The 288358-nt window shown below is 41.7% G+C and overlaps 5 protein-coding genes across 8 annotated transcripts; 3 read left to right on the plus strand and 2 right to left on the minus strand.

Annotated features, from left to right (window-relative positions):
* The first annotated feature begins 656 nt into the window (after positions 1-656).
* On the plus strand, positions 657-22360 carry FFAR4 (free fatty acid receptor 4). Its single transcript, XM_003922383.4, has 3 exons — positions 657-1410; positions 10839-10967; positions 21385-22360. Exons 1-3 carry the CDS (start codon positions 844-846, stop codon positions 21772-21774), a joined length of 1086 nt encoding a protein of 361 aa, XP_003922432.1. The 5' UTR covers positions 657-843; the 3' UTR covers positions 21775-22360.
* A 3435-nt stretch (positions 22361-25795) lies between these two features.
* RBP4 (retinol binding protein 4) lies at positions 25796-35545 on the minus strand. Its single transcript, XM_003922382.3, has 6 exons — positions 35436-35545; positions 35188-35316; positions 34934-35070; positions 34660-34766; positions 27792-28004; positions 25796-26076 (listed from the first exon to the last, which is right to left on the minus strand). Exons 2-6 carry the CDS (start codon positions 35296-35298, stop codon positions 26039-26041), a joined length of 606 nt encoding a protein of 201 aa, XP_003922431.1. The 5' UTR covers positions 35299-35316; positions 35436-35545; the 3' UTR covers positions 25796-26038.
* Positions 35546-46454: 10909 nt separating this feature from the next.
* PDE6C (phosphodiesterase 6C) lies at positions 46455-107580 on the plus strand. Its single transcript, XM_003922381.4, has 22 exons — positions 46455-46934; positions 54707-54859; positions 54969-55058; positions 56075-56215; positions 59877-59951; positions 60970-61034; positions 61135-61201; positions 69642-69689; positions 75452-75601; positions 76190-76333; positions 77730-77798; positions 80575-80721; positions 80947-81054; positions 81436-81545; positions 86774-86861; positions 97491-97591; positions 100522-100629; positions 100727-100790; positions 103671-103745; positions 103859-103942; positions 104326-104476; positions 106921-107580. The coding sequence occupies exons 1-22, from the start codon at positions 46455-46457 to the stop codon at positions 106977-106979; spliced, it is 2577 nt and encodes an 858-aa protein (XP_003922430.1). The 3' UTR covers positions 106980-107580.
* Positions 107581-111180: 3600 nt separating this feature from the next.
* Positions 111181-142785, minus strand: LOC101045630 (protein FRA10AC1). Of its 4 annotated transcripts, XM_074382596.1 has the most exons (15): positions 142586-142785; positions 142410-142479; positions 139982-140058; positions 138277-138372; positions 138101-138146; positions 134896-134972; positions 133209-133292; positions 132535-132619; positions 127625-127670; positions 125498-125611; positions 124370-124412; positions 121811-121929; positions 116991-117029; positions 112462-112540; positions 111181-111372 (listed from the first exon to the last, which is right to left on the minus strand). In XM_074382596.1, the coding sequence occupies exons 3-15, from the start codon at positions 140056-140058 to the stop codon at positions 111330-111332; spliced, it is 948 nt and encodes a 315-aa protein (XP_074238697.1). In that variant the 5' UTR covers positions 142410-142479; positions 142586-142785; the 3' UTR covers positions 111181-111329. The 4 variants fall into 4 exon arrangements, with proteins under 4 accessions (XP_074238697.1, XP_003922429.1, XP_074238698.1 ...); XM_003922380.3 differs by lacking the exon at positions 142410-142479; XM_074382597.1 differs by lacking the exons at positions 142410-142479; positions 142586-142785 and adding an exon at positions 142250-142403.
* A 55336-nt stretch (positions 142786-198121) lies between these two features.
* On the plus strand, positions 198122-238438 carry LGI1 (leucine rich glioma inactivated 1). The gene is made up of 8 exons (XM_003922378.4): positions 198122-198703; positions 199108-199179; positions 217579-217650; positions 217743-217814; positions 230483-230554; positions 233119-233288; positions 233567-233731; positions 237247-238438. Exons 1-8 carry the CDS (start codon positions 198489-198491, stop codon positions 238080-238082), a joined length of 1674 nt encoding a protein of 557 aa, XP_003922427.1. The 5' UTR covers positions 198122-198488; the 3' UTR covers positions 238083-238438.
* Positions 238439-288358: the final 49920 nt, after the last annotated feature.

Raw genomic sequence — 288358 nt, forward strand, 5'->3', positions numbered from 1 at the left:
TCTGCCAGCCTTGAAGTATCTGTCTTCCTGGGATGGCAAGTTTATTAAAAACTTTGGAAGGACTCACCCTTTTTACAAGAAAGCAGTATATATCATTGTTCAGAATGCAAAATTTATATGCATTTTAGTTACAATAACTAACACTTGATAACATGTAATGAGTAACATTGCTGTGTGCCAAGTGTGCAAACTCTACATGAGCCTCACAATAACCTAACGGGATATTAGTATTCCCATTTTATAGATGAAAAATCTGGGATAGGGGAAGTAAATAAGCCACCTGAAGACCTGTTATTAAGTAGCGATAAAAGATCTCCACTCCCTCTTTCCCCCATAAAAGATACGGACTCATTACAAGTTGCTTTAACATCTACCTCCAGAACCTTGGAGTTTCTTTAGTGTAGTCTGAACGACACAGGCCAAAATAATCTCCAAAGGCCAGCTCTGACACTTTTAAATCTATTTTAGCTAAATCCGTTCACAAAAGGCTTGGTACATCCCGTGCCCCTGAAGGATGAAGGAGGTAGGGGAGGCCCTGCGAGGGCTCGAGGAATTTGATAGGTGGGTTTTCAGGCTTCTGGGTGTGCTTTCAAATGGGCAGAGGGCGTGAGGCTTCCGCCCCGGCCGTCACCTCCCCGCCCAGCTGTGGTGTTTGCTGCCGGCCTTGCCCGGCACTTCCTCGTTCCCGCGCCCCGGGCGCAGCTCCCTGTACCCAGCGCCGGCGCTCCTCAGACCGGAGGGGAGATGTCGCAACCGCCTCCCTCCCTCTTTCCCCGCCTTGGCACTCAGTCGCCTCCCAGATAAGCACTCTCTCAGACCGCTGCTGGCCGCCGGGACCCAGGAATGTACTCTGAATGCTCGCGGGCTGCGGGCGACGCGCCCCTGCGCAGCCTGGAGAGAGCCAACCGCACCCGCTTCCCCTTCTTCTCCGACTTCAAGGGAGACCACTGGCTGGTGCTGACCGCGGTGGAGACAATCGTGCTGGCGATCATCTTTGTAGTGTCGCTGCTGGGCAACGTGTGTGCCCTGGTGCTAGTGGCGCGCCGGCGACGCCGTGGCGCGACCGCCTGCCTGATGCTCAACCTCTTCTGCGCGGACCTGCTCTTCATCAGCGCTATCCCGCTGGTGCTGGCCGTGCGCTGGACCAAGGCCTGGCGGCTGGGCCCCGTCGCCTGCCACCTGCTCTTCTACATGATGACCTTGAGCGGCAGCGTCACCATCCTCACGCTGGCCGCGGTCAGCCTGGAGCGCATGGTGTGCATCGTGCGCCTGCAGCGCGGCGTGCGGGGTCCTGGGCGGCTGGCGCGGGCAGTGCTGCTGGCGCTCATCTGGGGCTATTCGGCGCTCGCCGCTCTGCCCCTCTGCGTCTTCTTCCGAGTCCTCCAGCAGCGGCTTCCCGGCACCGACCAGGTGAGCGCCCCGCTGTGAGCGCCGGGCAGGTGTCCTGCGCGGGCTGGGAACTGGGGCCCGACGGAAGCTGGGATGAGGATGATCAACAATAGGCCATTTGTTGTACTTAATCGTTTTGCCAAACCTTGTGCCCAGCGCTGTGAAGTTTAATCTCCTAAACCTCACTACAACGCTGTGCACACGCCCTCTTAAATGCTCTAAGTAGACTCCCCCAAATTCTTGCAAAATGCAGTGACTATTGCGAGGTTAACGAGTAGTTTAGGAGCCAGATGGAACTTTGGGGATTCAGGGTGGCTAATCACATTGTATCGAATTATGATGCCTCGCCGTTATTATCACATCCATTTCACACAGAAGCATATATTTGCCCAGAGTATTTTACCCATAATTCGAGGAGGAGTTGAGCTCCTGTCCACAAGTTTCCGTGCGGGTTGGGTTATGGTCCTGCTTTGCAAGCGCGCAGGCAGCCGCCTGAGACCCAGGGACCCCAAACGCAATGCTGCCTCTAGGGGACTTGTGACGCAATTTCCTTCCAGGGTCTTCAGTTTTTCAGCTGGAAAACGGAAGGACTACACTAGACCTCCCAGGTGTCCTGGGAGCCTGAAACGTGCAGATTACAGAGGCTGGGCCGACAAGCTCTATTTTGCGTAGCAGGTTCACCGTTGTCATTATTAGGCCATAGGGGTGCGAGTGACCATGATCTGAATAAGGTTCTGCGGTTAGTGCAGGACATTGGTTCCCGTCGAGTCCCACGGTCCGGAATCCCGAACTCGGATCATTTTCTCTTGCCTCTTTGCCCCGTGGTTGCAGGGTTCGCGCGCCGAGATCCACCTGGGAGAGCAGACCTAGACGCAGAGTCACGATGGAGGACAGTGGCTGTCGTCTGGCCATCTTTCCAGTGTGTTTGGTTCTCCGTGCCTCGTGGAGAGGGGTAGGGACAGGATTTAGGCCTGTATGCTCTGAGCTCAGTCTCCAGGAGCACCTGCCCATGGCTGGGTTCTTGGCCTCCCCTTCCGTACCGGGGTCACTGGTTTTCCACCCCTTTACCCCCTACCCTTCAGCTCCCTGCCCACCTAGGAGTGAGTATGGGGCACCCTGAGTAACCCTGGCACAAACAGAAATCACAGTCCCAAACAGAGACCTTCTTAGTGGTCAGAGAGGGGAGTAGAGAGGGAGAAATGACCTGTCACCAGGGGAAGGCTTGGTTATGGACATGCACACAGCCCACTGGGGACACCCCCTTGGTACGTGACCCTCCAGAACCTGGGACAGAGAGATGGAGTGTCTCTGGGAATTTCCCCAGACCAGTCTCTCACACAGCCCTTTTACTGGGGGGTAGGATGGATGGAGTCTGCATCCTGCATCCTGTGTGAGTTTTTTTAAAAACATAAATCAAACTTAAACACTGTTTCTAATGATTGTGTGAAATACACTGCTGGTTGTTTGTTTGTTTATGGCCTTGAGTGGCTAACAGACAGGAGCCTGTCAATTAGTCATTCTAATTAGTAATTAGTAGCAATTAGTCTTTACTGATAGTCAGGCCTGTGGCACTTGATCAAATAACATGTAAGCTTGTGGCCATGTCCACTCAAGTGCGACCCAGAGAAACCAGGATTGGCTGAGCTGGTGTGTACCATTTATAGGTAGACCAAGGATCTGGCCTAGTGGACAGGCTTGTTCTCAGCCCCTACACACCTCAGAATCAAGGTGGGCCACACAGATGCCTCTAAAAGCATGGTCAGTTGGGGGCTGAGGTTCTGCCAGCAGTTTCTTTGATTTTTTAAAAGTTATTCTCTTGCTGAATTATAATATTTCTATATTTATCACAGAACTTGAGGGATTTCGCCTAATTTTCTTTCTTAAGGGAGAAAATGCTGTTCTGGGAATTAAAGACCAGGTAGAATGTATCTCGAAGGTATCTTAAGTTTTCAGATATGTATGTTGTGCCTCTCCCTTTGTTCGGTGGTTTCCAGTATAATCCTAATTAATTGGCAAATGAGATTTTAAAATAAGGCTCTTGTCACTTCCCAGCCAAAGCCCAGACTAAAACTGTGTGCTGACAGGGACACAGGTGATTGTTTGGGTGAGAAGGCCTTGGCATCAGTGAGGCCTTCCGTGTCTTGGCCGCTTTGTGCTGCATGCCTGTTAGGGAACCTGGGTGTGGGGAGAGCTGTCTGCGGTGCTTCCAGGTGGCCACAATTGTGTTGGCTGGGTACACAGACCCTCCTCATTTTAATAATGAAACAATTCTTTGGTTTCAAGAGCCTTTGGAGAGGGATTTGGGCAAAGGCACTGGGAGAGAATGAGCCTGCCATGTGCACTGGGGGCCAAGTAAGTTAGTTACCCACAGAAAGCCTACTCATAGAAATTAGTAAAGGTGAGGTAGGGAAGCTTGAAATTAAAAAAAAAAAAAGCCTGGACACGGTGGCTCACACCTGTAATCCCAGCACTTTGGGAGGACAAGGCGGGTGGATCACTTGAGGTCAGGAGTTTGAGACCATCCTGGCCAACATGGTGAAAACCTGTCTCTACTATAAATACAAAAATTAGCTGGGTGTGGTGGCATGCACCTGTAGTCTCAGCTACTTGGGAGGCTGAGGCAGGAGAATCGTTTGAACCTGGGAGGCGGAGGTTGCAGTGAGCCAAGATGGCACCATTGCACTCCAGCCTGGCCAGCAGAGCAAGACTCCACCTCTCAATAAATAAATAAATAAATAAATAAATAAATAAATAAATGGGACAGTCCTTTCTGGCTCTCCATCTTCTTTTTTAATCTGTCTGCCACCTCCATCATGTCACACACACACACATACACACACACATGCGTGCATGTGAGCTCTCTCTCTCTCTCTCTCTCTCTCTCTCACACACACACACACACACACACACAGACTTTCACACCTACCTGTCCAGGAACCCAACAAACAGAAAAACCCCAATTTTTTAAGGGTTTTTGCCTGAGCATATAGGAAACATCCCATTTTATAGGTTCAGCAGTTGAAGAAAGAAGTTGAAAAGAAGAAGAGACAGAAAAAAAATGGGGGGAGTGTAGTCATTAAAAGAAAAAAGCAACAGGAAGATCTGGTCTAGACTGACTGAGTCTCACATTTAAAATTAGCAAAGGCTTGTTTTCTCAACCCCCATATTCCCAGCTTTCTGCTTGTAGATTCTGCCTGGTCCATTCCACTTGGAGACTAAATATGGAGGTTTGCGGGGAGAGGGGTGGGGAGGATATTTTCCTAACCCAAACCACAGGCTGAGAGAATCTACCAAGCCTAAGCACACACTGGCTCCCTCTCCCCAAGGAGCACTGGCCAGGGGAACTGCCCCTTAGAGCTTCTGCTGACCCGAGAGCCCTCCTGAAACAGAAACTCAATCTCTTGTCCATGTGGGCAGTGGGTGCCCAGCAGTCCATGGTAATCAGACTCTAAAACTGAAGGGAAGATGAAGTGATAAACATCCTAGAAATGGGAGGCAACTTGGTATTTGGAATGGGCTTTGGTGTCAACTGTTCTGTTTAGATCCCATCTCTGCCATTCGGGAGCTTCGTGACAGAATGCAAGCTGTCTCACCTCTCAATACCTCCCTTTCCTCTTCTGCAAAATGGGCATGATTACAGTATCAGCCAACCTGACGGGATTGGCATGGGGACTCATGTTCAGTAAATGGGCCAACACCTGGCATGTACACAGTTAAATGGGTAAGAATTGCTAACTATTATTAGTTTCTTTATCTTTGAATATAAACATTCTAAACATTCTTCAAACAGTATAATTCTTCTGATTGCTGCAAAATAACAGACTGCAGTTTTCAGAGGGTGGGTACATCCTGGCAACGTTGACATCTCAGCCAGGTCAGCTCACCCTGCTTCAGCAGGATTCCAGCCTGTGTGTGCTGTGGCCCTGACCGGGCGGTGACCCACATCGGCAGGTGGAGAAGACTGTCTACCCTGGTCAGAATGTGCTGCCCATTCATTCTGCAAGCATTTACTAAGCACCCTTCCCCTCTCACCCCTGCCACAAATCACCCAAATCCACCTCCTTCTCTTCAAGGAAGAGCACACAGATGGTCCTAGATTCTGGCCTAATTGGACCCACACAGTCACCCCAAAACTAGATATTCTTTGGTTTATTTTCTAAAGGAGGAAGTGCCAAGAGTCACAGGATGGGGAAAGATGGAACCAGAGTTCTGCCCCACTCTGCTGGGTCCCTCTGGCTGCCATCACCCTTGGATGTATACCTCCTTGGGCACTTGATCCCACTGCCCCACCCCACCCTAATTTAATACTAGGCTAGTAATGTGAAAGTTCTCATGTCTGCTGGGTGTGAGTCTCTGAGGAAACACAGTGTGCTTGCTTTTCAATTAGAGAATACTTTTAAAATATAAGAAAGGAAGCATCTCTTGTGTTGATTTGTTTTTTCTTTTTTTGCTGGGAAGCTGATAGAGAGGAAATATCCAACTAGGACTCCTAGTTTTGTTTTGTTTTGTTTTGTTTTGTTTTTTTGAGAAGAAGTCTTGCTCTGTTGCCCAGGCTGGAGTGCAGTGGCACTGTCTCAGCTCACTGCAACCTCCACCTCCTGGGTTCAAACAATTCTCCTGCCTCAGCCTCCTGATTAGCTGGGATTACAGGCATGTGCCACCACACCTGTCTAGTTTTATATTTTTAGTAGAGATGGGGGTTTCACCATGTTGGCCAGGTTGGTCTCGAACTCCTGACCTCATGATCTGCCACCTCGGCCTCCCAAAGTACTGGGATTACAGATGTGAGCTACCGTGTCCAGCCAGACTCCTAGTTTTTAAAAATGATCTTGAAGTCTTCCATGTTGATGGCAGAGGTGAGGTAGGAGCAAGGATTTACCAAGGGTCTCCAGAGTTACTGCAGGAAGAATCATCAGAGAGACTGATAGGAAAACAGCTGGAATAAGGCAGTGTTTGCAAATAAGTCAGCCAGTGTGGGGAGGCTCAGCATTTCAGCGGTCCCTGTAGACAGATGTCCCCATCCTCAAGGGGAGTCTTCTTAGAAAATCTGGTTTGGCAATTTTTTCCTGAACACCTAAGGTATATCGGACAGAATTCTAGGAGCTGGGATGCTGGCTGGAAAAAGGCAGGCTTGGTCCCCGCCCTTAGTAACACACTTCAGTGGGGAATCCAGACAGGGAAGGGGACAATTGCACAAGCTGTGGAAAGCTGTGGAAGAGTCTCTGCTGGGTGTGGGGAGTCCAGGAAGCTACTGGAAGCTGGTGGTGTCCTCACTGAGTATGGAGATGAGAGGAAGCAAGCCAGGCAAGGGGATGGAGGCCAGGAGGGCATCGTAGGCAGAGGAAAGGGCCCACGTGGAGGCTGAAGGAGCAGTAACTGCTGTTCCGAACCTTGCAAGGGGTTCTCCACCATGCTGTGTAGAGCATGAGGGGCAGTGGGGGCAAAAGACGGTGCTGGAAGAGTTGGCAGGGGAGAGTGGGAGAAGGGCCAGAGTTGTCTGGTAGGAAGTTTGGACTTAGTGGTGATGGCCTGGTCTTGGTGAGGGTTGGGGGGCAGGCCAGTGAAAATGCGGTAGGGCTGGGCGTGGTGGCTCACACATGTAATCCCAGCACTTTGGGAGGCCTAGGCAGGCGGATCACCTGAGGTCGGCAGTTTGAGACCAGCCTGACCAACATGGAGAAACTCCATCTCTACTAAAGATACAAAATCCTAGCTGGGTGTGGTGGTGCATGCTTGTAATCCCAGCTACTCGGGAGGCTGAGGCAGGAGAATCACTTGAACTTGAGAGGCGGAGGTTGCGTAAGTCGAGATTGTGCCATTGCACTCTAGCCTGGGCAATAAGAGCAAGACTGGGTCTCAAAAAAAAAAAAAATGTCATAGGTGCGTGAGTCAGTGGCTATTAAGGAGGAACTTAGAGATTCCTTCTGAGTGGGGAGGAGGAGGTAGGCAGAAGGCCAGTGCTTGGGTTTCTGTCAACTTGTAGAATGGCAGCTCTGTGCCCTGATGCGGACAGTGCAGAAATCAGGTGGAACCATTTGGGGGTGGGTTCTTCAAAGCTTAATGTGCCTGTGAGGTCTCCTGCTGAGATGTCCTCATGGCTGTTGGGTGAGTCTGGGGTTCAGGAAAGCATGGAGCTGCAAAGGGTCAATTGGAGCTTTACCTGCAAAAAGTGCAGTGGAAATGGGTGAGACGGCCAGGGAGAAGTGGAGACCGGGATGAGGCAGAACACATCTGGGGGATCCAAGTCACACTTACCCTTCACTGTGAGTGGCCTCCCACCTTCATCCCTTCTGGCCTGACACCTGAGCTCCGGCTTCCCTGTGCCCTCGGACGCCGTCCTTCCAGGCATAGCAGAAACAACCCCTCCTGGGCGGATCTTCCCTCCCTGGTCCTCTGAAGTTCTCTGGACACTTCCAGCTGCCTGTCCTGTCCTGAAGTGTCCTAGTGCTTCTCTCCCTCCCCCGCTCCTGGAGGACAGGGCCAGCGCCTCGCTCATCCTCACTGTGGCTTTGCTGTGGTCAGCCACCATGTCTGGAGTTGGGCGGTTGAGCAAATGAGTTGAAGAAGACTACTGTTGACTCTGCCAGTTCCGCCTCTGTAAGTCAGTAACAAGGCAGGCCTGCCACTTTTGTTTTTCAAGTTCCCTTTTTAAAATCAGGCGACACTTCACATGTGCAGAAAAAGTACAGAGAATATGATAGGATTCATGTCCCCACCTTCCAGACTTGACACGCTGCCCAACTCCTCTGCAAGTCACAGCCTGCAGGTGAATATCTAGAATCAAATGGACTTAAGCCAAATGGATTTTCCCACAGAAACCAAGTTATGACACCAACTTGGATCTCTGTAATGGCACCTGTATTTTATTTTTTAATGAGACCAGACAGTGCATTTAATCGACAGTACCTTATAAAACCTTCTAAAGAGCATCTCAATCCATCATTTAGGCCCCTAGGCCAGCTACACTGCCTTCCTGGGACAGGAAGCTGTTGTTGAAAAATAGCTGGTAAAGTTGGCAGAACTGTCTTGATAGTCTGTGTTTCATGTTTGATCATCATTTCATTTATAAATGAACTTTTTTCTCTTATAAAAGTTATATAGGCACATCAATGAAAATTAGGAAATTCAGATAAGTCACACACACACACACAAAAAAAACTTGAGACTCCCACCTAGAAATAGACACTTCACTTTCAGGATTGTATCCTTCTATTTTTTTGTTGTCTTTTTTTGTGCATGTGAGCTTGTGTGTGTAAAAGAGATTGTATGTGTGTATGTGTGTGTGCACGTGTGTGTTGGATGGCCATATACTCATTCACACATACGCATTCTCTTCAACACACTATGATCATAGAAGCACATGGTTTAGGGATGTGCTTTTCTTCTTTCACTCCTACTGTAGAGAGAACACCATGCTCTAACATTATACCTTCTACAAAAGTCTTGCTAAACCTGGAGAGATTTTGGTAGACACTCTGGAAAAGGCTTTTGGAAAGAGTTGGGAGTCTTAAGAAATGGTCTGGGCATCTTCTGTTTTTCTGTTGTCTCTTAAAATTTTTCCACCACAAGAATAGGAATTAGAGACCAAATCACATTCAGGGCTGGAATCCGTTTCTTTCGATTGGTGCTTCAGCATATCTGCTCATGTGTATTGCTGCTGCTGTCTTGGAATGAGGGGTCCATGGTGGGCAAAGGTCTGAGTACAAAAGAGGGCAGTGTGGATTATCTAGAGAGCAGTGGTAGGCTCACTGCCAGTAATCAGAAGATCTTTGAAAGAAATAGTTTCTGGCCACATGGTAGCTCATGCCTGTAATCCCATCACTTTGGGAGGCTGAGGTGGGTGGATCGTGAGGTCGGATTGAGACCATCTTGGCCAACATAGTGAAACCCCATCTCTACTAAAAATACAAAAATTAGCTGAGCATGGTGGTGCATGCCTGTAGTCTTAGCTACTGGGGATGCTGAGGCAGGAGAATTGCTAGAACCTGGGAGGCGGAGGCTGCAGCTAGCTGAGATTGCTCCACTGCACTCCAGGCTGGTGACAGAGCAAGACTCCATCTAAAAAAAAAAGAAAAAGAAAAAGAAAAAGAAAGAAACAGGTTTCTTTCCAATCACCAAAATGTGGAAAGATTTAATAAACCTCCCTCCACCATGTGTTCACACCAGCCCAGTGTTGATTCACTATTAAAAATTCTCTGCTTTTGCCTAGTAGAGCTTTCAATGAATGTTGGTCAAGTGAATGAATGAATGGTACTTCGGATGGCAATACTACTCCTAGACATTGGTTAAGATGCTTTGGCCCTTCAAAATCAATAATGTAGTTTTTTTTACCCAGCATGTGCTCTTAAAAATCTGTTCTATATGTATGAGTTAGGGCCAGTTGTTTTCTAAACAGTTTTGTTTCTGTAGTCAAGTGGGCATAGGAGATTTATATGTAGGAAGTTAGTATATACAAACACACAGGGTCTGTTTTCATTGACCTATTCATTCACTGGACGAAATTGTTGCAGAAACTATTAGTAACCACTCAGTAAGGGCCCCATATCTTCTTGCAGTTACTGTTAAACATTTGAATCAATACAAAGTAGTGAGAGCAGCAAGATCACAAACCTTCACACACTTCTGCCATGGTCCATTGGTTTTACGTCTTGAACCGCCTGAGAGTGAGGCTGATCTTTGCCTTGGGGCTCTAGATGGCCAGGTTGATGCAGCTTGACACACTTTAGACACCTGAGCACCCCCAGCATGAACACTTACTGCTTGAGCACAAACCCTGTGGCCTCCAACTTAGACAGTGTGACCACGGAAGCCGTGTTCCAGTTTTGATATGTTTGTTATGTAGCATGTCCTTTCCGATCTATGTCACCTTTCAGGGGTCAGTTTTCTCCTTTGTAAAATGGCAGGCTTAGAAGAGAAGGCTCAAAAGCCCTTTGCATGTCAGCCCAGGGAAGTGGAAAGACCACAGCTGGGAACTGGCTCTAGCTCTTACCACAAATCTCAGAATTTGTGGTTAGAGAACACCTAAGAATTCCTGCCAGACACTACACTCCAGCCTGGGCAACAAAGTGAGACTCTGTCTCAAAAAAAAAAAAAAAAAAAAAAAAGAAAGAAAAGAAAAGAAAAAAGCAGAAGGCCGTAAGACAGACACAGAGACTTGACAGGATTATTTTACTAATCTGGATTTAAGCCTTGAATCTGCTGCTTACTTACTGAGGCTCAGTTGTTGTCCTTGGAGAATGGGAATCATAATCATAGTTATTCTGAGGGCCAGGGGCAAGCTCTTTGTAAGCGGGACTGTGGTGGGTAGTGGGAGGGATTTGGGGATTCACTGTCATGCTAGTTGTGTAACTGGGAAATGCAACTGCGTGTCAGGAAACCCTCAATAAGACTGAGCCAGAGCCAATGAGAAGCCAGCATTTACAGGATGTTCTTTTCCTTTTTGTAACTAGGAAATTCCAATTTGCACACTGATGTGGCCCACCATTCCTGGAGAGATCTCGTGGGATGTGTCTTTTGTTACTTTGAACTTCTTGGTGCCAGGACTGGTCATTGTGATCAGTTACTCCAAAATTTTACAGGTATGTTTGCTTCAAGTGCTACAACTGAACTTCACTCAGGCTTAGGGTTGTTTCTGCTAGAATCTTAGAATTTGCTATCGGAGAACACCTAAGACTTCACGCCAGCCCAATCTTGATTCACTGCCCAGGTCTACAACACTGAGGAAGGAGAGTTTTTTTTTTTTTTAAGTTATATCTTTGTGATTATTGTTTTGCTCATCACTAAAGTAATGCAAGGTCATCACAGAAAAATTAATTAAAATGAAGGCAGACAGAAACGGATAACACAGAAACTAAAAACTTACTCTACCTTCTTAACAACTCAAGATGTACTTTTTCAGGTCACTTTTCTTATAAACTTATGTATATATCATGTATGCTGTGTGTGTATTTGATGAACGACATGAAATTGCAGGTTAAAATGGTCAAATGGTTATCTGACACTGTTCAATGTTCTTTTCAGATATGAGAGTATACTCTCTGCTCTGTAACTCCTTTTTTCACCTAACTTCATATCTTTCTGAATCATTCCTATATCTCTAGCTCATTATTTTTAGTGGCTACAGATGTGACTTCATTTATTTTATGGTCTTTTGGGGTGTGTCCATTATTTCCCCATCACAAACCCTGCAGTGATGAAGAATGCATACTTTTAAAAACGTTTTATTGTAGTATCATATACATATATAAAAAGCACAGTGGCCATAGGTGTAGGCTCACAAACTGAGTGCATTCATGAAAGCAGCTCCCAGATGGAGAAACTGAGTATTACCGGAAGTCCCTGTTATTATCTTCCAGTGGCCACTCCACCCACCCCCAGGGAATGTCCATTTCAAATGTGCACTGAAACAGGAAATGATCTCTACCTTCAAAACAAATATGTACAGGGACATAAAAAAGACGGGTCAGCCTGTTTCTACGTCTTAAGGTAGCCAATTTGTGTGCAAGTTGCCTGCCTAGGCAAACAGCACAGGCAGATCCATGTTTATCCCCACTGTAGAAGGTTTAATGCAAAGCCCTTGAATGCTCATGGAGGTTTACAGTGGTTAAGTCTTGGTTTTACAGCATATGATGTGTGGGTCAGCTGGCAAGCAGGCATATTGAAGTGGTGCCCTGTAGGGCCTGCTCCCCGTCTGGCCACTTTTAGGGCCCTTTCTTTCCAGCTGAGGATCTGTAACCTTCTTAGATACCCAGAACCTGTAGCCAGGCCAACTTCCATCCAGGTCTGCTAATCCCTCAGTCCCGTGGGAGGTGGCCCCTCCATGTCACTCATTAGACTTCCGCCCACCCGATGACTTGTGACCACTGAAGTGACACCCAGCCTGGAGCTTGTTCAAGTGCAGGAGGCAGATTCAGGCCTAGAGTTAAGGTCAGAAGAGTGCTTGCAACATGACCAGGCATATGATAGTGCTATATAAGTGTTAGCTATTATCATGAAGTTAAAAGGAAAGAAGTAAAGAGAAAAAGGAAGAGAAACGTAGAACTTATTTAACAAATACTTACACAGTGTTGACCATGTGCCAGGAACTAACTCTTTAATTCTGATAAGAATGACAGATGAAGAAACCCAGGCCCAGGGAGGTTAAGTAACTTACCCAAGGTAACACAGCTTGTAAGTGGCAATATCAGGGTTTAAATTCAGGCAGTCTGACCCTAGAGTGCCAGTGCATTAATTCCTTAGACATTTGTTAAGGGCCTGCCCTGTGCAAAGTGCTAGGAGGAAAACAGGTGGGCTGAAAGCCAGTAGGATACATTCTCTATCCAGAAGGAGCTTTGACATAAAAGGGGAAGGGGGAGGAGACAGACAAGGGTGCTGATATTGCAAGCAGAGAAACTGAACACGAGGTGGTATGATACTGAGACTCTGCAAACACTTTGCAAACTGTTAAATGCTACACAAAACTAAGGGACGAATGAGGGTACAAGAAAGAAGAGCAGGCCAGGCGTGGTGACTTATGCCTGTAATCCCAGCACTTTGGGAGGCTGAGGTGGGTGGGTCACTTGAGGTCAGGCGTTCAAGACCAGACCCGCCAACATGGTGAAAGCCCATCACTACTAATAATGCAAAAAATCACCCGGACTTGGTGGCAGGCGCCTGTAATCCCAGCTACTGGGGAGGCTGAGGCAGGAGAATGGCTTGAACCTGGGAGGTGGAGGCTGCAGTGAGCCCAGATTGCATCACTGCACTCCAGCCTGGGCAACAAAATGAGATTCTGTCGCAAAAACCAAACAAACAAAAAACAGAGCAAATGACCATGAAGACAGACACAGAGACTTGAGAGTGTTATTTTAATAATCTGGGTTTGAGTCTTGAATCTGCCACCTACTTGCTGTATGGCCTTGACCAGGTTAGTTGCCATCTCTGGACCTCGGTTTCCTCAACTGCAAAATGGCAATCATAATCCCAGCAGTGTAGCGTTGTGAGGCATGGAGGAGATGCTATTGATGGGACAGAGAGAGCCATGCCTGCCTGTAGCAGGTGGTGACTAAATTATGACGGTCGTTATTTGTTAGGCAACGCTGCTCTTCCAACGCTTGTCTCAGAGCATGCTGGGAAAAGGTGCCACTAAGATTTGCAAGAGAATAAACAATAGCCCAGATTTGGAGCACATCAGGAACAAGGAATTGACGCTACAGCAGGGCTGGCTGGAAGGGGCGGCAGCATTTGACATCCTTCCTGGAGGTCTCACTCCCGAGTCACTTAGGGGCCAAGAGGGCTCTGTCTGCCCCTTTTCACTCATACCTCAAGCTTCTCAGCTGCCTGCTGAGGGAGGAATGATTTTCCACCCCACCACCCCCACCCACCATATCTTTTTCTCAAGGCCAGCTTCCACTTGGAAAAATTCTGAGACCTGAAGAGTTGGGGCAGTTTTCCTCCCATCCACCCACCTCTAAACAGCAGTTTACTCTTGAAAGACCTTGTGTCTAAACCCACAGCCAGCCTTCACTTCTCCCCATCACAGACCTCAGAACAGCTCCTGGGTGCAAGAGCTGTCGTGACTCATGGTGCTGTGAAAGAGCCCTCTGAGTAACAGGTCAAAGATGTAATACATCCTATCACCACACTTACGTTAAGGCCCGTTGTGATCTGGCCCTGCTGGTTTTCTCACCTTCAGGTTTCACTCTCCCTCGTGTCCACACTGGCCTTGAGGCTGTTCTCCACACAGGCCCCTGCACTGCTGCCCCAGGGCCTTTGCACCGGCCACTTCTTCTCTTGGCTTTCTCTTCTCCAGATTACTGCATGGGCCACTTCCCACTTCATTTATGTCTTTACTCAAAAAGCTCTTCACCAGAAAGTCTCCCCATCAATCTCCAGTTCCTTTTCCTGATTTATTTCTCTTCGAACATTGACTGCATCTGTTTTATTCAATTTATGACAGTCTTGCTCACTACAATGCAAGCTTCATGAGAGCAGAGATTTTGTTTTGTTCCCTCGATATTCCTATGCCTAGATCAGAGCCTGGCTCATTCATTGTAGGTGCTCAATAAATATTTGTTGAATGAATGAGGCATCAGCCTTGGATCACATTGAATGGATCTACAGGGTCGTCTCTTCTTGGACAGTGGGAAAATCACTGGATGAAGAGTTCTGAGACAGGAGTCCTAATCCAGGCTTTATCACTGTGTGACCTTGGGCAAGTCTCTTAAGTAATGTGAACCTCAGTTGCTGCAGGAGCCAAATATGTGTCAGTGGATTAACACAATAAAATGAAAGAGCAGATATGATGTTTTTAAAATCACAATTTTAATGTAAATGTCACTTAAAAAATTACTTCCCACTTTATTAGCAAAATTGACTGCTGCCCATTTCCCAGGAGGACTTTGACATTTGTCCTCACTTACTACTGTGAGTTTGCCAGGCTGATAACTTGGAAGCAGGCAAGCTACACCAGGTGGATGGAATATCTGGGCAGGGCCTCAGTTTGCATCTCCTCCCCTGTGAAGATATACATAACTCAGAGGTACTGAGTCAGCTTTTCTGTCCAAGCTCTTTCTGTGAAGCTTGATTTTACACAACTCCGTAAAATCAGTTGAACATAAATGTTAATTAGCCATAATAGCAGGCAATCCACAAATAGTTTGAAGCCATGGGACACATAACCACAGCCCCATCAGTCCCACTTCTCACCTGTCACTAGTACCTGTAATCCAGGTCTCATCTCCAGGCTTGAGAAGTGGCTCTTTTTCATATTACCCTGACCTTCTATTGCTCTAAAGCAGTGTGTCTCCTAGAATGTTCTGTAGAGTGCCATGGGAATGTTAGGTGTTGGAAAAGGTTTAGGAAATGCAGGATAGGCTAGATGTCATTCTTTGCTGCAGGACTTCTCAGAACCTTTATTGTGCCAATATACTTTGAGGACATCCCACACAGTAATAGAATAGGTAGCACTGCTCAATGTGGCTACAGAACCCCCCTTTTCTCCACAGAGCATCTCTCTGCACTACTGCTCCATGGAATGCCCTTTGGGAAACCCTGCTCTAAAGTCTCCACCCTTCTTCCTGGTTCTGACCTGGGCAAGGATTCAGAGGAGGCTTTGCCCTGGCTCTTCCCTTGCCACCCACCCTTCAGGGGCCGCTTCATGGGCTTGGGGCAGTGGCCTTATTCACCCTTCTTCCCTCCCTGCTTCCTCTTTCCTTGTGACTCAGACATGCTATACATCTGCAGTTACTTTTTCCAATCAACAGTTTTCCCAAGGGAATAACCTCCTACCTCCTAGCGACTCCTAAGTGCCTTCGGATCAGGCTGTCACCGCTGTTTGGGGCTTGGTTGACGTCATCACCCAGCAACTGTTGCCATAGCAACTGAGATGCCTCTACCCTTTTGTAACAGTACATGTTTATTGATCCCCCTCCCATTGCCCACATACGCACCAGAATGGAAAAGCAGCGTGGGCAGAGCTGCCTTGCTTATTGCTGTGTGTCCAGCACCTATAAGAGTGCTTAGCACATAGCAGGGGCTTATAAATATTTGTCGAATGAGTGAGTCTATGGCTTGCAGATGGAAAACCCGCAGCCTGTCTCAGAGCTTAGCTGCGAAACAAAACCTGTTTCCACTGAACATGAAGTGTTAGGCAGTGAACACAAAGCCCTTTCTCCACACCTGGCCTGCATTCCTCAGCTTTAGGGGCCTATGTGCTCGTTGTGGAAAGGAAGGTGGAATCTCTGGAAAGACGGAATCTTTTGTCCAGTGATTCTAGATGAGAGACTGTTGACTGACCAAGCAGCCCCCAAAGGAGAATCAACCTTCAGGGGCCCAACTTTGTCAGTGGGAACATCTTCTACCAATCCCCACCTGTTGGCAGCAGCGGTCTGGTGGCTTGGGGTGGCAGAGGAGTGTGAGGTGGGGTGGAGGCTCCCACACCGTCTTCAGAAGCTCATGTGGATGTGGGGGCAGTGAGTCTCAAAAAGGTTCTCTTCAAAGGACTGTGGGGAGCACCAGACTGAGCCTGTTGTCCTAGATGAGCAGCTGTCACACTTTAGTGGGCAAGAATCAGCTGGAGAGTTTAGGAAATTTGCAGATTTCTGGGCTCCAACCAGCCCCATATAATCCGAATGTCTGAAGGGGGCCCCAGCCTTTGCATTTCATGTACCCCATAGCCGTGGACCACATTCCCTGGGTGCTGTCCACCTCTGCTGAGCTGCTGGCTGTCAGTGGAGAAGAGTGCTGGCTGGCACCTGGTGTGGGGTGCGCTCCCTTACTTGACCTTGAGGCCTCGAGCAAGTCACTTCTTCTCTCAGGGTCTCTTAGTTCCAAAACTGGGGCAACCACAGGACCTATCCCAGAGGCTTGTTCTGAGGATTAGGATTAATCCTCAAAAGTGAATTGAGCATTTAGTTTACTCTAAATGCACATGAAGCATTCTGCCCAGTGCAGGAGACATTTGCAATCCTCGATCCATGTTGACCGTCCTTGACATCTAGCAGGGAAGAGGAGGAAGAAAGGAGCCCCACTGGGTTATAAAGCCCCATTTTCCTCCTCACTCCCTACCAGTGGTGGCAACTGTGGAGAGAAGGAGATAGTAGCATCTGCCGGTGCTAAAAAAAGATCCATCCACTTATGCACATGGCCCATGAGTCAGCCCACTTTGTTTGTCTGTCACCCACAGCCATTGTCAGGCACCTGCTAGGGGCTCTGGGCCACAGAAGACACAGGCATGCCTTGCTTCAGGTCCCATTCCCCCAAGGAACCTGCAGTCTGGTGGGGGTCTGTATTAGTCTGTTCTCACACTGCTTTAAAGAACTGCCTAATACTGGGTAATTTATAAAGGAAAGAGCTGTAATTGGCTTAGTTCTACATGGCTGGGGAGGCCTCAGGAAACTTGCAATCATGGCAGAAAGGGAAGCAAGAACCTTCTTCGCATGGTGGAAGAGAGAAAAGAGTCAGCAGGAGCAGGGGAAACTGTCTTATAAAACCATCAGATCTCATGAGAACTTTCACTATCACAAGGACAGCGTGGGGAAAACTGCCCCCATGATCCACCTGGTCTCTCTCTCCACACATGGGCATTACAGGAATTACAATTGGGATGAGATTTGGGTGGGGACACAGAGCCACACCATATTCTGTCAGAGGTAAGGATGCCTGGAAATGTACCACACAGCGTATGTCGCAACTGCCGCATGAGTGCCTGAGATAAAATGCTGCAGGATGCCAAGCGGGGCTCAGAGTTCCTGGCATTAGAGTTTGGATTAAAGGCTGGGCAGAAGGAGTACCATGGGCAGAGACAGTAGAGACTGGGAAAGAACCGGTTTACAATAAAGGAAATGGGCTGGAATCAGACTGCCAACTTGGCAGTCCACGTCTGCAACTTCTCAGCTGAGTAGTGGGGAGCAAGTTCCTCAAGCTCTTTGAGCCTCAGCTTCCTCATTTGTAAAATGAGGATCATCACAGTATATATATCACAGAATTGTTAGGAGAATTTTAATAGGTAAATGAAGTGATAGGTAAGGGTCTGGCACATAGTAGGAGCCCCATAAATGTGAGCCTTCATCAACATCACTCATCAAAATGTATTTTTGCGACACTACACCAGGGACCCCCGGTACATTGTTGACCTTCTTAGGATGGTGTGGGCAGCAAGAGGGATGAGGCTGCTGTCAGAATCAGCCTTTGTGGGCCCCCCAGCCTGTGCTTAGGCCTAGTGTGACACTCCTACTCAGAGACGACGCCAATTCCTCCACAGCCTGCCCACCTGACACCCTGCCCAGCTGATAGTCTCCTAGATCGAACAGCCAAGCCAGGTTCCTTAGATTAACCAGGTTTCACCTGAACACAAGTTCTAATTTTGATTCTACCTGATGACTTCCAGACTTGGATGTGCCAATACGGCCTCTGGCATTCGAGCCCGAGGTGGTGCCCTGTGTCTCCTGGGCAATCTTCACCCTGCAGAGCCCTCGAGGGGAGGGGAGGGCTGAAGAGTGTGGCCACCCTGTTTGAGTCTTTTGTGATTTGGTTCATTTTAATGCCACTGAGCTGGATTTTCAGAAACGGGGCCTCTGACCCTGTATTATCAGTGGAGTGACTTTCAACAAGTTACTTAAATTTTTTTGAAATTCAATTTCCTCATCTAGGAAGTGGGAATAATGATAGTGCAAATCTAAAGTGTAGGTGTGAAGATTAAACGTGACAACTGACAAGTAAATGTGCGGCACAGTACCCGCCGCATGGAAGCCTCGGTAAAGCCAGCGTCCGGGTGACCGTGAGGCTGCTCGCTGAGCATCTGTTGTCCTGGTCTCCACTGTCCACAGGTGGACCTAAACTCCCACACAGAGCAAGCAGCCACATTGAATCATAAAACAAATAACTATCTAGTTAGCTAGTTACAAGTATTCTTTGTGTGTTTTTTTGAGGCAGGGCCTTACTCTGTCACCCAGGCTGGAGTGTAGTGGCACAATCTTGGCTCACTGCAGCCTCCACTTCCTGGGTTCAAGGATTCTCGTGCCTCAGTCTCCCAAGTAGCTGGGATTACAAGCGCTCACCACAACATCTAGTTCTTTTTTTTTTTTTTTGTATTTTTAGTAGAGATAGGATTTCACCACGTTGGCCAGGCTGGTCGTGAACTCCTGATCTCAGGTGATCTGCCCACCTCCGCCTCCCAAAGTGCTGGGATTACAAGCATGAGCCACCACACCCAGCCTAGTTACAAGGATTCCAAAGAGAATATTTTCAGCCATTCTGATCTTGCAGTTAAACTTGCCTGAACTGTGAATGATGTTAATTACCTTCTAATTATTCCCCCTCTTGAGATTCAGGAATCTTGGGGGACACCTGTATAATCTCCTGAAAGAGGAGTGCAGAATCCCCTTCTAAGCCCACATAGCCAGGGCTGCTTTCATTGCCTGCCATGCCTCTGCTTCGCTGCCAGCTCTGCTCATTAATAGAAAGCATTAGTGGGCTCAGCAGTTCCACGGGTAGGAATTTATTCTACCGATATGCTCACCTAGGTGTGCAAGGATATGCATGAGGAGGTTCATTCCCCCAGTTGCCACCTCTCAACAGGGATATAAATATAGAATGGTCATTTTCAACAAACGTCACCAGCAGTGCTCTGGCCAGTTCCTCTTTCTTGCTGGGGCAGGGGCACCTTTAATGACACCTATGTCTCATTTATAGAACTTTCCAGTCGCTTTTTGGTTATGCCTGCTTATTTTTTTTTCTTTTTTAAATTTATTTTTTGTATTTTTAGTAGAGATAGGGTTTAACAGTGTTAGCTAGGCTGGTCTCAATCTCCTGAACTTGTGATCCGCCTGCCTCAGCCCCACAAAGTGCTGGGATTACAGGTGTGAGCCACCGTACCTGGCCATGCCTGCCTGTTTTACAACGTCAATCTCGTAGTCAGTTCAAAGCTTCCCCTGCCCAAGGCATAGGATGGGTTTGTGGTGCTGGAGCTGGGAGGGGGACAGAGAAGGAGGATGGGGCTGCTCTGCCAGTGGCCTGGTGTCCCACAAGGACAAGGAACTTGCATGATTGCCCATATGAGGTGGTTACCCCCTTCTGTTGGTCATTGCCTCTAATTTCCCTGTGGCTGGTGGTTGTACCAAGAGGCCCTATTGATGAGGGGATCATACTCAAGCAGCACCCACTCCCACCAGGCATGGGCGGGCCCTTCCCACACTCAGCTTCATTTTCAGGTTGGCTCCCAGCAGCAGCTACCCCAGCAAATGAGCAGCCTCTGATCCATCATCCTTCCTTAACCCCTGATTCAGAGGCCTGCAGGCAAGACTAGGATCCATTTTCTCCTGCCCCTGCAAAAGGAAAGGAACCTAGGGTGGGGTCCAGTGCTCCTGTCTGCCTGGCCTTCCACACCGGTATGCCATCTCCCATTCGACAACCTGTAGGGGAGTGATATGGTTTGGCTGCGTCCCCACCCAAATCTCATCTTGAATTGAAGTTCCCAAAATCCCCACACGTCATGGGAGGAATCCAGTGGGAGGTGATTGAATCGTGGGGATGGTTCCCCCAGGCTATTCTTGTGATAGTTAAGTTCTCATGAAATCTGATGGTTTTATAAGGGTATTCCCCTTCGCTTGGTTCCCATCTTCTCCTTCCTGCCGCCATGTGAAGGACACATTTGCTTCCCCTTCTGCCATGATTATAAGTTTCCTGAGGCCTCCCCAGCCCTGCAGAACTGTGAGACAAGTTAACCTCTTTCCTTTATAAATTATCCAGTCTTGGGTACATCCTTACAGCGGCCTGAGAACAGACTAATATAGGGAGAGGGGGGAAGAGTATGCAGACTGCTACTTCATCCACTACCTCCCTAAACAAGGCCAAAGAAATAAACACTCCTCAATAGGGGCTGGATAAATTGCAACCACCATTTATGGATGATAACAAGAGTCAGGTGCCCTCTCTGTGCAAGTATGGACCGAGTAGCATGAGATACTGCTAGGTGAAAAAGGAGCAAGGCCCACAGTGGGATGTGCGGTGTAGGCCCATCTGTGTACCCAGCAAAAGAGCAGGAATATTGTGTGTGGCAGTGGTACATTTCGAGAAGGCCATATGGGAAAGTACTCACTTTGGTCACCTCTGGGAGTGCAAACAGAGAGAACAGAAGGCTGGAGACCTGATGTTCTTTATTTGCTCCCCATCAGTATAGCATTGTTTGAGTTTGTACCCTGAGCACGTTGTGCTTGCACCAATGAAAGACTCACCTCTTTTAAAAAAAATAACAGGGAAGATGCCCCTCTTCTAGACCACCTGATTCAGGCTTTTCACTTCCCCTCATAACCCTGTTTACAGGGTAGGTGATTTTTTGCTTTATTTCTAAGGAGTCCAGCCAGGGGCCTTGTTCTCCAGTGCATCCTAAGCTCGGGCATGTGAAGTCCCAGAGGCATGCGGTCTCGGTGCCTTGGGGATGACAGATTCCAACTCTTGGGCCCCTAAATCAAAGACCCCAACATCCTGCAGTCACCTGTGGCTTTTGGTTTTCCACAGATCACAAAGGCATCAAGGAAGAGACTCACGGTGAGCCTGGCCTATTCGGAGGACCACCAGATCCGCGTGTCCCAGCAGGACTTCCGGCTGTTCCGCACCCTCTTCCTGCTCATGGTCTCCTTCTTCATCATGTGGAGCCCCATCATCATCACCATCCTCCTCATCCTGATCCAGAACTTCAAGCAGGACCTGGTCATCTGGCCGTCCCTCTTCTTCTGGGTGGTGGCCTTCACATTTGCTAACTCGGCCCTAAACCCCATCCTCTACAACATGACACTGTGTAGGAATGAGTGGAAGAAAATTTTCTGCTGCTTCTGGTTCCCAGAAAAGGGAGCCATTTTAACAGACACATCTGTCAAAAGAAATGACTTGTCAATTGTTTCCAACTAATTAGTTTTTCTTTATAGGCTGAGTTTCTCATACCTGGCGAGCTGTGGCATGCTTTTAAACAGAGTTAATTTCCAGGACCCTCCACCAGTGTACCCTGCTTTAAGAAAATGAACCTATGCAAATAAGCATCTGCAGCATCGGCAAATTAAGGGATGATCATCCAGTTTCACAATAAAAATTCCTTTATAAAAGGATTTGTTACCTGGGTGCGGTGGCTCACACCTGTAATCCCAGCACTTTGGGAAGCTGAGGCAGGTGGATCACCTGAGGTCAGGAGTTTGAGACCAACCTGACCAACATGGTGAAACCCTGTCTCTACCAAAAATACAAAAAATTAGCTGGGCGTGGTGGTGGGCATCTGTAATCCCAGCTACTTGGGAGGCTGAGGAAGGAGAATCGCTTGAACCTGGGAGGCAGGGGTTGCAGTGAGCCGAGATTGTGCCATTGCACTCCAACCAGGGCGACAAGAGTGAAACTCTGTCTAAAAAAAAAGGATTTGTTATGGGTTCCTTTTAAATGTGAACTTTTTAAGTGTGTTTGTAATATGATCGAATTTAATAAATATTTGTTTATGACTGTTCAGCAATCACATCTCCTACATATAAAGCCACACCATAGTGGTTTCTGAAGTGAGTCTTAAAACTGATTCAGGATGTAGATTTCTCCTCTGAAGGGTCACAGCCACCTTATCCCCTACCTTGGACTCGGAAGCCTTTAGGATCATTCATTAACGTCAAGAGCAATTGAAGAATTTTCAAGGGACAATTAAAGGCAACTTACTTGTTTTTCATTTATATAAAATGCCATGGACCCTTTTAAGAGAATCAGTGTCATGAAATCAGAGAGAAAGTAGAACGACTGAAATGTGTGAGAGTGAGTTCAGGAGTGGTTCACTACTGATCCATCCAGCAGAGATGCCTCTTAAGTGCCGGTGCTGGCAGACAGTATTCTTTGTGCTGGGAATACAGTGGTGAACCAGACAACCATGGGCCTCTCTCCGAGCTTACCTTCAAGTCAGGGGCAGAAAAAACTAAATAAAAGTCAATAAATTATATCTATATACAGATATATAGATGTATTTGAGATGAGAGTCTTGCTCCAATGCCCAGGCTGGAGTGCAATGGCACGATCACGACTCACTGCAGCCTCAAATGCCTTGGCTCAAGCAGTCTGCCTGCCTCAGCCTCCCGAGCAGCTGGGATTACAAGCATGAGCCGCCATGCCTGGCTACAAAGCAATACACACTATAGCATCACAGAGTGACTAAGCACCATGAAGAAAATGGGACAGGGGGCTGTGGTAGTGATGGGAATTTAGATCAAATGGAGAGGGGCCTAAGAAGACCTTTCTGAGGAGTGACATTTGGATCAAAAGGTAAGCGATAAGAAAGGGCAACCGTGTGAATCCGGGGAACAGGCTTTGCAGAAGAAGAGATGTTAGTGCAAGGAGGCTGACATGCTTGAAGTGAGGGTGGCGTTAAGACTCTTGATGGCGCCTCCTCTGCACGAGGTGCTGCCTTTAATACCCAGCTGGGGCCTGTCAGTGGAGGCCAGAAAAAGTACAGGGCTAGATCACATAGGGCCTAGGAGTTTATTTTGTGCTTCAAGCCCCTGGGAGTTTGCAACTGGAGACTGCCATGACCTAATGAGTGTGTGCCAATATTACCGTGGCTGCTGTGCAGGCAATAGACTCTGAGGAGCAGGAGTGAAATGGAGACCAGCTAGGCAGCCGCTGAAGTGAAATAAGGGAATGGAATGTTGGAGGCGAGGCATCAGGGAGGCACTGTGAGAAATGACTTGTAAATATGCTTTGGGAAGGTAAAACAAAGATGATTTATTGATGGAAAGGATGGAATTGATAGAATGTGAGGGAAAGAAAGGGTTCAAGGGTAATATCCTGATAGTTTAGCCTGCCATTGGTTGGATGGTGAAGCAGGCAACAAAAATGGGGGAGCCTGGGAACAGATCAGGGGTGGGGAAGCCAAGAGTTTCATGTGGAGCTTATAAGTTTGAAATCCCAGTGAGCTGTCCAAATTGAATAGGCAGTTGGATGCAGAGAGATGTGGAGCTTAGGCCTGGAGACACACATTATTTGGAGATATAAATGGTGTTTTTAGGCCTATGGTTTTATAAAACACCCCTTGGAGAGATAGAGAGGAACCAGAGCCAAAGATTGAACCCAGGGACACTCCACCACCAACGGCTGGAATGCACAGCAGCACAGGGCCTGTGTATGGCAGGTGTTCAACCCATCTTTGTTGCTGAGGAAATCGGCACCAGCAGTTGTGACTGCTTGTGCAGTTTCTGGAGCAGCTTGCTTCTGAAGTCAGATTCATGGCAATCACAGGCCCAAGGACAAATGAACAGAGATGTTTGCTCACTTTATTTAATAGATTTGATCAATTAAACCTGCTTCTGGATGCGATGTGTGGCTGTCTTATTGACGTGGCATCGCCATCTAGGATGAATACCCGGGGTTTGTCATCTTGCGCCAAAAGGATTAAGGACATGGACATAGGTGGGTGCGTTAAGGAGCAGAAAATTTAATAGGCATTAGAAAGGAGAGAGGAGAGCAGCTCTTCCTCGTGAAACAGAGGCATATGAAAAGGGAAAAGCAGCAGACCACAGCACATTTTATAGGCAGGCTTGAGGAGGTGGAGTCTGATTTACATAAGGCTCACAGATTGGTTTGACCATGTGTGACGTTTACATAGGGCGCTGGGAAGGCTGGTCGCCCCACCCAAATCTTATTATGCAAATGGAATTTCCAGGCCATTTTGAACATGCCCAGTCCCAGGTAGTACATTCCTATGGGTAAAACTTCCAGCCTTCACCCTTGCAAGCTTCCAACTTCCTTGTCCATGTCTGCAGCTCGATTTTACAGGCTGCTCTTTGTTAGAAAAGAAAATGATTTACAGCTGCTTTTCATTAAAAGGAAAACCTTACCAAGGACTTCTGTACTCTCACTATCTGCCTAATAAGTATTTTCTTTTTGACTCCTACATCATTATGGTTCTCTGAGGCTGTCAAACTGAAGCTGTGGAGCAAGGCTCTGACAGCCTGTGGTTCCGTGAGAGTAGAAGGCCAAGCTCTCCCATGCGCATCACCTGTCTCCTCTATCTGTGGTGGAGAACCCCAGCACAGGGCACCCAGGAGCCTTCCATGGTCTCTGGATATCCCAACACCCAGGCGGAGATCTGTGACCCTTTCCTCACTCCCGGTGCATTTCATAGACATCAGCCTGGCATCACCAGCTTCAGGGCTCCCCAGAGAGCTAACAGACATTGCCTAATTGAATCCTCACTGCAGCCCATCAGGCAAGGACTATTTTCTCATAACTCCCAAGAAAAGAGGGCGGCTCAGAGAAGACTTGTAACCAGCCCCAAAGCCACAGCTAATATGTATATATTTGAACCAGATTTGTGCACCAAGACCCCCTGGTACCAAAGCCTTGCTGCTTTTTTCAAGGTGAAAAATGGAGGCCCCTGGGAACCCCTGGAAAACTGAGGAAAGTGGTCTTGCATGCAGTCATACACTAGGGTTCCCACATGCTGCTAGTCATGCAGGACACTGGTGAGCTGTCCCAGGCCCTCTACTTAACCCCCACCAAGACCCTCCCTGCACCCCAGGTAGGGGGTGTTCTGATCTTTCTACAGAATGGGATTTTCCCAGAGCTCACCTTGTCCCCTGCGGGTCAGCCTCTGAAATCCAGCATGGGTGAGCTGCCAGCCTGCCCACCTCATAGGCCCAGGGCTGACTGAGGCCTTGGTTTCGCTGGCCTGGCCTCTCTACTCACTTCCACTTTTGGCACCAGTGCTTTGGCCGGGCTGGTAGGTAAGGCTTTCCTGGGTGAAAGAGGGAACCCCCTTTTCAGGAAGTTGGGAGAAGCTGGTATTTAATAATGGAGATTATGCACTAGAAGAGGCCAAAGGTCAGAAAGAGCGTGTGCTCCTGGTGTAAAGAAACGCACCCCACCCATCCACCTGCAGCAGAAACATAAACACAAATGAAAACTCAAACCATAGGACACAGGTAACTTTATTTTAATGAATCAGAGTCTGGAATCAGCCTCAGAAACTTTCAGGAAAGATAGACATTTGCCTGCAAGTAGATTCACTGACCCCCACAAGTATCTTTATGTGTCATGAAGGTTTTATGGGAACTGAAGGGAAAGGGAGAGAAGGGCAAATTACACTCCTAAGATAAATAGAGCTGAAGATTGAGAGCTAATCAGAAGTTCCGACGAAATTAGATTCTTGAAGGTGCTACAAAAGGTTTCTTTCTGATTTGCCATCACAGTAACCTGGAATATACAAACAAAGCCATTAACGACAGAACGTTTTGATGTAGACAATGAACATCAGGATGGCCTTGGAGCTGGCTTCATTCAAATGCTTTTTTTTTTTTTTTTTTTTTTTTTGAGATGGAGACTTACTCTGTTGCCTAGGCCAGAGTGCAATGGTGTGATCTCAGCTCACTGCAACCTCTGCCTCCTGGGTTCAAGTGATTCTACTGCTTCAGCCTCCCGAGGAGCTGGGATTACAGGCGCCCACCACCACACTCAGCACATTTTTGTATTTTTAGTAGAGATGGGTTTCACCATGTTGGCCAGTCAGTCTTAGCGCATTTCAAAGTGTTGGGGGCCCATCCTCTGACCTCAGGAAGTGGGGTCCAAGGCAGCCTGACCTGGGACACACTGATGACGGGTTTATAAAGTGTTTCCATGTCTTATGTCATGTGTCACCAGATGGTGTGGCACAGGGACTTCAGTCACAGAACTCCAGGTTTACATCCAACTCAGCCACGTATGAAAGATTTAGGGCGACTTTCTTCATCGCTGTCAGCCTGTTTTCTCATCTGTACAATGCACGTAATCTACTTCCTAAGGTACCCGGCTGTGGTGGAATCCTTGCCAGACCTACGTTTAACCCACCCCCAGGGGGAAGCTTCAAAGTCAATTTGATTTTGGTCTGAGTTCTCTCATCCGTTTGGTGTAGTGGGTCAGTTCGTGACCAACAGAAATGCTCCATTTTGTTTAATTTTTTTTAGGCGGAATCTTGCTTTGTCGCCCAGGCTGGAATGCAGTGGCACAATCTCAACTCACTGCAGCCTCCGCCTCCTGGGTTCAAGTCATTCTCCTGCCTCAGCCTCCTGAGTAGTTGGGATTATAGGTGCCTGCCACCATGCCCAGTTAAGTTTTGTATTTTTAGTAGAGATGGGGTTTTGCCATGTTGGCCAGGCTGGTCTCAAACTCCTGACCTCAAGTGATCTGCCTGCCTTGGCCTCCCAAAGTGCTGGGATTACAGGTGTGAGCCATTTTGTTAATTTTTTTCTACATTTTACCATTACTCTATTTGGATTTTGAACCCCAGTATCCCATAGAAGTGAGTGAGTGTCCATTCAAACAAAATGGGGCTCTTCCTCCACAATGTTTCTGGTTTTTAAATCAAGATCAGACAAGGGTAATATCTCCTAAAAGATCCTGTGGTTGTTCCAGAGAATCTCGGAAAACCCAAGCAAGAAAATCCAGCTAGTCAATGCCATGGATATTTGGTTTCATACAGAAAAGAGACTGTGTCTTGAAATCATTCTTTTTGGAGCTTACTACATTGATGCCGTGGAGTTTTTACATCCATGGCCACACGAGCTGCCCACTTCTTTACTGGACAACTCAATCCCAAACAATCTTAATTCAGTCAAAATGTTTTTGGGGGGCAGCATTGCCAGGGGTGATCACAGAAATGACCCGAGGAAGCAGAAGAAAAGGAAAAGAGTGCCCACTGCAGTGTTAGTGCTGGGGAACTGGACAAAGGCCTTGCCCATGCCTGCACGAGCCCTGTGAGGAAGCCAGTGAAAAATCTGGCCAAGAAGGATCAGGACTTAGCCTCAGAAAGGGGCTCCCAAGACCCCTTGTTTTCTCCGGGATACGGATGAAATGAATTTCACTAGCACATGGGCCGAAACTCCAAACTGACTACCCTGCAGGGAGAGCCAGGAGGCACCCTGCTCCCCACTCACCGTTGTGGACGATCAGCCTGTACTGCCTGGCCAGGCACAGCTCCTCCTGCCGCTGCCTTATGATCCTCTGTGCCTCTGGGGGCAGGCCGTTGGGGTCACGGGAAAACACGAAGGAGTAGCTGTCAGCACACGTGCCGTCGAGGTTCAGGAGGCGGCACGAGTACTGCACGGCGAACGTGTCGTAGTCCGTGTCGATGATCCAGTGGTCATCATCTGCAAGCCAGAAAGCCACCGTGCCCATCAATGCCTCTCCCTCAGGGGCTCAGATGTCAGAGAAACTCATGACAAGCCTGAGAACACAGTGACTTCCAGAAGCTGGTTTTATTTCCTTGGGAAGCAGGACACTTCAGAGAATTGTGACAGCTTTCACACAATTTGGCAAAACGGAAAGGACCTTGTTCTCCTTTATTGAAGAAAATCTGGGAGTCAGGAAAGCCTCATTCACTTCAACATCGCTCCCTGTGACTATGTCGCTGTAAATGTGACAGCATTTTTCCAAAGAACCACCAAGAAAGCAGGCTCATCAAAACCACAGAATAAACCTTTTTATTGTTGCTTCGCCATCTACTCTCCAATAATACCTGTGTCTTTCATGGCTCCGGTTTGATGGCCAACCAACTTACGTGACTCCCAATATTGGCTTACATCTGTCTCGATCTCTATCAGCTGGCTCCTAATCAACCCACTAACCATGCTGCCCCTACCCTCTCAGTCCGCTGGAGGATGCCACTCCCATGTCATGGCTTCTCTGGCTCCATCCTAATTCTGCTTACTAATGCTACTCGCTTCTTTGTGCTGTCAAAGAGTGGGTTTTGCCTTGAGGACTCCAGATGCTCACCACATGGCATCAGCCATTTCTTCTTAGACCTTGTCCTCTTTACAACTCACAGAGGCAGAGCCGAGCCTCTGAATTTAGAATACATGCATTCCTCAAGGCTGAAATGTAAGCCATGAAGAGCAAGAGTAAATGAAGGAAATAAAAATATCAATAGGCCGGGCGCGGTGGCTCAAGCCTGTAATCCCAGCACTTTGGGAGGCCGAGGCGGGTGGATCACGAGGTCGTGAGATTGAGACCAACCATGGTCAACATGGTGAAACCCCGTCTCTACTAAAAATACAAAAAAAATTAGCTGGGCATGGTGGTGCGTGCCTATAATCCCAGCTACTCAGGAGGCTGAGACAGGAGAATTGCCTGAGCCCAGGAGGCGGAGGTTGCGGTGAGCCGAGATCGCGCCATTGCACTCCAGCCTGGGTAACAAGAGCGAAACTCTGTCTCAAAAAAAAAAAAAAAAAAAAAAATCAATAAAGGTAGGAGAGGAAAGAACGTTAATTAGAGCCTATGTGTGGCCGGATGCTGTGGTTCACGCTTGTAATCCCAGCACTTTGGGAGGCTGAGGCGGGAGGGTAACTTGAGGCCAAGAGTTTGAGACCAGCCTGGGCAACATAGTGAGACCTGGTCTCTATAAAAAATGAAAAAAAAAAAAAAATAGCCAGGTGGGGTGGTGTGCATCTGTGGTCCCTGCTACTTGGGGGGTTGAGGTGGGAGGACTGCTTTGAGTCCAGGAGGTCAAGGCTATAGAGAGCTAGGTTTGCCCCACTGCACTCCAGCCTGAGTGAGAGTGAGACTCTGTCTTAAAAAAGAAAGAAAGAAAAAAAGAATGTGAGTGACTTGCCACAGCAAAAGAACAGTGTTACCCTATATTCAGATGAAAGTGCCACATCTCTACTTAATTTCACCTTCATGTTGACATAACACCATGACTGGGACTTTCTGAGCACTTAATTACATGCCAGTCACCATATGGACACTTCTTATTTGTCTTCTCAGTTACCTCTCACATTAACCCAGAAGTGTACACTATCATCCCCTACTTTACAGGTGAGGAAACTGAGGCACAGAGAGACTTAATAATTCACCTAGGGTCACAAAGAGCAGGGCAGAACTGGGATTCAGGCAAGGGAGTGTGATTCCAGAACCCACATGCTTCACCTCGACACCACGCTGCCTCCAGACGATAAGTAAACCGGCGGGAAAGGGGCAAGAAACAAAAGGCTTTGTGTCTCCATCTCATGCTCGGGGTTGTGGCAAGGGGTGATGATCCCTCTGTAGCGTTCTGGTTGGAGGAGCCCAGAGGGAGCCGGAGCCCCCAGCGTTAGAGGGTGTAGGGCCATATGGAATGCTCGCCCTAGGTCGCCTCTGGGTGTACCTGAGAACCCCTGGAGTGCCAGCGATAGGATGGGGTTCAGCCCAAACCCAGGCTCTGCAGGGGGGCTGTCCCAGGAGTGGGTATGGAGCCCCTCTCTTCAACTCAGCCTAGGCCTGCCAGGAGGAGAATGAGCCAGTCCTGTGCCTTGAGGCTGTTCCAGGGTGACAGTGTCAGAGACGGGGCTGAGGAGATGTCCCAGAACCATGACTGCTCAGCAGGGACCACACAGTTAGTTATTCAACAGAAAGACCAGGAACAGAAGCCATGGGGCTGCCTGCTGGGCCTCACCCTAACCACTGACTCTCCTGACAGGCTCCAAAGTCTCTGGGTGGTCTTCCTCATCCCTGGACGAAGTCATTCCTTCCCTGGTTATGAGGATCACTGTGTCTGTCACAGGCACCCTCAGACACAAAAACACTTGCCTTTGAAATGTGACCTCGATTCATCATCCAGGCAGCTATTAGCTTGGCAGGTCTGCAGCTTGACTTTTTTTTTTTTTTTTTTTTTTTCCAGAATGGTCGCCAGCATGTAAATTTTGACAGAGGAATTAAGTAACTTTCAGTGCTTGGGTTTAGTAAAATTGGTGACTGCTCTTGACTTTAAAAGAAGGCCTAAGTTGGTTTGGTTAATCTCCAGCCTCTTTTGGCTGAATAATTCAAAGATGAAGAATTTAAACCAGAGCAACTTTGACCAGGGTCTCCCTTTAAGAGTATTTGCAAGAGGTGAACTGCCAGAGCACTGCGAGAATAAGGCTGGTTCTCCAGCCTCCTCACACCCGGCAGCTGGGCAGGTTTCCTCTGGAGAACCAGACACCACAGCCGTTTCCAGACTGCAGCTAACCGCATGCAGTGGAGCTAGGGACAGGGAGCACTGGAAGCAGTGGTTGTGTAGCTGGGAGCCTCTGCCAACCCTCTACCATCCTAGGAAGCAGGGTCACGCTGTAGCTGCATCTGCACTCTACCTACAGAGACTGTTTGGAAGGCCAGTGCAAAACCAAAGAAAATGCTTGGTAGAGGGTGCTGTCTCGGGTAACCTGGTTCCATTGGTCTGTTGCTCACTGCCGTGTGCCTGGAACGGGTCTTTTCAGCTTGCTAGACCTATATGCTCCAATCATCTAAAGCAGCAAGACCAGGTAAGAAGCTCCCTGTGGTACTCAGGCCTCATGGTCCAGCAGAGCCAGCCAGGAAACAGATTTAATGCTACTTCTGATGAATCGTCAAAATACCCCAACAGGCCCCAGCAAAGTGAGTGAAGTCTGAGGCCCTGATACCCAAGTAAGCCAAGATAACTCTTCGGATTGAATCATCTAGACTAGTGGTTCTCAAACTTCATTGTGCAGAAAGAGCATACCCAAAGAGCATACTTAAAATGCAGACTCCAGGGCCCTGCCCTTAGAGTGTCTGACTCAATAATTCTGGGTTTGAGTCCAGAAATGTGCATTTTTAAACAAGCATACTACTTTATTTAGATATAGATGGTACAGGAAGCCTGACTTTGAGAAACACTAATGTAAACCTTCAGGCCTGCATTGTTATTCAGCCTGACAAAAGCCCCTTTGCCAGCAGAGTGACAGGCTTTATCTGACAGGACAAAAGGAGAGTCTTTGTCCATGTCTTTCTGTGAGAGCACAAAACAATGAATGATCATCGCTAATATTTAATGAGCACTTACTATGCACCAGGCTAAGCATTTTCACAAAGTACCTTAATTAGTCCTTCCAATGATTCTATGAAATAGGAACTATTCCTTCTCTCCATTTCATAGCGAAGGAAGTCAGATCTCAGGAAGGCTAGCCTGTATTCAATCAAGACCTGCTGATGGTAGTATCCTCACCCCCTGAGACCCTGAGATATCCTGTTTGCTGCTGGTGGAGCCAGAAGGGAAGACCAGTACTAAGCATGCCCAAGGCTGGAGCAGCAGGTCACATCAGTTTGCTAACACTGGCATTTCATGTTCAACTCGAAAGATTGAGCACATTTAATTTTAAAATAATTTGACAACAAATTTCATGATCATTTGGCCCTGAGTTATTTTCTCTTCATAAGGGCACCTCATCTTTTTTTTTTTTTTTTTGAGACAGAGTTTCGCTCTTGTTACCCAGGTTGGAGTGCAATGGCACAATCTCGGCTCACTGCAACCTCTGCCTCCTGGGTTCAGGCAATTCTCCTGCCTCAGCCTCCCGAGTAGCTGGGATTACAGTCACGCACCACCATGTCAAGCCAATTTTTTGTATTTTTAGTAGAGACGGGGTTTCACCATGTTGACCAGGATGGTCTCGATCTCTCGACCTCATGATCCACCCGCCTCGGCCTCCCAAAGTGCTGGGATTACAGGCTTGAGCCACCGCGCCCGGCCAGGGCACCTCATCTTAAACACATCCATTGGGTGCGATTCAGTGTGGGGAGCAGGGAAGAGACTGAGGATGCGGGCCACTCTCCAAGTGACCTTCGCATCCTTCTGTCCAAGTCAGTGTTTAAACAAGAGCAAGGTCAGCTTTGCCAGAAGAAACTGGCATGCAGAGTTTGTAAAGAGGACCCCAAAACAAGTATGTTAAACAGAGCAAGGAAGATGCATCAAGCCATGCAGTTTGCAAGATAGACAGAAAACAAGGGATCCTTTGTGCCTTTTTGCAAGCCCTGGGTTAAGAGATGTCACTAAGTGCCAAAAATTCGCCGTGTGCCCCTAGGCCTCTCACTTCTCTATGGGCCCCATTTTCTTCACTTCTAAAACAAGAGACTTGAACCCAGTGGTCTCCGTGGGTCCTCCCATTCTAGACCCAGAATCTAGCACCATGATTTCACGACCAGGGAGGTAACTAAGCAGCCATCATATCAAACACTTACAAAGAACTCATGTCTGAGTGCTTTCTGCCTGTTAACTCATTGCATCTTGTAACACAACTCCATGAGGTAGGTTCTAGGATCATTTCACTTTGCAGATGAGGAAATAGGCACAGAAAAGTTAGGAAAGATATCCAAGTTTCCACATGTAGTGGCGGAGTTGGGATGTGAACTCAGGAGGTCTAGTTTTAATCAGGCAGGCTTAACTACTACACTGCACAGCTTCTTTTTTGAAATGTAACCTAAGAAGGAATTTATCCTTAAGCCTTCCATATTCTAGTCATCTCACTTAATACCTGTCGCAAGCACTTTCAGGAGTACAATACTTTTTCCCCCTCCCAATGAAATCCTAGATAAAATATCAACATACAAGAGGCAAAAGCAAACGAATCTGGTTTGACAGGGGGAGGAGGCAAGAAACAAAATGCCCCCTTCTCATTGGGTCCTCTCTGACCTATCTCTAAAGGCACTGCCAACAGCATCCCAGTCCAGTAAGGAGCACATCTCAAAATGCTGTAGAGCATATGTCTTTTTTCTTTCTAAAAATTAGTAATCTTGTACCTCGTATCGATTTTTGTAATCCATTAACAGAAAAGTATATTTTACTCTAAGTAACTCACTTTGGGAAGTTTTGCTACACTATTTGAAATAACTTTATTAATTCCAAGGATAATAAAATGAAGATAAAGCTTCTAAGGTTTTTCTCTACCAGGTATGGTGGCTCACACTTGTAATCCCGGCAATTTGGAAGGCTGAGATGGGAGGTTGGCTTGGACCCAGGAGATCAAGACCAACTTGGGCAACCTGGGAGACCTTGCCTCTACAAAAAATACAAAAATTAGCCGAGCATGGTAGCCCACGCTTGTAGTTCCAACTGAGGTGGGAGGATTGCTTGAGCCAAGGAGGTTGAGACTGCAGTGAGCCATGATGGCACCACTTCACTCTAGCCTGGTGAAAGAGCAAGACTCCGTCTCAAAAAAAAAAAAAAAAAAAAAAAAAAAAAAAAAAAAATTAAAAATTAAATTTCATCCAACACACAACTTTAGAGGAAGTCCAAGAGTAGTGTGTGCCATGGTTGGAGAGCAATGGGTTACAATAAAGGACACTTCTGCCCTGGATCACTGAGCAAAGAGAGTCTCCTTCAACAACCCTTGGTCCTATCTCACAGAAGATCTCAAACAATACTTCGCAAAGCTGGTCTGATTAGCCCTTGCAGTTCAGGGCCACCCAATCCTGGCCTGAGATTTGGAAGCCTGGCTTCTGACAAGACATTGACTCTAACAAACTCCTTGCATGTCCTTGGGCAGTTCTCTTGGCCTCAGTTTATTCATCTGTATATTGAACCCCCTCCAAAAGGTTAAGTCTCCCTCTCTAAGATTCCATGATCTATCTCCCCTGGCCTGCATTATTCTCTAGCTACTAAGTAGATTCCAGATCTGAAACTTAGGATAAATGAGGGAAAAAATGGTCAAAAGAGCATGTAGAAACTGTTTTCTCACAATTAGGCCAAATGTAGGATCTTCTTCTACAAGCCCTCAACATCGCCCCCCTCCACATCTGAATGTCACAGCTTAGGGGAAAGGGAGGAGGCCACTGCCACAGAACACTGTGCCTGGCTCAGAATCTCAGCATCAGCAGGACGGGCACCTGGGAGGCATCCATCCCTCTATGCACCTCAGGCGGTGCTGCGGGTTCCTGCCACTTCCAGACCTTTCCACAGGCCATTCTTCCTAAGTGTAGGTACCACTGGAGAAGAAGCCAAGCGATTTGGCTCTGTAGGGCCCCCATTCTCAAGACAGTCCCACAGAGCTGACTACTCACTTCCTTTCTGGAGAAAGGAGGCTACGCCCCAGTACTTCATCTTGAACTTGGCAGGGTCCTCGGTGTCTGTGAAGGTGCCCACCATGTCTGCGCACACGTCCCAGTTACTGCAAAAGCCAAGGGGACCCTCAGCCAAGCTGGGCAGAGGGCTTCCTCCCTCCCTTCACCCAGCCGGTGTTCCCGTCCCTTCACAGTCCCCACGTGGCGATCAGCAAGCAGGGCCCTCGGGAGACCCTGGAGCGCAAAGAGCGCAGCTACCCCGGCGGCCACTGACTTCAAAAGACGGACTCGGCCCTTGGCCGTGGCGCTCATCTGGCCGGTCTCGTCCACGGAGAACTCGGCGACGATGTTGTCCTGCAGAAAGAGGCCCTCGGGGTCCTTCTTGGCCATGGCGTACCAAGTCCCGGAGAACTGCGAGAAAGATGAGAGCAAGGGTTTAGTGTCTGGAGGCTCATGGCGGGCCGCCGGGAAGGCGGGAATGGGGGTGGGGACCCGGGCCGTCCGAGGCCGATCCGGGCTGATACCTACGCGAGCCTTGTCGAAGTTCTCCTTGACTCGGAAGCTGCTCACCCGGCAGTCGTGCTCCGCCCGGCTGCTGCCCAGCACCGCCAGCAGCAAGAGCGCCCACACCCACTTCATCTTGCCCAGGAGTCCGCCCTGCGGGAGACGCGCCTGCGTCAGCGTCCAGCTGCCGACCCCCGCGCAGTGCATCCCACCCCACCCCGCCCCGCCCGACCCATCCCGCCGCCACCCGGGAGGGCCCGGCCGCCGCTCACCACTAGGAGGAGAGCAGCGTGCAAGCCTGGCCGCCGCGTCCGGGCGCGCGTGGAGCTAGGGAGGCGAGCGCGCTGCGACCGCCCAGCTGCTTTATAGCGCCGGGGGGAGGGGGTCGCGCTTTCGTAACCACGCGGGGTGAAAGACCGAGGGGGAGGCGCCGGGGACACTTGCATAACGCGCCCTGACTCACCGGCGCCCGGGAGTGGGCAGGGTCCCCGTGGGCCGGCCTCATCTCCGGGGCAGCCCCGGGCGCGGTGGAGTGGCCGCGCGGGGTGGCCTCGGCCTGGCCGAAAGCGCCAGCGGCTCTGGCTCAGTTACCCTGCACTCCGGCCAGCGGCCGCCAGCTGCGGTCTGGGGTGGCCTCCGGGGCCAGTGGCTCTGGCAGCAGGCTCACGTCAACCTGGCGGGAAGACTGTGGCCTCACAGGGCGAGAGGGGACCCGCGAGGCTGCCTGGTGCGTGAGTGCCCAGGCCCTGGCCGTGCCAAATTGGCCTCTCCGTCTGCCCTCTGAGGTCCACTTGTGCAGGAATTTTGTAATAATTCCTCCAAGTAGTTTTTCATTTTATAAAGGATGCATTTTACTCCCTTTCAGGAGAGTTGTGGTGCCCTCTGGTCAATATTTGTTCTTTAGTTTCAACATCTTTAGAAGCATTAAAACCCTCGCTGTTAAATACTCTCCAGAAATGCAAACCTGGTCAGAACAGGAAATATTTTAGCAGCCTCGGTGGTCGCCCACCTTACTCTGTGGTACTTCCCTGAAACCACTTTGAAAAACACCTACCGATTGTTTATGATGCAAATTGATTTCAAAGCCATATTGGAATTTTCGTTTTTTTTCAGAACAGCTAAAGTTGGCTGTTTTGTTGGCTAGGAGTGGACAAAGGAGAGGAGAGCAGACAAAGGAGAGAAGAGTAAGCAGCAATCTATACAATGTCAATGGCCAACTGAATCTAAACAGTGCGACCAGTTTAGGTATTTTGCCTGTGTGATGGCACAATTTACTGACCCTGTTTTTCTCTTTCTGTTCAAAGTTAAGCGTTCCACTCATTTGATCAAAGCAATCAGTCAAAGGATGAGAATGACCGAATGAGAATTCATGATGTGGCAAAGAAGTAGCTCTTCTTAAGAGTCCTTCCATACAATATCAGTTGTGTTTCCATGGCCTAAATTGGAAAGATTCGAGATCAATTTGGCCATTTTGCTGCAGCCAGACCTGAAAAAGGAGGAGATCGGGGAAGAAGAAAGGTGGCAGCCAAACGGAAATAAGGATAGAGCATTGGGGCTACTTCTGAGCATCCTGAGAAGACATCAGTGGCTTCCTTCCCACGTCGTTCTCCATCTACTTCCCATCTTCCCCTTTACTCCTGCACCCATTTGGGTCCCAGCAGTGTCTGAGTGCCAACAATGATGCACTGAACTCCTAACCACCCCAGAGCTAGGAAAGCCTGTTTCTGGACAACAAGCTAACTAGGCTGTCTTCTGATGGGGCCAGTTTTATGGAAGGCTGTGTAATCCCAAACAGGCAAATAAGGTCTGCTTCAGACCCACTCCTGCAGGACAGTATGGGACATGGATCTATGCACCTGCTTGGGAAAGGATGTTAGGGCCCCTCTCTGTCTCCTACCCAATGCTTAAATCCCCTCTTCAGCATTCCAGAGGAGAGGTCTTCCAGTTTTTGCTCCAAGTCCTTTAGTGATGGAGAGCTCCTAGCCTAACCTAATTGCCTTTGGACAGTTATCCCTGCCAAAAACGTTCTCCTAATACCCCCTGGCCTTGCAGTCACTTCTCCTAGAACACATTCTTGTGCACACTGTATGTTGATTACACGTAGGGGAGTTCAGTGCATTTTCATGATGGTTTTGATGCAACAACGTGTTTTTATTTATTTGTTGGGTAAGTTTAAAGGTTGTTTCAGAGAAAAAATTTGAGGTGAAAAAAGAAAAAAAAAAGTTGATGTAATCATTCCTCTGCCCCTCCTCTTTTAATGATAAATCCTGGACCTTAGTGTTCCAGATACCAGCAGAGAAAAACAGTTTATTTTGGCGTTCTTTCTAGGATTTCTTCATGATTACAAATAAGCAAATTCAGGTCAACTGATGTTCTTAACGTCAGTACTTTGAAAAAGATCCTCATACATTAACTTTTCAAATATGTGTATGTGTAATGTCAAAAAGAAAAATGTTCACAGTGAAAACCTCTGTGTCATAGGATTAGGGATATTGAAAGTTTTTTCTTTGTGTCTTTCTGTATTTTTAGAGTTTTCTACTGTGAAAATGTTTAATCAGAAAATAAGACAAGTATTTCCTTTACAAATATTTTTCTTGCTCCTTTTTCTATAGGTAAAATTATGTTTTAAATTACATCTTATAGATTGTGTATAATGTACACAAAATTTCATTCATTTCCTTGCCATGCTTCATGGAGAGACAGACCATGTTTCTTCATATTTGTATCTGTCTCCCCCTCCCCACTTTTCCATGGGGTATATCAAGAAGACTTGTTCGTAGGTGTTTAATCAATAGATATAATTTATTTTACTGAACTTAGTCACTCTATACAAGCTCCATAAAACATTATTTATTTATTTATTTATTTATTTATTTATTTGAGACAGAGTCTTGCTCTGTTGCCTAGGCTGGAGGGCAGTGGTGCGATCTCAGCTCACTGCAACCTACGCCTCCCGGGTTGAAGTGATTCTCCTGCCTCAACCTCCTGAGTAGCTGGGATTACAGGCGCACTTTGGGAGGCTGAGATAATGGATCATGAGGTCAGGAATTCAAGACCAGCCTGGCCAAGATGCTGAAAACATTTATTTTTAAAGATCTGGTCAGAGTTCATGCTTCCTACCATATACGTTCACAGGATTTAGTACTTGTAGCAAAGGTGGCTACTTGGCCTTTCACCGAAAGATTTGCAGTCCCCTTCTATGCTGTAAAGCTGGGGACTACATCTGCCAATCACTGCCATCCCTGTCCCCACTTCCTGAAGCCCTATAAGTCCACGAGTCTTCTGGCCAGTGGAAGAGGCTATGTCATTCCCAGGTAGGGATCAGAAAAGCTGCCTGTTCAATTGTTCATATCCTCTCCTTTCTTCCGTTATCTGCCAGGGTTCCCACTGGTGACTGATTTGATGTGAACGAGAGATGAACTTCCACTGGATGAAGCTACTGAGATTTGAGGGATTACCTGTAACAGAAGTTGATGTTACCTTAACCTTAACAGCAGCAAACAAGTCCCTAACACCTAAAAAAGATAGAAAAAGATTTTATCTTAACTGACTGAAGAACTAATGCAAGACACTTATGTCTCTAACCAGTGAAAATTAAGCACTTCCAACCAGCTCCGTTTTACACAAAGTAACATTTATACCCACACCCCGACATAGGCCAAGAAAAATGAAAAACAAGGAAATGGAGAACATTTATCTTCTGACTGCATTTAAAAGATGTCAAAATAATTGGTTGAAAAATGAAAAGGTTAGTCAGTCCATGTTTTCAGGTACAAAGAGATAAATTAATTTTTTAGCACCATATTGAGTGTTCTCAGTGGTTACAAAGTCATCAGTCCATCTCATCAATTTAGATAAAAACAATTCGGGTTTCACCAACCGAATTGTCTCTGAGACACCTGGTTATACCCATCAATTAAGTGCAGGCACAAGGCTCTCATGAGAGCAAATGTGCAGATCAAGTGTCCTGTGCAGTTGGCTGCCAGATGTGCCTGAATGGCTTTCCATGATGGGTAATTATAGGAACAGAGAATCTGGCTAAGGCGGAACTAAAGAGTGGGTTCAGTATAATGATGTGAAACACACTGAATTAACCCAGGATATTGTTGATTTTTGTGTTGGTGCTTCTACCACATAGGTATATGTTTTGGCTGCTGTATAAGCGTAACTTCCTGTAGAAATCATTAACTGCAGTGGAAAATTTTAACAATGATGGAATTTAAAGTTACATGTGCTCATTTATAGAGAGTACTGCTGAAAACTTGTTTGGACAGAAAGTTTAAGGAAGTTAAATCATTCTTTGGTAGATTTTTAAACAGATTGTCTGGGATTTTTATTTCACTCTTGTATTAGTATTTAACATTTTATGATATTTGTCTAGATTTTGAAATCTTCAAAGAGTCTTTGTATATTTCCTTGCAGCATTGAGTACGATGTCTAGTTCACCTCATAGGCACACTTTTTAATTTAGCCATATTTAAACTGGTAGTTTTAGAGTAGATTACTATCACTTGCTGGCTGTGATCTTGGGCAAGTTAACTTAATTTCTCAGTGCTTCAATTTCTCACCTGCAAAATAATAATAGTGCCTACCTCATAAAAGTATTAAAAAAATTAAATGAGATAATATATGTAAGGATCTTAGGAGGTTACCTGTCACAGAGTATGTTTTTTGTATGTCATCTATTCTTATTATCCTTTTATTATTACCAAGTGATTTATGTTTCTGAAAAAATTCTCTGTAAATGGAATGGAGTTTTCACATTGACTTAGTTATCATTTCAGAGTTTATCTAAATAAATTTATTGTCATTAAAAAATCTTAGTATCTAAGATCTTGACTTTTCCCCTCATTTTCTCCATCAGTTAATATTCTATCTAAAAAACTCAACAAGAAATCTATGCTTCGAATGAACCAAAAGTGCTGATATAAAAATTAAACAGTGAAGTCAAGAACTATTTTGTCATGTTAAAATTTTATTTCTAAGTGATCTGTTTGGTAATTTTAAATTTTAAGATATGTCATTTTCCATCCTATTTGACAAACCGTGCTGGGGAAATTGGCTAACTCTGTGCAGAAGAATGAAAATTGACCCCTACCTCTCACCATCTACAAACACTGATTTGAGATGGATTAAAGACTTGAATGTAAGACATCAAACTATAAAAATCCTAGAAGAAAGCCTAGGAAATACTCTTCTGAACATCAGCCTAGGCAAAGAATTTATGAGTAAGTCCTCAAAAGAAAACACAACAAAAACAAAAATCGACAAGTGGGACCTAATTAAACCAAAGAGTTACTGCCCAGCAAAAGACACTACCAACAGAGTAAACAGACACTCTACAAAATGGGAGAAAATATTAGGAAACCCTGCATCTGAAAAAAGACTAATATCCAGAATCTATAAGGAACTTAAACAAATCAACAAGAAGAAAACAAACAACCCCATTAAAAAGTGGGCAAAGGACAGGAACAGAGATTTCTCAAAAGAAGACATACAAGCAGCCGACAAACATGAAAAAATGCTCCACATCACTAATCATCAGAGAAATGCAAATCAAAACCACCTCTCACACCAGACAGGATGATTATTATTAAAAAGTCAAAAAATAGCAGATGTTGGCAAGGTTGTGGAGAAAAAGGAACACTCATATGCTGTTGGTGGGATTGTAAATTGGTTCAGTCCCTGTGGAAAGCAGTGTCGAGATTTCTCAAAGAACTAAAAATAGAATTCCCACTTAACACAGCAATCCATTACTGAATAGATACCCAAAAGAAAATAAATCATGCTACCTAAAAGACACCTGTACTTACATGTTTATCACAGCACTATTCACAATAGCAAAGACATGGAATCAACCCAGGTGCCCATCAGAGGTGAGCTGGGTAAAGAAAACGTGGCACATATGCACCATGGAATACTATGCAGCCATGCAAAGAACAAAATCATGTCCTACACAGCAACATGGATGCAGCTGGAGGTCATTATCCTAAGTGAATTAATGCAGGAACAGAAAACCAAATACTACACGTTCTTACTTATAAATGAGAGCTAAACCTTCAGTATACATGGACACAATGATGGAAACAATAGACACTGAGACCTCAAAAAGGACAAGGGAAAGGGTTGAAAAACTACCTCTTGAGTACTGTACTCCTTATCTGGGTGATTGGTTCAACTGAAGCCCAAACCTCAGCATCACGCAATAGATCCATATAACAAACCTACACATGTACCCCCGAATCAGAAATTTTTTAAAAAATAAAACATGTCATTTTCTGAAATTGATTTTGTTTTTTTCAGTGCCTAGTAGCAGACAGTCAATAAGAGATACAGAGATCTTGCTAACATTGGCCAGAAGCTCTGCAAAGAACTATCCTGAGAGGAAGAGCCATGGAAATCACAGGACTTTGTCAAGGACAGGAAAGAAAGAAAAGTCTATTGGTGTGTGTGCTAAAAGGAGGGTTCTAATATTACCTATTTAAAAATCTTCGATAAAATGTCATTTATCTTAGTTCAGGTTGCTCTAACAAGTGGCATAGACACAGTCGCTGATATACAATAGAAATTCACTTCTCAAAGTTCTGGAGGCTGAAGGTCTGAGATCAGGGTGCCAGCATGATCAGGTTCAGTGATGGCCATCTTCTTCTTCCAGGTCACAGACAGCCATCTTCTCATGGTATCCTTACATGAAAGAAAGAGGGCTAGAGAGCTCTCTGGGCTCCCTTTAATAAGGGCACTAATACCACTTGTGGGGGTTCCATCTTCATGACCTAGTCACATCCTGAAGGCCATACTGCCTGATACCATCAGATTGGAGGTTAGGATTTCAACAGATGAGTTTTAGGAGAACACAAACATTCAGTCCATAACTTCACCCAGCACTCAAAGTACTTAGCAGTGATCCCTTGCCTTGCTTACTTTTTCTAACTAATCAATTGCCTAGCCCTGCCAATTGTGACACATTTGCTGGATTGTGTCTCACATTTGTCACTTTCTTTCTTTCTTTTTTTTTTTTGACAGAGTTTCACTCTTCTTGCCCAGGCTAGAGTGCAATGGTGTGATCTTGGCTCACTGCAAACTCCCCTTCCTGGGTTCAAGTGATTCTCCTGCCTCAGCCTCCTGAGTAGCTGGAACTACAGGCATGCATCACCACGCCGTTAATTTTGTATTTTTTAGTAGAAATGAGGTTTCTCTATGTTGGTCAGGCTGGTCTCGAACTCCTGACCTCAGATGATCCACCCATCTCAGCCTTCCAAAGTGCTGGGATTACAGGTGTAAGCCACCATGTCCTGCCTTGAAATAATTTCAGTTAATATTTTGATGTATATACCTCTGTCTCTGTGTTTTAAGAGAATTATGCTGCAACACTGTTTTTAATTAGTTGCATGTCATAAATATTTGTTCATGTCCATAGACTTTAACATTAGATTGGTGCAAAAGTAATTGCGGTTTTTGCCATTAAAAGCAATGGGAGAAACCGCAATTACTTTTGCACCAACCTAATAGCTGTGTAGCTTTCTATTTTAGAAGTCTAATACCATTTATTTACTCAACCTCCTAATATTGAGTGTGTAGGCTATTTCTGATGTTTTACTTTTATACCGACGCTCATGATAAACACTTGAAACTACATTAATCACATACATTCTTAATTATTTCTCTAAGATGAATTCATACAAGCAGAATTATAGGATCAAAGCCTGTATACATTTTTAGGTTGTTTGATAATGAACCAAATGCAATAAAGTATCTTAATCTGTATCCCAATGTCCCGTATTTTCTTTCCTGGAAGTTATCGTTTTCATTAAGTTTGTAAAGAAGAATACTAATAATGTTGCCTCCCACTTCAAACATTTTTCAGGATTCAAAATCCTCAGTCTAGCCTTTGAGGCCCCTGTAATCTGGGCCTGACCCTCCTTCCCAGGGTCACCTCTCACTGTACCCCATGTTACCCTACAGCCTATGCTATTGCTTCTGCTGTTCCCACCACCTGGAACATGCTTATTTCTACCCTGTTTCCAACCACACTAGATATGATCCCCCCCACTTTTTTTTTTGAGACGGAGTCTCATTTTGTCATCAGGCTGGAGTGTAGTGGCATGACCTTGGCTCACTGCAACCTCCTTCAACCAGGTTCAAGTGATTCTCCTGCCTCAGCCTCCCCAGTAGCTGGGATACAGGCACACGCCACCATGCCCAGCTAATTTTTGTATTTTTAGTAGAGACAGGGTTTCACCATGTTGGCCAGGATGGTGTCAATATCTTGACCTTGTGATCCACCTGCCTTGGCTTCCCAAAGTGCTGGGATTACAGGCGTGCAACACCGTGCCTGGTTGATATGATCCCTTTCATGAAATCCCATAGCCATGTGCATGTACCCCACTTCCAGCATTAATCGTATTCTGTTCTATGTCTCATGACTTTTTATTCGCTAGTCGTATCTCCCTTCCTACACCACAAGTGCTTCTAAGGCTGGGACCAACCTCAGAGTCCCCTGCAGTAGAAGCATAGCTGTCAGAATTGTCTTGGTAATGCTGCAGTGACGACAACCCTCATGTCTCCGAGGATGAAAACAAGACGGGTTTATTTCTCATCATGCTACAGGTCCATCTCGGGTCAGCAGGGGCCTCTGTTACGTGACATCCTCATTCTGGGATTCAGGAGCCCCTTCATCTGAAACTGATGTGGCAGCAGAGAGAATTGAGAGCTAGAGAGCCTCACATTGGCAATTGATTGCTCCTGTCTGAAAGTGTATTTCTGCCCACAACCAATTGGCTAAAATCAGTCATGTGGCTCTACCAGAAGGAGGAGGAGTAATCTTCTCACATAACTGGGAGAAGGAAAGAATCATATAATATAAGGGGAACTTGAAGTCTCTATCACAATAGCTAGAATGATGCCTTGCTTATAACAGACAATCAATAGACAAATGTTGAATGAACAAATGAAGCCAGGCGTGGTGGCTCACACCTGTAATCCCAGCACTTTGGGATGCCAAGGCAGGCAGGTCATCTAAGGAGTTCAAGACCACCCTGGCAAACAAGGTGAAACCCCATCTCTACTAAAAATGCAAAAAAATTAGCTAGGCATGGTGGCACTCACCTGTAATCCTGGCTACTCAGGAGGCTGAGGCAAGAGACTCGCTTGAACCTGGGAGGTGGAGGTTGCAGTGAGCTGAGATCATGCCTGGGCAACAGAGAGAGACTCTGTCTCAAAAAAAAAAAAAAGGAAGAATGAACAAATGAATGAATCTTTAACTAGTTATAAAAACAAAAGAATGCTGACTATAATAGAATATTTCTTTCCAAATTAATATTCACTTTTATGAGATTATAGAAGATGAACGTATATGGGCATTTTGTTTTCTCTATTAAGTATTAAGTCTGTACATGGAATGCAAATATATGTTTTTCCCTCTCTGTTTCAAGAGGAAAGGATGAAACCAGGAAATCGTGAGCATATCACATACTTTTGGGAGAAGTAGGAACTGTACCATTAGTCACACAAAATAACTTGGTAGAAAAGAGTTACCCTCATCTCAAAACTGTGAGATGAGGAAGATGGACCCATAGGAGAGGTGACTCGGTTGATTCAACTCTCTCCTGGGAAATACACCTCTGCATTATCCTAATTATATTAATAGGATGTTACGAAGTAAATAGTCATCCAATAAGAAACCTCCTGAGACTAGAGTCGAGTGTGACATAGGACAGTCCAAGAAAATGTGTGCACCTGACAAGGTGCTTTGAGGCAGCAGGTGAAGCTCAGCCACAAGAAGTGGCATAACTCAACAAATGACTGCGTTCTGTTCCCCTGGGAAAACCATGTTTCCCACCAAGACTCTCTCAATTCATGGCAGGGAACCATGAATTGAGATGCAACCTCAACAGATGTCTTTTTCTTTTGTGACTAATAAGATTACTGTCTCTAAAGAGGTAAAGCTTTACGTTTAGAGAACTAAATGAAAGTCACAGCGTTGCTATTTTTGAAGCAAACTTAAATGTGGCTGTAACAATAATTTTCAGAGTCACTGTTATATTTGTGTGTGTTTTCCACTTAAGATAATTTGTCATATTAGGTTTGTAGCTTTATTGACCTGTTTAAAACACCTTGACTGAGCTTGAAACCAACATTTAAATATCGAAGGCAATTGGTTCATGAAATAATAGTGTGAATTATTAGTTGCATAATAGTGTTTAAATATTTGGGGAAATGTGTTTAATAGATGTAAAAGCTTAGTAAAGTGAACATTAAACAAAACCAAGTAGTGTTAAGTGTTCTTTCTATGCCAGTAGCCCCTGAGACGTTAAGGATCCTAGCAACAGACAAGATATCTATCATCTAGCAGATTTAGCAGACTGTATGTTGGAGCAAAATCGCATGATGTCTGGCTATTACTATTGAAAACCAAATCCTAATTAATATACTTAGCAGAAAAACCCAGCTAGTAACTATGTAGGTTACCTTTTGTAATTACGGTCTCTTGACAAGGGCTATTATTCAGTTCGTGGCTTGATTCGGCTTGGATCATTGGCAAATGTTTTGCTATGTTCACTTCTCTAGTAATAAGCTTGAGATATATTCCTTTGAAACACTTCTGAGGTCAATCTTTCTAAAGTGAGGGGGATTGAGAGGTGAGGGTTTTAGAGAAAGAGGAGGCCAAGCAACCTTGGTCATCAAAAGACGTTTAAGAAAAGAAAAGATTAATATTCACCTTTATGTTGTGGTGATGCTAAACTTCCATATCCCCTGAATCTTCATTAAAATTACTATAGAAACAAAAAAAAATCCAAGCACTTCCGAGGTCTAAATAGTTTTACTTCCTATGACTATCGTGGAAGAACAATTCAAAGTGCCAATGGTTGCCGACGTCACGTCATTCATGGATATGTCAGTGAATGTCCCATCTTCCTTGCTGTGGACAGCAGCCGACATTCAGTTATTTTTTTGGAATGGACACCAAAGCTTGCTACTTGCTGGCTGATCTAAGGTGCTCTGAGGATTCGCTGGGGACTTATGAGCTACTAATGCTCAGGGATTTAGTGTCCTGAAGAACTCTTTAATCCTCTGCTTCCTGAACCCACCCTAAGCCAGGGCCTTCTGTCACATCCCAAGAGTTACAGGCAGTTTGAAAGCTCTGCTTTCTGCTTGACCTTTGAAAGTCCTATGAGGGACCATTGACGGTTTCCTCAGTAATTTCCACCAGGATGTATTTCTCTCTCATCACTCCACCTCAGGTAGTGCTCTGAAAGCTATCCTTTCTGAACAGCAGCAGAGCCAGCCGCACCATGGGTGACATCAACCAAGATGCCGTGGAGAAATACCTGGAGGAGAACCCTCAGTTTGCCAAGGAGTACTTTGACAAGAAGCTCCGGGTGGAGGTGCTGGGAGAAATCTTCAAGAATAGCCAGGTGCCAGTCCAGTCCAGCATGTCCTTTCCGGAGCTGACCCAGGTGGAGGAGTCGGCCCTGTGCTTGGAGCTGCTGTGGACCGTGCAGGAGGAGGGGGGCACCCCAGAGCAGGGGGTTCACAGGGCCCTGCAGAGGCTGGCCCACCTGCTCCAGGCTGACCGCTGCAGCATGTTCCTGTGCCGGGCCCGGAACGGCACACCTGAGGTGGCTTCCAGGCTGCTGGACGTCACCCCCACCTCCAAGTTTGAGGACAACCTGGTGGGCCCTGACAAAGAAGTTGTGTTTCCATTGGACATTGGGATAGTGGGTTGGGCTGCTCACACGAAGAAAACGCATAATGTCCCAGATGTGAAAAAGGTAGGTGGCCTAATGACAGTGGGGCAGAGGTCTTGGTGGAGTCGGGGAGGGACCAATGGGAAAGAGAGATGGTGCTGTCCTTGTGGCATTAGTTTGGCAATAACTGGGGGAATGTGGGTGGCAGGGAAGAGGATCACCCCAGCCTAGCATTACCAAATGTAGCAAATGAAATTTCAAGTTGCCCAGTTGGACTTGAATTTTAGATAAACAATGAATTACTGTTTTCTGAAGTGTAAGTATGTTCCATGTAATGTTTGGCATTTTATCAGGCCATCCTACCTGGACCTGGTGCATGCCACACCCCTCCCTTATGCCTCCTCCAGTGCTCTGGGGGAACTTTCCTTCTCAGCAACACCAGCAAAACAAACTGCTCCACCAGGGAAATGGGCCAATGTGCCCAGATGGCAAGACTTGTGAACTGCGCCCTGTGCCCCTCATTCACAGTCCTTTGAAAACATTCAGGTTTTTTGGATGGATTTGCTCGTAAGCCAATTCTTTCATCTAAGGACTAATTGTACAAAAAGAAAAAATGATGCCATTTGGAAGTTCAGAGGTTCGAATTTAGAATTCATGACGTATACGAATTTAGGTGAGAGTTAAATACAGTTGGCCACTCCAACTGCTCCATGACCCACACCTTTCGAGAATGAATTCCAGTCATGTAAATGGGACATCTGGACCCTCTTGAGGATCAACAGCATACTGCACAAACACAAGGCATTGAGATGCCCCTTATAGATACAGAAAAACTTCCTTCTTACCATTACAGTACATGTTCATTTTTTTTAAATTATAAGATACAAATAAACAAGAGGAGGAAATGCTAATTACCCATCATCCCTCCCCTCGGCAATAATCAAGGGCACTGACTTAGAGTTTCTCCTGGCAGCTCCTTTTCTACACACGTGTTCCATTATTACAGTTTATCATTAACAAAAAGGGAGAAGTGGATTATGATGGAACAGAGTTGAATGGGAACAGCCTGTGAAATGCTTTCTGTGCAGGGGTGAACAGGGCAGCTGGAGAGGCAGGAGGATAATCCCCTAAATGCCTCCTGAAGCTGATTATAGGGAGAGGGTCACACAGACCCAAGAGGTATGGAAATCATCAAACATGGGCAACTCCCTGCAAACAGCCACAGGACACCACTCAGGTGCAAGGATTACCGTGGGGCCGGGTAGGGCCTTCAGTCCTGAATAATTCCTCCCTTCAGTGAGTTTGAGCTGGGTTGAGTTTGCTTTTGAAGCTGACTGTGGCTGCTTCAGGTGACTAAACAGATGCTTGTCCTTAGGGCAAAGTTCTCTAGACAACCAGCTGGAAGGCAATGTCCACACATCCTGAGGGTTTCTCATGGGAATATGCTCCTTGAAGGTCTCCAGCTGAGTCCATTTCCACTAGGACATCAAACTTTAAAAAGTGGCATTCAGGAATCTTTTTGAAAGGCTTTTAAAGAAGAGATGGGTAAAGTGATTTCTGCTGTTATGCTCTAATGAGTCCAGTTCTCCGTGGTGAGGAGGAAATGATAGCATGGAGCTGCTTGGAGGTGGTTTTGGTCTCTGGCTGTCCATGGTGGGCATTGGAACATGGATGGAGCGCTTCATCTGGGAGTGGGGAATCTCTTCTCTCTTCTCTGGAGGGCTCCTGGCTATTCTGGGTGGGACTCAGAAATGTGTGTTGAAGACAGATACAGTTCTGTGCTCACAGGAAAGACAGAGGCCTCATTGACTCTTCATTCCAACTGCTTCTTTACATTTTTTCCCTCTAGAGTGGGGATTTTCAACTCTACCTGCACATTAAAACCACGTTAAGCTGGGTGCAGTGGCGCACACCTATAATCCCAGCACTTTGGGAGGCCAAAGCCGGTGGATGGCTTAAGCCCAGGAGTTAAGAGGCCAGCCTGACCAACATAGGGAACCCCCATCTCTACCAAAAGTACAAAAATTGGTTAGTCATGGTGGTATGTGCCTGGAGTCTCAGCTACTTGGAAGGCTGAGGTGGGAGGATGGCTTGAGCCTGGGAGGCTGAGGCTGCAGTGAGCTAAGTTCACATACTGCACTCCAGCCTGGATGACAGAATGAAACCCTTTTTCAAAAATAAAACAAACAAAAAAACACCAAACACAATCCATGAAACCATATTTGTGGCTTTATTGTTACAGCGGACTCTTAAAGGTTAGAATTTAAGCATTAGTATTTTTATTTTTATTTTATTATTTATTTATTTAGTTAGTTTTGAGACAGAGTCTCACTCCATCACCCAGGCTGCAGTGCAATGGTGCAATCTTGGCTCACTGCAACCTCTGCCTCCCGGGTTCAAGCAATTCTCCTGCCTCAGCCTCCTGAGGAGCTGGGACTACAGGTGTGTGCCACCATGCCTGGCTAATTTTTGCAGTTTTAGTAGAAACAAGGTTCCACCATGTTGGCTAGGCTGGCACCAAACTTCTGATCTCAGGTGATCCACCTACCTCGGCCTCCCAAAGTGCTGGGATTACAGGCGTGAGCCATCATGCCTGGCCCTGGCATTAGTATTTTTAAAAAGCTCCCCAGGTACTTTTCATATGCAGCCAATGTTGAAAACCACTGGTCTATTGGGTGAGCAGATACAGGACGAGGAAGTGTATTTCAAATCAACTGTGGAATATTAGAGATTGAAGGGGCTTATCAATTCTTTAGCCTGACTCTGTCCTACGGTGGACAGGAAGTTGAGGTCACAGGCATTGTATCTCCCCTGGGTCATGGTACGTGCCTGTGGATGACAAGGGTTGGAATGGAGGTAGCTGAGTACGTGTCCAGCGCTCTGTTTGGCTGCCTTACACCCCTGCAGTTTCACCATGCTTTAGCCGCTGCAGTAAGATTTACAATGGGAAAGAAACCAATGTTTTAAATGAAATATCTGATTAATTCTTCCTCCTTTACATTGCACTTGGCAATTTAAAAAACATTCTCTGATAAGGATTGCATTTTTAATTTCCAGCCTATATCGTAAGAGTTGTTCAAAGTCAACTGGGCAGAATGTGGCAGGGCTGGGGCAATAACTCAGGTTCATTCAGGAGTTTGTTTGAAAGGCTTTTAAAGAAGGGATGGGTAAAGCGTGGATAAACAGTCCATTGAACTTAAGAACATTTCCTTGTGTTTAGAATCTGGAATAAAATGGCATGAAGTTTGAAGCCACGGAGTGAAATGTGTTTGCAAAGAAGTGCTGCTGGCCAAGCGTGGTGGCTTACGCCTGTAATCTCAGCACTTTGGGAGGCTGACGTGGGGGGACCCCTTGGAGGCCTCCCTCTTTCAACCACACCCCTGACCACATACAACTTTTCTCTGCTTAGCAGTGTGGGAGCAGGTGAGGGAAAGACTTCTCACACCTTCTCACACCTGGACAAAGTACATACTCCCAACCTTGGAGGGCCCATGAAGGTAACAGGGAAGCCACTTGGTATAGGGAGAGGCCTTTGGCATTAGACAGACCTGGGTGCAGATCCATGTCTGTGACTTGTAAGTGTGTGATGGAGTTTCTACCCCTAAAAAATGGAGATAAGCAAATGTACAGATTAAATGTATACAAAGAACCTGGCTCATAGTAGATGCTCAGTAAATGATAGCTGTGATAATATTGTCATTGTACCAGTCGGGGTTTAGGAGCTGGGTGTGGTTGGCCAAAAAGGGGTCAGTGATTATTGCCTGATTTAAAACAAGTTGAAGGCAGGAAGACTTTTAACAACAGGAAACTGAGAGATGTCCTCAAAGTTGTTTCTTTCTCTTTTGGGAAAGCTGTCCGTGAACTATGGGTGATCCTGATTCTGACTATGATTTAAAAGTCCTCCTTCTGGGTGGATATTGTGGTGAGCCGAGATCATGCCATTGCACTCCAGCCTGGGCCACAGGGACGAGACTCCATCTCAAAAAAGAAAAACTCTTCCTTCCAGCTGGGCACACTGGCTCACGCCTGTAATCCCAGCACTTTGGGAGGCTGAGGCAGCGGATCACCTGAGGTTAGGAGTTTGAGACCAGCCCGACCAACATGGAGAAACCCCATCTCTACTAAAAAATAGAAAATTAGCCGGGCGTGGTGGCACATGCTTGTAATCCCAGCTACTCGGGAGGCTGAGGCAGGAGAATCACTTGAACTCGGGAGGCAGAGATTGTGCCATTGCACTCCAGCCTGGCCAACAAGAGGGAAACTCCATCTCAAAAAAAAAAAAAAAAAAAAGTCCCCCTTCCTCTCTCTTCCTTCCCTCCTCTACTTCTGCCTTGGATCTCAAGGGTTAAGGGTGTTTAATCAGGATTAGCAATACTGACATCTGATGAGGGATCAGGCCTCCTGTTGCTCTAAAGAATGTTCTCCAGCTGCCTTCAAGGGCTTCTCTGAAAAACCATCAAGGGACACACACAGGATTTACATAAAGAAACTTCACTAAGGATTTTTTGAGCTAGTGAAAATAAAACACAAAAACCCCTCCCTTCCCCTGTCCATAACTTAATGGCTGGTTTATCTAGGGCTTTCAGATGTAATAATAAGCAAATATTACATTTTGAAACATACAAGCCATTTTCTCAAAACAGTCTCTTAAACTTAAGAACATTTCCTTGTGTTTAGAATCTGGAATAAAATGGCGTTAGGTTTGAAGCTGCAGAGTGATATGTGTTTGCAGAGAAGTGCTGCTGGCGGGGAACCATGGCTCACGCCTGTAATCCCAGCACTTTGGGCGGTTGAGGCGGGCGGATCACCTGATGTCAGGAGTTTGAGACCAGCCTGGCCAACATGGCGAAATCCCGTCTCTACTAAAAATTTAAAAATTAGCCAGGTGTGGTGGCAGGCGCCTCTAATTCCAGCTACTCGTGGGGCTGAGGCATGAGAATCCCTTGAACCCAGAAGGCGGAGGGTGCAGTGAGCCAAAATCGCGCCATTGCACTCTAGCCTGGACAACAAGAGTGAAACTCCATCTCAAACAAACAAACAAAAAAAGTCCTGCTTAACTTCATCCCATGGTGCATGTTTCTGGTATTTCAATTATTCCTTTAGTGTCCAGGCTGTGTAAATAAAGATGATGTGACCTGCATGGATAACACGGTAGAAGGGAAACAATGGGAGCTGGTCTAGATAAGCAATGGATTAAGAGAAAGAATCTAACAAAGCTTGCAGACACTTTGGTCTGAGGGTGAAGATGCTATGGGGAAACAAAAGTAACAGATAAAGTGGATAGGAAAGAAATGTGATTGTTGGTGGCGTGAGGCAGTGTGCTGGCCCTCAGAAGGAAGGCTGCTCCCCGGTACGGCAGGCCTACATCCAGCTATGGGCATTTGATTTCTTCAGTGATTTGAATTGTCTAGAAAAATTAAAACTAGAAGCAAAATGGTAATTGCAAAACAACTACTTTTCACTCAGGAAAGCCTAGAAAAGCACTAACTTCCCAGTACTTACTGAATATCTACTATGTGCCAGACACTTTTCTAAGGGCTCTGCCTGTGCTGTTTATTCTATCTCCACATCAGGGATTCTAGGCAGTAGATGGGAGCATTATTCCTATCTTCAGATTAGGAAACAAGGGCACAGAGGGTAAGTAACATGTCTGGAACCACACAGCTAGTACACTGGGGCCCAGGTTCAGCCAAGAAAGTCTGACTCCAAAACATTCCTTGCCTTTATGCAACGCTGATGCCTAAATAAATAGTTGGTTTGTGTGTTTCCACTTTGAGAAAGGTATGGAAGAGGTCTGGGTGAGAGGCTGCATTCATTCTGAGAGCAGTACCATTTCTGGTGATCCTTCACAGGAGTGAGTCCCCATTGGGTTGAGCCTAAGAATGACCTGTGCCACTTAAAAGCACAGGTTCCACTGGAGGCGATCAGGATTCAGTGCATCTGCTCCATTAATCTGCTGGTGATTCTGAGGCATGTCTCAGGACTGCTAATCTCATTTGAGCTCTGTGAGTTCTATTGGTCAACCAGCCCTTGTTCCCTGGTGGAAACTCTGGTCTGGAAATGACACACAGAAAATTCTCACTTTTTTTTTACTTTGGGAACCCAGACAGAATCCAGTCTCCAAGGTTCATGCTGCTTTTAGAAGCACTGCCAACACAGGGAAATGAAAAGAATACAACTGCGGAGGGAATACCACACTAATTTTGGCCAACGAGTCTGAGAGTTAAGGCTGAAGGTTCAGTTCTAATTGAAGAAGTCATTCCCTAGGTTCAAAGGGAAGAATGTCATGATCCAAGGAAGGCTGGGTCTACACCCACCTTGAGCGGCTCTTCTCTGAAGTGATAGCTAATAAGATCATTGCCTTCCTCGACCTTTTTCTCAAGCCCTTCCATTTGTGCGCTTCTCTAGACTCGTCGCCCAGTCTCTGCCGTGGCCAGTGGATTAAAATCATCTCTCGAATCTACTCTATGAGGCCTGAATCTGGGAAGATCCACTTTCCTCTCTCCCAAAGAAAGAAATAAAGAATAGGAATGAAAGACATAAGCTTGGTAGAACATTAAAAACCTGCTAAGCATCTGATGCTGGCACGAGGGTAGTCCTCAGTCCTCTCACACAGGGTCAGCGGAAGTAAGAATGTGAACCTTTCTTTTTCTTTTTTTTAAAGACAGAGTTTCATTCTTGTTGCCCAGGCTAGAGTATAATGGCATGATCTCGGCTTATGGCAACCTCCATCTCCTGGGTTCAAGTGACTCTCCTGCCTCATCCTCCCGAGTAGCTGAGACTACAGGCGTGTGCCACCATGCTTGGCTAAGTTTTATATTTTTAGTAGAGACAGGGTTTTATCAAGTTGGCCAGGATGGTCTCAAACTGCTGACCTCAGGGGATCCGCCTGCCTCAGCCTCCCAAAGTGCTGGGATTACAGGCGTGAACCATGGCGCCCAGCCTCAGAATGTGAACCTTCCATCAAAGTAATATATTTAATAAAAAAGTGCATGTTCCTGTTGATCCAGCAAAAGGGATTTCCTTTTTGGGGAATCTGTCACATAAAACTAAACGCAAGAAGGATTAGTGCAGTATTGCTGATAGTGGGGAAAACCATAAACAGGCAGAATCAGTAGAGGACCACTGAGTGGGTCATAGAGCATGCAGGGTGGAATAGTGTGCACGAATCTAAGAGGTGAGTTCACATCTATATGCATTGGTCTTCAGGGAAGTCCATAAGACATTGTTAAGTGATGAAACTATTATAAGCAATTAGAAAAGGAAATCTTAGAAAAAATAGACAGGAAAACTCTTTCTTCAAGCACAGAGAAAGGCATAGAAGGAGACACGTCAGCAGTTAGCACAGATTTCCTCAAGTAGGCTAGATTGAAGGAACTGGGGGGAATGAGAATTTTGGCTTTATGTTAGGACATATGGGTTGATGGTTTCAAGTGCATGCTTTTCCTTTGTGGTGAGAGAGAAGCACTCTAGGAACTGTGTCTGTATTCCCAGCTGTGCTCTCCTTCCCTGTACACGCCTGCTGTCTATCCTAACCCTGCGTCTTCCCCCTCTTCCTCTTACCACCTCCCTTTCCGCTTGGCTGACTCATCACCTCTTTTCTTCTGGCCCAACCTCAGCCTAACCTAGACAGGCCATAGCTCAGGTGGGAAGCGCTTATTCTGAAATGGGAAATTCCATTCCATGCAGTCATAGGATGGCAGGTGGAGTGGGATTGTTGGTTGGGGACCACTGTACTGGAGCCCTGGTTATCTGGTGGTAGTATTTAAATGAGAGAGAATGATCTGTCATCATCCCTAGATCTACCACTCTGTGATTCTGTGCCACTTTGGCAAATGTGTGACTATTTCTTTCAGAACAGTCATTTTTCTGACTTCATGGACAAGCAAACTGGGTATGTCACTAAGAACCTGCTGGCAACCCCGATCGTGATGGGCAAGGAGGTTCTTGCTGTGATCATGGCACTTAACAAAGTAAATGCATCTGAATTTTCCAAACAGGATGAAGAGGTAATGCTAACCCTGGGCATCCGGTTGGAGACTCAGAAAATTTATTTGTTGTTGTATAACCTAAGAAAAGATGCCACAACCATAACTTGTTCTTCTCTGCCACCTGTAGGTCTTTTCCAAATACCTCAACTTTGTGTCTGTCATCCTAAAGCTTCATCATACCACCTACATGTACAATATTGAATCCCGAAGAAGCCAGGTAAAAGGAAGGCAACATTAATCATTCCACGCTGACCTATTCTGACAAAGGCACCCAGACACAACAAATTCAGACCCCTCCTATCCCTCCTGGGGGTTTAAGCCATGTGGAGCAGATCCCCAAACTTCTGTCCCAGGTGTCCTCTCATGATCTTCCTGCTGCTGTCCCCACCCACACTCCCCTGCACCCCAAGCTCTCCATCTGTGTGCACAACTGTCTTGGCTTTCTTTGGTCTAGATCCCGAGTGGTCTTGGCATTTTTGCCTATGAGATGGTGATGACGATTATGGTACCTACTTCAGATGGTTGTTGTGACTATTTGTCTTTAGCTCTCACATAAAGCTTGTAGCAACTCCTGGGTCATAGTAAACCTATTAATTTGAGGAGCATGTTATTCCTGCTTCCATGAGACAGAGGAATAAAGAACAATATTGGTAGCCAAGATACCTTAGTCTGGCCCACTCTCTGGACCTCAGTTTCCTCACCAGTACAATGCAGGGGTAGAGGTTGAGAGGGAGGTCCCTTCTCACTCAAACTCTCCAGGTAAGATTACCTCCAACTAGCTCTGGATGCATGAAAGGAGGCATGTGGCTGTCTTCACATGAGGGCCAGCAGGAGCCAGTGGGCCACCAATACCAGATTCTCCACCCAGGGACCATCTCTGCATCCAATTTCAGGGCACTTCCCCTTTGGAGCCAAAACATTTAGACATAGGAACCAATCATGGCTTCTCTCTCCCCATAGACCCACAGCCTTGCAAAGGTCTACTCACCATCTTACCTAGAAGATCTGAGTAGTTTGTCGGCCATACACATATTCAAAATCAGAATTGCATTTTCCAGTGATATGTATTCATTTTATCTGATGACGATTATGGTACCTACTTCAGATGGTTGTTGTGACTATTTGTCTTTAGCTCTCACATAAAGCTTGTAGCAACTCTTGTGGTTTCTTGTAGCAAATGCTGCATCTCTCCATAGCATACTTTATTGTTTTGTTTTTGATATCTACTTTCAGATCCTTATGTGGTCAGCCAATAAAGTATTTGAAGAACTCACAGATGTTGAGCGACAGTTTCACAAAGCTCTCTACACAGTTAGAACATACCTGAACTGTGAAAGATACTCCATTGGACTGCTGGACATGACCAAGGAGAAGGTTCTTATTGTTCTATACATTTTGTCTCATCTAATATCAGCTATAAAACACACACCACAGGAAATGTGATCCTTAAAAAAATAGATACACTATGTAAATGATTAGTCATGATTGATCACAAGAACAGAGATAAAAATGTGTATCTTGGAGCAACAAAGATGGCTTGAATCTTGGTTTTTCCGCTTCCTAGTAATATGAGTCTTCAGCAAGTCTGGTTTTCTTTTTACATTAATTAACAGACTTTATTTTTAGAGTAGTATTAGGTTTACAGAAAAATTGATTAGAAAGTACAGAGTTTCCTCTTTCTCTCAGCTTCCCTGTTATTAACGTCTTGGATTAGTGTGGTGTGATGAATCATTATCTATATATTCTTATTAACTAAAGTCCATAGTTTACATTAAGGTTCATTCTTTGTGCAGTTCTCTGGGTTTTGACAAACACGTAATGTCATATATCTGCTATTACAGTATCAGACAGACTAGTTCCAGTGCCTAGAAGTCCTCTGCTTCACATATTCAACCTTCCCTCACCCTTTCCAAACTCCTGGTAGCCACCATTTTTTTTTAACTGTTTCTATAGTTTTTGCCTTTTCCAGAATGCCATATAGCTGGAATCATACAGTATATAGCTTTTTCAGACTGGTTTTTCACTTTGAAATATGCATGTAAGTTTCTTCCATGTCTTTTCATGACTCAATTTATTTTTATCACTGAATAATATTCCATCGTATGGCAGTTTGTTTATACATTCACCTATTGAAGGGTATCTTGGTTGCTTCTAATATTTAGTGATTGTGAATAAAGCAGGTTTATGTGTGTCTATACGTTTTCAGCTCAATTGGGTAAATACCAAAGAGGGCAATTGCTGGATTACATTGTAAGACTAATTGATCTGTGTAAGAAACTGGCAGACTGACTTCCAAAGTGACTTTACTGTTTTGCATGTCTAACAGCTGCATTCTCACCAGCAGTTGTTAATGTCAGTATTTTGGGTATTAGCAGTTGCTACTGTCAGTATTTAGGGTATTAGTTGTGGTATCTCACTGTTGTTTTAATTTGCAGTTCCCCAATGACATATGATGTTCAGCATCCTCTCATATGTTTACTTGCCATCTGTATATCTTCTTAGAGAGATATCTGCTCAGATCTTTTGCCCACTTTTTAGTATGTTGTTTTCTTATCATTCAATTATAAGAGTTATTTGTATATTATGAATCCCAGTCCTTTACCAAATATGTGATTTGCAAATACTTTCTCCCAGTCTGTGGCTTATTTTTTCGTTCTCTTAACAGTGTCTTCTGCAGAACAGAAGTTTTTAATTTTAATGAAGTCCAATTTTTCAATATTTTTTCTTTCATGGATTGTGCTTTTGGTGTTGTATCTATGAAGTCTCATCAAACCCAAGTTCACCTAGATTTTCTATGTCATCTCCTAGAATTTTTATACTTTTGTGTTTTACATTTAGGTGTATAATCCATTTCGAGTTATTTTTTGTGAAAGGTACAAATTCTGTTTCTAGATTCACTTTTTTTTACATGTAGATATTCAGTTGTTCCCACACAAATTGTTGAAAAGACTATTCTTTGTTTATTGCCTTTGTTTCTTTGTCAAAGTTGACTATATTTGTGAGAGTCTATTTCTGGGTTCTCTAGTTTGTTCCATTGATTCATTTGTCCATCCTTTCATTAATACCACACTGTCTTGATTATTGCGGCTTTAAGGCACATCTTAAAGTCAGGTAGTGTCAGCTCTTTGACTTTGTTCTTCTTGCCAGCAAGTCTTTTGAACTACCTGATATTTGGTTTCTTCATCTGTAAAATGAGAACATCTCTCTTATTGATTGTGAGAATTAGAGATTATATATATATATATATATATATATATATATATATACACACACATAGTGTTTACATATACATCTTACATATATTTTTTGACTGTGAACAAATCACTTAAACTTTTAAGTCTGTAAAACAGGGATAACAGTAGATTTTGTACTAAAGAATTGTTATGAGGATTAAATAAATAATACATATCAAAATGTTTACGGTAGCTTTATTCACAATTACTAAATATTAGAAGCAACCACAGTAAGATATATCTATAAATGCTATATGTGGTGTCTAGAATTTACATAGTAGGTGCATAATCAATATTATCTTTACCAACTTGAAGTTTTGTAGTCTAAAAAAATTTAATTATTTTAAAGTAAAAATATTGAAACATTTAATATTATTCACAATAATGCCCTTGTCTCATCTTCTTTAATTCTGTTGGTACCCCTCTAGTTCAAAATAACTAATGATACCATATTATTTATATATTTTTTCTTTTCTTTTTTTGAGTGGTGGGGACAGAGTCTCACTCTGTCACCAGGCTGGAAGTGCAGTGGCATGATCTTGGCTCACTGTAACCTCGGCCTCCCAGGTTCAAGCGATTCTCCTGCCTCAGTAGCTGGGATTACAGGCCTGTACCACATGCCTACTCACTTTTTGTATTTTTAGTAGAGACAGGGTTTCATCATGTAGGCCAGGCTGGTCTCGAACTCCTGTCTTCAAATGTTCTGCCCTCCTCAGCCTCTCAAAGTGCTGGGATTACAGGCATGAGCCACTGCACCTAACCTTATTTATATTTTTTAATATCCATGTGATTGAAAGTTATTTTTTTCAGAGTAATTGTTCTAAGTGGATAAACATAGGATGAAGTACTAGGATTACTGGGTTCTGATCTTGGTTCTGGGACTTTCTAGCTGAGTATGTTGGTTAGGATTCTTTTGACTATAAGAAACATCAGACACAGCTAAAAGTATCTCTAACAATATGATGTTTAGTTTCCCCCTTAACAAGGTAGGGCAGCGCTAGTACTGGTTGATTCAGAGATCAGTGCAGTCATGAAAGTCCAGGTGCCTTCTCCTTCTTCCTGGCAAAGTCTTGCTACCTGCAGCATGTTGGTGAGGCCTCCTCTATGGTGGAAAGATGGCTGTTGCAGCTCAAATCATGGCACACAGTCATGACACAACTGGGAGGTGTTTCCTCCAAATGTCACTCTCATCAGCTTTCATCTGAGGAATACCTTTCCCCAGGAGTCCCTCAGCAGACTTCTCCCCCTTCTTCGTTGTCCAGAGCTGGGCCGCATACCTGCCCTCAAACTGATCTAGGCACCTCATGTAGACCACTTGTGGGCTGTGGTCTGATGGAAAATTACCACCTGATACCCACATCATATCAGGTTATGCCAGCAAGGAAAAAAGGAGAATTGATGCTGGGTAAAGCAACCAACACTTGGCCACTCTGTGTGACCTTGGCCAACCCTCTGAATCAAACCAGATTTAGTTAAATTATCTATGAAAGAAATGCTGTACATCGAGTACTTTGAACGCTGTGCCAGGATAGATGTTTGCTATGTATTATTTATTTAATCCTCACAACAATTCTTTAGTACAAATTCTACTGTTATCCCTATTTCACAGAGTTAAAAGTTTAAGTGGTTTGTTCGCAATCAAAAATTCCTAAGCAGTATTGTTGGGAATTATAGATCTTTCAGCACTAAAATTCCAGAACTACGTAGATTAACATAAAATATACAAACACATAAAATTCATATAAGATATGGTAGGTCATGGAACATTGTATTTAATAACATTTAAATCTCATTGCCTCCAGGAATTCTACGATGAATGGCCAATCAAGCTTGGAGAAGTAGAGCCTTATAAAGGTCCAAAGACACCTGATGGCAGGGTATGTGCAAATGTCTTCCTTGATGCTGTCTGTGTGTGGTATCAGGTGCTAAAACTAAGAGGCCACAGTGCATAGAGGAAGGAGCACTGGCCTGAGAAGGCCTGGAGTAGTAGAAACAGCGCTAGACAAGGAGTTTGAGGTTCTAGTCCCAGCTCTGCCCCAAGCCAGAGCTGACTGGCTCTTGCCTTAACTCATTGTTAAGCCTCTCCATTTCCTTTCCTATGAAGCCAGGGCTTGGTAGGCTAGTGGTTCTCAACAGGGAGGAATGCATCAGAGCCACCAGCACAATATTTTAAAGAAGTACCTGGGCCCTTCTTCAGATATGTGGGATTAGAATCTCCAAGGAAGGCTTGGGTTAGGTTTACTTTCCCCTTAACTGCAAACTTCATGAGGGCAGGAACCCCTGTGTCCAGAGCACACAGGAAAGAGAAGTCAAGGGGATGAAATGTGTCTAGGCCTCAGGTTCATCATCTTCCCCATGAAACAGAGAGAATAATTCTCTAGTCCCTTTCACCTTTGGCAATGTAACCTCCTGTTTCTGAGACACCTGTTCAGATAAGTCACTTAGCTTATCTTATTAGCTAAGATATAGATATGGGCTCACTATATATGATGCACAACTGACTGCAGTTGAGAAATTATGTGATTTGTCCTAGTGACGTTATTAATGTCAGGTATTTCTTGACAACAAAAGGCATCACTTGAAAGTAAAAACAGATTCTCTGATGATTTGGTAGCTAAAGATTCCCCCCATCCCAAAAGCTATGTGAGGCAATTAAACTGCTTAAAAACAAAATTTACTTTAGCTTTGTGCCTGTAGATAAACAGCCAATAATAGTTCTGGTTTTACTGTAAGTTTGTAGTCAGGATATAAGTAGTTTGATCATTTATGTTTCAATAGAATGTGGTTGGGAAATAAGGTTCTATTTGCAAGAGTTTTAAAGTACAAGTGTCCCAATGAAAAATGATTTCTTTGGGAAATAACATTATTCCCATAATATCCTCTTTTTTTTCTTAGGAAGTCAACTTTTATAAAATCATTGATTACATTTTACATGGAAAAGAAGAGATCAAAGTGATCCCGTGAGTATTGATGTGAAGTTGCTGCTTCAGTTGCCATTTTATTTTTGCACACATTGCATTTCTCTATATTGCAATGATTTTCTTTCCTCTCTTCCCCAAGGACGCCTCCTGCAGACCACTGGACACTCGTTAGTGGGTTGCCAACATATGTTGCTGAAAATGGATTTGTAAGTTACTGAACAAATTCAAACTTTAAATACTATTGCATGAAACTCTTATTAGCTAAGATATAGATACAATTGTGAAAGCAAGAATGCATCCAATAAAAGTGAGATGACCACTTCCTTTGGCATAGGAGAAAGAAGAGAAGAATCTTGACAGTCAAATGTTGGTTAACTGGAAAACTTCTGAACTCTACACAAAAATATTTAGTCAACATGAGAAAGATTCCTCCATCCCTCAGTTTCTTATTCTGCAGCCACACACATTTCAGACATTTTTTGGAAGCCAATGACTATGATTTAATGACTAGGTTTAAGTCTATCTCAAGTAGCTCATTCAATTTTTTAAAGTATAAATGAGGGGGATAGGTGGGGATGATGTGGGAGGTGGAACTTTTGAATATTGGGCTAAAAGCCTGGGCCTCTGTCTTGATCCACCTGTCAATGTTCTTACAACATTTAGAACATAATGTTCTTCAAAGAAAGGACTGAAACAGACACTGCTGATGGAAAGGTCAAAAAAGACGAATAAGCTGCTTTTTGCCTCTTCAAAAGCACAGATAAAGGATGCTCGGCCCATCAAATGATGTAATTTATTCAAGTTAGATATGAATTAATGCATGGCAGAAAAGATTCCTTAAATTCTTAGGCTATATATGCTTATAAAAACTTTGAGAGATTGTCGTGTTTTCTTTGTAAGAGTAGTACAAAAAGAGTAGACGTGATTCATTCAGTTATTCTTCAAAAGCACTTACCTTGGGGCCGAGAGGCAGAAGGAGTTTGGTGAGGTAGGGATTTAACGAAGGAGCCCACTTGGATCTCCTTAGATTGTTAGTTTTTTAGGACTTTTGTGAGCAAGTTGTTAAACTGTTGGCAGCTTGAAATCTCCCATGGTGGGAGAATTGGGACCATGGAAATTGGCAACTGATACAAGCCAGGGCTTTCACCAATTCCCGGCCAAGGGAGCTGATTTCCCCAGCACCCTCTCTGGAGATCACAGTTCTAGTTCCAGCCCATGGATTTAAACAAATCACTTAACTTCTTTAGGCTTCCATTTCTTCATTTTTAAGATAAAAAGTGTGAATTTATTCGCCAAGATCCCTTCTGGCTTTAAAATGCTGATTTCTGAGTGCGGTGGCTCATGCCTGTAATCCCAACACTTTGGGAAGTTGAAGCGGGTGGATCACTGGAGGTCAAGAGTTTGAGGAGGATCCAAGATGGCTGAATAGATACAAGTCCAGCGCACAACACCCAGCAAGAGAGATGCAGAAATCCAGAGATCTCCTAGCTCCAATGGAGTTACCAGGTGCATTTCAATGGGTCTGGTCCAACGGTAAGCAAAGCCCACTCAGGGCAGACTGAGGCAGGGAGGGGTGCTGCTTCACCCAGGAAGTGAATCTGACCAGTGAGTTGGAGGCTCCCCCTCTGGCACTCTGGTCCAGATATAGTGCTTCCCCCAAAGCCTCAGCAATACACAGAACAGGGGATCTTTGCTAGTCAAGCACCGGGAATTACAAGTGCGGAGTTGAATAATAATCCAGGACGGTGTCCCAGATTGGCGCACAGACCTAAACAGACATATAAGCCCAAAAGGAGGCTGGGAGAGCCTGCAGACTGAGCTATTGCCCCCTCCCCACGCTCAGAGAGAGAGGGAGCTGTAAGCAGGAGCAGCTGGGCAGGCCCCTACCCCATGACCAGAAAGAGAGGAAGCTGAAAGGGGGAGATGGCCAGGTGCAGCTGGGTGGGTCCCTACCCTCCCCCATAAACTCTAGAGGGCTGAAACTCTGACTCTAGTGGGTTGCACAGCCAGTGCCAGAGTCTGAGATGAACCCTGAATAATCCAGCCCAGTGGAGGAACGGTACAACCCACCACTAGAGGGGTGGGACTGGGCTACATGTTTTAACAAAAAACACAGGAAGCCTACGTAGCAATGGACAGCATTCTTGACAACCCAGCAGACCCTACAAGTCAGCCAAAGAGGTGAGGAGGCAGGCCTAATCTCCCAGTATAAATAAAAAGGACACAGGAAGCTTCTCTAGTAACCTGAAGGAGTCCCTAGAAACCCAGTAGCACCTCCACAGGCAGACAAGCAACCTCATCAAGCAGCTCCCTGACACCACAGCCGGGTAAATCCACAAAGATGGGGGGGAAAAATGCAAAAAAGATGAAACCATCAAAGACCAGAACACCTCTTCTCCTTTAAGGGATCACAACTCCTCAATAACACAGGATCACAACTTGACCAAGAAGGAGTGCAACAAATTGACAGAAACAGGCTTCAGAAGGTGGATAATAACAAACTTTTCTGAGCTAAAGGAACACGTTCTAACTCAATGCAAAGAAACCAAAAACCTTGAAAAAAGGTTAGACGAAATCCTAACTAGAATAACCAGCTTAGAGAAGAACATAAATGACTTGATGGAGTTGAAAAACACAGCACAAGAACTACATGAAGCAAACACAATTTTTTTTTTTTTTTTTGAGACGGAGTTTTCGCTCTTGTTACCCAGGCTGGAGTGCAATGGCGCAATCTCGGCTCACCGCAACCTCTGCCTCCTGGGTTCAGGCAATTCTCCTGCCTCAGCCTCCTGAGTAGCTGGGATTACAGGCACGTGCCACCATGCCCAGCTAATTTTTTGTATTTTTAGTAGAGACGGGGTTTCACCATGTTGACCAGGATGGTCTCGATCTCTCGACCTCGTGATCCACCCGCCGCGGCCTCCCAAAGTGCTGGGATTACAGGCTTGAGCCACCGCACCCGGCTGCAAACACAAGTTTTGATAGCTGAATCAATCAAGCAGAAGAAAGGATATCAGAGGTTGAAGATCAACTCAATGAAATAAAAAGAGAAGGCAAGACAAGAGAAAAAACAGTGAAAAGAAATGAACAAACTCTCCGAGAAATATGGGATTATGTGAAAAGACCGAATCTACCCTTGATTGGTGTACCTGAGTATGATGGGGAGAATGAATCCAAGCTGGAAAACACACTCCAGGATATTATCCAGGAAAACTTCCCAAGCCTAGCAAGGCAGTCCAAATTTCAAATTCAAGAAATACAGAGAACTCCACAAAGATATTCCTCAAGAAGAGCAACCCCAAGGCGCATAATTGTCAGATTCACTAGGGTTGAAATGAAGGAAAAAATGCTAAGGGCAGCCAGAGAGAAAGGTCGGGTCACTCACAGAGGGAAGCCGATCAGACTTACAGAGGATCTCTCGGTGGAAACCCTACAAGCCAGAAGAGAGTGGGGGCCCACATTCAACATCCTTAAAGAAAAGAACTTTCAGCCCAGAATCTCATATCCAGCCAAACTAAGCTTTGTAAGTGAAGGAGAAATAAAATCCTTTACAGACAAGCAATTACTGAGAGATTTTGTCAACACCAGACCTGCCCTACAAGAGCTCCTGAAAGAAATACTAAGCATGGAAAGGAACAAGTACCAGTCACTGCAAAAGCAAACCAGTTGGCAAAGACCAAAAATGCAATGAAGAAAATGAGTCAACTAATGGGAAAGAAAACCAGCCAGTAACAAAATGGTAGGATCAAATTCACACATAACAATATTAACATTGAATGTAAATGGCCTAAACCCCCCAATCAAAAGACACAGACTGGCAAACTGGATAAAAAGTCAAAACTCATTGGTGTGCTGTATTCAGGAAACCCATCTCACATACAAAGACACACATAGACTCAAAATAAAGGGATGGAAGAAGATTTACCAAGCAAATGAAGAACAAAAAAAAAGCAGGGGTTGCAATCCTAGTCTCTGACAAAATGGACTTCAAACCAACAAAAATCAAAAGAGATAAAGAAGGACACTATATAATGGTAAAAGGGTCTTCCAACAGGAAGAGCTAAGTATCCTAAATATATACGCCCCCAACACAAGAGCACCCAAATACATACAGCAAGTTCTTAACGACCTAAAATGAGATTTAGACTCCCACACAATACTAATGGGAGACTTCAACACTCCACTGTCAATATTAGACAGATCAATGAGACAGAAAGTTAACAAGGATATCCAGGACTTGAATGCAGAGCTGGACCAAGCGGACCTAATAGACATATACAGAAGACTCCACCCCAAATCCATAAAATATACATTTTTCTCAGCACCACATTGCACTTACTCTAAAACTGACCACATCATTGGAAGCAAATCACTCCTCAGCAAATGCAAAAGAATAGAAATCATAACAGTCTATCAAACCACAGCACAATCAGACTAGAACTCAGGATCAAGAAACACACTCAAACCCACACAACCACTTGGAAACTGAACAACTTGCTTCTGAGTGTCGACTGGATAAACAATGAAATGAAGGCAGAAATAAAGAAGTTCTTCGAAACCAACCAGAATAAAGACACAACTTACTAGAATCTTTGGGACACCTTTAAAACAGTGTCGAGAGGGAAATTTATAGCAATAAATGCCCACCAGAGAAGAGAGGAAAGATCTAAAATTGACACCCTATCATCAAAATTGAAAGAGCTAGAGAAGCAAAATCAAAAAAACTAAAAAGCTAGCAGAAGACAAGAAATAACTAAGATCAGAGCAAAACTGAAGGAGATAGAGACACAAAAAAACCCTCCAAAAAATCAATAAATCCAGGAGCTGGTTTTTTGAAAAGATCAACAAAATAGACAGACTGCTAGCCAGATTAATAAAAAAGAAAAGGGAGACGAATCAAACAGATGCAATAAAAAACGATAAAGGGGATATCACCACTGATCCCACAGAAATACAAACTATCATCAGAGATTACTACAAACAGCCCTATGCACATAAACCAGTAAACCAGGAAGAAATGGATAAATTCCTGGACACCTGTACCAAGACTAAACCAGGAGGAAGTTGAAACCCTGAATAGACCAATAACAAGGGCTGAAGTAGGGGCAGCAATCAATAGCCTACCAACCAAAAAAAGTCCAGGTCCAGATGGGTTCACAGCAGAATTTTACCAGAAGTACAAAGAGAAGCTGCTTCCATTCCTTCTGAAACTGTATCAAACATACAAAAGAAGAGAATCCTCCCTAACTCATTTTATGAGACCAAAATCATCCTGATACCAAAACCAGGCAGAGACTCAACTAAAAAAGAAAACTTCAGGCCAATATCCAAGATAAACATTGATGCAAAAATTTTCAATAAAATACTGGCAAACAGATTGCAACAGCACATCAAGAAGCTTATCCATCACAACTAAGTAGGCTTCATCCCAGGGATGCAAGGCTGGTTCAACATACACAAATCCATAAATATAATCCATCACATAAACAGAATGAAAGAGAAAAACCACATCTGAATAGATGCAGAGAAGCCTTCAATAAAATTCAACAGCCTTTCATGCTAAAAACTCTCAATAAACCAGTTATTGATGGAATGTATCATAAAATGATAAAAGGTATATTTCACAAACCTACAGCCAATATCATACTGAATGGGCAAAAGCTGTAAGAATTCCCTTTGAAATCAGGCACTAGACAAGGATGCCCTCTCTCACCACTCCTATTCAACATAATATTGGAAGTTCTAGCCAGAGCAATCAGGCAAGAAAAAGAAATAAAGGGTATTCAATTAGGAAAGGAGGAAGTCAATCTGTCTCTATTTGCAGATGGCATGATTGTACATCTAGAAGATCCCGTTGTCTCAGCCCAAAATCTTCTCAAACTGATAAGCAACTTCAGCAAAGTCTCAGGATACAAAATCAATGTGCAGAAATCAGAAGCATTCCTATATACCAATAACAGACAAACAGAGAGCCAAATCAAGAGCTAACACCCATTCGCAATTGCTACAAAGAGAATAAAATACCTAGGAATACAACTAACAAAGGATGTAAAGGACCCCTTCAAGGAGAACTACAAACCACTGCTCAATGAAATCAGAGAGGACAAAAACATATGGAGAAACATTCCATGCTCATGGTTAGGAAGAATTAATATCATGAAAATGGCCATACTGCCCAAAGTAATCTACTGATTCAACACTATCCCCATCAAGCTACCAGTGACTTTCTTCACAGAACTGGAAAAAAACACTTTAAACTTCATATGGAATCAAAAGAGAGCCCACACAGCCAAGACTATCCTAAGCACAAAGAACAAAGCCAGAGGCATCACACTGCTGGACTTCAAACTATACTACAAGGCTGCAGTAATCAAAACAGCATGGTACTGGTACCAAAACAGGGACATAGACCAATGGAACAGAACAGAGACGTCAGAAGAAACACCACACATCTACAATCATCTGATCTTTGACAAAGCCAGCAAAAACAAGCAATGGGGAAGAACTCCATGTTTAATAAATGGTGTTGGGAAAACTGGCTAGCAATGTGCAGAAAGCAGAAACTGGACCCCTACCAGTCACCTTACACTAAAATTAACTCCAGATGGATTAAAGATTTAAACATAAAACGTAACACCATAAAAACACTAGAAGAAAACGTAGGCAAAACCATCCAGGACATAGGCATAGGCAAAGACTTCATAACTGAAACACCGAAAGCAATGACAATAAAAGCCAAGATAGACAAATGGGATCTAATTAAAACTCAGAGCTTCTGTACAGCAAAAGAAACCATCATTAGAGCAAATTGGCAACCAACAGAATGGGAAAAATTTTTGCAATCTACCCATCTGACAAAGGGCTAATATCCAGAATCTACAAAGAACTAAAACAGATATACAAGAAAAAAACAACCCCATTCAAAAGTGGGAGAAGGGTAAGAACACTTTTCAAAAGAAGACATATATGAGACCAACAAACATATGAAAAAAATGCTCATCATCACCGGTCATTAGAGAAATGCAAATCAAAACCACACTGAGATATCATCTCACACCAGTTAGAATGGCGATCATTAAAAAATCTGGGGACAACAGATGCTGGAGAGGATATGGAGAAACAGGAACACTCTTACACAGTTGGTGGAGTGTAAATTAGTTCAACCATTGTGGAACACAGTGTGGTGATTTCTCAAGGATCTAGAAATAGAAATTCCATTTGACCCAGTAATCCCATTACTGGGTATATACTATATATACCCAAAGAACTATAAATCATTCTACTATAAAGACACATGCACACATATGTTCACTGCAGTCCTGTGTACAATAGCAAAGACCTGGAACCAACCCAAATGCCCATCAATGATAGGCTGGACAAAGAAAATGTGGTACATATACACTATGGAATACTATGCAGCCATAAAAAACGATGAGTTCGTGTCCTTTGCAGGGACTTGGATGAATCTGGAAACCATCATTCTCAGCAAACTGACACAAGAACAGAAAGCCAAACATGATATGTTCTCATTCATAGGTGGGTGTTGAACAACGAGAACACGTGGACTCAGGGAGAGGAGCATCACACACTGGGGGCAGATGCGGGGGGTGGGGGAGAGACAGCGGTGGGGGGGAGGGAGGGGAGGGTGGCGAGGGATAACATGTGCAGAAATGCCAGATATAGTATGCATCTAAAGTTAAATAAATAAATAAATAAAAAGAATACTGCGGCAGCAGAGGAGGCTGCTTCTCACCAAAAATAAATGAGTAAGTAATAATAACAATAAAAAAGAGTTTGAGACCAGCCTGGCCAACATGGTGAAACCCCGTCCCTACTAAAAATACAAAAATTAGCTGGGTGCAGTGGTGGGTGCCTATAATACCAGCTACTTGGGAGGCTGAGGCAGGAAAATCGCTTGAACCCAGCAGGCGGAACTTACAGTGAGCCGAGATTGCACCATTGCACTCCAGCCTCGGGAATAGAGAAAATACTCCATCTCAAAAAAATAAAAATAAAATAAAATGAAATACTCTAATTTTAAGTATCTCATAGAAAGACATGGTCTTTTATTAGGATCCATTTGTGAGTATGGCCTAAGGTACAGAAAACTTAAAATGACTCAAAATGGAATGATTTCTTTTCCTTATAGATGTCAGCAATAAGTCTGTCAATTTCAGTAATTAAAGTGATATCTCTCACGGAATCCTTACTTTGGTGTAACTAAAAACCTATCTGGCTTTTTCCTCCTGCCCCTTAGCCATCATCTCCTAACCCAAATCTTACTTCAGGAAGAAGAAGAAAAGCAGTCCTAGCTCTGCTGCTCATACTTGCTCTAGCAGAGCTTGAATTTCTCAGTTTTCTCCTCTCCTTGGCCTGAGCAGCCTGTTGCTTTAAATTTGAAGAGGATTTCCTAGAGTCTGGGGGAGTGGGAAGGAGCAGAGATGGTACCACATATCCTACAGTGTTAGCAGCAGAGAAACTGTCTTGAATGAGCTGTTAGTGGCTGTGGCCAAGCTGAGGTCCATTTGCCTGCAAGCAGTCAAGAGCAGAGTAGGAAATCCTTACTCCCCATGTGCTCTTTCTTATTCTGCTTTGTGGGCTCCACCACACAATGTTTCAGAACTTTTGTCTCCTCTTGCCTTCCAGATCTGTAACATGATGAATGCCCCTGCAGATGAATACTTCACATTTCAGGTAACTGCACTCTGGGTCAGGCCTCGCCTCTCAGGGCTGGGGTCGGGGGTGGATGCTCTTGCCTCCGCTCTACCCTCCCAGTCTGCCTGATGCTCAGGTTGGCCACCGGTACACACAGGCCACTCACCCTGGCTGGGCCAGCAAGTAGCAGATTCTTCAGTGAAGGAAGAAGAGGCTAGTAAGGAAAAGAAAGATCAGACAGAAGGCCAGGGAGGGGACCTGCCACTCCCCCATTTGATCACACTCCTGGTCATTTGGGGCAGTGGTCCCCACTTTTTGGCACCAGGGACCAGTTTTGTGGAAGACAATTTTCCACAGAATGGGGGTGGTGTGAGAGACGGTTTTGGGATGAAACTGTTCCACCTCAGATCATCAGGCATTTGATTCTCATAAGGAGTGTACCACCCAGATCCCTCACATGCGCAGTTCACAGTAGGGTTCACGCTCCTATGCGAATCTAATGCTGCTGCTGATCTGACAGGAGGCAGAGCTCAGACGGTAATGTGAGCAATGGGGAGTGACTGTAAATACAGTTTCAGCCAAGTACCGCCTGCTCACCTCCTGCTGCACAGCCTGGTTCCTAACAGGCTATGGGTCAGTACTGGTTTGCAGCCCAGGGTTTGGGGACTCTGATCTGAAAGCAGCAACAGTGCCTCGCCCAGTATTCCTGCTCAATAAACATTCTCTGCATGCATGACTGGCTGGCTACATCCTATAGCCTGAATCCACCTCTCCTGATGGTTTCCTCAGGAGCCCTTCCCTGCGGCTTATTGCAACTGCTCTCAGGAAAATCAACAATTCTGATTGAGTCCTTAGAGCTTCTCTTGCTGTTAGACTTGGTTGTATCCTTCCTTCTCCACTGTGCAGAAACGCCCTGCCTGGGGAATCTGCCTCCACTCTCCACCAGATACTCCCGGGAATCAGCCTCTGTATGTGCTCCTCTAGCGGACACACTTCTCCCGCATTAGGGCTTCCTGCTGGAACCTGGCTACGGACCCGGAGTTGATCCCTCCCCTCCCCGAGTTCATCCAGCCCACCAGAAGGGCCAGCCTGTGGTCTTTACCACCTCTCCCCACCTGTCACCCCTCACCTGTCATCTCTGTCACTCCTCACCTGTCATCTCTGTCACTCCCGTCCACCTGTCCATCTCTCCTTACTTGTCATCTCTGCCACCCACTCACTCCCCAGCTGTCACCTCCTCCCAACCTGACTGTTGGAGATAAACTGGCATTTGGCTCTGCAGCCTCTTCTTTTCTGCCTCTGGGCACTTGTTGTTCTGTGTCCTGCATTTTAAAAACATCCCCTTAGAGCCTTGATCTCAGTCTGGAATAGAGACTGCCTTCCCCGGTGGGTACCGTCGGGCCCTTCTGTCTCTTGCACACAGAGCCCCATCTCTGCCTCTCTGGAAAAGCCAGCCTTCCCCAGGCTGTGGCATGCCTCCTTAGCTGCAGAACCACACCATGCCTCGGGGAAATCTGTACACGCTTGCTTCGTGCCATGCATCTGCCTGCTTCTCCCTTTGCTTACTGACATGGAAAACATGTAAACACCATATGGTTGCTCTAGTTCCTTCCTCTTTGCAATTGAAGCTTATTTGTGACCACGCTGTGCCCAGCCCTGATCCCTATATTTATGGCAGGTGGATGTCAGGATAGGATGACAGCCAGCAAAAGGGAGACAATGATTTTCCAAAGTCTGAGCCGTAGGCAGTCATCGTCTGAACAGGGAGTGGAATGGGGCTGGCCCAGGAGCACCCCAGCAGCTCTGTGAGATGTGAGGCCCTTTGCTTTCATGCTCCACTGCAGTTACTGCAGGAGCAGCTGTAAAAGCGCTCTGATGACGGGGGCAGAAGGAGGCCTGGGACCTCCCTGGGGTCTTGGGGAGTCCCCATTGTGGGATAAACCTCTAGGCCACAGGGATTTCCCAGTTCTCTGGGAAACATCAGTGTGGTGCCATGAAAACGTGCTTTTTAGATCGCCACCTGTGGGAGTGCAACTGCAATGGCTGCTGGTCTGAAATCCATGGTCACATCTGTGCTGGGGCTATGCTCTCCATGGGCCACTCCCAACTGGTAACTGAGTGTGGCAGGGACAGTAAAGCAGGCCGGATCCTGGAAGACAGTCAGATCCCCAGCCAGGTAGCATTGTCCCTGGGAATGCCCAACAGATCTGCAAACGGTTTCAGAGCAGCAGGGTGGTATAAGGGGCTCCCCCAACCTTCCATTCTTCTGTTTCTCCTTCGCACAGCACAAGGTTGAGATTGTATCTCTATCTGATGCCCCTCTCAGGCCCCCAGCCTCGCTCCCCACTTCGCCTCACTGGCATCACCTGGCATCATTCTGCAGAGCAGACTAGGGCGGGGTGGCCGCCCTCCCCAAACCACCACCCTCCTTTTGTGCTCCGCCTTCCCATTCTCCCTCTCCCTGGTCAGGCCCCACTCTGATTCTTAGATTCCTTTTTGCACCTGAGAAGTTTGATGGAAAAGCCAATGATATAAAAAGAACCGCCGTCAGAGCAAACCTGCAAAGGCAGTGGTTCTCAGACTATGTTCCTTGTGGGCACAATTGATTCGTTTCCTATCCCTGCTGCCATGAATTGCCACTGAGTGGTTTAAAATCACACAAATGTACTATCTCACAGTTCTGGAGGTCAGAATTCCAAAATGGGTCAAATGGGCTAAAATCACGGAGCTGGCAGGACTCTGTTGCTTTCTGGAGGCTCTGGGGAGAATTCGTTTTCTTACCTTTTCCAGCTTCTCAGGGCTGCCGCCTTCCTTGCCTGGCGACCCTTCCCCCGGCAAAGCCAGCAGCAGCGCCACTCTGACCTTGCTTTTGTCATCATAGCTCCTCCCATTCTGATTCCAACCTCTTTTCCACTTTTAAGGATCCTTGTAATGACATTGGGTCCACCTGGAACAGCCAGGCTAATTTCCCCATCTTAAGGCCAGCTAATTAGCAACCACCATTCTATCTGCAACCTTAATTCCCCTCTGTTGGGTAAGATAACATATTTACAGGTTCCAGAGATTAGGGTATAGACATCTTTGGGGGACGTTGTTCTGCCTGCCATAGTGTTCTTGAAGTGGACTAAGGGGTCTTCCTTTAACATCAATTAAAATGAACCCAATTCGTGTTGAACAATGAGAACACATGGACACAGGGAGGGGAGCGCTACACACTGGGGTCCGTTGGAGGGAAATGGGGGAGGGGCGGGGGGTGGGGAGGTGGGAAGAGATAGCATGGGGAGAAATGACAGATACAGGTGAGGGGACGGAAGGCAGCAAAGCACACTGCCATGTGTGTACCTATGCAACAATCTTGCATGTTCATCACATGTACCCCAAAACCTAAAATGCAATAAAAAAAAAATGAACCCAATTCACAAGGGGAAAAGTGCGTAGAATTTCCTCTGTTTTTTGTCCTACCAACTTTTCTTAAACCTTAGGTTCCTTCTGCCACTGGTCTGTCTACAAGCTCTAGCTAATGGCAAAATACATGAATATGAACTGGTAGCAAATGCGTATTTCCTGAAATACTGAGAAGCAGTCAGCAAAGCTTATTTTGGAAGCTTTAACAAATATGCATGAAGTTCTTTTGCACACATGTGATATATTTCCTATTACTGATTTTGCCTTTGGTCCGTATGATGGTATAAGTACATAAATATTTCTCAGTGTTTTCCAAAGATGCACGCTTTGCAAACACTATGCACTGCATCTTTTTTTTTTTTTTTTTTTCTTAAAGCTTTGGCCATCAGGACACAGACATTGAGGTTTGGTTTGTCTGCTTTTCATTCCACATAAAAAGACTAGTCATAAGTAGTAAACAGGTTACTTAGATTGAGCACCTATTACATCCTCAGTCTAAATGCTAAATTGTGGTTCAGGCTATAAGTGCAGTTGGAATTCCAAAAATGAAAAGTTCTGTTATCATTAGAAAAGTTAGAAAAGGCTTCAAGGAAGAGTCAAGACTTACCAGGGGCCTGCGAGGATGACTAAATAAGCCAAGGGAAGTCTTAAAGAACAAATAATATGGTGTGTTGAGTTCTTATCTATCCTTGCCTTAGCTATATACTATGCAAATGATAATCATGGTTCTCACACTTCAGAGCGCATCAGAATTACTTGGGAAGCTTACTGAAGATGCACGGCCAGGCCAGGCATGCTGACTCATGCCTGTAATCACAGCGCTTTGGGAGGCTGAGGTGGGTGGATCACTTGAGGTCAGGAGTTCAAGATCAGCCTGGCCAACATGGTAAAACCTCGTCTTTATTAAAAATACAAAAATTAGCCAGGTGGGGTGGCACAGGCCTGTAATCCCAGCTACTCAGGAGGCTGAGGCAGGAGAATCACTCGAACCTGGGAGGCAGAGGTTGCAGTGAGCCGAGATCACACTCCAGCCTGGGTGACATAGTAAGTCCCTGTCTCAAAAAAAAAAAAAAAAAGAAAGAAAGAAAAAAAAATGCATGCCCAAAGATAATGAAATAAGCTAAAACAAACCAGTTGCACATGGTCCTCGGACCACACTTTGAGAAACACTCCTAAACTTCTGTGCCTGCATCCCTCCACTAGACCCTAAGCATCTTGAGGGCAACACCTGTGATTTGTTCTCTTTTGTACCTTCAGCAACTGGCCCAGTTCCTGGCATACCATAGAGGCTTGACAAATGTTTACTCAACACACCACAGAATGAAAGACTATCTTGATGGATGAGTCAGAAAAACAAAAACCACACTCATATTTCAACAGAATTTTATATAAGGAATTAGCTAAACAGGTGTTGGAAGACAGAAAAAGTGTAAAGGGAACAGTGAGGTAACATAGGGTAAGAAGCACTTCCCATCCCCAAAGCTTGGGAAAGAAAAGGAAAAGGTTAAAATTGTCAGAAAACATACACTTGGTTCTAGTTCACACCATTGGATGTGCTAGAGTATGTATAATGGCTGTATGGTCCTAGCATGTTCTGACACGAAGTAGGAATTGCCACATCTAATACCCAATGATTATTCTTTTTTTTTTTTTTTTTTGGAGATAGAGTTTCACTCTGCTGCCCAGGCTGGAGTGCAGTGGCATAATCTCAGCTCACTGCAGCTTCTGCCTCCTGGGTTCAAGCAATTCTCCTGCCTCAGCCTCTCAAGTAGCTGATATTATAGGCGTGTGTTATCACACCTGGCTAATTTTTGTATTTTCAGTAGAGACAGGGTTTCACCATGTTGACCAGGCTGGTCTCAAACTCCTAACCTCAGGTGATTCTCCCGCCTTGGCCTCCCAAAGTGCTGGGATTATAGGTGTGAGCCACTGTGCCTGGCCTCTTTCTTTAAATAAAAATAAACTAAGTGACGGATGGGTGGTAGCTATCAGGGAGGAAGTACAGGGGAGTCCTGTAGTGATGGAATAGTGTATTATCCTGATTCTAAAGGTGGTTGAAAATCTACACAAGGGATAAATTTGCATAGAACGATATGTACACACATACACACACATATACATGCACAAGTAAGTGCATACAAATCTGGTAAAATCCAAATCAGTTCTGGATTGTACAATGTCTGTTTTCTGGTTTTGATATTGTACTATAGTTACACAAGACAGTGGAAAATGTACTATAGTTGTGTAAACACAGTTACCATTGGGTGAAACTGGGTGAAGGGCACCTGGAAACTGTACATTTCTTTTGCAATATCCTGTGAATCTATGATTACTTCAAAATGAAAAGGCAAAAATAATAATAATAATAATAACTTGAGGTCCCTTCTCATTTGTAGAAAGGACCTGTAGATGAAACTGGCTGGGTCATTAAGAATGTTTTGTCCCTGCCTATTGTCAACAAGAAAGAAGACATTGTGGGAGTGGCTACATTTTACAACAGGAAGGATGGAAAACCTTTCGATGAGCATGATGAATACATTACTGAGGTAAGTGCAGTAATAAGAAAATGGCAGTGAATGCAATTCACAAAATAAGAGAGGGCGCATAATTATTTGTTATTCTGGAATATTTTGATGGGCCATTAAGACATGAGTCACACATAGCTGTAACCAATATGTTGTTATTTTGTCATTTCTATTTCCTGACTTCTATAAACTGCAACATTTTCTACCAAAGTATAAAACTGTAGCTTAACCAAAATTCATGATAATACTAGGAAAATGGGAAAGAGGATTTTCCTCTCCTTTTTTTCACTCCTTCTTCCTGTTACCTCTCATTCTTATTCTTACTCCCAGCCCCTTGCCTAATTTTTAGGTCCTGGTTGATTATACTGGTGTTGGTAACCCATCTCTCTTCGAACAAAGTATTCATGATGCATGGTACACTTTAAAAAGCAAGAACTCAGCCAATGTTATTGTCTGACGCTGATGATTAGTATGCTTTTCTCAAATTAAAAGAAGGAATGGGGTGGTTGTTGATGGAAAGGAGGTTGATAGAAAAGAATGCAGATTGTTGCCTCCAAACCAATTTTCCTTTAACTGAAGAGAATTAGAATCATCTTTTATCCATTTCAGACTCTCACACAATTTCTTGGATGGTCTCTTTTAAATACTGACACCTATGAAAAGATGAATAAGCTGGAAAACAGAAAGGACATAGCTCAGGAAATGCTCATGAACCACACCAAAGCTACTCCTGAAGAAATTAAGTCCATCTTGGTAAGTGGGGAATTCAGTCCTGTGGACATAAGCTGCTATCTAACCAAATATTCTAGAAGTCACCCAAATACTCAGAAGTCTGACAAATGTGAATGGTTTACTCCTGGGCTGAGAGAGAGAAGGAGGGAAAGAGGGGTTGGAAGAAGACATGGATGGCCCGGTGTACAGAGACCCTTACTGGAAGTACAGCTGCTTGGCTGGAATAGTGCTTTGTTAAAAACAGCCCCTGAGGTTGTGGGAGCTAGAATAATAACATCTAGCAAGAAAAAAATATATTTTTGGAAGGGAAATGTATCGGTCAGCTATGGTCGTATAATGCTGCATAACAACAACCCTAACACCTCTGTGGCATGCAGTAATGAACCTCTGACTCTCACTCCTATTTGTGGGTTGACCAGGTTTTGACTGACAGTGGCTGGGCTTGGCTCCAAGCTATGAATTTGGTTTGCTCTATGTGTCTCTCATCCTTCTCAGACAAGGAGCTACCTGATATACATACTTCTCACAGAGATGACAGAGGTGCAAGAGAGCAAGCCCAATTGTGCAGGCATACTTCAAGTTTTGCTCACATCACATTCACAAAAATACTCACTGGGCAAAGAAACCCACATCACAAAGACCAATGTTATGGATGATGGGGGAGCAAGTGGGAATTTGCTAACCATGTTCTAATCACCACGAAATGAAGGAAAAATATCATGCACCCACCATCTCTATTCCTTTTATTTCCCAAGCTGTGTGTGTGTGTGTGTGTGTGTGTGTGTGTGTGTGTGTGTGTGTGTGTGTGTGTTTAGGTATAGTTTTGCAAGAGTGGGTTGTTTTTGGTGAGGGTGTTGGTTTTTTGTTTTGCTGAGTGGTCTGAGTGTAACTCAGTTTGAGAGTTTGAGATGTTAAAGATGAGAAGATCTGGGGAAAATAAAGGAAATTGCAATAAGCTAATAGAAAAATAAATGTAAGCCACTCATTTTCTTTTTCCTACATGCAAACAACCCACATCTCTTTTCTTCTTCTTCTTTTTTTTTAACCAGCTACTGTAACCATTTTGGGGAAATTTAAAAAATCAAATATATTAGATTATTTCTTGAAAAAAATTCTTCATAATCAGGAGCTATAGGTCTTTGTATCCATGATGAAAAATGCTTCTTTGCCATGGAACTTATTGTATTTTATTTATTTACTTATTTTTAGAGATGGGGTCTCACTCTCTTACCCAGGCTGGAGTGCAATGGTGTCATTATAGCTCACTGAATCCTCCAACTCCTGGGCTCCAGGGATCCTGCAGCCTCTGCCTCCCACATGTTTTAAATATATCTTACCTAATATTTTAATAGTAGAGGAATCGGATGGAATTCTTCTCCTTTAGGAATTTCACACCTCAATTGCTTTTACATTTTAGAAATTTCAAGAGAAGTTAAATGTTGATGTAATTGATGAATGTGAAGAAAAACAACTTGTTGCAATTTTGGTAAGTGTTTTCCTTCTAACCTTAATGCCTGTTAAATAGATAATATATAAATCCATAATATATTAGGACATGCTTTCTTGTTTTTCAAGTAAATGTTGAGTTTTCTCTTTCCTGATACTTCTCAAGGGTAAAAAGAAAGATTTCTTCTAAAGATAGATCTTCTGATTTCCTGCTTTTCTTCATCTTTGTCACCTCTGGTCCAATTCACACAGATAATTTACAATTGCAACTAGTCTAGACTACTGCTTAGGGGAGTTCAGGCACAGAATCTGGGGATATCAAGGCACAGTTTATTTTAATAGCTGTGGATGACACCATGGCCACCCCAGGGGACACGACAGAGTTAAGAGTGGAGCATGGATCCTTCTAGGCACAGGCCCTACCCTCCACCTGCCATTTCTAGCTTCTCTTCTGGAGTCTGAAGGCTTCTGTGCTTTCTTGTTGTTGCCATTAGGCCATCCTATTATTTCTGGTTGAAATTAACTTTGTCACTCTACTAATTCTGTCTTTCGTTGTGTCCAATCAACTGTTAAACTCTCAATAAGTTCTTAATTTCAGAGAGTTTTTTCAGTTCTAGAATGTACATTTAATTATTTTGTTAAGGTTCTCTGTGTTAAAACTTTTTATCGCCGGGCGCAGTGGCTCAAGCCTGTAATCCCAGCACTTTGGGAGGCTGAGGCGGGTGGATCACGAGGTCGAGAGATCGAGACCATCCTGGTCAACATGGTGAAACCCCGTCTCTACTAAAAATACAAAAAATTAGCTGGGCATGGTGGTGCGTGCCTGTAATCCCAGCTACTCAGGAGGCTGAGGCAGGAGAATTGCCTGAACCCAGGAGGCGGAGGTTGCAGTGAGCCGAGATCGCGCCATTGCACTCCAGCCTGGGTAACAAGAGTGAAACTCCGTCTCAAAAAAAAAAAAAAAAAAAAAAAAAAAAAAAAAACTTTTTATCATTTGATCTATTTTGACTATCTTTTCCTTTATTAAAAATGTATTCATGTTTATTATTTTGAGGTACCCATCTTAATATGAGAATCATCAATAGATCTTAATACCAGAATCACTCATGTTTTCATGTCATTGGAAGTTCCCTTTTCTCCCATTTTGCTTGGCTCCCCCTTTGAGCACCATCCTCTCAGCCTGGTCCAGAAGACCACCCTTTCTTCTCCCCACCTGCCCTCAACAGTAGGCATCTTCTTGGAAAATGAAACTTTTGTTGACATCCATGACACTAGAAATTCTCTAGTTTCTCATTTAAAGGAATAAGGATCTCATGTTGTAGAAGCAATAAAGTGGACACATAACCAGTAGACTTCCTAAAAAACCAGCCAATTTTGAATGTAAAATCTAATCTGGGCAAATCTCAAATCATTGCTGCATACAATTGAGGAATATAACATATATTTCAGAGGAGTTCTCCAAAATTATCCTGGCGTAATTTCTCTGCTACGTAATTATTTGTCCATCCTCATGTACCTGAGTGTTTCTGCAGGTCTGCACTTTCAAGTTACCTTCAGGGAAGGCTCAGCCGATTTTCTAGGTGTAGTAGCAACAGTTCCGTGCAAGAGTGTTAGGGGCCAGCCCAGGCTCGGGGGCTGGGGGGACTGGAAACCATAATTTTGATTTAAATAGCCATATGCCATTTGGTGTTGAAATCTGCATAAATAGAGCATGGGCTGTCCCCTGAAAAACATTCAACTTACTAAGAGGAGTGACCTGCTTTTCCCTATGTTTGTGTTCTTCTCAGCGTACTATTAAGGACATACTACACATTCAATAAATACCCACTGAACCGAATTGCTACTCAGGTCTGTCTGGTACACCCACATAGGTGCTGCTAACTTCCGCCTCTTGGCACTTTCTCTCCCATGTGGAATCATCTCCCCGCTTCATTCTGCCAGCTCAGCTGCACGCACGCTCCTCCAGCATCTCTCCTCATTTAATTTCCCACTGTCCAAGGTCTTTCAGTTTCTCCCTCTGCATGGAGCACTGGCCATACTCTCTGATTATTCTAAGCGCTTACTATTCATCTACATTTTATAACCACTTTATTAAGTTCTTTAAGGGCAAGATCTATATTTTTATTTCTTAAGTCGCGCCAATGCCATGTGCCTACTTCACTGTTTATTCACATAATCTGGAATCCTAACTAGATGTGAATTCAATGAAATGTCTGCACGTCACCGGTGTACTGCAGGGAATTCATTGTTTTATCCATCCATCCATTTATTCATCAACAAACATTTCCTGAGCACCTTCATGGGACAGGTACTGCGGATGTGGGATATGGCCGCAAATAAGCAGATGATCCCCGCCCTCGGGGAACTCACATTCTAGTGGGAAACTGTCACTGAGCATATAAAGAAAAGTAGGAGAATTGAATTAAGTAGTCATTTACTGTTCACTGAATATTTCTTGAACAGAAAATAAGTTGAGTATTGAAAATGAGTAAGGCTTTTGTAACTAAACATTTTATTTTGCATCACAGAAACAAAATAGCTACTGGAGTTGGATTTGGAATGGTATCCTGTCACTTAGAAAGTTTTTAATATAGCCAAGCCTCAGTTTCACCCCCTGTGAAATGGGGGTAATCGTGTATGCCTGCTGTGAGGATAATCTGTGCAAACTGCAACATCTGTTTGCTGGCACATGGTGCCTCAGCGAATCACACATTGTGCTCTTTTACTGTAATTTTGTTTCACACCAATGTTGACTATGGGAGTGGAAAGGGAAAACAGATGAAGTGTTCTGAAACAATCCTTCCTTATTTCAACAGAAAGAGGACCTGCCAGACCCACGCTCAGTAGAACTGTATGAATTCCGCTTCAGTGACTTCCCCATTACAGAGCACGGATTGATTAAATGTGGAATACGACTGTTTTTTGAAATAAATGTGGTGGAGAAATTCAAAGTACCCGTAGAGGTCAGATGGCATTTAATTTAAAATACTGTGTGATTTGGTGGCTCTATGTCACTGATGTTTTCTGTGGTTCAAAAGATGGACTCGGTTTGAATTTTAGATTAACTTTCTAAACACATCAGCTTAACCCGACAACCGGACTAACAATTCTTTTTAGATAAGATCGTCACAGACCCTCTAACCTTTAGAGTTTGATTCCAAAGTTTGAATGGTGTTGTCTTCTTTTAGGTTCTTACCAGATGGATGTACACTGTGAGGAAAGGATACCGCGCTGTCACCTACCACAACTGGCGGCATGGGTTCAATGTGGGACAGACCATGTTTACTTTGCTGATGGTAGGTGCAGAGGGCCGTAAACACTGGCAAACCTGCCGACTTCCCATTTGAATATGATGAGAAATAAATACGGTCTATCATTTTAGATCAGTAATTTAAAAGTTCAGGGCACAAACCCCTCTCCATTGCAGAGGAACCCAGGGAACGTGGGTATCCTTGAGCACTGGTGACACGATCACTCGGACGTTCACATTACTTTCCTTCTTAAAGGAAGGTTCAGTCATTACCCACAATGCTACAATACTCACAGGAAATAAAGTGAACTTGCTCCAAAAACCTAGTGGGCCTTTTCTCTATTGCAGGCAGGCCTTGCTGTGCTTGGTATAGAGGTATATTGATTCAAATCAATTATAGATATATGTATATATGTTATTTTTTTAGACTGGAAGATTAAAGAAATACTACACGGATCTCGAAGCCTTTGCCATGCTCGCTGCTGCTTTCTGCCATGATATTGACCACAGAGGCACCAATAATTTGTACCAGATGAAGTAAGTGAACACATGTGCAATCTTGACACTTATTGGTGGACATTGGAAGGTACCTAGGGTGAGAGGAACACTTCTCCCTGTTCCTTGGCCCAGTCAATCCCTCTTTGCCATGTTTGGAAATCCCAGGGCTGGGTTCTGTTCCCTACCAAGCTTCTGCCTTCACCACAATGTTGCTCTTTCTCCCTAGGGGCCTACATCCCCCTTTCCTTTGTTTTCATTTCCAGATGTGCCTCTGTCTTCTTCCTGTAGGACCTCAGGCTTTCTTTTCTCAACCTTGTTTAATCAGAGTATTGAATTCCTATATTAAAGTGCATGAATCCAGCTGGGCATGGTGGCTCACGACTGTAATCCCAGCACTTTGGGAAAGTGAGGCTTACGGATCACCTGAGGTCAGAAGTTCAAGACCAGCCTGGCTGACATGGTGAAATCCTGTCTCTACTAAAAATACAAAAATTAGCCGGGCATGGTGGCAGGCACCTATAATCCCAACTACTAGGAAGGTTGAGGCAGGAGAATCGCTTGAACCTAGGAGGAGGAGGTTGTACCAAGCCAAGACTGTGCCACTGCACTCCAGCTGGGGCAACAAAGTGAGACCCTTCTCAATAAACAAACAAGATGCAAGAATGTTAGGCTTACACCTGTATACTCCAATGGAGCATTTCCTAGCTCAGGGTAGAGAACACTACTTCTGGGCTCACTACACTTCACTTCCCTGGTCTTTTTGCTTCTACAAAACTCTCCTTCAGCCGGTCTTCTATCTTAACATTGATGCCATCTTTCTCTCTTGCCACAAGAAAGGAAGTACAATAAGAAGGGTGCAGGCTCTGGGCTCAGGCAGATTTGGATTCACTGTTATGTACACAAGTTATTTAAGCTTTCTAAGCCTCAATTTCCTCATTTGGAAAGTAGAATTATAATAATAGTATCCAGCACACAAGGTTGTTGTAAAGATTAAACGGAATCATGCATATAAAGCCCTCAACTCATGGTAGGATCTTGGCAGTTAGTAAATATTAGGTATAATTGCCAGGCGCAGTGGCTCACGCCTGTATTCCTAGCACTTTGGGAGGCTGTGGCGGATGGATCATGAGGTAAGGAGTTTGAGACCAGCCTGACCAACATAGTGAAACCCTGTCTTTACTAAAAATACAAAAAATAGCTGGGTGTGGTGGTATGTGCCTATAATCTCAGCTACTCGAGAGGCTGAGGGAGAATTGTTTGAACCCTGGAGGCAGAGATTGCAGTGAGCCGAGATCACGCCGCTGCACTCCAGCCTGGGAGACAGAGCAAGACTCCATTTCAGTAAAAATAAATAAATATTAGGTATTATTATGATTACTATTATTATGATGTCATTGGAACTCTTCATTCACCAGCATTGCTCGTGGCCCAGCCCAGCTCCTTGAAATGGGTTTTAAGATTGTCTATCTGCCTTAGCCACACTTCATTCTCATTTCTCACATATGGCTTACCCCTCTCCAGAAGTAATGAAGTGTTATACACAGAACAGGCTTTGAAGTCTTGGGTTTGTGGGGACCAGCTACTTCCTGGTTGGGGGATCTTGGACAAATCACTTAATCTGTTTGAGATTCAGTTTCTTAGCCATGAAATGGATCAAGTATTGACCTCTCAAAGATTGTCGTGAGAATCAAATGAAATTACATAGGTGAAACCTGTGAGAAAGTGCCTACTAGGCAGGGTTCATATATAATTTCATTGAATGAAAAGCATTTTGTAAGCAGTGACTCCTCATCTTCAGCAATTCTACCTATTATAAGGCTTTGTCTTGAAAAGACGATCTCCATCCAGACTTCAGGCAAGAGACATCTTCATCTCAAAAGGCTCCAGCCTATACTGGCCACTCACTCCTCCTGAATGCAAGTCCCCTGATAGTCACTGAAGTTCTCTTCCTCCTTCTTAATCGGTAGTATACTAGCCAATTCAGTTCCAGAGAAACACACTGAGCATCTCCCAAGTAGCTGGTACTACAGGTATAAGCTACCATGCCTGGCTAAATTTTAAATTGGTTTTGTGAAGACCGGGCCTCCCTATGTTGCCAGGCCATTGTTGAACTCCTGGGCTCCATTTTTCCCTCTGGAGACAAATTGGGCTATAGACAAAGTGGGACAGAGACCAAGCTAAGGATTTGATACCTACTACCTCATTTAACCTTCACAGCACAGTGAAGGGAGGTACATACAGGAAGTACTGTTATCCCTCTCTTTTACTGATGAGCTCAAAAGATGAAGTCAGACTTGCCCTAGGTCATAGGAAGTAGCAGGACTGAAGTTGGCATCTTGCCTCCAGGTTTGCAGGAAGGATAAATGCAGCCACACACTACCCTCTGCATTGGCCTGGTTTCCTTTCATCATTCCTCCTCTGTCAACTCAACTGTAGGAGCATGTGGTGATGGAAGGGCTTCCTGACTACAGACTGGCAGTGTGTGTGTGAATGTCTGTGTGTGTGTGTGTGTAAATTCATCTTTCATTGTTTTGAGACAGGGTCTTACCCTGTCACCCAGGGACTGCAGTGGCAGGATCATGGCTCACTGTAGCCTTGAACTCCGGGGCCCAAGCAATCCTCCCACCTCAGCCTCCCAAGTAGCCGGAACTACAGGTGTATGCTACCATGCCTGGCTTTTTGTAGAGACAGGGCCTCCCTATGTTGCCCAGGTTGGTGTTCAACTCCTGGGCTCAAGTAATCCTCCTGCCTCAGCCTCCCAAAGTGCTGGGATTACAGGCATGAGCTACTGTACGTGGCCAATTAATTCTTTTTTTTCTTCCACTAAATCATTTGTGAGTGGGTTGCAGATACTATATTTCATTTCTAAATATTTCAGCATGTATTTATTAAGAATTAGGAGGACATTCACTTACATAAACACAATACAATGATCACCCTCAGGAAACTTAACATTGGTGTAATACTATTATCTAATATACAATGTTTATTCAAAATTTCCCAGTTATCACAATAATGTCCTTTATAGCTATTTTTCCTTCTAATTCAGGATCTAATCAAGGATCACACTTTACATTTAGTTGTTAAATTATCTTTAATCTCCTTCAATCTGGAGTAGTCACTCTACCTTTTTGTGTGTTTCAGGATGTTGACATTTTTGAAGCGTCTAAGCTAGTTATTTTGCAGAATATCTTTCAATTTGGATTTAACCACTTTTTTCCTGATTACTAAATTCAGACTAAACATTTTTTTGCAGGAATTCTACATAGATGATGTTGTGTCTTTCTCAATGCATTGTGTCAAGAAGCCCATTATATCAATTTTATTTATAAATTATGTCCAATAGATCTCTTTATGTAAAGCAACATTTTCTCCTTTGCAATCAATAAGTAATATGCAAAGCATTATTTTGAGACCAGATGAATATTTAGCTTCCTAATTACATTTTTAACTAATGTTTTTAAACCTAAAGGAATTAAAGATACCAATCCTTTCTAACTAGAATTGAGGTTTATTCATTTTTAAAAATATATATTTTAAATTGCTACATAATAGATATTCATATTTGTGGGGTACGTGATATTTTGATACATTCATATGATATGTGATAGTCAAAACAGGGTAATCGAACTACCTATCACATTGAACATTTATGATTTCTTTATGCTGAGAACATTCAAATTATTCTTCACTAGCTATTTTGAAATATACAATAGGTTGTTCTTTGCTATAGTTACTCTATTAATTTATTGAAGACTAGGTCTTATTTATTCTACCTACTTGTATATTTGTACCCATTAATCAACCTGTCTTCATCATTCTCAGCTCTCTTCCATTCTTGGCCTCTGGTAACCACCAAATTACTCTCTACCTTCAAATAAAGAAAATGTGGTATATATATATAAATATTATTCACCTGCCAAAAAAATAAAATCTTGTCATTTGCAGCAATAGGGATGAAACTGGAGATTATTTTGTTAAGTGAAATAAGCCAGGCATGAAGAGTCAAATATCACATGTTTCTACTCATATATGGAGGCTTCAGAAGTGGATCTCCTAAGACAGAGAGCAGTTTGGTGGTTATAGAGGCTGGAATTTACTCATTTTAAAAAATATCGAATGCCAACACAGAGGAGTTGTTTAAATATGTGTTAAAATTATGATCAATTGTAATATTGATTAGATATGGCCTAATTATTCTCCAGCTAAAGTATTTGCTTTCCCTGACCTGCCAGTAACCTGGCTATGACCTCTCCCAGCCTAAAGTTTTGTTCTCCATGAAATAAATAAAACTTCTCTACTAAGGCTACCAGTGATGTTTTTTTATTTCTTCTTCTTCTTCTTTTTTTTTTAGACAGGGTCTCACTCCATCACCAGGCACCAGGCTGTAGTGCAATGGCCCGACCTTGGCTCACTGCAACCTCTGCCTCCCGGGTTCAAGCAATTCTCCTGCCTCAACCTCCCGAGTAGCTGGGACTATAGGCGCGCGCCACCACGCCCAGCTAATTTTTTTGTATTTTTAGTAGAGATGGGGTTTCACCATGTTGGCCAGGAAGGTCTCGATCTCTTGACCTGGTGATCCACCCACCTTAACCTCCCAAAGTGCTGGGATTACAGGCGTGAGCCACCGCGCCCGGCTATTTCTTCTTTCTTTAAAATAATTTATTCTATATTTTCATGACAGCCTTCACATCATCTATAGACCTTTGACTTCAGCCTCTTTTACCCAGAAGGCACTGAAGAAAAACCATACAAAAAAGACTGGAGCCCTCACTTATATAAAACTGTGATCTAATTGTTAATAAATGGGAACTCTAAGCTTAAATTTATGTCACTGTCTTGGGGAAAGAGAGAAATGTTTCTTTATAGTGCTTTTCATCTTGGTTCTATGCAGATAACCTATGGGCTTCCACAGGTTTGCTGTACATTTTGTAAGTCATAGTCCGCCACCATAAGCCCCAGGGAACTTAAAAAATTTAGATACAAAGAGCTGTTCTCCTTAATTTAAACAATTCAATCACTTATGCCTTCAACAAATTCAGGGTTTGTTTTGTTTTGTTTTGTTTTCCCGAAAAGAGCAAATTCTCATTTTCTAAATTTAGGAAATCTTTTCCAATATATTATTTTTGACCAATTCACAGGTATTGAGTTGGGAGGGAGGAGGAGAGACATTAAGAAAAATCCTGAAACAATAAAGATACTGTATCATAAAAGCCTATGTGTAATTTTTAAACAGCTAAAATCATGGCATATCGTTTTCCTTCTAGATCCACATCTCCATTAGCCAGACTCCATGGTTCTTCTATTTTGGAGAGGCACCACCTGGAGTACAGTAAGACTCTGCTGCAGGATGAGGTACGTGAACCTCTCTTTACAGCTAAACACAAGTTCTGGGTCAAAGCACTGACCCACAGAGAATGCTTGGAAAAAGGGTAGCCTTGAGTTACAGCGGTTGATAGTGTATATCCTTATTGAAGTCAATTGATAGAAATTGCTCTATTGCAATAGTTTTTGAACAACCAAGTTGGAAGTAGCTGATACAGCTGAAGAGAGCCATAGAAAGTCACAGAATCTCTGTCGGTCTGTGGGGAAAGAAGTAAAAGCTTATGGTGGATGCAAAAGGGCTCTGTACATCCCAAGCATATATAAATGTAAAGGGGAAAGGCAGCTACATGGTCACTGATTTTCTTACTCATTCAGGGGGCATACGCTATCGGGAATGGTCTATGCCTTTAAGAAAGTCAAGCTTTCATAGTGGAGTGTATTAATACATTCTTACATTGCTGTAAAGAAATACCTGAGACTGTGTAATTATAAAGAAAAGAGGTTTAATTGGCTCACAGTTCTGCAGGCTGTATGGGAGGCATGGCAGCAGCAACCTCTGGGCAGGCCTCAGGGAGCTTACAATCCTGGTGGAAGCTGAAGGAGGAGTGAGCACTTCACATGGCCAGAGCAGAAGGAAGAGAGGTGAGGGAGGGGAGGTACCACACAACACTTTTAAACAACCAGATCTCATAAGAACTCACTCAGTATTGTGACCAAGGAAGATGGGGCTAAATAGTTCATGAGAAACACTGTCCCCAAGATCCAATCACCTCCCACCTCCAACACTCAGGATTACAACTGAACATGGGGTTTGGGTAGGGACATAGATCCAAACTATGTCATGGAAGTAGGCATGTCTTAGCCAGCCGCCATCAGAGAGGCACCGAGCCATGCTCAGAGAGTTTCAAGGGAGAAACCTCATTTGTGTGAGGACTGTGGTGGTGGAAAGGGGCGAAGAGGTGGGATCAGACATGGCTCTCTGCAGGAGTGGCTCTGAGCCCCTTGAATTCATTGTGAATTGCACATATTATATACTACTAGCCTTCCAGAGGGTGTAGTCATTCTTCTTCCCTTGATCAATTTTATTGAAGGAGTATACAGGCATGTGGAAAGTTGTGGATGTCCTCTAATTACACTTTCTTAAGAACGGTCCAAACCAAAAATGATTAAGGTAAGTCATTATTAGATTGAGGTGAGCACTGTTTTGTCACAGGCAGTGAACTTGTTTAGAATCACTTGCTCATGGACAGGCGCAGTGGCTCATGCCTGTAATCCTAGCACTTCGGGAGGCTGAGGTGGGTGGATCACAAGGTCAGGAGATCGAAACCATCCTGGCCAACATGATGAAACCCTGTCTCTACTAAAAATACAAAAATTAGCCAGGCATGGTGGCACACACCTGTAGTCCCAGCTACTCAGAAGGCTGAGGCAGGAGAATCGCTTGAGTGCAGGAGGCGGAGGCTGCAGTGAGCCAAGATCATGCCACTGCTCTCCAGCCTGGGCAACAAAGCAAGACTCTCTCAAAAAAAAAAAAAAAATCGTTGGGTGTGGTGGCTCACACCTGTAGTCCCAGCACTTTGGGAGGCCAAGGTGGGCAGATCACCTAAGTTGGGAGTTCGAGACCAGCCTGACCAACATGGAGAAACCCCCTCTCTACTAAAAAATACAAAATTAGCTGGGTGTGGTGACACATGCCTGTAATCCCAGTTACTCGGGAGGCTGAGGCAGGAGAATCACTTGAACCTGGGAAAGGCGGAGGTTGTGGTGAGCTGAGATCAAGTCATTGCACTCCAGCCAGGGCAACAACAGTGAAATTCCATCTCAAAAAAAATAAAATAAAAAAGAAGAAAGAATCGCATACTCATTAAGAAACATGAGCCCTCTGAAGAGTGGGCTTTTCTCAGTTTCAAGAATAATCTTTTATTAAACGCTCAGGGAGAATATATAGCAATATATCCAAGTTTAGAGATAATACTAAATTCTTCTAGGTAATGAAAATCCAAGATGGTCCATGAAGCCAAGCAGGAAAGTCTCATAAGGCAGAGCAACTGGGCAGAAAAATGGAAAAAGAAGAAAACTGCTTGCGTTGTTTTAACAATCTGGGATTGACACAGCACCCAACAGCATTGCCATCCCAAACCTGCTGTGCCATTTCTAATTCTGCAATGCTCTTGGAGAAGCACTAACCTCATGTGAGTCCAGATGGTGGCTCTCAGACATAGGTACCTGGACCAACTCTCTTGGACTCATTAATTTAACAGGGCAGGGTCAGGCAGGCTATTAAAGCACAGATCCTGGGTCTCATTCTCCCCATTACTAACCAGACTGACTGGAGTTTGGGCCTGGGAATCTGGTTTTGAACCAGACCCCTTTTAATTCTGATATGCAGACAGAATCTCTCCTTGCAGTAGAATTCATAGCATAGGTAACATCTGTTCTATGAGAATTAAAAGAAGGAGCAGAAATGAAAGTAATTCAGGAAGGTTAAGAGTAAATCGTTATTACCTAATTTGTTATAAGTCTTTGTTTTGCTGGTTGGGACAATCTTCAGTTTCTGAGTAAGAATTTTCTGTACATCCCACTGTTTATATGATACCACACTGAGGTAGTGTCAAATGTAATTTATCATATAATCATACAGTTACCTACTAAAACAAAATAGTTTACAAACAGCAGCCAAATATCTAAATGCTTCACACTGTAAGGCTCCTAGTATCTTAAATGTTTTTCTTTCTGGGATTTGGCAGTTTATAATAAAGTTACACTTTTCCATCTGAATTTTTTTATGTTATTTACTTTGCAGTCTGAACTGGATTTGATGGCTATATAAAGACTTATTATTCTTTCTAAAAAGGAATATTGCATCTCAGTAATCTGTACCATCTTTTCAAGGACCTCTCTGTAATACCACTCAACCTGCTAACTGCAGACTTTTAAAGCCTTGTCAATAGAGTTGCTAGGCAATGCAGTCACACAGAGCCTGTTTATGAGCATTCAAATGGGACACACACACAGATTGTTATCTATCAGATATTCCTTTTACATTTTGGGGAGACAATGTGGTTCTTGTATTTTTTCATTCTCTGAAGAAAATATACACCTTAAAATTTTTATTTTTTTAAATAAGAGAAATATTTGGGATTTATCCAGTAATTTCAGCATCTGTGGGCATTACTGAGACATTCTGTTTGGCATATTAGAAGGCTTTGAATTGCAATGTCCTTCTATCTTAGCAGAGGCGAATTTACTGCTTTGGGGAATAGAACTGCCTGTGCTCTAAACCAGACAGAAATCAACGCTTTAACCCAAATGAATGGGTGGAAACCTTGTTAGCAAAATTTGCACCAGTAGAAATTTAAATACTAGAATATATTGTAGAAATGACAAAATATTGCTCAGCATAAATAACAAAATCCTGTTATTATTCAAACATTTATTTCCAAAGCGTATAATTTGATTTATGCTTTTTCATACCAAACCCCATCAGCCTGTCCCCATTTTACACATAGAAATAGTGAAAGAGAAATCAAATACCTTGTGTACTGCCACTAGCAAGGCAAAAACATGTTGGCAATATTTTCTTGCGGGTGTTACAGGCACCACACTGAGGATTAGAATGGCCTGTACTTTCCCTGGACTCAGCTAGCTCGAGAGCCCCGATCAGAATGAATTAAAGGCATTTCTACCTGTTTGGGGAGTGTTATGCAGAATTCTTATTTCCATTGCCATTTTAACAGGGAAAATAAAATAGACTCTTTCCGTGAGCAAATGAAAGCAGCTGAGCAAGTCAGCGCCCATGGCTAGGGCTGGGAAGTAGGTCTCCTTTCTCATCTGGTGCACCTGTCTCCACATAATGTCTTCAACACAATGCCTCCATAAAATGGAATATTACATACTTACATATCTTCAATATTCATTAACAGTTATAAACATTACATATGCTCACTATAAAAGTCCAAACAATAGGAAAAACATCAAAGACAAATATTTTTTGAATTGCTTCAAATCCTACCATCCAGAAATCAGTATTTCATTAATGTCTAGTGAACCTCATTGTAGTTACCCTGTGGATATGTACAGGCAACATGGAGAGAAGGAACTTTTGAAAAATGTAATCCCACTATTCAAGCTATTTTTTAAAGTCAGAACTGGTTTTTAATTAACTTCATTGAAGTATATGTACAATGAACTGCATCTTTTTTTTTTTCTTTTTTGAGATAGAGTCACTCTGTTGCATGATCTCAACTCACTGCAAACTCCACCTCCTGACTTCAAGTGATTCTTGTGCCTCAGCTTCCCAAGTAGCTGGAATTACAGGCATGCACTACCACACCTGGCTATTTTTTTTTCTTTTTTTTTGAGGCAGAGTCTCATTCTATCACCCAGGCTGGAGTGCAGTGGCATCATCTGAGCTCACTTTAACCTCTACCTCCTGAGTTCAAGTGATTCTCCTGCCTCAGTCTCCTGAGTAGCTGGGATTACAGGTGTGCACCACCATGCCTGGCTAATTTTTGTATTTTTAGTAGAGACGGGGTTTCACCATGTTGGTCAGGCTGGTCTCGAATTCCTGACCTCGTGATCCACCTGCCATGGCCTCCCAAAGTGCTAGGATTACAGCCATCAACTACAGCGCCCAGCCTAACCTGCATCCTCTTTAGAGTGCCCAATTCTATGAGTTTTGACTATTTTATCGTTGTTCTGCATCTTGATTGTGGAAACCACAATCAAGATGCAGAACATTTCTATCACCCAAGCAATTGCTCGTATCATGCCCCTTCACAGCACATCTCACTCTCCACTCCCAGCCCTAAGCGGCAACCATTGAAATGTTCTCAGTTGCTATGGATTAGTCTGCAGTTTCTAGATTCTATCTAAGTGCAATAATACAATTATCACAATAATAGAATATTCATGCAATCAATCACACTCTTTTGTGCTGGCTTCTTTCATGTGGAACAATAATTTTTAGATTACTCCATGTTGTGTATATCCATGATTCTTTCATTTTTTTTAGATAGGGTCTTGCTCTGTTGTCTAGACCGGAGTGCAGTGGGACAAACATAGCTCTCTGCAGCCTTAACCTCCTGGGCTCAAGCAATCCTCCTACCTTTGCCTCCCAAGTAGAGGCATGAGCCTCTATACCTGGCTAATTTTTTGTATTTTTTGGAGAAATGCATTCTTGCTATGTTGCCTAGGCTAGTCTTGCTATGTTGCCTAGGCTACGGTATTGAACTCCTGAATGGAAGGAATCCTCTCTTCTTGGCCTTCCAAAGCACTGGAATTACAGGTGTGAGCCACTGTGCCAAGCTAATTCATTCTTTTTCATTGCTAAGTAAATTCCCTTTATCTTAAATAAAAGATACTGCATTTAACTTTATTTGAATTTAACAGAAGAAACGTTTTTGAAATGGAAGGAATTGCAGAACTTCACATAATGGTATCTTTATCACAAGAAATGTTAGCTCTTAAAGAGCCCTCTAAAATGAATAACAAATGACTATGAAAAATTATGAAAAGCTGTAGCTGAGCATTTAGATGTTTGGCATTTTTAAGCTATGTGTGTTAACTTATAGTATCTACTATCTCCCTTCTGTGAAATATAAAGCAATTGGTATACTTTTTCCCACATCTCTGTTTTATATGGAATTATCATTAGTACATTTTTTATCCCATCAATATTTATAAAATTATATTTTGCTCTATAATTTCCACTATTGTTTATTTTAATTCAACATTTAAATGCATCCAATACTTTTTGATTTGCATTTCAATATAAATTTTGTAATTGATTTGTCCATTTACAAAATTGATTTATAAATGGACAAATCAATTATAAAATGTATATTATATACACACAAACTTGTTGGTATTTTGGTTGGATTTGGACTGTATCTATGGATTATTTTGTGTTCTTGCGATCATTTTATGCATAGGTTTTGCACTTGTTCCCCTTTGAGAATTACTCATCCTTGAATGGAGCCAGCTATCTGCTGAGTACTGGTGGAGAAAGGGCAGGAATGAGCTGGGGAAATCCTCAGCTTCCAATCTGTTGTCTCAAACATTCTCTCACCAATTCTAAGGAACACACCTGTATTAGTCCATTTTCACACTGCTATAAAGATACTGCCCAAGACTGAGTAATTTGTAAAGAAAAGAGGTTTAACTGACTCACAGTTCTGCATGGTGGGGGAGGCCTCAGGAAACTTACAATTATGGCCAAAGGGGAAAGGAAAGCAAGGCACATTTTACATGGTGGCAGGCAAGAGTGTGTGAAAAAGAGCAAGGAAGTGGCACACTTAAAACCATCAGCTCTTGTGAGAACTCCCTATCACAAGAACAGCATGGGAGAACTGCCCCCATGATTCAATCACCTCTTACCAAGTTCCTCCCTTGACACCTGGGGATTCAATTTGAGATGAGATTTGGGTGGGGACACAAGGCCAGACCATATTAACACCTCTTTGATTTTGTTTTCCAGAAGTTGGTAAAGTTCATATTGAGCAAAGCCTGTGAAGCTCCAGGCTCTCTATTTAGGATCTGGTCATTGTTGTGTGCCTTCCCTCCTTTACTTCTTGTTACCCATGGCAATCTCTTTGGTCTAGGAGATTTAATATCAGAAGTCAATGCAAATATACATCAGCATAACTTCTCCATCAACTCCTCTTCTGCTGTTTTGTGGTGTCAAAGTAGGTCTTGGAAGGACTTCCTTGTTCTCCCGTGTGCTAGGTACATCTTGAGACCTCTTGTTCTAATTAAAGGGTCACTGAGTGTGTGCTGACCTACTAAATAAAAAACCCAACTTGTGTGTGTGTGTGTGTGCGCATGTATGTATGTGTGTATGTCCCACTTTGTTCCAAAGAGGAGTTGATGGAGCTTCCAAGAATACACACAACACTAAAGAAAAAGAAAATGAGGGCTAATGGAAAAATAATAAAAATGAGATGAAACATAGTAAAGGCCATATATACCCAAAATATATACAATTATGTACCTTATTGTACATAAATGTATCTTAAATAGTATCATCCTGTGATATTCATAATATCCTTTAAATAATGTTAAGTACCATAATACTTAAGGTACACTTATGTACCTTACTGTATTTTTCAGACATGGGCCACAAATTTGGCCAAAACATTTATCAGACACAGGCCACAAATTTGGCCAAGTGCTTTCCAACAACTAATACAAAAACAAGAATAGGATCTTTTATATGAATCTGTATCCATAACTTAACAAGTCAGTTAGAAGCTCTTCTTTCAAGAACCTCAGGTGTGAAAGGGAGAACACACAAAGCATAAAATACAGTTAAAAGAGTTCTTCCAATTAGGAGGCTTGTGCATGTTTTTATATGAAAATGAAAATGGGTGAGAAGAAAAAGGCATGAATGAAATGCAGGTATGTAGTGTTATATACAAAGGAAGTGGTACTGAAATGGTGACTATCAACCCTTTTTCTTCATTATATTAATTTTTAAAAATCCAGTATTGACTCACTTTGAAAAGTAAGAGAACTTTTGATACAAATCTGTCAACTTTAATACAGCTGTTTTATTATTTTGGACTAGAGAAAGGTATGATAGAGTACAACAGTATTTGTCATGTTTCATATTTCTTTATAGCTTTTTTTCACACACGTTTATCAAACAGCAACAAGTGTCCAGTTTTTCAAATTAAGTAATGTGCCCTAAAACAACTGGTACATAATAAATTTGATTTATTTGATTGGTTGTAGATTATACACTCTGTACAACCTGACACTTGGTAGAGACAAGGAAGCCTCTGTCCCAAGGAATTATTTCTTTGAATTCAGCAGTCTGTTTTGCTTTTTAAAATGATTTCATGTGCTATAAATATTAATTCATCTAAAAGATTAAGGCATTTTCACACATCTCCCCTTCCCCTATTTTTTTTTCCTAGTATAGCCATCAAGGTTGGCTTTAAATATTATTAATTTGCAATGTATCTGAGCCACATAATAAACATTACTTTGGGAACATAGCTATGTTCATCACTGAACAAATAAAGGCAGTGATTCCCTGATGTCAGTATGCCACTGGATCACCCCAAGTCCAAAAGGAAGGTCAAAACTGTTCCAAAATCAGGGGCAGGTTAAGTAGGATTGAAATGGCCCCACTTACTTTCCCCCTACCTGGTAATCCAGACTAGGTTGAAAATAACCTGTATCCAGAAGATTTGATTCAGAGATTCTGAACTGACATGTCCAGTAGGTTTCTGTGAAATGTCCCAAGTAAGAAACTGATTTTGGGTTTGGGTGCGATAGCTCACGCCTGTAATCCCAGCACTTTGGGATACCAAGGTGGGTGGATCCCTTGAGGTCAGGAGTTCGAGACCAGCCTGGCTAACATGGTGAAACCCCATCTCCACTAAAAAATACAAAAATTAGCTGGGCATGGTGGCAGGCATCTGTAATCCCAGCTACCAGGGAAGCTGAGGCAAAAGAATTGCTTGAATCCAGGAGGCAGATTGTAGTGAACTGAGATCATGCCACTGTATTCCAGCCTGGGTGGCAGAGTGAGACTCCATCTCAAAACAAACAAAAAATTGATTTTGATCCAGATAATCTCTCTTTTTGTTTAATGTAATTTAGAGCAACAGCCATTGCTTCAATCTAGCTATAAGTTTAACTATAGTTGCTATGATGAACTCATTATGTTAACAAATCACAAATTTTCCTTTGTATTACTTATCTATGCTTTGTAAAACACCACTTTTCTTATCCTAGAAAAAAGTTATAAAAAGATGACTTGAGTGAAGATTTACATAAAGCATAGTATAGTGTCTAAAACTTGAGTTATTGTCCAATTATGGCTTTCTAATATTTCAATCTTCTGAAATGACTGATAGCCATATTTGGTCTTAGGTTTGCAATTCTATTTTTACCTGGAGCTGGCCTCAAAACTTTATATAACAATAATAAATATATAACAATAAATTTTAACAGCAATCTGCAGTTTTAAAAATGCATTCCCAGTTGTCATTTCATTTGATTCAGCATTCCACAGATATTAATTGCGCATAGACTAAATGCTAGGCAGTTAGGCAGGGCAGCTGTTATTATACCCATTTGAGAAAACAAATGATCACAGATGTTAAGTGAAGTCTCTAGGATTATATGACTGCCAAAATGGGGAAGCCAGGAAATGAACCTGGGTTCCCTGTTGAGAAGTCATGTAGTGTGCAGAGATTAGGAGCACAGACTCTGGAACCATGCTGCATTGGTTTAGATACCACTTCTGTCACATTCTAGCTGTTAAACCTTTGGCAGTTACTTCACCTCTCTGTGCTGGGATCTGCTGTGAAGAGATTGGGAATATTCACAAAGCACTTAGAACCTGGTTGTAAGAACTAAGTCAGTGTTTACTCTTATTACTTGGTGTTCAGGCCAGTATTGTTTTTGGCATTATGCTACTTCTATCTTTATATAGATTGGTAGACTATGTCCAGTGGAATTTTTCTGCATTTTGTAACTGTCAAATTCATTTGGCAAAATCACTATGTATCTGTCATTTGGCCTGTGTGACTAAAATGGTCTATTTGGAATAACTGAGCTTTAAGAAACCACCCCCAGCTTTATATTCTCATTTTCTTCCTTTTTTATTTTCCATTTTTTGAGACAGGGTCTTGCTTTATCACCCAAGCTGGAGTGCAGTGGCACAGTCTCAGCTCTCTGCAACCTCCACACCCCAGGGCTAAGCAGTCCTTCCACCTTGGCATCCTGAGTAGGTGGGACCCCAGGTACACACCACCACGCCCAGCTATTTTTGTATTTTTAGTAGAGATGGGAGTCTCACCATGTTGCCCAGGTTGGTCTCAAACTCCTGAGCTTAAGCCATCTATCCACCTCAACCTCCCAAAGTGCTGGGATTACAAGCATGAGCCACCATGCTCAGCCTATATTCTCATTTTCTAGAACACTAAGAAATGAAAGCTGATCCATATGTGAAGAGAAGTAATGACCAACTCTTAGAAGAAAGGTCTAGTTAAGTCTTAGTAAAAATAGAATTACATGAAAACATTTTAAAGATAACATGGAAGGATTTCATTATTTTTTCCTATATATACATGATAGATGTTTTTTAATAAAATATATTATTTTTCCTACATATACATGGTATTATTTCCTATAACACAAATTACAGTGTAATTTGCATTTCTGAAAGACCAGTGGTTTCTATGATCATTCTAAAATTATGTGGTAGGTAAGGTAACATGTCTGACAATTGGACTTCTCCCAGAAATTCTTTATTAACGCTATTCAATTAATACAAGCATGTTTTAAATCTATTGTTATTTATTTTAACAGTCCTGGAAGAAAACACATATTTACTCCAAAAATGTAAACAGTGATTAAATGCATATTAGCTAACAGTATCTATTTTTAAAGTTTAAATTAAATTATCTTACTCGAAGTGCAGAAGAGGGGTTTACTTAGTCCATGAGATAAAGACTGAAAGTGAGCCAAAAAAAAAAAAAAAAAAAAAAAAAAAAAAAGAGAAGAAAAACCAAAAAACCAACCAGACACAAAAGTATTCAAAGACCTAGATTTTTGTTTTTGTTAGGCACAGTTTCATTTGCTTGTGTGTTCAATCGGAGGCAAATTAATGATTGCATTTTATTGTGAATTTTCATCTTACAGAGTTTAAACATCTTCCAGAACCTAAATAAGCGGCAGTTTGAAACAGTTATTCATTTGTTTGAGGTCGCAATAATAGCAACTGACCTGGCTTTATATTTCAAGTAAGTACAGAAAACATAACTGCACAGTGGAATGCCCTATACTGCATGTGGTTTTACTTTCCATAAATTATCTGTTGCACTGATGTTAAAAGGCATCAAACACACACACACACGCACGCACGCACGCACTACCCACTTTTGTTTTGGATTACCAAGTAGAGTATCTTCAAGACAGATGCATGCCAGTAAATTTACTAGACATCTGCGAACATATTTTAAAAACATAAGCTCCTAATATTAAGGAGTTTGTTATCTGAAAAAGTTTAAATTGAAGAATATGCAGTCAAATTTGTGCCTTGCCAAAAGAGTAAAGCCAAGAGACCTCACAAGGTGGCTTTTTGTCCTGGTGAATTCACTATGGTCCAGAATCTGGTATTTTGTTTCAGGCACAGAAATTTGATTCTGTCAAAGTCTAGGAGCTGAACAATTTTGCTGGCACTGACATACATTATTCAAACTTACAAAATTGAGTCATACACAGCAGAGAGCCAGCCTATTTACAGTAGTAATATTGCCAAGGAGATCAGATACTCCCAGTATCTGCACATTTTCTTATAAGTGAATTATAAAGTTGCTTGGTGAAAATGGATTAGAACAACATGACCTAGTTATAGGATTCTAATATTCAGTGACTTGGGCATTGTCAAATTATGCCTTTCTGATTCTTCTTAATTAAATATTTAATTAATTAATTTGTTTGTTTATTTGAGACGGAATCTCACTCTGTCACCCAGGCTGGAATGCAGTGGTGGAATCTCGGCTCACTGAACCTCTGCTTCCAGGTTCAAAGGATTCTCCTGCCTCAGCTTCCCAAGTAACTGGGACTACAGGCACCTGCCACCACACCCAACTAATTTTTGTATTTTTAGTAGAGACAGGGGTTCACCATATTTGCCAGGCTGGTCTCGAACTCTTGACTTTGTGATCCATCCGCTTTGGCCTTCTAAAGTGCTGGGATTACAGGCGTGAACCACCGCACTCGGTCTTATTAAATTTTATTTATTTATTTATCGAGACGGAGTCTTACTCTGCCACCTGGACTGCAGTGCAGTGGCATGACCGCGGCTCACTGCAACCTCTGCCTCCTGCATTCAAGCAATTCTTCCATCTCAGCCTCCTGAGTAGCTGAAACTACAGGCTCCCGCCACCATATCTGGCTAATTTTTATATTTTTAGTAGAGACAGGGTTTTACCATGTTGGCCAGGATGGTCTCAAACTCCTGACCTCAAGTGATCTACCCACCTCAGCCTCCCAAAGTGCGGAATTACAGGCATGAGCCATTGCATTGGGTCTAAATATTTAATTATTAAATAGTTCAATGAAGACAAGTACTAAGAATAATAATAAAATAGATATACAAATATCTATAGCCCAGATTTAACAAACGCTAAATTTTGCCACATTTGCCTCAGATTTTGCTTCATAAGGAGAAAAAAATTAGTAATGCAATTGAAGGTTTCCAGCCCTACTCCACTATGAAAAATCCTTTCCCTTCTCCCACAAAAATATCACCATCTGACATTGATGTGTATTCATCATTTCCATCCATGTTGTTATGTGGTATTGTTGTGTGTTTTAAATTGTCCATAAATGGTATCATACTGTCTGTATATACCTGTCTGAAACTTACTTGATTAATGCAACATTGCATTTTAAAGATTTATCATTGATAATAAATGGAGCTCCAATGCATCTATTTTAACTGAACAGAGTATTCAACTACTGAATATTCATAATTAATTTACCCACTCCTCTATTCATGAACATTTAAACTGTATGTAATTTTTCATCATCGTCTACAATGCTACCTAAGATGTCCCTGTACATACAGGAGTTTCTCTAAGACATGTAAAAGTGAGAATGCTGTAGGATTTGCATGTCTTCAATTTCATGCTACATAATAAAACTGCACTCCTGACAAGCTGTGCCAGTTTGCACTCCCACCCACAGTGTACAAGAGCTCCAACCAAGTGAGGTGGCTTATGCCTGTAATCTCAGCACTTTGGAAGGCCAAGGTGGGAGGATCACTTGAGGCCAGGAGTTTGAGACCAGCATGGGAAACATAGCAAGACTATGTCTCTACAAAAAAATTTAAAAATTAACTAGGCATGGTGGAACATGCCTGTAGTCCCAGCTATTGGGGAGGCTGAAGTAGGAGGATCAGTTCAGCCCAGGAGTTCAAGGCTCCAGTGAGCTAGGATCAGGCCACTCCGCTCCAGCCTGAGAGGTAGAGCAAGACTCTGTCTCAAAAAAAAAAAAAAAAAAAGAGAGAGAGAGGGAGAGAGAAAAGAATCCCATATCTGAAGTACTCTTGAACTCAGCACATTCAACATTTATTTTGCTAATATAATGAATGTGAGATAATATTGCTCAAGTCTATAGTTTCTTGATTAGCAGTGAGACTAGCTGAGCATCCATGTATTTTGGATTTCAATTTTTTGTTGATTATATGTATTATGGTATCTTATCACAGTTTGTGGCCTTTATATTTAGGTATCGTCTCTTTTCCCATATGTAATTTTTTATTTACTTTCATTTTTAAAGAGACAGGACCTCGTTTTTTTGCCCAGGTTGGTTTAAAACTCCTGGCTTCAAGCCATCCTCCCACCTTGGTCTCCCAAAGTGTTGGGATTACAGATGTGAGCCACTGCACCCAGCCTTATATGTAACATTTTCATTTTAATGTATTTCAAGTTACCTGTTTGTTTTTTTCTCTTTATGGTGTGTGCTTTTTTTCTGCCTTAAGCTCTTTCTGAGCCAAAGTTACACCACCATTCTCTGCTCTCTTATCTTCCGGCCCTGTAGACTTTGCTGTATGGATATCACAATGCAAAGTAGGAACATGAAATCTGAAAAGCATGTATTTAAGACACTTTTTCTCTCTGCTTTTATATGCTAAATTTGTTGCTCACAGCTGTATCTTTTCTAGGAAGAGAACCATGTTTCAAAAAATTGTTGATGCCTGTGAACAAATGCAAACGGAAGAAGAAGCCATAAAATATGTAACTGTTGATCCAACCAAAAAAGAGATTATCATGTAGGTAGTCAAAATTTTATTTCTCTCTTGTTTTTTTTGCAAAAATAACTTATTTTTTTACTTATTTCTATTTAAAACTTTTTGTTTTCTTCCTAAGGGCAATGATGATGACTGCATGTGACTTGTCTGCTATCACCAAACCCTGGGAGGTCCAAAGTCAGGTGAGTCCAGTTAAGTTTTCTTTTCTGTCACACTGTCAGCCACTGTCTAGGTCCCATGTAAATGTCCAACTAAAGATCTTCAGCAACCTCAGAATTGTGAAAAATTACAAACATTAGTGAGACAGTACGCAATTTGATTAGGCCCTAGAATAAGGCAAATAGAAGGAACTTTGGAAGGAAAGTGGTTTCTTGAAAGACTTCTTTAACATTGAAACACTGTAAACCATTTACATAAAATTATTCAAGAAATGTCTGAGTTTTTAAATAGAGGAGTGTATTAGCCTGTTCTCACACTGCTGCTAATAAAGACAGTTAAACCCAAGACTGGGTAATTTATAAAGGAAAGAGGTTTAATGCACTCACAGTTGCATATGGCTGGGGAGGCCCTACAATCATGGCAGAAGATGAAGGAAGAACAAAGGGATATCTTATATGGTGGCGGTAAGAGAGCTTGGGCAGAAGAACTCCCATTTATAAAACCATCAGATCTTGTGAGACTTACTTAGTATCACTCAAACAGCACAGGAAAGACTTGCTTCCATGATTCAATTACCTCCCACTGGGTCCTTTCCATGAATTGGGAATTATGGGAACTACAATTCAAAATGATATTTGTGTGGGGACACAGCCAAACTATATCAGTAAGAGAAGTCAGAACAAGATTAGGATGAACCATTAGTGTTTCCCTCTATCAAGGGTGTTTTTGCTTCTATTGTCTCTTCTTCAATGAGCTGTGAGTTATAAGGCGGCTCTGACTATGAGCTGATGTCTAAGGTTGCCTTCCACAGAAGTTCTTCCCTCATCTTGGGGAGGCACTGGTCTACCACTTGCTTTCTTACTAACTGGATGAAAGAAGCTTCTCTTTTTCCTCCAATAATTTCTAGAGAAACCCCAAGCAGAAGAGAGGCCAGAATTAAATGTGTTTAATTGTAAATGTGGATTGTATCTTTTTATAAAGACAGAATAACTGGAATTCATTGTAGGGGAGGAAAAATATCTATTTCTCACTCATGTTAGGTTCATGACTGAGGCCCCTGTAGCAAAAGACATGTTAACAAGAGAAAAGCATACACATCTATTTGTTTTACATGTGATACAGGAGCCTTCATAAGGAAACAAAAACCCTAAGAAACAGTTAAACTTGTATATTTTTATGCTAAATAGAATTGAGAAATAAAATTAGGCAAAGAGCGTATGATATAACTGTGGAGGCAGCTTAGCAAGGCCAGTTTGTTCAGATTCTTCTTGGCATCTTTGTGTCTTTGGCTCCTTACCTCCAGGAATAAGGAGGGTACCACTTGAATGAAGGTCTTATGATCTGCTTCAAGGAAAGGTCAGAAATCTTTACCTGGGTTTATGACCTAATTCAGGGGAGAAGGTGGGGGGATGGTGAGACTGATCTTCCTGCTGCTTGAGTTTTCTCATATTTCATCACCTTAAAATATTTTGGGGCAGGGTTTCCTGAACTTTGTCACCATCCAAGTCCAAAACCAAACACTTCCTTTCCTTCCACCTTGATAGGCCTGCTCTGCCTCCTCTGTTCTTTATCAATGTGGTCACCCAAGCTAGAAACCTGGGGTCTTTCTTGAGCTTATCTCCCTCTTTCGAAATCATTTCTATCAGCCTTGCTAGTACGTCAGTTCAGACTTTCACCAGAACTACGCTGGCAGCCTCCTAACAGATCCTCACATCAACTCCACAACTCATCCTCTGATTTGCTGCCAGGATGTTTATACACAGAGCTCAACTCAGCCATTCTACTCCTTAAAAGCCTCATACTCCCCATTGCCAGAAGTTTCCAACTTTTTGTTCCCCAAAGAAGTAAAGTCTATTTTCCCTCAATAAAACTTGCCCAAATATCACTTCATAAAAGAAAAAAGCAAAGCTGCTTTAGCTTTCATCTCTCTTGGTCTCCACATTCTTGGGTCCCTAGAGTACTTCAGGGGAACCCTAGGCTCCAATAGTAAAAAACACTGGCCTAGAGAATCAAATTCAAGCTTCCTAGCAAAATTTACATGGCCCGCCACTACCTGTCCTTAACTCACCCTCCCAGCATTATTTCCCATCACCTTCTCCAAGTCATTGCTTCATACTCTAAGCTTGTATTCACGTAAACTTTGTGTGTTCCATTTTATCTCTGTAAATATTTTTCCCCTCCTCTCTTCTTGGAAAACTACTCTTATTCTTGACAATACAACATAAATGCTACCTCCTTTCTTCATGAAACTTATCTTTACTCCTTTCTCCATGATCCATAGCAAGTACACTATTATTGTTATAGCGCTTACCACATTGTTTACATGACTGTCTTCACTAGACTGTGAACATTTTAAAGGAAAAGATCACACCTTATTCCTCTTGGCAAGCCTGGCTCATGCCAATGTAAAGGCAGCTAGCACATGTTTAATGAACTTGATAAATACTGTTTTTAAAAGTGATTATAAATTAATGCTGGAATATCCTTACGCTGTAATTAGGTAAAACTACCTATTAATCTATATATGTCACATGTACATTCACAAATGTATGTTAGATGTTAACAGATAGACAGGACAAAGGAAAACCTAACTTTGAAGTGTTAGAACTTGAAGCATAATATTTAATCCTTCTATTTTTCTCCTTTTTATTAGTGAGAAGTGGTGGCAATAATAAATAGGAGACAGATGTCCCAGAATAAGCCTAGAACACCAAAACAGGAAGAAAAAGCTCCCCTTTCCCATTTCAATATAATCTGTAAATTTTTAGAACTTTAGAGCATATGGTCTGATAGCACCTCAAGCACTGACTGTAAACTCAATCCTTAAATGTCACATGTACTAATAAAATGCAAGTTCTCTATTAATAAGTGGATTTAGTGAACCAAGCCTTTCTCATTTGCAGGTAGCACTTATGGTTGCAAATGAATTTTGGGAACAAGGAGATCTGGAGAGAACAGTGTTGCAGCAACAACCTATTGTAAGACCTTGACATAAAAATGCATTACTTATTAAAAGTTATCAGGACAAATCAATCCGTTTTGTTCACTACATCTTAGAAACCTATCTTAAAGAATTTATTTCTCTTTTTAGCCTATGATGGACAGAAACAAAAAAGATGAACTACCTAAACTTCAAGTTGGATTTATTGATTTTGTTTGTACTTTTGTATATAAGGTAAGAAGCAAATTATCTGAATTAAATATATAAACATTTGGATGAAAATTTTTCTTTCAAACTGTCACCAAAATTTAAAAGTCATCCATATGGAAAGCCATCACAGGTGCCACTGTTTCTCCAAAGCAGTTTGAGGTTTTAACCTAATCTCACTCAGGGCTAGAACAAAGGGAGGAAACTCAGATGCGAGAGAACTGAACACTTCTTTAGGCAGGCAGGAAAGACAGCACCTGTCTCTTTCTCAAACTTCGTAGGCCCTGAGTTAAGCTTATCCTAGCAGCTCTGAGTGGTGCAACAATTCCTTACAGCTCATTCTCTGCCTATTAAAAGCCTGAAAATTAACTGTATGATATATGTAGTCTCTGACCTAAAATTCTTTTCAGGAGTTCTCACGGTTTCACAAAGAAATCACACCTATGCTGAGCGGTCTTCAGAATAACAGAGTAGAATGGAAATCCCTTGCTGATGAGTATGATGCAAAGATGAAGGTCCTTGAAGAGGAGGCAAAAAAGCAAGAAGAAGGAGCCGAAAAAGGTTAGATTGGCTTTGTTTTTGCTCCCTGTAATGTAAGCCAGAAGCTCGGCTGAGCTTAATGGCATGTGACAAAGGCATAAAGAGTTATTAAAACAGGAAGCCTGCTTTACTGGAGCAGATTGACAATTTTAAGAGGTTGATTAGTGGTTTTCAGGTACCCCCTGACCACCACCCAGCTAGCTCCGCCACAAACATCTTATGTATAACTCTGGATAGAACTGACTGGTCCAGTCGAAGCAGAGATTGGAGCTAGCCTGCTTCATCCTTCTAGAAAGTGGCTCCTCCGAAGAACATCGGGTGGTTAGGAGTAATATGAAAACCACAGAATCTGTGGGATTAGGGTTAGATGAGAAAAAAGTTTTTATCCCAACATTATGCATTAGCTGTGAGACTTTGGGCAGCTTGCTTAACCTTGCTGAGCTTAATATTCTTCTCTATGTAATTAGATGGTTTTATAGATCTTCAGCTTAAGGAAGTCCTACACGTAGAGTAAGGCTGAAGTTGCCTGTCTCCACATTGGAAGACGTTTTTCTGGAATGACATTTTTGTGCCACCTTTTTTTTCTGGCATGAAATTTCTGTTCCTAAAGTCACTTTGTCAGGCTTAATGTCTTCAGATTCTCAAAATGCTTAGAATTAACTATTAGTTCATCAGATGGCCCAAACATCATCTTAAAAGTGGAATGCTAATTTTTGTCTTGAAAGTTTGTCACTCTAAAGGTTTTGTAAGCAACTGTTATTCTTTAACAAAGAAATCATCTCTATGTGGAAAGGTCCTGAAAGAAAACATGTTCCTTTTAGGTGGTTCTATTGCATTTAGTAAAATTTTAAATAATTTGTAGGAGAAAATATTTGTCTTAGTAAAGATAAGGGCATCCTTCAGCAGAATAAAAACAGGAGTTTCTGACTCCTTAACTATATATAGACACAATAGTCTGAATACTAAAAGAAAATGTCAGGAGTCACTTAAAGGACCTGATAATCTCTTCATAATAAAGTTGAGATAAAGGTTAAATCTAATAGTACTAAGAAATAGTACTAAGAAATACCCTCACTTTTCAATTGCACACCCTCACTTTTACCTTATCCTCTAGACATTTTCTTTTAGTATTCAGACTAAGTACTGTGTCTGTATTTAATATTCAGACTAAGTATTGTGGACTAAGATCACTTATGTATTTATCAATGTCTACTTGTACAAGGCCCTGTGTTAGGCAGGCCCTGGGGAAAGACGGGATCCTTTATGTTGAACAATTTAGCATTTGGTAGGGGAACTAAATAAACATTGCGAACCAATGCACCATTAATGATCTCAAAGACAGCACTAGTGTGTACATGGGGCATGGAAAAGGCTTTCCTGAAGAATGCTTATGCTAACCACAGAAAGGAGGAGTCGAGGAGGAAAAGTAAGAAAATATGTACAAAGGCTTGCAGTAGGAATAAGCTTGGTGCAATTGAAAAATAAAAGCTGATGTAGTTGGAGTCTAGATAGAGATCAAAGAGTGCAAAGTACAGATGAAACTGGTAGTGCAGGCAGCTGTCAAGATACTGTATTGCCTTGAAGGCTGAGGTAAAAATTTTTGTGTGTCATTCGCGAGATTTAAGGTACGATTTGCATTTCAAAAAGATAAGTGATTTTTACTGAGCAAGTGAAAAATAAGGATATTTCTACTATCAGAGTTAACCTTTATCTCAACTTTATTATGAAGAGATCATCAGGTCCTTTAAGTGACTCCTGACATTTTCTTTTAGTATTCAGTATGTTGGATATGGATCTATACTTTATTTGCATAAAAATTTACTTCTGAGTTTTCTACTACACAGATAATTCTTTGTGGACTAAGATTATTATTTTGTATTGCCAGGCATGGAGTTTTGTGCATCAAGCTCAGGTTTCTAGATTGCATTGTCTCAGTAAAAAACTAAGATGTTATTGGCCAACCATTTATCAGATTCTATTATTTTTCTGAGACGGAGTCTCATTCACTCTGTTGCCCAGGCTGGAGTGCAATGGCATGATCTTAGTTCATTGCAACCCCTGCCACCCTGATTCAAGCAATCCTCCCACCTCAGCCTCCTGAGTAGCTAGGATTACAGGCGCACACCACCATACTCAGCTAATTTTTATATTTTTAGTAGAAACAGGGTTTCATCATGTTGGCCAGGCTGGTCTCACACTCCTGACCTCAAGGGATCCACCTGCCTTGGCCTCCCAAAGTGCTGGGATTATAGGCATGAACCACTGCGCCCAACCCAGATTCTATTTTTTAAGTGGACCAACTCTAAATATGAATTCAAGTTTTTACGTGGTCAAACCCACAGTACTTGCTAGGTTAAAATTACTAATCAGTCTATAAAGTTGACACTACTATCATGGGAGTGTTAGAATGAAAACACTATATATCCACTACCTCCTAATAATATTGCTTTCCTTTATTTTACTAGCTGCTGAAGATGCAGGAGGTGGTGATGATAAGAAGTCCAAAACATGTTTAATGTTATAATATAATCTCAGCGGTCTAAACTTCAAATATCATTGTACCTTTGAAGAAAACCAGAAAATATTCAAAAGAACTTCAGCAAATCATCAAGTAACAGAGTAAGAGAATCTTCAGAAAAACTACCCTTTGACTATGAGGAAAATATATATTGCTAGCCCAAAAACCCCAAGGGCAAAATAAAGTTCAACAAAAGTACAAAATATGACAAAAATGGGTACATTTTTGGTGCCAATTTATTTTAAATTAAAAAATATGCAATCCTGAAACTAGTCACAAATTATTTTTTCAAACATTAATTGTATTTATTTGCTAAAGCTGCCATAACAAAGTACCACAGGCTGGGTGCTTAACCAATAAAAGTGTATTTTCTCACAGTCTTGGGGGCTGGAAGTTCAAGATCAAGGAGTTGGCAGGATTGGTGTCTTGTGAGGCCTCTCAACTTGGTTTGCAGATGGCCATCTTCTCCCTGTGTCTTTACATGGTCATCCCTCTGTGTGGCTGTGTCCTAATCTCCTTTTCTTATTAGGACTCCAGTAGGATTGGATTAGGGCCCACGCGCGTGACCTCATTTTAGTCTTAAATTACCTCATTAATGGCCTTATCTCCAAATACAGTCACATTCTGAAGTACTGGGAATTATGACTTAAACATAGGAAATAGGTGGGGGGTGGGGGAGACACAATTCACCCATAACATTTACAATTGTGATTCATACCTCAAGCCACTCCCTGAACTAAAATCTTTCAATATGTCTTAATGAAAGGGTAAACGCAATATAGAATGTATAGTGTTGTAAATATGGTATAGAAAACAAAGTAATATCATTTTTATTCAATGTTATTCCCTCTGAAATGCTTATTATCTCTTTCCTCTACTTTTACTCTTGATAATAGAATGATGAAGACCAAACCATTTTTTGGCAGTTTATTAAAACTATGCCTTTGTCCTATACTCCTCCTTCAAAGTTTGAAATCAATTATTTTATGTGTAACTAAGAATATTTTTTTATGGTTCAGAACTATTCATTAAAAGGATTATCAAAGCACAAGATACTAACTGGATAATCCCAATGCAAGTTAAAGCAGCTAATGAATATTATGCATTAAGAAGCATGTGATTGGATTATGCAAGAACTTCCTTACCAAAAATGGTGAGGAAAATCTTCAGCCAAGATTACTTTCTAAATATGATTAAAAGAACTACTTACCAGGCATTCTAAATATTAAACTGTTAAGAGAAACTAAGGGCAATCAACTACTTCCACTGCATGGCGTATGTCTGTCTGGATATCACAGAAATTGAAGATTTCTTCCTTTACTTAGCTATTATCATAGATAAAATTAGGAAATAGAAATAATATAATTATGCCATATGTTTTGTCATAGTTTTTTTGGTTAAAAGCTATCTACATTCTAATGAATTGAAGATCAATGAACCTATGTCTTTTGTAATGAACCTGTATCAATTTTGAGCAGCCAAGAAATGAATCACCATTTGTTTGATTTTTAAAAGTTAGGTACTTAGAATTTTAAGACTGTTTCTCTCACATTAGAATGTAAAGTTCATGAGGAAAGATTTTTGTCTATTTTGTTCACAGCTTTATCTTGGCACCTAGAGCAGTGCCTGGCACAAGGTAGGCACTCAGTAATATGAATACTACTGTGAATAAATGTTACAACAGACATAAATAAGGTATGACAGTAAGTCATATGTACACTCAAATGAGTGTTTATTAATCAACTTAGCTAAGTGATGCATGCTCCCTTATTTCCATTACTTAGGATAATTTTGAAACTCCACTTCCAGAATCACTATTATTTTAAAAGCCAAGTAAGAAACTTTATATTCCTTTAGCCCTATGTAATTTTGGACTCCAAAATATCAGTCGGCTCAAACAACTTCCACTCCTTAGTCACCAGAAATTGTTTGGAGGGCAGAGGTGTCCACCACTGAAGGTCTGCCAAATACATGAACTCTGTATAAGAGCAAGTATAAGAAAGCATAAACTTCAACACCCCAGACCAATGGTCTGCTGACCACCACTGACTGCACGATAGCAAAGTTTGAGATAGATATGTAGGAGGATTACTTTTTAAACTCATCATGTTAGAGGCCTTTTCAAGACTCCTGAAAAACATGACCCCCATTATCTGTCATTGTGTATGAATGAATTAAATGTTGTGATTTTATATAAATTTATAAATGAGCCTGATGTCATAAACCATACTTGAAATACCAAATATACTGATCTATTTTTAAGGGGTCTTTATATATTCTTCCTAAATTCCTAATTTAATTTTGCAGGAATTTTATTTCCCGACAACCACTAAACGAAGGACATATTTTACCATAAGAATGTTTAACTGCATATATTCTACCACGGATATCAATCTTGCTGCTGGACATTTCAAACACTTTTTCCTCAGAAATGTAGATTCGTTTTTATACACTATAAGTATGAGGTGAAAAAAAATCAGTTTCTTAAAGTGAGGGGACTATCAAACAATGTTAAATACTGATAAACCCAACACTGATTTACTTTTCTGAAAGAGGTTAAGAAATGATTGCATAATTACTTCCCAGCTAGCTCCTTTACAGACAAGCCCCGCTCAGTGCCTAACACATAATAGAAGCCTGATAAATATTTGTGGAATAACTAACAACTGTTTAATAAAATGAAAATACCTGATAATAATCATTTTAAAATAAGATACCAAATTATTTATTTTGGAGTTTAATGCCAATCATTCCATGTTTAAATCTTCAATAAAATACTTATGTTACGATCATTTTCTATATGTTTTTTCTCTTATTCATTAAGTAAAGCATCTTATCCTATATCTATCCATCTATTTGCTCTTTATAAAAGCAGGTTTCAGAAATCAATAAATCCTTTTGAAAATTTGATTTTTGAAAATTTGACATTTATGGACTTCCTCCAAAAAACATATCACAGACACAAAAGTTTACATATAGATTCTAAAAAGGCATGGATCCCCTGAAGCATCCCCACAGACCCTTATGAGTAAAACCTTATGTTAAAAAGTTGCATTTTGTAATATATTTCTGCATAGAAGATGTATTAGTCCATTTTCATGCTGCTGATAAAGACATACCCAAGACTGAGAAGAAAAAAAACTGTAATTGGACTTACAGTTCCACATGGCCGGGGAAGCTTCAGAATCATGGTGGGAGGCAAAAGGTACTTCTTACATGGCAGCAGCAAAAGAAAATGAGAAGGATGCAAAAGCAGAAGCCCCTGATAAAACCATCAGATCTCATGACACTTACTGACTACCATGAGAACAGTATGGAGAAACGGTCCCCTTGATTCAGATTATCTCCCATTGGGTCCCTCCCATAACACGTGGGAATTTTGAGAGTACACATTCAAGATGAGATTTGGGTGGGGACACAGAGCCAAACCGTATCAGAAGTATATTCATAATTGTATGAGTGTATCCAAGGTAAGCTATACGCACACAGTATTATTCAGTTAAATTATCTCATTGCATAATCTCTGTTGGAGAGTCAATTTTGTGAACACATGCACTATTTTAGACTTCTAGGACGTCATTCGCTCCCTCTGGTAATCATTTACTTAACAGTAAATTGTCCACAGGCTAAGCAGTCAAATTTGATTATAACAAACTCTCTTAAGTGGTCGAGGTAAGAAGGAAGCAAGAGATAGGCAAGCAAAAAAAACCCAAAAAGTAGCTGGAAATAGGTGGGAAAGCAGGTGCTTAATAGAAGGGTGCCAGTTTATCAATGGGAAAGAAAGAAGACATATATAATCTACTTTAATCCTAGTAATTTAAAATAATTGGCAGAGCGCAGTGGCTCACACCTGTGATCCCAGCACTTTGGGAGGCCAGGGTGGGAGGAATTCGTAAAACCAGGAGTTTGAATACCACCCTGGGCAACACAGGAGGACTCTGCTTCTACAAAAGAAAAAAATGAAAAATAAACAAATAAATCCAATATAGTGGCTTAAAAAAAAAGAAAAAATAATTAAAAAAAAAACGAAGGCAAGAGAAGATAAATATAAATCAGTGAAAAAAAATATAGGAACAATGGATTCTGTACAGAGTATGAGCTCTATCCCCTAGGAGCTACAGATAAAACAGAATTGTAGAGAAGCAATTGAAAAGATGTTTAAAGGATAGGGAAGTCTTTAATTGAACTAATGAATTTCCAAAGTAACTGACATGAGAGAACCTGGATTTTTATTTCTAAAGACAAACCACACAAGCTGTAATTTGCAGATAAAAACTTACATAAAATTTCAAAGTGTCTGAAGTTTAAAACTTTATAACGTTTCACATTAAGGAGCAGAGGCTTCTTTCTCTCGTCTCACAGAAACAAGTCCTGAAAATACTCATCGAATTCTTCTTCCCTATTTTAAAAAAAAGCATACATATTAAGATCAATAATTAGAGTAAAAAACTACTACATGACACATTATATAAGATTAATAAAATAAAATACTTTAAGTCAACATATTAGCTGATTCTGCTGTATATCAATATATTCTCACGATTCAGCCATCAAATAATTCTTAGTTTCTAGAACAATCATAACTATACCCAGATTAAAATAAAAATATTTTGTATGTTGGCACCTCTCCCTAAATGTATTACTCAAAATTTTGTTTTGAAATACTTGTGAAATGTCATTGCTTCTCTTTACTTTTTGGTCTTACTTTATCACTTCTCTGTTCATTCTCATTTTAAACTATAGTCTCCTCAATAAATAAATTTTAAAAACTATTTTTAAAGAAAAATAAGTCTAGGTTACATTGGGGAATAACTAAGGGGAGTTGGGTAAATCTGCTTAGGCTGTAGTTCTTTTACTACTCTGAGCATAGTAAATATATTATGTATTCATAGCAGTAGATATACTGTTTTATTTTTTTAAAACAAAAACTAGTGTGACGTACAAAAACTAGAAGCGTACTTCCCATGCAAGGGGCTCCGCTGCATAGGTTTACGATAATCACAGTATCATGGAATAGGCTTCTCCAATACAGCCATCTCTGAAGAAATCCAAGTAAGGACCAGAAGGTCATATTTTAAAGTGAACTGATCAAAGATTTATTTACCAGGAGGAAGCTGGATGTGTTGGCTGCTTATGACAATGGCTGGGAATAAGGTCTAATCTTACCAGGCTAGGCAGTCCTGGGTATTAAACAGATCATCATGATGTTATATTTTTTCATCAATAAGGCAGTGGTTATAGCTTCTAAACTGATTTAAAACGTACGTATTATCCAAAAGAAATTAGGTGGGTGTGGCAGTGTGCACCTGTAGTCCCAGCTACTCAGGAGGCTGAGGCAGGAGAATTGCTTGAACCTGGCAGGTGGAGGTTGCAGTGAGCTGAGATTGTGCCACTGCACTCCACCCTGGGTGACAGAGGGAGACTCTGTCTTTACCAAAAAAAAAAAAAAAAAAAAAGGTACGTATTATCTATTAACATCAGTACTTACTGTGATTTTTCATCTGTCTCTGGTAGTGGACCCTTCCAAAGTTCAGATTCTGAAGTATTTTCTTCCTTATCAGAGTTTCCTGTTAATTTAAAAGGGATGATTTTTTAAAATGTATTATACTTAAAACACATTTTTAACTATTTACCAATACAATTAACTTTTTATTTAACTGAGCTTCAACTTTTATGGCTTTCCAGAAGTTTAATTCACTCTCACAGGTATGATAAATTCTTTTAAAACATATATAAATAAGCCAAGAAATACCAGAGTCTCAGCAAAAAGGCCAAGGATTTTTAAGTCTCATGGAAACTTCTCTAAGTTACACTGAGTTAAAGTAGCAATTCCAATATTAACTTTTGTAAGTGAATTATCTCTTGCAATATAGTTGTCTCTGATCTAGTTTCTTTTTCTTGGTTTCACAGAAGACATGCAAGTTAAGATTTACACTTGTAGAGAACATGTTTACATTAGAATTAGCACCTTAAGAACTGAGCTAGTATGTAAGCCCAGCTAGTTAAATTATTATTTTTTAATTGTCAGACATTTTAAAAAACCAATGCTGATTACATAATTGGAAGAAGCCTGTTTCAGTGAAGAATCTGGCATTCTCACACATTGCTGGGAGTGAAAATTCTGTAAACCTTCTTGAGGAAAATCTGGCAATATGTTTTAAATCAGTTTAAAACACATACCCTTTGACCAGCAATACTGCTTTTGGGAATTTGATTATTTACATAGATAAATAAGCACCTCTGATACATATGTACAAAGATGCACATGGTATAACAACAACAAAAAAATCCAACCTAAATTACCACGAATTAGGGATTAAGGACTGGTTAAATACTATACAGCTGTTTAAAAATATCAGCATATCTGTATGTACTGCCATAGAAAAATGTCCATTCTATATTAAATTTTTAAAAAGTTACAAAAAGTATGAATAGTATAATATATATGTTAAAAGTATATACATGTTATATACATACATGTAATTTTATATATGTATTATAAGTTTGCAAAAACCAACCAAACGTAACAGTGATTATATTACCTGTGGGTTTAGAATACTTTTACTTTCTATTTTAAACATTTCTAAATTATTTGTATTTTAAACAAAGAGCATGTATTACCCTCAAAATCAGTAAAAGCAATATTTTATTTATAAAAACATAACAAAATAGAGATATGTCAAATAAACCACCTTTATTAGTCAACTAAAAATTTAAAAATACTGCAAAATTATCAGGCAATAACACCATATTCCACAAAGTCGTTAAATCAGCAAAAAATTCCTCTCCAATAACAACTATTAGTCTAAAAAAGAAATGGCACAAATGTGGCCTGTCAATATAGAATGTCCTTTAGTTAAACACAACATAAAAATAAAACAGCATTGATTTGTTATGGTGGTTCTAGCCTTTTACCCGTTGGACTCTGAACCTTGAATCAACATGTGTGTCTGAACTTTGCTCCTATCTGAATCTATTCTGGCACCAATTCTAGCAAAAATAGCAAAAGGGGAGAGGGCATTTTGTATTCTAATGATCTACATACAAATGATAAAATTTCAGTCTTGAAAACAAGATTCCTGGCTCAATGACTGCCATCACTGGAATGGTCAGTGTCCCAAATTTACAATATGAGGGAAAAAGAGTAAGAATCTTCTCTTATTTTTATGAAAACTCACTAATATGAGATAAAACATAGAAAAACTAATTAGGCTAGTAAGGTTATTACTACAGTGTTACTCTGTTAATGATGCCAGAGAACAAAACCTACAAGGCCTTTAGAAGTGGACAGCTAATTTCAAAAGGATTGACTGTTTTCTTTTTTTTTTTTTTTTTTTGAGACGGAGTTTCGCTTGTTACCCAGGCTGGAGTGCAATGGCGCGATCTCGGCTCACCGCAACCTCCGCCTCCCAGGTTCAGGCAATTCTCCTGCCTCAGCCTCCTGAGTAGCTGGGATTACAGGCACGCGCCACCATGCCCAGCTAATTTTTTTGGATTTTTCAGTAGAGACGGGGTTTCACCATGTTGACCAGGATGGTCTCGATCTCTTGACCTTGTGATCCACCCGCCTCGGCCTCCCAAAGTGCTGGGATTACAGGCTTGAGTCACTGCGCCCGGCCTGACTCTGTTTTCTTATTCCCTTCCAAGAGTACTCCCCACATGCCAGCTTTCTTACACCAGTTTTCTGATATCAGTCAATCAATTTTACTAAAAAATCAACTCAGTTTAGAGTAACACTATAAAACAACTGTCTTTAAAAATACCCATTAAAAATGTGGCCAGATATCCTTAGAGAATCAAGTCTACAAGACTGGACTAAATGACCTTTATGGTCCCTTATAACCCTATGAATCTACAGTATCCTGGTTCCCTGAAGGTTGGCAGTCATTACACATCATTGCTATCATAACTGTTACAACGTACCAGAGGCGGGATGGGTATTACTAAGGAAAGAACAATTGGAAGAACAGGCAACACAAAAGAATGCATCACTGGCAAATGGTTTTAATAATCCATATGTTAAATGGGTTAAGAAGGTAACTGAGTATTATCCAAATGGAAATAAAACAAATAGCAAAATGCGATGTCTGAAATTGCCAAGACCATGCAATACAGATGGCTGACTGCCTGAGAGGATATTTGGGGTTGGCATACCATAACAATGTCAACGTTTCCTGCTTGCTACTGTAAATAGCTTTCTGGCTGCCAAATAGCAGGTCAGCTTGAAATGGATAATTTGTTTTTTTTCAAGGCCAAATTAAGCTAGAGGTTTTTCAGATTGGATATAGTCTTCACAGTATTCACCCTGCTTCTACTAGTAAAAATTTCACTTAGTTGAGGAGAGGTAAAAGAGAGTTAAGGGTTATTTCTAGGAGGCAGGGAAGGATTCAGAGGGCAGGGGTGAAAGACAGTGGGAGGGAGAAGGCAGGCAGAAGAAATAAAAGAATAACATACATCAGTAATTCAAGAATTTCTCCCATAATATTTTTTAATACTAAAAAATTAGAACTGAAAAAGGGGAATTTTTTTCTACATTACATAAGCATTCACACCTCTCATTGTTGGAAATGGATGAAAACTAAAATACACTTTCCCACTTTAGTCTGTATACGTACGTATCTGTGATTTCATCCTGAGCTAACATTGGTCCACTGGCCTTATATCTGGCTGTATTTCTGAAATTGTCACTACATTTCACCTAATTTAGGAAAGGACCTCCTGATAAATTAGAATTTACATGGGGAGAAAGTGTCAGTGCTTTAAGATACTTCAAATATGTTGAAAACAAAGTTGGTACAAGCAAAATAATTATAAGGAATATACTATATTCCTAAGTTAGAGGAATACCTCCATCAACATCTCCCTCTCCACTAAATTGTTAAACAACTATCTTAAATTTCTATTTTTCTCAGTGTAAAATTTCTGATCATTGAATATTTAAAATTTCTTGTTAAGAATTACACTAAATGCATATAATGTTTATATTTGAGTTGTGGAATTTGGAATAATTATCAAACTTTTTCCCCTGAGTTTGCCACAATAAATACTCATTATTTTAAAGTCAGAAAAAAATTTTTTTTTTTAATTCTTAGGTTTATAAATAAGCAAGTAAGCCTAGAAATCTCAAGTTTCTAAATTTCTATGAAATCAGTCCAGAGAGTATAAAATGAATTAGATATGCTATTGAACTACACCTTATTAGTAGGCCTTGAACCTACCACAAGTCTTTAAAAAATTCAACATTGTATTACTGCTTAGATTCAAAGCTACTGTTTGTTATGACGCAAATAGGTGTCCCCTTTTACAAACCCACAGAAGACTCTTCTCTCAAAACTGCCAGGAAAAAGCCGAACACTCTAGGAGTTCTCATTATGATCTTATGGGTACAATTAATATTTCTACTGCAGGTTTCACTCTTAGGTTTGGTTGTTAGGCAGAACATGGACAAATCTGTGATCTATCTTTGCAATTATGCAGGACTTTGGGGTATACATTTGTGTGTATCCATTTCACCTGTAGCTTTAAATTGCTATTCTCCCTTATTTTCCCATTATTCTGACTTTTTTAACCTTAAAAAACTTATTGTGTATGTTTTTGTAAGTCATTGTGAATACTTTTTAGAATGTTGCAGGGAAAAATAAAATTTGCAGCAAATACTCAATGAAAACCAATCTGTTTTGATCCAAACTAGTGAAAACCATAGGACTAATTTAAATCCGTTACAACCTCATCCCTTTATTTTTCTTCCTTCACATTTTATACATGAAATTGAAAGATATATCCATTGTATACACTGGAAAATTTTTTAAGGCTCTCTATATTTAAGAAACTTAATATCCTTAATTGGGGAATAAATCATATACACTTTCGGGCTTTTTTCTACAGTTTTTCTCATGTACAAAAATAATTCACAAAAACAAAAAATAATTCACGTCAGAGCAAGATGCAATTCACGGGAAATCCAAATTGCAAATACCTCAAATTCATATTTTTATTAAATAAATACTTGTTACTTACTATTTAGAGAATCTTCTGATTTCTTTGAAGATGAATGCCCTTTTGAAAAGGAAACATCATTCACTTATTAAGTATCATCTTGTGGCAGTACAATCATTGTAGTTGTAACCAGAATTCTTAGCAATATTCTAAGTTGCTTACAGTCTTACAGATAAGCACTTCACTGTGTTCTAATCTTTCATGTTCTGTAGTCTTATCTCCCTAATTAAAATGTTCTTTTAGGCAGGGATCATATCTTATGTTCTCACATGGTCTGTAATAGCCAGCACAAAACTTAAAAAATAATGAGTACCTGCAAAAAACCCAAAATCTCATATTGCTCAAAAGAAAACCTCACATATTAGCTGCAATATAAGCAATAATTAATTATCTATAAAGATGTTCAACGTTTGAAAGCAGTTTATAAACAAACACTTGCTTTTTACAATATCTTTTCTAAGGTCAGATATAGATGAGCATAAGTTCTCAGTAACTGATAAGAACACATACAATTATGTCATAAAACAAAAATTCTCAGCTCTACAATGGTTATCCAGTGAGAGAAACAAAAAGAGAAAGGCACTGTTCTATCAGTGAAATTTTTTTTAAAAAATCACCACTATACAGAGCTTCCTGCAATAAGACCTCAGGGAAAATATTTCTGAGGGATGATAAAGTAAAAAAGGGCAGGTGACAGATGGACAGTAACAATTCCTCTGATGTTCCTGGATAGGAGACCTCATAACCCAAAGTTTTTGGCCCCTTTACACCAGATGAAGAGCACAAGAACTACAGGGTAAGGAAATAAGAAATGTATTCTTTCCTGTCATCCTGTAATGAGAAACATGATACTGCTTTCCAATATCCAAAGGCCAATAATTAAAAAGACATTAGTCCTGATTTGGAGGCCCAAGGACATAATTAGAACCAAAGGGAGGAAGCTGTAGATTTGGGCCGAATGTTAAGAGAAACATGCAAGCAATTACAACTACCTGAAAATGTAAAGCATTATTTTTGATAGTAGTGGGTTCCTTTTCCCTGGAAATGTTGAACCGATGCAGAATAATCACATGATATACAGCACTGCCTCTCTCAAACTTCAGTGCATATGAATCACCCTGGGAACTTGTTAGTAGACCTGGAAGGGTCTGAGACTGTGAGTTGCTAACAAGTTCCCAAATGCTGGCCAGAGGACCACACTTTGAAAAGCGAAACTAAAGAACACCCAATCCTGATTCCAGTGTTAATCTCTGAGGTTCCTTTCAACTTTGAAAAAATGTGGTTGAATTCAGTGATTCACTCACCTACATTTATTGAATGCCTACTACAGGACCAAGCACTATCAGGAATTAGAGATAATGAAGTACACATGTCACATAGTCCCTTCTCTCACAGAAAATAAACAAATTATTCTAAGAATACTATGTATTTCTAAGGAAGTGACAGGTATTATTGGAACGTGTTACAGGAACCTAATCTTATTTGGAGAAGTGAGGTGAAGGGTGTCAGGAAGGGCCTTTCCAAGGAAATGACCTAAGCTGAAACTTGAAGGATGAGGTAGCTTTGGGGGAAAGGGGTGATGGTGAAAGGGATAAGATTCTGAACATTTTGCCAAGACAGTCTACCTAAGTATCTTGTTCTCCCCATACCTGTCAAAGCAGGCTGGTCCTTAAAGTCAGCTATTGATCTTTCTTACTTTTTCTCTCTATCCTTTCATTCAGCTATCTAGTCATCCACCTATTACTTATTTAACATTTTCTAAGATGGTAACCTAAAGCTATGAGAGTTGATGGGATCACACTGAGAGTACAGAGAGAAACTAGAGAAGTCTAGGTAAGAGCTCTGAGGAACTCTAATAGCTAAGAGTAAGACTGAGGAGGAACTTCAGTTAAAAGCAGTTAAGGAGATCAGGTGTGGTGGCTCATGCTGGTAACCCCAGCACTTTGGGAGGCCAAGGTGAGAGGACTGCTTGAGGCCAGGAGTTTGAGACCAGTCTGGGAAACAGCAAGACCCTGTCTCTGCATAAAAATAAAAAAATTAGCTTAGTGTGGTAGTGTGGGCCTATAGTCCCAGTTACTTGGGAGGGTGAAGAAGGAGGACACTTGGGCCCCAGAGGTTAAGGCTGCAGTGAGCCAAGATTATGCCTCTGTATTCCAGTACTCCAGCCTGGGGCTTGGGTGTCAGAACAAAACCCTGTCCTTAAAAAAATAAAAAATAAAAAATAAAAAATAAATAAAAAGCATCAGTTAAGGAGAAGCCAGAAAGATAGAAATAAAATTAAAGGAAGTAGTTTTGAGGCATGTCAATAGTCCAAATACAGCTGAGATGTTAAGCATTTATTAACTACTCTTCAAGTTTGATCCAAATTAAGGTGGTCTGGCAAGAAAGAATCAAGTCAATGATAAAGCTAATTCTGGATGATCCCAGATAAAACATTAAAGAGTTCCACACGGTTTTCCTAAGTTTGCTAAAATTTTGTTATTTTCTGTTATATGCCATAGAAGTTGGGGGTAAAAAAGCTGTATTTCTAGAGACTTTAATCTCAAAGGCACTCTAAATAGAGAATAAAAAACAGATGTCTCAATTCCATCCTGCTTTGGTTTTCCATCCCTGAAGAATCTTCAAAGTCTTTTATTCTCTCATTCTTTATTATTTATGCTGAACACGGATGAGCTAGTGGGGTGCTAGGGACATAGCAATGAACAAAGCAGGCAGAATCTCTGCTTCTCTTTGTCTTTTACATTGTCATGAATGTAATAATGGAAAGTGTCAGGAGCCATGACAGCATTACAAATGAGAGTCATAACTTAGATTCAAGGTGGGGGATGAAATCAGGAAAGGATCCTTGGAAATGACATTTAAGAGCTTAGACCTGAGGGATGGGCTGGGATAGAACTGAGAGTTTTAGGAAGAGAAGACACAGCATCCATATAACCCCTAAAATTGAAAGACGCTTGGCATTTCCAGACTGAAAGGCTACATGGGGGGAGTGTGAAAGTGAGGTACGGAGTGGTGAGAAACAAGACTTGTATGGTACACAAGTTCTGGATCACACAGAACCTTTTAGCTTTGTCCAGGATTTTGGTTACCAGCCTAAAGACATCAGGAAACCATTAATTTATGGAGATTGGATTAAGAGGAGGGAAGGTGGGATGGCAAGACAGTGGTGGAACCCGTAAGGACAATGTAACAGTAGCCCATAAGAGAAAGTACAGCGGTTTGCAGTAGGGTGGACAGAACCTGAGAGATATATACTCTGTGGGTAAAATTCACAGACCTTGATGACGAATTAAACATAAGTAATAAGGAAAAAGAAAGTATCAAGGATAACCCCCAGATTTCTGATATTAGTTTTTAGGTCAACATTTAAGTGTCATCTACTGATGAAACACAACAGGAAAAATATCTATAAGGAAGATCGCATGCATATTTATGCTTAATATGAAGGGTGCAATCCCAGCCCTGAACCTGAGTATTCATCTACCCAATCTATTCTGATTGTACTAACATTTTATAAAGTAGAGATGAATTCTTTCATTTGGAATATGCAGTGATTAACATGGTATCACAGTTGTGATAAGAATGAACATATAACACAATGAAGGCAACAAATTTCTAAGTGACATTAATATTTTACTAGCATATGAGGATAAGTTTTTAAAACTCAAAAGATATTTTTAACTTTTATTGGTTAAAATTTACCTTACAGTAGGAAATAATTAAGATAGAGACAAAAAGGCATTCTGCAACAAATGCTATCTCTTAATAAGCAATTAAAATAACACAGTATCGTCCTCTCACCATCCATCAATTTTACGAAGTCTAAAGCTTGGTGACACCATATACTTGAAGCTATGGGAGTAGACGGGATCACAAGGACTTGTAGATTTAAACTCTGTCTACATAATGAATAAATCATGATGTGCAAGAAGAAGTAAATGCTTCTAAGAAAGCAACCTATCTAATGACCTTCATAGCTGAAGCAAGAGAGCCCTCTCCTGTCCAAATATTATATTAACATTGGCTTGAATCTAATTTGATTATCTATCTACTTTATTATGGGCTAAAAAAGCAACTAAAAGTACTTTCATAATAGCTAATATGTGCCAAGTATTATGCAAGCTGCTTAATGAATTATCTCATTTCAACTTCTGAACAATTCTAAAATGAATCATGACCATTTTACACACAAAGGAAGTGAGTCTTAGAGGGCTTAAGGACTGCTGAGGAAAAAGCAAGCAGTTGATTAATGAACTTGAATTTAATAATTATTTACTAAGTATATGTGTACAGCACCATGCTAGGTTCTGAGAGCACAGACATATGTCAATCTTTCTCATTTCTAGAAACTCATAAGCTAGGGAAAAAAAAATCTGTAGACCATTATAAATAAAATCAGTGGTACAATTTATAGATGATAGACTGTTTAAAGGCACTGTTCAAAATGCCTTTCACATTCTTGTTTGAGTTTCTCCAATAAACTTGCCCAGTATGAAGGCCAGGTATTCACCTCACCCCTATATACATAAGAAAAATAGAGCAGTTCAAAAACTTATCCAAAGTAACAAGTCTATAGGTGACAAAGCCAGGAATTAGAAAACTACTGGCAATATTATAATATTTGCCAAAAATGAACTAAAATTAACCCTTAATTAACTTACAGGAGTTCTTAAAACTTCTGTAAGTCACTTTAAATTCATATCTAAATTCTCAGCCAGTTTCCTTTCAACTACCATAAAACGAAGTTCTAAATGCATTCACCAATTATATGAATGAAATACAGCAGATTATATTTCATGCTCATAAATACGAGTAGATCCCTTATCTTAATTTCCTTTTACCTTTATCTTTTTTCTTGGAAACCTCTTCTGCAGAAGATAATCTGGATTTTTTATGTGATGACTCTTCGCTATCTTTTTTGGTTTTATCTTTTCTTTTCTTTGACTTGATTTCTTTTCTCCTTCATGTTAACAATAAAAAATTAAAGTTAACTTTTCCAACTGACCTTTTCAAAAATAAAAACCAATGAACAAAACCAAAAATCAGTTAAAATACTTATTTTTTAAGTGTAATTCACATAATAAGGAAACTTAAGTGAGTCTGTGAATATTTTAGGCCAGTATATTAATTAAAACCATTCTGTAAGATAATGATGTCTAAACACTGAGACAAGTAATTGTTTTCTCTAAGTCCCATTAAACTTTAGTAAATACAAATTATAACTGTACTTGTTTCTTTCTTTCTATATTCTATCACTTAGCCATTTAAAACGAAATTATAAAAACAAATCTCATTTCTCTTCACATAATCCATATCCATTTACATGTTTAAAAGCACAAACAAGATGAAACTGCTGTTAACAGCTCTAAACTACCAGTAAATAAAAATTTCTTCTTTTAATAATAAAGGAATATAGTAAAAGCATACGGAATGAAAATGGAAAGGGCTTATTGTTAATGCATATATCAACATCAGGCCACTTATAATTTATACTGTTACTGTTGCAGCTTTATCTCTTCTAGGCCAGGTTTACAAGGTTAGCAAGCAATTAATTTTAATAGGTTAAGAAAAGAAATACTAAACAGGAAAAGGTGATAATGCTGAAATTGGGACTGGCAAGGAGGATAGAGACAAAGAGAAAGATTACTTTCAAAAAACTTGCTTAACAGATTTTCCAAGTTAAAGTGCATATACCAAATGCTATAATAGTATTTAATGCAGTAACCCCTCTTGCCTCTTTTGTAAGAATCATTTCCATTTTGAAATGAAGCTCAAAAGTCAAGGTCAAAATAAATCTCTGGTTTCTTTAAATATCATCGATGGGAAGGAAAAATAAAGGTTTAGGCCATTCAAGTAATCTAAAAAAAATCCTGGCTGGGTGTAGAGGCTTATGCCTATCATCCCAGCACTTTGGGAGGCTGAGGCAGGAGGATTGCTTGAGTCCAGGAGTTCAAGATCGGCCTGAGCAACAAAGGGAAACACCATCTCTACAAAAACTTAAAAAAAAAATAGCCAAGTGTGGTGACATATGCCTGTAGTCTTACCTACTCTGGAAGCTGAGGTGGGAGAATCACTTGAGCACAGAAGGCTAAGACTGCAATGAGCCATGATCACACCACTGTGCTCCGGCCTGGGCAATAGAGTGAGACATTGTCTCAAAAAAATAAAGAATAATGAAAATAATAAAAATAATCCTGCTAATTTTAAGAATTAAAAATATTATTTAACATTTAACAGCTAAAATGCTATATAGGCACATTTATAACAAAGCTGTTATTTTTTGACAAATCCATGTGACTGAAAACAAAGAAAGCCATTTTAAAGTTAGGATGCTTATGTATATATTTTATAAAGTTGCAAGAGTTGAACTTTTAACTGTTATTTAGGGCATAAAACCTGACCATCACAAAGGCAAGTCGCAAAAATTGTCTGAACATCTTCAATGCCAGGCACTATGGCAAGAACTTTACATGCATTTTCTTTTATTTCCCACAACAGCCTTAGTAGCCTTATTTTTACAGGTGATAAAATTGAGTCTTACAGAGGTTAAGCTGTCTGCCCAAGAAGAAGCCTAGTAAGCCAAAAAGCTGAAATTAAAAACCCAGGTCTGATTTCAAAGCCCATGATCTTATATATACTGCAGGACACTGGTATTCCTACACATTCATGTGGCAGATACATTAGAGCTCATTCAATAGGAGCTTGATTTTAACTTTTTGTTTGTTTGTTTGAGACAGAATTTCTCTCTGTTGCTAGGCTGGAATGCACCTCACTGCAACCTCCGCCTCTCAGATTCAAGCAATTCTCCTGCCTCAGCCACCCCAGTAGCTGGGATTACAGGCACCCACCACCACCATGCCCAGTTAATTTCTGTATTTTCAGTACAGATGGGGTTTCACCATGTTGGGCTGGATGGTCTTGAACTTCTGACCTCAACTGATCCACCCACGTTGGCCTCCCCAAGTGCTGGGATTACAGGCATGAGCCACTGCGCCTGGCCTTGAGTTTAACACTTAAGTATAGAGGTGTCTAATCCTTTGTAAGAAAGGCAAACTCCAGTTAAAACACTGTCTAAATGAGACACAAGAACTGCTTTATGAAGTCTGCTTTACAACACAATTTCTAATATTAAAGTGTCTGAACATTGGCTCCAAACTAAAAATTTTAACATCCATCTACCACCCCAGACAGGCCTTCACATTTAAAACTGCTTGGCAGGAATAGGGCATGACGGACTTCTAAACCCCTGGTTTATGTAGCCATATAACAATACCAGATTTTCTACACAATCAATCAATTCAACCATCAACTACTCGAGTCTACATTTAGACACTTAGTGCAGGTAAATGACTATATCCTGGATTACTAAACGTTAAGAATGGCATTTTAGAAGACATTACCTGTGATGAAAATTTAATTTAATGGAACATTCTTGGCATAATCCTAAAAAGAAAAGATACCACTGAATGGCTAATTTTGAATATTTATACTGCCAATCTACTTTTAATTTCATAAATTCTCATTTTCTTTACATTCCATTACTATAAAAGGGGAAACAATCTAAAGAAAACAATCTAACCTTCATCTCCTCAAAAACGCAAATATATACACACGTACATGTAATAAACTTATTAGAATGCTTAAGGAATCGAAAATATTCTAACACTACTGTAGAAAAATGTGTTGTCAATTTGTTCTAAAAACAAACTGTGTTCCACAAGCATGTTAACATGTGTCTCAGATCAAAGATATCTAATGATAATATGGGCATAGTCATCTCCTCTGAAGTGCTCTAAGAACTTTCAAATGCAAAGTAGTTTTTCAAATAGTTCTGTAATTGTGGTCTTTTTTTTGTTTTTGTTTTTTTTTTGCCTTAATCTTAGTCCACACTGGCTGACTTTTCCTCTTGAGCACTTCCAGAAGGAACTCCAAAACCAGTCTGTATTGACATGCATAAGTAGCATGTAGGGACATTCTCAAATTTTATTAGGTATGAGCAGAAAACTCTGAAGGAACATTTATTTAGGACCCAGAGAAGGCTAAAGGCAATAATATGATGATGGAGAAGAACAGTTGACCCATGAAGACTAGCTTAAAAAATAAATAAAAGAATGACAGACTCTGAAACATGCATCCTAAGGGAAACTGCTATATTCTGGAGTATTTATTCCCTATGGTTTTAAGACTGATGTCAAGAACAATTATGCTTTCCTAAAGTTTTTCTTTATTAATACTCCCAAACAGAGTGAATTTATTCTCAAGTTAATGAGAACGGAGCTCCACTCTACAAATTACCAGTTTACATTTGTCATTAGAATTCTTTTTACCAAAACACCACTCTAATGCTAAAAATGTAAAAATTTGAGGCTCAAAGGTTTTTTGAGACTTTGGGAAGCTCCAACAAAAAAGAGCACATCCAGAAAGATATGTTAAAAATCATAATTGAATTTTAAAGTCTATACATTTTTTATTTTAAATTAAAGACAAACTTGGAAGAATCAATCATATCCCCCCTAAAATCAACTTACTTAATTTAACGAGTGCATTTCTCTTTTCACCATGCTCAGTATAACCAAAATTAACTTCCCAACTCTTTAAGCCTTCCTTTTTATCACAATGTTTATTTCCACAGACAAATTGACCTGCAGCAAGGAAAAGAATATTAGCTATGATAGTTGGTGACAATATTTATCTGTATGATCTAGTATTCTCTAAAATATACTTCTAAAATATGTAAATTATTAGCCATATTTAGTCAGCCTTTAAAAACTGACCACAATAATATGTTCAACCAACTTGTATACAAGTATCAAATGAAAGTACTGTTACGAAAAAGTAAGTCACAGAATTCTTGCTTGATAGACTGTATATAGACAGACATTTTGTGACTCCCTATTAGAGAATCTTACACTTCGGAAAGAGAGTATTAAAGAATGGACATGTTTCTCAGAAATTTGGTTTAAAGAAAATAAACAAACAAACAAACAAACAAAAAACAATATACTCACAAATACCCTAAAAGAAAAAACACACTTTCCAAAGTACATGCACTTATGGCTGGGTGAAACCTTTCAATATTTAATGGCAATAATAAAGTTAGTACTTTTAAGTATTAACATAATGACATTTATTTTAAATACTAGCATAGATAGCCTTGAAAACACATGTAAAGATTCTGGCACTTTGAGGTGAAATACAATATGTAGCCAAACCTGATACTCTAAATTTTAGAATAACTTGACACTATTATTAACATGACACACATTACCATGTCCATAATATATTAAAACCTTCAAAAAAAGACTAACTGATGACCCAAGAGAAAAAAAGAGAAACAACTCAACAGTAATTTATTTTGGCAAAAAGACAAGACCAAACTTTTATTAATTTATATCACAATAATTTGCACCAACAGGAGCAAATTTGTAACCAGCAAATCATTTTTATAAAAATTTAAAAAATATTACCAAAATGAATTTAGAAAGTTATATCCTAAAAAGACTGATTTCTAAATCAGCCTTTTAAACTCATTCCAAATAAATATTTTATTAGATCTATATGTTTAGTAGGTAAAGTTGTTGTTAAAACAGCAACAAAATTATAACTTTATAAAAGAAATCACATTAGTAGCTTTCTTTCCTTTTCGTAACTTGTCCTTTATTAAATTATATAAATTTAGAGACTGCCCATCAATTTTTTCTAAAAGGTAGCATTATAAACTTACCTGAAAAATCTCATTCAGTAAAAGTACAACATATTAAAATTGTGATAGATGTTTCAGGATTTCTCACTATTTTAGATAAAAACACAAACTAAAATATAACCCTAAAAAAAGTTAAAATAGCTTTAAATTTATTCTTTTAATTTATTCTTTTTCCTTAATGTTCTTTTATGGTACATCCAATTTCACACCCAACATTTCCAGTTTATGGAAGACATATATGAGCCACAGCAATAGCATAAATATTTAATCATTTAAAAAGGTAATCTTTCAGTTTAAAATATTTCTTAAAGTAAGTTTAAAATTATTTCCTTAGTGCTACTATATAGTTTTCAGTACTTTAACACTTAATGCAATTACTCAGTAAGGAGCTAATTTTACAGCAAGAGACAGTATGGAGATATACAATTTCCAGGAAAAATTTTATGAATAGATTAACAATAAGGCATATTCAAAGCATTTATTGACTGCCTATCAAATGTCTGGTCTTTTGCTATTAGACTATGTATTTAGGCTCAATCTCAGGGACTTCCCAAAATGAGTACTAGCCTATCCAAAAATTCTATCAGGTTTAACGTGATATTTAACGTCTACTTTCACAATGTGAATTTGGCTGAAAAACAGTAATAGCAATTCATTATTCCAAAAATTAATAAAGAAAGGAAAAGAATAAAGCTTTCTTTTTTCTTGAAAGTTGTCTCGCTATGAAATCTTTAATTTGTTAAATATTTCCTACATATCCTCAACTGAATGTTCTAATGGCAAAATTATAAAGGTAATAATCATTAAAGCATTATATTCTGACCTTTGCTAATAATGCATCATGAATACAATTTATTGTATATGTTAGGAATGATCTTACTCAATGACTCTAATTCAGTAACTTATCAAGATAAGCTCATCCTATTAAAAAGTAAAAATTTTAACGAATTACCTTTTCCTGAAATGACTTCTTTTTCTACTCGCCACCTAAATCCAAACTAATAATAAAAAAATTACATTTATGCCAATGTAAATTTAAACATTAAATTTAAATTATACAGAAATCTAAACATGGAGCCAACAATGACATTCACCAATCTAAAAAATAAATGTGATTCCCATCATGACAGATTTTTCTCTTCTTATAAGATTTAAAGTACTTGAAAATACATTGAACAATTACCAGTTTATCTGTTAAGAACAATTTAAGATATCTTAAAAGTTATAGGTGCCAGGCCACAAGACACCTAAGTTAACAAATAATATATCCTGTTCTATAACACTGACAAGAAAAAAAGAGGTTATGGTATAGTAAAGAAGCAGTATACTCTAGTACAAAAAAGTACAGCCTTTGGAGTCAGATTATTTAGGTTTGCATTTTAGCTCTACCACTTAACAGCTATACAGTATTGGGCAAGTTATTTAATCTCTTTTTGCCTCAGCTTCCTCATATATGTAAAGTAGAAATTTGACTACTTCCTTGGTACTCTTAGAGGTTTAAAGAGGTTTAAATGAGATAATACATACAAAGTACTTAGAATAGTAACTAGTATACTCCAACAATCATGCTTCCTGGTATTTACCCAAATGAGCTGAAAACTAATGTCCACACAAGAACCTAAATATAGATGTTTACAGCAACTTTATTTCTAATTGCCAAAACTTGGAAACAACCAAGATGTCCTTCACTAAATGAATGGATAAATAAACAACAGTGGTACATCCAGACAATGAATAATATTCAGTGGTAAGAAGAAATATCAGCCGGGCGCGGTGGCCCAAGCCTGTAATCCCAGCACTTTGGGAGGCCGAGGCAGGTGGATCACGAGGTCAAGAGATCGAGACCATCCTGGTCAACATGGTGAAACCCTGACTCTACTAAAAATACAAAAAAAAAATTAGCTGGGTATGGTGGCATGTGCCTGTAATCCCAGCTACTCAGGAGGCTGAGGCAGGAGAATTGCCTGAACCCAGGAGGCGGAGGTTGTGGTGAGCCAAGATCGTGCCATTGCACTCCAGCCTGGGTAACAAGAGTGAAACTCTGTCTCAAAAAAAGAAAAAAAAAAAGAAGAAGAAATATCAAACCATGAAGACGTGGAGGAACCTTAAGTGCACATTACGAAGTGAAAGAACCCAATCTGAAAAGGCTACACATATATGATTTCAACTATATGATACTCCGGAAAAGGCAAAACTATGGAGGAAGTAGAAAGATCAGTAGTTGCCAGCAATTTGGAAGGAGGGTGGGATAAACAGGTGGAGCACAGAGGATTTTTAGGGCAATGAAAGTATTCTCTATGATACTATAATGGTGGACACACATCATTATACATTTGTCAAAAGTGGTAGAACGTACAATATCAAGAGTGAGCCCTAATGGAAGCAATGGACTTCAAGTGATAATGATGTATCAATGTAGGTTCACTGATTGTAACAAATGTAGCACTCTGGTGTTGGATGCTGACAGTAGGGGAGGCTATGCATATATGAAGGAAGACGGTATAATACGGGAACTCTGTACTTCCTGCTCAATTTTGTTGTAAACCTAAAAATGCTCTACAAATTAAAAACAAAAAATACACTCAGGAAGATTACTTGAAGCCGGGAGGTGGAGGCTGCAGAGAGCCATGATCATGCCACTGCATTCCATCCTGGTCAACAGAACAAGATCCTGTCTCAAAACAAAGCAAAACAAAACAAAATCACTCAGCTCTAGAAACATGCACACCTGTATCCAACTCAAGAAGCTCTGTCACTCATTAGGTCTTAACCTTGGGAAAGTTACTTAACTTCTCTATTTCCTCTTCATGTATAAAAATGGGAATAGTAACAACCTTGAGTTAACAGGATTGTTATATTAAGACAGAGGATTCAGATAAAGCATTCAATGCCTTGCTAACTTCAGTCTGTTTGTGTGTGTGTTTTTTTTTTTTTCAGCCTCTCAAGTGGCTAGGACTACAGGCAGCTGGGACTACAGCATGTGCTACCCTGTCTGGCTAATTTTATTTTTTTATATAGGCAGGGTCTCACTATGTTGCTTAGGCTGGTTTTGAACTTCTGGCCTCAAACTATCCTCCCACCTCAGTATCCCAAAATACTGAGATTACAGGCATGAGCCACTGTGCCTGGCAATTTCAACTGTTTTTTTTAAATCATCAATCTATTACTTGAATTTGGTAATTTTGTATTTTAAATGCAAATAAAGGCTCAAAATATTTCAAAATATTCTGATTAAAACCCAACAAAAATAAAATCCTCCAAATCTAGGAGAAAAACTTAAATTTCAGGATAACTCTGTTTAATTATATTTTTAATCCTATATATATATGTGGAGACTGCTTGCCATCCAACATATTAGGATGTCTACTGAAGCATGGCCAAGTTTAACAGCAAGTCTCCAAACTTTCTTCTTCATTCATTAATCTAGTCAACACATAACTTTATTAAACAACTACCTATCGGGCTTGTCATTCCACTGAGGATAAAGTGATTACTAAATAGTATGTCACCAAGGTTATAATCTTACAAGAAAATAATAAATGCAACAGAACAAGTGCATTATATCCTACTAGTTACAGACTGTATATTCTCTCCTGACATAAATTTCCTAGTTTGGATTAAAACTGAAGTTATTCAGGGTTTGGTGCTGAGCCTCCTTTTCTTCTCAGTCTGCACTCATCACAATGAGGTCACATACGCAAGCAGTAAACAAGAATTCTGACTTTGTAACCACCCACTTGGACTTTTATGTATAAGAAAAATAAACTTTCTAGCTCATTTGAGCCAGTGGTTTTTTTCGGAGAGTGTTCTCTGTCCTTGCAGCTGAACCTAATCCTAACTGATACAATGATCCAACTAAAGAGGGGAAATGCAATTAAGAAAGGAATAGGAGTAAGAGGCAAAGGTGAGAATTCACCAAAAATCCTCTAAAAGTATCTACTATAAATATTAGGAGCTGGTTTTAATTAAGTGAATAATGCTCTGTCTTTGTATAAATAAAGGGAACAGAAAGTGCATCCTAGCAAGGGAACCAAAGCCATTACTCTTTCTCTAACACCTCAAACATGGTATGCCAAAACCAAACTCATTATCTTCCCCCAACAAAAAAATCCCCCTCCAAATTCTGTATTTCTCTCAGCATCCATGCTCATAATCTGAGTCTTATCCGATTTCTTGCTGCATTTACCCTCATATCCAATCACTCATCATGTTCTAGTAGAAAAATAAATTTTTTTTCAACATTCTCTTTAAGCTATGATTTCCAGTGGTATGCTTTAAAAAATTGAGAATTCAAATATTTAATTTTTATTTATGTATACCTTCTCCCCTCAACTAGACTAGCTTTTTCTGAAGAGTAATCACCATGTATTAATCCACAGTATCTAGTACAGTTTCAATAGATACTGAACAACAACAAAATACTGAAGAATTGTGATGTTATTAGGAGGTGGGGAAAAATAAAAAAAAAAAAGAAAGAAAAAAAACAACTTAAGAACAATCCATGAACAAGCCAGAGCTGAAAAAGCTGCTTTGTTACATGCTCCTAGAAAGACATAGTTTTCAAGCTTGATTTATAATATAGTAACTTTAACTCCCATTGCTGTGGTGTTTTTTGAATCCAATGTGGTACAGAAGACAGCTGTGAACTGAAGTCCATAACCAGTTCATAAGAAACAGAAGTTTTGGGGACATATTAAGTGCATGGGTTTATAAATAGGGTATACAAAATGAACATTATTACTATTTTCTAGAAGAAACTCTGAAACAACACACATATTAAAGGGACTACCGAAAAAAATTATTAAATCAACCCTGGTTCTAATGTGATTTAAATGACAAAGAATCTTCATGATATATAAGACAGCTTTTTAAATAAGTTTTTTTCTTAATACAAATATACAGTACCTATTTGGTATAACACATATTTACATAACACATATTTATGCAACATTCCTTCCTCTCACATTTCCAACTGAGATCTGCTTCTGGGTCACCTATTCCAGGTATAATTTGAAGTTTGAGATAGAAATCAAAATAACTTTTTATTTTTTAGAGAGTCTCGCTATCACCCACACTGAAATGCAGTGGTATGATCACAGCTCACTGCAGCCTCAAACTCCTAGACTCAAGTAACCCTCTAACCTCAGCCTCCCAAGTAGCTAGGACTATAGACAGGTACCACTGTACCTGGCTAATTTTTTTTTAATTTTTGTGGAGACAGAGTCTCACTATATTGCCCAGGCTGGTTTTGAACTCCTGGCCTCAAGCAACCTTCCTGCCTCAGCCTCCCAAAGTGCTGTGATTACAGGCATGAGCCATCATGGCCAAAAATAAAAATATAAAAATATTAACTAACATAAGATGTAAAGTGGGAAAGGAAATCTGCCATTGCTAATTAGCACTGATTGAAATGTTAATTTTACTAGAATAGACATTTACGTAATGGAAGGTGTACATCTGGATCTCTATAAATGGTAATCAATTTTTTAAAATCTATCAATTTCAAACATCATCTGTGAAATAGACATTATTCTGTAGAGTTAAATCATTCATTACAATCACTAGAGGCTCTAGACTAGACTCAGGATGAAGCAGGATCCAGTAGCCACTTGTGTTTAATTTTAGACTTTTCATGCCTCAGCTCACAAAGAAAAAAAAGCATCTTTGTCCTTCATAAATTTCCACAGGCTTTTTGTAAAACTCCACAGCTGCAGAGGTTAAATGGTCCAAATGACATCATAAATGCAGGACAACTGAGTCTAGAATTAGCATCTTTAAAAGAATAATATGGGACATTATAGTATAAAAGTTATTATTTTACTTAAATAAGAACCTCTTTCCATAAATATGTGGGAAGCATACCTTATTTTCTTTATATTTACTGAGATCTGCTATGCAGTATTCCTTAAATAATTTATCATAGTATTTCTTAGCAAGTCTCTTCTCCCTAGTTAAATAAAAATATAAATATTATACATTTAGAAACTCAACCATGGTTTGCTACTTGCAAGTGATGTCAAAGAACACATACGAAATAAACATTAATGTTTTAAGAGAACTATTACTTACATTTGCATAGAGTATCTGGATATTAACTATTAACAGTGGTTCCCTCAGGGAGGGAAATTGGAGAACTGACAGTCACAAATGAGGAGGACAATCACTCTTCACTGTTTACCCTTTGTAATGTTTACATTTAAAAAATATTTTCAAGTATGACTTTTTTCCAAAACATTTAAAAAATTAAAGCAGCAGCATATAATAGCATATTACAAGATAACACACAATACTGTAAAAAAAATATTTTCTGAAGACTAAGTCAAATAATGAGAAGTCAGTTAAAATGCCAAAATTACCAAAAGAATCAAATAATCCTAGGTACGATTTTATGTCCTTGATTAAGAATTGTTCTATGAAGGGACTGAACACCTTGACTAAGCGACAAAAAAAAAAAAAAAAAAAAAAAAAAAAACCTCAGAAAACAAGAGAGCCAGGACTAAAGCATTTCATGCATTATGCCTCTGATAGCTAATTACCAAGTCATGTCCATTTCGTCCTCCTCATTCCATAGGAATCTGTGATTTTCTCGTATAACATCCAAGTCTGTCTTGTCATTTTCCCTGGAAAATAAAACTTTTTCAATTTAATACAAAAATGAAAGTAGTCAAATTTAGGTTAAATAGTTCTGTGAGTTTTGGGAAATTTTATTAAAAATATAATACATAGCTTTTTGTGAGTGTATATATTTGTTCATACATTTATAAAAATACTTCAATAGTTTCAAAAGGCACTTATAAAAAGTGCTGCTACAGAAGCAAGTTAAATGGATAAGGAATCTGTCTGTTGCATTGGTTTCAAATATAAAAATGGTGCTAAGCTACCAAAGGTAGAATGAGAAACCTGAATAAACATTAAATGAATTAAGTAAATGAAAATAAGTTTCAGAATTTAATCAAAAGTCTGTAAAATGCTTCTCTGCTGAGATTTAATTTTTAAAAATATGAAAAGTTTTCCACAGCTCTTTCCTAGTTTCCTAGGTAGAAGACTGAGTAAAGGAGGAAGAGAGCCAAAGGGACTGATCTTTCAAAATAAAATGCTAACTGGGGTTAAAAAAAAAGTGATTGTTGGGAGATACAGGATAAATTGATAAGGGAGATAAATCGGGGGTAAATGAGACGGTACTAAAGTTTCTCAGTGCCCTACCAACTCAGAAAAATGTTAGAGGAGAAAAAAAAAAACAACCTCACCCAAAACTAAAAAGTTCTAAGACCCAAATACACTATAGCAGCGCATTCACAATTGCAAAGCTTTGGAACCGACCTAAGTGCCCATCAACCAATGAGTGGATAAAGAAAATATGATACATACAGATATAGATATACAGATATATAGATACATACACACACACACACACACACACACACCCCTACCTCATGGAATACTACTCAGCCATAAAAAGGAATGAAATAACATCTTTTGCAGCAACTTGGATGGAGCTGGAGGCCATTATTCTAAGTGAAGTAAATCAGGAATGGAAAACCAATTATCGTATGTTCTCATTTATATGTGGGAAATAAGCTATTAGGATGCAAAGGCAAAAGAGTGACATAATGGACTTTGGGGACTCAGTGCAGGGAAGGCTAGGAGGGAGGTAACGAATACACATTAGGATTGGTACACACTGCTCAAGTTATGGGTACACTAAAATCTCAGAAATCATCACTAAAGAACTTATTCAGGTAACCAAAAACCACCTGTATCTAAAAAATGACTGAAATAAAAATAGAAAAAAAAAAACAAAAAAACAGAACAAGTTCTGATAGAAGAGCCTTAAACATGGGAAGCCCTTTGACAGGCAAGAAATGCCAGAGTGAGATTTTTTGTTTACCTGTCTTTTAAAAGGCAATCCCAAACATTAAGGTCTAAAAATTTCCTTATTTCAAAGATCCTTGCCAAGAAGATATATGAGTAGTCCTCATGCATCCTTTTATCACCAGGGTTGTACCTGGCTCAGTGGGTAAAGAGGCTACTTGAGGCCTGTCCAGAGAAATGGGAATCATGAAACTACTCAGAAGATATAGATGGTATCTCTACCTTATAATATAAAAAGCAAATTGGAATAGAAAGCAGGAAAGAATGACAGAATCAGAAAATCTGTAGCTGTGGGTCTTCAAAGTTCTCCATACCCCACACTCCCTTCTATGTAAACTTCCTGATACTTACCCCAAACGCTTGAAGTCTTCTCTTTTGCCACCATAGTATAAAATATAGTCATTTACAAACTTTGTGTGTCTTTGATACTGAAATGAAAAAAATTAAGGATTTTATTCTGTTAGGAATTGTTTGGTGTCATATTGCTAAGTGGGAAAAAAAGCATAGTATGAGTCTATTTAGCTTTTTTAAAATATGCAAATACATACCATACATGCTTATACATTCAGAAAATCTAGAAGCGTATATACTAAATTGTTGAGTGAAGATTGTAAAGTAGAGGCTTTCTTTTGAATATTTTTCAAGCATATACTACTCTTGTGATAAAAATATATCTCCATCTGGGAAGAAAGAGAGCTTCCTATTCTATTGCTGAACTGCATATAGCCTCCTACCACCACTCATTCTAATAATCACAATATGAAAAATTTAAAAAGTGTAGTTTCTAAGAGTAGAGTATGATTTTTCTTTCATTATCATAAAATATAACTTATCTGTTTTAGTAATGATAAAGCCTCTAAATAGAAGATGCAACTTATATTAAATCCTAAAAGTTTCAAAAAAAAAGCAAATATAAAAAATCAATTTTTATACTGTCTTTTAAATTCAGAGAATAAAATACCATGTTTACTTTCAATGCAGTATAACAAATAAATGAGCATTTTACTTGTTTTAAAAAACTCAATAGCACTCTCTAGTCTAAAGCCAAACATGCACATAAGAGCTAACCTCGCCTTCTATGATACTCTCTGTGACTATGACATTAAAAATAATGATTTCATTGATCATAATGTGTTCTAATAGACAATCAGAATAGGACATTTCCATGTTGTAACAAACCAGTTAATATTTCAGGGAAATAAAAGAGAGACAGACAGACAGACAGAAAAGCCAAGTATCTGGAGATCTGGATTCTAGCTCTTGATCTACCATTAACTGGTCACAAGACCATGGCAATTCATGTAACCTATTAGAGCTGGGGTCAGCAAACTTTTTTTGTAAAGGGCCAGATGGTAAATATTTCAGGCTTTGCAAGCCATATGGTCTCTGTTGCAAATGTTCAGTTCTGCCATTTTAGCATGAAAGCAGCCAAAGACAACATATAAATGAAGCATGGCTGTATTCCAATATAATTTTATGTGCAAGAACAGGTGGTGGGTAGAACTTTTGCTTCTGGGAAGATGGAATAGACAAAGATGTACTTCTCCCTATTCCTCACACTAACAACTAAAATCCTTGTATATTATATATCAAACATAAAAAGACTCTGAAAGGTGGAGAGAAGAAGGCATACTGCTAGGGAACTGAAAACCTATGGTCTAACATGGTAGTGAGTTCCCTAGGTTTCCTTTTTGTCTCATATATCCTAGATTTGGAGGTAAAGAAGCTAACAACCTGGAAACAACAACAGGCACGAACTAAAAAAGCCTCAACAAAAGCCTGTTCTCCCTAACCAAATGACCAAGAGTCAGCCAAGCAAGACAACTTTTAGACAATAACTACTCTACTCTTGCCAAACACCCCAGAGAAAACTGTGGCTCCCAGTCAGAATCACAATTATTAAAAAGTCAAGAAACAACAGATGCTAGCAAGGCTGGAGAGAAACAGGAATGCTTTTACACTATTGGTGAGAACATAAAATGGTTCAATCATTGTCGAAGGCAATGTGGCAATTTCTCAAGGATCTAGAACCAGAAACACCATTTGATCCAACAATCCCATTACTGGGTATATACCCAAAGGAATATAAATCATTCTATTATAAAGATACAGGCACATATATTTTTATTGCAGCACTATTCACAATAGCAAAGACATGGAACCAACCCATCAATGATAGACTAGATAAAGAAAATGTGGTACCTATATACCATGTAATACTGTGCAGCCACAAAAAGGAATGAGATCATGTCCTTTGTAGGGACATGGATGAAGCTGGAAGCCGTCATCCTCAGTAAACCAACATAGGAACAGAAAACCAAACACTGCATGTTCTCACTCATAAATGGGAGCTGAACAATGAGAACTCACGGACACAAGGAGGGGAACAACACACACTGGAGCCTGTTGGGGGGGAGGGGCAAGGTTGATGGGTGCAGCAAACCACCATCATACACGTATACCTGTATAACAAACCCTCAAGTTCTGCACATGTATTCCAGAACCTAAAGTAAAAAAATACAATAAAATAAAGAAAAAAATAAATAAATCCTCCCACACAAACCAAAAAAAAACCTGTGGCTCCACTTCCACCTATGCCAGAAAAGGAGTGCCTAGTGAGAGTGAAGTATAACTAGGTGCCCCCAGTGCAGTGGGTGTCAGAGAAGGCAGAGCAAATGTTTAAATGCTAAAGGAACAAATGGCAGATGAGATCCATGGAAACACTAAGCTACTGGGTTAGGAGATAAGAGGAATAAATCAATTAGTGACACAATGGTACTTCTACAACTTAAAGAAAAATATTGGAATAATAAATTGAAACAGATGAATACAGGTAGGGGGGCGTATCAAATTGACATTGTCTCCTTCTCCTAATTCTGATTACAGCAATAAATACCTCCAAATACTTCAGTTCTTGCTTGGCCTCTCTTTAATTCTCCAGTATTCTTAACAGCAGCATGGATGGCCAGCTTAGCAGTTAGAGCCAGTCTTAATCAAACACTAAGTTGAGAAATGGCTACAAGTGGGAAGCAGGGTTTATCTTACACAGCTTTAAGTCATGCCTAAAAATTAAAGCCACCGCAGGCCTGAGGACAGTCCACAGGCAGACCTAATTTTATTTTTATTTTTTCCTTAGATCCAGAGACAGGCTGGATAGACCTAATTTCAAATACAAGTTTTGTAGAGACCTTAAATAGCAAAGAACCAGGTAGGAAGAGAATAAATTAAAATCAGACTAAAGGTAAGTATAAGAAAAGGAAATGCTGAAAGCTTGAAAAAACAAGTTGGAAAATATATTTGCAGATTCATGTACTTTATAAACCTGTTTATAAAGTACTAGTAATATGCGTACTGGTTATTTTTGTCTCTAAATCTTTCCTATATATTAGTAAAAGAGAATTGTACCCAAAAGTATAAATGGCAAAATCCTACATCAATAAATACTTATCTTTAAAAATAAAAAGGCCTATCTGACTTCAAAAGATTTTATAAAACAAAAAAGCAGATTTTAAAATATTCTACTAGTTATAAAAATCTGGAAATATAAAAAGGATACAGCATCCATAGCTATGAGATGAAACCTTCTATTTCTTGCTTCTTCCCTGTTAAAACAAATTTTATTTTAAGCAAATTCACAATGTCTATATTTGAATTAACATAATCAAATCCCCTAGTCTGTAATTGATGAAACAACTTAAACCAAGAAATAGAACTGCCATCGAAATATCATACCTATCCAGCAATTCTGCCGCAACTTGTTTATGGGCCACCTTTCCATGTTTTTCTTTCTGAAATGGTTTTTGGAGCAGTAAGTCATCTTCAACTGTCCTGGTATATTAAGAAGAAAATATGAGTTCATTTTTTTCAAAGGTTGTTTTCTAATTCTTTTTATGTTCATAATTGGAATAGATTTTAAAGAAGGTAAGTCTTTAAGAAGACTCACTGATTTTTAATGAGACATTTTACATTTCCTTAAATAGCTTAATTAATACCTTACTGTTATTTAATATCTGTAACATGGAGAAGATGAAATAACAAAAGCATGGACTCTAGTGCCAGATCACCTAGGTTCCTGATTCAAATCCTAATTCTGTCAATTACTGCCTTAATCTTAGTAAGATTCAATTACTTATCTCTTTGTCTCTTAATTTCTCTAGCTGTAACACAGTGATAAAGTTTTCGGTAATTAAGTTAGACTGATTATAGAGAATACAAACCATTGATCAAGCTTGTCCAATCCGTGGGCCTCATGTGGCTCAGGGTAGCTTTGAATGTGGCCCAACACAAATCTGTAAACTTTCTTAAAACATTAAGAAATTTTTTTGCAATTTTTAAAGCTCATTGACTATCATTAGTGTATTTTATGCAGGCCCAGCACTGTTCCAGGCCAACAGTGAGCTAACAGATTCACAATTGTGTGTGCTCCACAGTAGTATGTGGCCCAAGACAATTCTTCCAATGTGGCCCAGAGGCCGAAAGATTGGAGACCCCTGACATAGACGATCAGCCCTAGATATAGTGATAAATATAATCCTAGAGCAGAGTATCTAACTAGGTTTGCTCATATTCTACTCTTACAAAGTAATATTTTCAAATGAAAAATCTAGAAAATGTAAACCATCAAAAATGTAATTTATTATAATTATTACTATCCTTTGGGTTATCACAAAGACTAAGTATCTTATTAAAACGTTCAAACCCAGTTAATACGCCTAGTACATTGCTCTCAGTGTGAAACAATAAGCCAATTTCTATACAATTGGTTAGCAAAATCAGTCAACAGCCTGAAAAGTTTGGTTAGTATACATCAGTCAACCACTCCTAAGTCAAAGTATACAACAGTTTCTATGCACTCAAAGCTAGGAACAATGCTCCTATGCACAGGAGCTCCACCAGGACATCCTACTTATAATGCACAGGCTTTATGTGCTAAGAGTTCTTGTCCCTTACAATTCAATAAACCTTCCTTGAGTTTCTCCCCAGGACCTCTTAGTCTGCTCATTCATGTATCCATAAGAACTGTGCTGCACTACTATATTTTTATCCTCCACGTTAACTTCACTTTGAAGGCAAGTACTAGCAAGAGATCACCATTCAAGCACCTTCTGAGCTACAAGATTTGCAAATAAAACAGTCCTTGACAGTTGAATGAAAAATATATGCAATAAAAAGGTTTCATTAATGTCTGTAAACATTCCAGAAATCTGAAACTCTTCTTTCCCTTTCAATAACCTCCTTCACAGAATTAACATTTTATTTTTTCCCACAACTGTTCTACAATTTTTAGTCAATGTATTAGTTTAATGAACAAAAATTCATTCACTAGAGCAATTGAATTCACATGTAAACACAGTTCAAAAATTTCACTCATTTATTTACACTTCATATTAATCTAGAAAGGATGTGAAATGCAGATCAATAAAAAAAATTACTTAACCTTTTTCTCCTTTTGCTGGATTCTACACAGTGTTCATCATCACTAAAATCAGAATCATAGCCTCCATGACCATGCATCTGTAAAGGAGTACAAAGTCAGCTATTTAGAATCCAAGTTGCCAATTGTTCAGGAAACAGAATAGTTCAAAAATAAGTTTTCTTAAACAGCCACAATAATTTTTAAGGATCATTGTGAGCAGATTCCTGTTCATAGGCTATCTAGCCATCTAAAAATTCTATTCCCTTTTAAATAAGAGATACACCTTTCAGAAAATGCAGCAACATTTTTCACTCTCAATTTATCATAAGGTGAACAAAAAGGGCTACTCTTTGACCTTTTCACTGAAAACCAGGCATAGAAGCTGCAGTGACTGCTTACAAGGTTTACCAATGCTTCACTTTTATTTGATTCACAGCAGTAACAATGACTGTATATTTCCAACTTTGTTCCAGACGTTAAGTACATTGCACACAATGATTCTAATTCTGCAAGTTAGAAAGTATCTTCATTTAGGAATGAAGTAATCAAAATTAAGTAAAGTAAATCTACTTTGCAAATCTAGTAAGTGACTAATCTGCTCTACTTGATTCTTGAGCCCACAATTTCAACTACTCCAAATTTCCACTCTGGAGTATGACTTACTATACTCCAGAATTACAGTATTTGTGAACAGTAGTACATCATCAATTGATGAAAATTTTCCTGTAATCTTATTCAACATATGTAGATTTCCATTCTTTTAGGTTTCTTTAAGGTAAACTACCTTGCCCTTTGGTCAGTTTTCTCAATTCATTTTATTTATTTGGTGTTTGTGGAGAGTCTCACTCTATTGCCCAGTTTGGAGTGCTGTGGTGCCATGATGACTCATAACATCCTCAGCCTCGTGGTCTCAATGGATCCTCCCACCTCAGCTTCTCCAAGTAGCTGAGACTACAGGAGTGCACCACCACACCTGGCAAATTTTTTAAAAAATTTTTTGTAGAGGCCAGGCGCGGTGGCTCAAGCCTGTAATCCCAGCACTTTGGGAGGCCGAGGCGGGTGGACCACGAGGTCAAGAGATCGAGACCATCCTGGTCAACATGGTGAAACCCCGTCTTTACTAAAAATACAAAAAATTAGCTGGGCATGGGGGCGCATGCCTGTAATCCCAGCTACTCAGGAGGCTGAGGCAGGAGAATTGCCTGAACCCAGGAGGTGGAGGTTGCGGTGAGCGGAGATCGCGCCATTGCACTCCAGCCTGGGTAACAAGAGTGAAACTCCGTCTCAAAAAAAAAAAAAAAAAAAATTTTTTTTGTAGATAAGAGGTTCCACCATGTTGCCCAAGCTGGTGTTGAACTCCTGGGCTCGAGCAGTTTGTCTGCCTCAGCCTCTCAAAATGCTGGGACTTCATTTTTGAATCGAAATTCTTAGAAATGCTGGAAGACCTCGGTTGTCACTCAATTGTGTTAGAAGAAGCTCCAGGTTCCAGCTTTACACTGAAATTGGAACACACACTAACGGGAATTGATGGATTATTTGACTATTTGATGTCATAAATAAGTAATTTACATGGCTAGAAGGAACAGTCCAGGTTAAAGGACATATCAAATTATTAAAACTAATATAATGACAGCAAGTACAGCATGAAAAAGAGGAAAGAATTCCCTAAACTTCATTGCATTGGGTCTAGGATAGACAACATATTTCTAGTCCTGGCTACCTTGAGTAAGTTATTTCATCTCCCTGGACTTCATCCAGTAGATAGCTACATCTAATAAGGTAGCTACGTGAAATAACATTTAAGTTGTTTATATCTTCAAATAACCTTTAAAGTCTGTAATTCCATTTTCAAACTTAGGCGTGTGGGTATGTATATACCTCTCTTCTTTGTCCCACTGAATTCCCAGATAGGAAGACGCTAGTCAAGGTTGAAGATGAAGGTTAGAAAGCCACAGTTACAACTCTACCCTCGCTTACATCTGTTATTGCCTTACACACCTGGATTTTACACCCTTTATCAGGTCAACTCCAGCTGTCCGATCACATCTGTTCAAGCTATAATGTCCTCACTCTTTGTCCTGAGTCCTCACTTTCTTTACATCTTAATGGGAGACAGCTGCAGTGTGGAGTTTGGAGATATATTCTGGGATGAGCCTACTAGAATTCACAGCTTTTCTTTCTTTGGGCCTGTTCATTAACCTCTGCAAGCCGCAAGCCTCAGTATCTCTATTTATAAAAAGAGGCTCGTAAGATAACTGACCTCACAGGAATGGAGATTAAATGAGTTACCTCATCTAAAGGGTTTCACCAGTGTCTCGTATAGCCAAACCCAGCAAATGTTAACCTTCATCATCATCATCTCGCCACGCCCACAGGACACCACTTCCTACTCTGGCTTTCACTCTCCCATTTCTTTATTCTCCGGCCGCTCTAAAAAGCTCTCACTCACTTCAGGCTACGAATCAACTGACAAGAGCCGAGAGAAACTCGAGAACGGAGATGCCAGGTGTCTCCAGAATCTGTCATGCAAAAAGAAAAACCCACAATCAACGAGTACTATAAGAAAAACAAGTTTTGAGGTCCTTCTCCCCGACGCCAAATATAGCCACAGCCCTCCTCACACACCCTTTCCCTTCCTCCCGGTGTGCCAAGTTCGCCCCCGGAGTCTTCGTTTCCTCCTTTCCCGGCAGCTGTAGCGACGACCCTCGGCCTCTGAGAGCCGCTGCAGGGCAGGTCCCGTGCGCCCGGCCGCGCAGACTCGCCACAGTCGCCGCCGCCGTCGCCCGCTACCCGCCTCTCCCTACGGGTCCCAACTGGGCACCACTTCCGGTCTGACACGGCCACGTGTTACATCTAAATGGCACCGTCCCGCGAGTGCGCCGATCTTGTGCTACAGCCAGAATAGCTCCGGGAAACAAGGGGAGCGGGAGAAAAGGCCCGGAAGGGGACGCAAAGGCTTCCAGCTTTCGCCATGTCGCGGCTCCCAGTTTTTCCTGGGCCTTCTTCCTTTCCCATCTAGGGGAATCCGGCACCTAGTACCGCTGGCACTACCTGCTGCTCAGCCCACGCCTCACATTTGAGAATATATTTTGTTTTACCCTGCCCATCACCTGCCATCCTCTCTCTAGTAACCTTAGTAACGCCTCCTCGGAGGATCCTCACAGAGCATCTCATCAGCGCTTCAGATCAGCCTCTCCCCCCTTCCCCCTGTAATACCGTTCTCATAATTAGAACAAAAATATCTTTCCGTCGTTTCACCACCCACACAATAGATACCATTCCAAGAGCAGTGCTGATGGCAGAAGAGCTCATCGGATTTGTGCGGAAAGAAAGAATAGGCAGGAGAGATTTCTCAGGGTTGAGGATTCTCTGCTGACAAGCGACCTGGCACATGCGAAAAGGGTTCCAAAATAGAATCTTAAAAAGAAGAAGAAGAAGGCAGGAAAAGTTGGATTATTTTAGGCGCCACTAGGTTATTCCTGTGCTTTGCCTTTTCTACATCACGACGCCCCACTCTTTCCAGCCTAGTTGCTTGGTTCATGTCTTGTCTCTCGCTGGCATGAGCAGCTCTTCATTTTTGCTTCCTCCTCGGTACCCAAAACGGTGCCTTGGAAATCTCAAGTGCTAATTAAATATTTGTTGAATTGAACTGGCACGCTTCTGGCTTTTACAGTGGGCCCTTTTTAGAGAAAACCTTGGCACTTAATGCACACTCATTTTATATCTTTTGCCCTAAACAGTAGATAATGATATCCTTATCAGTTCAAGTCTCTAACCCTGACAATAAATTATAGATACATTCGGCTTTACCCATTGCAGTGAATGTGATCTGAAAAGGCTCTAAGGTAAATTAAATTATTCTAAAGTGCAATCAGTTTATACTTCAATAAAACCGTTTACTAAAAAAATTTAAAGCAATAGGAAGCCTTACAATTTAATGTTACAGTATATTGAATTATTTTGTCAAGCAGTTTCTTTTTTGGTAAATAATATTACATACGTAATTAGTTTATTATTAATAAAATTAAACACACCTGTATCTTATATCCAATTTCCTTTCTATCCATATTTGACATTTATTAGCATTTTTCTACCATCCCCAGCATCTTCTTGTTTGTTGTTTCATTTTACTCTTCCAACAACCCTGTGCTGCTGTATCATTAGCCTCATTTTACACATGAGGAAGACAAGCACAGAACCGAAAGCCACAGACCTGGTGAGGGTCGAGAACTGGGCAGTACTTGTCTTGGACTCTCTATAAGACCCAGTTTCTCTCTCTCTCTCCCTTTCTCTGTCTTCTCTCTCTCTCTCTCTCTCTCTCTCTCTCTCTCTCCACCCCCCTTCATGGATTGTGTGGGAAGTAGCTTCTGGTTCCAACATTTCTAAGAATTTCAGATCTGTTGGTACCAGTCCATTCAGGCAAAGATTTCCATTTTTTACTTTGAGACAGCAGTTACTGAAAAAGAGTAAATAGAAAATATATACTGGGCATAGATTACATGATCTGAACTAAAAATAATACAGGATAGAAAGCCTTTACCTGCTTAGGAAATCTCAAGTTAACAATTATAGCTCAACAGCAATAAAAAACACAAATATTTATTAAGTGCCTACTCTGGGCAGGACACTGTCCTAGGCATCAGGGTTACAGGTAACAGCAACTCCTTACCCTTCAAGGTTGACTAGTAAGAAAGACGATATGTGGAATAACTACAACAATATATTCTATCACATGGCAAGTGTCTAGTAAATGCAGGAACCTATTGTTCCTAATTTGTAAAATATGTTATTTCAATGGATATGAAAATTTAAATGTTTACTAATGCTGTGTAACTCAAAGCAACAAAATACTGTGTTAGGTATGTGGCAAGGATGTGGGAAGTTGGGTGATGGTGGTGGTGATAATACCAAGCAATAATTCTAATGTAAACTATGAATGTGCATTCTTTGTCGCCCAGGCTGGAATGTAGCGGTGTGATCTCAGCTCACTGCAACCTCTGCCTCCTAGTTTCAAGGAACTCTACTCTCTCAGCCTCCTGAGTATCTGGGACTACAGGCGCATACTACGCCTGCCTAATTTTTGTATTTTTTTTTTCAATAGAGATGAGGTTTCACCATATTGGTCAGGCTGGTCTAGAACTCCTGACCTCAGGCGATCCATCCATCTTGGCCTCCCAAAGTGTTGGAATTACAGGCGTGAACCACCACACCCAGCAAATGTGCTTTCCTTTTCTTTTCCCTTCCTTTCCCTTCCCTCCCCTTCCCCCTCCTCCCTCCCATCCCTTCCCCTCCCTTTCCTTCCCCTTCCATCCCCTCCCCTTCCCTTCCTTCCTTTCTTTCTTTCCTTCTTTCTTTCTCTTTCTTTTTTCTTCTTTCTTCTTCTTCTTTCTTTCTTTTTTCTTTCTTCCTCTCTTTCTCTTTCTCTCTTTCTTTCTTTCTTTCTTTTTGAGACAGGGTTTCACTCCATTACCTAGGCGGAGTATAGTGGCATCATCTTAGCTCAACCTCTACCTCCTGGGTTCAAACCACTGCAACCTCTGCCTCCCGAGTTCAAGCCATTCTCCTGCTTCAGCCTCCCCAGTAGCTGGGACTACAGCTGTGAGCCACCATGCCTGGCTAATTTTTGTATTTTTAGTAGAGAAAGGGTTTTATCATGCTGGCAAAGCTGGTCTCGAACTCCGGATCTCAAGTGATTCACCCACCTCAGCCTCCCAAAGTGCTGGGATTATAGGTGTGAGCCACTGCACCTGTCTGAATGTGTATTCTACTAATACTGTATGTCTTTGAGAATTCTGCATTTTCCAAAAATATACCAACATATACTATTATATACCAAATATACCAATCTATCCCATTGAACATGTTCTTTTCCTAATATGATGCTGACACTTCTCTATAGTAAGCTAATACTTTCCATTGCACTTAGCTACGTACATAAAAATAATTTAGCCCTATTTCCCTCCCTGAGGTGCAAGCTCTGCAATGGCAGGAAGATGCCTCTCTTTTTCAGTGTGGAATCCCCAGTGCTCAGCACAGTGCCAGATTCTGAACATGACAGTTGTTCAGAATATTTATTGAACAAATGAAGTAGGTACTATGATGATCCCCATTTTAAAAATAAGAAAACAGATTTTTAAAAAATTATATAACACTTCCAGAGTCATGAGTAAGCAAATGGGGGCAAAAATATTATTGACTTTAAAGCTCACGCCATGTATAAACTAGGATTTGATTCTGTGTCCCCATCCAAATCTTGTTGAATTGTAATCCCCAATGGTGGATGTGGGGCCTGATGAGAGGTGATATTGGATCATGGGAGTGGTTTCTAATGATTTAGCATCATTCTCCGTAGTGCTGTCTTGTGATAGAGTTCTCAGGAAATCTGATTGTTTAAAAGCGTGTAGCACCTCTCGGTTTGCTCTCTTTCTCCTACTCCTGCTGTGTAAGACATGTCTGCTCCCTCTTCACCTTCTGCCATGATTGTACATTTCCCAAAGCCTCCCCAGCTATGCTTCTTGTGCAGCCTGTAGAACTGTGAGTCAATTAAACCTCTTTTCTTTACAAATTACCTAGTCTCAGGTAGTTCTTCATAGCAATGCGAGAACTAATACTATGTGTGTGTGTGTGTGTGTGTATATACACACACTGTATATATGTGTGTTTATGTATACATATATACTATACAGACACACACACACACACACACAGACACACACACACACATATATATATATATATATATATATATATATATATATAGAGAGAGAGAGAGAGAGAGAGAGAGAGAGAGAGAGAGAGAATCTCTCTGTTGCCCAGGCCAGACTGCAGTGGCACAATCATGGCTCACTGGAGCCTCAACTCCCAGGGCTCAAGCAATCTTCCCACCTCAGCTGACTGAGTAGCTGGACCATAGGCTGGTGCCACCACATTCTGCCATTTAAAAAAAAAACTGTAGAGATAGGGTCTCACTATGTTTCCCAGGCTGGTCTCAAACTACTGTACTCAAGCCATTCTCCTACCTTGGCTTTCCAAAGTGCTGGGATTACAGCTGTGAGCCACAGCACTCAGCCCAAAGCTCACATTATTGACCACCATACATACTGCCATAAATCCCGGCTTTGCCATCTACCAGCTATGTGGTTTTGAGCATCACTTAATATTCTTCAAGTTTTCATTGTCTTCTGTAAAATGGGAATAATGACAGTGACTACTTCACAGCATTCTTGTGAGAATCAATTAGATTCTTATTTAAAATGTTAAAGCTAGTGCCTGGCACATGGTAAGAATTAAATATTCTCCATTGTTTTAAAGAGGAGGCACTATAGATATTGTTTTAATAATATATGAAAGGCAGAAATGGCTGGAGGCAGGAGAAGTGGGGAGGTTTTTCAGACTTCAGAGTGCAGGAAGTGCTGGAATGGAAACGGAGAATTTCATTCAAGAGCGAGTTGAAGAAATAAATGGTAGAAGGTATGAGTCACTGGGCATAGGGCACAAAGGATACAGAAGGGAAAGGTGCCTCCAAAAGTGAAGTCACTGAAATATTATAGGTGCCCTCACGAAAATGGATGGGGTGACTAAAAAATGACACTGTCTTGGCGAAATAAGTTGGCTTCAAATGGTGGTTGACACTGCAACAAAACACACAAATGCTGAAAATGCCTCTTCTAAGCCAAAGTGTGATGCTTGCATGCTTCATTCTTAGCATACCCTACCTCTTCATTCTTTACCTGTTTATCTTTTTATAGGTCCTTACTCCTGTCCATCACTCCTCCCCCACCAACCGCCCCAAATGTTACTGTTCCTTTCCCCCTCAAAGGCTGCTCTGGGAAACAGGAAAGACCCATACTTTAAAGTCAACTAGACCTGCATTCCGCTATGCACTAGCTAGGAGAACTTGGGCAACTTGTTTGATTTTCTCATCTATAAACAGGGTTAATAATAGTTCCGATCTCATAGAGGGTTGATGAAATTTAAAATGAAATGATGCAGGTGACAATGTTTAGCATAATATGATGCCTGGTTCATAGTAAGTATGTAATAAGTTTATTACATACTTTTTCATTCTTTTTATGAAAGAATTACAGGCATTCTTTCATAAAAAGTTTAACAATTCACTGCTTCTCGAATATAGTCCAAAAATAGACACACACATATATATATATAAAACATATATGTATATAACATATATACATATATATAGTCCTATGATTAATGATATAGGGTTAAGTATGTTCTTTTCAATAAATAGACCTGAGTCAACTGAATAAACAGTAAAAAAAATTGATTCCTACCTCACACTGTATACAAAAGTCAATTTCAAAGAGAATATATGAAAATATCTTCATGATATGATAACTTACTTAGAGTAAAAAAAATTTCCTTAAATAGGACACACAAGGAGCTAACCATAAGGAAAACAAAATAAAGAACTTCTGTTCACTTAAAATACTTTGTCAAGAAAATGAAAAGTTAAGACAGAGGGTGGGAGAAAATATCTGCAATATGTATATCCAACAAATTATCAGAATATATAAAAATCTTTAAAAATCATTACATAAAAGACAGCCCAGGAGGCGCAGTGGCTCAACACCTGTAATCCTAGCACTTTGGGAGGCCAAGGCGGGTGGATCATTTGAGGTCAGGAATTTGAGTTGAGACCACCCTGGCCAACATGGTGAAGCCTTGTCTCTACTAAAAATACAAAAATTAGTCGAGCATGGTGGCACGCACCTGTAACCCCAGTTACCAAGGAGGCTGAGGCCTGAGAATCACTTGAACATGGGAGGTAGATGTTGTAGTGAGCCAAGACTGTGCCACTGGACTGCAGCCTGAGTGACAGAGTGAGACTTGGTCTCAAAGAAAAAAAAATATTACATAAAAGACAGAAACCTAATAGAAAAATTCTCAAAAGACGTGAACAGAAAATATACACACAAAAGGTATCCAAATGGCCAAGGCACATAAAACAAAGTGCTCATCTTTACTAGTTATCAGATAAATGTAAATTAAGCATACCACTACCACTACACACCCATCAGAATGGCTAAGTGGAAAAGACAGATCTGGTGTCGAAGATGTGGCATGATTGCAACTCTAATATGCTGGTGATGGGAGTGTAAATTGGTACAGCTACTTTGGAAAAGATGTTTGATAGTACCTTGTACCTACTAATGCTGAACATGCCTATCCTATGTTTCATAAGTTTCACTCCTCAATGTATTTCCAACAGAGATGTGTATATGTATTCACTGAAAGTATGTTCATAAGAGCTCTATTTGTATATAAAAACCCAGAAACTACCCAAATGTCTATCAGCATTAGAACAGTTAAGTACACACTGGTTTACTTGCACAATGGAATGCTATGCAGCACTGAAAATCAACAAACTACAACTATGTGTAGCAGCATGGATGAATCTCATGAGCATTGAGCTGAGCAAAAGCATTACATATGCAAAAGAGTACATACAACAAGATCCCTTTTATGTAAAGGACAAAACCAGATAAATAAAATGACAACTATGTGAGGTAATGTATATATTAGTTAGCTAGATTTGGTCATTCCACATTGTATATATACTTCAAAATAATATGTTAAACAGGGTAAATACTCATAATTGTATATGTCAGTTCAAACAAACAAACAAAAGTAATCTATCTTGTTCCAAGTTAGGATAGTGGTTTCCCTGATGAGGGGAGGGGAAGTGACTACAAAGGGATGCAAGGAAGAAGGGGTGGCTTTTGGAGACATGGCAAAGTTCTGTTTCTGGTCCTAGTGTTGGTTACATGAGTAGTTCATTCACAACCATAATTTGTGCACTTTTATGTATGAGTGTTATTGACAATAAAAAGTTTACATTAAAAAAACTTAATTGCTCCTAGAGGTTTTTAAAACTTTGGTAAATGGAAATTTTGGTGATTTTAGCAACTTCAGGCATGAAAAAACAGATTAGGAAGTGGGTAGGTAGAATTTTCTGAGGCCTTGAAAATTATGCCACATAAATGCTTACATACTCAAGGACAAATTTCCTGTAGGCATTGAGACAGAGGCCCGAGGGAGCTCTGTAAATGCTGAGAAAGACACTAGTCAGCATCCAAAGGGCTGAATGTGCCCGGGCCTTGAACACTTGGCAAGGTCAGCCCATACTTCCTGTACATTTATAAGCTCAGATCTGGAAGAAGGTAGCTCCACAACCTGTATAGTAAAGATCCGTCCTTGAATAGAGACACAGCCCAATAGCTATCTTCGGCAAGCTGGCCAAAGGTCGAGCCCTTGCTTGCGGAAATGCTTGGAGGAGGCTGCCAGAGAGGTTGCACTGCCCAAATCCTGTGCCTGGAATGGACATTGGGAAGCAAAAGTGGAGAGACAGCAGTGTACCAATTAGCCAAATGAACTGATCGTCATTTCTAAGCCTGCTCCCAGGAGATGAGAACAGAGACAGAATGTCTGGTAAACCCTTCGCTGAGACAGTTGTGGATAAGGAGCCTTGTGATTAAGAGATAGGGAGACACTTACTGGGTCAGATGAGATGAGAGGCAGAAAGCGGGAACACTAAACATCACCGGGAAACTGATGCTCTTATTTTCTGTCATATAATACCTGCAGGTATGCAGATCTCATGCCTCACTTAGGAAAATGCAAAGTGGGGAGACCTACCGTCATAATCAAGGTTGATGAGTGCTCTGCCTCTGGATCATTCTTCAAGAACTCGTTGGACCTGGGGCTATCACCATGGGAAAGACAGCATCCCATGTTCAAGACCCACCTCTAGGTAGGACACAGACACAGAAACAAGTAATTATAGTACAATGGGGTGGGCAGTAATAGGAATAGTCCCAGAAAGCTATGGGGGCACTAAGGAGCAGTGCCTAATCCTAAGAGAGAGCATGGAAAGGCTTCAGAGACGGAGGACTTTATACTTGTGTTCACATGCTGAAACCGCAGTTTAACTCTGGGCTTCAAATTGTGTTGCCTTTGTATCCAAAGGAGAGGGAGACGTCAGACTTCTTTTCAGGCCTCCTGCACTCACTAGTGATGCCCAACAGCTCCTCTCTCTATATCAGGTACAAGCAAGCTCCAAGTAGGAGTTGACCATATCACATGATTTCACAATTTATGTACACTAAGTTGACCATGCAGACAGTGTGCTGATATGATCAAGTAAGATGTCTAGTGAAGTAGGTCATCTATTTCAGGATACATGTCATCATTATTGTGTAGTCAGGCAATTTGAAATAAATAGTAAGTAATTTTTCTAAATGATGCCTTGATTAACAAATTATCTGAAAGTAAAATCTCTTTGACTAGTTGTCCTAGTACTGAAAGTGACAATTGGTGGTAGGAAATAGAAATACTTAAAACACCCACAGAAAATATAAATGACTGAATAGATTCAGGGGAACAGCAGTGATTAGGAGATAGAATTTGTACTCCTCCTCACTTAGGCTGTATAAAAGTAACAGCACTCAAAGTAATACTTGTATTCATAAATAGAACTTTTTCAATAACAAGTTTTATTGTCAGGACTTTTGTTAAATAGTGTAGGAGCATACAGTAGTAACAAAGGCCAGAACTGCTAGAGCAATCTACTTTTCAGGGGAAGTTAGAAATCTGGATTTTTAGATTCACTATCCTGATTTTTTATATAGGCATCTAATTCAAGTTTAAAAATCAAAGCAAAACACCCTGTGGGAAAGACACTTCTGTGAGCTGAATTCAATCCATAGGTTACAAATTTCCAAGATGATGGTCCATTTCTCTCAGGACTATGTCTTTAGTGGTAGCAGTTTGGAAGCAGAGGTTATGATGCTGCTCGAATACACCTCTTGGGGATTAGACAGGCTGCTGGTAAGTCAGGCATGGAGGCATGGGAATGCCTTCAAGGTAAGAGCCAAAAGTCTTAAACTCCCAGGAAAGCAGGCTTGAGATCTGGACCACAACAAAGGGCACTTCTTAAGTTCCTGGGCAGGAATATCAGTGCTGATTGAGAAGACAAAGGTGTCACTCAGACAAAGGAGGGATGGAATTCACATCGCAGAGTACGTTGGCAATATTGAATTTCACTGAAGCACTCTGCTCCTGGAAGACAGTGAAGGGTAAAGTAAACCCTTCCTCCCCTCACCCCCTGACTTTTTTTTTTTTTTTTTTGGTATGTTCTAGAAAACAGCTTACTGCAAAGAATTGAGGTAGGAGGTGGGACTCAACTCTGGAGGTGGTACTTGGACACTGGACCAAATTGAGGACTAGCTAAAACAGAAACTGAGCAGAAGCACCTCTCTATGAGACACACCCACCTGTGTGCCATGTCAGTTTACCGTTGCCATGGCAACAACCTGAAGTTGCAGCTCCTTTCAGTTACAACTTGATGACCTGGAAACTACCACCCTTTTTCTAAAAATGTCTGCATAATCTGCTCCTTAATTTGCATGTAATTAAAAGTGAGTATAAATATGACCTCAGACTTGCCCTTGAGCTGCTGCTCTGGGCACAATGCCACTGGTACCTCTGCTGCTGCTGTACACTATTTGCTGCTTCAATAAAAGTTGCTGTCTAATACCATCAGCTTGCCCTTGAATTATTTCCTGGGTGAAGCCAAGAACCCTTCCCTGCTAAGCCCCAGTTTTGGGACTCATCTGCTCTGCATTAGAGCTACTCTTTCTCACACGACTTAGATAAGATGCACAGATGCCCTGTTTTTAACCTATGGCAAAGCTAGATACAGACCCAACAAATTCCCATGCCCTACCTGATAAATGATGAGCTGAACTGCTTGTCTCCACTGCGCAACTGAACAAAATTCTTGTTAACCAAACTTTGGTTCAGTTTCTCTCCTTCCTCTAAGCCCCTGCACTTTGGCACACCCACCCCTGCCTGCCCCCCAGCCGGAGTCAGCACACAGGCTGTCCTGACAACAAACTGGCCTCAGAGTTGAGGCCATTGTCTGGCCTACTATCCCATCAGGCCACCCTTTCATTCCATTTCCCCATATCCTGCTGTTTTTAGCCTGGGTTATTTTCTCTGTTCAAGAGAGAACCCCTTTCTGTCTAACTCTTGAGAAGCGTATAGATCTTACTTTCTCAATGTTTTCCCATTGCACAGTACACTTCCTCTATTGCAGCAACCCCCTCCCCTCCTGCAGTAATCTTTTTGAATAAAAGATTGTCCGTGCTAAGTGCACATTTGCTTTTTACTTGGCAGTGTCCTTATGCATCCTATCTTATTTAGCAAAATTTCTGACAATAAGCATGCTGTCACTGTTGAAAACATTCTGTGATGACCAGAACAATTATGTATTGGGTGCTGCCCTCTCACATGACAAAAATTAAGTAGCAGCTGAACTGACCCCAGGCTACTGGACAGGGAGTTGCTAGAAGGCAAGAGTAAGGCCACTAGTCTCTCTCCACCTCCATGACCCCACACTCAGTTCTCTTCTGCAGAGAAGCCTTCTTAGGTCCCTGTTGTTCTGTGGGGCTGGGATTGGGTCTTCTTCTCTACCTTATGCTGTCAGCCAATTCCATGGCTCAAGGGCCATCTGCCTGCCAATATGTCCCAGTTTATATTAATTCCTCCAGCCCAGACCTCTTTACTGAGCTCCAGCCTCCCATAGTCACCTCCTCGCTTAACTTCTCCTCATGGCTATCTCCAAGTTAATGTGACAAAAACTGAACTCTTACCTCCTGCTCCAAACTAACTCCACTTCAGAGACTGAGCAGGGACCTCTCTTAGGGGCCTGACATCACTTGGAACTGATGCCCCAACTCAGTCACCTATACCTTATCCATGGTCACACAGCTAGTAACTGAGCTGAAATGTGAACCAGGCTGCAAGACTAGGCCCTAAACCCCAGCACAGAGATAAAGGAAAAATTTTGAGTACCTTCAAGGGAGATTCTGGGTACCTTTCAACCAGCAATTAGAGAAGTAAATGAATCACCCACAAAGCCAGAAGGTAATAATAACTTAATAGCCATCCAAGTAAGCCAGAGTCACAAAATGTTTCATTCCCTATGGAAACTAAAGATACCACCTTAACATATGTTCTTGAATTGTTTTTCAGAAACCTGGAGCCCCACCAGATAGAAAATGCTGACTCCCCTCCTGCAGATCTTGGATAAAGGGAAACTGAGGACTGCACTGACTGCCATTCTTTGTTCTAATCTTCTTCCTCAGGGACCTGGCGAGAGTCGCACCTACAGGCCAAAACTTAACATTCTTTTCTACTGGCCCCAAGCTTTTAGGTAAAGCCTTGCTTCTTTACCAATTGCAAATCAAGGAATCTCTTAATCCACCTATGACCTGTAAGCTCCTGCTTCAAAATACCACACTTTTTAGGCCAAACAAATGTATAAGTTCTGGGTATTTATGATTTTGCCTACAACTTTGACTTTCCTGAAATGTACCCTTGCCTGTAAAAACCCTTCCTTGTAAGTCATCTGAGAGCTCAAGTCCTAACTATTAACTGTCCAATTCTCCTTGCTTGGTGCCCTGCAATAAATGTCTTTCTTTCTCTGGCTACAAATCTCAGTGTCAGTGTTTGGCTTTGCTGCACTGGCCAGGTGAACCCAAGTTTGGTTCAGCAACACTTCCTCTGCCTGTCTTTCCTCATCACAGTCCACCCTGGTGCTCTAGCCGGAAACTTTGAAATCCCCTTTGTCTCCTCTCTTTGAGTCACCAATGCCCCAACTCAGTCAACTCTACCTTATCCATGGTCACACAGCTAGTAAGTGAGCTGAAACATGAACTAGGCTGCAAGACTTTCAGATCCTCAATCATGGTGCCATCGAGAGCATATTCTGGCCGTGGTTTCTCTCCACATTAAAAGATGGTTTTTAAAATTGTGGTAAAATATACATAATATAAAATTTATCATTTAAATAATTTGTAAATGGACAATTCTGTGGCATTAATTATAGTCATGATGTTGTATTACTGTCACCACTATCTATATCCAAAACTTTTTCATCATCCCCCACCAAAGAATCTCTGGACCCATTAAACTTAACTTCTCATTCTACCTTCCACCAGTCCTGGTAACCTCGATTCTACTTCCTGTCTGAATGAATTTACCTATTTTAGGAACTTCACGTAAGTGGAATCATACAATATTTGTCCTCTGTGCCTCATTTATTTCACCAAGCAAATGTTTTCAAAGTCCATCCATATTGCAGTATGTATCAGTGCAGTATATATTCCTTATAATGGCTAGATAGTATTCCGCTAAATGTATATACTACTTTTTTTTAGACAAAATCTCATTCTTTTGCCCAAACTGGGGTGCAGTGGCATGATCACAACTCACTGCAGCCTTGAGCTCCCGGACTCAAGCAATCCTCCCACCTAAGCCTCCCCAGTAGCTGGGACTACAGGCACATCCACTGCACCTGGTTAATTTAAGAAAATTTTTTTGGTGGAGATACATTCTCCCTATGTTGCCCAGGCTGGTCTTGAACTCCTGGCCTCAAGCAATTCTCTCGCACCAGCCTCACAAAATGCTGGGATTACCAGTATGAGCCACGATGCCTGGCCTGTATATACCACATTTTGTTTATCCAATTCATCTGTTGACTAACACTTGGTGTATTAGTCTGTTCTCACATTGCTATAAAGAAATACCTGAGACTGAGTAATTTATAAAGAAAAGAAATTTAAGTGGCTCAATGGTTTCACAGGCTGTACAGGAAACATGGTGCTGACCATCTGCTTGGCTTCTAGGGAGGCCTCAGGAAACGTACAATCATGGTGAAAGGCAAAGTAGGAACAAGGTGTTTCATGTCGTGGGAGCAGGAGGAACTGGGAGAGTGCTACACACTTCTAAACAACCCAATCTCATGAGAACAGCACTGGGGGATGGTGCTAAACCATTAGAAACTGCCCACATGAGCCAATCACCTACCACCAGGCCCCACCTCCAGCAGTGGGGGTTACGTTTTCAATGTGAGATTCGGGTGGGGAAACAGATCCACACCATATCACTTGGGTTGTTTCTACCTTTTGGCCATTGTGAACAATGCTGCTGTAAACATTGGGGTACAACTTATCTGTTCAAGTCTCTGCTTTCTTTTGCATATATATCTAGGAGTAGAATTGTTGGGTCATGTGGGAGTTCTAGATTTAACTTTTTGAGAAACCACCAGACTCTTTTCCTCAGAAGCTGCACCATTTTACATTCCCACATTCTCTACATCCTTACTAACACCTATTATTTTCCTTTAAAAAATTATTATTGTGGCTATCACAGTAGTTGCAATGTGGTGTCTCATTGTAGTTTTGACTTGCATTTCTCTAACAGCTAACAAGAATTTTTTCATGTGCTCATTGGCCATTCGTATATCTTCTTTGGAGAAATGACTATGAAAGCACTTTGCCCATTTTTTTTTATTGCATTTTATGTTTTGGGGTACATGTGAAGAACATGCAAGATTGTTGCATAGGTACACACATGGCAGTGTGATTTGCTGCCTTCCTCCCCTTCACCTATATCTGGCATTTCTCCCCATGCTATCTCTCTCCACCTCCCCAACCCCATCCCTCCCCCATTTCCCCCCAACAGACCCCAGTGTGTAGTGCTCCCCTCCCTGTGTCCATGTGTTCTCATTGTTCAACACCTGCCTATGAGTGAGAATATGCAGTGTTTGATTTTCTGTTCTTGTGTCAGTTTGCTGAGAATGATGGTTTCCAGGTTCATCCATGTCCCTACAAAGGACATGAACTCATCGTTTTTGATGGCTGCATAATATTCCATGCTGTATATGTACCACATTTTCCCTGTCCAGTCTATTATCGATGGGCATTTGGGTTGGTTCCAGGTCTTTGCTTTTGTAAACAGTGCTGCTATGAACATTCATGTCCATGTGTCCTTATAATAGAATGATTTATAATCCTTTGGATATATACCCAGTAATGGGATTGCTGAGTCAAATGGAATTTCTATTTCTAGGTCCTTAAGGAATCGCCACACTGTCTTCCACAATGGTTGAACTACCTAACACCATAAAAACCCTAGAAGAAAATCTAGGCAAAACCATTCAGGACATAGGCATAGGCAAGGACTTCATGACCAAAACACCAAAAGCATTGGCAACAAAAGCCAAAATAGACAAATGGGACCTAATCAAACTCCATAGCTTCTGCACGGCAAAAGAAACAGTCATTAGAGTGAATCGGCAACCAAGAGAATGGGAAAAAATTTTTGCAGTCTACCCATCTGACAAGGGGCTGATATCCAGCATTTACAAAGAACTAAAACAGATCTACAAGAAAAAAACAAACAAGCCCATTCAAAAGTGGGCAAAGGATATGAACAGACACTTCACAAAAGAAGATATACAGGAGGCCAACAAACACATGAAAAAATGCTCATCATCACTGGTCATTAGAGAAATGCAAATCAAAACTACATTGAGATACCATCTCACGCCAGTTCAAATGGCGATCATTAAAAAATCTGGAGACAACAGATGCTGGAGAGGATGTGGAGAAATAGGAACACTTTCACACTGTTGGTGGGAGTGCCCATTTTTTAACTGCATTCTTTGCTTTGTTGTTGAGTTTTAGTTCTTGACTGTCTTAGTCTGTTCCTGCTATAACAAGGTACCACAGACTAGGTAATTTATAAGTAAAAGAAACTTATTTCTGAAGGCTGCGAAGGCCAAGATCAAGGGGCCAGCACAGTCAGTGTCTGATAAGGACTTGCTCTTTTCTTCCAAAGTGACACCTTGCTGCATCCTCGAGTCGCAGAAGAGCAAAAGCAGGAGGCAGCTCTCTGAAGCCTCCTTTATAGAGCATTATCTCATTCATGAGGGTGGGACTCTCCTGAGCTAGTCAGCTGCCAGAGGCCCCACCTTTTAATGTCGTCATTTTGTTCATTAAGTTTCAACATGAATTTTGGAGGGACACACATACATTCAAACCAGAGCATTCCACCCTTAGCCCACCAAAATTCATGTCTTTTTCACATACAAAATGCATTCATTTCATCCCAGTAGCCCCCAAAGTCTTAATTCATTCTAGCATCACCTCAAAAGTCTGAAGTCTAAAGTCTCACCTAAAAATCATCTAAATCAGATATGGGTAAGACTCAATGTACAATTCATCCTGAGGCAAATCCCCCTCCAGCAAACAAGGTATTTGTTTTCAAAATATTATGGTGGGACAGGCATAGGATAGACATCCCCATTCCAAAAGAGAAAAATAAGAAAGAATAAAGGGGTTAACAGGTTTCAAGTCCGAAACCCAACAAGGCAAACAACATTAAATCTTAAGGCTTGGCTAGGTGCCGTGGCTCACATCTATAATCCCAGCACTTTGGGAGGCTGAGACGGGCAGATCACGAGGTCAGGAGTTTGAGACCAGCCTTATCAATATAGAGAAACTCCGTCTCTACTAAAAACACAAAAATTAGCTGGGGTTGGTGGCACATGCCTGTAATCCCAGCTACTCAGGAGGCTGAGGCAGGAGAATCATTTGAACCCTGGAGGTGGAGGTTGCAGTGAGCTGAGATTGAGCCGCTGTACTCCAGCCTGGGCAACAGAGTGAGACTCCATCTTAAAAAAAAAAAATCTTAAGGCTTGAGAATACCCTTCTTTGACTCCATGTTCCATCTTCCAGGCACACTGTGGTAGGGTTTGTCCTCAAGGCCCAGGGAAGCCCCAGTCCCATGGCTTTGCTAGGCACAACCCACGCAGCAGCTCTCATGTCGTATGTTGGTAGCTCCCCTCGGCTGGAACCTCACACTGGTGGTTTCTACAGGTCTGGGGTCTTCTGGACAGACCTCCTCTCATGATTCCTCTAGGCATAGCACTCTCTGTGTCAGCCTCACTCCTGTGGCCATTGTCTGCCTGGGTGCTGGAGCTCTCCAAGGCATCCTTTAAAATCTACGTGGCTTTCTGGTCAACATTATTAGAAACAGGAGGCCACTCTCTGAAGCCTCTTTTATATCTGAATGAGATATAAGGGCACTATTCCATTCATAAGGGTGAAGTGCTCATGACAGAATCACCTCCCATAGACCTGTAACCAAAACACAGTTTCAGTAGCTTGCTGCTTGCAGAGTGCAATTAACAAGAGCAGGGTCTGGTATAAAGAAAGTGATTTTTTATTCCAAAGCTGGCTTAGAAGAAGAAATACAGGCTTCCTGCCTAAACAGTACTGCTTCCCTTTTGGAAGAGAAAGTAAGTGCTTCTAAAGGGGATGCCTAGCAGGGCAGAAGTGACCAGGTGGGAATTCCACATACTCCCTTTGTTGGCTTATTAATAAGACAGTCGAGTTGGCATCTTCATGGGCAGAAACAGGTTGTAAAAGTGGTCAAAAACTCAAAAGGGTATACTCTGGGTTATAAATTGACTGTTATCTATCAAGGCAACCTGCTGGTGGTAGGAGCTCCACATTGGAGCTTCTAAGCAAATAGTTAGATGAACTGGCCTGTAGGAAGTATCTGATGAAAAGGAGGTAAAAGGCTATAATTGCATTTCTTTTTCTTTTTCTTTTCTTTTCTTTTTTTTTTTTTTTTTTTTTTTTGAGTTGGAGTCTTGTGCTGTCACCCAGCCTGGAGTGCAGCGGTGCAATCTCAGCTCACTGCAACCTCCACCTTCTAGGTTCAAGCGATTCTCCTGCCTAAGCCTCCCAAGTAGCTGGGACTACAGGCACCTGCCACCATGCCCAGCTATTTTTTGTTTTTGCAATTTTAGTAGAGACAGGGGTTCACTGTGTTAGCCAGGATGGTCTCAATATCCTGACCTCGTGATCCAGCCACCTTGGCCTCCCAAAGTGCTGGGATTACAGGTGTGAGCCACATCACCCAGCCTATAATTGCATTTCTAAAGAGCTAGGTAGGGACCCAGCACAGTGGCTCATACTTGTAATCCCAGCACTTTGGGAGGCTGAGGTGGGCAGGTCACCTGAGGTCAGGTGTTTCGAGATCAGCCTAACCAACATGGAAAAACCTCATGTCTACTAAAAATACAAAAATTAGCTGAGTGTGGTGGTGCATGCCTGTAGTCCTAGCTACTCAGGAGGCTGAGACAAGGGAATGGCTTGAACCTGAGAGGCAGAGGTTGTAGTGAACCAAGATTGTGACGCTGCAGTCCAGTCTGGGTGACAGAGCAAAGGAAGTGGGGAAAAGGAGAAAAGAGAAAAGAAGAAAGAGAGAAAAATAAACTATCTCTTAGAAGAATGCGTGTACTCAGTTACAGACCCGTCTTCTGATACCATTACCTTGGTAATTAGGGTTCAATGTATGAATTTTGGAAGGCCACATACATTTAAATCATAACATTTTCATATTCTAGACATATATATTCTATATATAATTTGTAAATATTTTATTCCATTCTGTAGGGTTTTTAAAATTTTCTTGATAATAACTTTAACGTGCAAAAGTTCTTGATTTTGATAAAGTCCTATTATAAAAGATAATGTTTTTCTGAGACTGGGTCTCACTCTGGCGCCCAGGGAGTGCAGTGACATGATCATGGCTCGCTGCAGCCTCTAGCTCCCAGACTCAAGTGATCCTCCCACCTCAACCTCCTGAGTAGCTGAGATTACAGGCATGAACCCCTGCACATGGCTAATTTTTTATTTTTTTTAATAGAGACGAGGTCTCCCTAGTTTGTCCAGGCTGGCCTTGAATTTCTGGGCTCAAGCAATACTTCCACTTCAGCCTCCCAGAGTGCTGGAATTACAGGTGTGAGCCACCGCGCCCCCTCCAAAACCAGATAATTTTTAAAAAGCTAAAACTGTTACTTGTGTATAAATATAAAATTAACCTGGGTCAGAAATTGTATTTTACTAATTAATGTGGAAACCGGTAAGATGTTACAACCAGTTCAAAGGAGAATTCAAGCACATGTGTATATAGGCAATCTGGAAATGAAAATGAATGTACAAATAGATGCAAAGCTGGTCAATACCCACAGGGCAATTATCAATTGCACCTCCACTAGAAAAAATTCATTTGCATCTCTATGGGCAAGTTTCATTTATATGAGTCAATTTTCTACAATTTACAAAGTTGTAAAATAGTTCAAAGACATAAAAATGTAAACTCAACAGAGTTCCAGACAGGATACCCAGTAATCTTTTTGCCTACTTCAAAGTCTTTCCTAACTTTTTTTTTTTTTTTGAGATGGAGTTTCGCTCCTGTCCCCCAGGCTGGAGTGCAGTGGCACGATCTTGGCTTACTGTAACCTCCACTTCCTGGGGTCAAGTGATTGTCCTGCCTCCACCTCCCAAGTAGCTGGGATTATAGGCACCCACAACCACGTCCAGCTAATTTTTGTATTTTTGGTAGAGACAGGGTTTCACCTTGTTGACCAGGCTGGTCTCAAACTCCTGACCTTCCTTGGCCCCCCAAAGTGCTGGGATTACAGGCGTGAGACACCGCGCCCAGCCACCTAACTTTTCTTAATGCCACCTCCCTGCACACCTCATCTCATCCCAGCAGTGGAGTAAACATGATGCTCTCTGATTGCCTCAAGTCTTTCAGCACCAGGATAGCTACTGGGGGAGTTGAGTTAAGCTCGAGAACTATTTAAGTGCCTGGTGGTAGAGGTCTAACTAGCCAGCCATTCCTACTACAAATACTCAATATCTACTATGAACTGGCATTGTGCTATGAGCACAGAGGGAACATGGAGACATGGTCTCTGCCCTCTTTAGCCTTACTCTACAAATGGAGACAGGAAAAACCAGTAAATAAAATAATAACAGTGATCAATGAGATGAAATAAAACAACTACCAAACAAAGAATCACCAAGAAAGACCCCCGTAAGCACGCAGGACTGGCTGCTTGGAAAAGAGAACATTTAAGCTGAGACGTGAAAGAAGAAGAGGTCGGCCACTCTGAGTGTAGGGTGGCAGGAAGCCAGCAGAGCTGCCAGCTCTCCAGTCTGTCTTCACCCTCTGTGCCTCTAGGGACAGGTCTGCAGCAACCCAGTTATAGCTTGCTCCTGCTCAGGTTGTAGGGATGTGCAGGAGGCAAGCGAGGCCAAGTTCTGCCCTCCCAGCAGTGTTATTCTCTGCTTTTGACTCTAAACTTCAAAACATTTCAAGGAGAAGAAAGGGTCCCCTTCCAAACCTGCTCACCTTCCTCTTTCCTCCTCAGTCCCGGTTTCCCTCTAAATTCCCCCTATCTGCTAAATGAAGCCTGAAAAGTCTTCAACACTGAACAACAGTTGAACCCACAAAGACAGATAAAAGGCTTTAAAAATGCAAATGACTGGGAGGGTTAACACATTAGAGTGAGAGCGTAAAATGATCAGCTCTTTTGCTGAACTGATTTGATTAGAAAACTGCAAGGCACAGAGATCTTACGAGCAAGAGGAAAGACCAAGGGCACAGTGGGGTGATGGGGCACCAGAATCAATGTCACCTGCCTCACAGTTTTGTCCAGGGCCTGGGCTATAGCTCTTCGCTGTTCCAAAATTACTTCATGCTGCTTCATGGCATTCGCCAGGAAGCTGGCACTAGAAGGACAAGGTTGGGGACCATCTGCCTGAGTTGGAGCACAGCGAGAGGATGGGCTTCCGGGGACAGACAGCAGAGGGAGGAGCAGGCAGAGCACAGACTCTGGGGGCAGTGATATGGGCAGGAGAGAGAATGAGATGGAGAACAACAGAATCAGAGAACCCAAGGGACCAAAAAAAAAAAATTGCTGTATCATAGCAACGAGGGAAATCTTCAAGGAGAGGAAGAGGCCAATTATGTCAATACAGAGGGACCATTACTCAAAATGTGTGTGGTTCTGGGATCACACATATCAGAATCATTAGGGGGACTATTAATAATTCAGATACCTAGGCGTTGGGCGCACCTGGGTCAGAGCCTCTGGCACTGGAGCCTGGAATTGGCAGTTTAATAGGTGCTCAGGGAGTCTGTGTTTATTCTGGAAGTGTTTAAACACACGGGCTGTGGAAGCAGAGCTGAGTCCTATCCTGGCTCCTTCACTTGGTCTGTTGGGCAAATTATTTCACTTCTCTGAACCTAGTTTTTTCCATCTGTAAAATAATATCTACCATAAGATGGACGTAAGAATACTCTTCACATGAGATACTTCTGTTTCTATCTACATAATGTTTAGCACAATGCCTGGAATGCAATTGGAAGTCAATTAATATTGGTTGCTTTTATTACACAATAAGGAAAGGCCATTGATTTGGGGAAGAGGGAGTCATTTTTCACTTTCAAGATAATTTCAATAGAGCATCCTTGGGAAATTTCTGGAAATTAAAAAGGAAATATTTGGATTAGACGCTGAAGCAGCAGGTAAAGATCACAAGTTCAAGTTCAGAAAAACCTATAGCAGGAGAAAAAATTTGGGGTTTAGTGGTTAGAGCTGGGTCATTATGGAAAGTGAAAGGAATTGAGATCGCAGTGATAACAGAGTGCTCAGGATGGAGTAAGGGAGGGTTTCACGGTGCAGGTATTGAAGCCACTGAAAGGAAACAGGTTAGGAGTGGTAGCTTGGTCCCAGTGAAGATGGGAAAGGGTTCAGAGGACAGTTCATGGGGTGGAGTTAGAGAATCTAAACCGCTTTCCCTGTGATCAGATGAAAGAATTACAGCAGTACAGTAGTGCACCAGCTTTGGTCCCTGCATGAGCACCACCATGGAACTGGTTAGAAATGAACATTCCTGGCCTGCACCCTAGACATACTGCATCAGAAACTCTGGAGGGGGGCCCAGCAATCCATGTTTTTTAACAAGCCCTTCAGGTTTTTCTGGTGCAACAAAACTCTAAGAACTACTAAATTAGGGAATAGTTGTAGAGGCAAGATCTTTGAGATAAAGGTATGTAGTGCCCTAGGCAAAGCCATCTGTGGAATGTGAGGGTGGCAGGGGAGCCCGAGGCTGGCTGTAGAGGAGCCTAAGAATCAGCTAGGGACATGAGGAGGATCGCCAAACTACAGCATGACATAAAAAGTAGGAAAAGTATATCTCACGATAACAACACATCTGAGTCTCAACTAGAAAAATAATTCAAGGCCGAGGCGGGTGGATCACGAGGTCGAGAGATCGAGACCATCCTGGTCAACATGGTGAAACCTCGTCTCTACTAAAAATACAAAAAATTAGCTGGGCATGGTGGCGTGTGCCTGTAATCCCAGCTACTCAGGAGGCTGAGGCAGGAGAATTGCTTGAACCCAGGAGGCGGAGGTTGCAGTGAGCCGAGATCGCGCCATTGCACTCCAGCCTGGGTAGCAAGAGCCAAACTCGGTCTCAAAAAAAAAAAAAAAAGAAAAATAATTCAAAAGGAGAAATGTATTGGGATACTTATAACAATGAAAGACTGAACATTTTAATGTCCAACATTAGGTGGAAAGCTAATACAGTACCAAGAATTCATAAGATTATGGGACAACGAGAGAAAGTATCTAAAATAAAATGCTGAATGAAAAAAATAGCCTATAATAGAGCGCACATATACGATGGAATTATGTTGTAAAAAAGTACTCCTGGAGCCAGGCACAGTGGCTCATACCTGTAATCCTAGCACTTTGGGAGGCCAAAGCAGGCAGATCACTTGAGCCAGGGAGTTAGCTTTTTTTTTTTTTTGAGACGGAATTTCGTTCTTATTGCTCAGGTTTGCAGTGGGGGCAGTCTCAGCTCTCACTGCAACCTCCACTATCCCGGTTCAGGTGATTCTGTTGTCTCAGGCCTCCCAAGTAACCAGGATTACAGGCACCTGCCACCAAACACAGCTAATTTTTTTTTTTTTTTTTTTTTTTTTTTTTGTATTTTTAGTAGAGATGGGGTTTTACCATGTTGGACAAGCTGGCCTTGAACTCCTGACCTCAGGTGATCCACCTGCCTCGGCCTCCCAAAATGCTGAGATTACCAGCATGAGCCACCATGCCCAGCCGAGCCCAGGTGTTTGAGACCAGCCTAGGCAACATGGAAAAACCTCATCTCTAGAAAAAATATAAAAATTAGCCAGGTGTGGTGGGTGCCTGTAGTCCCAGCGACTCAGTATGCTAAGGTGGGAGGATCACCTGAGCCCGGAAGGTTGAGGCTGCAGTGAGCTGTGCACTCAAGCCTGGGTGACAGAGTGAGACCCTGTCTCAAAAAAATAACATAAAAATAAAATTTTAAAAAGTACTCTTGGGGGAACGCTTGGAGCTTTAAAATAAATCAATAGATTGGCAAAGACCCCTGGGGCCAACAATATGGCTTTTGAAGTTACCACCATGGGAGGTGATAGCCATGGGGTAAACGTAAGGGACCAGGGCTTGCTGGGCAGTGACTCAGAGCCGGAGCAGATAGGATGGAAGCACCCAGGTTTGTTCAGAACCGTTAAGGCCATTGACTTGTCTGGAGCAGAAAAAGCCTAGGAGAATAACAGGAGATGGCCTTGGAAAGCTATGGAGACCACATTTTTAAAGCCAAAACTTGGGACCCAAGGTCTGCCAAGTTTCTGAAAGGTGCAAATTGGACCCCAGGCCAGCATATTTGAATGTGGGCACTCTTGGGAAATGTGATACCAAGATGTCCATGTCTGACCGGCAGTTCCAGGAGATCACTTAGAGTTGGAGACCTCAATCCCAAGTCATTTTACAGAATAGGAAAATGAAGGCAAGGGAAGTTCAAGTTCAAAAACTTGCCCAAAAGCATACAGCTTTAAAGCTGCAAAGGTCAGAACTAAAGCTTAGTCTCCTATTTTTATTTATTTATTTATTTTTGAGATGGAGTCTTGCTCTGTCAACAAGGCTGGAGTGCAGTGGTGGGATCCTGGCTCACTGCAACCTCCGCCTCCTGGGTTCAAGCAGTTCTCCTGCCTCAGCTTCCCAAGCAGCTGGGACTACCAGTGCATGCCACCATGCCCAGCTAATTTTGTGTATTTTTAGTAGAGATAGGGTTTCACCATATCGGCCAGGCTGGTCTCAAACTCTTGACCTCAGGTGATCTGCCTGCCTCAGCCTCCCATAGTGCTGGGAATATGGGCGTGAGCCACCGCACCTGACCTCAGTCTCCTATTTTTAATACCATGATTCCTGGATGAAGGAGCTTGAACCCTGGGCTAAAGATTTGAGACAAGCAAATCAAAACCACGGTAAGTTACCACCTCACACACGTTAAAATGGTTATTACAAAAAAGGAAAGAGATAACAAGTTTTAGCAAGAGTGTAGAGAAAAGGGAACCTTCACACACTGCTGATGGGAATGTAAATTTGTATAACCATTATGGAAAGCAGTATGGAGGTTCCTCAAAGACTTAAAAATAGAACTACCATATGATCCACCAATTCCTCTTTTGGGTATATACCCAAAGGAAATGAAATTAGCACCTCATAGTGCTAAATCTGCACTCCCATGTTCACTGCAGCATTATTCACAGAATAGCCAAGATATGGAAACAATCTCAGTGTCCATCAATGGATGAATAGATAAAGAAAGTGTAGTACAATTCCTGTGGATGCAATGAAGTATTATTCAGCCTTTAAAGTGAAGGAGATATCACCATTTGTGACATGTATAAACCCAGAGACACCATGCTCAGGGAGATAAGCCAGACACAGAAAAATTCGGCATGAACTCACTTATATGTGGGATATTTTAAAAGTCCAAAACATAGAAATAGAGAGTAGAATGGTGGTTACCAGGGGCAGAGATTGGGAGAAAATAGAGAGATGTGGGGTCAAAGGGTGCAAACTTGCAGTTAGGAAGGAGGAATCGGTCTAGAGATCTAATGCACTGCACGAGGACTAGAGTTCATAATATTGTTTTGTATACTAAAAATTTGTTAATATAGATGTTATACCACAAACACACACAAAAAGGTCACAATGCAAGGTGGTAGATGTGTAAATTTGCTTGACTGCGGTAATCATTTCACTAGCTCTATGTATATCCAAACACCATGTTGTATACTTTAAAGATAGGCAATCATAATAAATAAATATATAAATAAACAAAAGAGATGAGTTGTACCAAGTAAATAGGACCCATGATAAATCACTGCTTAGGGAAGCACCATGGCAAAGGGAGTGTTTGAGGAAGGATAATGATGTGTAAAGTGGACAGGAACAGTCTGAAACCTACAGACTGTCAGAGGATCAGCAGCAGCCTATGGGCATGTGGTTAATTAGGGCCTGGACCAGCTTGCTGGCTTTGAAATTAGATAGGAAAGAACCACAGAGAGAAATGACATTCCTTACCCTCACAGCACACTCTCCCCAATTTCCTTTCTGGGGTTCCTTAGAACTTATTCATTTACCTTAAAGGCTTATTTGCAGACACAGCTCAGCATAAACTCTAACTCGCCTGCAAATCATATATATATGTGTGTATTTTGGCTAGGCCATGCTTCTCCATTCTTAAAAGCCAATGCTTCACTGGGAAAGAGAAGGAATCAGACCCAGTATAAATTGTGAATGGCTCTAAACTTAAGGCTTTCTACAAATGATTAGATATTTGAATAGAAAGTTAAGAAAACCAAGAAGCCCAAGAGTATCTCCCGCAGTATCATTCTTTCTTCTCTACTCCTCCTGGCACCTTAGACACTCCCTCACGCCTTCAGTTTCCTTTGCTCCCTATGGGAAAACCACTGGATTCATTCGGGACAAGATGTGAGGCATCACACTCAGACTATGAAGACTGAAAATAACCTTGGGGTTCCCCAGGCTAAGCATTTGGGAACCCAGAAACACAAGTGGCTGAAGGTGAAAACCAGACCAGAACCCACATCTCCCAATGCCCTCTGGGAGCACAATTTTTCTTTTTCCTGAAATGCAATCAAAACAAAATTTTAAAATAAAAATATTTTTTCTGCTCAAAACTGTGCACATATGCATTCTCTCTCTCTCTCGCTCTGCAGAATAGAGTTAATAGAAGGAGATAAAAGCTTCAGAATTCAAATATCACCTTAAATATAGTGACTGAATAGCATTCTCTAAGCAAAATTACTTTAAAAGGGAGGAAGATGAAACATTTTTATTTTCTTTATGTTAGATCTGCTGTCAAAATTAATTGATATATGTGCTTTTTTTTTTTTTTTTTTTTTTTTTTTTGAGACGGAGTTTTGCTCTTGTTACCCAGGCTGGAGTGCAATGGCGCTATCTCGGCTCGCTGCAACCTCCGCCTCCTGGGTTCAGGCAATTCTCCTGCCTCAGCCTCCTGAGTAGCTGGGATTACGGGCACGCGCCACCATACCCAGCTAATTTTTTTGTATTTTCAGTAGAGACGGAGTTTCACCAGGATGGTCTCGATCTCTTGACCTCATGATCCACCCACCTCGGCCTCCCAAAGTGCTGGGATTACAGGCTTAAGCCACTGCGCCTGGCCTTATGTGCTTTTTTTTTTTTTAAGCATATCGTTGTTATTTTCCTCAAAACTGTTACGTTATTCCTTGTACTCATTTTATTCTCCTTTCAGGACTAAATCTGCTGGAAGAAAGACCATATCTTATTCATCTTTACATTCCTTATGGGCCCTTGTATTGTTTTTGGCACATTGTTCTACATAAGGTTTTGGCACAGTGCTTACTCTTCTTTTTTTTTTTTTTTTTTTTTTTTTATTTTTTTTTTTTATTGCAAAAGTTGGTAGAACGACAGGGCAGGAAATGACTTTCATCCAATATTTTTGCAACTTTTACCTTCACCACTTAAAAGAGAAAAGTCAAATAGCAAAACGAATGTGCCATGTCAATTGGAGAATTTAACAATCTGTGTTTTAAAAGAAAACAGCTTAGGAAGCTCTGGGCTCAGACATACCATTCTGCAATCAAAATCGCATAGATGAGGCTGAACAGTTGAATTGTCTTTTGAAACAAATTAAAAATTCAACCCATAGTAATTTTGGCAGAATGAAAACACCAAGTTGCGTTTAAGCCAATTTCCCTTCCCTTTCTATAGTCGAGTTGTTCTGGGGCACAAGAAAAAATTTCAAGGATTGTGTTTATTTACCATATTTTCAGGAAAAAGAGCCTACTTGCTTTCCTGTAACAGTGAGAGGAGCAGAGAAGCTTCCTAGACTGTTCTCAGATGCTTCAGCTAAAAAGTAAAATGAATAACAGTGCCAATAATTGAAAATAAGGAGAAAAAATATGCCAAACACTTGCACCAGCTGCAGCAATTAAGTAAGCACCTGCTTTATGCTTCATCTGCCATCATCCCCTCCCTCTATTTAGGCTGGTTTCTGGGTTTTGTTTTTGTTTTTGTTTTTTTTTGAGAATAAATGCACCTCATTGCACAAGCACACAGAGCTGGCTGTTTCCTTCTTTTTATTTCTTTCCTTTCCCTTTGGCTATCATTAACTCAGGCATGACAGGAAGATCCAGACATGGACAAGGTAGTAAAGACACCAATATTTCTAAAATCTAGGACTTTAGAGAATATTGGGGCTGATGTAACCATAGTAATCACTGGTATGAGAACACTGATGTTCTCACTAACCAGCAGGTTACACCATCACAGGGAGACCTTGCAAATGAAAATGTGGACTAGATTTCTGGAAGCAAGATTTCTATTAGCTTAGTCCTGAACCTTAGCTATGCAACAAAAGCCAGTTCCTCTGCAGAGATTTAGGTTCTCAAAGGACACCACCAAGAAGTTCTAGACTGTTACCAGCATAGGGCTTAGCATGAGCATCAGATGAGATATAAAACAGGTGCTTTGAAAAGTTGGAAGAATTATGCAAATGTAAGGCAGGTATTAATATTAAAGATGTTTATCATAATCCAAGAGAAACAGATCATAAGTGTATTCATCCACTAGAAGTAAATTTGCACTTTTTAGAGCTCTGGGGTACCATTTCGTCTTTTCCCCTTTATCCTGTCCATAAAAGGTGGCTAATGATGCACCTACCTTAGAGGCGACTGTAAGGCTTAAATGAGATTATGTATGTGAAGCACCTTGCTCCATGCATCATATAGAAAAGATACTTAATAAATGTGATTGCATTTCAAGGGGAAAATCAAGTACATTATCCTGAGAATTCTTCAGATTTGCAGTCCATCAATAGATGCTTCACATTAAATTGCATGTTTCCAGGACAGAAAAATGGAGCGATCACCCTCAACAGTACACAATCAGTGGAGCTGGCTATTTCTCACATGGAGAAAACAGATGTGAAACAAAGGCATCCATCCTTCACTTTGTAGGTGTCAAAGTAGCAATTCCCCTCTGCTCATACTGATTACTACTGCTCTGTCCTTCTGTGGGAAACGTTTTAAAGCTGCTTTTGAATGTCCTCTATCACAGCCAGACACCAGCAAAAGAGGGATTCTGAAAACAGAGCAAGAGCTTCTAGATATATATCAGAAGCTCCTTGAAGTTAGGGACCATTGTGCCTGGTTCCTTGTCACATCTCAGCACTTTCAATAGTGCCCAGCACAAAACAACCCTTCAATATGCACGTATTGAATAATTTCAGTACATCAGAAATATATGAGGAAAAAAATGAGATACAAAATTAAATTTCAAATTCATCAATTTGATTGGCATGTCCTGCTTCATCTACCTTTGGTGCAAAATAAGGTCTCATTTGTTTTGGTGCTTGATATGGTTTTGATGTGTCCCTACCCAAATCTCATCTTGAATTGTAGCTCCCCAAATTCCCACATGTTGTGGGAAGGACTTGGTGGGAGATAATTGAAGCATGAGGGTGATTTCCTTCATACTGTTTTCATGGTAATGAACACATCTCATGGGATCTGATGGTTTTATAAGGGGAAATCCCTTTTTTTTTTTTTTTTTGGCTCTCATTCTCTGTTTTGCCTGCTGCCTTGTAAGTGTGTCTTTTGCCTTCCACCATGATTGTGAGCCCTCTGCAGCCATGTGGAACTATGAGTCCATTAAACCTCTTTTTCTTTATAAATTACCCAGTCTCAGGAGCATGAAAACAGACTAATACAGTGCTCAAACCAAAATAACTGAAGTTCCTCTTATTCATCAGGGGACCCCATCCTACTCTTAGGGCATACTTGTCTCATGAAGTACCCTGGTAGAAGTACCAGGAGTAGATAGTCCAAAGTGATTAATTGATTAATTCTTAATTAGTTAATATTGCCTCCTAGAAGAAATCAGAAATTCTGGTGAGGCTCTCAAAGAGACACCATCAAGGAGTTTTAGACTGTTATAAGCATAAGGCTTAGCATGAGCATCAAATGAGATATAAAAGAGGTGCTTTGAAAAGTTGAAAAAATTACGCAAATGTAAGGTAGGTATTAATATTAAAGATGTTTATCATAATCCATCTAAGAGAAACAAGATCATAAGTGCATTCATCCACTGGAAGTGAATTTGCACTTTTTAGAGCTAAAAGGGCTCTGCTGTCTGCTGTTTGTGTTGCTTTACATCAGTGCAAAAACCATAAAGTTCAGTTAACTACAATGAGACCCTATTTGTTTTAATATTGCTACAATATCAAGACAGATAACTATTGACAGTCCTAAAGGATTCTTACAGATTTGTGTGTGAGAAATGGTGTGTGTGTGTGTGTGTGTGTGTGTGTGTGTGTGTGTCTGTCTGTCTGTCTGTCTCTCCCTCCCTCTCTCTTGCTCTGGAACCATGCCCACCCTTGGAACACCTGCACTAATCAGGTCTGAGCTTCTGATGTTACAGGGCCTGTGGGATGCCGAACTTTCAGTTTACACACACAGAGCCACTTTGTCCCTAAGGTGGGATGGCTGAGTGGCTCGATCAACAGATGCAGTGTCCACACCCTACAATTTTCCTAGAACCCTTTCCTTGACTCCACTCTCCCCAGGACAACCTAGAAACCCTTAGCTTTAGTTTAAGGCAGTAACGTTTGAGGATGCTGGGAAGGGGAAGAGATGAGCATATTAGGAAAGCAGTGTGACCAAAAGCAGAGAAGCAGGAAACTCAAGGTCAGCCACAAGAAAGCTTCACTTAGCTGGACACAGAACCCATGCAGGACAGGGAGCTGAGAGATGGAGAGAGGCAGGGCCATTTATGGATTTTATATTAAGGGCCAAGTGGTGTATAGAGGGGTCAAGATTTAAAGCAGCAGTCATTCTTTCCTCAGAACATGACCAAAATGCCTTTGAAAGTTCCCCTTTCTACCACATTTTAGACTTGATGCAGAGAACTAGAACCCACTGCCACTACTTCAGTGTCCTGCAGAGTAACGGTGACCCTAGGGTGCCCTGCTGAGCTACAGTGGCATATACGAGTAGACAGCCTTCCAAATCATTAGGGCAGCATCTCCCAGGCTGGCCTATTGCATAACACAGAATCATTCGATGAGAGGAACAAACTAAAAGTGTTACAGGAGTGATATGGTTTAGATCTGTGTCCCCATCAAATCTCATGTCAAATTGTAATCCCCAGTGTTGAAGGTGGCGCCTGATGGGAGGTGACTGGATCATGGTGGCAGAGTTCTCATGAATGGATTAGCATCATCTCCTCAGTGTTATTCTTGTGATAGCAAATGAGTGAGTTATCATGAGATCTGGTTGTTTAAAAGTATGTAGCACCTCCCACCTCTCTTTCTTGGTCCTGTTCCTGCCATATAAGAAGGCTGCTCCCACTTTGCCTTCTGCCATGAGTAAAAGCTTCATGAGGCCTCCCCAGAAGCAGATGCTGCCATGCTTCCTGTACAGGCTTCAGAACTGTGAGCCAATTAAAACTCTTTTCTTTATAAACTGCCTAGTCTCAGGTTTTTCTTTATAGCAGTGTGAGAAATGACTGATAACAAGGGGCCCTTGAAAATACACAGTCTATGAAAATCAGAGAACAGAGAGTGATCATATCATGAGAACTGACTCCCCAAAATCCTATCTGTGTTGATTGATAGAGAGTATGTTCATTCACTGATCTGGCCAAGGAGAATGTGATTGGCTTAGACGGATCTTGTCATTGGATTTCAACCCTGGCCATAAAATAGAATCACCTGAGTAGCTAAAGAAAACTCCTGACCTCTAGGTCCACACCAATGATTCTAGACTCATTGGGGCTGAGGGAACATAGTGAGTGTATGCGGATGCTCAAGAGAACATGGTGAGTTTATGCAGATATTAATAGTTCTATATGGCTTGAACACAGCATAGGGAAATAAATTCACCACTTTAGGCCTCAGGTGACACACTAGGACTACCACTGCTCTGTGGGACATGGAAGTGGTGGGGTAAGATCTAATGCCTTGCACCCAAGTCTGAAATGTGGTAGGTGCCCCTGTAGCCATATCGAAGTAGGTGCTGTTAAACACGGGGATCTTAGAGAAATCTGTGAGGGAGGATACAACGGTTAAGGGTGCAGGCCTGACTGCCGCCCAAGATGAGTTCAGTTCTATCATCTAACACCTGGGGAGCAGGCCAGCGGACCCTGACAGGAACTTTTGGAGGGAATTAAGTACTTAAAGAGGCACTACCTTTCGATTACCTTGTCCTCACCCTGTTCCTACTATTGTCTTTCCATTATGGTGTTGAAAACTACAATGTCCACATATTTCACTATAATGTACACAAATTCCAAATATATATATATATATATATATATATATATATATATATATATATGCAGGTTTGGAGAATGTACTCAGGAAATGTGACAGTTTCCGCTCTACTTGCAAAGCCCAATCATTTGTATTCAGGTTCTTGTGCTCCTCTAAGAACTTACCATGCCAGAAATCTATCCTGATTCTACAATTTACTTGCTATGTGCTATCGGGCAAGTTGCTTTACCTGTCTAAAACTCAGCTTCATCTGTTATATGGGGGTAATGATAAGTAGTTATGGCAGAGACGATGTGTTCCTCAAACTCTGTTTCCTTTTCCTCCTGGTCATACTCCTAGTGCACATTTCCCAACCTTTTTTGCAGCTAGGCAGGCCATGTGATTGAATTCTAGCCAATGGAATGTTGGCAGGAGTGATGCATGCTACCTCCAGGCCTAGACCTTAAGAACCCTCCCATGGGGCCCCTGCCATGCGGACTTGCTCCCTCTCCCTTTATCTGCCAGTGTGATGCAGAAGATCCAGTGAAGAACTTCAAGGTCCTAGAGAGGGTGAGTTTACTCAGGAAGGAACTTGAGTCCCTCCCTCTCCTTCTGCCCATACCGTGTCATGAGTGAAAAATCAGCCTTTACAATATAAAGTCACTGATATTTGGGGATGTTTGTTATGGCTGTTAGCCTTGCCTGACTAATTCAGCAATTCTGAGAATCAAACAAGAACATTTATTTACAAGCACAATGTCAGTCACATAGTAAACATTTAGTAAGTAACAGCTATTTATTATTATACGATGTCTGGCCTGCTTTAGGCATATAGACTTTTCCCTTCCCATTTCTTCAGCGCTATTTCTTCTCTTTGATCCAGTGAGCAAGACAACTCTGGATGTCCAGTGGTGCTTTGTCTTTAAGCGTAATCACAATATTAATGCACTGCTTCTCTCTGGACCTTGCTTTTCTAACAATGTTCCCTAGCAAAAATATAGCGGGTAGAGGGGATGTTTCTATCGACATGATAATGGCTCTGAAATGAGTCAGAAGCATGAGGCATTTCAATTGGCATCATTCATCACAGCTCCATTTTTGCTTCCCCTGCCTTTCTGTATGAAGTCTACAGCGCTGAGAGTTAAATTAGTTTGAGAGCTGCCTCGGATGAGCAGCACAATCTGCTCCTCTGTAGCGAACATTTCATAAAAACTGTTCCTGTCGAATTTTCATGAAACTTCCAAATTTTAATTAGAAACTGGAGAACCAGATGGGTGGCAAAAGGAATTTAAGGTAACAAAGGACTGTAAGTGCTCTTACACTAAGGTAAAAATCAATAACCGTGTGACTAGGTGGCCACTTAATCGGCATGACTTGGAAAGTTCTAGGGGATCTCCCTATGGCCCTCAAACATCTCCATTACATGACAGCAATGCCTAAAATTGTTAATAAAAACTCTTCACAATCACATGTTACTTTACAGTTGACCCTTGAACAATGCAGGGGTTGGGCTGCTAACCTCTTGTAGAGTCAAAAATCCACGCATAACTTTTGACTTCCCAAAAACTCAATTACTAATAGCCTACCGGTGACCAGAAGACGTACCAATGACATAGTTAACACATATTTTGTATGGTATATTTACTATACACTCTATTCTTATAATAAAGTGAGTGACAGAAAAGGCCTATAAGAAAATCGTGAGGAAGATAAAATATATTTACTACTCATTAAATGGAAGTTGATTATCACAAAGATCTTCATGTTGAGTAGGCTGAGGAGGAAGAGAAAGAAGAGGGGTTGGTCTTGCTGTCTTATAGGTAGCAGAGAAAATGATAGAGAAGTTAGAAGAGGAAGTAGAAGAGCCAGGCACACTCAGTGTAACTTTATGGCGATACGTTATAATTTCTGTCTTGTTTTTGTTTTTTCGCATCTCCAAAAATGTTTCTATATGTTACCAATCCTTCTTTCACCAATTTATTTAGTTTCAGTGCCCATATCTTAGTAGGGTCCATCTTAGAAAAAAAGTCCAAAGCAGTCGTGAATGATTAGAACTACTCTACCAGATTGTCTAATGTCAATTTGTTTTCTGGAGCTGCCTTCTGTACATCTTCTTCATCACCTGGTACTGGTTTGAAACCACTCGTCTCCATCAAGTTGTCGTCTGCTGTCTATGGTGTGGTGTTTGCTAGCTCTTAAATTTCTCCAAGATCATCTTGAAAACCTATTTCTCTCTGTCTTTTTTTTTCCCCATATCTGCAATCTCATCTGCACTGAAAACTTGTTCAGGTAGACATTCTTTCTCCTCAATAATTTTTTTTTTTTTTTGAGACAGAGTCTTTCTGTATCACCCAGGCTGGAGCACCATGGTGTGATCTTGGTTCACTGCAACCTCTGCCTCCTGGGTTCAAGTGATTCTTCTGCCTCAGCTTCCCGAGTAGCTGAGATTACAGGCACATACCAACATGCCTGGCTAATTTTTTTTTTTTTTTTTTTTTTTTTTTTTTTTTTTTAGTACAGGCAGGGTTTCACCATGTTGGCTAGCTGGTCTCAAATTCCTGGCTTCAAGTGATCTGCCTGCCTTGGCCTCCCAAAGTGCTGGAATTACAAGTGTGAGCCACTGTGCTTGGCCCTCAATGATTTTCTTAATAGTGTCCAGGAATTTATCTACTGTCTTTTGGTTGGTAGGAGCTGCTTATTCTCTTATATTAACATTTTTAAAGCAAAATCTCTTTCTAAAATTATCAAACCATCCTTTGCTGGCATTAAATGCTCCAGCTTTAGGTCCTTCATCTTCCTTATGCTTTCTTATATAAGGACTTGTTTTTTTCACTAATCATATTAGAGTCTATAGGTATGCCTTTCTTATAGCAGTCCTGCATCCACATAAAAGCTGTATTTTCAACACAAGATTAAAGTATATTTGGGCCGGGCGCGGTGGCTCAAGCCTATAATCCCAGCACTTTGGGAGGCCGAGGCGGGTGGATCACGAGGTCGAGAGATCGAGACCATCCTGGTCAACATAGTGAAACCCCGTCTCTACTAAAAATACTAAAAAAAAAATTAGCTGGGCATGGTGGCGCGTGCCTGTAATCCCACCCACTCAGGAGGCTGAGGCAGGAGAATTGCCTGAACCCAGGAGGCGGAGGTTGCGGTGAGCCGAGATCGCGCCATTGCACTCCAGCCTGGGTAACAAGAGGGAAACTCTGTCTCAAAAAAAAAAAAAAAAAAAGTGTATTTGAACTTTGGATTTGAAAATGGTAATGTATAAACAAGCTTGCTTTGACTCCCCCCTGCAGAAAACCAAAAACAAACATACAGCTCTGAGATCATAATCTGAAAAATCCCAGCGCTCAAATATCCCTTAACCACAAAGGAAGATAGTTAAGAAAAGAAGCAAGGAATTACAAAACAATCAGAAAACAAGCAACAAAATGACAATAGTAAGTTTATGCTTATCAATAATAACACTGAATGCAAATGGAGTCAATTCTCCAATTAAAAGGCATAGAACAGCAGAGTAGATTAAAAAAAACACACACACAAGAGTTAAATACGTGCTGCCTGCAAGAAACCCACTTTGCCTACAAAGGCATATACAGACTGAAAGAGAAGTGGTGAAAAAAGATACTCCATGCAACTGGAAACCAAAGAAAGACCAGAAGTAGGTATACTTAGATAAAATTGACTACAAATCAAAGACTGTAAAAAAAGACAAAGAGGGTCACTATGTAATTATAAACGAGTCAGTCCACCAAGAGGATATAACAATTATAAAACAATTATAAATATATATGCAACCCAACACTGGAGCTCCCAAGTATGTAAAGCAAACATTAATAGATCTGAAGGGAGAGATTGGCTGCAATATAATAGTAGCGAGGGACTTTAATACTTCACTCTCAGTAATAGATTGATCATCCGGACAGAAAACCAACAAAGAAACGGCAGAGTTAAACTACGTAAGAGACTTAATAGGTCCAACTGGCATTCACAGAATATGTTACCCACCTGCTGGGGGACACACATTCTTTTCACTAGCACACAGAACATTCTTAAGAATAGATCATATCTTAGGCCACAAAACAGGTTTGAACAAATGGAGGAAAAAAAAGTAGAAATCATAGCAAGTATCGTTTCTGACCACAATGGAATAAAACCAGAAATCAACAAGGGGAAACTCATTCAGGAGCATGTTGCTTAATTTCCATGTGTTTGTGTAGCTTCTAAACTAAATTATGACCAATGAATCAATGAAGAAATTAAGAAGGAAATTTAAACACTTCTTGAAACAAATGAAAATGAAAATAGAACATGCCAAAATCTATGGGATATGGAAAAAGTAGTACTAAAAGGAAATCTTATAATGACAAGCATTTATATTTTAAAAAGTAAAGAAGTCGAATTACCCTTGTTTACAAATGGCATGATCCCACTCTTAGAAAAATCTAAAAAATCCACAAAGAAACTGTTAGAACTAGTAAATGAATTAGGCAAAGTTGTATGACACAAAATCAACATACAAAAATCAGTAGCATTTACATAGACCAACAGCAAACAATCTGAAAGAAAAACAAAACAAAACAAGAAAGCAATGCCATTTACAATAGCTACTAAGAGTATAAAATAAGTAGGACTCAATTTAACCAAAGAGGTGAAAGACTTATACAAGAAAAACTATAAAATACTGATGAAAGAAATGGAAGATAATACAAAAAGAGTGGAAAGATATTTTATGCTCATGAATTGGAAGAAGTAATATTGTCCAAATGACAATACTGCCCAAAGCAATTTACAAATTCAATGCAATCCCTGTCAAAAGACCAATAACATTCTTCACAAAAAATATTAAAAATAATTCTAAAATTTATATGGAACCCTGAAACACCTCAAATAGTCAAGGCAATCCTGAGCAAAAAGAACAAAATTGGGAGCATCACACTATTCGACTTCAAATTTACTACAACTGAATCAGCATGGTACTAGCATATAAGCAAACACGTGGACCATGAAATACAATAAAAAAGCAAGATACAGGCCAGGCTCAGTGGCTCATGTCTATAATCTCAGCACTTTGGCAGGCCAAGACAGGTGGATCAGGAGGTCAAGAGATGGAGACCATCTTGGCCAAAATGGTGAAACCTTGTCTCTACTAAAAATACAAAATTTAGCTAGGTGTGGTGGTGCGTGCCTGTAGTCCCAGCTACTTGGGAGGCTGAGGCAGGAGAATCGCTTGAACCCAGGAGGCAGAGGTTGCAGTGAGCCGAGATTGTGCCACTGCACTCCAGCCGGGCAACAGAGAGAAACTCCATCTCCAAAAACAAAACAAAACAAACAAACAAAAAAAACTGAGTTACAAATCCACACATTTACAGCCAACACATTCTCAACAAAGATGCTAAGAACATGTAAGGGGGAAAGGACATTCTCTTCAATAATTGGTGTGGGGAAAACTGGATATCCATATGTAGAAGACAGAAAGTAGACCCCTATTCTCACCGTACACAAAAATCATGTTGAAATGAATTAAAGACTTAAATCTAAGAAACTATGAAACTCCTAAAAGTAAGCATTGGGGAAATGCTCCCAGACATTAGTCTGGGCAAAGATTTTTTTGTGTAAGACTCGAAAGCACAGGTAAGCAAAGGAAAAACAGACAAATGGAGTTATGTTAAGCTAAAAGGCTTCTGCACAGCAAAGGAAACAATCAACAAAACAAAGATACAAACCACAGAATGCGAGAAGTATTTGCAAACTACTCATCTGACCAGGAATTAACAACCAGAATATATAAGGAGCTCAAACAACTCAATAGCAAACAAACAAACAAAAACAAAAAGCAAACCCACAAGTAAACAGATTTTAAAATGGCAAAAGATCTGAGTAAACATTTTTCAAAAGAAGACATACAAATGGCCAACAAGTATATGAAAAATGCTCAACATCATTAATCATCAGAGAAATGCAAACCAAAACCAAAATGAGATGTCATCTCATCTCAGTTAAAATGGATTTTATCAAAAAGTTAGGCAGTAACAGATGCTGGCAAGGATGTGGAGAAAAGGGAACTCTCATACACTGTTTGGTGGGAATGTAAATAAGCATAGCCATTATGGAAAACAGTATGGAAGTTCTTCAAAACACTAAAAGATAGAAGAACTTCTGCATGATCCAACAACTCTACTACGGAGTAGATAACCAAAAGAAAGGAAATTCACATGTATAAGAAATACCTGCACTCCAATATTTACTGCAGCACTGTTTTTAATAGCCAGAATATGGAATCGACGTAAGTGCCCATCAGTGGATGAATGGATAAAGAAAATGTAGTACATAAACTGTACTAAAGTATTATTCAGTCATAAAAAAGAATGAAATCCTGTCCTTTGCAGCAACAGGGATAGAAGTAGAGGATATTATGTTAAGTGAAATAAGCCAAGCATAGAAAGGCAAATATCACATGTTCTCACTCATATGGTGGGAGCTAAAAAAACAAAAAGTGCATCTCATGAAGACAGGAAGTAGACTGGTAGATACTAGAGGCTGGGAAGGGGAAGAGTCAGGGGGAGAAGAAAAGTGGAATAATGGGTACAAATATATGGTTTGCTAGAAGAAATAGTGTTAGCTATATTAATAGGGAGCTATAGTTTAGAATGACATTTTGAACATTTAAAAATAGCTAGACGAATTCAAACAGTTCTAGTATAAAGAAAAACGACAACTATTTAAGGTGATGGCTATCTCAAGTACACTGATGTGATCTTTACAAAATATGTGAAGGTATTAAATTATCATATACATCCCAGAACTATGTGCATCTATTATGCATCAACATATAAAAAGTGTTTTGCAAAAATTGCAAGGTTGTCATGCCTGCTGGTGTTGCTGCAGCGATTGCTTCATGTATTTCCTTTTCTTCTTTTACAATGGTCTTTACACTGAATTTATTTATCTTGAAATGGTGGGTAAGCACAGCTTCAGATCTCAATCTGTTACACATTGAGTAATTCACTTTTTTTTTTTTTAATAATGTCATGACTTTTTCTCTGCTTCCTGGGAGTACTTCCAGCATCCCTAGTGGCACTTTGTATGGGTTCCATGGTGTTATTCAGGGTTTATAGCATTGTACTAAACATGATGAAAAATGCACACAAACCTTGGGAAATCATTTTTACTGCGACATGCAATTTACTAGAGAGGCGAACAGCTCACATGGAGATGATAGTGTCACAGGGAGTTTTAGGTGAGCTCACTGCAATAGCAACAGTAGGTGGCTACAAAAGCTATTACAGTAGCATAGTATTACTACAGTTAATTTTATGCAATTATGATTTAATACCACATTTTTACATTTTGAGTGTTTTTTTGTTTGTTTGTTTTTGTTTGTTTGAGACAAGGTCTCGTTCTGCCACCCAGAGTGGAGTGCAGTGGTGCAATCATGGCTCACTGTAGCCCTGAACCGCTGGGCTCAAGCAAGAGTCCCAGCCTCCCAAGTAGTTAGAACCACAGGCATGTGCCACCATGCTTGGCTGCATTTCTGTTGACTGCAGATGGCGCCATGTATAATCCCTAAGGGTTTGTGTAAGATTTGATAAATTTTAACTTTTTATAATAGATTTGTGCATGTTTTGCATTAGCATATGATAAAATGGATTTCTATCTACATATGTTTTATGCATTCGTAAGCTAATCACACTATATTACCTGCCCCTCCTGGACTCTTACGGCTTTGTGGCACTGCCAATAATTATTTAAACCCTTTTCAAGCTTTGGCCCTATTTCATCTTGATAATTCTCTTTGTTCTGGTGATTGTACTCTAGGAAAGATAGTTCCCACCCAAATCACTGTCATGAACATAACTTCAATTCAGAATTCTATTCTAGGAAAAAAAAAAAAAAAAAAAAAAAGGGCCCTAGGGCTTACTGTGCCCAGAGTTGTGGGAACTATAGCAACTGTCACTCCTTGAGAGATTTTACTTACCATGAAATCACACTACGAAAACTGACCACCTTCTTCTAAGCAGCCTTAGAAAAAAAAACCGGCGCAAGTCTATCAACACTAGAAAAGTCTGTAGACTCACTAGCAGGAATGGTTTTGATAGCAGATGAGTTCTTGATCACCTCCTACCAGAACAAGGAGGAGTCTGTGCAGTCATCAACATCTGTGGTCTGGAGAAGTGGAAACTCATGTCCAGGACATTTTCAAACAAGCCAAATGGCTACACACACTTTCCCAAAGTAACCAAGGCTGGTTCCCAAGGTCCCAATTCCTTGGACCTTTATTCCTTGTCATGCTTCTTTTCATTTTTGCCCCCCTGCCCTTTTAACGCTCTCATTAAGATTATATCTTCCAGATTACGATTCCACCTACAGATGGCTATGCAATCCCCCTACTGGCCTGCAACAACAACTTCCATTTACATGGGGACTCAATAGAATCTAGTCCCATCCCTTCGTGAATGAGTTTTTCATGACCCTTTATGACGCAGAGCAAAAAAAAAGGAAAAACACAAAGCACCCTTTCAGCAGGAAGTAGCCAGACAGACTCATCACTTCTCTTCACTGCCATTTTCCCTTTCTTTAGACCCCAATAGGCAGCAGGTAAACATGAGCATGGGAGAATGTAAAAGGGCAAGGATTTGACCAAGAGATTTGTCAGGGGGACAAATGAGGAGAGGAAAATCACATGGTGACCATCGAGCAGGCTCTGGAGACAAAAACTCCTTATCTGAAGAATTTAGAAGTAATTAAACTTTCCTAGTTTCTAATGTCGGTATCTAGGTCTCTTAAAAATGTCACAAGGAACTAGAATTTGTATATGTCTCCAGAATGCGTGCATGTCAAAACTCATCGTACAACCCTTGCTGACATTAAAGCACTAAAATGTCTACAGATGCAATCATGCATCATGACCTACCTGCCTAATACAGTCCAAATTATCCTTAAGCTCCCACCTTGAGGTCCATAAATGCTCCTAAGGAAAATCCACCATGACACGCTCAGTTCTCTCTCACTGAGGTGCCTTGTTGCACCTTTTGCAACATTCTTTCTTTCTAAAACTTTCCTTTTTCAAATTTATACTGTTTTCATTAAATTCTTCTTACCAACCCACAAGGTGACCACTTTCTGATACAGCGGCTCTGACACCTCGCCTGGCAAACGTGTTCAAATAACAAGGAAAGCAAAGGAAGTAGGACTGAACATGTGGATTCATCTGCTCACAGTTCTGGAGACTGGAAGTCCAAGATCAACCTGTCAGCAGGGTTGGTTTTTCCTGAGGTCTCTTGCAGACAGTCACTCTCTCCCTGTGTCCCCATATGGTCTTTTCTCTCTGTGTGTGCATCTCTGGTGTCTCTTCCACTTTTCTCTTCTTTTCTTTTCTTTATTCCATTTTTTTTTTAAGACAAGGTCTGGCTCTGTTGCTCAGGCTGCAGTGCAGAGGCATATCTTGGCTCTCTCCACCTCCCCAGGCTCAAGTCATCCACCCACCTCACCCTCTCAAGTAGCTGGACTACAGGTGCATACCACCATGCCCAGCTAATTCTGTATTTCTTTTTTTTTTTTTTTTTTTTGAGACGGAGTTTCGCTCTTGTTACCCAGGCTGGAGTGCAATGGCGCAATCTCGGCTCACCGCAACCTCCGCCTCCTGGGTTCAGGCAATTCTCCTGCCTCAGCCTCCTGAGTAGCTGGGATTACAGGCATGTGCCACCATGCCCAGCTAATTTTTTGTATTTTTAGTAGAGACGGGGTTTCACCATGTTGACCAGGATGGTCTCGATCTCTTGACCTCGTGATCCACCCGCCTCGGCCTCCCAAAGTGCTGGGATTACAGGCTTGAGCCACCGCGCCCAGCCAATTCTGTATTTCTTATAGAGATGGGTTTCAGCATGTGGCCCAGCTGGCCTCCAACTCATGAGCTCAAGCCATCCACTTGCCTTGACATCCCAAAGCACTGGGATTACAGGCATGAGCCACCTCACCCAGCCCCCTTTTTCCTAAGGATAGCAATCCTATTACATTAGGTCGCCACCCTTTCTGATCTCATTTGGCCTTAATTACCTTCTAAATAGAGTCACATTGGAGGTTAGGGCTTCAACATGAATTCTGGGGGGACAAAATTCAGTCCTTAACAACATTTATTTACTGTTTTCTTTATACTAAGAGCTTTCAATACAGAACCATCTTGAATGGGGGCCATTTTACAGACATAGTTAGGGAGGTTAAATAACCTACCAGTGATCACCACCGCCAAGGTAGCAAGTGGCAAGGCTGTCGTCTGACTCTGGGAAAACCACATGATAGACAGTCAGAGCTAAAAGTAGGTCATCTGTGGAGTGGTTGGGAAGGTTTCATAACCTCTACAACTTCCTGATATTTATTGTTTGTACAGTAGTTCTCTTATCTGCAGTTTCACTTTTTGAAGTTTCAGTTACCCTTGGTGAACCGAGATCCAAAAATATTAAATGGAAAGTTCCAAAAATAAACAATTTGTAAGTTTTAAATTGAGCAACGTTCTGAGTAGTGCGATGAAATCTTGCGCCCTCCCACTCCACCCCCGGATGTGAATCATCCTTTTTTATCCAGTGTATCCACGATGTATACCCTACGAATCCGTTAGTCACTTGGTAGCCATCTCAGTTACCAGGTCAAAAAGATAGTATGCTGCCGTGGTCCCAGCAACTCAGGAGGCTGCGGTGGGAGGATCCCTTGAGCCTAGGAGTTTCAGGCTGCAGTCAGCTCCCACCACGCCTGTGAATAGCTACTGCACTCCAGCCTGGGCAACATAGCAAGATCTGTCTCAAAAAAATTTTTTTAACTTAGTATAATATATAGAGAGTTCAGTACTATTCATGGTTTCAGGCATCCACTAGGGGTCTTGAACTGCTATAGTCCTCTGACCCTTAAAAATAAAATGGTCCTATGGGATTGTCTCCAGGGCAGTAGCATCTGGAGAAGCCATGGAGACCAAGTTCCAGATACAGCCAGTGTTGTAAGAATGAGGATTTCAGGGACTGATGACAGTGGTGGAAACCAAGTACCAAGCTACCCTTGATGCCTGGCAGCTGCAAGATGGAAGAAAGGGGCTGCAGGCAGCTGGCCTGTGACTGGGATGTGTGAGAGAAAAGCCTGCACAGGCCCTGGTAAGCTGGGAGGGGCCTCACTCCTCATTCCCTTCCTCATACCCTCCCTCACTGCCTTATTCAATAGTTACTGGGCTCCTCCTGTGGCCAGCACTACCAGGTATTGGAGGATTCAGAACTCCCATCAAGGATTCCTTTCTCTATTCTCCCTAAAGGCCCTTTTCTGGGAACAACAATGTCTCCCTCTCCTGCCTCTGCAAAAAATAAAATGAAACAAAATAATCCTTAATAAGAAATGATCAATTACCTTTCACATTTTCTTGGGTTCCAATCATAGCTCTGCCATTGGTTAGGTTTGTGATCTATTTCTTTCTCCTCTTTAGCCTTAGTTTCCTTACCTGAAAAAAATGGACATATCAACAATATCGACCTCAGAGAAATAAATGGCACAGTGTAATATACATAGAAAGATTCTTAGCACAATGTTCAATACCTAAGCAAGGCCCAGTAAGGCATGACACCTTTTTCTTCTTGTACTTTTTTTCTTGTTTATTATTGTTCCCCTTGCTTTCTGTTTTTTTCCTAAAAATTATGCCTCAAAACCCTTGGTCATCTTTGTGAGGATTCAGAGGCAAAGGAAGGAGGAGGTTTCCCAGATCTCACTGGGCAAAGAGGCTGAGGTGGGACGCTGCTTACTGCCGTGGTCACCTAACAGGCACAGGGCAGTCGGGGCCCTGGGAGGCTTTCTGGAGGGATCAAGGCAGAGTCAGGGCCCTCTGGGTTTAGTTCAAATGGTCCTGGCACCGTAATCAGGATTCTTGTTGCTGTTGCTGCTCCAGCAGCCTGCCAGTGCCCTCACCACACTTGTTTCCTCTAGTTTAATTGCTCCTCTCCTCCACTAGAAGGTAGGAACTCTGTAGGTCTAGCTTGCTTTCTTTTCTTTTCTTTCTTTCCTTTCTCTTTCTTTCTTTTATTTCTTTTTCCTTTCTTCTTTCTTCCTTTCCTTTCTTTCATCTTTCTTCCTTTCTCTTTCTTTCTCTTTCTTTCCTTTCTTTCTTTTTCTTCCTTCTTTCTTTTTTGAGAGAGTCTCCCTCTTGTTGCCCAGGTTGGAGTGCAATGGCATGATCTCAGCTCACTGTAACCTGCACCTCCCAGGTTCAAGCTATTCTCCTACCTCAGCCACCCAAGTAGCTGGGATTACAGGCGTGTGCCACCACGCCTGGCTAATTTTTGTATTTTTAGTACAGTTGGGTTTCACCATGTTGACCAGGCTGGTCTTGAACTCCTGACTTCAGGTGATCCATGGTCTCTCAAAGCGCTGAGATTATAGGCATGAGCCACTGCGCCCAGCCTCTAGCTTTCTACTGAATGCCCATTGCCACATGCACCATGCATGGGGGACACGCTTAAGTGTTTGTTGAATGAACAAACCGGGACAACTATGCCAAGTAAGAAATAAGATTCATTTGCTCATAGTAAAAAAACCAAAAAAAAATCCAGCGTTTGCTTACCTCTAATCTGAGCAACATAATTACAGTCAAACTTTGGACAATAGATTCACCACTTAAGCAAGGCCTGTATCCATTATTACTCACTTTCATGTTGGCCCCACAGAGTAGCAAAAGAAGATGCTGGATGCTGTTCTCTTGCAAACTTTAACCATCAGCTCCGAGTGCCGACGCTGTCATTTGAGAGAGCCCTCTGAAATCTGGCTCCACTCTAGGAAATGCCCAGAAGGATGCCAGCTCTGAGCTGTGTTTCTTCAGGGTTCTGGGATTTACTCTTACCTTAAAGTGGAAGTGCCTATAACACAGGCCTGGGGTTGAGGGGTTGTAGTCTAGGTCAGGAAGCCATTCTCCTGTATTCTTCCTACTCCTCAGGCCTGGTGTCTCCCCTCATTCCTGGCCTCACCCCCAGTCATTCTGACAGCCTCAGGAGGGCGCTGTTATATCAGGAGGCACCGTGGGTAGCAGGAGACGTACTGAAATAGTAGCAGCTTTCTATGTGCTAACTACTTTCTTGCATTATCTCATGTCCTCTTCAAATTTTATTTTATTCTAAGTTCTGTGATACATGTGCAGGATGTGCAGGTTTGTTGCATAGGTAAACGTATGCCATGGTGGTTTGCTGCACCTATCAACCCATCACCTAGATATTAAGCCCAGCATGCATTAGCTGTTTATCCTGATGTCTCCCTCCTCCCCACCCGCCCCCCACAACAGGCCCCAGTGTGCCTCATTTCCCTCCCTGTGTCCATGTTCTCATCACTCAGCTCCCACTTATAAGTGAGAACATGTGGTGTTTGGTTTTCTGTTCCTGTGTTAGTTTGCTGAAGGTAATGGCTTCCAGCTCCATCCATGTCCCTGCAAAGGGCATCTCATGTTCTTTTCACAGCAATCCTGTAAGGGAAGCACTCGTATTACTTCCATGCTATAGATGAGAAACTCAAGCTGAGAGAGTATGAAAACTTGCCCAAGGTCACTCAGCTGCTAAGAAGCAAAACTAAGACTTGAGTTGTTATCTTCACACTAGGCTGCACCCTAGTGGATTGGTATGACCCAAAAAGTCCTCCAGGTACCCCCAGAGAGCCTCCAGAGCCAGAGTATGGTCAGTCTCGGTCATTTCCTTGTTCCAAACATCATATAAGCAAACAATACCATGCAAACTTTTTTAAAAAAGAATTTTGAGATAGAGTCTCTCTCTATCGCCAGGCTGGAGTGCAGTTGTGCAGTCTCGGCTCACTGCAGCCTCTGCCTCCTGGGTTCAAGCAATTCTCCTGCCTCGGCTTCCTGAGTAGCTAGGATTACAGGCACCTGCCACCATGCCTGGCTAATTTTTGTATTTTCAATAGACGCTGGGTTTTGCCATGTTGGCCAGGCTGGTCTCAAACTCCTGACCTCGGGTGATCCGCCCGCCTTGGCCTCTCAAAGTGCTGGGATTACAGGCATGAGCCATCACACCTGGCCCCATGCAAACAGTTTTCACAACATGTGCTTCACATAGACAAGGACTCAAAAACTGTCTATAAGTTCATATACATCAAAAATAAGGAGTCACGTGAAAAATACTTTGGAAACAGACGGAAGTCAGTGAAGCCAAAATATATGGTCTTAGACAAGTCTAACCTCTATAAGCTTCAGTGGGGATAATAATGCCTTGCTCACACGGCAGGTGAAACGATCAATTGAGACAATGTTTGGGAAGCACCTGGCCTGCAGGGGGTCCAGCAAGCATGGGTTCCTTTTTCTTCTTTGTTGCACTCTAGGAGCAAAAGAGGCAGTGTTGAATATGAGCCAGCAGTAGGCTGGTACAAAAGCCTGGTGCTTCCCTGCTGTTAACAGCCAATTCTGCCCTGGACCCTCAGGGCACTAATCCTGTGGTCATAACCAGTTCCGTCATTGCTTTGCTATTTTCTGCGGTCAAATTCCTAGCTTCTTGGGTCATCATTCCTACAGAAACCAATGAGTGTAACACAGGTCATAAGTCATGGCAGCAATGGAAAACTCTGAGTTCTTCCAGAACGAGAGTATAAAGCCAAACCAAATAAAACAGATCCCTTCTAAAGGGATAAGACAAAAGCAAAAAGGCTGAAATCCAACATTATGAAGTTCAAGTTTCCAAAGCATGAACACACTAGTTGCATGATTTTCCTTTTAACTTCAGAATCTTAAATCAAAAAAAAAAAAAAAAACTAAAACAAAACAAAAGCAGTTAATAGTTTCCTCGAAAGAATGAAGTATCTTTTTAATAAATAAATAAATAAATAACTGCTAAGAACTATCTTGGGAGTAATTCAGGCATAAAGAAGAAGAGGAAGATAGAAGAGTAATTATATTTTCAACTTTATATTCCAATAACCACACCACATTTCAGGGCAACACATCTTAGAGCCACTGCTTTCCCTTAGTACCACCCCCAAATATATTTTCTGGCTAGATTACTTTCACCTGGCCCATGACTTAGAATTATCCTTTTTTTAAATTTCCTAACAAACTTCTTTTCTTTTCTTTTTCTTTTCTTTTTTTTTTTGAGAAGGAGTTTTGCTATTGTTACCCAGGTTGGAGTGCAATGGCACAATCTTGGCTCATCGCAACCTCCGCCTCCTGGGTTCAGGCAATTCTCCTGTCTCAGCCTCCTGAGTAGCTGGGATTACAGGCACATACCACCATGCCCAGCTAACTTTTTATATTTTTAGTAGAGATGGGGTTTCACCATGTTGACCAGGATGGTCTCGATCTCTTGACCTCGTGATCCACCCTCCTGGGCCTCCCAAAGTGCTGGGATTATAGGCTTGAACCACCGTGCCCGGCCACAAACTTCTTTTCTTGAGTAGATTTCTATTCAAGTCTAGCCAGCCAAAAGGGTGGCCTTCCGTGACCTTGCCTGAATTTTTGGTGCTTAGGTCTGACAAAATTCAAATATATTTCCAGAAAAAGTGCTAAATCATTAAAAACATACCTTATTAAAACATTCTGGGATAATGTGATTTTGCATTCTTTTGGCTTAAACTTTAACATATGCATTTTGGTTAACTGCAGTATATGTACCTAGCATGCCTCAAATGGGGAAAACAAAGTCTTTCTAAACCTCTGTGTTTACAAGTTATTTCTCCTTTCTGGAGAGAGAAATTAGGAAGCTATAGAATTAACATTCTATAGCTATAATTTCTATGCCATAAAGATGAAGAAACTGAAGCCCAAGGAAATGAAATGCCTTGTCGAAGCCCATACAGGCTTGCTACAGTTCTTGCCAGAGAACAGCTGTCAATTTATTTTGGATTCCTCTATGAAGAGCATTCAGCTTCCCCCAAGTTAATGGATTATTGATTGATGTTCAGAAAAATGCACAAAGAGGTTTGCTGTGTTTCCACTGTGAGAAACTCTTTTACTCCTTCTCAGTGGGGGTGCTAAGAGCATTTGGGGCAGGACAGTCCTTCACGCAAAGGTCCTAAGAGTTTCAGGATGTTAGCATTTCCAGTCCACCTAAAGGGAATTCGAGGATCAAAACAATGAGAATCCTCACTCTCCTCCCTACCTGGGTCTTCTATAATACTCCCCTCACTAAATAATCATTTCTTTCTCTTTTTCAAAGTTTCTTGAGCATCCAGAAATAGCCTCGAGTGATGTTTATTCATTCAGTAGCTTTAGGCATGTGGTGCATGATGAAGCAGGAGGCAACTAGGCCCAACGTTTTCAGAACGCCTCAGGACACCCAAACAGCTATTTGCTACTTCCTTTGGAAGGTGCAAGAACCTGCTTACCACTTTCCTTGCCTTCGCAGTAATCACTCCCCGGTAGGAGTGCTGGCAGGGGATGCTTACACGACAGGATCTCCAGAGACCACCCAGCCCAAGAACTTCCTTGCAAAATCAGAGCCTAAATGTGAAGGCTTCAGCCCAAGGTCAAACAGCTCATCCATTGCAGAACCAGATCTTGGCATATTCTTTCTTCTAGTCCCAGAGGCAGCCTTCCCTTATGTGACAGCTTTTCCAACGGTTATGCTGGTTATGTAACTAGACTAGCTCAGGGTTCCAATACCATTCGCCTGATAGCAGTCCTGTACTCAGGCAGTTATTGCTTGCCCCTGTGTGAATAAGATCAGATCATCTTTGCTCCAGGAAATCACTCCGATACAAGGAGATGGTGCTGTGGAGCAATTCAGAGCATGGACACTAATGTCTGAATGCCTCACTTTGAAGCCAGTGCAGACTCTTATTCTTGGGCAAGCTGCCTAGCCTCTCCATGCCTCAGTTTGCTCATATGAAAAATGGGGGCAAATTAACCAAACTATGTTACAATGATTAAATGAGGTAATGATTCTAATGCACCTACAACGGTGTCCAGCACATTACAAGGTTGTGTTAAAGGTTGGTTATTGTTGTTATTATCATTGTCATTGTCATTATCATCGAAAATTACATTGTTTTTCCTTTGCTGGGAATTAAACCAGGGTGAGAAAGCAGAGCTGGTTCAATTTCTCCCGCCAGCATGAGCCAGAGGAGGCTCTTCCCTTGGGGACATAAGCACTAACCTTCAGTCGATGGCTAATTCAGGTTCTGCTTGAGTCTGAAGATAGGTATAGTAATGTATAAATTCAGCATACTTAACTTTGGTAATAAAAATTAAGAAAAATTCTATTTTTTACGAGTAAAGTACCAGCCCACAGCTCTAAACTAACTTTTCTTTTTTACAAGACCATTTTAACTGTTTCTCCTAGGTAACAATCATTTAATCAAGGGCATAGAAAGGTAAATAAATTGTGGGTACTGCCTTCAAGGAGGCTTTCTTAGAAATTTATATTTTAATTGACAAATAGTATACATATGCATGGGGTACACAGCAATGTTTTGATACATCAGGGTAACCAGCATATCCATCATCTCAGACATTTATCATTTCTTTGTGTTAGGAATACTCAGTATACACTTTCTAGCTATTTGAAACTCTATATTATTGTTAACCATTGTCATTCTGCAGTGGTATAGAACACTAGAACTTAATCCTCCTCTCTAGCTGTAATTTTATATCCTTTAACAAAACTCTCTGCATTCCCTCCCCGACTTCCCCCTACCATTCCCAGCCTCTAGTATCCTCCGTTCTACTTTTTACTTCTATGGGATCATCTTTTTTAAGCTTCCATGTATGAATGAGAACATGTGGTGTTTAACTTTCTGTTCTTGGCTTATTTCACTTAACATAATGTCCTCCAGTTCCAACATCCATGTTGCCATGAATGACAGGATTTCACTGTTTTTTTTTTTTTTTTAATGGCTAAATAGTATTCCATGGTGTAGATATGCTACATTTTCTCTATCCATTCATCTGTTGTTGGACATGTAAGTTGATTTCATATCTTGATTATTGTGAATACTGCTGCAATAAACATGGGAGTGCAGATATCTCTACAAGGAGTCTTTCTAAAGAAGAACTTGCCACCTTCCTTCCCATTTGCCTGAGTGTCATTCTGTGACAGGTTTGGAATCTTGGTTAACTAAACAGAGCCAGGGCTGAAATCCTACTGGTTTCACTGGCCCTCCTCCTTTCTTCCCTGCAGTCCACCAGTCCTAACGGGATGGTTCCCCAGGCTTCAGGCTGTTTCCAGTTCTCTTTAAGCCTGGTCAGCTGCTTTCTGCTGAAGAGTGGAAGGGTTTATTAAACATGTTTTTACATTTTCTGTATCCTGATGCTGTGACATCTGGGGCTGTGCTGACCCTGGAGGGACTGCCCCTCCCAGGCTTAGCCAAGTCGAAGGGACAGTGACTCATGTGGAAGAGCACATCTTTCCTATGCAAACCAACCAATCTGGAGTCACCCCCAATCACTTCCTTTATTGGGCTGTTTCTCAGGGCCACCATCCACCTGCTCTAATCACCCCAGGGCCAGGTACCAGACAACTAGGGACAGTCCCTATGCCCCAAAGCTCACTGAAATTATTCAAAGGAGCCAATCTGGAGCCTGTTTACCCTGTCTTGCATTACCATTCCTGCAGAAATCACAATAATGCCTGCATTTTCCCCTTGCTCCCTCAGGCCCCTGACCAGCCCTGATGCTTCCGCCTATGCCCCCACTGTATGAGAAGCTATGTCTCCTCTTTTATACATGGGAAATTCTTTAGAATTTCACTTTTAATCGTCACACCCAGATCAATTAAATCAGAACCTCTAGAAATATGACCCAAACTTCAAGAGGTTTTTTTTTTTTTTAAATTCCCCAGGTGATTCCCAAGTGTGGCCAAGTTTGAGAATGGGTTCTTTAAAACAACCCCATCGACGTTTTCATAGTACACATTTCTAAGTTAAAAAAAAAAATTGTTCCCATAGTCATCTCCAATGTCTTCCCTCAAATAATTAAAAATGCAGAGGATATTTTAACTTAGAATCTTACCCTCTTCACTATCTACTGCCACTTATATCTACATTTATGCCTCAATTGCATAATTATCCATGAGGGAGATCAGATTTTGCCAATAAAAAAGATTTTACCCAAGACAGTGAGGAACTTTTGGTGAAGAAGGGGTTAAGATGATAGCCAGCCCAGTTGCATGCTGGGAATTGTAGTACAATAGTAGTGCCCAGCCAGTGAGGCGCTACCAGCTCCAAAGCAGCTCACAGTATCTCTCATTCTACACAGCCCATGAGAGGGGCAGTGTCCAGCAGTGGCTAACGCTGTGGATGTCAGAGCCAGGATACCTGGTTTTGATCACAACACCACCTCTCACTAGCTACAGGACCCTGGACCAACAACTTAACCTCTGACCCTCTGTTTCCTTTTCTGCTAATATAGGGGAAATAATAGTAATATCTAGCCCATGGGATTATTATGAGGATAAAGTGAGTCAATATATGTAAAGTGCTTTAGAATGGCAGCTGGCACATAATATGCATTTTATAAGAGTCGGCTTTCATTATTATTACTTCTGAACTCCTTTATTGGTCCAATTTCTATTCTCATGTACTGTAAGAGGTGAAATGCCCTAATTCCACAGTTAGAACACCAGAAGTTAGCTGTCCTTGGCAAAAGTATTCATATCTGTCTAAATTGTCTTCTGGTCATTTCTCTTTAAGACCATGAGGTTGAGTTAGGGGCAAAGGCCAATGAAATTAGCTATCATAACCTGGTAAACCTACTCGAATGAGTGTCCCTGGGTGTCACCTGCCCAGCCTCTGCTCTCTCTGCTCTGACAGCGGTGCCCAACTTGCCTTCATGGAACCACCTCTCTCCCACCATGTGCACTCTTGGTGAGATTGCCAGTCAAGGTGCTCCATTTTCTCAGGGCAATGGGCAGGATGCCTGACCCAAGCTCAGTCCATCATACTCTATCTTTTGGGGAGGAACATGGGGATAAGAATAAGTTGGACTAAATTTGTCAGAGGGCATCATCCATTAGCTTCTGCCACATTGATTCCCAAGTTCTCACAAGTTCCATCATTCAAATCTTGCTTGGTCAACCCTTCCTTGGATTCTGTGAGTCACTCTATCACCAAGGCAACAAGGTCCTTTTACGGTTATGTTGGCAGAGTCAGTGTCTGCCACTTGCTACCAAAGAGTCCTAATGACCCACTACTGCTAAATAATCTTAAAGATCTGTCCCTTGACCCCCTTCCCTTTTATTTCCAGTGGAACTATCAGTAGTGGAATGCCATTTTGCAACATTCTCTCCATGTACATTATCACTCATCCTAATATCAACAATGCAGAGATAGTATTATTATTTTTACTTTATTACTGTTACAAAGGAGGCACAGAGAAGCTAAGCAACTTGCCCAAGTTCAAACAGCCAGTGAAGAACATAAACAATATTCCAACAAGTCTAATTGCTAACTTCAACCAGTAAGTGAAATTTTTGGGAGTCAAGATCATTTCTCTAACGCAGTTTTCTTTCCTTTCTTTCTTTTTTTTGTTTTTTTGGTTGTAAACTGAAAGAAGCACAATTTATATCACAACTGTGCCTACATACATACACAAAGAACGGAAACAAAGGTTTCGCAAGGCAATAGTCATCCTTACTGATGCAATATGCTCTAATTTTTTATTCAAAATGATTTTACTTTTCAAATTCTACTTGCACTCACTAGGTTGATATTGACGTTCCGACCCACTATCATATCTGACATGCAGTTTTGCATACCCTGCTCTGTTGAGAAAGCTGCTTAAAATGACACCAGTTTGCATGTCCGAGTGTTTGTAAAAAGAGGCAAGGCCACGCTTGATCTGTTAAGCCTCCCAGTAGTGATTTGTTTACTTGCACAGTGTGTGTTTCCTAGGCCACACCAGCCTGAGGGGAAGACTGGGATCATAACCAGGCACATGCTGTTCCTTTCTCACTCTGCTTTCAACAGCTCTTCCAGAACCACCAGAAACCCCCAGCCGAGGACCCCCTTCCAGTCTTTCTGAGGATGCCTAGGGAACATTGTACATGTGCTCCCAAACATCGTACCTTGTCCCTCATTTTCCTTCTCTTCTGCCCTGCCTCCCTGCTGGGATCCTGTCCCAGTTCCTTTGATGTCTGCAGGGCTGTCACTGCTGCTGAGCCACCAAGGCTGAGCTGCTCCTGGTGAAAAATTCCGTGACTTTAGTCTGATCCCAGGCCTGGACAGGAGCATTGTTTGTCTTATCTCTTCAGCAGCTCCTGGTGCCACCATTGCAAAGTGCATAGTTGCTTACAGCACCTCCATACCATGCAACGGTGCCCACCACACTAGAGAGAACTCCCACTTTGGTACAGGAAAGATTTCTCTTACTTTCTTCTAACTTACGTGCACTTAAGGGCAATAGACTGATATAAGTCTTCATCCTGTATTCACAACCATCTTAATCTTCTCCAGCTCTGGACCTTGTCCTTGGGCCAAGCATCGGTGCTCCTGCTCTCACCCAAACTGGTGAGATTTCTTTTTTCCAGGAGGCAACTTGTTTCCTTCCCAAGGTTAGACCCTTGACAAGGCCACAGTGTGTCATCCTGCTCAGAAGTGCCTTCTTCCCAAAGTGAATATACGCTTCAGCTAACCCCATTTTCATTTGAGAGCTTTGCTTCCCAGGTCCCAGGAGTCACATGTTCAGAATTCAAGTCCTGTTGCAACCATGATGAGAATGATGGTGATGATGGTGGTGATGATGATGATGATGATGGATCTTTCACACGTATCAGACTGCACAAGAAGCACTTTTAGATTCATTATCGTGTTTAATTTTTAATAACTCTACGTGATACACACTATTATCCTCATTTTACAGAGGAGAAAATTGTGACTTAGGAAGGTTAAATCGGCCCATGGTCACATGGCTGGCAAATTGCAGAGCTCAGCTACTCCTCTACAGCTCAGACTGGGCATTGAGCCTGCCTCAGCTGGGCATCCTGGCTTCCCTGGGCCTCCTTCCAACTCTGCTTTAATCCTTTCCAATCCCCTCTCCCCAGGGTCCCCATTCTGATCCACAGGTGGGTGGCCACACCTTATTTGAAGGCCTCCAAGATGGTGGAAACCCCTAAGCTTCCACCTCCTGCTTCCATCTCTGCACTTCCTGGGGCTTCCTGGAGGGGCAGGATGGGAAGCATTATCAGCAATAGGGCCTCCTCTTCAGGCTCTCAAGACTTCAGTGTAGCAACCTGCCTTCATCTCCCCAGGTCCCTCCTCCCCAAAAGGTCGCCAGCATCCTGCATTACATGGTGAAATTTTGCCTGACATTAGTGGGTGTTTTTAATTGAATAAAGAATTCAAGTCTGGGTTTTAAATGCCATAGAAAAAAAAAGTTACTGTCTTTTCAGAATGCCCATTGTAATTTGCCCTTAGAGTTTCTCCTCCCCACCCCTCCCTTCCCCAATGGTCCTTCTCCCCCTTGAACTGACAAACTGAACCGCCAGATAAATACAGCTGCAAACTGAACAGTGTGTGTATGACTTCTTCCCCTCATTCATCTGCCTTCCTGGCTTTACCAAGTCAAAAGAAAAAGGCAGCTCACCCCTTCCTTGGCTGTGCCTTCATAGCACAAAGCCAACAGCTAGTCAAGCAGTCTTCATGATTTGCAGCATTTGAAAGTGAAACGTAGAGAGTGACTTAGCCCGATCAATTCCATCAGTTATTTTAGCCAAGTTTCTGCCATTGGGTCTCGCCCCATGCAGGGTGGTGGCCTCTGTGTGGTCTCTCCACACCTCAGTTTCTCCATCTGTAATATGTAAGGATCGAATCCAAGATCTTTGAGGTCCCTGAAGCTTCTCGGGGTCTTCATTTTGTAGTTAAACAACACATCATTTACAAGTTAGATGATTTAGGGGGTGACTTTGAATAAAAACGATCCTCCATAAAACTTTTACCGCACAATTATTTTATGGAGCAAGTTTCCCCTGGGCACTTGAAGCAGGGTTCAATTTACAAAAACCTGACTTGCAGCCAACTTTTAAGTGACACTTACTGTTTAAAGTAAGGCTTGCCCAGAGGTCACAGTTTCTAAAAACACTGTCCTCCATTCCCTCCTCCACAGAGTCCTTGTCGGTGAAGCATTCGTAGAACACACTTTCAAATCATGACTTCTCTTGAATGAAGAGGTCTTCTGTTTCCCTTCTGTAAAGAAAAACACCACACAGTATTTACAATCCCACAAAAACTGGTTTAGTGATAATAACCTACTGGTCATTTTGTAACACAAACCAGGTAATATCACCCCTCTGCCTGATTCTGCAGAGGCGTGCCATTGCTCTGCAGATCGCGAGCTGGACTTTATGTCTGCTGTTCATTCTAGCCGGAGTGTTCTCACCAACCCTCTCTGTCATTCCTCCTTACCTCGGAACTCAGCTCAATCAATGCTTCTTCAGGGAATGGGCCCCTGACTTCCTTGACTAGGTCAGATCTCTTTATTAGAGCTGCAAGGTGCAACTGGAATTTTATTTGGCTGAGCATGACCGTGAATGGACTGTACACTCGCTGCTGCTGGCATAGTCATCCGGGTTGCCCACTACATGCACAATGCTACACAGGCCCTGGGTTCCTAGAGGGTCTCTAACTTCATGGACCTTGCAGTTTTCTGGGGTAAACAGACAGTTACCAAATTTGAGAATGCACATGAATGCCACCGTCCCCTGCAAAGAGCTTAGAGAACTGAACAAGTGATTGAAGTTAGCATGGGACTGGCTGCATGAGCAGAAGGGTAGAATGGCAACACTTTCAGCTCTGATGCAGAATGAGGTTATGTCAAAATCACTCATTTGCTCAAGCAGTCCTTTTAATACTTACAGTCTAAGAAGCTAGAGGAGAGAGGAACATGGCCTGATATCCCAGGCTGGCCACACCAAGTTGAAGGATGGCCGCCTTCACTACGGTGAGATAACCAGGTCTGTTTTCCTCCTCTTCCTCCATCCCAAGAGTCTTCCTAATCTCTTGGACTAAACCACCCCACCCCAAGGACAGGGCCTCTTGATTGCTTCTTTAAATGAATTTTCTTTTCCAAGGGCCCACCCTCTCCTCTCAAGTACATGAGTAACATAGTCTATCATTTTCATTTAATTCCAGAATGTCTCTGCTATCATCCCCATTTTACAGACAGGAGAGTAGATTGAGCGAGTTCACAGCAGACCTGGGTTCTCAAAGCCAGGTGTCTGGTTCTTAGTCCAGCATTTCCCCCACCATGTCACAGCCTCCGGGCTGAGCCAGGCATTTTTCAAAGCCCAGGAAGCTAGAGTTGGCCGCCTCCTGCTGGCAGGGAGTCCCTTCCAGGCTTCTGGTGCTACTGCCAAAGCAGGGAGGGTGGGAGAATCAGAGGAGAGTAGATTATACACAGAGAGGTCTGCACTTCTGTTTCCCTTCCTTGTCGAGGAAGGAGGGAATGCATTACATGGGGGATGCAGGGGGATAGGAAAAGCAATCATTCATGACAGTTAATAAGCGTCAGAAAACTATTTACTCACATTTATCCCCTGAAAGTCACATTCTTCATCTGCTCTGATTTGTCTTTCCCTGATGGCATCAGCCAGGTGGGCTCAGCAAGAAACAGCGAAAGGTTTTAGCCAATGTTGCAGAAAGAGTTTCATTTAACTTCATTTTTTTTTTTTCCAGCCAGAGCTGGCTCCAAAGCTAGTTTTTCTTACTAGGTTGTTTGCTACATGCAAAGCCGATTCCCAGAGGTTTCTGAGATTGCCGACATCCCATGCAACATGACTGCTCCCACCCACGCGCCCACCCACTCACTAATAAGACATAATGCCGTCCTATTTTTGGTAACAATTAAAGGGCCTCCCGGTGAAAGCAGAAAGCTGTTTATTTTCTGTGACATCACTTCGCTTTGCCTTCGAAGGCTGGTCTGTGCTCAGTGTTTTCCTGGTGATGCAGTCGGCTCTCTGCTCCAGCAGTTGGATCCCTCCCATCTCACAGTACCTCACAGGTCTCTTCCCCCGAGCAGTGCATTGCTGGAGCGAGGAGAAGCTCACGAATCAGCTGCAGGTCCCTGTTTTGAAAAAGCAGAGATACAGAGGCAGAGGAAAAAGGGTGGACTCCTATGTGACCTGTTCTTAGAGCACGACAATCACCATCTGAATTCCAGAAGCCCTGTTCATGGTTGGGGATATTTTCTCGACTGCATGGAATCAGAAAGAAGCAAAAGGATGGGAAATGCCTGCATTCCCCTGAAAAGAATTGCTTATTTCCTATGTCTCTTATCTGCGCTTTTGCTGACAGAGGGGAAGAAACCAGCGAAGCCAAAATGCCCTGCCGTGTGTACTTGTACCAAAGATAATGCTTTATGTGAGAATGCCAGATCCATTCCACGCACCGTTCCTCCTGATGTTACCTCATTGTAAGGCCCGTAAGCATTTTGATATCTAATTTACAATTTAAAAATTCCAGCCGGTGGATTTGGGGCTTTGCATGTATTCGTAGAAGGGCATGGAGAGAGAGAGATTCCTCTTGCATGCTTGGCCATTTGACAGTGCTAACATTTGCTGCATTTAGAATTTTTGATTTTTTTTTTTAACTGCTACTGAACATGCTTAGATCCCCCCAGCCCTGAACATTATCATGAGAAACCTGTAGCCGATTCATTTCTCTGACTTCATCTGGGAAGGAATAGTATTGTACTTCATAAAATAGTGTCAAAATCGTCACTGTTATGCTAAACCGGATTAACCTAAGGTTTGTTCTGTGTGTGTGTGTCTCTTTGTGTGTGTCTGTTTGTTTGTTTTGTTTTTTGTTTTCTTTCAGATCCTTTGTGAGATCTGGTTTTACTGAAATCTCAGAAGGGAGTTTTTTATTCACACCATCGCTGCAGCTCTTGTGAGAAATATTTATATCATGACTATTTTTAATATGGCATATATTTGGATAAGCCTTCTAGTAAAATGATCTTAATATTAATTTTGTCAAATGTGATTCTATTTCTGAAAAAAAAAAACAAAAACAAAAACAAAAACAAAAAAAAACCAGTATCAGTACAGTGAGAGGTAGATGGGTTTGTTTGCGACTTCACACTAACAGTGCAGGTTGATTCTTACAGTGGTAAATTTGGTAACCTGTCGAGCTGTCTACTCTCATGGCTATTTATGAAGTTGTCAGAATGTTGCAACAATGATCCCAATTCCATTCCACTATTTTACTTTCATTTTTAACTTGGGAACTTTGGTTCTTTTGCCCTGGAGTTTTTGAATTAGTCAATACAGAGCCCAGCATAACATATGCGCTCAAGATGTTGTATCCTGGGGATCTGGGGCAGGCTGCTACTCTGTATGATTTACCATGTGGGGGAAAAAAAACGCCTCTGTTCTTTCTAGGTAATTCCTTAAAATATCAATTCTCAAGAGATTGTTTTTTAATCTCATCTAATTTATAACTAGTTCCCTTCCAAGGAGGGAAAGAAAATATCAATATAGGATACTGCAAAGGATTACTCTCTGCTATGTGTTTTGAGTTGGCCACAAGGGAACCACATATTCAGTCTATGCCTGAAAATATTCACAAAAATAATATTTGACTAAGAAATCAGATCTGTTCACAGGCATAATGGAACATGTATAATTTGTTTTGATGTGTAACATTTGGCTATTGGAGTCCTGGTTCTTACAGCAGCATCACGTGGGGGTCGAGAGGTCTCCCAGGACTCAGGTATCAGGCAGCAGACTTGGTTTGTAGCTGGACAGATATGGGCAGAACTAGCCAATTGTGGATCGTCTGAGTCTTGGCTATCTTAACGGCATGATTCAGGACCCAAGGCTTTCACTTGTTTGTTTTTTAGTCTTTTGGTTTTCTTGCCTTACTTGGCTGTTTTGGCTGTTTGAAGTTACATACACAGGCAAACAGCATGGAGTTGCCATTGGAGAGACAAGTGTTTAAACCTCACCCTGACACTGATAGAACCCAAACATGTAGTCTTGAGCAGTTTACTAAATCTCACTGAGCCTCAGTCTCCTTATCTGTAAAATGGAAGTAAGAACACATACTTCCAAGGCTTAAGTAGGTAAAACACTTGGCATAGGGTATGGCGAATGCTTACACATTTTATAAATGGCAGGGTTTTAAAATTTTACATCAAGCTAAAAAGCTAAAAGTCACTGAATCTATTGTTTTGTCCAAATGAAATCCTTGAACTGGTTTGACTGTTTCATTGAATTCACAAACTTGATCAGATGTTTTAACATTATGTAATGATGTTGGCTAATGTTCTTCTCCTGGCTGATGTCTTCAAATGATTAACAATTGACTAGATATTCCTAAGATGTTTATCTATTTGATTGATAGCTAGTGGTGTGATTGAGGAAAGTGTTAGTTAGTACATCAAACAAATCCAAAAAAGATAGATTCTTTTCCACAGAAAGGGGCAGAGTCTCTAATGCTAGGGTCCTTCCATAGGACCTATGGAAATTTGCTGCCTCTAAGAAAGTGATAAATTGTGCTTATGGTGTCACTTGTTAAATAAATGGCTCATTTAAAAAGCATCCTTTTGATATGCTAAGGCACCTCCCTTCCCCTAGGATAGTTAAATAGATCAGTCCTTAAAATTCAAGGAGTAGTGTCAGTCAACACTAGATGGACATTAGCTGTGGCACAGAAAGCCTGGAGTAATTAACTCAATCAGTTACCACATCTCCACTTTGTTTTTGTTGAGTGGACCCAGTCACGGCAAGCACAGATGCTGGACAATGTTATAGAAATAGTTACCGGCTGCTGCAGGGTAATGTGATTACACGTATTTAGAATCACAGAGGGAAGCCAAGGGACCGGTTTTTAAATAGCCCAACCGAGTGTGTGCCATGCCGGTGTCCCATGCTCCGAGTTCCTATGGAACATTCCAGCCTTTATTTCTAAAAGCAGTTCAGATTTCAGAAATAACAAAAGGCGAGTAATTCTTGCCCTGTTTGTTCTCAGCTAACTGAGATGGGCTAATCTCAACATGATAGACTTGTGCCAGTGCTGATATTATGCAAAATTGTCAAGGGTCAGAGTTTGTCCCTTATCTCCAGGACCCTGTTCCTAAAGACTCTGTTCTCCATCCTTCCTGCCCAGTGTTCTCTGCTTCCTCTTATCCTCATGAAAAGGTCTAATAAACTCATGTGCACTGAGTAGGAAATAAATGAGAAGGCTCTGAATCTGAACTATGACATGATCATAACAATTGTGGGAATGCATGGATCACAGACAGAAAGGCCTCTTCTGTGAGATAGGGCTGTCCAGTACCATGAGAACACCACATGGGCTGCCAGTCCCCCATTGGAACATGAAGACCAGGGGCATTGGACCACCAGATTAGGCCTAGATGGCACAAGTCTTTGAGGTTTGCAATGAATTCCAGCAGCATTTGTGATTGTGAATTACCACACTCACCCATCATACCCTGTGAAGGAATAAATTTCAGAATCCATTCGGCTTGATTGATGTAGGAAGACAGTTAGTTGGTTTCTTGCTTTGTTGCTGGGAAGGGTTAAAGCAAATGTCCTATTTCCATCATCCACCCTAAAAATCTGATAATGTCGTTATGCCCCAGATGCTTTTTCGGAGCTTCTGCAAAAGCCATGATGAGAAGTACTTGTTGAAATGTCAGTCTGGGGTTCTGAGGAAAACAGACATGGTATCTTAAGTTACATGCAATGTTTGGGAAAAGATCCTGGTAGGCCGCAGCTGGCAGTTTGTGTTGGAGAACAAGAAAAAGAAAACCCCACACTGTAGAGAAGAGAGAGAAAAAATAAAATTATTCAATAAAAATTCATCAGATTAGTTGTAAAATACATTTTTAAAAAAAATCTCACTCATGGTTTTAAATATAACAAAAACAACCTTTCCCAAGCAAATGCAGTTTCATTCATGTTTTACATAGGGCCAGTTCTGAAACATAATCAATGACAACGGTTATGCATTCTAGCTTGCTTTTAGTAATAGAAAGTGGTACTTTTAGTGAATGTAATTTAGAGAAATGTGTTTTCACACATTACAGCCCTGTTCCATCTCAACTACAGACTGAAATTCCCAGTGATACGGGCTGATGTTGGAAGTGAAATTCAAATTTAAGAGGACAAAATGTGGCCATGTTGCCACCCATTTATAATATATTTTAATGAACGAAACCCCTGTAATTGCTGAGAGTTCTATTTTCAGGGAGTGATTTCCAGGATAGTTTTAGTAACATGTTCAAACAACACAACACAAAACAAAACACTGCATGTAAGAATTGGATGGGACCAGAAAAAATTTCTTCGTATTTTAATGGGAATTATTCTTGTTTGAAACACAGAATTGACCTTTCAGCATCAAAGGAGGGGAATAGCATTATTTTAAAAATTAATCCACAATCAACACATAAATACATGATCCGTAAGAAATGAAAAACTAAAAACAAATGGAAAAGCAAAAGACATGAGCAAAAGAAGGAGTAAGTCCATCCTTAGTAAGGATGGACTTACCATTTAGTCCTTCAAAATATAATTTGTCCAGGAAAAATACTCATGGCCTCCTTTACCTTTCAAGCAATTGCTACCTTTTTGTATTCCTCCTTGTATTACAAGCTTACAATTTAGCAGTCTTCAGTGACCACTCAAGCCAGACCTATCAGCCAAGAATGCTTTTGGAGGAATTATTAGCTGATTATAGATGAGTATGTTTTGGTTTGTACCCAGCTGATGCCCCCATGATGAACCAAAAAGCAAAAATTGCAGTCGTCTAGGCTGTTTTGTCTATAGTTTGCCCAGTGATCCATAAATCTCATCTTTTACTTTTTAGTAAATTACTTCTTTTTGTTTTTACTTTCCTAAAAATAATTTGAACTTTTACTTTAGATCCAAGTTTCCATGTATAGGTTTGTTACTTGAAGTGAATTAATTCTCATAACTGCACAAACTAGTGCTTACCACAAATGTTTTCTCTGAAAGCATATTTCATCCTTTCGGTTATTTAGGCAATAAAACTTCAGAGCTACCTTCTCTTTCACTATCCACTTCCACCTGGACAAGTATCCTGTCCAACAGCATGAGAATCTGCCTCCTCCTCTTCACCACAGCATCACTGCCTTAACTGAGGCTGCATTTCATTCACTATTTCACAGGCTGTGACAGGAGCTTCCACGCCTCCCTCTCTGCTTTCAGTTCCCATGCGACCCATCTCCATTAGCGCTGCCTTTCCTGAGACACAGCTCTCCATGCTTTCATACTCCCTAGAAACAGAGAAAGCCCAGACACCTGAGCTGGCATCCAAAGCATTTGTTCTTTTCTATTTGTCCAGAGTTATCACTCACACCATTGACTCTACACACACACACACACACACACACACACACGCCCAAACAAGTTCCATTCAGATCACTGCAGGATCTCATTCTGTGACCTCTGTTGATTCTCAAAATTCTCTAGACTTTACTGATGTCTCTGGTACTGTGTGCCATTTGTTAGAACTACAGTGTTTGTATCTGCCTTGTGTCTTTCATGGAGAATCACCAATAAGCTGTGGCCCCAGACATGGCTTCCCATATATTTGTTGAATCCAGTTTACGTTTCCATAGATTTTGTGCTGAAGACTCCTGTGTTCCTCTCAGCAGATAGTGCTGGTTATGTTCACACTCTTTCTGATGTTTGGTGCACCCTCTCTGAGTTCACGTGAACTAATGGTGTGGAGGTCTGGGAAGTGAGCTGAATTAAAATAATGCAAGGAGATATTTGCTCATGAAGTTATGAATTCAAACTTCCTCAGCAGAGATTTCCAGCCTTCCTGATTGCAGAGGCAAAGCATCCAAACCTTTCCTTAGACCCACTGCTTGAATCTCTTTTGTCCCACACTGACCACATTTGGCCTCCTAGGGTTTTAGTTGGACTGCAAAGGCTGACTAGTCTCTCCTGGGAAGGGTAAGATTCTCCTTTACCCAGTCTGACAGGACTTCTAAAGGGAACCATTAGTTGAGCATTATTAATATGAAAAGAAAAATCATTAACATAAAGATAATTTACTTTTGACTTATTTAAGTACCTGCATAGCCAAAACAAGTATTTATTTATTGTATAGTTGCAAGCAGCAACAAAATGCAAACAAAACCTCCCATTTGAGCAGACATATTTTGAGGCTCTACCGGGTAGTAGGTGCAATGTTGGGCTTTGTGAGGGACATAAAGATGAGTGACATGCTGTCACTCTTCACCCTGATATGGCAGCTCCAAGCTGGTAGTGATTCTTGAGATAGTAAATTATAGTTTGCCTGTAATTAAATGCATTGGTTTTATTTAAAAAAATTCTTCTTATGTAAGTAGAGATGAGGTCTTGCTATGTTGCCCAGGCTGATCTCGAACTCCTGACCTTAAACAATCCTCCCACCTTACCCTCCCAAAGTGCTGGGATTACAGGTATGAGCCACTGTGCCTGGTCTACTTAAATGTATTGTAAGGTAGTCTTGATAAGTGTTCTCATTTTGTTCAAAATTATATTCAGTTGATTGGTGACGATGGTGATGCTTGCTGGTTGTTGACCCTGTGGCTAACATGGGTGACAAAATGTCTGCAAGGGCTTTATAGCATTAGCTGTAATATCAAAACAGCTGACCCTGGTGAGCTGGCAATGAAGCAAACAATACAGGCTTGTGGTCAGATAAGCATGGGTTCAAATCCCCACTCAGCTGCCTACCAGTTATGTGATTTGGGGCAAGCTTAATCAAGTCTTGATACCTGTATCTACAAAATGAGGAAGAACCATAGTACCTATTGCACAGAATTACAGTAAGGATTAAGTAAAACAATGCATGAAAAATGCTTGGCAAGTTTCCTGTAACTCAATACACATTAGCTTTATTACAATATCTGAAAATCCCTTTAATTTGAACTACCATAACAACAGATTAGCGTCTGATTGTATAATCTGGTTTTGCCAATCATCTCAGCTTTAAACGTTTTGCAGTTCTACACACAGGTCTCCAGCAGAACTTGCTGAGAAACCTTTCCTTCAAATACTTCTCACAGGAAACATAAACTATTCGCCTTTCAAAAAAAAGTCATTAACCCTCTCCTTTCTTCCTCATGAATAGAATGACTGGCACCACATTTTGTAAAACGTGTCAGATTTTGTTTAAATAATTTACATTGGCAATCTTCAGATGAGTGGTTCTATGGCAGCATAGAAAGGGGCCCGAACTAGAAGTCAGGAGACATGGGTTTGAAATTCAGTTTGGCCAGTAATGGGCTATGTGACCATGGGTAGGTCACAAAATATCACTGGGCCTCAGCTTTTATTGCATAAAATATTAGAAGTAGATAAAATTATGGTTCTGAAACTCAAATGTTAGTTGGGGGTTGGGGTGGTAAGATCAATGAAGGAAGCAGCTGAGTATAAGACAATAGGGACTAGTGGTGACTGAGGTAAACCAGAGAGGACATGTCTCACCTAAAAATGACATCCTCTGCTCCAATTCATTATTGCTGATGGGAATATGGTACATGCATATGGAGCCCTATCTTCCTCATTTTTAGGGGAAGGTAGAAATCTGGAAGTAGATTTTTAAGCAGGATAAAGACCAAACAAGCATAATTTGGCATTTTGAGACCCTCACATTTAATTACATCTAAGGTCTCTTCCTATCTTAAAATTCTGTTGTATTCTACAAACAGTGACTTTAATATAGAAATGGACTGTTTAAAGAAATTGACAAAGATTATTGAATCAATTCTAACAAACCAATACATTAGATTGTGTATTGAAAGAACCTCATAATATGAAACTGGTTGTTATAAGGCTATTTTTATAATAATTGTAGTTCCCAAATCTTCCAAACAGGTCCAAAGGGACCTCGTCAGGCTCTCCCTGTGGTGGTTGATGATAAAATGATGTTTCAGTATCCCTCTCATGGAGCAAGGACTGGGAAAAAATTGTTAGGCTCGCTTTTACATAGCAAGATGGCAGGTGTCTGCATGCGTAAAATGTGATTAAAAAGCAGTAAGTCTTTAAAAATACAGACTAGAAATGTATACGTACAAATAACTTGACTTCATGCGCGGCCATAGATTTTGCCCAATGGTGCTTCCATGGCTAAAGATTTCTGGACCCTCCTTTGAGAATTGTCTTCACTGCCAGTTTACAAGCCATGCAATAAAATCAGGCAAGGTTTTGTTATTTTTGTATTGCTTGGTGCTAAGCACTTTATCAATCTCATTTTTAATGTCATCATCATGGTAACCTTTTGAGGTAGATACAGTTATCTCTATCTTGCAAATGAAACACTGAGTCCTAAAAGGTAAACTCCTCAATACCACACCCCTATTAAGTAGCAGAGCTGGGGTTTAAACCCTTGTCCTCACTTTTAACCACTTCCGTCTACTTCCTCCTGAACATGAATCATCATGCTTGACTTTGCATAGTTTTGTTCCCAAAATCAAATCCCCTCTCAAAGGGTCAACCTTTGCCATTAACAAGGGTATTCAGGAGAATGTGCCCTAATTCCTGGAGACAAAGACTAAAAGGAGTTTCAAAAGCCCTTTGAAAGAGTGGCCGCATTGCTGGCAAGAGCCGCTAGTTTCCCTAGGTTGCAACTCTCATTTATATGTGTAAGCTCTGATCTCCTTGCCTAAGAAAAAAAAAGAGAGAGAGAGAAGGAAAAGAAAAAGGCAAAAGAAAAAAGGCCTTATTTACTTTAAAGTTGCACCTTAGATTACTGTTGTCTAAACCTGTGTCCTGTGGAGCAGCTGCCCTGAAAGAAGAGTTCAGTTCTCAAGTAAATTTGGGAAACTGCACTTTCTATCCCTGCTTGGTTATTTACCGTGAATGTACCTTGGCATAGACACATCTCTGAAATTATTCAAAATTGTTTCGCTTTTCTTAACATCCCATAGAATATTGGTTCTATGGAGCATACAGTACTTTGGAAATATATGCATGTGATAATTCTTTGTATTTTTAGCTTAATTATTTATATCCCACCTCATTCTAGGGAGGCTGGATAGCCAAGGATAGGCAGGTGGAAAGAATCCCATCCTAAAGGATACATTAAACCGTCTGTCTCCATATAAGGAGCAACTCGAGAGCATTTTGTTAGTGTGGATTCATTGATGTGACCTCTGTGAGTCGGGCCTCCCCACTAGGCTGTCTACCTGGTCAAGCAACTTAGCACACACCCCTTCTCTAGAGACCTCCCAGTAGATCTCCATCTTTTGAAGGAAGGAGATGACTGGTTGCAGTTCATTCAATACGAAAAGGCTTCTGAGCGTAAATATGCACTCTCACTGTTTTTATTTGGAGCATGTTTCATCACAGCTATTTTCTAAGTGGCTAAAGCAGCATTTCCCTGGATATATTCCATGGAATATTCACTTTGTAGGAAGCTCAATGATAAAAGAGTCCCATTATCAATCAGATCAGGAAACTGTATATTTAATTCCATTTGAAGAGTCTCAGTTTACTTAAGGATAGACAAGGCATAGTTAAGAACCCCGATTAACTTGTTTAACCCACTTTTCCTAAATGTATCTGCCAGTTTTTGTGCACATAAACCTCTCGACCCCTTGAAGACTGTGCATTCCATGGAATATACTCTGGGAAATTCTGGGCAAGACTGTTGTAGGTTTGCAGCAGATACTGGGCAGAGCTGATACTAAAAAGAGGGAGCTGGCTTCGTCGTGGCCACTCACCAGTCTTGGGGAAGTCAGGGAGGGAGAGACCAAGCCTGAGCCTGGAATCCCAGCTCTGCCTCTTACAAGCTTTAAATCACTTCACCTCTCTCACCTTGGTTTTCTTTAACTCATTCTTGGAGAATATAAAACCTACATCTTAGTGTTCATTTGAGGATTAAAATAAGATGTCAAGCTGTTGAAGATGACGCCTGGCACAAAGTAGGCCCTTCTTGGTGTTCCAGGACCGGGGAAATTCAGGGTGATCTTATAAACACATGGGGAGGGTGGGCTGCTAAATAGTTGTGCCAACTCCTAGAAAGGAAGAGTTCTGACTGCCCTGGGATGAGAGAGAATCTCAGGAGGGTTGGGGATTACCAAATGGGGGTTACCAAACCAAAAGGAGTGGGTCCATGCTCAAATGTTTGCTAGTGTGCATGTCAAGGACATCCCCGCAAATCTAATATCCAGATTGATCCTAGCCCCAACACTGACAACAGATGTGACTTTAGTCAAGTCAGGTAACCTCTGCTAGCCTCAGTCTCCTCATCTGTAAAAAAGAGGAGTTGGACTACATATCTCTCTGGAGTACCCTCAACCCTCAGATTTGTGTGGAGCCAAATTAAGGTTATTGCAATCAATCCAGATTGAAGAGGTGGTAGTCTACTTAAGAATCAGCTGAATTTTCAAGGCTGAGAGTCAAAAAGAACTGTCAAATAATGTACTTGAGCGTGATGCCTCCCATTTTAATGCTTTTCTGTATTAGGAGCATATTTTAAAATATTCAAATATAAATTATTCACACGGCGCATGCATTTAGAATGTGTGCATTTAACTAAAGTGAATCAGCAGCCTATTATCAATTATCATTTAAGCAGCCCTCTTCTTTAGGATAAAGAAGAATATTAGTAACAACCAAAAGACTTGAATCATTTGAGCAAAGCCAGCTGTAAACAATTTGGCAAGTCCCTCCAGCTGGGCCTCCATATCTTCCAACAGCTATAACCTATGTATCTTGTGCTCTTACATATACATATACATATACGTATATGTATACATATGCAAATAGACCCATGTTCTCTTGGGAGTGTGTGCACTGATGTTTGTACACACTGTCCATGTGCTGCCTAATATCCTAGATGTCCATCAAAGTCTTCTTGGGGCAGGTAACAACCTCATTGGACCTGAGTTTCCTTAGCAGTAAAACACACGTCCTTTTCCTAGATCTAAGGGCTCTTCCAGGTCTGACATTTGATGGCCATGTTCTTTGCTTAGCTATTCCTTGGCAGAAGCATTGGAGACATGCTCATATGCGTTATCTCATATAATTCTTAAAAACATCCAGGAAGTCTTTTTGCATCCTCAATCCTATTTTAACAGATGATGAAACAGATTTACCTACTTAATGTGTAAACATACAATAATAACTGGCAGTTACAAGCTTAGAAACCTGATTCTCTTTTCCGAATCCAATCAATGCATTCTCCAAGTGACAACCAGGTGCTGGCTACTCACTCTTCCCTTCCTAATCAGAGTGGTTCTTCACAGAGTTGGGAATCACTTGGAAGAGTCCCCTAGATTATCTCCCCTCCAAAACCAGGAAAACCTGCTCTAGTCTGAAAGATGGGCTGCAGGCCACTCATGGGCCAGATACATTTCTAATAGCAATCAAGATATTACAGGTGACTGGAGAGAGTCCGAAGAAGTACCTGTTATTAGAGCCAGGGTGCCTGGCACAGGACCAGTTGAGCAGTCTCATTTGAGACAATGGGAAGTTTTCTTAGCAAGAGTCACCCTCCCCCCACCATTCAGCCATCTGCAGACCAGCATCTCCACTCTCTGGACTCTACATCCCTACTCTTCTAAGAATGAAGGCTGCAGTGCTACAAGCATAGACTTTTAAATCTTTAGAGCTACAAGAGACCTCAAAAATGATCTAGTCTAGCCTCCTCGCTTTACAACATAAAGAGAAGTGGTATACTCTAGGACACAGAATTTATGGCCAAATTTGTATTAGGACTCTCACTGTTTTCATTTGGAGCAGGTTTCATCACAGCTATTTTCTAAGTGGCTAAAGCAGCATTTCCCTGGATATGTTCCATGGAAGATTAATTCTGTAGGAAGCTCAGGCTTCCTGATTTCCTCTTCAGTGTGCTGCTTCCCTGGACTCTGAAGAGGAGAGGTCCCAGGGTAGGAAACCACATCAGTGGCCCACCAGACTTAGCACTGACACCTGAGCCTGCCCAGTCCTTTCACTCTTATGCATTCCCGCATTCCCGTCTCCGGCCTCTGACCTGGAATTAGGGCAGCCTTACCCTTGACCTCCTGTAGCTATATCCTCATTCTTAAATCTTCTGCTTCTTCATATACTTCTCTGTTGCTGGCCCTGGGTTCCCTCTGAACTCTGAGCTCCATGCTAACCCTGTTGCCTACTTTTCCATTCCTTTTAAAGTAAATTCTGTGTGTCCTACCTCTCTGTTCAACCAGGAACCCCCTCACAGTTTTATGGCCTTGGTGTGAAAATATCGCTTTGAACAGTTATGCCTCATCCCTATAGACAGTGGAATCTGGAGGAATTAGAGCTTAGTGGTCATTTTATAGGTCACATCCTCTGATCCCAGAGCAACATTAATAATGAAATTATGAAAACATTTTTTCTTTAAAAAAAAGATTACAGGGAATTTTAAGAGTATTATTCTAAATTCCCATTGAAATTAAATTTGCAATTTTCAAAGATGAGTACAGAGCAAAACTTACTGGATGCTTTATACAAGGTAAAATTCCATTTCTAAATACTTTCATTTTTTAATCAGAAAGAATGAAAGAATATGACTGAACACTAAACTTAATAAATATTCTAAGGAAATCAGGAGAAAAACAATAAAGAAAAGATAAAACAATAAATTAGAAAACAGAGGGAATAAAAAAAAAAATCCAAGATTTGATCCTTGGAAAATGCTCCCCCCCCGGAAAAAAATGGCAGACATTTGAAGGATATCACACTCTGAAGTAAGGGAGACATTAATTATTCAACAGAAAGATTTGGGTGAATTTGGGTAAATATTTAGAAAACAACAAGGCAGTGTCTTACCTCACATCGTACATAAAAGTAAGTCCCAAATGTATTGAAGAGTCAAATATTAAAGAGAAAATGTAAAGGGGAAGATGCAGGCAACATTTCCTTGATCTCAAAGCAGGAAAGGATATTTAAAGAACAAAATCATGTCTTTTGCAGCAACATGGATGGATTGGAGGCCATTATCTTAAGTAAAATAACTCAGAAAGTCAAATACCGCATGTTTTCACTTATAAGTGGGAGCTAAATAATATGTTCACATGGACATAAAGTGTGGAATGGTAGACTTTGGAGACTCCGAAGGGTGGGGGTGTAAGAGGAAGGGAGGGATGACGCAATACTTAATGGGTGCATTGTACACTGTTCAGGTGATGCTTACACCAAAAGCCCAGACTTCACTTCTACACAATATATGTATCCACGTAACAAAACTGCACTTGCACCCCCTACATTTATTTTTTTTTTTAAAGAAAAAGATTAAAAACAAAGAAGTAACGCATAATAGGGGTTGATATATTTTGTCAAATAAAAATTTTAACTTCTTTTTTTTTTTTTTTTTGAGACGGAGTTTCGCTCTTGTTACCCAGGCTGGAGTGCAATGGCGCGATCTCGGCTCACCACAACTTCTGCCTCCTGGGTTCAGGCAATTCTCCTGCCTCAGCCTCCTGAGTAGCTGGGATTACAGGCACGTGCCACCATGCCCAGCTAATTTTTTTTTTTTTGTATTTTTAGTAGAGACGGCATTTCACCATGTGGACCAGGATGGTCTTGATCTCCTGACCTTGTGATCCACCTGCCTCAGCCTCCCAAAGTGCTGGGATTACAGGCGTGAGCCACCGCACCTGGCCCCAAATTTTAACTTCTATATGTTAAAAATCCTTAATGAAAAAACAAATCATAAACAGTAGGAAAAAACTTTTAGCATCAAAAGAAACAGGAAAAGACTAAGTAATATCCTTAATAAATAAAAAGTGCTTAGAAAGCAAAAAAAAAATGGTCAAAGGACATGATTTCACAGACAAAGAAACAAAAACAATAATTGTAAATGTTGGTGAGGATATGGTCAGATAGGCATTTCCGTACTCAGAGTTGGACATCTGTAATTTGGTACTAGATGTTTAAGAACCATCTATAATCTAATCATGGTACTTTTAGAAATCTATCCTAAGGAAATAAGTAGAGATGGGAAAAATATTTATATATGAGGATGGTTATAATAATGTTTATAATAATAAACATTGGAATCAGTAATTGTAAAAAGTTACATCATGATATATCCATAATACAAAACTTACTGATCTGTGGAAACCATATTTTTGAAAATTGTCATGAGCAATTGTTCATGATACAATAAGCAAATGAAAAGGAAGATACACAATGATATAATGTTATGTCAATTTTATAAATACATATGTGTCTATATCATATATGAATTATGCATATGCATATCAGTGTCTTTGTGTAGTATTTTATGGTGCACTTCATTTTCTTCTAATGCTTTTTTGTGTTTTCCAGCATTTCTACAATAAGCATATATTATTTATAAACAGAATTCACCAAAGTGTATTCAAGACTGGGTATGGTAGCTCATGCCTGTAATCTCAGCACTTTGGGAGGCCAAGACAGGTGGACCACTTGAGCCCAGGAGTTCAAGACTAGCCTGGGCAACATGGTGAAACCCCGCCTCTACAAAAAAAAATATAAAAATTAGCAAGGCTTGGTTTTGTGCACCTGTGGTCCCAGCTACTTGGGAAGCTGAGATAGGAGGATTGCTGGAGCCCGGGAGGTGGAGGTTGCGGTGAGCTGAGATCACGCCACCGCACTCCAGCCTGGGTGACAGAGTGAGATCTTGTCAACAACAACAACAACAACAACAACAACAAAAAAAAAAAAAAAAAAAAAAAAAAAAAAAAAAAAAAAAACAACAACAGAAAAACTTCAAAAAGTGTATTCAAAATTTTAAAACTTCCTACTTGAAAAAAACAGATTGATATGATCTGGATGTGACTGTAAGACTGCTTATGCTGATTAATTAATTCCTCTAAGAAAGGCATTATTGTTTAATTACATTTCTTAAATCCATATGAGCTGAGTGGCGTTATTATGGCTGCTCGCCTGAACATGGACATTATGTCATAATGTGACCTGGGACCAGCACTGAGAGGCCACCCAGTGTGTGGAAAAGAGTACTGAACCAGGGGTCTTGGGCCTTGTGACCTTAAGGAAAGTGTTTAGAAGCCTTCCGTGCCCCCGTTTCCTCTTCTGCCAAATAGATCTTATCTGCTTTACCACTTTCACAGAGTTGCTCTAAAGACAAAATAAGATAATCCAGGCAGGAGCCTATGACATGTAGGCTATTATGAAGGCAAAGATCATTATTCAAAGAATGAGCTAGTACCTGCCTGGAATTCATAGTTCATATAAATGATTTTTTAAATCTCCCTCTTGGTAAGGAAACATGGACTCCCTTGGTTGCAGAAGAAAATATCCTCTCCTCGCCTCCCACAGCCCCTTTTCTTAACCAAATTAATAAGTGCACAGTCCTTCCTTGGGGGAAGGTATAGACAGATCAGGTACATCCCTCTGTCCACCTCCACCAAAATTCCAGGGGGAAATGCTTGGCTTCTTAGGAAAATGCCTCCCTAAAGAAAGAGGAGAAACCTCAATGTTCCCATGGAACTGGGGCAGAGGGCAAATTCCGCACCACCTCTGCACAAACCCACAGGCTGGCTGCTTGGCAGTCCTGCAGGGTCCAGATCTCTGATCTGTGGCCCAGAGTAAAGAGACCATTTAGACAGTATGTGTGTTTCACAAACCCCTCTGCGATGCTGCTGTTGTGAAGATAGTTGTCACTTCCAACTCATATTATTGCAGACTCTTGGCCACACATAGTTACAGGAACAGGAAAGGCCACGGCTCCTCCAAGCCCACAGCAACGGCTCAGGAGACTTGCTGCAAGGAGCAGAGGCCCCTGGGTCACCACAGTTAAAGGGGGCAGTGTTTTGATTGACCTGGGAAGCTTACCAGGTACAACCCTGGCTGCATGAGTAACCTGGGGAGTTTCTTAATAACTCAGGTGACACCCCAGGTTTAGAATTTACCCAGAATCCCTGAGAGTGGGAACCAAGTATCCTTATTGTTAAAGCTGTCCAGGTGATTCCAAGAGCAAGCAGGATTCAGAAGCTTTGGCTCAGGTTCCAACACAGATCTAGGTATCTCTCCTGCACCAGGCTTCAAAACATTCCCCTTGGTGAGGCCTCCTGCACAATTCTGCATTCTCCTAAACATTCTTTGCACACAATTTTACCTGCCATAGATCCAACTCAACCCTAAGGGATCCTTTAATTTTTGGCTTCTCTACCAGCTGGCTCCATTTCTTAGTCTGCCAATTCCAGATCCCCAAGAAGGATCTTGTCTTAGCCCAACTCACCTTTTCTTTTCTTTTTTTTTTGAGATGGAGTATCATTCTTGTTGCCCAGGCTGGACTGCAATGGTGCGATCTCAGCTCACCACAACTTTCGCCTCCTGGGTTCAAGCGATTCTCCTGCCTCAGCCTCCCAAGTAGCTGGGATTACAGGCACCTGCCACCATGCCCGGCTAATTTTGTATTTTTAGTAGAGATGGGGTTTCTCCATGTTGGTCAGGCTGGTCTCGAACTCCTGACCTCAGGTGATCCACCTGCCTCGGCCTCCCAAAGTGCTGGGATTACAGGCAAGAGCCACCTCGCCCAGCCCCAACTCACCTTTTTAAACCAGGCTACTTGGGCCATGGGATGCTGCTTGATTTGGAGACTGGCTTCTCTGTGGAAAGGGACAGAGGTTGTGTAATGTAGAACACGGCCACCCTGGTCTGCCCCAGTTCTGTTTTCTGCGTTGCTGGTGTGGGGTGGGCACAGTTTCCCTTAACAGAGACTGTGGAATGCTTTAACATGTCCAGTTCGATAACAAATTACAATAATAAAATCTAACATATTTACAGGAATCCACATAAATTAAGGGTCAGAGTTTCATCCTCTGTATAGAATATGATGTAGGAGTCTTTTCAAGTACACGTAGGATAATAAAATGGATTGCCCACTCAACTATCTTTAGAACGTATGTATAATTTTATACCTCTTTCCATAGAAACTACAATTGAATTTAGCATTGAGAGATTATGGTATTCATTATTATCTTAGCCAGAGGGTGGTTTTTTGTTTTTTTTTTTAGATTTTATAATAAACTTTTAAATTGAAGTATAATATACATAAAGAAAAAGGGCACGTTATAAATGTACATCTCAAAGACTTTTTATAAAGTCATTACCCTTGTAACCAGCACCCAGTTGGTCACAAGAAACTCAATAGTCTCGTTACCCCAAAAGAGGCCCCTCATGTTCTCTTCCAATTACTCCTTGCCTCCAAGGGTAACCACTCTCCCGATTCTAGCAACATAGATTAGTTTTTGTACTTTACATAAGTACAGCCATCTAGGATGCACTTTATTGTGTTTTGGCTCCTCTTCTTGAATATTCATCCATAATTTTGCATATGCATTTGTAGTTCTCACCAGAGGTTTTAGTCCTTGAAATGTAGTTCAACACACATTTTTCAGTCTGGAACTGTGCTCGGGAGTGGGGACACAAAAACGAATAAAGGCACATTCCTGCTGTAAGAAACATTTAATCCAATTATCTGGTAATGACCAGAATTTAATGTAAAGTCCATTCCTCCTTGTTCAACAAATATTTAATCAGTATCCACTATGGGACAGGTGGTATCACAGATGCTAGGGATAAGAAATGAACAAACGACAAAAAGTCCGGGGAAATCCTCTCTTTTCTTCCCGTGACATACATGGGCAAGTTCTGCCCACCAATACTCATTTCCCACCCTGTCCTGCATCTGATTTCGCGTAAAGGGAAGCAGCAATTGAAACTATTTCTTCTGGCAACTTGGAGTATGAGATTATGAAGTCCCTGGTCCATGAGCCATTTTTCAGATCAGTGAGTGTGGGAGGTATAATATTTGTATATACCTATTCATTCCTGCCTGATTCCATTCTCTCTACCGCTGATGCTGCCTGTGCAGAATGCAATACGAGTCGGGAACCTAAGGAAGACTTTGGGTATCAGCTTACCTTGGAGTCAAGCTGAGCAGTCTTCTTGTTTTCCAGAGCCACGAAGTGAGAAGAGACACAATTGCCAAAGCTGTGATGGAAATCATACCGTTCTGATTTGTTTTAGTAACTGTGGAATTCTAACATGTATTACGATTCATTAGTGCTGGCTTTTCAGAACCTAGTGAATTACTTGGGCACAGAGCCATGACGTTGGAGGCATGAGGGATTAGAAGACAATCCAACAACACTATAGGATTGATAGTTTAGGAAGAAATGCAAGAGATCATCTCATTTTGTTTGGTTGGTTCATTCCTATCCCCCATTGCTTGCATTTTTATGAAAAATTTCAAGTATATATTAATGTAGAGAAAATAGTAAAATTCACTCTTGTGTATTCATCTTTTAACTTCAAAAATTATCAACTTATGCCAATTCTTCTCTAACCCCTTGCTGTCCCCCTCCTCTGGTTATTTGAAGCAATCCCAGATGACAAATAAATTATTCATAAGTGTTCAGAAAGTGAGATCTCCTTGTTTTAATTCCTCTAGTTCACAGGCTCAGAGGTGAATTCACTTAAGATTTTTAGTGGCAGTTATATGAAATCCCCGCTTCAAAAGTAAAAGTGATAATCTTTACTAACAGAACTACTATTATTATTATTACATTATGACATAATATATTATTGTACTGTTTGGTCTAAAACTCTCTCTTTTAAGCCTGTAATTCAGTTCTCTAAGGAGTCCAACAGGGTGTGGGATGGCTGATTGATGTTCTTTTTCATCAGTAATTTCGAAACCAAATCCTTGTGGATTTTGAAATTGCAAATAAATTTGTCCAAGTAAAAGCGATTTCTTCAACTATTCGGTAATAAAATGGGTCTAAGATTCTTCCCAAACCTCATGTTTCCCATTTTCAGTCTGTTTGCAAAGGAGGAGGTTGGTTGATGTTCATGGAGCCAGTGTTAATAGCCTGTCTGTTACGAGATAGCTCAGCACGACTGGGCATGCAACTTAATTTTTTTAGGTTTCCCAGGCCAAAACCCCCAAAGCACCATTGTTTTTGCCAGTCAGAATACTCCAGAGGTTTCTAGAACAAGCAGAAAAGATTGTTAGTGCCTTTGTCATGACAATATGTAAAATGTGGCTTTGGCTGCTTCGGCTAGCATACCTGCTCTGATTGTATCTCAAAATGTCACCCAGGCATGTGGCAGTCATTGTGAGGAGTGGGGCACCAGGCACCCCTTGATGAGCCTTTGATAAAGAGATCATTAGGAGTAAAAAAAAAAAAGCTGCATAGATTATCTGTATAACTAACACTGTAGCAGACAGCCACGCAGACGTTTTTCTGCATACAATTCCCACTCATTTTTCTGAGAGATAAAAGCAGCAAAGATTGACAATCTGTCAGTTTAACCATTTTCATTGTGTACTTTTTCTGGGCAGGTTATTCACATCGAACTCCTTTGATGTGATCAGTGATGATGCTTTTATTGGTCTTCCACATCTAGAGTATTTGTAAGTAAAAAAGCTTTTTTTAAACATGATTCAGGACAAGTACTCTCAAGTCCCTGTAACTGTTTGACAAAAAATATTATAACTTATTGCAGATTCATAGAAAACAACAACATCAAGTCAATTTCAAGACATACTTTCCGGGGACTAAAGTCATTAATTCACTTGTAAGTATGAATGTTGCTATTACTTTTTAAGCTTGCTAATGGATAATGCAGTTTGATCATCCGTGGTTAATGCACCTACTTTATGAGTGGCCATAAAAATTTAAGAAACCCAAATGATTTCTCTCCATGCACACTTGCCATCTTTCCCTGACACCTGTCAGAGGGTGTTCAAGAAATTGATTATTATAATAATTATTTTTTTTTGGGGGGGGGGGAACGGAGTTTTGCTCTTGTTACCCAGGCTGGAGTGCAATGGCGCGATCTTGGCTCACCGCAAACTCCGCCTGGGTTCAAGCAATTCTCCTGCCTCAGCCTCCTGAGTAGCTGGGATTACAGGCATGTGCCACCATGCCCAGCTGATTTTTTTGTATTTTTAGTAGAGATGGGGTTTCACCATGTTGACCAGGATGGTCTCGATCTCTTGACCTCGTGATCCACCCGTCTCGGCCTCCCAAAGTGCTGGGATTACAGGCTTGAGCCACCGCGCCTGGCCCGAAATTGATTATTATTAATATTTTTATCCTAAACCAACCATAATGAGAAAAGCAATCTAATGCAGGGAAATTGTGTGCCTGAAATAACTTCTTTTATTATCTATATCATCACTCACTTCATGGATCATTATGGATTGACTATATACTTTAATTTGATATCAGCTTTTTCTTCTATATAAGCCCTCACTTTATTATATACATTTAAGCATAATATAGCCACAGGCGATGTCTTCAAAGTACCTGACCAACTTGTCAGTGAAGTATTTAATTATTCAATGGGTGATTATAGCTAACAGCAGTTGTTCTTAACAGGGAACAATTTTGTCTCCCAGGGAACATTTGGCAGTATCTAGAGACATGTTTGGTTGTCACAACTGGGGGATGTAACTGGTATCTAGTGGGTAAAAGGCAGAGATTCTTCCAAACATCTACTGCATGGGGCAGCCCCCCACAACAAAGAATTTTCCAGCCTACGGTGGCATAGTGGGGGGGTGAGAAACCCAGAACAACATGACCCAAGCAACTTGTTTCTTCTAGCCTCCCTCACCCCGACAGACAGAAACAGTCACACACACACAAGCAAGCACACACATTCGTGCACACACACACACACGCACCCTCTCTCTCTCTCTCTCACATACACACAGATGTATTTTAAGGAAACTAGAAGAGCATGGAAAGAAAAGGCACTCGCATTCACATCACTATTCATTGAATCCTCTCAATAATCCTGCCAAATGGGCACAATAATCCCCATTTCGGAAATGAGGAAACGGTCTTGGAGGGCATATATGCCTAGTGAGCTGCTCAGTTATGCAATTAGAAGGAAATCTACTTAATAGTTGAATTGCAGTGACTCTTCATCCTTTCAACAGCCGTTCCTCAACCTACCTGATATGTATCTGACTGGTTCTAGACACAGATGCAAGAGATGTAAGTGTCATAGTCATTCTGTCAACTTTAACCTGTTCTCTAGTCGTACCTCATCCCCAGCTCTGCTCTGGGCCCTAGGATGGAGCAGGGAACAAAGGAGACAAAAGTGCCTGTCCTTTGACTGAGCCTGATTTCCAATGTGTCCACACGGTTGTCACTCTGCCTCCACCAGACCCCTTTCTCTCCTGTTGCTTGTTTTGTAGCAAAGGGAACCCAATGGCCAGATGTATTCTACAAAATCATACCTTTGAAGGCTTCTGTACACAGTTATTATAATAAAAGAAAACAGTGTTTGCGATACTACTCTTCATGTCAATGACATGATATGATGCAAAGATGGCTGTTTACAAAATCAATACCACGCAATTTTATCACAGAGCCCAACACTGCCAAACCTCACTTGTCAGGCAAAAATAAACAAATATATGAAAGGAGAAATGGAAGTTCATGATCTCAATTTAAATCCACTACATTAATATACATCCAATTCAATGGCCTCTGTCTAATGCTTAGCATCAGGAGAGCTGTAGGAAGGATGTAGGACTCAGGTGTCCTCTCAAGGAACCCAGACATAAGCTTCACCTGCCCAATTCATTCAGCTGTCTCCTCTCCAGCCTAAAAGCCTGTGCTTTCCCTCAGGCTCACCTGCATAGAATGGGGGAAAAAATGTCTCCATGTCTTGAAGGAAGGAAGAAAGGAGAGAGGAAAGGAGGGAGGGAGAAAGAAAAAGAAAGGAAGATGAGAGGAGAGAGAAAGGGAAGGGAGAAGAAGGAGGGAAGGGAAGAGAAAAAGGAAATAAAACAGTCTGTTTGACATCCTAGTGTAGGACACCCATTTTGTTTACTTGAGCCTATTAACGTTTATCAGATGAAATGGAAATTTAAATATGGGTCATAATGAGGCCCTTTCTTTAGCAGTATGGAGACCCTAAGAGAGAGAGACTGGTACAGCACACACTCAATACATTTTCAGGTTCAGGGAACACCAAGGGCAGCCTTTAAAGAGAGGCACGACTCTTACAGGCTGTGAAAGAGAAGTCCCACCTCTGAGCTGGTGCTGGAGGTGGAAAGAGGTAATGAGGGAACATGGGGTTAGGGCTGGCTAAATGAAAATAACCCTTAGGTCTCTTGCATCTTTAGCTAACACTTACTAGGTTGACACATATGGCATTGCCAATGTTAGGCTGTTTTTAATCTACAAAAATGGCAATGCCCTATGGTTCATCTTAAATAGTTTCTAGGATGTGACACGTGCTTTACAAGGAGTAGGACCTACAAAGGTGAATAAGATCTAGTCCCACCTTAGAGGAGCTCAGGCTAGCAAGAGAAACTGGACAAGTATTTTCTCACTGAGTGCCTTTGGCCCCAAGTTATGTTCTCCTTTTGAATTATGCTCTTCTTTATGGTGCAATGTTTTTCTTCCTTTCTTCCTTCCTTCCTTCCTTCTTTTATCCCTTCCTTCTTTCCTTTCTGTCTTTCAAGGAGAGATGGAGTAGGGAATATCTGAAACCCAAATGTCCCTCTGCCAGCTCAATAAGTCAGGTTCATTTTCCATTATTTATGGCTTATTAATAAATCTGGCATTTGTCTGAACCATTAGTTTCCCTTTTAAGACATTGGGCTTCAAAGTGCACTTTTCTCCACCTCAGATCAATCCTTCTCAATCAAGGCAAACATTCGAGCCGTGAGGAATTAGCACCTCACCCTCTAACCCGCATGCACTGCAGGAAGCAGTTACAAAGCTTTGTCATATTCTTGACTTTATCATAGTCTCCTGATGACCCCATGAAAGAGATAGGGCAGTAGCACTACGCTCATAGACGAATGAGCACGTGGAGGTATACCCTCAGTTTAAGCTGCTCCCCAGTTAGTAAGTGGTAAAGCCGGAAGTCTCCCACGGTCTTTGATGAGGCTTCTGGTGCCGTCTTCACTGTGTCAGTTAGAGTAGGACTAGATAGCTTTTACTGAGCTGGCTGGAACCTTCTGTGGGACATGATTTGAGGAGGAAATATGACTAGAGAAGAAAGAAAAGATCCTGAAAGCAGGAGCCTTACCCTCACACTTCATCTCAAAATGCAGATAGTTGGGATTAGACGTATACTTTCAGATCCAACTGGTCCTCACTCTGGCCTGACATCAAAGCCACTCCAAGGGACTTATCTGAGCATTTATATAAATTTAGTTCATGCCTAAAGAAACAATGCACTGTCTCACCTTCTTATACATAGATGCCATTAGATTTCTCTACTAAGACACATTTACAGACAGCTTAAAAGTTATTATATACACCTGGCTATCAGGTAAGATCCCCCTCCCCTGAAAATTAACCCTTAAAAAGGGAGAGACTTCTTAAAGTTAAGTCCTTTCAAAGCCTATCAAATGCTGGGACTCTCAATTTATTCTGAACCATTGTCCTAATGCTATGCGTGTTTCACCGTAACGTTTGAACAGTTTGTGTATTTTAGCAGTCATTTCTATATTTGAATTTTTCTGATGAGTATGTGTTATTTTGGTAATCAGGAAAATATGAATAAAAAATTAGTTTATGGCAAACGATGATAAAATCTCCAAACATTATATATTGGCTTCTAGTAATACCCATGAGTCTTTGGTAATAATTGCTTTGTGTGCCACATAAATGTCACTGTGGCTAAGGCCCAGTGGAGCTAGCACTGTTTGCTGCATGTATATAAATATTTGGGGAAAATTATCATCCATCTATATGTGTTGTCAAGTATGTCATGGTTGCTCAGCACTGAGGGGTACAAAGGACTATAACAGTCCCCAGACTCAGGATGCTTGCATGTTCCCAGTCAGTTGAACAGGATGTCTTTGCTTTAGCCTTCGCATTGCCATGTATTTAAAGTGGTAGTGCAGTATAGCAGCTAAGAAAGCGATCTCTGTCGCCAGATTGCCTGGGTTCAAATGTGTCTCTGCCAGCTCAACAGGTCAAGTTTATTTTCCATTATTTATTGCTTATTCATAAATCTGGCATTTGTCTGAGCCCTTAATTTCCTTTTTAAGGCTTTAGGCTTCAAAGTGCACTTTTCTTCACCTCAGATCAATTCCTTGGCTTTGCACTTTAACAGCTGTGGAATTTGGGGCAGGCCATTTAGTTTCACTGTGCTACAGACGGGGCATGTAAAACAGGGTTATAATAATCTCTTAAAATGGGATGGGGAATAACAAGGCATTTAAGAGTATTAGTGCCTAAGGTTGTCTTGAGATTAAGTGAGTTAATATATGCAAAGTGCTTAGAACAGGGCCTGGTATGTATTGTAGTAAGCACCATTGTATAGGAATCAGCTAAAACTCACTGTCTAACCTCCATTAGTCCTGGATCAGGATTCTAAATGCTACAGGGTATATCCCATTTAAACATTTTCTATGAAATTTAAGTAACTACAAAGTGTTTAGAACAGGGCCTGGTATGTAGTAAGCACCATTGTGTAGGAATCAACTAAAACTCACTGCCTAACCTCCATTAGTCTCGGATCAGGATTCTAAATGCTACGGTGCATATCCCTTTTAAACACTTTCTATGAAATTTAAGTAACTGCACTTGCACCACTGCGGGTTCAGAGAGACACAAACCCAAGCTGAGAATCTGCATTGCAGGGGGGCTGGGTACACCCCAGATGGCTGTGGGCGATGCTTTCTTAGCAGCAGAGCCCGGTGGTGCTGAAACAAACGTGCTGTTTGAGCCAGTCTGGTCTGTCTTAGAAGACTTCCCAGTGGGTTCCTCAGTCATAATCAGCGGTTTTCTTGGGTAAACGATGAAAACACCAAAGGGCAGGAAATGGTCATCACTTCTGTCAAGAAGGAATGATCATCTGCCTTTGAGAACACTTGACCTCACTCAGCCAGTTTCAAAGCAACTAGATGTTCAGCTGCGCAATATCTCAGTAGTTTCAAAGAATGTTTCTTAGGTAAACTCTGAATCAGGACTGAGAATGGTGTTTAGTTGAAGGGACACTTTAAAGAGCCTCCACGTTGCCTTGAGATTTTTACCCCAGCGGGGCTGTGGGGAGGGAGGTTCCTTTCTGAGAGGGTTCCATGCCAGCTAGTGAGAACTGCACTAGTCATTCTAGGGGCTTTGAGCTTTCTTCCTCACTGTCTTGGCAAAGGGGGCCTAAAAGGAACATCCTCTGCTCTTTTGCCTCATTCATTCATTCATTTAAAGGTATCTATTATGCTGGGCATAGTAGTGGTTCACGCCTGTAATCCCAGCACTTTGGGAGGCCGAGGCAGAGGAGATCAGGAGTTCAAGACCAGCCTGGCCAATATGATGAAACCCCTACTAAAAACACAAAGAGTAGCCGGGCATTGTGGCGTGCACCTGTAATCCCAGCTACTTAGGAGGCTGAGGTGGCAGTGAGCTGAGATCGTGCCACTGCACTCCAGCCTGAGTGACAGAGTGAGACTCCATCTCAAATAAATAAATAAATAAATAAAAGTATCTCTTGAGGGCTTACTTTGGGCCAGGCACTATGCTAGCACTACAGATTCTATGGAAAGAGAATCATCCTTCCAGTCCTCATTGCAGAATTATCCTAGGAAAAAAGGAACATTGATGAAATGTTTCCTCAAGTCTCTCATTGGCCCTGTCTTCACCTGTCTCCCAATCAGCTGCACCCCACCCCAGTGGGATATTCTGGTGCAATCCAGTGCGACCTCCATCCCGTAGAAAAGCCTGTTGTCAAACGCACTGACCCTTAAGTATGTGGCCTAAAGTACCACCTCTCCCAGTGTCATCTAGTAATTGTAAAGATGAGGCCATAAGCCTCTCTCAGTGAAAATGAAAAGATGTGATTTCAGACCAAGAATAGAACTTGGAGATCATTCTGACCCAGTGATCATTCACTTTATAGAAAAGGGAACAGCCAAAGCTCAAACTGAGATATCCACTTCCCTGCCCATGTCACCCCGGTACTCTGTGGCTGAGTTCTAGGCCCTAAAGTGAGTCTGACTGGCAAGGGGTCAGCTTGGGCCAAGACAGGAGGCTGGTACTCCTTAATCCATACCATGTCGAAAGTCTTCCTCCTGACAACTCTGTTGACTCCCTGAGACTCCTTTCCTCTCTGTCCTTCATGATTTTTCTTCCTCTTATTCCAAGAATTAAGAATTATTATACCTAGTATTAAAATTCAGCTCTGTTTAACCCTCACCCTTGGCTAACAGATCTTTGCAGAGGAAGGAGGGTGCTGTACCCCAGTTCAGGGTGACACTCTCCTAGGTCATGACACTCTAGAGGAAAGAAAAGGACTAGACACCCTGGGGACCAGGACCAGTAACATGGCTTTCCAGAATCTCTTGCTTTTGATGAGCTCTGTATAAATCTGGAAGAAAACATTACTAAATCTTAATAGTGGTTACTTCTGCTCGTTATTATTTCTCTCCTTTTTTGGGGGGAGGGGGCAGAGTCTTGCACTGTCACCCAGGCTGTAGTGCAGTGGTGCAATCTCGGCTCACTGCAATCTCCACCTCCTGGGTTCAGGCAATTTTCCTGCCTCAGCCTCCCCAACAGCTGGGACTACAGGCATGCACCACCACACCCAGCAATTTTTTTTTTTTTTTTGTATTTTTAGTAGAGATGGGGTTTCACCATGATAGCCAGGATGGTCTCGATCTCCTGAACTCGTGATCTACCCGCCTCGGCCTCCCAAAGTGTTGGGATTACAGGCGTGAGCCACTGCGCCTGGCCTATTTCTCTCCTTTTTAAAACAATAATTTTTGCACTTTCCAACTTTTCTTGAAGTGAAGAAATAATTATTACATATATATGTGCATATGTAGTACATCTGTGTGTGTGTGTGTGTGTGTGTGTGTGTGTGTGTGTGTGTGTGTATCAGTAGAAGTAAAAGATGGGACTTTTAAGAATACCAAGGCATAGGATTATCCCTACTAAGAGAGGCAGAAATAATAGATGATCTCAGCTTCCTGAAGTGAATATTGTAAAGTGTTTAGATATTTAATATCACTGTTTAATGACAATAACAACAAAGAAAAAGATTTGTTTTCCGGTCTTAACACATAAGGCTTAAAAATTCACCTGCAGATACAGTTTTTCCTGGAATCCATTACAAGGATATGTATATAAAAATATTAGTAGCTACATGTGTTAATTCTCACAATAAATGAAATTCCTATCCTTTACTCAGTTTTGCAGATGTCAAAACAAAAACCCAGAGAGATTAAATTAAGTTGGCTGAGGACGCATTCCTAAGAGTGATGACGTTTAAATTTAATCCCTGCCGTCCTTGGATGAAGTTGGCACTTACACCCTACACTACCCCAAGCGATACAGGAAAGAACAGCTACAACCAGTTTTACAAATACATAGTGTATATTATAACCAGAGCTTCTGTTGAAGAAAAATTCATAATAATATTAAGTCATGACTCTGTGAAGCTGGGGGTGGGATGGAGGGAAGGCAGAACTGTGAAAATTTTATCCAGGGATTTTGCTTTTTGGTAGCAAAACTGAATGCAGGGGTGGAATCTGAAGAATCAAATAATCCTAATATCAACCCCCAAATAACCCTAACCCCTAACCCACAAAGTGCTGTCTCAGTCTCTCCAGCTGTTTAAATTCGCTGATAGACACCAGATCTCATCATTCGATTTACCTTTTGTGTGTGCGTGTGTGACAAAATTTCATTCTTGTTGCCCAGGCTGAACTGCAATGGTGCAATCTCAGCTCACTGCAATCACTGCCTCCCGGGTTCAAGCGATTCTTCTATCTCAGCCTCCTGAGTAGCTGGGATTAAGGCGCCCACCACCATGCCTGGCTAATTTTTTGTATTTTTAGTAGAGACTGGGTTTCACTCTGTTGGCCAGGCTAGTCTTGAACTCCTGACCTCAGGTGATGCACATAAGCCATCATGCCCAGCCCTATTTACCCTTTTTTCATGACTAAATGCTGAGGAGGCTTCAGGGAGCGTCGCATGATGCACCATTTTCTTCCTAGTGCCCGTGGCCCCAGTGCCCTCAGCAGCTCTCCCCTGCAGTGAATCTCCCTTAAGCCCTCAGATGCCTATGATGATTTGTGGAGGCAGCAGGCCTTCAACACAGCTGGCTTTAAGCTGGCACAAAGAACCACAGTGGTGGCTTCAAGCCTGGGCTTACTTGTAGCCCCAAAGCTCCCTAGAGGGTAAGGGCCTGAAACTGCATGGGAATTTTTTAGGAAACAGGCAGCTCCCTCCTGCAGGAGGTCTTGTGAAAGACATTTGCATGACCTAACTACTCAGGCCCCCCGAGTTTGGGCCGTGACAGTAATTCCTACTCTAAGCTCGTAGGTAGTTTTGGAACTTGATGAATGCAGCCAAAGGATTGATTTCAAATGACTGAACCCTCACAGGACAGAACCATATAGATGTACGAATTCTAAGCAACAGGATCCTTTCAAAAAGTCAACTTTATTATTTCTGATTATAAAGTAATAATACATGCTTGATGATAAAAACTCACAACATAAATATGTATTTACATAGAAAAGTGAAAGATTCCATAACCCGATACCAAGCTACAACCTCAGTCAACAGATTTTGTATCTCCTGATAGCGTTTTCTTTGTGTATCTATAGACATCTGTTTTTCCTGCTCTAAAAAGATGATACTCACTCTACACTTAGGTATCACTTCATATTAAATCATAGAGACCTACCTCATTTAAAAAATCTCCTGTACAATATTCCATGTTACGTGCGGACCATCATTTATTTACACAATCCCTTATGTCTCTTTTTTACTTTTTTGAAACAGGGTCTCACTCTGTCGCCCAGGCTGAAGTGCAGTGGTGCGATCATGGCTCACTGCAGCCTCAAGTTCTGGGTTGAAGCCATCCTCCCACCTCAGCCTCCCAGAGTAACTGGGAGCACAGGTACACACCACTACACCCAGCTACATTTTATATTTTTTGCAGAGACAGGATTTTGCCATGTTGCCCAGGCTGGTCTCAAACTCCTGACCTCAGGAGATCCACCTGCCTCCGTCTCTCAAAGTGCTGGGATTACAGGTGTGAACCACTGCGCCCGGCCAAGCTGTTATTTTTTGCAGAATAATTCTGAGGCTCTGTCAGCATTGCTTTCCCAAGTCATTCTCTGCCTAGGTCCCTCTGCCTGCTTTCTTTTTATCCAAATGTAACCTGATGTCACTGGGGCCTCCCAGAGACTTAGGGAAGGTGTTTGAACTCCAGCTCCCCAGCCTTGAGTGTCTGGAAGCCTCACTTTCATTTCTGAATCTTACTTCCTCTTGATTCTGCTTCTCCTAGTGCATCCTGGCAGCCTTCTCATGCCCATCATTCACCAAACCTAGACATGAAGCTCCATCCTCTCTCCTCTAAAAGCAGTCCATTGTGGGCAAGGATTTCACTGAATTTTTGGTAGCAGAGCAGCAAAGAATGACACTGGGTTCAGTGGATCCACCCACCATTTCTCCCTCTGGCTCCTCTGCCTCCCCAACCCTCTGGTTCCCAAGGAAAGAGCCTCTGTCACAAGTTCTCAGGAAATGTAATGCCTCATTCCACAGCCCATTGGGCCAGCTTGTCTTTCTCAGCCCCATCTCCCAGTTCTGATGACTTAGAAGTCCTTTATCTCGTCATGTAAAAATAGCACCTCTCCATTCTGGATGCCTCATAGCTCCCAGCCTGCATCTCGCTTTGGCCATGTGTTCTGCGGTTAGCTTGTACATGGATCATGTGAAGCCTACAGCTCTACTCATTTGGGCAAGATGTAGAACTTCCAGATTCATCCATCGCTTAAAAGAATCCTGCAGGGTACAGTGGCTCACACCTGTCATCCCAGCATGTTGGGAGGCAGAAGCATGAGGATCGCTTGAGCCCAAGAGTTCAAGACCAGCCTGGACAACATAGCAAGACCCTGTCTCTACAAATTAAAAAAAAAAATTGGTTGGGTATGGTAGCACACACCTGTGGTCCCAGCTACTGGAGAGGCTGAGCCCGGAGGATCCCTTGAGCCAGGGAGGTTGAGGCTGCAGTGAGCTGTGATCACACCACTGTATTTCAGCCTGGGCAACAAAGTGAGATCCTGTCCCAAAATAAAAAGAATTTCCTTGGACAGTAAGACAAGCATGGTGCCTTTTCCTGTGTAGCCCTATTGGCAGTAGTAATTCAGGATATGACTGCTTAATCATTGCACGCCCACTGTCTCCACTGTCCTGCGACTCAGCCTCCTCTAAATGTATGCCCTGCAGCCAATTGCATTTTTGCCAGCTTCAGAGGAAGGGACATCCACTTAGAAGTTAGTATGAGAACTTTAAGCCACATTGTGCTAGAAAATAAACTGAGACACATAACATGGGAGTGACTCTGGACTGGTCCAGGGCATCAGGAAATCTCTTCATTCAAACACCAGTCAGTAAGATGAATTATGGAGATATTTTCATGAATAGTCTTCCTTAGCGGCATTTTATTAATTTTACTGTATGTGGACAGCCATAGCAGTGCATTTGTGTGGTCTGTTTCTAAACGTTGTTTCTTGGACAATGTATGTACAGAAGCCCTTCTCTTCTTCCGACCCCAGCTACTCTACTGAGAGTAGTCCAGATGCCTGCACCATCCTTGATTATCTCATTTTATTTTTCCAATAATCTTATGAGATAAGGTATTATTACCTTCACTTAAAAACAAAACAACTGAATTTCCAATAATATCCATCACCAAAGTCACACAGCCAGTAAATGCTGGAGTCAGGATTTAAACCTAGTTCAGAATCACTCCAAAAGTTCTTTGTCACCAGTGGATCGCCATTGAGAATGGAACTTTCTCATTCAGTTCCTATTCTTACATTCCGAGGTTCATTGAGAACCATTTTCCAATCTACTAGTAATTTCTAAATCCCAGAACAACGACATAACTCACTTAAAAATAAGTTCTAAAAGTCTTGAATGTTTGTACTTGAGAAATCTTATATTGAATTGGTGGAGGAGGAAGACACAGAAGACTTTTGAGAATGTTTTAAAGCGAAGTCAAGATAATTTTCAAGGGTTTAGAGGCCAATAGGATGGGCTCTGTGGTTTTAGTTTAGTTTTTTATTTTTATTGTGGAAAAACAACCACCTCTAAGAAAAGTTTATAACATGTGTATATATGTGGTGCTGGTTAAAAATAGTAAATTACAGTACCTAGTACCCTTCCCTGGTCATACAGTATTAGCTCTGTGCTATGTCTGTACTAGGGACACATTTCCCTTTCCTTGACATTATCAGGACTATTTTCTACTCATTAACATTGATTAGAATCATTCTAGTGATTTATGGAAGAACAAATAGAAAGGGAAAGGGAAAATCATTCCTGTGATCATAGGAAAAGAACGAGAAGAAGGAGAAAAAGGGACGTGAGATTAAAGAGAATAGATGAATAGGTATTTATGAGAAAACTTTTTTCTGAGGTGGAGTGAATGGGGTTAGAAAGGAAAAGGCGGTGTGGGCTTTGGAAAGGAGAAAGGATGTACTGGGGAAGGGATAGAGCTATTGGCACTGTGGGTTGGAGGTTTGGCTGCTCTCCAGAGCAAGGGAGGAGGAAGCGGCGAGGAGCAGCAGCTCCTCCAGGCTGGAGGAGAGGGGGCATTTCGAGAAGGCCACTGTCACCGGTTCAGTTAGTCATCATTTGGGAGATGTCCCCTAGACTGAATATCTGGGAATATGAATCTCCTGTGTTCTGTTCTAAATGAAAAGATCAATGCCCAGGAATTGTTGTTTTTAACCAACATCAAGTGTTGTTTAAATATTGAATGGGCCTGTAATCCCAGCATTTTGGGAGGCCGAGGCAGGTGGATCACTGAAGCTCAGCAGTTTGAGACCAGCCTGGCCAACATGGTGAAACTCTGTCTCTACTTAAAATACAAAAGCTAGCCAGGTATGGTGGCAGGTGCCTGCAATCCCAGCTATGTAGGCTGAGGCAGGAAAATCGCTTGAACCCGGGAGGCAGAGGTTGCAATGAGCCGCGGTCACACCACTTCACTCCAGCCTGAGTGACAGAGCAAGGCTCTGTCTCAAAATAAAAATAAACATATAAATAAATAAATACTGAGTGGATATTGAAGTGAACAGCTTAGGAACTGAAAGGACAACAGCAGGAATCTGAGTAGTATTTCAAAAGAAAAAAAGGACCACAAGTCATTTAGTAGGCTGAAAATGACAAAAGAGACTAATAACTAAGCTTTATCATTAAATGCCTTTATTTAATTTATCACTACAGTTTATATCACCTTTTTTTTTTTTCCAGGAGCCTTGCAAACAACAATCTCCAGACACTCCCAAAAGATATTTTCAAAGGCCTGGATTCTTTAACAAATGTGTAAGAGGACCTAAGAAATCACTGAACAATTAATTAATTTGCAGTCATTAACAAGGAAGCCTGGTATTGATGATTAGAATTTTTAATTGGCTTTTAAATTAAAATTGGGATTTCTAAATCTAAATTTTAACTGGCCAAAAATTGAAATTTACATGGACTAACAGTTGAGTCTTCTATGGTATTTATCATTGGAAATTCTGAATACATGGCACCCAGGCGTTCCTTTGACAAAGTGTGTGTCTATATGGCAGGCAGCGATGATAAGGGACTTTGATGGGGTGGGAAGAGACCCGGCTAGAAATCCCAAGATCCCTTTTTTATCATGAGGTCCAGGAAGTAGGGCTACAAAGGAAAAACATACAGGAGTCTGGGAAACTAACAGAATAAAGATGAAAGGTTACACCCTTGGGTTGGTCAGTCAACAGAGAAACGGAGCAGGAAGTGGGGGAAGGGAGGCAAATTTGCCTTTCTCCCATCAGGCTGAACAACTCTAAGCTTAATCCCCAGGAATTTGGCTTAAGCCCCAGGAAGGGAATGAACTTAATTATTTTTGACCCTTTTTCAAACAAAAGAGCTTTCAAACTTTGACTTTTAAGCCTCCGAGTGAAAAGATCTTTGCAAGGAATTTGTATATTTTGCTGTAAGCAAAGCAAGTAATATATGCCTAAACCTCTCAAGAGCAATTCAGCTTCACTATTTGCCTTGCAGAACATTAGAAAGGTATTTAAATGTCATAAGGTAAAATACAGGACCAAATAAAAGGATATATGAAAACAAAAGCTTTTTAAAAAAATTATTCAGGTACTTTGCCGTAGAATCTATATTCAAAACAACTTTTCTCCAGTAACAAACAAAAAGAAAATCTGAGTCAAGCACTTTCTTCCAAGCCCAGTATTTAACTTCAAATCAGTAACCTAATGAAAAACTCTCTTTGTTCCTTGCAGTATTTCCCCAGCCCCTCCTCCATGCCTATTATCTCAATTCCTGAATGATGGTTTAATTCCAGGAGAATGCCCAAATCAGGATTCTTCCAAGAGAGTCCTGCACAGACCATAGTTATCCTCTCTGGTTTACAGTAGCCTGAAAGGTTGCCACTCATTACTGTGGGTCAGAGTTCTCCTGGGAGATGAGGTCAGTTCTGGGAGTGTCTTGGAAGTTAGAACACACTCCATGGGTGATGTGGGATGTAGCTCACTGGGGGTCCTTTACCCCATTTTTGTGTCAGTCTACACCCTACACTAGTAAAAAAATATATATCAAAACAATATTGAAATTGGCTCAGTCTCTCCAGGGAATCCCATGATGGGTTTACCCTTTTGGACCTACTCTAATATGCCCAAATCAAGAATTATCTTAGAAGTACAAGGATCCATGCCAACTTGCCTTTTAGTGGATTTCTTGGCTTTCTTGAAAGTATCCTCTAAAAAACATTTTTAAGTGTTTGGGCGTTTAAAAATTATTTATGTGCTGTGTGAAGAGTAGGCAGCACCTATCTTAAGAATTCTGTGTGACCAGGAGAGGAGGTGGAATTCCTGAACAGAAGCAATGCAAATACACAGAAAACTTGGTGAGTTGGGGTCATATGTGGAAATTTAAATGGTCTATGCTGTATACCTTATTACAGGCATGAGCTATTGCATGTCTGTGTTAACTCTATTGCGTCAAAGTCATTTCCTATTTAAAATGAATTTGTAGACCATGGAAGAAGATCAGGATTAATTATGTCTGTGAGGAAGAAGAAAAGCAAATAGCTCACTTGATTTAATTAAGTACATTACAGTAATCATTACATTTCGTCCTTCAGACCTGTGCTGTCCAATATGGTAGCAACCAGACACTTACGGTCACTGAGCACCTAAAATGTGCTTCTAGTGCAAATGAGACTGAATTTGACATTTTACTTACTTTTTTAAAAGTTAAATTTAAATTTAAAAGCTGATTCTCAGCTCAATTATTGGAAACTTTTAAGTATGTTTGGAACAATTTGGGTATATACATCTATTTTTTTCTATTATAAATTTTATGACGTAAATATAGATCACCCATTTCTGATAAAATTTAGCATCTTAATTGAGATATATTGTAAGTATAAAAACACACTGGACTTCAAAGACTTAGTATAGAAAAAGGATTGTAAAATATCTCAATAATGTTTATATTGATGATATGTCAAAATGATAATTTTTTATCTGTATTGGATTAAATAAAACATATTAAAATGGATTAGACATGTTTCTTTTTACTTTTTTAATGTGTCTATAGAAAATTTTAAATTACAATAATGGTTCACATACTGTTTCTGTTGACAGCACAGCCCTAGACTAAGTCATTTGGAATCCAAGAGGGAGTAAGTTATAAGGGTCCATTGACTGGGTAGTCTCCAGATGTGCATGGTGCTAACTCTCTGAGCCCAAAGTGAGCAGTCAGTCAGGTTCCAGGCAGGTTATAGGGCAGGATGTAAAGCCAGGTAAGGTCGTTCTGCACATGTTAACTGTTGATTTATAACTCTTACCTGTGTGGGTATGGCTCTTGTACAGCAAAAGCAGCTGAAGTTTGTCTTTCAGGGACCTGAGGGGCAATTCATTTAATTGTGACTGTAAACTGAAATGGCTGGTGGAATGGCTTGGCCACACCAATGCAACTGTTGAAGACATCTACTGTGAAGGCCCCCCAGAATACAAGAAGCGCAAAATAAATAGTCTCTCCTCCAAGGATTTCGATTGCATCATTACAGGTAATGTACTCATCATCATTCTACCTCATAAAATTAAAATAAGGGCTATGTTTTTTTCTCATGTGCAGGAACTGATATTTTTTATATCTTAAAAACTAGCTGAGCAATTTAATTTTTAAAAAATTATGAACCATTGACAACACTGCATGTGTTTAAAAGAAAAGCAAAATGGCCATTTTACCGTTCTCTGAAATAATTGTATTTCTTATGAATATTTGCGATCTAGCCAAGGAAAGAGGTATTAGCTCACAGTTATTTATCATTTCCTATTTTTGCAGAATTTGCAAAATCTCAAGACCTGCCTTATCAATCATTGTCCATAGATACTTTCTCTTATTTGAATGATGAGTATGTAGTCATCGCTCAGCCTTTTACTGGAAAATGCATCTTCCTTGAATGGGACCATGTGGAAAAGACCTTCCGGAATTATGATAACATTACAGGTATGAAAAGCCTAATAATATTTTGAGTGGGAAGTTAAACTGCTTTAGCCAAAGGCAACAAGGAAAGATGAGTGGTATATGGGGGGAATGCTTTAGCAGGCCTCAAGTCATTTGAATTCCAGCTCTACCATTTGCTCAGTGACCTGGGATAGTTCTCTAAGCTATAATTTCCTCACTTGTAAAATGGGAATAATATTAACACTTAATTCACAGAGTTGTTAATAAGATAATGTGAACATATATTCATGAAACTTAGCATAGGGCCTAGCATAATACACATACAGTAAAAATTTGATTATGTTTCTTTAAAGGAAAGTATTGGATTATGAATCATGAGTTCTAGTCCAGGTTCTGCCACAGCCTATTTAGACAAACTGATCATATTCACTGACACCCCCTGCCCTTTTTCTTAACTATAAAATAAGAAAGTTATTTTAGGTCAACAAGTCTCAAACTTTTACACAAACATTTCTTCTACAAAATGTTAATGTATGCCTTACAATCAAAAGGATTTTGTGGTCTAATAAATTTGTGAACCATATCTCCCTCTTGGAGATTCATAATACATACATCTGTGGCTCTGAAAAGTCCTGCAGTGAGGAAAATTTTCCAGTATTTTTCACTCTTAACTTGGCCGTAGAATCTAATTTTTTTTTTTTTTTTGAGATGGAGTCTCGCTCTGTCCCCCAGGCTGGAGTGCAGTGGCACAGTCTCGGCTCACTGCAACCTCCACCTCCCGGGTTCAAGCGATTCTCCTGCCTCAGCCTCCCAAGCACCTGTGACTACAGGCACCTGCCATCACGCTCAGCTAATTTTTGTCTTTTTAGTAGAGACGGGGTTTTACTATGTTGGCCAGGCTGGTCTCGAACTCCTGACCTTGTGATCCACCCACCTCGGCCTCCCAAAGTGCTGGGATTATAGGTGTGAGCCACCGTACCCCACTGGAATCTAATTCTTTCTATGGAAACTTATACTTAGCTGATCTCTTTTTTTCTTTTTCTTTTTCTTTTTCTTTGAAACAGAGTTTTGTTCAGTTACCCAGGCTGGAATGTAATGGCATGATCTGGGTTCAAGTGATTCTTGTACTTCACCCTCCTGAGTAGCTAGGACTACAGGCGTGTGCCACCACATCCCACTAATTTTTGTATTTTTAATAGAGACAGGATTTCACCATGTTGGCCAGGCTGGTTTTGAACTCCTGGCCTCAAGTGATCCACCCACCTTGGCCTCCCAAAGTGCTGGGATTACAGGCGTGAACTACCTTGCCTGGCCTTACTTAGCTGATCTCTTAAGTTTCTTTCCCATTTTAATAATTTTTAAAATTCTAAGTCATAAATTAGAACATAGGGACCCCTCTACAATTTTTATATCAGCTTTAGTTTCTAATACCTTTAAATCTGCTCTCAAGAGCACTCATATCTCCCCATAAAAGGTAACACTGTAGACAAGGCATGGAGAGTCATAATAGATTTTGCTGGTGGCTATCAGCCTCACTGCTCAAAGGACTAAGACAATTGTGAGGCTTGCTTAAGGCTGGGGTTGCTTAAATAAATGGATCCCTTCCAAACTGAAACCCTTTTAGAATCCTTTTTTTTCTGAAGGAAGAAGGTCATGCTTCTACTTGTCCCTAAGCCCCCATAAGTTTTCCAGTGGACAATGGCAGGGTTTTATGCAATTGAAACCAGGCTCTTCTTACTTGTGTATGGTTCATCAGTTTCTTTGAATGACTGTTTAGATGAGCACTTACAAGAGAAATAAATCATACATCTGCAAAGTTTCAGAGGACACCTCAGAGCTCAGCTTGTCTAGGATGATGTCTTAGTCCCTTCCTGCTGCTGTAACAAAAATATCTTGACTGAATAATTTGTAACAATAGAAATGTATTTCTCATAGTTCTGGAGGCTCTGGCGAGGGCTCACTCTCTGCTTCAAAGACGGTATCTTCTCTGCGTCCTAACATGGCAGAAGGCAAAAAAAGATCACAGACTCCCTCAAGCCCTTGTGTAGGGGTACTAATTCCATTCTTGAATGTGGAATCCTCACAATCTAATCACCTCCTAGACACCCCACTTCTTAATACTATTACATTGGGGATTAAGCTTCAACATAAATTTTGGAGGAACACAAACATTCCAACCATAGCAGATGACAAATATGTGTCCCATACTCAGTCATTATCCCTTCTTTCACCCTAGACAGGCATCACTAATCTATCATGGTAATTTTTCATGCAGAATACAGACACGGCCACAGAATACTTCTCAACATGGTTCTCCAGGCAATCACACTCAATGAGTCAATCAATATTGGTACACGTGTTGGAATCTGGTAGCCATCCTTAATCTAATGTCTCATTGTACAGAAAAGAAAACTGAACCTCAGAGAAGTTAAGTGATTTTCTTAAGATCATAAATCAGTTTCCCTGAAAAAGAGTCACAAGTAAAATAATTTTGCCTATGGATGAAGCCAATTAATAGAAATAGTTAATGTAGAACTTGCCGCCCCATGCTAGAGCTGTGATCAGGAGAAGCCTAAAGCCCAGATTTGCCCAGCTGTCTCTGGATTTTCTAGAGCCAACTCCTTCTGTGAGATCAGAATCTACTGATAAATGTCAAACTCTCCACCAAAGAATACCAAGCTAGGCCAGAGACAGATCCTACATCATTTTCTATAATTTCCCAAAATAACTTTCAGGAGCATCACCCACGGCTGCACCCCTCTATTTTTGCAAAGATTTCTCTTCCTTCTCTTTCGCTCCTGCCACCAAAGACCTAAAGCTCCAGAAAAGTGACCAGTGACATCTTTCTTTACAGGCGAAAGGCGAGTTATTCTAGAGCAGGAAGCAGTTCAGACTTAGAGCAAAATAATTACAGGTAGAGCCACAGGCTCCCCAGACCACAACTCTAGCCTTTGGTTATCTAAGATCTTAGCCCCAATTTGAAGTCCTGGAATAATAGCTAACTTCTCCCCAGCTTGGGGTAAAAGGATAGAGACACCGGTAGGCCTGGCGTTGAATCCCCAACTCTGCCTTCTGCTAGCAGAACATCCTCTCTGAGCTTCAGTTTACTCATGTGGAAGAAGGATAATAGTTATCTCTTAAGATTGTTGGGAAAATGAATGAGGTGAATTGAGAAAGCACATAGTAGATGCTCAGTAAACTGTTTTCATTAGAAGTATCATTAACTCATGATGTGTCAGGGAAAGTAATGCTTTCTTCCTGCAAGAAATGAGAGGAGAACACTCAGGCCACACCTGTGTGTCCTGAGCATGTAGAGCAGGCTGGATGTGACGTTAACAACTCAATTGTTGGTAACAAGTCCTACAAGGCACAAAGGCACAGAACTTCAGGACACGGCTGCCATTGGGCTTTGGAGATGAGCCTTGCCTAATCAACCAAGGAGATCTCTTGTTTCAGGCTGATTTGGGTGGAAGTTGTATAGCCCCAGCCAGCCTGCATGTTTACGTGCTCTGAAAGAAGACGGCCACACAACTAATCTCTCCTTTGTCTTCTCCCAGGCACATCCACTGTGGTATGCAAGCCTATAGTCATTGAAACTCAGCTCTATGTTATCGTGGCCCAGCTGTTTGGTGGCTCTCACATCTATAAGCGAGACAGTTTTGCAAATAAATTCATTAAAATCCAGGATATTGAAATTCTCAAAATCCGAAAACCCAATGACATTGAAACATTCAAGATTGAAAACAACTGGTACTTTGTTGTGGCTGACAGCTCAAAAGCTGGTTTTACTACCATTTACAAATGGAATGGAAACGGATTCTACTCCCATCAATCCTTACATGCGTGGTACAGGGACACGGATGTGGAATATCTGGAAATAGTCAGAACACCTCAGACACTCAGAACGCCTCATTTAATTCTGTCTAGTAGTTCCCAGCGTCCTGTAATTTATCAGTGGAACAAAGCAACACAATTATTCACTAACCAAACTGACATTCCTAACATGGAGGACGTGTACGCAGTGAAGCACTTCTCAGTGAAAGGGGACGTGTACATTTGCTTGACAAGATTCATTGGTGATTCCAAAGTCATGAAATGGGGAGGCTCCTCATTCCAGGACATTCAGAGGATACCGTCGCGAGGATCCATGGTGTTCCAGCCTCTTCAGATAAATAGTTACCAATATGCAATTCTTGGAAGTGATTACTCCTTTACTCAAGTGTTTAACTGGGATTCAGAGAAAGCCACATTTGTGAAATTTCAGGAATTAAATGTTCAGGCACCAAGATCATTCACGCATGTGTCCATTAATAAGCGTAATTTTCTTTTTGCTTCCAGTTTTAAGGGAAATACACAGATTTACAAACATGTCATAGTTGACTTAAGCGCATGAGACACCAAATTCTGTGGCTGCCATCAGAAACTTTCTACAGTACATGACCCGGATGAACTCAATGCATGATGACTCTTCTTATCACACTTGCAAATGAATGCCTTTCAAACATTGAGACTGCTAGAACCAAGCACTACCAGTATCTCCATCCTTAACTGTCCAGTCCAGTGATGTGGGAAGTTACCTTTTATAAGACAAAATTTAATTGTGTAACTGTTCTTTGCAGTGAAGATGTGTAAATAAGCGTTTAATGGTATCTGTTACTCCAAAAAGAAATATTAATATGTACTTTTCCATTTATTTATTCATGTGTTCAGAAACAACTGCCAAATAAAATGTTTACATTTTCTTTCATATCCCAAAGGTAATTATTTATAGGAGTTGCTTTATTCTTGCTGATGGTATGTTGACGAAATAGTTTTATATAATAGAGTTGTATTTGGTCAAGGATTTACGGTATGAAGAATGAGTGAAGATAAAATTATGGGTAATCTGATATTCATTACCCATAATTTATGACCAGGTTTATCTGTGGCTGATTTTGAACATTCAAAGATATTTTCAAAGGTCATGGCCTTTAGGAACAATTCGAGGTGAAAAGGTGACAAATTAAAAGAAAGGTGGAGAAATTTGCCTACTGCAGGAAGACTGATTTGAAATTAAGGACAGCAAGATCCAGCCTTTCCTGACTGATAGCCCCAGCTAAAATCATCACTCAGACAACTTCTAGGGGAAAGTAAAATCAAGAATTTAGGATTTCAAAGCTCTATTCAGGGTCTTTCTAAACATCTGACAGCTGATAGAGATTGTAACCTTATAGCGTTTGCCTCAAATGCACCTGTCATGAAGGCCTCTTAATCTGATTAAGGATGCTTCGCTTCTAGATACCAATTTTGATTTGTTATTTACCTGCTGTAGAGTGCCCAAAAGGCTCATATTTGATTTTCTAAATTTCTGCTTCTGGATCACATGGGTCATTAGCACAATGCCTGTGATATAGTAGGCTCTCCAAAAATGCTTTTAAAGAAGCACGTGTCCTCCTGTTATAATATCATAATAAACTTTCTGAGGCCTTTTGACCTAATTATTGCCTCCCTATTAAAATGGGGTACTGCTCAGCAGGGGTGGGGGATGCGGGCAGAAAAGGGCATGGACCTTGCCCTCTGGGGCCTTAGAAGACTAACTGGGGGGTTAGAACACAAAACCTGCAGAGCAAGCAGCGAGTGCCAAGTACCTTCTAAACAGTCCAGATTATAAGTATCCTGGGAGTATCACGATGACTTTCTGGAAGTCTAGGTTCCCGTTTGCACTTAAAGGGAAGATGTAATTTCGAAGGGGGATCATGGCAAAGAAGATATTCCTGGCATGAGCTGGTTCTGCGTGCTGCCTTCAAGGAGGGGGGCAGAGCTTGCTCCTGCTCATCGTTTCCCAGACTCTTTTGCCATATAAGTGAGGTTGGGGAGGGCAGACAGCAGCCCTTGGCATACAGTGCATATCTAGAAGACTTGGGGCATCAAAGGCACACACATACTTACATAGTTTCTGGGAAGCGACTCCCTGGGGAGTTATGCACAGGCACCAGATTCCTTTACCCATATGGGGAAGATACTAATTCTGACATCAGGATGATGGGAGAGAATACCTCACTCCTGAACTGGGCTTTGAATGTGTTCTTTTTTTCAGTTCCCTTTTCCTGTAAGCAGCATCATATGCTGTTGGAGAAGACTTGCTCTGTACAGACTAGGTTGAACTCCAGCTCTGCCATATACTGGTTTTGTCCACACGCCAGTTGCTTAGCCCCTCTGAGCCTTGGTTTCTTTCCCTGTAAACAGGGGCAATAATACCTACTTCTAAAGACGATGGAAGGATTAAATGAGAGAATACATGCACCACAGACTTTAGTGCCCAAATATGGCCACAACAATATCTCCCATCCCGTGTGCTCTGTGAAAGCCCTGCCCGCATCCCATTGAGAGGCAGTATTTAGTTCACCAATTCTTAAACTTGAATGAGTTTGACTTGTTTGTCATAGAATGTGGTGGGAAAAATATAGTTGATTTCTGAGGCTAGATCATAAAAATAATGAAGCTTCTCTCTTACCTTGTAAACTGGGACACTTTATTTTGGAGCCGTGAGCAGCCACCTTCAAAAGTCCTGTTAGCCGGAGGCTACTGTTCTGTGATGAAGCCCAGGCCCCATGGAGAAACCACCTGTAGGTGCTTTGGTCAACAGACCCAGCCACGGCCATCCTCAGCCACCAGTTCTGTGAGCGAAGACGCCTCTGGGTGATCCCAGCCCCAGCTGTCAATCACTACCAGACTTCAGATCTTCCCAGCAGAGGCCACAGACATTGCAGAGTGGAGACAAGCCATCCCCACTGTGTCCTGTCCACATGCCTGACCCACGGACTCTATGAACATAATAAAATGGCTTACATTGTTTTAAATGGCTACATATGGGGGTGATTTGTTACACAACAGCACAGCTGAGCACTTACCAAGTGATAGTTATTGTTAACAGGCACCACACTCAGAAGATTGTGTACTTTGGAGTCATGCTCTACCTTATTATCTTAATGTAATTCACCATCATTTCATTTTTTTAGAGAATAGCTCCTTTTTTTAAAAAAATTATTTTTTTAGTTTTGAGATGGAGTCTTGCTCTGCAACCCAGGCCGGAGTGAAGTGACGCCATCTCAGCTCACTGCAACCTCCACCTCCTAGGTTCAAGCAATTCTCCTGCCTCAGCCTCCCAAGTAGCTGGGATTGCAGGTGTCTGCTGCCACACCCAGCTAGTGTGTGTGTGTGTTTTTGTGTGTGTGTGTGTGTGTGTGTGTGTGTGTAGCAGAGATGGGATTTCGCCATGTTGGTCAGGCTGGTCTCGAACCCCTGACCTCAGCTGATCACTGCCTTGGCCTCCCAACGTGCTGGGATTACACGTGTGAGCCATCATGCCCAGCTGAGAATAGCTCCTTTTAAAAAATACAGTGTCAGTGTTCTTACTTTGTGCCAGGCATTGTGCCGAGTTCAGGAATGCAGAGATCAAGAGACCCAGATTCTGCCCTATTTGTTTTCATTTTTTATTTTTAGGGTTCTGCTGTGTTGCTCAGGCTGTAATGTCATGGTACAATCATAGCTCACTGCAGCCTTAAACTCCTGCGCTAAGTGGTCCTCTTGCATAACTGAGATTGCAGGCATCGACTACCATACTCAGCTAACTTTTAAAATGTTTTTGTGGTGGCTCACACCTGTAATCCACGCACTTTGGAGGCCAAGGCGGACAGATCACCTGGGGTTGGGAGTTTAAGACCAGCCTGACCAACATGGTGAAACCCCATCTTTAAAAAAAAAAATTTTTTTTTTTTTGTAGAGGCAGGATCTTGCTATGTTTCCAGGTTGGTCTCAAACTCCTGGCCTCAAGAAATCCTCCCACTTTAGCCTCCCAAAGTGTTGGGATTACAGGCATGAGCCACAGCACCCAGCCAGTCCTTATCTTCAGAAAAGCACTGACTATTGAAGCTAGCCAACTGACTGTCTAATTTACCTTAAAGCTGGAGACCCAGAGGTGTAGGTGAAGCGAGCTGGCTGAATTAGGACCATCTTGCATCCAGTGCTGGAATGATACTCAGCCCAGTGCTTTCTCCATCATGTGGTGCTACTTTTCACAAATTCACTCTCTGATTAGAACTTGGGATGTAGATGGGGAAATTGATGAGGAGTAAAGAGAAGACCAAGAAAATTAATTCAAGAAAGACGGAGGAGGAGGACATGGATAGGGTTCACCTTTGCAGGAATTGATTGGCCTTTTCTGAGAGTTGTCCCCTCCCCCTGTACCCTTCATCTACCATATACTATTTAACTCCGACCCCTCTGCAGCCACAGAGGGTTGCACCTGTAATGCATTCCCAATGTTCACCTGAAACGAACTCCAGGTGTTCAATCTAGAAGCTGGGCTGAGCTCAGCCTGAGCCAAGCTACACATAGGGAGGGCTGATCTTTGAATGAGAGTTCAAAGACAAAGAACTTTAAGAGAGTTCTCTCTCCTGGATATTTGGAATTAGGACAGCAGAGGCTGAGCTAGTTTGCCACAGGCACAGGATCTGTAAGGAGATGATCCTAAATCAGGCTCCTTAGAGGCAGAGGGATTGATTGAGGGAGTGGCCTCAGGCTAAACCTGAAGGGAGTGAGAGGAGCAGCTAGGGCAGGGGAAGATGCTAAGCAGAGACAGGAAAAGGCAGCCTGCCCTGATCCTAGGGGCTCTCCAGGGTGCCACAGAGTGTGTCCACAGAGTGTGTCCTGCCTTGAGACAAGGAGGATGGACTTTTGCATGCCCCCACCCATCTGACAGTCATTGGCCAAGAAGTGTGGGCCAAAACCTTCTGGGCATCTCCAGCAGAGAAGGTTCCAGTAGGTGAAGGACAGCCCTCCAGAGAAGGGTACACATATGAGCTGTTATTAACTGATACCCACAGCAGCTGCAAGATGACGACATCAACCCAGTAAAGGTCATTGGGGTGAGATACCAAAAGCATATACCACAGTGATGGTGACTGGGGAACTGAAGACACCATTTGGGGGCAGCCATGACGGTCCATGAGCCAGAAGAGCTGAGGAGACTGGTCAGAAAGTGAGAAGAGAATGACATGTGAGTTCAGAAAGAAGCAGAGGTAAGAAACTCTGCGGTTTGAGGGAGAGCTAGAGAGAGAATAGAGAGAGGAAAGGAGAGAGAAAAAGGGTGAGAACAAAAGGGAGGATAGGAGGGAACAAGGGAGAGCAAAAAGAAAGAGGAGGCTGGGGAGAGAGACAGCGAGGGGGAGGTGCGGTGTTCCAGGTTGGGTTACCTGGTAACCAAACTCTGAGAAGTTACTGTACAGACATGAATTAAGGAATCCTCTTGAGGTCACCACCTGGGAAGGAGAAAATGGAAACAGGATTGGGTGGAGGGAGGCACTGAGCTGTGATAAAATTCCAATAAAAGCCTCAGACAACCTGGTAGCTATTCCAACTTGAGACCACTGAGCTGGGATGTCCCTTCTCAGTTGCCTCAAGTTAGAGCAAGGGGACCAGGTCTTTATATGTGTGCAGCCTCCAGGCTAGTTAGCCATTGGATGCAGCTCCCTGCCCTTGCATTCCTCAAGGGATGATATGGTTTGACTGTGTCCCTGCCCAAAAGTCATCTTGAATTGTAGCTCCCACAATTCCCATATGTTGTGGGAGGGACCCTGTGGGAGGTAACTGAATCATGAGGGCAGGTCTTTTCCATGCTGTTCTCATGATGGTGAATAAGCATCATGAGATCTGATGGTTTTATAAAGGGGAGTTTCCCCACACAAGCTCTCTCTTGCCTGCCCCCATGTAAGACATCCCTTGTCCTTCCACCATAATTGTGAGGCCTCTCCAGCCATGTGTAACTGTGAGTCCATTAAACCTCTGTTTCTTTACAAATTACCCAGTCTCAGATATGTCTTTATTAGCAACATAAAAATGAACTAATACAAGGGACTTCTATAACATTCTAACAATAACCCATGCACATTTTGTTTTGTTTCAGGTTAGTTTGAATGGATTTCTATACTTGCCACAAAATTATCTCCAACTAATTCAGAATGTTTAGACACAATTTACTGTAATGTAGATATGACGATAAGAATTCGATATTTCCATAATTTTTCTTTCTATAGTTCAGACTGTATAATTTCTATTGCTCTATCTTCATTTCCAATCTCAAATGTCTTCAAAATGTAGTATTATTTCAATCAGATTAATGCTTCTAAAATTTTATGTAAAAATTTCAGTGTATGAAAATTTTTGTATTATCAAAAACTTAAAATTTCCAGTGTATTTTGGACCAATACATTGTGAACCATTCTTTTTGGAAATTAAAAAAATTACACACTTGGTTGCTATGGCAATGTCTCAAGTTTTGTACTTACCCCAAACTGATTCCAAACTCTCCCTGGACTGGTATTGGTCCCAGGACCACATCTATAGGTGAACGAATGGATTCAACTACAGCTCGACTCACTCAGTTCGGCTCTTATCATTACATAGCAATCATAATGTGGAAATAGAAGGCATTTTAATATGATTTCTATGAATAGCATGGGACCTCCAGGGACACCACATTTCAGGAAGAACTAAAATGGCCCCTAGAAAGTTCTGAAAGTGGAGTTCAAGATCTGGCCTGCTTCTTCTCCCACTCCTGCATCCTGGACCTTGCCTACCCTGCAGGTACCCACACAATTTGCCGATCTCTATTCATGTAAGCACTGACATGCTTCTGTGCTTTGGCTGCTCCAATCACCCACAATGCGTTTTCCCTACTTTTCTACCTTTTTAAATCTTAGTCCTCCTCATCCAACCAGTTAGATGTGATTTCTCCTTCCTCTGGCTTTCTCAGCCCATTGCTTTGTACCGCGAGCAAGGCTCATGTTTTCACTCAACCTTGCATTATAGTTAGCTGTCAATATATCCATTTCTCTTGCCAGGTCGATATATTCATTTCTCTTACACATCTCTCAGGGTCGGGACTGTGTCTTAGAAACCTGTGATTCTTCCATCCATCCCACCCCTAAGCTCCTAGGACAGTCCTACTTTCAAGAGAGTCCAAAAACTTGGTGGAAATCGAATCACTTGAGCCCAGAAGCTTCAGTGCTCCTGTTTGCATATCTACAAGCAGCCACCTCCCCTGTGGTGAGTTCCCAGCTCCACAAAAATCCTGGCCATGGATTATCCCAACAGAATAGGATTTGACAGTATGCCAGCTCCCCACCAGTAACCTGAGTAGGCTTAAAGGTGAAAGAGACACAGTTTATTTCCTGAGTAAATCACATCTACCTAAGACTTGGTTCACAAAACTGAAGGATGGGAACTGACTTAATTAATCCATGGGGAGCAAATAGGCAAGAAGCTTGACACTAGCACTTTCAGAAAAGTCTATGCCTTTTGAAATTGTTATCCCCAGAGAGGGATCCACATCCACGGTCGGTACTACTCAGAGATGCCCCAGAGGGAGCATCCTCCTTAGCTGAAGCTTTTAACAGTAATTCCCAGCAAATCTGTATCCCAGAACTCAGTCTGCTTAATGATGCCAGATCCCAGAGTAATTGTTTGTACTTCATTCCCTTGACCCTGTCTACCCACACACATATTTAACAATTCTAAAATAAAATGTCTTTAATATAGGACATATTTTTAAATATTTTAATTTTTCATAGTAATAGGTGACATTTACTGAGCACTTACTATGGGTTATCCTCTGTGCTAAGGGCTTTATCTGTACTACGGTTCCATCATCTATAATCCTATGATAATAGTATTGTTTTACAGATAAGAAAGCAGAGTCTTAGAATAGCAAAGTAACTTTCCCACAGCTATATAACCAGTTAAAAAGCAAAGAAAGATTCATTTGGATCATATCCATCAGTGGCACCATACTACAAAGTGCCTAAAGACAAAATGTATATTAAAAAGTCAGAACTCTGTAAACTGCCAGATAGACAGACACTCTGCTCAGAAAACTGATACGTCCCTAGTATCATAGAGCTATTGGTAGGTATTTATACATATGGACACAACACACGCTCAATTTCACTGAAGATGTTTATTGAACACCTACTACATGCAAAGTACTATGGTAGATGATACAAAGAAAATTAAAAGGAGCAAAAAATTGTCCCTACCCCGAAATAATTTACAAGCCAGTGGAGCTTATTTCTGAAAGCCAGCATGCAAAAAATTTACCTGAAAGAGGTAAAAGTAAGTTCGATAAGGATCTAAAGAAGAAATCATGATACCGGTTTTTGGTGTTTTTTTGCCTGTAGGTCAATCCTGTTGGTGTCCACAATATTTTTCTCTCTGGGGCAGTGGGCATGGAGGTTAACAGCATGTGTTTAACAGTCAGGCAGACCTTGCTTTGCATCCCAATATGGCCTCCTCTAGCTCTAGGACCTGGGACAAATTATTCAAACTCATCTGCAAAATGTGAATAATGATAGTCGTAGAGTGGGTTTGCAGATTAATTACTATATAAGCCTCACAAGATCCCAGGAGGTGGTTATTCTTAATACTACTATTTTACTAATGAAGTTAGCAACTTATCCATAAACATACAGCTAGCAAGTCTGACCTGGGAGCCTGCATCTGACCCCTCCATTCTGCTAAGTTGGTATGAGTGGTGCATTACTATATAAAAGCTGTCATCATTGATCAGGATAGGTGGAAGATGCTTACGCCCCATCACATCTTTCTCTGTGAGAGCTGAAGATGTCTGTGGACTTCTAGAATAAGAGGTGGAACAGAAACCCAGGTGAGGCAGAGGGCCCCACCAAGAGGGTACAGGTAGAAAACCACAACGAAGTGAGCAGACCACCCCAGCAGCACTGGCATGCTCCAACACAGAAGATGACAAGAGTCACAGTGTGTGACATGCGTGCATTCTTATTGACGAAAATCGAGGGACTTTAGCTGCTAAAAAAACCCTATGATCCAATAAAAATTGCTGTTGTTAAAATGTGCTCAATGTTTGCATCAGTGGAGGGAACACTGTGTGAAAAACAGCTCTTCAAATTTCTGTCTGGTGTTTGCATCAATGAAAGTCAGATATCCCTGAATGATAAATGAAGCCGTTCTACCACATCATTCCCGTCAGCAAATTTGTATTAAGTGATGTGTGCCTTTACCTTTTCAAAGTATATTGTAGGCTGGGCGCGGTGGCTCATGCCTGTAATCCCAGCACTTTGGGAGGCCGAGGCGGGTGGATCACGTGGTCAAGAGATCAAGACCATCCTGGTCAACACGGTGAAACCCCGTCTCTACTAAAAATACAAAAAACTAGCTGGGCGTGGTGGCACGTGCCTGTAATCCCAGCTACTCAGGAAGCTGAGGCAGGAGAATTGCCTGAACCCAGGAGCCGGAGGTTGCGGTGAGCCGAGATTGCGCCATTGCACTCCAGCCTGGGTAACAAGAGCAAAACTCTGTCTTAACAACAACAACAACAACAACAACAACAAAAAACAAAAAACAAAGTATATTGTATTTTTTTCCCCAAAAGAAGACAGAATCAAGCTCACAAGAGGTTATTGTATTCTAGCCATGTGACTTTGGCCAAATTTCCTCAACTAGCTTAAGTTATTCTCAACAAGAAGTGCTCCACAGAGGAAAAGCATACTCCTATTTCCTGTTTTCAAATCCTGTCCACTCTCAATTAGTGTATCAGAATTATCAGGATTTTTCTAAATGCACATTCCAGATTCTGATCCCTGAGGAATCATGGCAGCCAGCCCTTTTTTGGTTATAATTTACTGAAGCATAACTAAACTAGTTGAAACATAAAAGAACATCTAGCTTCAGAAATACCTGTACCAGATGCTCAGATTATATTTTCATAAATCTGTCATTCCCTGACTCTTGGCCCTATTTTCGTCTCTGTTGACTTTTTCCTAAGTCAGTCCCTCCTCTCATGGTGGAAAAATACCAACAGCTCCAACATTAGTCTTGCCGATGTAGCCTTGCCCAGCAGAAAGGCTGGGAGCTCCTCTTTCCCAGTAGTTCTGACAGCAGCTCAGGGCTGATGCTCATCCACCCAGTGCCCATCCTGATGTAATTGTTGTGGCTAAGGGGAGGATGCTTATTGGCCAAGGTTGGGCCATAAGCACATAGACTGATAGTGATTCCCTAAAGTAAAATTGGAGTGCCATTAAAAGGAAGAAGAGAATACTAGACAGGCAAAACAACAAATGCTATCCGTAGGAGGTGTGGTCTCTTTCGAGAACCTCTGCTTAGAGAGCCAGAGTTACTAAAGGAGGGCCATACCCTCAGGTGTGTCTAGAATCCCTTCACTAAAAGGTTTCAAAGATCCTTTCCAGCTCTAATTTTTCAAAAGTTGACAAAATATAATCTCCTGTCTTAGTCTATTATTTATAATGATTTACTGTTACATTTTCCATATGCAGTTTTAAAGTGTGTTCCCTCAAATATTTTGTTTTAAAATATTTAAACCGGTATCCTTTGTTTCAGAATAATGTTTTCCTAAGTGAAGTCAAGCTGCCAATTCTAATTTAGTGGCCACCCCTCTCTGGGAGAAGAGAGACCACGTGTTCTTAGGTCACTTTCCATTCTGTACCTGAATGTGCTTCCATTTCAAATCAATCTGCATCTGGCAAGGGCAGCACAAGCTCCCCTCTCTATATACTTTAACCACGTTGAAGTTGGCCTTGCAGATAAAATCTTAGCGCCTCCTTAGTGGCCCAAGACTTTTCCTGATTTAGCTTTCCTGCAAGTATCCAGGCAGTGGCTAAAATTATCATAGGCCAATCTCAGCAGAGAAGAATAGAACATAAAACACTGACTTCTGTTCATGATTCCCCAGTCTGGGTGCCCCACCCCAAAATCACCTAGAAAGTTAACTAAAGTGACAAAAGGTGAAGTTCCACGTCAGACCCATCAAACCTGAATTTTCAAAGAATGAGACCCAGTAATTTTGATTTTTAAATATTCCTTGAGTGATTCTGATGTCGATAGCCCATCACCAGCCCACTAACTGGGATTTGGGAGCCTCTGGTATAAATAACCACATTGGACTGACCAGTATCATGTCAGTAGCTCCAAGCCTGTGGTTAGAAAAAGTTGTCCAAAAGCTCTACAACATACTAGTTTTGAGCATTACCCTAGGCAAGACATTTAATTTTTTTGGTGCCTCACTTTTCTAGAAGATAGTTGTACTCGACAAGGTCATCCCAAAGGTCCTTTCCAGCCCTGAAAATTCTGTAACTGTTATAAAGGGGTAAAAAAAAAAAAAAAAACCACACACACAGCTTGAAAGTTTGGAGACCTTGACCCAATACCACCTTCTTTATAGTAGATGAGTTCTTATTTCATAATTCTAAGATAGCTCAAAGACAATTAACATGTAGGCAATCCTTCAGAATATTCTGTTGAAATGTGCAGCGTGAACAAGCTGAGGAAGATCACAATTTCCTGTTGACTTGGGTTTGCTGGGTTGAGTATCTGCAAGCAGCATTTGGTATGTTGGTGTTTAATGGGTATGACATTTCACTGCACTAAATGGGAAACAAGTATTTTTAGCACAGAATTCATCAAGGTTTAGTAGAGAGGGACTAGTACTCTGAATGGAGTGTGAATAAGCACAGCTACTATTTGAAAAGACCAAATATAAAGACCTCTTTCCCTCTACTCTCACAAAATCATCATATATGCACTTATTTTCACCCCGATCTTGAAGAACTTACTCTTTTCCACATCTCCTAAAACACAGTATTCCATCTGGTGCAATAACTCAGCTGTCCTACACATATTCCTCCTGTCTTTAGATGGCCTGAGTACTTATGTTTAATAGGCTAAAAATGCTAACGATTGAAAGCAATATAAGTTACAATTTGTTAAGCATTTACAATGTGCAGGACATGTACTGACTATTTTACATGCAATTAGTCATTTAATCCTTACAGCAATCTTATTATTATCCATATTTTCAAAAAAAAATACTGAAGTTCAGAGAGGTTCAGAAGGCTCCCCAAAGTCATGTCGCTAGTAGATTTAGCAGATAGAAGAGCTAGGATTTAAGCCTTTGTCTCTCTCAAATTAGAGCCTTAGTGGTGTTTTGTGTTTTGTTTTGTTTTTGACAGAGTCTCATTCTGTCACCCAGGCAGGAGTGCAGATTATAGTTCACTGCAACCTCCTCCTCCTGGGCTCAAGCGATCCTCCTTCCTCAGCCTCCCAAGTAGCTGAGACTATAGATGCAACAACCATGACTTACTATTTTTTTAAAAATTTTTTGTAGAGATGGGGTCTTGCTATGTTTCTGGGGGTGGTCTCAAACTCCTGGGCTCAAGTGATCCTCCTAATCCTCCTGCCTCAGCCTCCCAAAGTACTAGGATTACAAGCATGAGTCACCATGCCTGACCATGTATAGTCATTGACTGTTATATGCACATGGATTGTATCAGTCAGGGTAGGCAGGGTTATTTGGTAACCGTTTGCTAGGTTTACTTGTAACTCTCAAATCATAGTGCCTTAAAATAATAAAAGACTTACTTCTTCTTCATGAAACTAATAACTATGTGCAAGTCACAATAAACATCATACATTCATGTATGCATTACTAGACTAGTCAGTATATGGAACACTGGTAAGTCACTTTAGCAGAAGAAAAAACAGGCATGACAAAAAGGTAGGCATGATTGGCTCTCAAAGCATCTCCCTGGAATTTGACACATCACTTCTCTTCACATTTTGCTGGCAAATGCGTCATATAGCCACACCCCAAACCAGTGGGACAGAGAAATGTAATCCCACTATGTATCTGAAAGGAGATAGAAAGAAACAAAGATTGGCCAGCAGCCCTAATGAAAACCACACAGATATATATAATATGCAGGTCATAGGCAGAAAATATATGTATTTTCTTCATGTCTGTACCTCCATCTTTTAGCAAAGTGACTGGTATATAGTAGGAGCTCAACACGTGTTGCATACATGCATGAATATACGAATAAATGAAAGAAAATATTAATGACAAGGAAATACGGCAATATCCTTTGATATACAACCAGAAGAAACCTTTGCCTAGTTCTGTTTTCAACTGTAGCCCCAAGAGTACTCTGTGATAAAGGTGAAACTTGATAGATGCTTAGGAATTTTGTATATGAGGGGCTCAGGAGTTGTAGTGTACAGGTTAGAAGGTAGACCTCAAAGTTGGATTTGCATGGTATGTTTGCAAGATTAAGAAATTACGAGCTAGGCATGGTGGGTCACACCTGTATTCCAGCACTTTGGAAGGTCAAGGCAGGAGGATCGTTTGAGCCCAGGAATTTGAGATCAGCCTGGGCAACATGGTAAGATCTCATCTCTACAAAAGTTTTAAAAATTAGCTGAGTATGGTGATGAGCACCTGTGGACCCAACTACTTGGGAGGCTGAGGCGAGCGGATCAAGTGAGCCTAGGAGGTCAAGGTTACAGTGAGCTGTGTTCATGCCCCTGCCCTCCAGCCTGGGTGACACAGCAAGACCTGGTCTCCAAAAAAAAAAAAAAAAAAAGAAAGAAATTGCCGGGTGAGGTGGCTCAAGCCTGTAATCCCAGCACTTTGGGAGGCTGAGGCGGGTGGATCATGAGGTCAAGAGATCGAGACCATCCTGGTCAACATGGTGAAACCCCGTCTCTTACTAAAAATACAAAAAAATTAGCTGGGCATGGTGGCACGTGCCTGTAATCCCAGCTACTCAAGAGGTTGAGGCAGGAGAATTGCCTGAACCCAGGAGGCGGAGGTTGCAGTGAGCCGAGATAGCGCCATTGCACTCCAGCCTGGGTAATAAGAGCGAAACTCCATCTCAAAAAGAAAAAAAAAAGAAAGAAATTATCAATTGTCCACCACATCGAAAAAGGGGCATAACATAGGAATAGATGTGTCTTGCTTGTGCAGTGATGATTCAATATTAGAAACAGCTGCCTCTGGGTCCTCTTTATTTAGTTCAATTATTAAAATTATTAAAAATAACCAAGCTAACAATTATTAAAAATATTAAAATATTATCAATTATTAAAAATAACCAAACTAACAAAGAGATTTTTTAAACCTGCAGTCACTCAGCTGTGGCATTTATTCTTCTCTTCCCAGTTTGCCTCCTCTTTTAAGTATTTGGACTAAAAATCCTGCCAGGCACGGTGGCTCATGCCTGTAAACCCAGCACTTTGGAAGGGTAAGGCAAGTGAATCAGGAGGTCAAGAAATTGAAACCATCTGGCCAACATGGTGAAACCCTGTCTCTTCTATTAAAAAAAAAAAAATACAAAAATTAGCTGGATGTGATGGAGCACACCTGTAGTCCAACCTACTTGGGAGGCTGAGACAGGAGAATCACTTGAACCTGGGAGCAGGTTGCAGTGAGCCAAGACTGCGCCCCTGCACTCCAGCCTGGAGACAAAGTGAGACTCCGTCTAAAAACAAACAAAAAAACTTCCTGGATTAAAAATCCTAATGACAGGGGAATAAGTGTGTCTTTAAGATTTAAATGATTTAACAGAGTGAAAATTCTGCCACCTAAGGATTGTCAGAGGGAATACATCAAAAGTAAACTACACCTTGCAACTGTAAAATTCCCCAGGAGAAAATACAGAGGAAAAACTTGATGATGTTGGTCTGGGCCACGATTTCATGGATGTGATACCAAAAGCACAAGCAACAAAAGCAGAAACAGGCAAGCGGGACTACATTAAATTAAAAAGCTTTTGCACAGCAAAGGAAACAATTAACAGAGTAAAAAGGCAACCTACAGCGTAAGGCTGTTTGCCTCGCCAGTGAGTTCAAACACGCCCATCTCCCTCCCCGCTTGAAAATTACATTATCAGAATATGCCCATCATCTAGCTCCGCCTTGGGAATCCCCTCTGCACTCGGCACCTAGCCCACCTTGGAAATCCCCTCTGCACTGGGCACCTAGCCCGGCCCTTGGAAATCCCCTCTGCACTCCGCACCTAGCCCACCTTGGAAATCCCCTCTGCACTCGGCACCTAGCCCCGCCCTTGGAAATCCCCTCTGCACTCGGCACCTAACCCCGCCCTTGGAAATCCCCTCTGCACTCGGCACCTAGCCCACCTTGGAAATCCCCTCTGCACTTGGCACCTAACCCCGCCCTTGGAAATCCCCTCTGCACTCGGCACCTAACCCCACCCTTGGAAATCCCCTCTGCACTCGGCACCTAACCCCGCCCTTGGAAATCCCCTCTGCACTCGGCACCTAGCCCACCTTGGAAATCCCCTCTGCACTCGGCACCTAGCCCCGCCCTTGGAAATCCCCTCTGCACTCGGCACCTAGCCCACCTTGGAAATCCCCTCTGCACTCGGCACCTAGCCCACCCTTGGAAATCCCCTCTGCACTTGGCACCTAGCCCCGCCCTTGGAAATCCCCTCTGCACTCGGCACCTAGCCCCGCCCTTGGAAATCCCCTCTGCACTCGGCACCTAGCCCCGCCCTTGGAAATCCCCTCTGCACTCGGCACCTAACCCCGCCCTTGGAAATCCCCTCTGCACTCGGCACTTAGTCCGCTCACTGGCAATCCCACCTACCTACCAATAGCAGGTCACCCCGTCCACATCGTTTTCCCAAATCCAATCGAAAGCCTTCACTCCCTATAAAACCCCACTCCTAAGAGGAGTCAGGCGTGACTTCCCTGGCCCCTCTTCCCGGGACCACAGAACCTTGCCAGGGAGCTGAATAAATTGGCATCTAATTTTCTTGTGCTGGCCTCAGTTTCCTCGTTTTTAACTCAGCAATAAACCTACAGAGAATAAACTTTACATACAGAACAGGAAAAAAATATGCAAACCACATATCAGATAAGGGGTTAATATGAAAAATATATAAGGAATTCCTACAATTTAATAGCAATAAAACAAACAATCTGATTTTAAAATGAGCAAAAGACTTGAATAGACATTTCTCCAAAGTCATACAAATGGCCAGTAGATATATGAAAAGATGCTCAACATCACCATCAGGGAAATGCAAATCACAGCCAGCAAGAGCTATCATCTCACACTTGTTAAAATGACTATTATCAAAAAAAAAAAAAAAGACAAAAAGTTTTGAAGATGTGGAGAAATTGGAACACTTGTACACTGTGAAAATGCAAAATGGTGCAGCTGCTATAGATAACAGTATGGAGGTTTCTCAAAAACTTACAGATAGAACTACCATACAAACCAGCAATCTCACTTCTGGGATTATCCAGAAAATTTGAAATCAGGATCTTGAAGCAATATTAGCACTCCAGTGCTAATTGCAGCACTATTCACAATAGCCAATGTGTGGAAACAACCCAAATGTCCATGGATGGAATGGTTAAAAGAAATGTGGCATAGGCACACAGCAGAATCCTATTCAGCCTTAAAAAGAAAGAAGTCAGGCCGGGCGCGGTGGCTCAAGCCTGTAATCCCAGCACTTTGGGAGGCCGAGACGGGTGAATGACGAGGTCAAGAGATCGAGACCATCCTGGTCAACATGGTGAAACCCCGTCTCTACTAAAAATACAAAAAATTAGCTGGGCATGGTGGCGTGTGCCTGTAATCCCAGCTACTCAGGAGGCTGAGGCAGGAGAATTGCCTGAACCCAGGAGGAGGAGGTTGCGGTGAGCCGAGATCGCGCCATTGCACTCCAGCCTGGGCAACGAGAGCGAAACTCCGTCTCCAAAAAAAAAAAAAAAAGAAAGAAAGAAAGAAGTCAACTTTTATTAAAATTCCTTTCTTTGATGTTTAAAAATTATTTTCATAACTTTCTTAAAGGAAAGTTTTCCCCACAATGAAGATTAAAAGGAACTAAGTTCCCTCCCCATCACACCTCAGCCATCTCTTGGGTTTATCATTGTTTGATGAGGGTTTCACTGTTTCGCCTTCCTAAACTGAGGCCATTATGCCCTGCAGACATCAGTAATATCAGCCAGATGTTCATGTTTATAATATTTACACGGATTTTATAACACACCCATCTGCTAAAAGGCTCCTCCACAGCAGAGAAAGGCTGCGTAGTAAATGGATCCTCCTAGAAGCACATTCCAGACACCATGTGTGCTCAGAAGGGTCAGAGAGAAGCCTGTCTGAGACTTTGAGGAGCTCTTCATGATAAAATAAAAGTTGGCATATATTACTGATTCCCAATAAGCTGGTACATTGAAGTATTTAAACCCAGTCTCCTTTTTCTTCCAAATACCCGATTTTGCCCTCTCAGCATATTTCCAAAACTGCTCCCCTTTATTTCTAGTTTAAAGGGTCAAACTGATGCCGATGTTTGAGATTTCTGCAATTCTCACCACTTAAAGGACGCAGTGGCAGATTAATCATAATTCTAATTATTGTCATGCTATAAGAAGTGGCTTTGTGTTTGGAGGCTTCCAAATAAGAACCACAACACTATGTGGGGGCCAGATCCAGAGATATCACTGTCTGACAACAAATAAAATGAGAGTGAGGACAGAGTTGATAAGCTCGGACATTTTCTGACCATATTTCAGAGTCAGAAACAACTCATGGTCCCTACACTAGATAGACCGCTAGAATCATTCACTTGGGAATTTAGATAAACTTCATGGGAGCTGCAACGTGGTTTCATCCCATACTTCTTAATAGTAGGAGGATTTGGTACCTGCTAAGGAATGCTGAGGAAGGAGAGTTGGAGGGTGAGAACTGCAGCCTTTTGCAGGAGGGGGACATGACCCAGTGGTTAACAACAAGACCAAGTCTGCTGTGACCAGCAGAGGGCAGCAGAACCCCCCTGCCATGCACATGGCCGCAGTGCCCATGTGGCAGCCACTATGAACATCCACGCTCCCAGACACTGAGACCACAGACGGGTAGTAAATTTTTCTCCCTAGAAAATGACCAGCAAGACTGTTCTGGAGATTCCAAGAACAGAGTCCAGGGGTTCCCACGGTTCTGATAATTTGTTTTGTTGAACAAGGTTTGCCAAGGTCCCGCCTCAGTCATATGATAAGGAAGGCAGTAAAGGATGGAGGAAAAGAATGAAACTGAAGAGAGTATTTAAATAGCATCTTGCTTTGGTATTCTAAATAGACTTTCCTTAGCAAGAAGAGAGTACTCACATCTGTGTCTCCCTTGTGAAGCTCCTGTTCTTCCCTGAAATCCATCCACTGGCCCGCCACGAGAGATTGGATTAGTCCCCCAAAGCCTGGTCATTCCAAGAGGGAAATCAGAATAACAGTCAAGCAATTCAGCTTTGGATCATGCAGAGCCAGAGACTGTACATAGATTCCTAAGGACTCAGTCAAAATATAAACAATTAATTCAATTCAGCATGAACAACCACCCATCCTTTTAGCATGCCACAGCAGATTTCCCTATGCATCGCCCGTATCACCAATACCCATCACCTCCGTAACAAAGGGGTGTGGTAACAAACACTTTGCTTTCATCTTTCCATAGACCTCTGCCCTCCATGCTCCTAGCAGGAAGGTCAATGTTCTGGCTCAGATGATGTTGAGCAAGGCGAGGGTTGTACATGCAATGAGAGAGCTGGCTTCATACCCACACAGACTACCTGGCTTTCCTCCTTGGTTAAGGGCAGGCAGATTGGGTGCAGTTGAATTTTACTGCCTTGAACACAGCAAAACTCATCCAGCCTCATGTACAGCAGCTTAGCAAGTACTAAACACCACTCAAGGTCACCACTAGGTGAGATGACTGTCCCAACAGGTCTGACTTACGGTAAATTTACATTTTGAGACCAAAAATGTAAGTCTAACCAGGCAAAAGTGTTGCTGTCAGTGTGTTCCCAGCCTTCTGGTTGCCCTACAACTTAAAGAAAGTTCCAGGCTTTTCTAGTCAATTTCTTCCTCTCCCACAGCCTTCCCAGCACAGCCCTCTCCTGGGGACTCCCATGAAGCAGAATTGGAAGAGGAGGAGAATAACACAAAGTAACTCACAGGTTAGGCTGTAGGAGGGTGTCAGAATTCATATTCTGAAAGAGACCAGAAGGAGCTGTGCATAGGGAGTGGAAAGGTGCGGACATGGGGATTTTGAGGAGAGTTTTCTGTGAGTTACAGTCCGTTTATGACATTTAAAAAAAATGTTGCCGGGATGTGTTCAATTGATACAAGTCTTCTTTGAGAATGAACCCTATGACTCATCATTTCAATAGGATTATAGAAGAGACTAACTTAATTCTGCTTTTTCCTTTGAATGACCATTTGTGTAATTTGAGTAGGTTATCCGGTACCTCATGAGAAGCAAAGAAAATTACCTAACTCACAGAATCTCAAATTACCAGAAAACAAACAAACCAACATCCAAATATTTATCGAAACAGTGCTGTTTCTGATCTTTGCTGCCATGTTACTTCACCAGAAGCTCTTTGGAGTCACCTTTGCTGCTTGAAAACTGTGGGAGACACTTCCCGTCCATCTCTCTGGGAGAGTCTTTGCCTGTAGCCCCTCACTACGGGGCCCTGGGCTTTCCTCTGACACTCCTCCCTGTGGCCTGGGCTGACTTGGTTAACATTTTCTGTGTCGCTATCTCCACCATGTGACAGAGCTGGTGTTCTTCCTTCAGTTCATTTTTCTGTCCTAAAGGGACCCCTGTGACTCCAGAATTGGAGGTATGTAAAGAAGCAAACTGCTGCCCAGTATTCGGCCAAGAGGCGTTTAGTTAACTTTTACAAGTGGATTTAGGTTCACACCAGAGCAAGAAGCAGAGTCAGCAGCAGCTTTTCCTCATAAAGAAGGAAAACAAAAAGAAGAAGAAACATTGGCTGGAGAAAGTCTCTTGGTACAGAAAGAATTTTGATATCTGAGCTGCTGGATGCGTGTGCTTTCTTTCTCTCTCTGATTTTTTTTTTCCCACTGAAGGAAGATAAGGGTATAGGTAACTGAGAGGAGATGGGATTCACTGGGGAAATTACCTCGGAAGCAGGCTATGGAAGAGGACATCACAGAAACAGGTCCCCCTGTAACCATAGTGATAGCTGAAGAAGAAAGGGGCGGTGGAGAGAGGGAGCAAGGACAGGGACAGGGGAGAAGCTGGGAGGGAAGGGAACCCCCAGGTCGAGGGGACAAGTGACAGGAGCTGTGACTAGTCAATGCTAAATTCAGATTTCTAAAGGAAGGTGAATCAATTTCTTACTGCAATTATTTAAGGAGGCAAGATGCATGTTACAGATTCTTTTTACATTTAAATAGAGTATAAATTTTTTTTAAAGTTTAGCTATTTTTGCTAAAGCAAGATTAGGAGTGAGCAGTGGAAAGTTGTGGCTAGAACTGGAAATGGGTGTCAGGACAGTTAGAGAGGAAGGTAGACTCTGAGCTCCCTAGACTCGCAGAGACTGTCCTCATCTGGGGTGGACGCAGCATCCAGCTGCCTCCTGGTGGCAGCTATCTCCAATTAGCAGGGAGTAATTAGAAGGAGGTTTCACTTGCTGACAGTGAAATGGCAAAACCCAAGCCACAGGCATAGATGGATGGACAGATTTAGCACATAAAAATACAGGGTGCTCTGTTAAATTTGAATGTCAGACAACCACGAATAATATTTTAGTATGCTCTTGCTCCATGACAACCTTAAGGAGGCAATACACACTGATTCAATTTCTTCCTCTTACTCTCTCACCCCTGCATATTTAAAAAAGAAAAAAGATGACCTTCAACCAAGGCGGGTGGAAAATAAATAAATAAAAAAGAAAGAGAAGGAAGGAGAAAAGAAGAGAGGCAGGTAGGGAGAGAAGGAGGAAGGATCTGAACCCCAAATGATCATTTCCTCTAATTCTCCATCCACAAAACCCCATTCTTTCTTGCTTCCTCACTACCCCCTCTTTTCACCATCATAAAGACACTTTTTTTTTGAGACAGAGTCTTGCTCTGTCACCGGGCTGGAGTACAGTGGCGCAATCTCAGCTTACTGCAACCTCTGCCTTCCTGGGTTCAAGCAATTCTCCAGCCTCAGCCTCTGAAGTAGCTGGGACTACAGGCATGTGCCACCACACCCAGCTAATTTTTGTATTTTTAGTAGAGACGGGGTTTCACCATGTTGGCCAGGATGGTCTCAATGTCTTGACCTTGTGATCTGCCCACCTTGGCCTCCCAAAGTGCTGGGATTACAGGCATGAGCCACCGCGCCCGGCTGGGACACTTTCTAACAATTAAAGCAGAACCAAGTCACACACAAAAGCAAAGCAAAAGTCACACACATAAAAGCAAACCTCAGCTCTCTGGTTTCAAAAACCACCAGCCTATCTTCCTGGGTGCTAAAGGTATGTTCTGACCCCTCCTCCCTCCTAACCCATGAGCCTCCACGCCGGCAGCCCTGCTTCTCTGACTTGCTGCTGCTAGAGCTGCACCTGCCAGCTCACCTCACCTCTGAACCCTCTGCTTGCATTTTCTTCAGATTCTCATCTTTGATGCACGATTCTTAAAGTATCTACTAATTAAGTGCTCTGAAACAGGTGCCAATAAATCCAATTACAGTAATATTTCAAAAAGATGTTTTGCAAAATAAATCAGTGTTTATGGTTCAGTATGTAGTGTATAGCAATGGCATTCTTTAATGGATTTTCCTCACACAGCCCATCTCCTCCAGCTGAGGCTGGATGCTCCCAGCCCCAGTTCCCAGCCCTAACTGAACACTACTACAGAAAAGTCCAGGAACAAGACAGCAGTTCCCTTATCATCTTGGAACTTCAATCGGATCATGTCATTCTGCTTAAAAACCTCCATTGCTTTGGATCCATTGCTAGAAAGCAAAAATAAATAAAGAAAAGAAAAGAAAAAGAAAAAAGAAAAAAACCCCTCCATTGCTCTCCTGTAACATTCAGAATAAGATATAGAATGTCCACAATGGCCTCTAGGATCTGCAGGGTTTTCCTCTCCCCACAACATCCTGCCCTATTCCCTGTGCCCTGCACACTGCTATCTAGCCCTATGGAAACCCTTTCCGTTCATGGAAAATGCCAGGCCTTTTCTTACCTCAGACTCTTGCACTACTTGTTTTCCCTCCGGTCCGGAATCCTTCCCCATGCCCAGCTCTTCGGATGGACAGATCATTCTAATGCTTCAGGACCCAGTTCTAAGATGTTAAGAACATTCTATGTCCTGGGATTTGTGCATTTTTATTGTATGGATGTCACTTCTGGGCAAAAGGTAACATGTAATGTATTAATATTTCACTATGACTAGATCACTCTTGATTTCCTTCCTGACAATGATCACAATCCATAATTATCATATTAACTTGCTTACTGTCTGTCTTCCACTTAGATTAGGAGGTGGCAAACTATGGGAGAGGCCAAGTCTAGCCACCATCGGTTTTTATAAACAAAGTTTCATTGGAACCTAGCCACACCCATCCATTTACTATTATCTGTGGCTGCTTTTACTAAGCTACAATAGCAGAACTGAGGGCTGGGCGCTGTGGCTCAAGCCTGTAATCCCAGCACTTTGGGAGGCCGAGGCAGGTGGATCACGGGGTCAAGAGATCGAGACCATCCTAGTCAACATGGTGAAACCCCATCTCTACTAAAAATACAAAAAATTAGCTGGGCATGGTGGCGCGTGCCTGTAATCCCAGCTACTCAGGAGGCTGAGGCAGGAGAATTGCCTGAACCCGGGAGGCAGAGGTTGCGGTGAGCCGAGATCGCGCCATTGCACTCCAGCCTGGGTAATGAGCGAAACTTCGTCTTAAAAAAAAAAAAATAGCAGAACTGAGTAATTGTAAGAAAGATTGTGTAGCCTCACAAAACCTGAGATGCTTACTATCTAGCCCTTTCCCAAAAAAACCAGCTTGAAACTTCTGCCATGGACTGTAAGTTTCATGAAGGCAAGAACTGTGTCATTCTTCTCCACCTGTATTTCAAGACCCAAAACAGTGCCTGGCACAAACTCAGCAAGCCCTCCATAAGCGCTGGATCCTGCTCGGCCCCTACCACTGGCTCCCCTGGCGCAGTCTCCTGGCTTGCCCTTTCCCTCATCTGATCCTGGCGCCTGGCCATTTGCCTGCAGACTGTAGTTTCTTGTCATCTGCCAGTCCCTTGTAGCCCTGCCTCCTTGCTCAATGTCAGCAAACTGGTACTTCTTGTGCCCTGATGCTGAAAATCCATCTAATCACAACCAATAATCTCATAACGCCAAAATTTCCTCTGCTGTTTGTGTGTTTTAGAATCAATCATTTTGTGGTATGCCAGTCCATTCTCTATAATCATGAAAGATGCATCTTTAAATGTCCTTCTATCATTCAGCTTTTTGTTAATATATTTATTTAGGTATCATCCTATTATAAAAGTGATTCATATACACAACATAAAATTTTGAAAATAAAGAAAAACTGAGAGACAACCATTTTTAGCATTTTGATGTGGTTTCTTTTTATTAGTCTTTCTATGCAATTTTTTAATGCAGATCTGTATAAAACAAAAAATGGCTACAATTTTCTCCTTTATATTATAATAAGCATTTTTATAATATATATTCTTTGCAAAGTATTATTTTAGTAGCTGCATACTATTACATTGATGTGAAATATTAATATGTATTTATTGCTGGGAAATATTTATAATATATTCAGATCTTTACAATAGAAAGTAATACAGCCATGAACATCTTTGTGCATGAAGTTTTCTTCCCCTATTTTTGGGATTACTTCTTCTAGGAAAATTTCCAGAAACAGAATTACTGGATCAAGGACAATTGTTTTGGGTTCAGATAAATATTGGCATTCTCACTTTTTAAAAGACCTGAAAACTTCTTAATGAAGCTATCAGAGCAAATACATTCATAATCCTTTTTCCTGTGCTCCATATCCACAGGAATGAGAGGTTAGACACTAAATACATATTTCTATGCTTCTCTAAAAATTCAAGAGGAAAACTTCACTGGCTCAAAACAGGGAGTAAAACTTAAACGATAAGCAAACACTTTCGGAGGCCAAGGTGGGTGGGTCATTTGAGGTCAGGAATTCAAGACCAGCCTGGCCAACATGGTGAAACCCCACCTCTACTAAAACACAGCTACTTGTTAGGCTGAGGCGGTGCAATTGCTTGAGCCCAGGAGGAGGAGGTAGTAGTGAGCCAAGATCATGCCAGTGCACTCCAGCCTAGGTGACAGAGCGAGATTCTGTCTAAAAAAATAATAATTATTAAACTATATATCTTAAATTGGTACATGTTTATATATGTGAGTTAAACATCAAAAAGTTGATGTTGGCCAGGCATGGTGGATCATGCCTGTAATCCCAGCACTTTCTATATATACATGATTCTAATATACCCCGTATGGGGATATTTGTGGAAGAAAATCCAGCTTTCTAATAGAATTATATATTATACAATGTATAATGTTACGCAGAGATCAGTGAAGAGAATCACATACTCAAGCCATTTCTTTTAAGAAGTTTGGCATTTTGTTTTCCTTCTGCTCCATAACGGGTCTCTAACATTACGCATCAACACCCATTGAATTTAAGGAGCAGTTGTTCAAGTCTGATCATGAGCACATGAATGGATGATTGGGCTGAATTCTTAATGAGGCTCACTTCATTCCTCACTCCTTTAAAGACCAACATGACTTTGGCCAGCATATTCAAAATGCATCTTGACTCTTCTCTGTGTTTTGTCCATTTCAAATTCCATCTGCCCTAGTTTGGGTTCACTAGAAGCTGATGTTTTTGAAGAATCAGACACACGAGAATTATTGAGGAAGGGAGGAGACGACTGGACAAGTTTCAGACTGAGATGCAGGCTGACTCCTGTGGAAGGAAATTAGACAGGAAGGAGGACTGGGGAGGAAGCTCTCAGATCACAGTCCTCAAGTCAGAGCCACACCCCTCTTGCTGGAATGGGCTTGACTTAGTGCCTCTGCTATGTTCAGCCATCCCAGGATCAGCCCCTGGGGAGTGTGGCTCAGTACATGGTGGTGCTGGATCCAGAGGCAGCATCTGGGGCCAGGCAGGCAATTTTGCTCTTCACAGTAGAAAACCTGTGTGGTTCTTTTTCATGGCCACCCCCTTCTCTCTACTTCCTGTTCTTCTGGCCTTTGCTCTCTGAAGTACCATTTTTTTCTAACCCTGCATTCTCCCTCTACAAAATCAGAAATATGATAATCAAATGTTAAGCGTTCTTCCAACATTTGACAAAGATGAGGAACTCCAGCCCTGGGAACCCAAGAGATCCCCCTGAAACTTTACAGCAGGAAAATATTATTCTCATGATTGCTAGAGTTCATTCCTTTTCTCCAGCCCCACATCCCTCAGCATCACATTGTGCTTACATCATTAAGGGTACTGTGCCCCATTTCCACACTGTAAAAAGATGCCAGGGTGCACCAAATTCTACAGTACGCCATCAGGCAACTCTCTCTCCCGCCCCCCCCCCACCATTTCTCGTGTGTTTGTGTGTGTGTGTGTGTGTGTGTGTGTGCATGCGCACATATGTGCACGTGTTCATGTTTTAGGGGGAGGTATTCCACAGTGTTAGCTTTTAAGTGTTTTAAGTAGGTAGCTTTTTTTTTTTTTTTCTAGAAGACTTGGTGATTTTATCATAAACAGTTTCTGAAGATCTTTCTGGCCTAGATGAGCTGTTAACCTTTGAAGTTGCTATGGAAACCAGTGGGTTTTTTTCCCTAATATATAAATTATTGATGTAGAGGAAAGAGAGGCTGAGATGCTTCAAAGAAAAGCAAATGAAGCATTGGAAGATATAAAAAAGTGAAATACCTAAACATAGTAACAAGAACGACCTTTCCATCTTCACTCAAGCTGTCCTATTCACAATAATAGGAAGCTTTAAGGAGTTCTACGTGTGAAGAGTAAGAGCTCTTATTTCTGTGGCCAAAGGTAATTAGTACTAGTTGGCTGAACAAGTGGATGAAGAATGGGAAACAGGCTACCCTGAGACAGTGTTAGGTAAACTGTCCTGGTCATGCTCTACTGTGGGAATCAAAGGCATTGATCACCTCATGATTACCTGGTTCCTTAAACCCTGAAAAGTTCCACTATGAATCACTCATTCACTTTGGAGAATTCTATTTTCTGGGTTGTGGGGATTTGAAACTTGGTGTCCATGATAGCAAAGACTTGGAACCAACCCAAATACTCATCAAGGATAGCCTGGCTAAAGAAAATGTGGCACATATACACCATGGAATACTATGCAGCCATAAAAAGGATGAGTTCATGTGCTTTGTAGGGACATGAATGAATCTGGAAACCATCATTCTCAGCAAACTGACACAAGAACAGAAAACCAAACACTGCATGTTCTCACTTATAAGTGGGTGTTGAACAATGAGAACACCTGGACACAGGGAGGGGAACATCACACACTGGGGTCTGTCGGGGGGTGGGGGACTAGAGGAGTGATAGCAGGGGGTGGGGAGGTTGGGGAGAGATAACGTTAGGAGAAATACCTAATGTAGGTGAAAGGGGGTTGGAGGCAGCAAACCACCATGGCATGTGTATACCTATGTAACAATCCTGCAAGATCTGAACATACACCCTAGAACTTAAAGTATAACACAAAAAAATATGTATACACACACACACACACACACACACACACACACACATATAAAAAGAAAGTTGGTGTCCACAAAAATTTCACACTGTACAGCAGCTCAAAAAAGCCAGTGGTGATATACTATCATAGGCCAGAGGCTTCTGGCTGAATCAGTGTAACCAGTATATCCAGGTATTATAATCTCTCAAATATAAAATAAGATCACATTAATTTTTTTTTTTTTTTGAGACGGAATTTTTGCTCTTGTTACCCAGGCTGGAGTGCCATGGCGCGATCTCGGCTCACCGCAACCTCCGCCTCCTGGGTTCAGGCAATTCTCCTGCCTCAGCCTCCTGAGTAGCTGGGATTACAGGCACATGCCACCATGTCCAGCTAATTTTTTGTATTTTTAGTAGAGACGGGGTTTCACCATGTTGACCAGGATGGTCTCGATCTCTTGACCTTGTGATCCACCCGCCTCGGCCTCCCAAAGTGCTGGGATTACAGGCTTGAGCCACCGCGCCCGGCCAATCACATTAATTTTTAATGGCTGGAACCCATTAAAAATTCATAGCTAGATCTCAGACTCTTGAAGGGGACACAGAAATTCACTATGTTTGTGTGTGTGGGGGTGTGTGTGTGTTGAGACAAAGTCTTGTTCTGTCACCCAGGCTGGAGTACAGTTGGCACAATCTCAGCTCACTGCAGCCTCTGCCTCCTGGTTCAAGTGATTCTCTTGGCTCAGCCTCCACAATAGCTAGGATTACAGGCACCTACCACCATGCCTGACTAATTTTTGTTTTTTTTTTTTTGTATTTTTAGTAGAGACAATGTTTTACCATGTTGGCCAGGTGGGCCTCGAACTCCTAACCTCAAGTGATCTGTCTGCCTCAGCCTCTCAAAGTGCTGAGATTACAGGCATGAGCCATCACACCTGGCTGAGATTCACTACGTTCAAGAAACAGGGATCCCCACTCAAAGAAGGACTTACCTGGCTGCTAACTGTGCTGCCCTTTCAGGTCTTGCCTCAGCTGCAAAAAGCCACCTTGCCTAGAGTCACACTCTTCCTGGGGTGGCTTGTACTCAATGAAGCATGGAAGCTGGAGTATAAAGTCCCAGCCAATGAAGAACAATTCTCACGCTTTGTAGCTCACAGCCACCTGCAGGATGGGTCAAGGATGTTGGGCCTACATCTCGATTTGCCTTCTTTCTCAGAAGGCCAGCTTCTCTTTTCCACGTGTGCTGATTTCACGGTGCTTCCTAATAAACATCCTGCACCGTGAACTCCATCTCAGAGTCTGCTTGCTAGAGGACCCAATGTGCAGCAACTTCCCCCAGCCCAATGCCACCTGGCAATGCCAAGTAAAATACGGAATGCCTGGTTAAATCTGAATTTCAGATAAGCAACTAAAACTTTTTTAATATAGGTATGTCCCAGATATTTTCATGGCCTAATCTGCATCCATAGTATGGCATTGGATTAAGTAAATATATGCTGGATGAACTAGAATTTTAGGATCCCATCTTAAAGTAAAGAACCCTGTTACACGGAAGAGGCAGAGGTGGGCAATGGTCCCTTCCTCTCCACTATGCAAGTGTTTTTCAAAATGTTCACAGATAAACAACATCTCAATTACCTGAGTTGCTTGTACAAACGCAGAGTCCCAGGACTCACTAGATTTACTGAAGGAGAACCTCCAGGGCTGGTCCCCAGAAATCTGCATGTGTAGTAAACCTCTGAGGTGATTCTTCTGTCCCTAAAGTTTAAGAAGCTTGCATACTATATGACCTGTGGCCTTGAACTAGAAAGACCAGTTTGATCCAAATTAGGAAGGCCTGTCTCTGAAGTCATCCAAGAAGTGTAGCAAGCAGGGGATCAGTACTGTCTCTACCTGTTTGGCCACTCTCCTTCCCTTTTCCCTTGACCCTCCTTCAGATGGAAAGTAAAGTTCCTGGACAAGGCTGATCATTGTAGTCTCTGGGAGCAGAGTTGAAAAGAATGCAGGTCTACCAAGTCACAGCCAAGGAGAGCATTATGCTGACCACAGCAGGGGGCTGTGAGAAGTCAGAGTCACTGGGAAAGACTTTAGGGAGGAGATGGCTTTGAACAACAGGCAACACTTGCACGGACCCTTTGGAAAGGCTTGAGCATTCTAGAATAACTGAGTCTACAGGCTTAGAGACAGGAGAAGCATGTTGTGTTTGTCTGTTCACATGCTACTAATAAAGACATACCGAGACTGGGTAATTGATAAAGGAAAGAAGTTCAGTTGACTCATAGTTCCACATGGCTGGAAGGGCCTCACCATCATGGCAGAAGGTGAATGAGGAGCGAAGTCACATCTTACAGGGCAGCAGGGAAGAGAGCATGTGCAGGGGAACTCCCCTTTATAAAACCATCTGATCTCATGAGACTTGTTCACTATCACAAGAACAGTATGGGGGAAACCACCTCCATAACTCAGTTATCTCCACCTGACCCCACTCTTGATACCTGGGGAATATTACAATTCAGGGTGAGATTTGGGTGGGGACACAGCCAAACCAAATCCCATGTGATAGGAGGCACTTACTGTTAGAAGGGTCTTGAAACTTAGTGACAGGGTGGCTTCAGATCCAGGTGGCAGATACTGGAGCATTCCTCCCTAGCTTCAACACAGAACCTCAGGTTCCTGCTGCAAGGTGTTCCACTGGAAATAAGTGAAGGAAACTTCATAGTGTTTAATCATATCTCAATGCATGACCAGAGCAGGAGGGAGAGAAAGAGAGGGAAGGTGCTACACACTTTTAAACAGCCGGATCTTATGAGAGCTCTATCATGAGAACAGCACTATGGGGATGGTGCTAAACCATTAGAGACCATACCCATGATCCACTTGTCTCCTATAAGGCCCCACCTCCAACTTGGGGATTACAATTGAACATGAGATTTGTGTGGGGACACAGATTCCAAACATATCAGACAGGTTCACAGGAAATGTGTATTTGGGGAGGGAACTTTTAGATAGCATGCCCAAAAAAGGTCTCAGGGAGACAAAATGTCATTTGAGTGAAGACTGGAAGAAAGTGAAGGCACATCAAGCAGATAGAAAGCACTAATTACCTATGTATTGAGTAACTGAACCATGGCCAGTTAATTTCTCAGCTCTCATTGTATCTGGCATGTCTTCTCCATTTTGGAGCTGATGTGTTTCTATTGTAGATGCCCTGCCCTTTTTCATAACTTTTGAATTGTATTCTTATTCACAACCCGCAAATAGTGATCCCAAATGGAGCAGAAGCTCATATCTACATCCTCAAAAATAAATGGCTTCCCCATCAGAACTTGGCTGGGTATTTGTGGGTTAATGCAGTAGCTTGGATTGAGGGAAGGAAAGCAACATTACCTGCAGCTGTTCGAATGTGAAATAGCACCACAGGGCATAAATAATGAAAATAAAATGGAAAGAATCAATGCATCCCAAAGAGAAAGCAAAAGGCAGAGGACTTCTTATTGGAAGTTAAGGTTTTAGACACAAAAATAGCAACTCATAACAAATGACAATGTGAAAACTCTGCACTATAAACTAGTGTCCTCTCTGCGACATGTGCCAGACTTATATTTCCTTAGGACTCTCATCTGTCCTTATCTACTTGTCATACCCAAACAGCATGCTATTCTCAGGACAAACCACTGCCACCAGAGACCTCGTGCTCTTCTAGTTTTTTGTGCCCCCGTATGTGCTGTGCACTCCTAAACTTTAACTTCTTGTTCACTCCTCCAGGACTGTATCCAAAATTTCACTTTCTCTGTCAAAGTTCATTGAACTGCCACACTTAAAATTGGTGCATATCATTGTAGGTGAATTATACTTCAGAAAAGAAAAGTTAAAAACAAAACCAAAAACACCTCACTTCATTTGAGAACCCTTCATGGTACAATCTCCCACTCCTACTGCCACTCCAGCAGGGTTGGCCATTGAACTTGGCAGTTCCAGAACCTAGGGATGACCTTCCTAGTGAGCCAAGGGGGCCACAGCTAGGGGTGTTAGTGCATCTGGTGATAGCCTAGGCGGATTATTGCCCTTTTTTTTTTTTTTGAGACGGAGTTTCACTCTTGTTACCCAGGCTGGAGTGCAATGGCGCAATCTCAGCTCACCACAACCTCTGCCTCCTGGGTTCAGGCAATTCTCCTGTCTCAGCCTCCTGAGTAGTTGGGATAACAGGCGTGAGCCACTGTGCCCGGTGGATTATTGCCCTTTTTAACTTATTCCACATTTCTCCTTTTTTTTTTTTTCTTTCAACAACACATAGGTACTTTTGCCCCTGCTGGGGTTTTGTTCATTACTACTATCAAGTTATTAATGAATAAATATAAATTTTAATATTTCTACCATCCTTGCTCCCTTCTGGGAACACTAATTCAAACTCTGCATCATCATTTTGACATGTCCTATCCATCCACCTATCCATCCATTTATCTTGTAATTTTTTTTTTTTTTTTGAGACGGAGTTTCGCTCTTGTTACCCAGGCTGGAGTGCAATGGCGCGATCTCGGCTCACCGCAACCTCCGCCTCCCGGATTCAGGCAATTCTCCTGCCTCAGCCTCCTGAGTAGGTGGGATTACAGGCACACGCCACCATGCCCAGTTGATTTTTTGTATTTTTAGTAGAGACGGGGTTTCACCATGTTGACCAGGGTGGTCTCGATCTCTTGACCACCCGCCTTGGCCTCCCAAAGTGCTGGGATTACAGGCTTGAGCCACCACGCCCGGCCTTTGTCTTGTGATGTTTAATAGCACAGACTCTGAACCACAACTGTTTTTCTTATAAAGCAACCTTGGACAAGTTACTTAACCCCACTAAATCTTAATTTACTCATTGCTAAAGTGGGAAAGTAACAGTCTTTATTTCTGAGAGTTGCAGGGAGAATTGAATGGGTTAATGCATATAAGATACAAAGACCATGCCCAGCACATGAAGACACTCAATAAATATTATTCACTCATTAATCACTCACTAAGTAGATACGAGATGCCAGAATTGAGTTTGACACATTCAATAAAAGACACAGGGACCCTAACTTCAAGGAGCTGAGATTTTGAAGGAAGATTGACCGACAGACAAGTATGATGGAATGGATCGGTGCTGTAACGAGACAAGCCAAAGGTGCATTCTGAGGCAATAGAAAGAGCCCCCAGCTCTCATTGGGAGATCAGTCAAGTGAAAGCATCTCAGAAGTTGAGAGAGTTAAATCAAGTCCTATAATTCTGGCTTCTTCCGTTTGTTCCCTCAATTTCACCATGACACTGATGTCTTTGCCCCTGTCCCCAGCTTTTCTGACTGTTGCCATGGAATGACATCTGGACCTTGGCAATCTTATGCCTGGTTGGTGTCCCGAATCCCCTGTGACTCTGACAGGACCAAGCCTCTTCCTCCAAGAGTAGGCGAATAAGAAGTATAATTTTAGTAATATGATAACAAATGATCTAGTCCCCATTTTAATCAAAATAAAAGCAAAAGTCCTTCTAAAGGCCTCTAAGATCCTACCCCATATAGCTCTGTCACTTCTCTGACATCTTCTATTATGCTCTTCCTTTTGTACTTTGTACCAGTCAAACCTTTTTGCTGTTTTCTGAGCACACCAGGCTTCTTTCCCCCTCAGGGCCTTTGCACTAACAGTTTTATCCAAAATATCCTTTCCCAGGTATCTGAAAGGCTCATCCTCTCACCTTCGAACCTTTGCTCGCACATCAACTTCTCAACTGACTGCCCTATTTAAACTGCAGCACCAACGCCAGCACTCGTAAGCCCCCTTACCTTGCTCTCATTTTTCAAAGCACATGTCATATCCTATCATTCTCCATAATTTATGTATTTATTGTGTTTATTATCTCTTTGCTTCACTAGATTGTGAGTTTTAGAAGGGGAGGGATATTCATCTGTTTTAGTCATTGAACATCCTGTATCAGTGGCTAGCACATTGTGGGTGCTCTGTAGTTAGTAAATGTGAAGATATTGGCATTAATAACCCTCAGGAAAATTTATCTGAGGCCCCACACATTAGAAAGCACAGAACTGTCTCTCTGCCTTTTAATTATTAAGCTGTGCAAATGTAAAAAGCTCATTTTCATTTTAACCTTCAGTCAACAAAGCAATAAAGGTCCTTGAACTTGCTTAATGAGTCCAAGAGGATGATGGCTAATTAACATGAAGCAGTCTAGCTGCTCCGCCAGTTAGCCACTTGGATCACCCTGGGAGCTCAGAAGTGGAACAGTCCTCTCTGGCTCCCTGCTATCTGCCCACCTGTCTGTCTAAGCCCCAAGGGGTGTCTAACGTTGGAGGAGAGCAGAGGCAGCTTCTGCCTGGGGCTGATATGAGTTCCTGGTTGTTCTTCCCTACAGGGGGCCTGAGGACTCTCTCAACCTGGGCCCCTTGTCTTGGACCCTGGTGTGTTGCATTTCTCAAATAGTGATCCAAGAACTATTTAATTAGAACCCAACTCTTGCGATTCCATCCAGGCTCACAGGATAACTAAGTTTGGATCTTGCTCTCTGGAGCCTTCCCTTTGCCTAGCTTTTTCTGTCTGAATGGCATCCAATTCCTCCTTTTACAGAAACTGATGTTCTGGCCACAAATCCAGAACAGATTGCACCAGTCACGCTGGGTCTGAATCCAGCTGGGCCACTTACTGGCTGCTTGACCTTGGACAAGTTTACTCAACCTTTTGATAATACTGAATTTTACTTGAGCCCTGAGAAAAGAGTGAGGGTTAAGAAATTCCTCCACCATTTTATACTCCAAAATCAGGAAATAGCTAATCTTACAAAGGATCACCCTGCCCTAGCATATGTCATCGTAAGACCTGCCTCCATCCTTCCTCAGCACTTCTGTAAGACTCGTTCCCGCACTTACCTGCTTCTGTAAACCCCAGGCCTCCTTCACTTGCTTTGAGATGGTCCTCATTAATAAACATTCTCCGGCCAGGTGTGGTGGCTCACATCTATAATTGCAGCACTTTGGGAGGCAGAGACAGGCTGATCACCTGAGCTCAGGAGTTCGAGACCAGACTGGGCAACATGGTGAAGCCCTGTTTCTACCAAAAACATAAAAAATTAGATGGGCGTGGTGGCATGTGGCTGTAGTCCCAGCTACTCAGGAGGCTAAGGTAGGTAGATTGCTTAAGCCCAGGAGGTAGAGGTTACAGTGAACTGAGATTGCACCACTGTAATCCAGCCTAGGTGGCAGACCAAGACCCTGTCTCAAAAAATAATAATAATAATAATAATAAACAAATAAACATTCTTGCTATTGCAGTAGCCCAAGTAAAACTATCTTCTTAATTGTCCGATGAATTTTGTCATTCATACTTTTAAGCCCCATATCCTCATGTATAAAAGGGGAAAATCAAAACTACTTTATAAGACCAGTTGTGAGGATTACATGAAAAAAAAATGCATTTATAGTATAGGAAGCTCTCAATGAATATTTTGGTGCAATTATTATTCCTGTTGTTGATTTCCTCCAGCCCAGTTTTACCAGGCCCTGGTCTCTTACATGGTCTCTTGTACGAATTAATGTCTGCTGGATGTTCTTAGTAACTTAAAACTATCACTACACATTTTCCAATCTTGACAACATCGTTCTAGTAGCTTTGCAGGGTTTGGTCATGCCTAGCCCTACTTGGCCAGTATCAACTCTCAAACACACCCTAAGAGCATATCTCGAATGTTGTCTGAAAACAGTGCTTCAGTGCTCCCTCTCCACACACATTTGTTCTGCAAGATCTGACCTTGCTTCTCCTGCCACATTTGCTTCTACTTTGAGTTGCTTCTCAACCTTTCTTGGGGTAGGGTGAGGGCTATTTGGGTTTGGAGGAATGCTGGAGCTAATCGTGCCCTTGCTGTGTGTTTTAGTCAGGGTTCTCCAGAGAGAGAATCAAGACGGTATTCACAGAGATAGATGAGAGGGGATTTATTAGAGGAATTGGCTTACATGATTATGGAGGCTGAAAAGTCCCACGACAGGCCATCTGTAAGCTGCAGACCCAAGCCCAAAGGCTCGGAAACAAGGAAACCAACTGAGTCCTAGACTGAAGGCCTGAGAACCTGCAAAGCAGCTAGTTCAAGTTCTGGAGTTCAAGGACAGGAGGAGAGGAGCATATCCCAGATCCAGAGGCAGAGAATATCTTTTTGTTCTGTCTGGACCCCAGTGGGTTGGATGGTGCCTGTCCATGTTGGGGGTGAATCTCCCCCACTGATTCACATGCCAACCTCCTCCACTGACTCACATACCAATTCCTCTAGAAATACCCTCCCAGATGCACCCAGAAATAACCCTTTACCAGTTCTCTAGGTCATCCTTAATCCTGTCAAATTGAACTTAAAATTAACCATCACGCTGTACTTCTGCAGAAACTTTCCAGTCATTAGAATTGGAATCTTCCACGGGGCTTTTTAATAATACTCCTGATACCCAGGCTGCTACCCAGACCTAAACTAAATCAGGACCTCTACATGTGGAAACAAATCCCTGGTGCTTAAAAACTCCCTAAATGTTTTCATGTGCAGCCAAAGTAAAGAACCACTGTTAGACACTTCTACTGTTGGATAGAGCACCATGTAGTATAAGTATTTGTCTGCCTTTCCTGTTAGAACAGGGTTCTTAATCTGCAATCCGTGGACCCCGCCCCCACCACAGGAATGATCAGGGATCTGCAATCTAGAAAACATTAAGAATCATTCATCCCTAGTCCAGGAGCAACTTGGGAATAAGCCTTGTGTGTGTGTGCGCATGTGTGCGTGTGTGTGTGCGTGTGTGTGTGTGCGCGCGCGTGTGTGTGTGTGTGTGCGTGTGTGTGTGTGTGCGCGTGTGTGTGTGTGTGCGCGCGCATGTGTGTGCGTGTGTGTGTGTGTGTGTGTGTGTGTGTGTTTGTTTTTGTTTTTTTTAGCGACAGAGTCTTGCCCTGTTGCCCAGGCTGGAGTGTAGTGGAGACATCATAAGAGTTTTAATATGTTGTTCAGGCTGTTCTCAAACTCTTGGCCAGTGATTCTCCCACCTCTCAAAGTGTGCCAGGATTACAGGTGTGAGCCTCCTCTCTTAGTCTTATTTTCTGTATTCTGAAGCTTTGACATCTGGGGACTTGCTGATCCTGGAGAGGCTGCCCCTCCCTGACTTGGGGTTTAGGGATCACCAATTCCTGAGGGCAGTAAAGACTCTCCAAACCAACCAACCCAGAGCCCACACACCCTTCTCCTTTATTGGGCTTTCACACTTAGGGCCATCTGCGCTAATCATCCCAGGGCCAATTCCTAAACAATAAGAGATAGCCCCTATATATCAGAGCCAGCTGAAATCATTCAAACTGTCCATCCAAAAGCTACTTACCCTGCCTCACCAGTTTCTTCCTGCAAAAGCAATAAAGGCTCTTCCTCAAGGTTTCCCCTCCCTCCCTCTGCCTCCTGACCAACCTGCTGCTTCCCAGTGTGCCCCTGTCACTACACACGCATTGCGGTATGTATCGTCCCCTCCTCTTTGGAACTGTGCGGCAGGCATCTCCTGATCTGTTGGCCTCATCAAACTGAATAATAATAAAATCTACATTTTAAAACAGTAATTGAGTCTACTGAGTCCACCAGTGGTGGCTTCTTACTGGCAAGAGCATCTGTGTAGAAAACCAGTTTTATAAAGTCCAAGTGGCCATACTGGGCCCCCACTATCGTGATGCCAGTGAATTCTAGATCTCAACCAAGGCTGTAGGAAATCCTGGGAGCAGAGGGATCCCCTTCTTCAGTACCCAGCTCAGCCAAGAGGGCCCCACTCCTGGGCTCACAAAAGGGCAGATGCTCAATGCTTTCAATTCACACATTCAGGCACCTCTTGGGGGCAAGTCTGTCTAGGGGAAGACCAGGATCTGGCATCAAGCACCGTGGAGACCCATAGCTGCCTTCTGATCAGACTGCCTTCAAATGATAAACTAATCCAGTCATTGGTCCTCCGAGGGAGTATTTTAGAGCTGTTCCTGGTACTTTGGTTATAAAAAGAGAAACACTCCCCAAATTTACCTTCATTTCATATAGCCATTTTAGAACTATAAGGGGGAAAAATAATTTTCTTCTTCACTTTTCATGAGTTTTTAGCTAAGACTCCCTATAACAAAAGACAAGAGAAAAACAAACAGAAATTTAATAATATGTAAGCTCCTGTATCCATGAGAGAAAAACCAAATGTTAGATATAGTGAACTCCAAGTTTCTCTTCAAAGAATCAGTATGTCAGTATGTTCAGCTCTTATTCTTTAATTCTCCAATTTAAAGTTTAACTTCCTTATAATTTCAGTAAACAACCTTTTCCACCAGTTCTAATCAATAGCTCACATCGTTTCCCCCAGTCCCCTGCTCTGTCCTGACTCATCCTGGTCACCTGCTTCCAGTCACCTGCCCTGGTCACCTGCTTTGACCTGAGTCATGCCTGGCCACCTGCTCTGACCTGTCCCATAACCATCCTTCCCACCAAACTACACACCTCACCCCTCCGGCTCATATCCCTGCTCTCTTTAAAATTGCCAATTGGGGCCGGGCGCGGTGGCTCAAGCCTGTAATCCTAGCACTTTGGGAGGCCGAGGCGGGTGGATCACGAGGTCAAGAGATCGAGACCATCCTGGTCAACAAGGTGAAACCCCGTCTCTACTAAAAATACAAAAAAATTAGCTGGGCATGGTGGCACGTGCCTGTAATCCCAGCTACTCAGGAGGCTGAGGCAGGAGAATTGCCTGAACCCAGGGGGCAGAGGTTGCGGTGAGCCGAGATCGCACCATTGCACTCTAGCCTGGGTAACAAGAGTGAAACTCCGTCTCAAAAAAAAAAAACAACAAAATTGCCAATTGGAATTAGCTTAGACTGTGCAGTCTAACCTAGTGAAAAGGGGACCAACACAGCAGTAGGAGCTAAAATTGTGAACCAGTCAATGCGGGAAAAGCTCTTTACTTCTCTTCAACTAAAATAAAGTTTAAGTGTCCTCTTTTGTACAGGAAATTTACACTTATAAAAGAAGTTTTCATTAGTAAAGTTATCTGTATGAAGAAGAGATCTCCTCAGAGATGACTTTTGTCACCTAAGAGACTTTTATCTGCATGACCTCCGTTCACCATACATTTCCTCCTTTCCCCTTCCCGTGATTTGCCTCACCACCCTGCAGGAACCCCAAACCCTTATTCCTTTTTGTATCTCAGGATGTAACTGTAATAGGTTATTGTTTGCTATGTGGCAAGTCAACATGCCAGTACCAGGTTACAGTAGAGAAAGAGGTTCAATCATAGGGCCACTGAATGAGGAGGCAGTAGGAAACCTCAGATCCATTTCCATGAGGAGTGAGGCTAGGGAATCTCCCTGAGGAGTTTGGGGCTAGGGATTGTAACTGAAGATCATTGCTGAGTCAAAGTGTGCGTGAGGAAAGTATGGGACAGGGAGATAAGGAAACTGTATTCTCACGCTGACTCAGTTCTTCTGTGGGGATCTTCAAACGGCTGGCATCAGCTGTTCCACTGGAATTCAGGATCTGAGAAACCTCTTAAGCAATTCTTAAAAGCCTTATGATTCCAAAATCAGAGATTCTATCTCGAAGAATAATGGAGATACAAATTAATTCCTAAACAAAAGCCTCACGATTCTAACTTCAGAAATCCCACCTAAAGGAACAGTGGGGATGCAAATGATCTTATCCAGTGCTATGTGACTTTCGATTACCAGGAAGTGGGCCAAAGTGCAGACTGATTAATGCTTAATTAAAAACAATATTTCTGTCCAGAATGCTGGTTAACCCTGTGAGGACAGCTTCAAGGGTGATACATACATCTCGATCTTCTGGCTGCTTCTTTGAGTCTCATATTTTTGTGGGACTTCATGTATGCATATGAAATTAGAATTGCTTTTCTCCTGTTAAATCTCTTATGTCAATTTAATTCATAGACAAGCCAAATAACCTAGATGTATAGAAGGAGCGTTTTGACTCTCCTGTAATTGAAAAAAGCCTTTCTCCACAATCCCCACCCCTAGTTTCAGAAGTTCTCAAATCCAACCCCTTCTCTGCCAGTCTCCCCCTAGACCTCCAAGAGATACCCCAGTGTCACCTACTTTATCACCCGAGTTCTCTTTCTATAACACTCTGGCTTATTTGGGGTTCTCCCAGGCCTCAGGGCATTAGCTTTCAGAAAGGCACAGGTTTGAAGTCAGGAGGTCAAGATCAGCCCGGGCAACATGGTAAGACCCCATTTCTAAAAAAAAAAAAAAATTTTTTTTTAATAATTAGGCATATTGGCACACACCTGTAGTCCAAGCTTCTGGGAGGCTGAGGTGGGAGGATTGCTTTAGCCCAGAAGTTTGAGATTGCAGTGAGCTATGTTCACACCACTGCACTCCAGCCTGGGCACCAGAGGGAGACACTGTCTCTAAAAAGAAAATTTCAAAAAAGAAAAAGAAAGGCTTAGGAACCAGTATCAAGGCCCAGCACTAGAGTTATAAGGTGTGTAAGAAAGGAAAAAAATATTTTCCCCTACCCTTCTATGTTTTCTGGTTGAGGGGGCCAGCTGCTGCTGCAAATTAGACTAACAAAGGAAACACTAACAAGAGAAAAACAAATTTCATTAATGTGTACATCGTGCATACTTGTGAGAGAAACTCAGAAACGAATAATTCAAAGAGGTGGTTAGAACTTGGGGCTCATCATTCTTCTCAGCAAATTAACACAGGCACAGAAAACCAAACACCAAATTTTCGCACTTGTAAGTGGGATGTGAACAATAACACATGGACACAGGGAGGAGAACAATGCACACGGGGCCTGTCAGAGGATCGTCGGGGAAGAGCAGCAGGATAAACAGCTAATGCATATGGGGCTTAATATCTAAGTGATGGGTTGATAGGTGCAGAAAACCACCATGGCACACCTTTACCTATGCAACAAACCTGTACATCCTGCACATGTATCCCAGAACTTAGAATAAAATAAAGTAAAACATTTAAAAAAAAGAACTTGGGGTTTATATAGCGTCTTAACAAAACGACAATACATTTGTAGAGAAGTGACAAGACAAACAAAAAGGTGTCTAGGGCCATGCACAGTGGCTCATGCCTATAATTCCAGCACTTTGGGAGGTCAAGGTGGGAGAATTGCTTGAGCCCACAAGTTCAAGACCAGCCTGGACAACATAGTGAGACCCCATCTCTACAATACATACATACATACATACATACATACATACATACATGAATTATCCAGGATTGGTGGTGCATGCCTGTAGTCCCAGCTACTTGGAAGGCTGAGGTGGGAAGATTACTTAAGCCTGGAAGATCTAGGTTGCAGTGAGTCATGATCATACCACTGTACTCCAGCCTAGATGCCAGAGCAAGACCCGGTCAAAAAAGAAAAAGAAAAAGCAACATGGGCTTAGGCATCAAGTTGTGGGAGGTGAATTTATGATGAATCTAATGGAAGATAAGGCTAGTTAGTAAGGTTTGTGTAGACTCTTTCCAGTGCCATCTTGTTTTTGGGATAATGTTAAATTCCCATTTCTGGTATGGGAAGTGGAGGCGGGGACAACTTCACAAGGGAAATTTATCTTCTGCTTTTGAAACCAGCCCAATTGTTCCATAGAAGTGGTATTTATGGGTTTTTTGAATAAACATAGAAGTTGACCCTCCCAGTCTTGTTTTTGAGATGGAATTTCGCTCTGTCGCCCAGGATGGAGTACAGTGATGTGACCTCAGCTCACTGCAACCTCCGCCTCCCAGGTTCAGATGATTCTTGTGCCTCAGCCTTCCAAGTAGCTGGGATTACACGTGCATGCCACCACACCTAAGCTAATTTTTGTATTTTTAGTAGACACAGGGTTTCACCATGTTGGTCAGGCTGATCTCAAACGCCTGACCTCAAGTGATCCACACACCTCAACCTCCCAAAGTGCCATGATTATAGGGATGAGGCACTGTGCCCAGCCTCAGTATTAAAACTTGCAGCTTACATTTGGATTGGTTTCTGAGTTCCTTCCTCAAGAAACCAACCCTTTGGCTGGGCACAGTGGCTTGCACCTATAACTTCAGCACTTTGGGAGGCCAAAGTGGGCAGATGGTTTGAGACCAGCCTGGGCAACATAGTGAAACTCCATCTCTACCAAAACATACACACACACACACACACACACACAAATAATTAGCCTGGCACAGTGGCAGGCACATGTGGATGTAGTCCTAGCTACTCAGCGGTCTAAAGTAGGAGGATTGTTTGAGCCCTGGAGGTCAATGCTATAGTGAGCCATGATCTCATGCCACTGCATTCTCACCCAGGCAACAGAATGAGACCCTGTTTCAAAAAAATAATAATTATAAAAATAAAAATAAAATAAACTGACCATCAGGCAAGGAACTGAAACTCATCAAATCACCACATTCAGATAATGAGGCACCAGGCCCTCATCCATCACAACTGTTTCCTTACCCCTCCCTAATTCCTCCCTGGCTTCCTCAGTATATATCTAAGTCTCCCAATTTTAGTTTGTTGGGAAGAGGGATTTGAGATTGCACCTCCTGTCGTCCTTTCCTGCAGCACGTGATTAAAGCTTTCTTCTCTGGTGACACTATTGTCACAGTGATTGGCATTCTGTGTGGTGAACAGCAGGACCTAGACTGAACACCTCGCTTTTTGGTAACACTTTCAGGCATATGGGAAAGGGCAGAGAAGTCACCTTGTGTCTGCTTTTTCTCAGTTGCCTTCAGTTCAAAAGAATTCTTATGCAGAGTGGCATATTTTGGAGTGGCAGACTCTGAACCCCTTCAAGGGCTTAGGACTGCAGCAGTGATGTGAGTTAAAACTGGTTTTAAATTGGATGGAGAACCCAGACAACCCAGCCACCTTTTAAATGCACGTGTTTCTAGGACAAAGCGCATCCCAGGTCTGAAACAAGTGACATACAAGGGAACCTTCAGAACACAGCACTATTGGCAAGACAGAAACCCATGTCTCTGCGTTCTCCAGTTAGTGGTAAAGAGGGTGCAGTGGAGTGAGTGCTGCCCTAAAAGAGTTGGATTCTATTTCCATCTTCCACTCATCTCATCCAGAGCCTCAGATAACTCATCAATAAAATAGGCACACCACCTTCAACATCTTCCTTACCAGAAATTGGGAGAATAAACCAGGTTATCTTTTGCAATTCCAATGATTATGGAAAATTAAAGTGGCATTCAAGAGGTTCATTTCCTGCTGCGAAGAATTCCTGCTTTGAATGATTTATCGAGTTTTGTGGTGGTGGGGGGGTATTTTCACCCTGATTTAAAAGATCCTCTTTCCTAGAGTGGTTTATTAATTCAAGGATCACAGCAGAAAGGAGAATCACACTGGGGTGGGTGGAAGGAAGCACTTGCCTGATGGCTGGGCCCAAGAACCTAGGATTCACAAAGGGACCAGGGGTGCTTGTTAGTCCATGAATGGCTTAAATCAATTTGGTTTTTTGCTTTAGTATTTCCTTCTTCTCAAATCAAGAGTCCTAATGCATCTCAATAGTCTCAAAGTAGCCATTTGCCTTCATTCCAAAGAGCAGTCATTTACCACCTGCAGGTTTGTATGAACATAAACTATGCAGACAGCTTTCTCTTCTAGCAAAAAGCCTCTCTATAGCTTAAGGCAATCAGACATTCTGCTTAAGAAAGACAGAATTAATTAACTGCAGAAAATAAACTGACATTCTGCTCAGACACACTCTCAAAGGAAAATAATCCTGAATGGATTTGTAGCTCATTCATTTACACAATTTTTGTTGTTTTAAAAAATTTAGAGAGCTTTAAAAGTTCTGAGGTTGCAGTGTAATAAAAATCGCCTTGGGTAAGGTGTTAAACATTGACACAAAATGAACATCATGCTTGTCCTGTGTTTATTACAAACATTCAAGCTGATGCTGAGGATTCCTTAAGGCACATTGGACAATTACACTTCAAGGCTTATTTTCATCCTGCTAATTACCTCTTAATGGAAACTTTTTGTGATTGAGCTTCATCAGCCAGTTGGCAACAGGGCAGATTTCAAAGAAAACTGTGGTTTAAACAGATCATTGGATTTGGGTCTACTCAGTAGTGTGCCTTGGCAAAGGCCTGGAGGTACTAGAAGAGACGGGACAGGGAGCCAGGGATAAATAAAACCTGACAAACAAAGCAGTGGTTGTGGAATACAGGAGTCAGGTTCAAGTTTCTGCTTGATAGGATAGGGTGATCAGTTAATTTATTGTTCAAAATGATAGGGACAGGAGGCAGGGAAATTCTGGGCTGAAAAGGGCACTCCCCAGTGAGGCGGCCCACCCTCAAACCTGGAACTGCGGGACCAAGTGAGGGGAGTCCACCCCTGCCAGCACCAAAGCAGCCAGCTAGTTCTAGCACTTGCACTCCAGTTCCCACCCACAGGGGGTCCAGGGAAACTTCCTGCTCTAAAACCCAGGTACTATGGAAACTGTTACATTTAGCCTAAAGCTGCTCCCTTACATATTTTAAGTTCAGCCTAAAGTTTTCTCAGTACGTGGTGACCTGTAACCTAACTGAATGTGTGAATAGATTTAACATACTATTGGGGCTCAGAAAACAATGCATAAAAATGAAGCCCTCAGCAGCAGCCTCAGAAACAAAAGTTTTTGTTTTCTTTTGTTTCTGAGACAGGATCTTGTCACTCAGGCTGGAGTGCAGTGGTGTGATCATGGCTTACTGCCCTCTCAACCTCCTGATCTTAAGCAATCTTCCCAGCTCAGCCTCCTAAGTAGCTGGGACTGTCCACCACACCTGGCTCATTTTTAAATTTTCTGTAGAGATGGGTTTTCACCATGTTGCCCAGGCTGGTCTCAAAGTTCTGGCCTCAAGCAACCCTACCTCAGCCTCCCAAAATACTGGATTACTGGTGTAAGCCACCAGCACCCAGCCCAGGAATTTTTCTATGACTTTCTCTTGCTCTCCTCTTTCTCAGTCCCATTCTCCCCTAAGGCTAGCCATAGAAACTGGACTTCCTCTTCCCCAAGGTGGGTCATAGAAACCAGAACCCCATTTCCCTCGAAAGCCACTCACAAAACCTAAAAATACTCTGTTTAAAACTGGCCACAGGCTGGGAACAGTGGCTCATGCCTGTAATCCCAGCACTCTGGGATGCCAAGGAGGGTGGATCACTTGAGGTTGGGAGTTCCAGACCAGTCTGGCCACATGGTGAAGCCCTATCTTTACTAAAAATACAAAAATTAGCTGGGTGTGGTGGCATGTGCCTGTAGTTCCAGCTACTTGGGAGGCTGAGGCAGAAGAATCACTTGAACCAGGGAGAAGGAGGTTGCAGTGAGCTGAGATGCACCAACACACTGCAGCCTGGGTTGCAGAGTGAGACGCCGTCTCAAAAACAAAAACAAACAAACAAAACTGGCCATAAAGAAATTATCTGATTCCCATTCCAGAGAAGAATACTGCCCCATACTCAGAAGAAAGGAATGCATGGTCAGAGAGGGCAAGAAGAATCTAAACAGACAGGCCTTACTGGATTTTCCCATTAAGTCTATTGAAACCACCTTTGCAAAATTGTAACTAAGGAAATCATGACAGTGAAAGATATCAGACCTAACCAACTCCATCTTGCTTCTAACATCTAAACTGTCTTTGTCCATTCCTGGGCATAGGCCAAACTGGCCTTGGGAAGAAATTTCGTCTATAGTTTAAATCACAGCTCTTTCCAAAAGCTAAACTGTTCTTGTAAAATGAATGAAATGCCACCAACCATAAAGTAATGGTGAAAGGGGCTGGAATTCTGAATATTACTGGCCATTATCCCAGAGGTCCTAAGATTTGCAACTTCCCCAAATACTCTAGAAGATAACATCACTATTATGAAACTAAGATAGGCCTGTTGAGATGTCTTTTCAAGTTTTTGCATATCTGAAACCAGATGGCCCCACCTGGATCTGTCTTGACTCTGAGTTGTCCAGGCTCCTGATATGTTGAACAAAGAACTGAACAAAATGCATAAACAAAGCAACAAAGGAACGAAGCCACAAAAGACAAAGCAGCAAGAGAACAGAGTAATGACAGCATAGATTAATTGGCACTCCAGAGTAGGAGCAAGTTAGAGCGAGCGACTCAGGAGCCTCCCCAGTTAGGATTTTTATTAAGCTGAAAGAATTTGGTAACACCCCTAGGTACCCTTTAGAGGCCTCCAATTGGTTACACCCTGGGAAGGATTGGCCTGCAACCAATCAGAGGCTGAAGTGGAAACTTCTGTCTTGTTTTCACAGGACGAGGATGCAGCCTGTATGCTGCCTAATCTTGCCTAGAACTATCCGCACCTGCTGCTCTTTTGTTTCTGCCTTAACCCTTGGTTACCCTAATTCTCCATTCTCCTGTCTCACAGCCATGGGACTGACTAAAAGTTAACCCAACACTCTAATCCCCCCCAGCACTTTGGGAGGCTGAGGCGGGCAGATCACTTGAGGTCAGGAGTTCAAGACCAGCCTGGCCAACATGGCAAAGAACAGTCTCTTCCGAAAATACAACAAAATTATCTCAGAATGGTGGCACACGCTTATAATCCCATCTACTAGGGAGGCTGAGGCATGAGAATCACTTGAACCTGGGAGGCGGAGGTTGCAGTGAGCTGAGATCCCGCCATTGCACTCCAGCCTGGGAGGCAGAGTGAGACTCCACCTCAACAACAACAAAAAAAAAGTTAATTCAACAGGTGTACCACCATTATGTCAGCATTCCCCAAAGCCTAATGAAAAATAGAAATGTTCCCAGGGTGCCAAAATTGTTCTAGAAAAAGGATGCTGAAGATTCTCAAGCAAGGATACAGTAGTCCCTCCATCCACAGTTTCACTTTCTATGGTTTCAGTTACCTGCAGTCAATTGCAATCCAAAAATATTAAATGGAAAATTCTAGAAATAATTCCAATGCGTTTAAAGTTGTGTGCCATCTGAGTGGCGTCATGAAACTCTTGCCTTTTGGCTCTGTACCTGAGCTGTGACTCATCCTTCGTCCAGCATATCTATGCTGGATATACTATCTGTCTATTAACCACTTAGTAGCAGATCAAGTGTCCTGGTATTACCATGCTTGTGTTCAAGTAAGCTTTATCTTATTTAATAATGGCCCCAGAGTACAAGAGCAAAAATCGTAATTCTGTCTATTCAGATATGCGAAGGAAAAGCCATAAAGTGCTTCCTGTAAGTGAAAAAGTAAAAGTTCTCAGTGCAATAAGAAAAAAAAATCATATGCTGATGTTGCTGAAACCTAAGGTAAGAATTGTTATCTGAGAGATCAAAATAGATACTCCTCTGTCAACTAAGACAGACCTTAAGGTTAAGGAAACAAAGTTACCTATGGGTTGAGTTACCTCTTGGTTCAGGGCCTGGCTAGCATGGCAAATTTTTAATTTCCTCCAGCTTTAAATGTCCTAGCGATAGGAGCTATCAGATCCTTCCTAACTCTGATTTAAAACCCAGACCTAATTATAACTCCAGTTGGATGGAGGGCCACCAAACATTCTTTTCTAATAAGACATTACAGACCTTAAGCCAGTTTCAGACAGCTTATAGAGGCTGTGTACAAACTGTCTCTGTGTCCTATCATTGACCCCCTTTTTTTTTTTTTTTGAGATGAAGTCTCACTCTGTTGCCCAGGCTGGAGTGCAGTGGCACGATCTCAGCTCACTACAAACTCCGCCTCTCAGGTTCAAGCAATTCTCCTGCTTCAGCCTCCCGAGTAGCTGGGAATACAGGTGCGTGCCATCACACCCAGCTAATTTTTGTATTTTTAATAGAGATGGGGTTTCACTGTGTTGGCCAGGCTGGCCTCGAACTCCTGACCTCATGATCCGCCTGCCTTGGCCTCTCAAAGGAGAGATTACAAGCATGAGCCACCGTGCCCAGCTCTATCATTCACCTTTTGATGTAAAGAGCCAAATTCCACCTCGTATTAATGCTAAGCCCCCCTACCAAAGTGAACATGGAAGGTATGTTACATATATGTTCACCCATTGCACATCCTCAGCTCCCCTCATAAATATTTATGGCTTTTCCCTCAAACCTGCTGAATACGCATGCCTCTATTACACCATACAGGCCCTGTGAGGCATAAAACCCAATCTATTCTTCCCTCTTCAGAGAGAGAGAGAGAGCACCTCTGGTTCACACTGGAGAATATCTCTTTGTGGTTTGCAAACCAATATTGCTAAAAAAGCTGTCCTTTCTACTATTTAGCCATCCTCGTGGTCTTTGGATTGTACAACAAATCCATCCATGAAGATAGGAAGGAAGAGAAGAAGGAAAAAGAAATTCATGCTAGTTTTGCTGTTGCACTTTAAACAGCAAAAGCTATGGCCGCAGTGTGTGATATAAGTGCTTAGCTAAGATAGGAATAGCATTAGATACATGGGCAGAAAACATGAATAAAAATGTATTCCAACCGATAGCAATCAAATTCAGTGCTATCCTTGGGTTCAGGCATCTGCTGGAGTGTTAAACTGTATCCCCTATGGATGAGGAAGGCTACTATATTTACATTTCCTGTGGCACAAGCAGTACCCATAAAGATTAGCAGAGTTCGAGCCTTCTCCTAGGTACCCTGGAGGCATTTGCCTTCTGAGTTAGAGGACCCCAGCACAGAAGGGGCTTAAGGTGGTGGTCAGAAAAGTTTATGCTGGAAGAAATCATCTTGCCTTGGATACAGAATCATTCATTCAGAACAAAGACTACGTTTCCCATCCCCCCAGTTGCACATAGGCGTGCAAGTTCTGGCCAGTACGATGTGCAGCATTTGTGCAATTCAGAGATCCTGCAGGGCCTCCTTCTCTAAAGAAGTTTTTGTTTTCCCTCTTTAGCCTCTCTCCTTCCCTAATCCTAGAGGACACAGAAGCAGCAGCATGGGAAGGAATTATAGACCATGTCCCCTTCCATGCAGATCCCTTGGTCATACCCAAGTTGAGGGAAAAAAGGGAGCATTGAATTGGATGCAAAATTGAAGCTTCTCACTTGACTAGGCTAGTTTTTAATACCTGAGTATGACTAAGAAGCTTTGGGATCTGCTCAAGGTGTCATTAAATAACAGAAAATAGGTGCTCAATGGATATTATTAGTTCAATGACACTGAGCTATTAAGGACATCCAGATTTTTACATGTTCTATTTTCTTAAAATGCAGGTACACTTGTATGTTGTACAGAATATCTATAGCTTGGGGAGGAAACACCAGAATTAAGGCAACATCTACCAAAAAAGGACACCAGTAGCCAAAAATGCATCATTTTAAACTTCAGTATCCTGCAGTATGCAGGAGCTTATCTTACTCTAGGGGGAGGTCCAACTCTTGGCTTCCAGCGTGTTTTATGTATCATCGAATACACAGAATAACAATGTCAATTAATAACAGAATGAATCATTTTATAGGAAAATTATTTTTTTTCTCTTCCTCCAAATTATTTTCCTAATCTTTTCATCAAGCAAGCTTCTATCCCCAAACTTTCCTCTACATTTTAAAATGTTTGAAATGTAATTTCTGTCCATATGTCCAGCAAAATGGAAGGCTGGAAGTGGAGTTACAGCTTGCTAAGCATAAACACGGTAGGAAACTGCTTTATTCTATATGATTTGAATCTTTTTAAAGTTTAAATGTAAAGGGTGGGTTAAACAACGGCTCATTTTGTGATAGATGCTGACACCTACTGGGCAGATTTTATATTAAATCCTTGATACGTTTTGGCCAAAAAAAAGAAATGAAATATTCCTGGTTCTTGGAAGGTAAAATCTTGGGTTTGGAAGGGCAAGGGCATGAGGGCATCCTGGCTCCAGGAAGGTGAGAGCATAGCCACTGGGGAATGAAGACTCAAGCATGATCAAAGGACTCAGGAAGAGAATCATGGGGTAAGTTCTGGAATGCCACCAGACAGATAGTTGGCCCCAGAGCTCAGGCCTCGCCAATCTAAAGCCCTTCCTTTCCTGGAGTTTTTTGTCTGCCTTCTAAGATATTTTTCTCTAGGTGTACAGCTCTATTTTCAAACTGAACTTTGGAGAAGAAGTGTTCTCCAAGCCAACTCAAATAAATGTGCCCCTGAGTCGTTTTCTGGGCATTCCTGTGACACAGGGGCATCATCAATATTATTGCTGACATTTTTTGAGTACTTTCTTTGTACTTCTGTCCTAAGTCTTTACAAGTGGACAGATCTTGAAGTCAGGCTACCCAGGTGCAAACACTGGCTCTGCCGTATGTTAATACAAGTTCTATGACTTTGGTCAAATGTCAATCTGCTGATCTCTAAAATGGAGGTAATGAGAATGTCTACCACATAGAGGTCTTGTGAGATTTTAAAGTGTTTACTTCACATACATAAATTACTCAAAACAGTTCCTGGTAGATCATAAGTGCCATATAAATGTTGGTATTGGTACCTTATTTAATCTTTACAATAAAACTGAAATAAATACCGTTATTTTGTAAAATTAGAAAACAGTCTTGGTATATGGGTTGGAAATGATTTCAGCTTCAAGTAACAGAAAACTAATGGTGGCTTAAATTGCATTCTCTTTCTCTCTCTCTCTCTCTCTCTCTCTTTCTCTTTCTCTCTCTCTCTCTCTCTCCTATAACAAGCCTAACACGCAGTCCAGAGGTAAGTGGCTGCTGGCAGTAGCTCAAGGCTCAGTGATGCCAGGGCCAGTGTCTCGGATATTTTCAAGGTCTTTCCCTCATGGTCGTAAGAGGATGATCCCAATTCCAGGGATGGTATCTGTTCAGCAAGAAGAAGGGCACTGGTTGCATCTGGAAAAGTAAAAGCATTGCCAGAAACTTTTATTGGAAAAGTAAAAGCATTGCCAGAAACTCTCCCATTAACTTCTACTTATGTTCCGTTGGCAGGAACTGTGTCATTTGGCCACTCGTGACTGCAGAGGGGCATGGGAAAGTGGGTGTTTAACCTTTCCAGACTCTAAAGCAGAAGGCGGTAAGGGAGAAGGGAATGGGAGTAACTATTGGGTCAGCCAGAGATTATTGGCACCTGCCACACTAAAGAGAAAATAAATCATTTGCTTAGGTCATATAGCTACCAAGAGATGGTACAGCATTCAGGCCCAGGTAGCCTGGCTTCTGGTCTCCTGACAGTTTGGATATTTATGCCTTCCCAATCTCATGTTGAAATGTGATGCCCGATGTTGGAAGTGGGGCCTAGAGGGAGGTGTTTGGGTGATGGGGGAGGATCCTTCATGAATGGCTTGGTGCCCTCCCCATAGTAACAAGTTCACAAGAGATCTCGTTGTTTAAAAGAGCCTGGCACCTCCCCCTTCTCTTTCTTGCTTCCTCTCTTCCCATTGGCTCTCCTTCCCTTCTGCCATGATTGTAAGCTTCCTGAGAATTCATTGGAAGCAGATGCCAGCACCATGCTTCGTGTGCAGCCTGCAGAACCGTGAGCCAAATAAACTTCTTTTCTTTATAAATTATCCAGCCTCATATTTCTTTCGAGCAATGCAAAATGGACTAACACAGAAAATTGGTACTGAGGAGTAGAGTGTTGCTCTAAAGATACCTGAAAATGTGGAAGTAGGCTTTGGGACTGGGTAAAGGGCGGACGTTGGAAGAGTTTGGAGGGCTCAGAAGAAGACACTGAGATGAGGGAATGTTTGGGACTTCTCAGAGACTGGTTAAATGGTTGTGACCAAAATGGTGATAGAAATATGGACAGTGAAGGCCAGGCTCAGATGGAAATGAAGGAGTTACTGGGAATGGGGGTAAAAGTCACCTGTGTTATGTCTTAGAAAAGAACTGGCTACATTATGTACAGGTTGTAGAGATCTGTGGAAGTTTAAACTTAAGACTGACATCCTAGGGAATATGGCAGAATAAATTTCTAAGCAGCAAGATATTTAAGAGACAGCTGCTTCTAACAACCTATGACCAGGTACCGGAGATTTACAATTAAAAAAGGAACAGAGCAGCTGGGCGCGGTGGCTCACACCTGTAATCACAGCACTTTGGGAGGCCAAGGCAGGAGGATCATGAGATCAGGAGATTGAGACCATCCTGGCCAACATGGTAAAACCCCGTCTCTACTAAAAATACAAACATTAGCCAGGTGTGGTGGCGGCGCCTGTAATCCCAGCTACTCAGAAGGCAGAGGAAGGAGAATTGCTTGAACCCAGGAAGTGGAGGTTGCAGTGAGCTGAGATCGTGCCACTGCACTCCAGCCTGGCAACAGAGTGAGACTCTGTCTCAAAAAAAAAAAAAAAAGGAGCACAAAAATTTGGAAAATTCACAACCTGGT

Source organism: Saimiri boliviensis, chromosome 12 (genome assembly GCF_048565385.1).
Source record: "Saimiri boliviensis isolate mSaiBol1 chromosome 12, mSaiBol1.pri, whole genome shotgun sequence".
Classification (NCBI taxonomy): domain Eukaryota; kingdom Metazoa; phylum Chordata; class Mammalia; order Primates; family Cebidae; genus Saimiri; species Saimiri boliviensis.

Bases quoted from the DNA above. Each gene is read 5' to 3' on its own strand.
- RBP4 (XM_003922382.3), bottom strand. From the start codon at position 35,298: ATGAAGTGGGTGTGGGCGCTCTTGCTGCTGGCGGTGCTGGGCAGCAGC. The intron at 35,071-35,187 runs GTAGGTATCAGC...TCTTTCTCGCAG, and splicing joins AGAACTTCGACAAGGCTCGC to TTCTCCGGGACTTGGTACGC. The intron at 28,005-34,659 runs GTGAGTAGTCAG...TCTGGCTTGCAG, and splicing joins CTCCTTTCTCCAGAAAGGAA to ATGATGACCACTGGATCATC.
- PDE6C (XM_003922381.4), top strand. From the start codon at position 46,455: ATGGGTGACATCAACCAAGATGCCGTGGAGAAATACCTGGAGGAGAAC. The intron at 61,202-69,641 runs GTAAGTTACTGA...CTTGCCTTCCAG, and splicing joins ATGTTGCTGAAAATGGATTT to ATCTGTAACATGATGAATGC. The intron at 76,334-77,729 runs GTAAGTGGGGAA...TTTACATTTTAG, and splicing joins AAGAAATTAAGTCCATCTTG to AAATTTCAAGAGAAGTTAAA.
- LOC101045630 (XM_003922380.3), bottom strand. From the start codon at position 140,058: ATGCATGGTCATGGAGGCTATGATTCTGATTTTAGTGATGATGAACAC. The intron at 138,147-138,276 runs GTATGATATTTC...TTGTTTTAACAG, and splicing joins GCGGCAGAATTGCTGGATAG to GGAAGAAGCAAGAAATAGAA. The intron at 117,030-121,810 runs GTAAAAGGAAAT...CCTTTTCAAAAG, and splicing joins TTCCAAGAAAAAAGATAAAG to GGCATTCATCTTCAAAGAAA.
- FFAR4 (XM_003922383.4), top strand. From the start codon at position 844: ATGTACTCTGAATGCTCGCGGGCTGCGGGCGACGCGCCCCTGCGCAGC. The intron at 1,411-10,838 runs GTGAGCGCCCCG...TTTTGTAACTAG, and splicing joins GGCTTCCCGGCACCGACCAG to GAAATTCCAATTTGCACACT. The intron at 10,968-21,384 runs GTATGTTTGCTT...GGTTTTCCACAG, and splicing joins GTTACTCCAAAATTTTACAG to ATCACAAAGGCATCAAGGAA.
- LGI1 (XM_003922378.4), top strand. From the start codon at position 198,489: ATGGAATCAGAAAGAAGCAAAAGGATGGGAAATGCCTGCATTCCCCTG. The intron at 230,555-233,118 runs GTAAGAGGACCT...TTTGTCTTTCAG, and splicing joins CTGGATTCTTTAACAAATGT to GGACCTGAGGGGCAATTCAT. The intron at 233,732-237,246 runs GTATGAAAAGCC...GTCTTCTCCCAG, and splicing joins GAATTATGATAACATTACAG to GCACATCCACTGTGGTATGC.